This window comes from Hordeum vulgare, chromosome 5H (assembly GCF_904849725.1).
Source record: "Hordeum vulgare subsp. vulgare chromosome 5H, MorexV3_pseudomolecules_assembly, whole genome shotgun sequence".
Taxonomy (NCBI): domain Eukaryota; kingdom Viridiplantae; phylum Streptophyta; class Magnoliopsida; order Poales; family Poaceae; genus Hordeum; species Hordeum vulgare.
Genome location: NC_058522.1, coordinates 349,613,000 through 349,901,357, shown reverse-complemented (window position 1 = coordinate 349,901,357; position 288,358 = coordinate 349,613,000).

Sequence of the window (288,358 nt, the reverse complement as noted above, 5' to 3'; positions counted from 1 at the left end):
AATTCACCACAACAAGATAGCAAGGGAAGAACACCATATGATCCTACTATATTAACAAATCCCGCGATACATCAAGATCATGCCATCTCAAGAATACGAGAGAGAGAGAGAGAGAGAGAGAGAGAGATTAAGCACATAACTACTGGTACATACCCTCAGCCCCGAGGGTGAATGATACGTCCATTTTACATCATGAAATACTATTGATATTTGTGTTATTCCTATCCATTATCCCTTATTATTATACAATTCTTATGTTCTTTCTCCCTGAATATCCAAGGTACATCGCCTTTTATCTGCGTTAAAATTGGAGATCAGTGCTACCATGGCCTGCGTGATATTTGTGCTAGTATTAGTGTTATACCTTTTATATTATATCAAGAAATATGCATGATATAGAACCATCTCTGAAATTGAAGATATTGATGTCACTATCAAACTTGCAAACCGTGATACTATTTTACCACTTGGGATTGGTAGAGATGTTGAAGTCTTGTGTGGAAAAGTCAAGTAACGCACTGATTTCTTAGTACTTGGTTCAGAACAAGATAAATTTTGTCCCATCATATGTGGTAGACCTTTCTTGAATACTCTTAATGCTGAAATTAGTTGTACTACAGAAAAGGTTAGAGTGAGATTTGGTGATATGTCTCATGACTTTTAATTTATCCAAGTTTAGCAAACAACCACACGAAAAATAATTGCCTAATAATGATGAAATAATTGGTCTTGCTTCCATTTTTCTACCTCCTACCGATCCACTAGAACAATACTTTCTAGACCATGAGAATGATATGCATTTGAATGAACGGAATGAAATAGATAGGATACTCCTTGATCAACAACCTATCCTTAAGCACAGTTTACCAGTTGAAATTGTGGGTGGTCCTCCTCCCCGTGTTTGAGCTGAAGGCTTTACTTGATACCCTAAAATATGCTTATCTTGATGAAAAGAGGATATATCATGTTATTATCAGTGCTATCCTTTCAGAGCATGAAGAAAAGAGATTACTTAAAACTTTAAAGAAGCACCGGGTTGCTATTGGATATACTCTTGATGATCTTAAGGGCATAATTCCCACTCTTTGTCAGCACAAGATTAATATGGAACCGGATGCTAACCCACTCGTTAATCATCAACATCGTCTGAACCCTAAGATGAAAGAGGTGGTAAGAATTGAAATACTAAAACTTCTGGAAGCAGGTATAACTTATCATGTCACTGATAGTAGATGGGTAAGTCATGTTCATTGTGTTTCTAAGAAAGATGGTATAACTATTGTTCCTAATGATAAAAAATGAACTTATACCACAAAGGATAGTAAGTGGTTATAGGATGGTAATTGATTTCAGGAAATTGAATAAGGCTACTAGAAAAGATCATTACCCCTTGCCTTATATTGATCAAATGTTAGAAAGATTATCTAAGCACACACACTTTTGCTTTCTTGATGGATATTCTGGATTCTCTCAATTACGTGTGTCAAAAGAGGACCAAGAGAAAACTACCTTTAATTGCCCTTTTGGAACTTATATTTATAGGCGTATGCCTTTTGGTCTATGCAATGCACGTGCTACTTTTCAAAGATGCTTGAATGCTATATTCTCTGACTTTTATGAAAAGATTGTTGAGGTTTTCCTGGATTATTTTATCGTTTACGGGACTTCCTTTGATGATTGCTCGAGAAACCTTTATCAAGTTTTGGAGAGATGTTAAGAAACTAATCCCATCTTGAATTGGGAAAAGTGCCACTTTATGGTGAATGAAGGTATAGTGCTTGGGCATAAAATTTCTGAACATGGTATTGAGGTGGATAAGTACAAAGTCGACGGAATACAGAAAATTCCATGCTCAAAAGATATCAAAGGTATAAGAAGTTTCCTTAGTCATGCTGGTTTCTATAGGCATTTCATTAAAGATTTCTCAAAGATTTCTAGGCCATTAACTAATCTTCTCCAAAAAGATGTTCCTTTTGTTTTTGTTGATGATTGTGTAGAAGCCTTTGAAATACTCAAGAAAGCCTTAGTTTCTGCACCTATTGTCCAACTACCTCATTGGAACCTACACTTTGAAATTATGTGGGATTCTAGTGATTATGTTGTTTGTGATGTCCTAGGGCAAATAGTAGACAAGAAATTGAATGTTATTCACTATGCTATTAGAACTCTAGATACCGCTAAGAGAAATTATGCTACTATTGAAAAGGAATTCTTAGCAGTCGTGTTTGTGTGTGATAAGTTTAGACCTTACATTGTTGATTCTAAAGTAACTATTCACACTGATCATGCTGTTATTAAATACCTTATGGAAAAGAAAGATCCTAAACATAAACTCATTAGATAGGTGCTATTTTTCCAAGAATTTGATATGCATATCGTTGATAGGAAGGGAGCTGACAACCATGTAGCAGATAACTTGTCTAGGATGGAAAATGTTCTTGATGACCCGCTGCATATTAATGATAATTTTCCTGATGACCAACTTCATGCTATAAATACTTCATGTAGTACTCCTTGGTACAAATTATGGTAATTACATTGTTGCTAAATATATTCCGCCTAGCTTCACCTATCAAAAAAAGTAAAAAAAATTCTATGATTTACAGAATTACTTTTGGGATGACCCACATCTTTTTAAAGAAGGAGTAGATGGTGTTATTGGGCTTTGTATACCTAAGCATGAACAGGAACAAATCCTAAGGAAGTGTGATTCTGAGGCCTACGAAGGACACCATGCCGGTGATAGAACTGCACACAAGGTATTTCAATCTAGTTTCTACTGGCCTACTCTTTTTAAAGATGCTCGTAAGTATGTCCTTTCTTGTGATGAGTGCCAAAGAGTTGGTAATGTTGGTAAACATTTGATGTCTGGGGCTTTGGTTTTATGGGACCTTTTCCTGCCTCTAACGGGTATACTCATAATTTAGTTGTTGTTGATTACATTACTAAGTGGGTAGAAGTTATTCCAACTAGTAGTGGTGATCATAACACCTCTAAAGACATCATTTTTCGGAGGTTTGGAGTCCCTAGATATTTAATGACTGATGGTGGTTCACATTTTATTCATGGTGCTTTTCATATAATCCTAGCTAAATATGATGTTACCTATAGAATTGCATCACCCTGTCATCCAGAGTCTAGTGTCCAAGTTGAATTGAGCAACCGAGAAATAAAACTAATATTAAAAAGACTATCAATAGGTCTAGAAAGAATTGGCCTAAGAAGCTTGATGATGCTTTATGGGCCTATAGAACTGCTTACAAAAATCCCATGTGGATATCTCCTTATAAAATGGTCTATGGAAAAGCTTTTCATTTACCTACTGAGTTACAACGTAAAGCTTATTGGGAAATTAAAGAAGTTAATTATGACTTTAAACTTCCCGATGAAAATAGGTTATTTGATATTTGCTCACTAGATGAATGGAGGACACAAGCCTATGAAAATGCCAAGTTATTTAAAGAAAATGTTAAAAGACGACATGATAATAGAATCCAAAAATGAGAATTCAATGTAGTAGATCTAGTGCTTTTGTACAACTCTCGTTTCAGATTCTTTGCAGGTAAACTCCTCTCCAAATGGGAAGGCCCATATGTTTTGGAGCACGTATATCGCTGTGGTGCTACAAAGATCAATAACTTCGAAGGCAAAAACCTAAGAGTGGTAAATGGGAAAAGGATTAAGCATTACATATCAAATACGCCCATTAATGTTGAATCTAACATTGTCGAAGTGATAACACCAGAGGAGCACCCAAGAGAGACCTTCCGGAATGCTCCAGAAACCTGAAAAGGGGTAGGTACATGAAACGGTAAGAAAACTGACTCCAAAATTTCCAAAAAAATATGTTCTGACGGTTTTGGTACTTTAGAAAAATTACAAAAATAAAAAGGAGTCATGGAGACCCATGAGTGGTCCACAAGGCAACAGGGCGCGACCACCCCCCGTGGGCGTGCCCTGGTGCCTTGTGGGCACCTCGTGTGCCTCCCGGAATCCATTTTCTTCCCGAGCACATATTCTTACCTGGAAAAATCATTATATATACTCCTGATTGTTTTGACCACCGCATCGCGAGATTTTCTTTTGTTCTTGTTTTGGGTTGTTTGTCTGGCAGATCTGAAAATATGTCGTCACAAGATTCGGATGGAGAGAGCTATTTTTCCCACTATGTTGACGGCCCAAAGATCTTTGGGGATACCCATCCCTACCTTTGGTCCATGGATGAAGAGGAATACAATCATTGGGAGAAAATAAAGGATGCCAGCTCAGATGAAGATGAAGTTCCACTACCTCAGCCTGAAGATATGCATGTGGAATTCAAGAAATCAAGTCTCCCAAATGGGGTAAACAAATCTAAGGTCCAATTTATCCCATCACGTTTTCTACAGGAAATCAAGATGGCATTATGCAAAAAATATATTGAAGCTTGAGCAAAAAAACGATGACTTTAGGAAGGAGAATTTCATCCTCCGACGTAAGCTAGAGAAGAAGAATGTTGCCACATCAACACCACCATCATCCAAGAAGGACGTTTAAGCATATGGGTATGGGAACCACCCTTAGATTGTTCTAACCTTGGGGGAGGTGCCCCGATATCGTATCACCATCACTTCCATCATTACCATCTATCTTAGTTTGATCCTTAGTTGTTTCATGATTTAGAGAAATAATTTTCAGTTTTACTTTGCTTAGAATTTTTGCTTTGAGTTCCATCTATCCTTGTAATCGAGTATTAGAGTTATATAATAAAGATCAGTTGAGTTTGTGTGCTTTACTTGTGTGCACACATCATCATGTTGGAAATATGCGCTACAGGCAATGATAAATAGTTATTATTATATTTCCTGTTTAAAGGATAATCGTTTATTATCCATGCTATAATTGTATTGAATGAAAACATAGATACATGTGTGGATACATAGACACAACAATGTCCCTAACAAGCCTCTAGTTGGCTAGCCAGTTGATCAAGGATAGTCAAGGTTTGCTCGCTATGTGCAAAGTGTTGTTTCTTGCTAATTGGATCACATCATTAGGAGAATCATGTGATGGACTAGGCCCAAACTATGAACGTAGCATATTGATCGTGTCGTTTTATTGCTATAGTTTTCTGCATGTCAAGTATTTGTTCCTATGACCATTAGATCATATAACTCACTGGCACCGGAGGAGTACATTGTGGGTATCAAACGTCACAACGTAACTGGGTGACTATAAAGGTGCTCTATAGGTATCTCCGAAGGTGTCCGTTGATTTAGTATGGATAAAGACTGGGATTTGTCACTCCGTGTGACGGGGAGGTATCTCGGGGCCCACTCAGTAATACAACATCACACACAATCCTTGCAAGCAATGTGACTAAGTGTAAGTCACGGGATCTTGTATTAAGGAACGAGTAAAGAGACTTGCTGGTAACGAGATTGAAATAGGTATGCGGATACCGACGATCGAATCTCGGGCAAGTAACATACCGAAGGACAAAGGGAATGACATACGGGATTATATGAATCCTTGACACTCAGGTTCAATCGATAAGATCTTCGGAGAATATGCAGGATACAATATGGGCATCCAGGTCCTGCTATTGGATATTGACCGAGGAGAACCTCGGGGCATGTCTACATAGTTCTCGAACCCGTAGGGTCTGCCCACTTAAGATTCGGCGATGTTTTAGTATAGTTGAGTTATATGCGTGGTTACCGAATGTTGTTCGGAGTCCCGGATGAGATCACGTACGTCACGAGGGTTTCCCGAATGGTCCGAAGGCGAAGATTGATATATATGATTATTTCATTTGGTTACCGGAATGTTTTCGGGCATTACCAGGAATGTACCGGAAGTGACAAATGGGTTCCGGAAGTTCACCGGGAGGGGGGCAACCCTCCCGGGGGTATGATAACCCACAAGTATAGGGAATCGCAATAGTTTTTGAGGGTAGAGTATTCAACACAAATTTGTTGATTCGACACAAGGGGAAGCCAAAGAATATTCTCGAGTATTAGTAGTTGAGTTGTCAATTCAACCACACCTGAAAGACTTAGTATCTGCAGCAAAGTATCAGTAGCAAAGTAGTGTGATAGCAACAACAACAACGGTAATAGTAGCAGCAGTGACAACAGTAGCGGTAATAGTAGCAACAGTAATAGCAGTAGCAGTAACAGTAGCAGCAGTGACAACAGTAGCAGCAAAGTAACGTAGCAAGGACCAGTAGGAAAAACTCGTAGGCATTGGATCGGTGATGGATAATTATGCCCGATGACATTCATGGCGGAAATCTCAACCTCAGGTATCTTCCTTTTATTGGTCACAGTATCTTTCATGTACTTAGCATACAGAGACATTTTGAGCATATGTGTCAAACGCATTTGCAGAAAGACAAATCTAATCATTTCAACAAAGCGCTCAAAATCCTCATCATCCTTTTTCTTGGATGGTTTGGGAGGAAAGGGCATGGGTTTCTGAACCCATGGTTCTCTTTCTTTACCATGCTTCCTAGCAATGAATTCATTCTTATCATATCTCATATTCTTAGGTTGTGGTTATCAAGATCAACAGGATCAATCTCCCCATCCTTATCATTGCTAGTTTGAGCATCATCATGAACACCACTATCGATATTATCACTAGGCTCGTGTTCATCACCAGATTGTGTCTCGGCATCAGAAATAGAGAGTTCGTTTGGATTCTCAGGTGTAACAGCAGCAGGTTTGCTAGCATGCAAGTTCCTATCATCTTTATTTTTCTTCCTATCACCAGGATGACTAGGTGCATCAGTGCTAACTCCTTGAGAATCTTGTTCAATTCTCTTAGGATGGCCCTCAGGATACAAAGGTTCCTGGGTCATTCTACCGCCTCTAGTGACGACTCTAACAGAATTGCCATTCAGCTCATTGAGCAAGTCATTTTGAGCCTTAGGTACTTGTTCTACTTGAGTGGCGACCATAGAGGCATGTTTACTCAAGAGCTTAAGATCATTGACATTTCTGTCCACACAAGCACTTAAATGACTAAGCATACGAGCATTCTGTTCCAATTGTCTGCTAACATAATAATTGAAACTTTGTTGTTTGGCAACAAAGTTATCAAATTCATCCAAGCATAAGCTAGCAGGTTTATCAAAAGGAATATCACTCTCAGTGAATCTACAAAGATAATTTACTTCTACTACCTGTGTCGGGTTATCAAGACCATGGATCTCTTCGATAGGTGGTAGATTTTTGACATCTTCAGATTTAATGCCTTTCTCTTTCATAGATTTCTTAGCTTCTTGCATATCTTCAGGACTGAGGAATAGAATACCTCTTTTCTTCGGAGTTGGCTTCGGAGGTGGTTCGGGAATAGTCCAAGCATTCTCATTCCACAAGATATTATTCAATAGGATCTCAGCTTGTTCCACAGTTCGTTCCCTAAAAACACAAGCACCACAACTATCTAGGTGGTCCCTAGAAGCATCTGTTAGTCCATTATAGAAGATATCAAGTATTTCATTCTTTTCAAGAGAGTGATCAGGCAAAGCATTCAGCAGCTGGACAAGCCTCCGCCAAGCTTGTGGGAGACTCTCTTCTTCAACTTGCACAAAGTTGTATATTTCCTGCAAGGCAGCTTGTTTCTTATGGGCAGGAAAATATTTCTCAGAGAAGTAGTAGATCATATCCTGGGGACTACGCACACAACGAGGAGCAAGAGAAGTGAACCAAGTCTTAGCATCATCATTTAGCGAGAAAGGAAACAACTTAAGGATATAGTAGTGGCGGATCTTTTCCTCACTCATGAATAAGGGGGCTATATAGTGCAGCTTAGTAAGATGTGCTACAACCGTTTCAGACTCATAACCATGAAAAGGATCAGATTCGACCAGAGTGATTAACTCACGATCGACGGAGAATTCATAACCCTTATCGGTCACAAAGATAGGCGAAGTAGCAAACTTCGGGTCGTATTTCATCCTAGCATTCAGAGATTTTTCTTTCCACTTGCGCAGTAAATTCTCAACATCATAGCTATCCTTACAAGCAAGAAAGTCCTCAGCTATCTCTCCCTCCATAACATAACCCTCAGTCATATCAGGCAATTCATATCTAGGAGAGCTAGTTCTAACAAGTGAAACAGCAGGTTCTACTTCAATAATCTCAGCAGTTTCAGAAGTATCATCACATTTAGCGGCAACTCTAGCAATTTGTGCATCAAGGAATGCACCTAGTGGCAAAGCAGTATCAAGCAAAGCATCATCACAAGCATCATGGATAGCAGAAGTAGCGTCATCAGGCACAGACGACACATCAAAATTTCTAGCAGGAGGTGGTGTCGCAAACTTACTCATAACTGAAGGTGAATCAACTCCAGAGCTAGATGGCAGTTCCTTACCTGTTGTTGGGGATATCACTTATTAAGTGACCCGCCCAAGATGGGCCGGGTTACCAGTAAGGCGATTCATCCTTTGGGTTACTTGGGCTTCAGCCTGGGCGGTTCAAGGCCGCGGGACGGTTATGATTTCTGGAAGGTCTCCGGTTTTGAAGGACGGCGACTTAGAGACTATGATGGTCACGATTTGTAAGGAGGAAGGGACTCTTGTAAACCCGAAGGCCTCGACCTATATATAAAGGCGAGTCTTAAGGAGGAGAGGGAGGTTAGAAAATCATCGGGTGCTAGGTTAGGCGAGTTACGCCTCCCTTGTAATCGAATCCACATCAATACACACAAAGGAGGACGTAGGCTATTACCTCCTCTCGAGGGGCCGAACCTGGGTAAATTGCCGTGTTCCTCCCGTTTAACCCCTTTGAGTCGCCACCAAGGTGCGATGGCTCCAGTACTAAGTCCTTTCATGAGGACATCTGCCGTGACAAAACCACGACAGTTGGCGCCCACCGTGGGGCCTACGCACGGTGGAGTTGAGTTCTCAAAGGGAGCCCTACCAGGGTTTGGGAGTTATGCGACGGCGCTCATGACTCGGAGCCGCCGTGGGATAGCCTACATCGACAACCAACGATGGGGACCTGAAGCGAATTCTCTCGAATCAGGCTACAGGGTCCCCTTCGGCAAGATCAACGTCTTCATCGGCATGATCGGATCATCCGTTCCTGAGCCGGACATCTCCACCGACATCGTCGAGCCGGCCAGGTACGTCCGCCCAGTCATAACATAGAATCTAACTCGCCCGGTCTTTGTGGGGTTCACGCAGGGATCGGAGGAGCCAGAACACATGGCGGCTCAGGAGGTTACCCCGGTCAACTCTGACGATGAGTCATCCATGGGCGATTCAGATTCCATCCGGTCTCTCCATGGAGACGGTCTCGGAGGCTTGTCACTGGCCATGGATCCGGAAATCCTTGATCGAACCCGCCGCCAGATCGCCATCTACATGGCTGGGGCAACTCAACCCTCACAAAACCCCACCGAAGGCGATGGGGCCGGCGGGACATCCAGAAGTGCGTCCGCAGTCCTGGTGGATTTAGCGGCGGAAATCACGAGACTAATGTCAACTCCCCTCACGCCAGAGAACCAAGAGGAGATAAACGTGGAGTTAGCAAAGCTGAGAGAGGCGGTGGGAAAGGCCCATCAGGATGCTGAGATGGAGTCCGCCAGGATCGAGACTCGACAAGCCCAAATCATGGCCGAAAGGATGCGATTGAACACTGACAACTGGCGGCTCGAAAGACAGCAGCGCGCGTCCGACGCCGTCCATCAGCGGAGACACCAGGGTCGCCTACCCCATGACCTCAACCCGACCCGCCTGTTCGACACTCCTCGAACCCCCGGGATGGGAGCCGCCCCAGCAGGAGGCCCGGGCCGCCCACCTAACCCGCCGGTTCAGCCGACTGAGGGTCAAATTCCTCGTTTCCGGACCCCTCAAGGCCACTTCTCCAACCCGGTGGATAACGTGCTTGCCGCAACTCGCCATTTGGAGTCTCTTCCGATTCATGGCAACACCCCAGTTGAGATTGAAGCAAGGAACGCCATCGAGATGTTGAAAACGGCGGTGGTTCAAAACGCACAATTCTCACACAGCCTTGAGAGATTGCACTCCACCCCTCAGGCGAGCTATACCAGGTGTAGGCTGGAGGATCAGCCAGCCGTAAACAGTGGCCCGCAACACTTCCCGCAGGACAACCCGCCCGAGCGGAACCCACCGGGCAGAGATCTCCCCAACATTCAAGATGCCCAGGCCCCCCTCGCAGGGACCGGAGGGCGGGTTGGGGTACCGTGCTTGTCCCTAGCCCTTCAGAACAAAAGAATGCCCAAGGATTTCAAAGGACCAAGAAAGGTGCCTAATTACACACCAGATCTCGAACCAACATCATGGATCGAGGGCTATGAGATTGCCATGGACATGCTCGACGTAAATGAGGCGGTTTGCGCCAGATATTTCACCATGATGCTCGAGGGATCGGCGCGCACTTGGCTGAAAAACTTACCTCCCAATTCTATCCAGTCCTGGGCCGAGCTGAAAGAGCGTTTCATCAAAAACTTCCGGGGAACCTGTAAACGACCGATGACGATCGTCGACTTACAACACTGCGTACAACGCCCGGATGAGTCGGCACACCATTGGTCACGGCGGGTCGCAGAAATTATCCATTCATCAGATGGTATCACGGCAGCACAAGCTGTGCTTATCCTCGAGCACAACTGCCACTATGAACCGTTGGTCCAGAAATTGGGGCGACTCAAACGGAAAGTTCAGGACATGGGCGAACTGATGGACACCCTCACTAGGTATGCCGAGGCCGATGATACCAAGGATCCCGGCAAGGATGGTAAGGGTAACTCGCCCAAAAAGGGCGATTCAACAAAAAATCACACCCGTTTCCAGGGCCGCAACCGTCACAATCAGGGGACCAACGGCAAGCGTAGGCCACAGGAGGAGATCTCGGACTTGGTTGCCAACACCAATGCCAATGACGGCAAAAAGAAGAATCGAGGTTTCAGTGGGAAAAGGCCGCGTAATTATGAAGAGCTACTCAAAGGCCCTTGCCCGCACCACGCCACGGCCGACGGCCCGGCGGGCCACTCTTGGGAGAACTGTTTCGTGATGCAAGAATTTCAGGCGGAGGCAATCAAGAAGAGCCAAAACGAAGATCCGAACCGGCGCCAGGACCAACTCGCCGCGCCCAACCAAAGGCAGAACCCCTTCCGCGGCTTTCCCGAACAGGGGGCTCAGGGAGGCCCGCAACCAGGCGGCAGCCAGTACCCGGTGCACCACCAGCGGCGGTACAACCCGCCGGGAGTTTTCCAGCAGCCGCCCCCACAGGGGGCTCCACAGGACCAGGATGACAACGGGGGCTTCCGCAACAATCCCAAACAGCTAAGTAATGGGCAGTACCACGTTTTCACCACTAATGCTTGCAGGCGTGATAAAAAGGTAAATCACCGGGCGTACAACGTAACTGAGCCGGCGATTCCCAGATATCTCCACTGGTCCGAGCAGACCATAACATGGAGTAGAGAGGATCACCCGCCAAGAATAGATAACCCGGGCGACCTGGCATTAATCGTGGCTCCCCAAGCGGGGGGTTACACCCTGTCAAAGGTATTAATGGATGGTGGCAGCAGCATTAATATCCTATACTTAGACACCTTCCGGAGGATGAATCTATTGGAGAAAGACTTGATGCCTTCAACCACGGTTTTCCACAGCATTGTCCTGGGCAAGTCGGCTTATCCCATAGGCCGGGTCAGGCTCTCAGTAGCGTTTGGAACTGCGCAGAATTACAGGTCGGAGTCTCTAATCTTCGAGGTGGTCAAGCTGAAAAGCCCGTACCATGCGCTGTTCGGGCGACCGGCTTACGCCGGCTTCATGGCCCGCCCGTGCTACGTCTACCTCAAGCTCAAAATGCCTGGTCCTAAAGGACTCATCACGATTAATGGAGATAGAAGAATCGCAAAGGAGTGTGAGGAAGGGGACGCGGCTTATGCGGAGGTCGCTTGTGCGGCGGAAGAGCTCAAACATCATCGGGCCAATTTTGACCCGGCAGACATGTCACCACTCAAGAAGCCAACTACATATTCTGAGTCGCCCCTCAAGTTCAAACCGACGGATGATACTAAGACAATCGATTTCGTTCCTGGCGATTTATCCAAGCAGTTCACCATTGGGACGGGTCTGGACCCCAAATAGGAAAGCGCGCTCATCGAATTCATCCATGAGAATCGGGACATCTTCGCATGGAAGCCCTCTGACATGCCGGGTGTACCGAGAGAATTCGCTGAGCACCATCTTAATATTGACCCAAAATGCAAACCTGTCCAACAGTACCTTCGTAGATTTAACGAGGAGTGACGCAAGGCGATTGGAGAAGAAGTCGCCCGTCTTTTAGCCGCCGGGTTCATCGTGGAAGTCTTTCACCCCAAATGGCTGGCTAACCCGGTGTTAGTACTCAAGAAGAATGGCACTTTCCGTATATGTATTGACTATACGGACCTCAACAGAGCTTGTCCCAAAGATCCTTTCGCTCTTCCCCGCATCGACCAAACCATTGACTCAGTGGCGGGATGCGAACGATTGTGCTTTTTGGACGCCTATTCAGGTTATCATCAGATCAAGATGGTCGTGGAAGATCAGAAGACGGCCTTCATAACCCCCTTCGGGGCCTTTTGCTATGTGTCCATGCCGTTCGGACTCAAGAGCGCAGGGGCGACTTATCAACGCTCCATCCAGAATTGTCTTCATAACCAAATTGGCCGCAACGTCCATGCTTATGTTGACGACATTGTGATCAAGACCCGCCGGGGGGAGACACTTTTGGAAGACCTTAAGGAAACCTTTGATAATTTACGAGTATATCAGATGAAGCTAAATCCTACCAAGTGCGTTTTTGGTGTGCCTGCAGGAAAACTACTGGGTTTCTTGGTATCAGAGCGCGGCATCGAGGCTAACCCGGACAAAATTGAAGCGGTTACCTCTCTCGGGAAGCCGACGAATGTTAATCAAGTTCAGCGACTGGCGGGCCGCATTGCGGCGCTAAGTCGTTTCGTGAGCCGCCTTGGGGAAAAGGCGATTCCTCTTTATCAATTGTTGAGGAAATCCGACCGATTCGTATGGACAGAGGAGGCAGACGAGGCGCTTGAGGCCTTGAAACATCAATTGGTTAACCCGCCGGTCCTGGCAGCCCCAACTGAAAAGGAGCCTATGCTCCTGTATATCGCGGCAAATTCCAAGGCGGTCAGCGTGGCTGTGGTCGTCGAAAGAAAGGAGGAAGGAAAGGAATACCCGGTGCAACGTCCGGTATACTTTATCAGTGAGGTGTTAACTCTTTCCTAACAGCGATACCCGCATTGGCAAAAACTGGTCTATGGGGTGTTCATGGCGAGTCGAAAGCTTAAATATTATTTCCAGGAGCACCTGATCACTGTGGTTAGTTCCGCCCCCCTCGGTGATGTCATCCAAAATCGGGAGGCAATAGGGCGAATCGCCAAATGGGCAATAGAGCTTGGGTCTCATCACATACAATATACCCCCCGCACAGCCATCAAATCCCAGACACTAGTCGATTTCGTTAACGATTGGACGGAACTTCAGGTTCCGGAAGATCGGCCTGACCTTACCTATTGGACTATTTACTTTGATGGATCCAGGCAGTTGGAGGGCTCGGGGGCTGGTGTGGTGCTGATATCCCCTCAAGGAGATAAGTTCTGTTATGTTCTTCGACTCATGTTTCCCTGCACGAATAATGCGGCGGAATATGAAGCTCTGCTTCATGGTTTGCGACTGGCAAAAGAGATGAACCTAACCCGAGTCAGATGTTTTGGGGATTCAGATTTGGTGGCGCAACAGGTTTCGGGTACCTGGGACTCTCGGGATCCTATGATGGCGGCTTACAGACGAGCTGTATCTGATGTGGCGGGCTATTTTCATGGATATCAGGTGGATCATGTTGATCGGCGACTCAACGAAGCAGTTGATGCCCTCTCGCGACTCGGCTCACAGAGAAAACCGGTCCCCCCTAATGTTTTTTTTGGATATCTTGCATAAACGGTCTGTGACTGTACCCACGGAGGAGGAGTTGGCGATACCAGATCCCGAGTCTCAGCTTGTGGTGGCTCTCCATGTCACTCCGGACTGGGGTCTTCCTTATCTGGCTTATCTCACTCGCGGCGAGTTACCCACCGACGAAGTTTTGGGTCGCCAGATCGTTCGACGTAGCAAATCCATGGTCATCATTAATGGCGAGTTATATAAACGGAGTGCTTCTGGGGTCTTTCAGCGGTGTGTTTCCTCCGAGGAAGGATGCGTAATCCTAAATGACATTCATTCTGGAGACTGCGGGCATCACGCCGGGTCACGTTCTTTGGTATCAAGGCTTTTCGACATGGTTTCTTTTGGCTGACGGCTCATGCAGATGCAGAAGACATAGTACGGCGGTGCGAGGGGTGCCAACGATATGGGAGACAGGCTCATGTGCCGGCTCAAGAATTGAGGATGATTCCCATTACTTGGACCTTCGCGGTCTGGGGGCTGGACATGGTCGGTCCCCTTAAAATGTCCTCTAACAAGAAAACTCACTTATTGGTGGCAGTTGATAAGTTCACTAAATGGGTTGAGGCGGAACCTGTTGGAGCTTGCGATGCAGAGACAGCGGTCAAATTGCTGAAAAAGCTGATTTTCCGTTTTGGATATCCACACAGTATCATCACGGACAATGGTACTAACTTGTCCCAAGGAGCAATGCTGGATTTTTGTCGTCGAGAACATATCCGGCTTGATGTTTCTGCAGTTGCTCACCCACAGTCCAACGGGCAAGCAGAGCGGGCGAATCAGGAAGTCTTGCGAGGGATTAAGCCTCGGCTCATGGTTCCCCTGGAAAGGACTCCAGGGTGTTGGGTTGAAGAATTACCTTCGGTATTGTGGAGCATTCGGACCACCCCGAATCGATCCACGGGGTTCACTCCTTTCTTTTTGGTCTATGGAGCAGAAGCTGTCCTCCCTACTGACATAAGACATGATTCTCTTAGAGTCGCCGCATATGTGGAGCAAGATAATGAGCTGGCGCGTCAGGATTCCTTGGATGCCTTGGAAGAGGCGCGTGACTTGGCTGCGGCTCGTTCGGCTATTTACCAGCAAGATTTGCGGCGTTATCATAGTCGCAGGGTTAAGAGTCGGGCTTTTCAGGAGGGCGACTTGGTACTTCGTCTGATACAAGATCGGGCAGGCATGCACAAGCTGTCACCCCCTTGGGAAGGGCCGTTCGTCGTCAACAAGAACCTCCGCAATGGCTCTTACTATTTGATGGATCTTCGGCCTAATCGACCGACTACAGAGGCTGAGTCAACTCGCCCCTGGAATATTGCTCATTTGCGGCCTTACTACACTTGAGCTCTTAAAGCTCCACGTTTTGTAAGTTTTTCAGTTTCATTATGAAGTAATAAAATACTCTCCGACTTGGGGGCTTCTTCATTAAAAAAGTGCAACTTGCCTCCCCCTGTCGCGACCGTATGAGCCGACAGAACATGCATTTAGGGTGGGTGCACGAGCTTTCTGACTCGCCTCCCCCTGTCGCGACCGTATGAGCCGACGAAACCTGCATTTAGGGTGGGTGCACGAGCTTTCTGACTCGCCTCCCCCTGTCGCGACCGTATGAGCCGACGAAACCTGCATTTAGGGTGGGTGCACGAGCTTTCTGACTCGCCTCCCCCTGTCGCGACCGTATGAGCCGACGAAACCTGCATTTAGGGTGGGTGCACGAGCTTTCTGACTCGCCTCCCCCTGTTGCGACCGTATGAGCCGACGAAACTTTCATTTAGGATGGGTGCACGAGCTTTCTGACTCGCCTCCCCCTGTCGCGACCGTATGAGCCGACGAAACTTGCATTTAGGGTGGGTGCACGAGCTTTCTGACTCGCCTCCCCCTGTCGCGACCGTATGAGCCGACGAAATTACTCTTATTATGATTTAATCTTGAAGGTTTTTACCCTTTCTGCATACTTGTTGAAACTACTCGTAGTTCATTTGTTTTCACAGATGATGTGTTCAAAGTTTAAGACAGGAGGGTGCTAAGATTTGTTTCATCCTTGGCGGATTAAGCATTATAGAAGATTCTTATAAAGGCGGACCAAATATTTCAAATCGCCTTAAAAAGCGATATAAGGGTTTTCTCGCAGAAGATATCATCAAAAAATAGTACTGACTATTACATGGCTCGCGGGCCAAATTCAGAAAAGTCTACTTCGCTAAATCCTGGCGTGAGCCCTGACCAACTTTGATTTGTAAATCGCCCAATACCCAATTGCACCTGGCCAAAGCAGCAAAGTCGTCTTCGTCGGTCAAAATTGATGCCAAGTCTGCTTCCCAGTCGAAAGGATTCTTGGGTCGCCGAGGAATTAGGTTGGTCACCACGAAGGTTGGAGGGCTGACTTTCTTATTCTTACTGTCATAAGCCGCATGATACTTCGTTAAATCAAGGCTTGCGGCGAGTCGAGTTGCAGCCAGCCGAGAATCCTTGACAACTTTCTGGTAATCCTCTTCAACAAACTCCGATCCATCGTCTTTAAGCTGAGGGAAGCCAGCGGCTACTTCTTCTAAATTGATCTCCGGGGCATACGCTAAGCAGCGACTCAGGGCAGTCAGGACACCTTTCCGGGCGGCTAACCGAGTTAACTCGCCAATCTAGGGAGGAAGTGTGGACAGACATCCAAGTACCTTCTTGATGGAAGTAATAGGCTCTTTGGCACCCATTACAGCTTTGACGGTCAACACACTGCCTGTGTACAGTTGCTCTGTCAGCGTATAAATCGCCTTCAGCATCAACACACAGTCTTCTTGCAGATTGGCGACTCTTGGACCTGGAATTTGATAATTAGTAACTTAACATCAGAAATTTGAGTGCAAAAAAAGGAGGGGATAAGGTTAAGATTTAGGTAAGGCTTACCAAAGATGGCTTGCGTCATGTTAGAGATATGACGTTTTAAGCCGGATAACTCCTGTTGAACAGTCGCCAGCTTCGCTTCAGCTTTCTCTGCTCTCTTCAAAGCGGCGTTTTGGTTAGCTTGAGTTTTTTCTAACTCGGCTTTGAGTATTTCCAGTTCGGCCAGAGCCAATTTATACTTCTCTTCCGATTGAGTTCGGGCGTCTTGTTGTTCAACTAAGTTTTTCCTTAAATTGCCCAGCGCCAATTCGGTCTAAGCAAGGTTTTCCTATTGAAAGTTTAAAATAAAGACAAGTCTCAGAATTACTGCAAAGCAATATCCCTGACACTTGGGGGCTAATGTATAATTTTTTCAGGAGAAATTATACAGAAATCAAGACCCGGCTCATCCTTTTTATTGATGACCCGGCCCTTGGGGGTTACTGGTCGCGAAGCTTTTTCTAAATTTTCAAGACCTGGCTCATCTTTTTTATTGATGACCCGGCCCTTGGGGGTTACTGGTCGCGAAGCTTTTTCTAAATTTTCAAGACCCGACTCATCTTTTTACTGATGACCCGACCCTTGGGGGTTACTGGGAATAGTATAAGTATAACAAAGTTTACCTCATGTTTGTTGTTTAACATCTTTATCAGATTTCTCTCCATCTCATAGCTCGCCTCCAGGCGACTTGCAAAGCCAGAACAGAGTTCCTTAAATTCCAGATTTGCATAGTCGGAAAGTTTCGCCTTAGAGAGCCCAGACTCGGGAATGGCCTGAGAGGAGGATGCTACATGTTTGGACAAAACTGTCGCTGCCGGCTTGGAAAAGCCAAAGCCAGTAATGACTACAGCATCTGGGTCTTCTGTTGTCATCAATGGGTTCGGCGATTTAGAGGCATCCATTGTTTCCTTCGGCGACTCAGGAAGATCCACTTGAATCGCAGGCTCAGCATGATCTGGATCGTCTTGAGTCGGAGTTGATTTCTTGGGAGGTTCTGAAGTTGCATCAGGAATTGATCCACTGGTTTTCCTTTTCTTGGCTTGTGCCCTAACCAAAGGGAATAAGCACGTTAAGGAATTGAAAAGATCGTTATTCTCAAAAGTCAAGGCAAGAGACTTACCCCGGAACTCGAATCATCGGTGGAAGTGTTGACATCACTGAGTCGCCGGAAGTGGGAGGAGAATTCTGCAAGAATTATATATTAATAATACAGGCGGGTTACAAATGTGATCCAAAGAAGCACGAATAATGGTTACTCATAAAAGTACCTCGCTTGGCTTTCTTTTGTTCGTTGCTGGTAAACCGAATATCAGATCGCCAGAGTGACTTCGTGTCTTCCGGTTTGAGGCGTGCTGTGTTTTCTTCAGTAAGAAATTTGGGTCCAAATGAGCATTTGGATGTGAGAAGGGGACTTTCCCACATATTCGCCGGGCCGGCTTAGGTGGACAAGGAGATGAATCGGAGGAAACAGAAATTACCTCAACAGAGTCTTCTTGGCTTTCGTTATCTTCATTCTATTACAAGGAGAAAGAAAGATATAAATATGAGGTCAAAGGTGATAGGTGGCAAGTGAAAACAAGACGGATTTGTACCCCTGAAAGTGCATCGCCGACTTGAGATTCGTCGACTTCAGATGGCTCGGCCGCAGCAGATTTACCTTTGCCCTTGGCTTTCTTAGAGGGCGGCTTAGCAGTTTTCATGGCTTGCTTTTTAGGTCTCCTGGACCAGAACTTATAGCCTTTCTGGAAAGGTATATAATATGAAATCATGACGGCAATAAAACAGAAGGGATAAAAACCAAGGGCGGGTCAGTTTTGGTTACCTTGGGCGCCGGGTTAATCTTGCAAAAGGGCTTAAGGCCGATTTGGCCGCACTTTCCTGCAGGCTCGCCGGTCAGCTTTTTGATGATGGCAACAATGTCTTTTTCTGTTAATGCTGTGTGAAAGTAGCATTGAGGATGATCCAGAGTGCCGTCAAACTCACACATCAGACCATCTCGGCGGCTCAGAGGAGGAATCCGCCATTCGACCCAGCAGCGGATCAGGTCAACCCCGGTAAGACCATTGTTCGTCAGGGATCTCAGTTCAGATAATATTGGGATGAACTCCGACTCTTCTACCTCGGTGAGTTTGTCTGGGAGCTTGAAGTTGACCGGAAGGCGGGTTGGCCTGTAACCCAGAAGCTTATTCTCGCTAGCAGGGGACGTCTCTTGACAATAAAACCAAGATTCGCCCCAGCCCTTGGGATGGCTAGGCATGATGAGTGAAGGGAACGGACTATCCCTACGGCGCTGGACGTTGACGCCGCCGAGTTCCAAACTGGGGCCATTGTGGAATTCCGTCTGGCGATTCAGATGAAAAAAATGCCAAAATAGAGGGACAGAAGGCTCGATTCGCAGATACGCTTCACAAAGAACTTGGAACTGGCTTAAATTGCTTATGGAATTGGGTCCCAGGTCCTGGAGTCGGACGTTCATGAAGGTCAAAGCGTCCCTAAGGAATTTCGATCCGGGCGGCTTAAAACCCCGTTCCAAATGTTCAACAAAAACTACTATTTCCCCTTCTTTGGGGTTAGGGAGATCTTCTCCCAACCCGGTGCGCCATCCAATGACATCTTGAGGATCCAAACAGCCCGCTTTCACGTAATTAGCTAAGACAGCGTCATCAACCTTGGTAGGAAGCCAATCGCTCTTGAAGACGGCACCCATGCTACAAGTAGGTAAAAGTATGATATTACATGTCTTGGACATCTACTATATGAATTGGAATCGGTTCATTTTAAACCCGCCAGACCAAGAGGCCCGGTTGGGTTGCTATGGCGACTTATGGAAGTAGGGTTATTCCCAAAGGCTACATTTCTGCGGATGGTAAAATCTTTTCGTTCCAAAGCACTAAGGGGGGATGAAGGCTACAAACAGTTTTTCGCAAACAGTAAATGAGGAATGGATCTGCCAAACAGATGTGAAAACCTACGAATATAATTGGGCATGAACAATTTATTATCAGGTGACGCCCCTCGTTTGGAGAAGATATTGTGTTCAAAAATTCACGAGTACAGCGGATAATTAAAATTATTCAGGGCACTGGTTACCCTATCGGTGCTCGGACTAATCGGTTCGAGGGAGATGAATAACTGTGAGCGAAAAGCTTCGAAGCTACGGCAATGGCGAAAACACGAGCAAGGAATGAACCTACTCCTGAGAAGGTGAACGAAGGCCTAACCTGATGCTCTCGATCAAAGAAGGCCGGCGGTGACGGAGATTGTTGGAGAAGCGCGGGGGTCCCGACGAACGAAGAGATCTTCGGCGGTGGCGGAGCTCGAGGCGAGCAACGAGGAGGTCGGTGATGATGCGATGGACAATGGCGGTGGACGGATCGTCCGAGGTGCGAAGCTTGACGACGGCAACGGCTTGCGGGCGGCGCTGAAACTTCTCAGACGGGGGCGGAAGTTGCGACCGGCGGCGGAGCCCTCGGGAAGCGATGAGGCCTTTTTGCTGTGATAATGGGGGGGGACTGACGAGACTGGTAGGTGGGGAGCGCCAGCCCTGTCCCTTCCGTCTATTTATCAGGACGGGCGCTGGAATCGAGGCGCCGTGAGCGGGAACCGTTGGGGAATAAAAAGATTCGCCATGATGACGTCCGAAGATTTTGGGATAATGATGCACTAAAGATCCATTGGGATTATGTTAATTTTCCCGAGAATCGAGGGATAAGAAGATGCCATGGCAAAATGGTTTGGAGACTCAAAGATTTTTTCGGTGCCAGATGGCGAGTTACAATTTCTGACGTATGGAGAAAGACGAAGGAGTGAATCACCTTCAACTAAGCGGGAGCATTGGCATGAAAGTTCAAGTCAATTTGGGGCCTAATGTTGGGGATATTACTTATTAAGTGACCCGCCCAAGATGGGCCGGGTTACCAGTAAGGCGATTCATCCTTTGGGTTACTTGGGCTTCAGCCTGGGCGGTTCAAGGCCGCGGGCCGGTTATGATTTCTGGAAGGTCTCCGGTTTTGAAGGACGGCGACTTAGAGACTACGATGGTCACGATTTGTAAGGAGGAAGGGACTCTTGTAAACCCTAAGGCCTCGACCTATATATAAAGGCGAGTCTTAAGGAGGAGAGGGAGGTTAGAAAATCATCGAGTGCTAGGTTAGGCGAGTTACGCCTCCCTTGTAATCGAATCCACATCAATACACACAAAGCAGGACGTAGGCTATTACCTCCTCTCGAGGGGCCGAACCTGGGTAAATCGCCGTGTTCCTCCCGTTTAACCCCTTTGAGTCGCCACCAAGGTGCGATGGCTCCAGTACTAAGTCCTTTCACGAGGACATCTGCCGTGACAAAACCACGACACCTGTGCTCATAGTTGAGGGCAAGACTTTAGTTTTTGGATCTCTCGGATTACTCATAGTGATCAACAGACGTAAATCCCAAGTGACTTAGAGAATAGAGCTATGCCTCCCCGGCAACGGCACCAGAAAATAGTCTTGATAACCCACAAGTATAGGGGATCGCAACAGTTTTTGAGGGTAGAGTATTCAACCCAAATTTGTTGATTCGACACAAGGGGAAGCCAAAGAATATTCTCGAGTATTAGCAGTTGAGTTGGCAATTCAACCACACCTGAAAGACTTAGTATCTGCAGCAAAGTATCAGTAGCAAAGTACTGTGATAGCAACAGTAACAACGGTAAGAGTAGCAGCAGTGACAGCAGTAGCGGTGACAGTAGCAGCAGTAACAGCAGTAGCAGTAATAGTAGCAGCAGTGACAACAGTAGCAGCAGTGACAACAGTAGCAGCAAAGTAACGTAGCAAGGACCAGTAGGAAAAACTCGTAGGCATTGGATTGGTGATGGATAATTATGCCGTATAATATTCATCATGCAACAGGTATAACATGGAGAGATATTTAACTAGCTCCAGTTCGTCAATGTAATGTAGGAATGCATTCCGTGTATAGTCATACGTGCTTAGGGAAAAGAACTTGTATGACATCTATTGTCCATGCCTCCCGTGGCAGCGGGGTCCTAATGGAAACTACGGGATATTAAGGTTCTCCTTTTAATAGAGAACCGGAACAAAGCATTAGCATTTAGTGAATACATGAACTCCTCATACTATGGTCATCTCCGGGAGTGGTTCTGGCTATTGTCACTCCGGGGTTGCCGGGTCATCACACATAGTAGGTGACTACAACCTGCAAGATAGGATCAAGAACACACATATATTGATGACAACATAATAGGTTCAGATCTGAAATCATGGCACTCAGGCCCTAGTGACAAGCATTAAGCATAGGCAAGTAGTAGCAACATCAATCTCAGAACATAGTGGATACTACGGATTAATCCCCATCAAAACTAACTCGATTACATCATAGATCTCATCCAACCCATCACCGTCCAGCAGGCCTATGATGAGATTACTCACGAACGATGAAGAGCATCATGGAATTGGCGATGAAGGAAGGTTGGTGATGACGATGGCGACGATCCCCCCTCTCCGGAGCCCAGAACGGACTCCAGATCTGCCCTCCAGAGGAAGAACAGGTGGTGGCAGCGCCTCCGTATCGTAAAACGCGATGAACTCTTCTCCTTGATTTTTTTTTTGGACGGAAGGGACTAAATAGAGCTGGTGTTGGAGGCGGTGGATCTTCATGGGCCCCACAAGCCTTCTAGGCGCGGCCGAGGGGGGGGCGCCTCCCTGGCTTGTGGGCTCCTCGCTCCACATCTCCGGTTGATTCTTGCGCCAGTACTTTTTATATATTCCACAAAAAATCCTTGTAAATTTCCAGGTCATTCCGAGAACTTTTATTTCTGCGCAAAAACAACACCATGGCAATTCTGCTGAAAACAACATTAGTCCAGGTTAATTCCATTCAAATCATGCAAATTAGAGTCCAAAACAAGGGCAAAAGAGTTTGGAAAAGTAGATACGATGGAGACGTATCAACTCCCCCAAGCTTAAAGCCTTGCTTGTCCTCAAGCAATTCAGTTGACAAACTGAAAGAGACAAAAGAAAAACTTTTACAAACTCTGTTTTATCTTGTTGTTGCAATTATGTCTAACTCATATTCAGATTTTCAGCAAGATCATAAGCTAACCACAAAAGCAATGACATTTAGGTCTCAAGAGGAATTCATATCAATGGCATAATCAACTAGCGAGCAATAATAATAAGTTTCAAACGTCAACACTTCAATCAAAACAATCATGAAGCAATATGAACAGATGGTATCTCGCTAGCTCTTTCTGAGAACGCAAAACATAAATGCACAACACCATCAAAGACCAAGGGTTGACTGAACATTGTAATTCATGGCAAAGAAGATCCAGTCACAGTCATACTCAATATCAATTAAAAGCAAAGCATAGACACGAGGGAGGTGCTCTCTAATTGGTGCTTTTTATAAGAAGAGGATGACTCAACAGAAACATAAATAGATAGGCCCTTTGCAGAGGGAAGCATTGATTTGCAGAGCTGCCAGAGCTCAAGCTTTGAACACAGAGATAAATAATTTTGGGTGGCATGCTTTCATTGTCAACGCGATGACCAAGAGTTTTCACCATCTTCCATGCTACACATACTATAAGCAGTTCCCAAACAGAAAAGTAAAGTTTTGACTCCCCCACCACCGATCAATCACACTCCACGACTAGCCGAATACTCGGGTGCCATCCATACCAACAACAATCCACGGGGAGTTTTGTTTGCAATTATCTTTTCGATTTGAGCATGGAACTGGGCATTCCAATTACCGGCCCCTTTCTCGTGAATGATAGTGAATAAATACGTATTGAGGATAACACGTCTAGCATGGAAGATACTGGTCGCCCCTTGTCACCACATGAGCGGTTTAGGCATGCAAAACAGATTATTACATGAAGATTTAGAGAGTGGCACATGCAAATTTACTTGGAACGGTAGGTAGATACCGCATATAGGTAGGTATGGTGGACTCATATGGAACAACTTTGGGTTTATGGAAGTGGATGCACAAGAAGTATTCCCGCTTAATACAAGTGAAGGCTAGCAAAAGACTGGGAAGCGACCAACTAGAGAGAGACAACAGTCATCAAAATGCATTGAAATTAACCAACATTGAGTGCAAGCATGAGTAGGACATAAATCACAATAAACATGAATATCATAGAGGCTATGTTGATTTTGTTTCAACTACATGCGTGAACATGTGCCAAGTCAAGCCACTTGAATCATTCAAAGGAGGATACCATCCTATCATACTACATGATAATCATCTCGAGATTCATGTTGGCATCCAAGACAAACCATTATAAGCTCCTAGCTAATTAAGCATGGCATCAGAAACTATGATCTCTAAGTTGTCATTGCAAACATGTCTCTGTCATAACAAAGCTAAATTAGGAAAGATGAGCTAGTCATACTTACAAAAACAAAATAGATCGAGTTCATACCAGCTTTTCCAAGCTCAGTCACTTCATCATATATCGTCATTATTGACTTTCACTTGCATGACCGAATGATGTGAACAATAATAAGAGTGCTCGTGCATTGGACTAAGGTGGAATCTGCAAGCAAACACAAAGGAGAAGACAAAGTAATATGGCTCTTTGATGGATAAACAGATATGCATGCGAGAGCCACTAAAAATTGTAAGCACGGTCTTCTACCTTGACCCAAAGAAAAAGAAAACTATTTACACGGGAAAGCTCCCAACAAGCAATAGAAGAAAGGGAAATCTTTTTGAGTTTTCTCAATCTAAACAAACACACGAGAAGAAAGCAAGAAAAAGAAATAATCTAGCATGGATGATACAATGGCAAGGTGTGAACACCGACTAACAAAGTGTAAGCATGAATATAAAGTCGGTGAGAAACACGTACTCCCCCAAGCTTAGGCTTTTGGCCTAAGTTGGTCTACTCCCACGGCTGGTCCGGGCGATATCCAAAATCATAATGGGGGTTCTACGGGAACGCGGCAGCTACCGCCTGAATAGCTGCCTCACGGAGGCGAGCAGCCTTTGCCTCCCTTTCATACTCCTCTGCCTCTCCTCTGGTTATGTAATATCTCCGTTTTACCTGAAAGTCAAAGAAGGCAGGAGCAGGAAGGGTAATATGGAAAACACGTTGTCGGTTAAATATTAACCGGTATAGGAGGTATTCATTATCCCTCTCAAGGAAATGATAGCGTGTCACTGCGGCGCGATCAAGGAAAGCTGTATGGAGCGGGGGATCTCCTTCGCGAATGGGTACTCCAAGAAAATTTGCTATGCGAGTGGCATAGATCCCACCAAAGAAATCCCCTTCATTAGCATTATTATTTAGCCTCCTCGCGATTATAGCTCCCATGTTGAAGCTCCTATCACCCGTTACCGTGCTCTTGAGAATACTAAGGTCAGGTGCGCAGAGGTGACAATGCTCAATCTTGCTGTTAATGCATATACCTATGAAGAGGGCAAAGTAATGCAAGGCAGGACAAGGAGATCGAAAATCGCAGCAAGAAGAGCAAGAACACGGGTTTGAGCTACGAAATGATTTTTTCTGGAGGTAGGAGAATGAGATGGGAGCTGGTATAAGTGGAGGGGGGACACGTGGGCCCCACAAGCCTGGTAGGCGCGACTAGGGGGGTGCCCGCACCTCCTCGGCTTGTGGCCCACTAGTGCATCCCCCTGATTAGCTCTCTGCTACTGCAACAAAAGACCTTCCAACGGCGCCAGAAATAGGAGTGTTCCTTGATACTCCTTAGCAACGGCACCAGGAATCCTTCTGCTACGGCTACGCCTTAAGGGACTTCCTAGGCAAATATGCAAAGGATTTCCCCCGTGGCCTTGGAGCCTTGCGTTAGTGTTCCCTCGAAGCGGAAAGGGTGATGTAGCACAACGGTGGTAAGTATTTCCCTCAGTTTGAGAACCAAGGTATCGATCCAGTGGAGGAGTATCACAAGTGCCTGCACAAACACAAAAAGCTTGCTCCCAACGCTATGAAGGGGTTGTCAATCCCTTATAGATTGTTCGCCAAGTGAGAACTGAAAGTAACAAAGTAACAAAGCAAAGTAAAAGCAAAAGTGGAAACGATAGAAGTGAATAGACCCAGGGGACGTAGTGTTTACTAGTGGCTTCTCTCATGAAAGCAAGTAGACGATGGGTGAACAAATTACTGTCGAGCAATTGATAGAACTGCACAAAGTCGTGACGTCATCTATGGCAATGATTATATCTATAGGCATCACGTCCAAAACAAGTAGACCAATACTTTCTGCATCTACTACTATTACTCCACACGTCGACCGCTATCCAGCATGCATTTAGTGTATTAAGTCCAAAAGAACAGAGTAACGCCTTAAGCAAGATGACATGATGTAGATGGACAATCTCATATCAACGACAGAGCCCACCTTGTTACCCTTGATGGCAACTACACAATGTGTGCCTTGCTGCCCCTACTGTCACTGGGAAAGGTCACCACACGGTAAGAACCCAAAACCAAGCACTTCTCCCATTACAAGAATCATAGATCTAGTTGGCCAGAAAAAACCCAAGACTCGGAGAGACTTACAAGGATATCAAATCATGCATATAAGAAATCAGCAAAGACTCAAATATATATCATAGATAATCTAATCACAAATCCACAATTCATCGGATCTCGACAAACACACCACCAAAGAAGATTACATCGGATAGATCTCCATGAAGATCATGGAGAACTTTGTATTGAAGATCCAAGAGAGAGAAGAAGCCATCTAGCTACTAACTACGGACCCGTAGGTCTGAAGTGAACTACTCACGAGTCATTGGATGGGCGATGATGATGATGAAGAATCCCTCCAACTCCAAAGTCCCCTCCGGCAGGGCACCGGGAAGGGTCTCCAGATGAGATCTTGCGGAAACGGAAGTTTGCTGCGGCGGAAAAGTATTTTCGTGGCTCCCTCGATGTTTTTCTGATTTTTAGGGAATATATAGGCGCAAGATCTAGGTCAGGGGGGTGCCAGGGAGGCCACAAGCCTGCCCACCGCCCCCCGGTGGCAGAGTGGGGGCTTGTGGGCTCCCTGTAGCCCTCCTGGCTTGGCCCACAAGCCCCCGATCTTCTTTCGTTCGGGAAAAAATCATTTCGGGGATTTTATTCCGTTTGCACTCCGTTCCAAAATCAGATCTGAAAATAGCCAAAAACACAGAAAAAACAGGAACTCGCACTTGGCACTGAATTAATAAGTTAGTCCCAAAAAAGATATAAAAGGTACATAAAACATCCAAAGATGACAAGATAACAGCATAAAACCATCAAAAATTATAGATACGTTTGAGACGTATCAAACATCCCTAAGCTTAACTCCTGCTCGTCCTCGAGTAGGGAAGTGATAAAGAATGAATTTTTGATGCTTTCATGCTACCTAGCATAGATTTCCTTTGTAACTCCTCTTATGTGACGTGAATGTTCAGATCCATTAGATTCAAAAAAATAGTTTGCTATTGACGTGGAAACAATAATAATTCAAGCAAACTAGCAAGGTAATCATGAACTTTCAAAATAACAAGGCCAAAAGAAAGTTACCCCTACAAAAGCATATAGTCTGGCTATGCTCTATCATCATTGCACAACGAATTTAAATCATGCACAACCCCGGTATTGGCCAAGTAATTGTTTCACACCTTTACATTCTCAAACCTTTTCAACTCTCATGCAATACATGAGTGTGAGCCATGGTTATAGCACTATAGATGGTGTGGAGTGTGGTGGAGGTTGCAAGACAAAACAAGGAGAAGATGGTCACATTAACTAGCCATATCAATGAGCTGTGGAGATGCTCATCAATAGATACCAATGTGAATGAGTAGGGATTGCCATACAAATGATGCACTAGAGCTAAGAGTATGTGAAAGCTCTTAAAGAAAACTAGTGGGTGTGCAACCAACTTGCTTGCTCACGAAGACCTAAGGAAATTTTGAGGAAGCCTATCATTGGAATATACAAGCCAAGTTATATAATGAAAATTTCCCACTAGCTATATGGTGGTGACAAAACGAGAGACTCTCAATCATGAAGATCATTGTCCCTTCTCTCTTTTTCTCTCATTTTTTTTTATTTTTTGGTGGGCTCTTTGGCCTCTCTTTTTTTGTTGGGCTTCTTTGGCCTCTTTTATTTCCTCACATGGGACAATTCTCCATTAATGATGATCATCACACTTTCAACTCAAAACTTAGAGCAACGATGACTCTATATGGAATGCCTTCGGTAGTGTACCATGGCAATGATCTAGCATGGCATAGACATTAATGGAAACATCATGCTAGCTATCTTACGATAATGCAATGGCAATGTAGACGTGATGGCATATGTCATGGTGGTAGTTGCATGGCAATATATCTCAGAATGACTTTGAAAAAGCCATAGTAGGTAGGTATGGTGGCTGTTTTGAGGGAGGCTAATGGTGGGTTTTGTGCACCGACGAAAGTTGCACGACACCAAAAAGATAGTGATGGTGGAAGGTGAAAGTGCATCTAAACCATGGACTCAACATTAGTCATGAAGAACTCATATACTTGTTGCAAAAGTTTTATTAGTAATCGAAACAAAGCATTCAACGCATACTCCTAGGGGAACGGTTGGTAGGTATAAATCATCGCGCGATCCCGACCGCCACGCAAAGGATGACAATTGGTAGACTAATCATGCTCAGATTTCATCACATAGCGGTTCACCATACGTGCATGCTACGGGAATCACTAACTTCAACACAAGTATTTCTAGATCCACAACACCTTACTAGCATGACTTCAATATCACCAAAACCACAACTCAAAACTAATTGAGATGAATCAAACTTCTCTAACTATTCAATGCACATGAAGGTGGAAGTTTTCGTATCCCTTTGGATAACTACCCCTTTTGAGACTACTTTCAAAGCATAGATCAACTACCAAGCCACACACCGCTGTGCTCTAAAAGATTTAAGTGAAGCACATAGAGCAAAAGTATCTAGCTCAAAAGATATAAGTGAAGCACATGTGAGCTGAATTGTCTACCAAAAGATATAAGTGAAGCTCGACAAAATCACGGTGAGTGCATGTCTCTCTCTCTAGGTGTGCAGCAAGGATGATTGTGACACAACAAAAATAAAAGACTCCTATGATACAAGACGCTCCAAGAAAAAACACATAACATGTGGTGAATAAAAATATAGCCCCAAGTAACGTTACCGATGGATTGAAGACGAGAGAGGGGATGCCTTCCCGGGGCATCCCCAAGCTTAGGCTTTTACGACATCCTTGAATCTCTTGGGGTGCCTTGGGCATCCCAAAGCTTGAGCTCTTGCCACTCTTTATCTCTTTGTCCATAAGAACTTCACCCAAAACTTGAAAACTTCACAACACGAAACTTAAACAGAAACTCGTGATAACATTAGTATGAGAAAGCAAACCACCACTTCCTTAGGTTCTGTAGCAAACTTAAATTATACTTGTGCTGATGTTGGGTTACTGTATTTTCAATCTTCCATGGCTAATACCCCCCGATACTATCCATAGTTTCATCAAAATAAGCAACCAACACAACAAAAACAGAATCTGTTAATAGCAGACCAATCTGTAGCAATCTGTATATTTTTTATACTTATGGTACTTCACAAATTATGAACAATTACGACATTCTGAAGAATTTGCGTAGCAATCAGCAGAAAAACGAATCAACTCAAAAGCTCTTACAAAAATAAACAGAAAGTTTCTGTGTTTTCCAGCATGACCAAACGATCATCCCCAAGACTAATCATAACGGTTTTGCTTGGCACAAACGCAAAAAGAAACACAGAAAACACAATCATAACAGAATTATGAAAGTGTGGAAAACACAAAACAGAAAGAAAAAGGATAGATTCGTTGGGTTGCCTCCCAACAATGGCTATTGTTTAACACCCTTAGCTAGGCATTCAATGATGCTCTCACAAAAGACAAGAATTGAAGCACAACGAGAGCATCCTAAAGCATGTGAAAATCACATCTAAGTCTAACATAGTTCCTATGCATAGGCATTTTTGTCGGGACCCCGATCCTAAGCCATAGGAATCCAGCCTGTAACACATCGCATCCCTTTGTGGTCTCACGCACGGTTAACTCCACGGCTGCAGCCTTACCTTAGCCGGGACCGTTTGCGTCTTTTGACTCACGTATGCGATGGTGTCGCTAGCAATCCAATGTCAAAGAACCCAGATCGACATGTCTAGTCATAAGCCAAAGTGGCAGTACTGCACAAGGACAGGCATACATGACCCAACAAAGCAGGTGTCGGTCATCAGCGAACGTAGACGAGTCGTAGCAAGCTACAAGGACTCCATTACGTCGCGTGACATTTCCCCAAAGGGGACAGACACAGCAGCTAAGAAGGACACATGCCGGTCAACCAATGAGTCTGGAGCAGTAGCGAACTACCAAGGCTCGTTGGATCACAAAGGGGCATTTCCTTGTAAGGAGTGCTACTAAAGTTTACGACTAGGTATTCGAACCCCATACATATCAAGTAAGACACACGTACGCATGGCATACCGATATGTATAGATACATCGATGGCATCACAACATAACCATAAACATACAAGCTTTATTTAAGAGGCTCGGAAGAGCCACATTCATAATATTACACATTAAGGGTCTCACGACCCGTAATAGCAGTCATACAAATACAAGCCAGCGGAAGAGTTATAAACTGTCTGGGTACAGACAGGGCAACTAGCAGGCACATGGCCTGACTATACTACAGAGCCGACGTAGGGCCAAATCGTAGGTGGGACACCAGCTACTCGTCGTCGTCGATGTCTACGAAGAACCCTCCATTAGGGTCATTAGCAACCTCTGCAACATTTATTAAGCAAACATGAGTACGAAGGTACTCAGCAAGACTTTAGGAGAACTAACTACTCATGCAAGGTATCAAAAGGTATTGTGGGGTTTCATGCGGAAAGCCAGCATATGACTCGTGGCTAGACACTTATATTTTTAAATAATTTTGACAACTTGATTTCTCGCACACGAGTCCACTAACACCACAACAATACACTATCGTGGAATCATTCCGTCGTCGTATGGAAATGCCGTCCACGACACTCACGCTTATCTTGGCAATTTTATGAGTAGCCGTTGAAGTTATCTATGAACAACATATGTCTCCAAGTAGTCCATATCCGCGGACGCGGCTATTCGAATAGATCATAACCCTGCAGGGGTGTACTTCGTCACACACGCTCTCGCCACTTATCGCCATGTGCACGTCATGCACCTCGACAACCTTCAAGCGGAAGCCCAGCGAGGGAGTCGGCCACGACTGTTAACCACACTAGTACCTAGTCCAGGTTTATCGCCTATCTGAGAGTAACCCGTACGGAAGTCTGGCCGAGGTTTCCCAAGCCCACCATCCGGGTGCCACTTGGTACACCGTGCCACTGCCTACCGCATCATGCCCACCTCTTAGGTCAGCACCATGCATGGCCTCCAGCATTACTATAAACACCAGAAACTACTTGCAACTCCTGGACCGAGTACTACGCGATTAATAGGCCGAGCGGGGTCATATTTCAGGGCCCAGCATGTGGTAGTATCTAGTCTTGGATTACATACACGGAACTCAGTTCCTAAGAACGGTTCCAATGAAACAACCCGCCATGTACTCCTACACAGCCTTTCACCGGTACCTTTACCAAATCAAGTTCAACACACAACCTTTGCTCACCAAACACATTCCACAATTCTGTTCATCTCCCAAATGACAGACCATACACAACTCTAAGCATAGCATGCACAGCAGGATAAGGCACATCACAGCTCAAGCAACTACCAGGTATGCTAGGTTGCAAGGTTCGGCTATTTACTGTGACAAGGTTAGGTCATGCAAAGGAAGTGGGTTCAACTAACGTGGCAAGAGCAGTTGAAGCATTTGATCCTAATGCAATAATAAGTGCAGGAGCAAGAACATGGGAATTATCGGGATGATAAAAAACCTTGTTGCTCAGAGGAGGAACGATATCCGTCACACGGATATTCGGTGGAATCCGGGGGTGCGGAGCCTACCGAAATGAATGGCAACATTCAATAACAATCATATGCACTCAAAATGATGCATGAGCATGTCATGAGAATGCAAGGTGATAAGTTATTATAATCAACATGTATTAGATTTAGAGTTGATTTGAATCGCATTCGAATATCAATTCCAAACGGGGTATTCTCGGATACCGGTTTAATTGATTCGACCTGATGCTCAGATCAACTTGATGTTAACATGCATGAAATGTCATGTTATGATACTGATTTGTAATTAGGACAGTGGTGAACACTGTATATATAATGGAATTTGAATATTTTTGCAATTTCCATTTAAAAAGTGATTATAAGAATTGAATTATTCCTTATTCCACAATTTAGGGTTCTGTAACTTTTTCAAACATAGTTTAAAATAGCATAATCAGAATCCTTGAATTTTTCTGATACTTTTTCATATATAAATTATTTTCATTGGAGTTACAGATTAATTTCTATGATTTTTACAAGTTTTAGCAATTTCCTGAATTAGTTTTATACTGGAAATACTTTTATTGCATCAGCATGACATCAGCAGGTCCATCTGGCCGTTGAAAGTCAAACCTGACCAGTGGGACCCACTGGTCAGTCTCTCTGGTCAATTTTAGATTAAGATTAAACTTAATTAACTGATTAACCTTGCTGGACCCACATGTCAATGACTGATTAACTTATTTGATTTATTTTTATTAGTTTTGAACTTGCCAGAGGCTGGCCCCACCAGTCAGTGGCTCAAGCCAGCCGAGATCCACCGGCGGCGAGGTCGTCCTCGCCGGCGGGGAGCCTCCGGCGACCACCAGCACGGCGGAGGGGCTCGGAAACGGCGCACAGGGGGCCAAATGCTGCGCGGAGAGCACCAGAGGAACGACACGTCTCCCGCAGCTCCATTTCTGCACTTAGCCGGGGCTGATCTGGCCGGAGATGACGCCGGCGACGAGCTTGGCGGCGGCCAAGGCTCGGGCGTCATCGGGGTCTTTGATCTAGAGGAAACTACGTTCGGTTCTTAGCTGCTACAGCATCTACGCGTCGACCTGAAGCTGCTGGTGCCCTCGGAAGGACGAGCTGATCATCGGAGGGCTACCGGCGACGAGCGGCAGCGGCGGTCCTCGTCGGGCTCCGGTGAAACTAGAGCTAGAGGAGGGGATCGACGGGAAAAACTTAGGGGAAACGACCGCATGCTCACGGGGAGTGCAGAGCATGGCTTAGACGGCTCAGGGAAGGCCTGGGGGCGACGAATCGACGGGAGAGGTCCGGCGGCCGGAGGTGGAAGACGATGCGTCGCGGGCGTTGCGGGCTCGGGGAGACGTCGCCTTCTGCAGGGATGACCAAGGCGACGAGGCGGGGCTAACAGACTACGCGGAGGCGGGATCCGATGGCTAGAGGTGCTGCTGCTCGAGCTCGAGCTCGGCTCCAATGGCGGCAACAAGGAGGAGGAAGAGATCCGGGAGGAGGGAGAGAGCCGATGTGGGGAATGGATAGGGGAGGCCTCAGGGGGCTTATCCCCGGCCTTGCCAGCGCGAGGTGGCGGCCAGGCAGGCGCACAGGTGCGTGGCCGCGCCGGAGGAGGCGGCGGCCACCTCCTGCTGCCTACTGGCGCGAGGCAGGGGACGAGCGAGGGAGATGGGCCGGGCCAGGCTGGGCGACAGGTAAGGGTTTTCCCATTTTTTCTGTTTTTGTTTTTCTGTTTTGCTAACTGTTGTTTTGCTAATTAATTCAGCTCCAAAACAAAAAGTAAAAACTATTTTAGATCTCCTGAAAAATTGTTATAACATTCCCAACCATTTCCAAAGTTTTCAACATTTTTGGAAATTTATAGATTCTGATTTCAAATTTAAAGTTTGAAACCAGTGGCTTTTGTATTAACTTAAAAATGCTTAAGGTGTCAAGAAAATAGTTGTCTCCAATGTTCATTTACTTTCATGATTTACCAGAAAGTTTGAACATTTCTTGAGGCCATTTTGGGTTCATTGATTTGAACTAGTTTGAGATTTCCTTTAAGTGAAATAGTGGTTAGGGTTTTTGAGTTTTTCCTTTGCCACTTTGTTGTTTTTGTTGAAACTTCTTAGATGCAAATGCAAAGAAGACATGAGCACAACACTAACTTGCTTAAGGGTTAGGGATGTGACAATTTTATAGGAGAACAAATTGGCAAGACAACCAATAGTTGCCATATGCAAGGAAGAATAAAGAGACAAGAGCAATCTCAACATCACGAGAGGTGATTTAGTAACATGAAAGTTTCTACGACAATATTTTCCTCTCTCATTACATGTGGGATCATATTCGAATTCAACGATATAGCTATCATATAGGATATTCTTTTCATGATCCACATGCATGCAAGGTTGACGCTCTTCAAAAATAGTGGGATTATCATCTAAAGTCATGACTTCTCCAAACCCACTTTCAATAATATTGCAAATATCATATTCATCTTGAGGCTTGAACAAATTTTCAAGATTAAAAGAAAAATCATCACCCCAATCATGATCTTTGCCACGAGTAGTGGATATAGCAAGACTAGCATACCCAAGCTTAGGGTTTTGCATGTTTTTAGCATGATTGTCACTAATAGAATTTATAGTGAAACCATTGCAATCATGCTTTTCATTCAAGGAGCCCTCGTGAATCACTTCATAAGTTTCTTCATCACGATTTTCAGACTCACGCATCTCAAGCAAAACTCCATAGAGATAGTCAAGTGCTCTCAACTCACTATCAATTTGTTCCACATAAGTGGGTCTCTTAAAGAGATTAGCTAGTGGATGAGGATCCATATCACTAGATTTTCGGCAAGCGAAGATGCAAGCATATTGAAGGCACATGGCACACAAGCGAACAGAAAACAAGTGAGAGAAAAGTGTGAACGAAAAAGGCAAAAGGCAAAAGAAAACGGCAAAGGAGAAAGGCAAATGAAAACGACAAATGTGAAGTGGGGGAGAGGAAAACGAGAGGCAACTAGCAAAAAAGTAAATCCAAGAGATGAGTTTGTGACAACTACTTGGATAGATCTCTCTTCCCCGGCAACGGCTCCAGAAATACTTCTGCTACTGCAACGAAAGACCTTCCAACGGCGCCAGAAATAGGAGTGTTGCTTGATACTCCTCAGCAACGGCACCAGGAATCCTTCTGCTATGGCTACGCCTTAAGGGACTTCCTAGGAAAATATGCAAAGGATTTCCCCCGTGGCCTTGGAGCTTTGCGTTGGTGTTCCCTCGAAGCGGAAAGGGTGATGTAGCACAGCGGTGGTAAGTATTTCCCTCAGTTTGAGAACCAAGGTATCGATCCAGTGGAGGAGTATCACAAGTGCCTGCACAAACACAAAAAGCTTGCTCCCAACGCTATGAAGGGGTTGTCAATCCCTTATAGATTGTTCGCCAAGTGAGAACTGAAAGTAACAAAGTAACAAACCAAAGTAAAAGCGAAAGTGGTAATGATAGAAGTGAATAGACCCGGGGGCGTAGTGTTTACTAGTGGCTTCTCTCATGAAAGCAAGTAGACGGTGGGTGAACAAATTACTGTCGAGCAATTGATAGAACCGCGCAAAGTCGTGACGTCATCTATGGCAATGATTATATCTATAGGCATCACGTCCAAAACAAGTAGACCGATACTTTCTGCATCTACTACTATTACTCCACACGTAGACCGCTATCCAGCATGCATCTAGTGTATTAAGTCCAAAAGAACAGAGTAACGCCTTAAGCAAGATGACATGATGTAGATGGACAATCTCATATCAACGACAGAGCCCACCTTGTTACCCTTGATGACAACTACACAATGTGTGCCTTGCTGCCCCTACTGTCACTGGGAAAGGTCACCATACGGTAAGAACCCAAAACCAAGCACTTCTCCCATTGCAAGAATCATAGATCTAGTTGGCCAGAAAAAACCCAAGACTCGGAGAGACTTACAAGGATATCAAATCATGCATATAAGAAATCACCAAAGACTCAAATATATATCATAGATAATCTGATCACAAATCCACAATTCATCGGATCTCGACAAACACACCGACAAAGAAGATTACATCGGATAGAGCTCCATGAAGATCATGGAGAACTTTGTATTGAAGATCCAAGAGAGAGGAGAACCATCTAGCTACTAACTACGAACCCGTCGGTCTGAAGTGAACTACTCACGAGTCATTGGAGGGGCGATGATGATGATGAAGAAGCCCTCCAACTCCAAACTCCCCTCCGGCAGGGCACCGGGAAGGGTCTCTATATGAGATCTCGCGGAAACGGAAGCTTGTGGCGGCGGAAAAGTATTTTAGTGGCTCCCTCGATTTTTTTCTTCTGATTTGTAGGGAATATATAGGCGCAAGATCTAGGTTAGGGGGCGCCAGGGAGGCCACAAGCCTGCCCACCGCCGCCCCTGGTGGCGGAGTGGGGGCTTGTGGGCTCCATGTAGCCCTCTTGGCTTGGCCCACAAGCCACTTGATCTTCTTTCATTCGGGGAAAAATCATTTCGGGGATTTTATTCCGTTTGGACTCCGTTCCAAAATCAGATCTAAAAAGAGCCGAAAACACAGAAAAAACAGCAACTGGCACTTGGCACTTGATTAATAAGTTAGTCCAAAAAAAGATACAAAAGGTACATAAAACATCCAAAGATGACAAGATAACAACATGAAACCATAAAAAATTATAGATACGTTTGAGACGTATCACTCTCCGTCTGAGAATTTTTCAAAAATTCCAGAAAAAATCATACTTGATTTTCAGATCATTTGAAGAACTTGTATTTTCGGGACACTTTTCTACGGGACGCAAAAAGCAGAAAACAGGGAAAACTAAAGCTAAATCTACCATTTTTCTTCTAATCAACGGAAGGTAAAGGTTTGGAACAGAGGGTTGTGACTCTTAGATTCGTCCATCTCATGGTCATCAAAAGAAATCCGTCAATGAGGTTGATCAAGTCTCCTTGACAAACTTTTTCGAATCGCATAAAAACGGAGAATTTTTGAATAGTCACTAGCTTACCTCAATGGGGATGTGCATATCCCCAACAAGCAAATAATACTTCATCTTGACAATAGGTATAGGGCATTCAAAGCTCCCAATAAGAATCGATGAAGTTTTTTCAATAGCATTGATGCAATGTACTCGATATTGTTTCTTCAGAAAGTGCATCGTATGCTCATTACCATTGACATGGAAAGTGACATGGCCTTTGTTGCAATCAATAACAGCCCCTGCAGTGTTTAAAAAGGGTCTTCCAAGAATGACCGCCATGGCATCATCCTCGGGAATATCCAGAATAACAAAGTTTGTTAAGATAGTAACGTTGGCAACCACGACAGGCACATCCTCGCAAATGCCGATAGGGAAAGCAGTTGATTTGTCGGCCATCTGCAGAGGGATTTCAGTGGGTGTCAACTTGTCCAATTCAAGTCTATGATAAAGAGAAAGAGGCATAACACTAACACCAGCTCCAAGATCGCATAAAGCAGTTCTAACGTTGTTGCCTTTAATGGAGCAAGGTATAGTAGGCACTCCGGGATCACCTAGTTTCTTAGGAATTCCACCCTTGAAAGTGTAGTTGGTAAGCATGGTGGAAATCTCAACCTCAGGTATCTTCCTTTTATTGGTCACAATATCTTTCATGTACTTAGCATACATAGACATTTTGAGCATATCTGTCAACCGCATTTGCAGAAAGACAGGTCTAATCATTTCAACAAAGAGCTCAAAATCCTCATCATCCTTTTTCTTGGATGGTTTGGGAGGAAAGGGCATGGGTTTCTGAACCCATGGTTCTCTTTCTTTACCATTCTTCCTAGCAATGAAGTCATTCTTATCATATCTCCTATTCTTAGGTTGTGGGTTATCAAGATCAACAGGATCAATCTCCACATCATTATCATTGCTAGGTTGAGCATCATCATGAACACCACTATTGATATTATCACTAGGCTCGTGTTCATCACCAGATTGTGTCTCGGCATCAGAAACAGAGACATCGTTTGGATTCTCAGGTGTAATAGCATTAGGTTTGCTAGCATGCAAGTTCCTATCATCTTTCTTTTTCTTCCTATCACGAGGAGGACTAGATGCATCAGTGCTAACTCCTTGAGAATCTTGTTCAATTCTCTTAGGATGGCCCTCATGATACAAAGGTTCCTGGGTCATTCTAACGCCTCTAGTGACGACTCTAACAGAATTGTCATTCAGCTCATTGAGCAAGTCATTTTGAGCCTTAAGTACTTGTTCTACTTGAGTGGTGACCATAGAGGCATGTTTACTCAAGACCATAAGATCATTGACATTTCTGTCCACACAAGCATTTACATGACTAAGCATACGAGCATCCTGTTCCAATTGTTTGCTAACATAATAATTGAAAGTTTGTTGTTTGGCAACAAAGTTATCAAATTCATCCAAGCATAAGCTAGCAGGTTTATCAAAAGGAATATCACTCTCATTGAAACTACGAAGAGAATTTACCTCTACTACCTGTGTCGGGTTATCAAGACCATGTATCTCTTCGATAGGTGGTAGATTTTTGACATCTTCAGATTTAATGCCTTTCTCTTTCATAGATTTCTTAGCTTCTTGCATATCTTCAGGACTGAGGAATAGAATACCTCTTTTCTTCGGAGTTGGCTTCGGAGGTGGTTCAGGAATAGTCCAAGCATTCTCATTCCACAAGATATTATTCAATAGGATCTCAGCTTGTTCCACAGTTCGTTCCCTAAAAACACAACCAACACAACTATCTAGGTGGTCCCTAGAAGCATCTGTTAGTCCATTATAGAAGATATCAAGTATTTCATTCTTTTCAAGAGAGTGATCAGGCAAAGCATTCAGCAGCTGGACAAGCCTCCCCAAGCTTGTGGGAGATTCTCTTCTTCAACTTGCACAAAGTTGTATATTTCCTGCAAGGCAGCTTGTTTTTTATGGGCAGGAAAATATTTCTCACAGAAGTAGTTGATCATATCCTGGGGACTACGCACACAACCAGGAGCAAGAGAAGTGAACCAAGTCTTAGCATCATCATTTAGCAAGAAAGGAAACAACTTAAGGATATAGTAGTGGCGGATCTTTTCCTCACTCGTGAATAAGGTGGCTATATAGTGCAACTTAGTAAGTTGTGCTACAACCGTTTCAGACTCATAACCATGAAAAGGATCAGATTCGACCAGAGTGATTAACTTAGGATCGACGGAGAACTCATATTCCTTATCGGTCACAAAGATATGCGAAGTAGCAAACTTCGGGTCGTATTTCATCCTAGCATTCAGATATTTTTCTTTCCACTTGCGCAGTAAATTCTCAACATCATAGCTATCCTTACAAGCAAGAAAATCCTCAGCTATCTCTCCCTCCATAACATAACCCTCAAGCATATCAGGCAATACATATCTAGGAGAGCTAGTTCTAACAACTGAATCAGCAGGTTCTACTTCAATAATCTCAGCAGTTTCAGAAGTATCATCACATTCAGCAGCAACTCTAGCAATTTGTGCATTAAGGAATGCGCCTAGTGGCAAAGCAGTATCAAGCAAAGCATCATCACAAGCATCATGGACAGTAGAAGTAGCATCATCAAGTACACGCGACACATCAAAATTTCTAGCAGGAGGTGGTGTCGCAAACTTACTCATAACTGAAGGTGAATCAAGTGTAGAGCTAGATGACAGTTCCTTACCTGTCCTCATAGTTGAGGGCAAGAATTTAGTTTTTGGATCTCTCGGATTCCTCATAGTGATCCACAGACGTAAATCCCAAGTGACTCAGAGAATAGAGCTATGCCTCCCCGGCAACGGCGCCAGAAAATAGACTTGATAACCCACAAGTATAGGGGATCGCAACAGTTTTCGAGGGTAGAGTATTCAACCCAAATTTGTTGATTCGACACAAGGGGAAGCCAAAGAATATTCTCGAGTATTAGCAGTTGAGTTGTCAATTCAACCACACCTGGAAGACTTAGCATCTTCACCAAAGTATCAGTAGAAAAGTAGTGTGATAGCAACAGTAACAACGGTAACAGTAGGAGAAGTGACAGCAGTAGCGGTAACAGTAGCAGGAGTAACAGTAGTAGGAGTAACAGTAGCAGCAGTTACAGCAGTAGCAGCAAAGTAACATAGCAAGGACCAGTAGGAAAAACTCGTAGGCATTGGATCGATGTGGATAATTATGCCGGATGACATTCATCATGCAACAGTTATAACATGGAGAGATATGTAACTAGCTCCAGTTCGTTAATGTAATGTAGGCATGCATTCCGTATATAGTCATACGTGCTTAAGGAAAAGAACATGTATGACATCTATTGTCCATCCCTCCCGTGGTAGCGGGGTCCTACTGGAAACTACGGGATATTAAGGTTCTCCTTTTAATAGAGAACCAGAACAAAGCATTAGCACTTAGTGAATACATGAACTCCTCATACTATGGTCATCTCCGGGAGTGGTTCCGGCTATTGTCACTCCGGGGTTACCGGGTCATAACACATAGTAGGTGACTACAACATGCAAGATAGGATCAAGAACACACATATATTGATGACAACATAAGAGGTTCAGATCTGAAATCATGGCACTCGGGCCCTAGTGACAAGCATTAAGCATAGCCAAGTAGTAGCAACATCAATCTCAGAACATAGTGGATACTAGGGATCAATCCCCATCAAAACTAACTCGATTACATGATAAATCTCATCCAACCCATCACCGTCCAGCAAGCCTACGATGAGATTACTCATGAACGATGAAGAGCATCATGGGATTGGTGATGAAGGAAGGTTGGTGATGACGATGGCGATGATCTCCCCTCTCCACAGCCCACAACGGACTCCAGATCTGCCCTCGAGAGGAAGAAGAGGTGGTGGTGGCACCTCCGTATCGTAAAACATGATGAACTCTTCTCCTTGATTTTTTTCCGGGTAGAAGGGACTAAATAGAGCTGGAGTTGGAGGCGGTGGAGCTCCGTGGGCCCCACAAGCCTGCTAGGCACGGCCAAGGGGGGAAGGAAGAGAAGGACTCCACTTTCAAAAAATCCACTTTAGTCCCTTCTACCCGGACTCCACTTTCAAGAAAAGGTGGGAAGGAAGAGAAGGACTCCACTTTCAAATCCTATTTTGAGTAGGATTGGAGTAGGAGTCCTACTCCTCCTCTTGGCCGGTGCACCTTGGGGGCTTGGCCCTCAAGGCAAGTCCCTCCCCCTCCCTCCTATATATACTGGTGATTTAAGGCTGATTTGAGACAACTTTGCCACGTGCAACTCAGATCTAGACACCATAGTTTTACCTCTAGATCGTATTTCTGGGGAGCTCGGGCGGAGCCCTGCAGGAGTAGATCCTGCACCACCACCGGAGCGCTGTCACACTGTCGGAGAACTCTTCTACTTCTCCGTCTTGCTTGCTAGATCAAGAAGGCCGAGATCATCGTCGAGTTGTACGTGTGCTGAACGCGGAGATGCCGTCCGTTCAGCACTAGATCGGAGCGGATCGTGGGACGAATCGCGGGACGGTTCGTGAGATGGTTCACGGGATGGATCGAGGGACATGAGGACGTTCCACTACATCAACCGTGTTTCTTAACGCTTCCTGTTGTGCGATCTACAAGGGTACGTAGATCCAAATCTACTCTCGTAGATGGACATCACCATGATAGGTCTTCGTGTGCGTAGGAAATTTTTTGTTTCCCATGCGACGTTCCCCAACAGTGGCATCATGAGCTAGGTTAATGCGTAGATGTAATCTCGAGTAGAACACAAAGAGTTTTGTGGACGGTGATGTTCGATTTTCTGCCCTCCTTAGTCTTTTCTTGATTCGGCGGTATTGTTGGATTGAAGCGGAGCGGACCGACATTATTCGTACGCTTACGAAAGACTGGTTTTATCGCTTGACATGCAACCTCGTTGCATAAAGATGACTGGCGGGTGTCGGTTTCTTCAACTTTAGTTGAATTGGTTTTTGCGTAAGTAAGATGCGATCTACTAGATACCCATAGCAGCCACGTAAAACATGCAACAACAATTAGAGGACGTCTAACTTATTTTTGCAGGGTATGCTTGTGATATGATATGGCCAATGATGTTATGTGATATATTGGATGTATGATATGATCATGTTTTAATAGTTAATATCGACTTGCACGTCGATGGTATGACAACCGGCAGGAGCGATAGGGTTGTCTTTAAACTAACGTTTGTGCTTGCAGATGCGTTTACTATATTGCTAGGACGTAGCTTTAGTAGTAATAGCATAAGTAGCACGACAACCCCGATGGCGACACGTTGATGGAGATCATGGTGTGGCGCCAGTCACAAGAAGATCGCGCCGGTGCTTTGGTGATGGAGATCAAGAAGTACATGATGATGGCCATATCATGGCACTTATGAATTGCATGTGATGTTAATCCTTTTATGTACCTTATTTTGCTTAGAACGACGGTAGCATTATGAGGTGATTTCTCACTAAAATTTCAGGACGATATTGTGTTCTCCCCGACTGTGCACCGTTGCTACAGTTCGTCGTTTCGAGACACCACATGATGTTCGGGTGTGATAGACTCAACGTTCACATACAATGGTGCAAAACAGTTGCACAAACGGAACACTCGGGTTAAGCTTGACGAGCCTAGCATGTGCAGACATGGCCTCGGAACACATGAGACCGAAAGGTCGAGCATGAATCGTATAGTTGATATGATTAGCATAGAGATGCTTACCACTGAAACTATCCTCAACTCACGTGATGATCGGACTTGAGCTAGTGAAATTGGATCATGTACCACCCAAATGACTAGAGAGATGTACTTTTTGAGTGGGAGTTTAGCAAGTAATTTGATTAGTTAAACTCTAATTATCTTGACCGTAGTCTAAGTCCACTTTGAAAATATTTGTGTTGTAGATCAATGGCTCACGCGACAGTCACCCTGAATTTTAATACGTTCCTAGAGAAATCTAAGTTGAAAGATGATGGAAGCAACTTTGTAGACTCGGCTTGTAATCTTAAGTTGCTCCTGCAAGATGGAAAGAAGGATTATGTCCTTAATTCTGCGGTAGGAGACGAACCACCGTCCGCGGCTGACCAAGATGCTAAGAACGCTTGGTTAGCACGCAAGGAGGACTACTCAGTAGTTCAATGTGGAGTCTTGTATGGCTTAGAGCCGGGACTTCAACGTCGCTTTGAGCGTCATGGTGCATATGAGATGTTCCAGGAGTTGAAGTTTATCTTTCAAAAGAACGCCCGGATCAAGAGGTATGAGACCTATGATAAATTCTATGCTTGCAAGATGGAGGAGAATTCGTCTGTCAGTGAACATGTGCTCAAAATGTCTGGGTACTCAAACCGTCTAGCTGAGCTGGGGATTGAACTCCTGCAAGTGGCTATCACTGACAGAATTCTTCAATCACTGCCACCAAGCTATAAGAGCTTTGTGTTGAACTATAACATGCAAGGGATGAACAAGTCACCCGGTGAGTTATTCGCGATGCTGAAAGTCGCAGAGTCGGAACTCCGTAAAGAGCATCAAGTGTTGATGGCGAATAAGACCACTAATTTCAAGAGAAACGACAAAGGAAAGAAGGGTAATTCGAAGAAGAGCGGCAAGCCTGTTGCCAATCCGACGAAGAAACCCAAAGCTGGACCTAAGCCTGAAACGGAGTGCTATTATTGCAAGGGTATGGGTCACTGGAAGCGCAACTGCCCCAAGTATCTGGCTGATAAGAAGGCGGCCTAGGAAAAATCAGGTATATTCGATATACATGTTATTGATGTGTACTTAACCAGCTCTCGTAGTAGTGCCTGGGTATTCGATACCGGTTCTGTTGCTCATATTTTCAACTCGAAACAGGAACTGCAAAATAAGCGAAGGCTGGCGAAGGATGAAGTGACGATGCGCATGGGAAATGATTCGAAGGTTGATGCAATCGCCGTCGGCACAGTTTCACTTCAGTTACCATCAGGATTAGTTATGAACTTAAATAAATGTTATTTAGTGCCTGTGTTAAGCATGAACATTATATCTGGATCTTGTTTATTGCGAGACGCTTACTCGTAAGTCAGAGAATAATGGTTATTCTATTTCTATGAGTAATATCTTTTATGGTCATGCACCCAATGTGAGAGGATTGTTCATATTGAAATTTGATAGTGATAATACACATATGCATAACATTGAGACCAAAAGAGTTAGAGTTAACAATGATAGCGCCTTGTTTTTATGGCACTGCCGCTTAGGTCATATTGGTGTAAAGCGCATGAAGAAACTCCATACCGATGGACTTTGGGAGTCACTTCACTTTGATTCACTTGACACGTGCGAACCATGCCTCATGGTCAAGATGACTAAGACTCCATTCTCCGGAACAATGGAGCGTGCAAGTGACTTATTGGAAATCATACATACCCATGTATGTGGTCCGATGAGTGTGGAGGCACGCGGCGGATATCGTTATTTTCTCACCTTCACTGACGACTTGAGTAGATATGGTTATGTCTACTTGATGAAGCACAAGTTTGAGACGTTTGAAAAGTTCAAGCAATTTTTGAGTGAAGTTGAAAATCATCGTAACAAGAAGATCAAGTTCCTACGGTCTGATCGTGGGGGTGAATATTTGAGTTTCGAGTTTGGTGCTCACTTAAGACAAAGAGGAATTGTTTCATAGTTGACACCGCATGGAACACCACAGCGTAATGGTGTATCCGAACGTCGTAATCATACTCTATTAGAGATGGTGCGATCTATGATGTCTCTTACTGATTTGCCATTATCGTTTCGGGGTTATGCATTAGCGACAGCTGCATTCACTTTAAATAGGGCACCATCAAAATCCATTGAGACGACACCATACGAACTGTGGTATGGCAAAAGGCCAAAGTTGTCGTTTCTTAAAGTTTGGGGATGTGATGCTTATGTCAAAAAGCTTCAGCCTAAAAAGCTGGAACCCAAAGCGGAAAAGTGCGTCTTCATAGGTTACCGAAAAGAGACAGTTGGGTATACCTTCTATCTCAAATCCGAGGGCAAAGTGTTTGTTGCTAAAAACGAAGCTTTTCTTGAGAAAGAGTTTCTCTCGAAAGAATTGAGTGGGAGGAAGATAGAACTTGATGAGGTTGTCGAACCTCTAATTCCTCTTGATGCTGGCGCAGGGCAAGGGGAAACCCTTGTTGCTGCGACGCTGGTTGAGGAACAAGTTGATGAAGATGATCATGAAACTTCGGATCAAGTTACTATCGGACCTCGCAGGTCGACAAGATCACATACTGCTCGTGAGTGGTACGGTAATCCTGCCTTAACGATTTTGTTGTTGGACAACAATGAACCTGTGAATTATGAAGAAGCAACGGTGGGCCCGGATTTCAACAAATGGTTGGAGGCCAGGAAGTCCGAGATAGGATCCATGTATGAGAACAAAGTATGGACTTTAGAACTACTACCTTAAGGCCGCAAGGCTATTCAGAACAAATGGATCTATAAGAAGAAGACAGACGCAGACGGTAATGTGACCATTTATAAAGCTCGACTTGTGGCAAAGGGTTATTCACAAGTTCGAGGAATTGACTACGATGATACTTTCTCACCGGTAGCGATGCTTAAGTCTGTCTGAATCATGTTAGCAATAGCTGCCTTTTACGATTATGAAATCTGGCAGATGGATGTCAAAACGGCGTTCCTTAACGGTTTTCTTAAGGAAGAGTTGTATATGATGCAACCTGAAGGTTTTGTCGATCCAAAGAATGCTAACAAAGTATGCAAGCTCCAGTGATCCATTTATGGACTGGTGCGAGCATCTCGGAGTTGGAATAAGCGCTTTAATCAGGTGATCAAAGCATTTGGGTTTATACAAGTGGTTGATGAATCTTGTATTTACAAGAAAGTGAGTGGGAGCTCTGTGGCATTTCTAATATTATATGTGGACGAGATATTGCTTATTGGAAACAATGTGGAGATTTTGGAGAGCATAAAAGGTTACTTGAATAAAAGTTTCTCTATGAAGGACCTAGGAGAAGCTGCTTACATTCTAGGCATTAAGAACTATAGGGATAGATCAAAACGCCTGATAGGACTTTCACAAAGCACATACCTTGATAAAGTTTTGAAGAAGTTCAAAATGGATCAGTCCAAGAAAGGGTTCTTGCCAGTATTACAAGGTATAAAATTGAGTAAGACTCAGTGTCCAGCAACTGCGGAAGATAGAGAACAAATGAGTTCCGTCCCCTACGCTTCAGCCGTAGGTTCTATCATGTACACAATGCTTTTCACTAGACCAGACGTTAGCCTGGCCATAAGTATGGCAGGCAGGTTTCAGAGTAATCCAGGAGTGGATCACTGGATGGCGGTCAAAAATATTCTGAAGTACCTGAAAAGGACTAAGGAAATGTTTCTCGTGTATGGAGGTGACAAAGACCTCGCCGTAAAAGGTTACGTTGACGCAAGTTTTGACACCGATCCGTATGACTCTAAGTCACAAACCGGATACATATTTATTCTTAATGGGGGTGCGGTAAGCTGGTGCAATTCCAAGCAGAGCGTCGTAGCAGATTCTACATGTGAAGCGAAGTACATGGCTGCCTCGGAGGCCGCAAAGGAAGGTGTCTGGATGAATCAGTTCATGAGAGCGTCATAGCAGATTCTACATGTGAAGCGAAGTACATGGCTGCCTCGGAGGCCGCAAAGGAAGGTGTCTGGATGAATCAGTTCATGATAGATCTTGGAGTTTTGCCAAGTGCACTAGATCCATTGACTCTGTTATGTGACAACATTGGTCCTATTGCCTTAGCAAAGGAACCAAGGTTTCACAAGAAGACTAGACACATCAAACGACGGTTCAACCTCATCCGCGACTACGTCAAAGGAGAGGACGTGAATATTTGCAAAGTGCACATGGATCTGAATGTAGCAGACCCGCTGACTAAACCTCTTCCATGATCAAAACATGATCAACACCAGAACTGTATGGGTGTTCGATTTATTACAATGTAAATCGCATGGCGATGTGAGGACTAGATTATTGACTCTAGTGCAAGTGGGAGACTGTTGGAAATATGCCCTAGAGGCAATGATAAATAGTTATTATTATATTTCTTGTTTAAAGATAATCGTTTATTATCCATGCTATAATTGTATTGAATGAAAGCATAGATACATGTGTGGATACATAGACACAATAATGTCCCTAGCAAGTCTCTGGTTGGTTAGCCAGTTGATCAAGGATAGTCAAGGTTTTCTAGCTATGTGCAAAATGTTGTTGCTTGATAATTGGATCACATCATTAGGAGAATAATGTGATGGGCTAGACCCAAACTATGAACGTAGCATATTGATTGTGTCGTTTTATTGCTATAGTTTTCTGCGTGTAAAGTACTTGTTCCTAAGACCATGAGATGATATAACTCACTGGCACCGGCGGAGTACCTTGTGTGTATCAAACGTCACAACGTAACTGGATGACTATAAAGGTGCTCTAGAGGTATCTCCGAAGGTGTCTGTTGAGTTAGTATGGACAAAGACTGGGATTTTTCACTCCATGTGACGGGAAGGTATCTCGGGGCCCACTCGGTAATACAACATCACACACAAGCCTTGCAAGCAATGTGACTAAGTGTAAGTCACAGGATCTTGTATTATGGAATGAGTAAAGAGACTTGCTGGTAACGAGATTGAAATAGGTATGCGGATACCGATGATCGAATCTCGGGAAAGTAACATACCGAAGGGCAAAGGGAATGACATACGGGATTATATGAATCCTTGACACTCAGGTTCAACCGATAAGATCTTCGGAGAATATGTAGGATCCAATATGGGCATCCACGTCCCGCTATTGGATATTTACCGAGGAGAACCTCGAGGCATGTCTACATAGTTCTCGAACCCGCACGGTCTACACACTTAAGGTTCGGCGATGTTTTAGTATAGTTGAGTTATATGCGTGGTTACCAAATGCTGTTCGGACTCCCGGATGAGATCATGGATGTCGCGAGGGTTTCCGGAATGGTTCGGAGATGAAGATTGATATATAGGATGACTTCATTGGGTTACCGGAAAGTTTTCGGGCATTACCGGGAATGTACCAAGAGTGACGAATGGGTTCCGAAAGTTCACCGAGAGGGGGGAAACCCTCCCGGGGGAAGCCCAAAGGACTTATGGGTGGTGCACCAGCCCTTAGTGGGCTGGTGGGACAGCCCAATAAGGCCTATGCGCCATGTAAAGAAAACCAAAGAAAGAAAAAAAAGGTGGGAAGGAAGAGAAGGACTCCACTTTCCAATCCTATTTTGAGTAGGATTGGAGTAGGAGTCCTACTCCTCCTCTGGGCCGATGCACCTTGGGGGCTTGGCCCTCAAGGCAAGTACCTCCCCCTCCCTCCTATATATACTGGTGATTTAGGGCTGATTTGAGACAACTTTGCCACGTGCAACTCAGATCTAGACACCATGGTTTTACCTCTAGATCGTATTTCTGCGGAGCTCGGGCGGAGCCTTGCAGGAGTAGATCCTTCACCACCACCGGAGCGCCGTCACGCTGCCGGAGAACTCATCTAGTTCTCCGTCTTGCTTGCTGGATCAAGAAGGCCGAGATCATCGTCGAGTTGTACGTGTGCTGAACGCAGAGGTGCCGTCCGTTCGGCACTAGATCGGAGCGGATCATGGGACGAATCGCGGGACGGTTTGTGAGATGGTTCACGGGACGGATCGAGGGACACGAGGACGTTCGACTACATCAACCGCGTTTCTTAACGCTTCCTGTTGTGCGGTCTACAAGGGTACGTAGATCCAAATCTCCTCTCGTAGATGGACATCACCATGATAGGTCTTCATGCGCGTAGGAAAATTTTTGTTTCCCATGCGACGTTCCCCAACACACCATACCATGGCTATAAATAGAAATATAAAGATCATATGCTCATCTCACGAGAAGTAATGATTTCAAACAAAAAGGGTATAAGTGATAAAGGTTGTTGATAGTAAACAAACATAATATTAGTCATTGATGCAACCTAAGAAAGATTATGATAGATGAGAGAAGACTCACATATAGATACGATATCTTGGACATCTTTTATGATTGTGAGCCCTCACTAAATATTATATAATGATCAAGTGTTGATACTAGACATGGAAGACATCATAATGGTTATGGTAGTTTATATTCATATAGAAGGTATATGATCATGGATCCTTTAACATGTGGTGCTTGCTTAAGATCTTTTCTAGCCCAAAAATCCGCACTAAGTAGAGATACTACTTGTGCATCCATAACCCTGAAATCCAATATTTTGCCTTGAGATTCCACCCTACCTACCTATGCATTGAGTAAAATCCTTCAAGTAAGTCGTCATTGGTGCATCAAGCAATACAAATTGCTCCTAAAACTTCTGTGATCTTTTATTGCAAGGGAAAATAAGCTTTGTACGATCTTGTGATGGTAAAGAAATAAAAGCGACAAACTACATAATAAAGTTTTCTATCATAAGGATCAATATAAAGTGACATTCCTTTGCATTAAGAGTTTGCACATCCAACAACTTAAAAGCGCATGACAACATGTGCTTCCCTCTGCGAAGGGCCTATCTTTTATCTTCAAGAGTTTAATCATGTGCTTGAGCCAATAAATTTATTCCTCGTCCTACCTATTAACTCTATAGTGGCAAGAACCATGTGTTGAGGAAAGATTCAGACTTATATAGCCAAGTGGATGTAGATGATCATGATTTATTATTGTTGACATTACCCTTGAGGTAAATAAGTTGGGTGGCAAATCATTTAAGCCCCTATCTTCCTATGTGTCCTATGGAAACATGAGCTCCAAAAATATGCCTTGAGCATGAGAAATCATAGAAGATTAAATGATAGTTTAGTACGTGAAGTTGCCAAAAAGAAAGCTCTAACATAGACTCTCTTCTGAAATATGATAAATTATGATTGTCCCAATGACTGAGAACATGGTTTGTTGATTGCCAATAAAATTTATGCTTCTTACTACAATAGTTGTGAATGGATTGTTACTTTTTTATGAGGAGCTATATGATAAAATACTTGCTGCTATGCTAATATTCATGATGCTTTCATCTTCGTATTATGTTTTTATCGAATCCTCTCTCTCAAATCATGTGGTCGTTATTTTCGAGCTCGGCTTTTGCTTGAGGACAAGCGAGGTTTAAGCTTGGGGGAGTTGATACCTCCATTTTGCATCATGAATTACTATTGATATTTATGTTACTCCTGTCCATTATCCCTTATTATAAGACAATTCTTATGTACATTCTCTTTGAATATGCAAGATACATCACTATGAGGGAAATATATGGAAACTGCAATTCTGGACCGGGAAACCGAGAAGAAGGCAGAAAAAACAACTTGCTCCAAATGACGTGAAACTTTATGGAGATTTTTTCTCGAATATTTTAGAATTATTGAGCCAGAGATAAACCAGAGGGGGTCCACCTGCTGTCCACAAGGCAACAGGGTGCGCCCACCCCCTGATGCCTTGTGGACCCCATGTTGGCCCACTGCGACCATCTTCTCCTATATTATGTGTTTTTACCTAGAAAAATAATCATAAGTTATGTTTAGGGACGAAGCGCCACTGTCTTGAGGCGGAAACCTGGGTAGAGGCCCTTTTGCTCTCCGACAGAGAGATTCTGTCAGAGAAACTTCCCTCCAGGAGGGGTAAATTGAAGCCATCGTCATCATCAATGCTTCCTCCTTCATGGGACGACCAATCTTCATCAACATCTCCACCAGCACCATCTCATCTCCAACCCTAGTTTATCTCTTGTATTCAATCTTTGTCTCAAAACCTCACATTGGTACATGTGTGTTACTTGTTGTTTTGTTTACATCTTGTAGTTGATGCTTGTTGGATTACTTGGTGGAAGATATTATGTTCAAATCCTTGATTATTATTATTACACCTCTGATATAGACCATGTTGATGAGGTGTGAGTAGTAACTATTGTTCCCGAGGACATGGGAGAAGTCTAGTTATAAGTAATCATATAAAGTCGGTATTTGTTTGATATTTTGATGATATGTATGTTGTTACTTTTCTTAGTGGTGTCATTTGAACGTCGATCACATGACACTTCCCATGTTATGGGCCTAAGGGAAGTCATTGTGGAGTAACATGTAGATGATGGGTTGCGAGAGTGATAGAAGCTTAAACCCCAGTTTATGTGTTGATTCATGAGGGGCTGATTTGGATCCGCACGTTTAATGCTATGGTTAGATTTATCTTAATTCTTCTTTCGTAGTTGCAGATGCTTGCAAGAGAGTGTAATCATAAGTTGGTTGCTTGTTCAAGTAAGAACAACACCTTAGTGTCAGTCCGCCCACATATCAAATTATCAAAGTAGAGAACGTGAATCAACTCAATATGATGAACGTGACTAGACAGAAATTATCATGTGTCCTCAGGAGCGCTTGCTTTATATAAGAGTACTTTCAGGCCTGTCCTTTGCTATAAAAAGTATTAAGCTACCTTGCTGCACCTTTTTTACTATTCTTACTTGTCTCTTGTTATGAATGATCTTTCTACAAAACTATCTATCACTCTTACTTACAACACTTGCAGAGAACACCTTGCTGAAAACTCCTTATCATTTCCGTCCGCTCCTCGTTGGGTTCGACACTCTTACTTATCGGAAAGAATATGATTGATCCCCTATAGTTCTGGGTCATCAGTGAACTAGTGCCTCCTCATCATAGCCTCCGCGGGGATGATGAGGATGGCCACTGTAGATGATTTCCCCTCTCCGGTAGGGTACTGGAATGGCTCGTGATGGGTTTTTCATTGATACAAAGAGTTGAGGCGGCAAAGCGGAAGTTCTTTGTTTATTTCTGAGGGTTACTATATATAAGGGGATTTTTGGCATTGGAATCACGCTAAGCAGAGCCACGTGGGCCCCACAAGGCATTAGGGCATTGCCAGGGGGTGGCCGCCCCCTATTGCCTTGTGGCCCACACGTGGCTCCCCTCTAGTGGTTCTTTGTTCCAATATTGCTCACACGTTCCAGAAACAATCGTCAAAAAGTTTCAGGCGATTATGAGAACTTTCATTTTCTGCACAAAAAACAACACCACGGTATCAAAAAAGTGCATCAAAGCCATATAAAAATATTGTAAACATTGGTGAATATGGCATGAATACTTCATAACTTATCGATACATTGGAGACATATCATTGGGAAAACCAAATCAATAGATCGTAGCTAATTACGAAGCTATCACAATAATGCATATAGGGGCATCTTCAATGGGGGTATGATCATCGTTGGTAAAATTGCCACATAGATGATTTTGATGACATGGCGCATAATAAAAGAAGAGAGAGAATGAAATCGTATGAACTTGAAGCAACGGTTCACGCACAAGCTCCGAGGCAAGCATGGTTATTTCTTCAATATTTAGTGGACCCGCTTAGTTATTTTACATATGATTAACATACACTCCATTGAAGAGCTTGTATGATGTGTTGTTGGTTGTTGATGTGGACACTTATACCAACGATTGAACATACAGACTATTGGAGATGCCCTAAGAATTCATAGAAGACTCAAATATTATTCATGAATAATCTGAACATACACCGACAATTCGTTGAATCCCAACAAACGCACCGCACAAAAGTGATTACATAAGATAGATCACCGCGGGAATTGCGGTGATCATGGCAATGAAGAACATAGAGAGAGAGATACCATCTAGGTACTAACTACGGACACGTAGGTCCGTGGTAAACTACTCACACATCACCATGGGAGAATAAGGTTGATGTATAGGCTCTCCATGATCGACCCCCCCCCCTACGACAGGGCACCAGAACAGGGCTCCAGATTGGGAGATGACGGAACACAGACTTTTAGTGGCGGAAAAAATGTTTTGGGTGGCTCCCTAGGGTTTTTTGGAAATATGAGAATTTATAAGCCAAAGAACTCGAGTCAGAGACCTGGGAGGTGGCCCCAAGCCATCAGGGCGCAACCACCCCCTAGGCACGCCCCGTTTTCTTTGGCGCACCCCGTGTGCCCTCTCGTCTTTCTCTAAAGCTTCCAGATCCTTATTTTGTCCTGGAAATATCTTCAAAAAGTTTCAAGGTATTCTGACTTCGTTTGGTACAATATTCCTGAAAAGCTAAAAACATGCAGAAAACATCAACTAGCACTTGGCAGTTGGTTAATAGGTCAGTACTCAAAAAGATTAGAAATCAGCAAGTAAATGGCTAAAAACATCCTAGAATGACAATACAATAGCATGTAAAAATAAAAAACTATAGATATGTTGGAGATGTATCGCATCACAGCTCTCGGACGACTCCTGCATCTCTAGCTCTCACTCGGAGATCTCATGGGGAAGGGGTTCCTTGGCCTCCGCCGCCGCATCATCGGCATGCATCTCGACCTCCGCATCCTGTAGTATCTTGGTGTGGGTGATCTCAATATTGTCTTGGATGGCCTCGACCCGGGCCAGGGTGACCTCCATGACATGGTACACTCCTCGAGTGCTCTTGGCATTTGCACCCACCGTTGCAGTAGTTGTGCAGCGGCTGTAGCTGGCATCTCCGCGACTACAGATGCCCTTTTGGCCGCCACAGAGGCCCTTCCGGCGGATGCAGCTACGCTCTCTCACGAGGCAGCCACATTCTTGGCAAAGGCTGGAGCACTTGGGGCCGAGGGGGCACTCATACACACCCTTACGAAGCGTTGCCCTTGGTGTCATACTTTCGAGAAAGGGTTTGTTGGGGAATGGGGATCGAGGGTGAATGAAACCTAAGCTAGACAAAGCCCACGAAGCTTTCCTCATAAGTCATACATGGATCCATGAATTTTCATCGCAAACAGTTCCTATATAGAACTGTGTGTATTGAGTTCACTTTTTTCATTTAATAGTAAAACTAATTTCGGGTACAACAATAACGGATATTGTTTTAATTGTAAGAAAAAGATCCATGCCATGACAATACACGACCGACATCCTAAAATTTGAATTTTCTGGGGGGTTTAATTGGCATTTTTATATATTAAGTTAGTTTCTAGAAATTTAATGGCCATGATTCAAAACTGAAACACCTGAAAATGCAAAATGAAGCAAAACTGCTGGAAAAAACATATTTATGAACTACTTGCTTCCGTATATATGTCCCATGCAATAAATTTGAAGGAATTCCAAACATCTTGAGTAACGGTTTGGACACACGCATTGCGAATTTAGGTTTTTAAATTCAACAAATGAAAAAATGCTCTGAAGTACATGAAAATTTGCATGATATCCCAACATGGGGTCAACATGTCATGGTTAAAGTATTGCCTTGTTCGACATAAGCTTTGACACGTGCCTCTCCCAAATCAGAGCATCACACAAAGACTCGTGGTCCCGAGAGGGAACATGGCGCCTTGTTTGATGACGAACCGCTAGTCACTGCCTCATTCGGTCTATTTTTTTTCATCAATACAATGCACGAATACGACCAACATCCTAAAATTCAAAAACATTCAGGGATCAATTGGCATTTTTATACATTAAGTTAGTTTCTAAAAAATTAATGGTCATAATTCAAAACTAAAACACACGAGCATGCAAGATGAAGCAAAAACTGCTGGAAAATCGTATTTACGTACTACTTGTTTTGGTATATATGCCTCATGCAATAAATTTAAAGGAATACCAAACATCTTGGGTAACGGTTTGTACACAAGCATTGAGAATCTAGGTTTTCAAATTGAAAAAATAAAAAATGCTCTAAAGTACATGGAAATTTGCATGGTTTCTCGACATGGGACGTCGTGGTTAAAGTAATGTCTTGTTTAAGATAAGCTTTGACATATGACTCTCACAAACCAGAGCATCACATGAAGACTCTTGGTTCCAAGAGGGAACGTGGAGCCTTGTGTGATGACAAACCCCTAGTCGTTGCCTCATCCCGCCTAGTTTTTTCATCATTATAATGCACGAATATGACCGACATCCTAAATATATAATTTTGTGGGGTTCTACTCGCATATTTCTACAATAATTTAGTTTATAGAAACTTAATGCCCATAATTCAAAACTAAAACATACGAACATGCAAGGTGAAGCAAAAAATTACTGGAAAATCTTATTTATGTACTACTTGCTTCCTTATATATTCCCCATGCAATAAATTTGAAGAAATTCCAAACATCTTGAGTTATGATTTGTACACAAGCATTGAGAATCTAGGTTTTTAAATTAAATAATAATAAAATGCACTGAAGTGCATGGAAATCTACATGATTTCTCGACATGGGGGCAAGATGTCGTGGTGAAAGTAATGGTTTGTTCGAGATAAGCTTTGATACATGACTCTCACAAACTGGAGCATCACACAAAATCTCTTGGTTCCGAGAGGGAACGTGGAGCTTTGTGTGATGATGAACCGCTAGTCTTCGGCCTCATTTTTTTCATCGTTACAATGCACGGATACGACTTACATCCTAAAATTTGAAAAAATGGGGTTCTATTGACATTTTTATACATTAAGTTAGTTTCTAGAAATTTAATGGCCATAATTCAAAAATGAAGCACATGAACATGAAAGATGAAGCAAACAATGCTGAAAAATATATATTTATGTACTACTTGCATCTGTATATATGCCTCATGCAATAAATTTGGAGGAATACCAAACATCTTGAGTAATGGTTTTGACACAAGCTGATGAGGAGATGGCTACCTTGGATACGACCAAACATATTTCATCTTTTCATATTTGCGAGGTGATTTATAATAATAATTATGCAATAATTTATTTATGTTATCCGGAACAAAAATACTTCACCTATTTTTACTCCATGCCTAAATGCAGAATTATCGAATGCTTGCACGAACCACGTGTGAAGATAACGGAAGAGGAAATTATTAGGTGTTATTCAAGAAGTATTTTCACATAAAAGGAAATGACTATGTGTTGTTCAATAAGTTCTCTCACATCACTTTTAGCCCAGGAGAAGATAAAGTCCAAGTCTCTCACGTTCTGGACTCATATTCGGACTGCACAGACATACCTGTCTCAAAACGTCAACAATGTTTTCATATGGACTCCAAATTGGGTGATTATTTTTTTATTGGAGAGTACATTTTATGTATGTTCCATCCTAATTGGAATCACCTTAAAATGCTTTCGAAGCGGGAAGATATTGATGAAATAATGTGGCGTTGCACGAGAATCCGAGTCAAACTACAAGTGCAAAGGCATTGCATTACCTCCACTTGGGCCCATAGGCCTTGTACCACATAGGGTTAGTCTTAGGCTGCCTTGGGACGTCCTACCACCTCCTTGGCCGCCACTCCTTCCATTATCAGTAGATCAACCTAGTAGCTTTTTGGTTGGCATTTATTTAGTTAAAAGTTAGCCATTGCAACTACATGTACTTTGTTTGTATCCAATGACCAAACCAAGACCGTTTTCGCATCCCCATCCTTATCAATACTTCATATATATTCGCAATATTTAGATTGCTTTTATCATATCATTGCTTGTTCTTTCGTTGCTTGCAGGAAGAGACCTTCGTGGTCAGCTTGATCATGCTCCGACCTGGTCAATAACCTCTTGGAGTTGGTTTAGCGATTGCTAAGGCGCAACGTCGTGCACGCTTGTAGTCGGATCTTCAAAGTTGTCTCCATTAAATTGATAGCCACCATCTGAACGAAAGATCGGGACACCCTCGCCTCTATCAAGTGGTATCAGTTTTCAGTTTGCTCGGTGAGAATTTTCAGTTATCCCTAGATTAGATTTATTTTTATTACCTATTACCCATGAAACAGACACAAAAAAAGAGTTAGGTCTATTCATCCTTTGTCCAAGCCAGTATGAGCCTTTGCACTTTTCTTTTTAGTGCTTGCATAGTTGAATTTTCGGTTACATCGTCGTGTCAAGTTGCTCGTCTTAGTGTCTAGTTCCTTTAGAGTTTCTAGTTCTATTTACATTAGTCACACCACCACTTCATCATCATCCCTTCTGTTGTCGCCCACCACTATCCACCAATATTCACCACGTGCTCCAATTGTTCTTTGTCATTATCATACTTGAGGCCGTCCGCATCTATTCTTGATCCAATCTGCATCTTATTTGATTGTTGGAGAGAAGAGAAAAAAGTGAGAGCAGAAATTAGGGAGAGAAAAAAAAAGCGACAGAAAAATAGAGAGAAGAAAAACAGGTAAAAGAACGAAAAAATAGAGAGAAGATAGACCTAGACTCAATCACGTATCTGAATTCGGATTGGAAATTCTTTTATGAATTGTTCAACAAAACACGTGTATGTTCCTCATACGAAGTACATTTTGGCTCCATGAGTACTCAAATTCGACCTATCGATGAGCCGCATGTGAATAGTTCTTCAAGCTAGTTCATTATTGTCACCTCAAATTGGCTTCTAAATACAACATTTTGCCCTCGAATGTCGCGAATACAGTTTGTTAATATTTTCCAGGTCCGTTCTCGAATTTTTTGACTCCTCATAGGAAATCAGAATTGAGTGATTATTTTTTTGCATTGACAAGCTTGGGTTAGTGGAAATCTTGAGAAAAAATATCAGAAATTTGACATAATATTTTCCGGAGGAAAGTTGTAGAGAGAGTTTTGGTATATCATTCTTAGCGGTCATTTATCATCATTATCTTTACTGTCATTGTGATCTTCACTTAAATATTGCTATTTAGAGCTACTTCATATCATCTGTTGCTCATACTTGTCGTATGGCGTGACCCTGTTAGTGTTCTAGGCTTGTGTCTCTAGTACGGGCTAGCCTAGGACCAGCATAGTACCATCATTGAGCGTTTATTCAACATTGCATCTCTTAATTGATTATTGCTAATCTTTTGCTACCATATATTAAGCCTTCCTAGCTCCACATATTTCTACACCGTGTATACATACATTTACCTGGTAATCGTTTTACTTAATGTTCTGAGATATTGACACCGTCGGTTGGTGGTCACCACCCGCTGCATGATATGAATTTGTAAGACATTGGTATTTGCTTTATTCTGAGTGTTTTACCACCACATCCTAGTAGTTCATAGGAAAAAAATTCTTAGATTTTTCTTTCTTGTTTCTACTAGTCATGACGGAATCCACAGTTATCAATTCATGGGTTTCTCCGATTGTGGGAGACTGCCACCACAACAACTGTTACGAGAGGTGCACATAGATGCAAATGCACATCATGAGGTTAATCTTTCTATAACACCATTTAATGGTTGTTTTAGACATGCTTTATATATTGAATGGGAGTTTGAAATCAATGATATAGTTTCTTCCCATAATTTTGTTGAATATAAGAAAGTTAAAGTCGTAGTTAGCTCTTTCAATGGTTATACTTCAGTTTGCTAGAGCGGATATTGTCGGTTACACCATGATTATATACATACTACTTGGGACGATTTGAAACTTGCCATGGGAGACATGTTCATTCCTGCTTATTATACTCGTGACATGATTAAAAAGTTACAACATTTAAAACAAGGTAGTGACACCGTAACAAAATATTATGATGATTTAAAAACAACCTTGTTGCATTCCTCATTAGATGAAAGTGAAGAAGATTTTATGGATGGATTTTGGGGAAGATTAAACCGTGATATTCTGGAGATACTAATTCATGAAAGGTGTTATCCTATGGATCTTGTGTTTCATCTTGCTTGCAAAGATGAACAGGAAATAAAACGACGTGTTGCCCACAAGGAGAATGAGCGCGAGGTGCATATTTCAAGAGTTGATATGGTTGTTCCTTCAACTACTGGGCATACAATGACAACCACATCAATTGTTGTGAGGGCTACATCGCCTTCACCAAGTGACACTTTACCATCGAGAGTGCATACATCATCTGAGTTGATCATAAGAGATAATGACAAAGGTACTTATCTTCCACCTCCACATGAGTATGATGAATGCCTTGTCAATTGCAATGTACCTTGCGATGAGCTACCCATTAGTTTGGTCACACCACCTATTTTAGAGGACTATATTCATGATTTGACTTTGCCATGTGATCAAATAACTACAATATCAACAATGTTGAGTGAACCCATTGAATTAACTATTGATGAGAAATAACCATGTGAATCAGAGAATAAATCAAATTTGCATCAAATATTTTTTTAAATTATTGTGCCAATGTTTAATCATTTTGATATGACCTCTAATCTTGGTGATGATTCTATGTCAAATGACTTGTTGCATGTTTGTTTATTTAAGCATGTTGTAGCATGTAAATTTCAAACAATGAAAGAGTATTCACCAATGTTAGGATGGTTTAATGATGAACACTGTCAATCTCTTGATATGAATAAGGACTTCGCTTATATGTGCAAACTGAGTTGCAATATTTTCATGCCTTCTACTTCTTGTGATAATATTTTGGCTTTATATTTCATAACATATGAAAGTTAATCATGTATACATGTGTCCTATGTGCAAAAAACAAGCGAAGTAAAAAAGGATGACATATACATATACAACATGTATGTTTTATCTCTTTTGTTGCCAATATTTCAGATTAAGCAACGCCGAGGACGACTTTGTTTTCAAGAAGGGGAGAATGATGAGGACATGGGTACCTTGGATAAGACCAAAAATATTTCATATTTGCATATTTATGAGGTGATTTCTTATAATAATTATTCGCTAATTTATTTATGTTATCCTGAACAAAAATACTTCACCTATTTTTACTCCATGCCTAAATTCACAATTATCAAACGCTTCCACGAACCACGTGTGAAGATAACGGAAGAGGAAATGATTAGGTGTTGTTCAAAAAGTCCTCTCACATCAAAGGAAATGATTATGTGACATTCAAGAAGTTCTCACACGTCACTTTTACCCCAAGAGAAGATAAAGTCCAAGTCTCTCACGTTCTCGACTTAGATTCGGACTCCACAGACATACCTGTGTGAAAACGTCAACAACTTTTTTATATGAACTCCGAATTCGGTGATTAGTTTTTGGTTGCAAAGTAGATTTTATGTACGTTCTAGCCCAATTGGAATTACCTTAAAAAAAATTTGAAGCCTCGAGATATTGACGGAACAATGTGATGTTGCACAAGAATCCGAGTCAAACTACAAGTCCAAAGAGGTTGCATCACCTCCACTTCGGCCCATAGGCCTTGTACGACCCAGGGTTAGTTTTAGGCTGCCTTGGGATGTCCTCCTACCTCCTTGGCTATCACCCCTTCTTCCTATATAAGTAGATAAAACTAGTAGCTTTTTGGTTGGGGTTTTTTAGTTAAAAGTCAGCCATTGCAACTTCGTGTACTTTGTTTGTGTCCAACGACCAGACCAAGACCGTTTTTGGATCCCCATCCTTATCAATACTTCATATATATTCACAATATTCAGATTTCTTTTATCATATTCTTGCTTGTTCTTTGATTGCTTGCTGAAAGAGACCTTTGTGGTCAGGTTGATCGTGGTCTCGCATGGTAAATAGCCTATTGGAGTTGGTTTAGCAATTTCTAAGGTGCAACCTCACGCACGTTTGTAGTCAGATCGTCAAAGTCATCTCCATCAAATCGTTAGCCATCGTCTCATCGGGACTCCCTCGCCTCTATCACAAGCATTGAGAATCTAGGTTTGTAAATTCGAAAAATAAAAAAATGCTCTCAAGTACATGAAAATCTATATGATCTCCCGACATGGGGCCAAGATGTCGTGCTTAAAGTATTGGCTTGTTCGAGATAAGATTTGACACATGCCTCTCACAAACCGGAGCAGCACACGAAGGCTCGTGGTTCCGAGAGGGAACATGGTGCCTTGTTTGATGACGAACCGCTAGTCAATGCCTTATTCGGCCTAATTTTCTTTTCATTTTATGATGCACGAATACGACTGACATCCTAAATTTTGAAAAATTTCGGGGTTCAATTGGTATTTTTATACATTAAGTTAGTTTCTAGAAATTTAATGGTAATAATTCAAAATTGAAAGAGACGAAGATGCAAGATGATGCAAAAACTGTTGGGAAATATCGTATTTATGCACTACACTTGTTTCTGAACACAAAAATCATATTAAGTAATATATATTTGCAAATTCGAGATAATAGAAAATGATTTGTTATTCTTTTCTTCATATTTGAGCCACACAAAATTATTTATTTATTAGACTTTGAAATATTATCAGAGTATAGTAAGTTAGTAACACAAATGACACGCATGCATTACATTTGGATAGAAAATGTAAATATTTCGCAAGACAACCAGGTACCACATGACTAACTCTCTATTTCGTGTTTTGCATTTTGGAAGCCAAAGTTCGCGGGCTATTAATCCCATGAGGTCATGCATTGGGACCGGTCGATTATGTTAAGTCACACACTGATCATGACTCTCCAATAGTGTGCAATCGAGGCCATTAAATTCCAATGACCGACGCATCCATTGCAGTTTCCCGTGTGTTTTTACTGCTCGCATCAATCAAGATTCCAGCCGCCTATAAATGTTGTTCGTCGAGACGTCACCCCGTATGCATTCTCTCGTCTCTCTCCACCATCCCTTGCACAAAACTCTGCCATGGCATGACCAGTCTATCCACAAGCAGAGGTGGAGGCGCCACCCTGTGAGGACAGGGCGCGGAGTAGCAACGAGGAGGACCCCTTCGCGCCCCACACGAGGTTGCACCAACCCCCCAACTGACGATTGGTTTTGGGGTGAGTACAATTTAGCTTTGTGGAAGAAGCTTTCACCGACTGAGTGAGCCAGGCAGGTGGCGTTCAAGAAGGAGTGGGCTCGGGAGCACACTAGGAACCTCACGGTCTAGAATTCCCTTAGTCTCGCAGCGGAAAAGGAGGAGCTGGAGATTTGGCGACGGGTGCGTCGACGAGCGGAGGAGGTATACGAAGTCATCTTGTACCACACAATGAAAGCAGGGGCGCTAGGTGCCTCGCCGCTACGTGGGTGTGGGCCGATAATCTCAAGCGTTCCACAACCAAAGAGCTCCGATGGGAGCCCAGTCAAATGTCCTGCATGGTTGCGTGCCTCCGCCAACAAGAGACTAATAAGCACGCCGAGCGTTGCAAGGCGGAGGAGGCAGTGAATCCCTCCGCATTGCAAAGCCGCCGCACACCAAGGAGCTGCTGGCGAGAGGCTGCCAGTTTGCTTCTCCCTGCTAAAGGAGGGGTTATTATTAGTTTAGTTTTTATTCATTGCACGTATTAGTTAAGTAATATCATCACAAATATGTGATGTTATATTTATGATGTCTGTAATGTGCTATCGAACAATTAGTATATATTATTAGTTTCACATCTCTATCAATTTTCATACTCATTTCTGCCTCTAGCTGTTACACATATTGAAACATAACAATAGAACAGAAATCATTCACACATCACAACATATCAAAATAACGATTGTCGTGCACACATTGGGATCGTCACCAAAACGATTTAACAAAATAAAATGCGTCCATGACTACCACCCTAACCTACGGAATCTCTTGGCTCCGCCTGAACTTGTTCACGCATTCATCCATGCGGTTGACACGCTTGTGGTACAGCTGGAGCACGATCTCTAGCTCCAAGCTGACTAGTTCATCGAAGATTACCATCTCGAGGATGCGACTGCCATTTTCTTATACTACTCCCTACTACACACATAGGCCAAGGAGGCGCTCGAGCCTACGAACCAGCCCGTTGCATTGATTTGGTCACGGACAAGGCGAATGGCATGACCCATGCGAACAGCATGCCGATGTGTGGTGCAAGTATGGTGCGGTCGTGCTCTGGTGCAAGTACGACACAGACGAGCGTTGCCCATTCTTGGCAATAAATCAGGCTACTCACGTGTCGTGGACACAACTGTAATGTCGTGTCGAGTGGGACAGCAGGCAAGCAGGGATGAAACTGCTCTTGCTCTGCCATGCACTGTGCCTCTCGCTCTGGGGCCCTCCATAGATCTTACTGTGTGGTGCGCCTTTCCCTCTCAGCATGAACGTGCATGTTTTTCTCTATGGAGCACCATCGATGATCTTCTTGTGTGGCACGCTGCAGCCACTCGGCAGTGAGGCGAATATGTTGCTCGGCGGTGCTGTCGCACACTACACCAAGGTTCTGCTCAACCGTGGCAATGACGCGCAACACAACATTGTTCGGCGCATCACCAGGGATGCCATCGGCCTCGACGGGGCGTTGCGCCTGCATCAGATCATTTTTGTCATCAAAGAGGTTCATGGTAGAGGCGGCACTTCGTCGGCTTGGCATGCATGGTAGATGGGCTAGGCTGCACTAGGTGTGCATCTGCGTGTGTTGCACGCCGGCTCTTATGCTCATTCGCTTGTGGCGGGAAACCGATGGAGAAGCTTCCGTGGGACCCTACACGGTTGCGTGCGGGAACATGACCAAAAGAAATGTCTGTGCGGTGTTGGAGCGTGTAGTGGATTCCACGAGCGGCAACTTCGTGACAAGACAGGACACATGAGGGAGAAATGGTAAGTTCACAAATGCAATTATTAATAATAGTAAAATATCTGCATTGCACAAACCATTTATGTCACGCCACGCGCCCCTCTTATTTTATTGGCTAGGAGGTGTCGTGGGTGCAGGTTTGATTAGAAGGGACGCATGCGAGTGTAGCGACCCGACTCAACGAGTCAAGCCTCTGGTGTTTCTGTACCATCCCAAGATCATGCTGGTACACACACAGTACATAATGTATATATTCGAGAGTGCAATCACACAGCTTTATTAATCGAAATCTCATAAAGAGTACTTTATGATAATAAATGAGTACAATAAAGTGGCTGAAGGCCAACTCATGAGATTATCTAACAAAGACTAAGCGGAAGCATCAGGTAGACGAGTCCATCCGACTCCAAGGGCATGTCGCTGAGCGGAGAACCGTAGCCTCACTCCTGGTCGGAAAAGTACTCTGCAACATGATACGTTGCAGCCGTGTAGGTCAGCATATTGAATATGTCGGCAAATCATCAAAAGAGGGAGTAAAATAATAATCAACTATCTCTACATGCATATTTGGCCGGTGGAACAAAGTTTTGCATAAAGCCAGTTTTATCCTACAACAAAAGGGGTTGAAAGCAAAATTTACTAAAATGTTTGTTGTTAACGAGATGGTTCCGCCAACCAGTTCTCGTACCCGAATAGTTGTTAACACCCACATCATTATTAAGTTGTGTCGAGAGTTCAGGGGAAATTCAATGCCTTCGGCTCAAGTTGTCCATGACCGTGGACACGGCTAATCGATTAGGTTGGGTACTCTGCAGAGTTTTGCACACGTTCCCCACAAGATTTGATCGCCTCCGGTTTTGTCCTCGCACTTCACGGTGTTTGAAGACCGGATGATCAAAACATGGTCTTTCAACGGGTCCCTCTGAATCCCTGTCGGTGCCCATCCATTCCTACCGTTCGTCTACATCTGCTAGCACCCCCTGTCCAGAGTCGCCACGTTGTCCAACCAAGCTAGAGCCCATAATGACTTGTGGTTGTGCAGGTAAGCCTTGAGTCTTGAAAATATCCGTCCGTCTCTTTGAGCCTGGGTGAAGCATTCCGCAGGATGACATGGCCTCTCCAGCATCCCGGGCATCCACTGGGTTTTCCAGGGAGCCGATCAACCGTCCTTCACCCAGTGTTGCATTGCGTCCGAGGTCTTGAAAATCTTGTCTTAGTCCGGTCTTGGTTATTATATCAACCTCGCATCACTCGTGGAATACACTCAACCGATAACCCATCTACTAGAGCATAGCAAATATAACATTGTCGTCCCGGGCCAAGTATCGGGGTGTTGGTGTTCCTACCACATGATACTACACCTTTGACTAAAGTTTCCAAGTACCTAGGCAGCATGCAATTGGGCAAAGAAGGTGATCTACTATGCATCGAAAACATAGGTAAAATAACATGATCAAAATGACTTGCCTTGATGATAGTTGTCCTGCTCGAGCGTCTCTAAGTAACACGCTTCGCACTCCGGATGATCTACCAATACAAACACAAAGCACACCATAAGCAATTCAATCATGCCACAAGTAAAAATAACATCACATGCAATGATTTGCAAAAGACTACGCAAAAGAATTTATCGCGCGCCGGTATGGCAGAAACTTGTTTCTGTTGAAAACACCAGTAAAAGTACTTTAAAAAATTCTGAAACTTCTACCACAGTAAGATTTTATCACTAGAAAACAGTAGCAAAAAGAATCAACTCAATATCATTTTTCAAACTCCTGGAATAAGCAAAACAGTGTTTAAACTAAATCTGATCTAACTTATATTTAACAAATTCAAACATAGACAACTTATATATTTTTAAAAACTACAGGAAATTTGTGAGCTACTGGAAAAAGAATCAATGTCATTGGACTTAGGGATAAAACGTTGTGGCCAAAACAAAACAGAAAGTTTCTGTTTTTGAAATCTGGACAGAAGTTACAAAACTGCTAGTGCTAATGAGAGGCACACGTGGCAAGCTGCGGTGGTGTTTGTTTCTACGCTTCGGGAAAACGGTCTAAGGCTAGCAAAGTCGCCGGTTAATTCATAAGTGACTAGAAAAACCTACTGGTTTTCTGAGAATAACCGAAGGGTTACTAGTGTTCTAATCCTAGCCATTGCATGGAGATCTAAAGGCTAGGATCTAATGCATGCAAATAGAGAGAGAGAGAAGGGAGGCTAGCTACCTGCTGCTGCTTGCACCGGTGGAAAGAGAGTTGGCCGGTGGGGAGGAGGGAGTAGCTCCGGCGGTGGAGACGTCGGGCGGCGGGGTTCCTCCTCCGCGGGGGGGGGGGGATGCGGCAGTGGAGGGGGAGCTCGGGGAGGCTCCTCCTGGTGAGGCGAAGTGGCAGCCTTCGGGCTGCTGCTGCTGCTCGCGGCGGCGGCTAGGGCGGCGGCGAGGTGAGGTGGCGGTGGTGGCTAGGGTTGGGGAGGGGTGGCGGTGGGAAGGGGGGTTTATATAGCCCTTGGGGAGGGGTGGCTATGGAAGGGGAGGGAGCTCGCGGGAAGGGAATCGCGAGGGAGAGAGGAAAGCTCGGTTCCTGGGCAGAGAAAAGAAAGGGAGGGAGGAGAAGATCGCGTGGGGCTTGGGCAGGAGAAAAGAGGCAAGGCAGGAGAGAATAAGGGAGGAGAGGCTCGGGTGGGAGAAGGAAGGAGGAGGGAGAAGAAAGAAGGAAGGAGGAGAGAGAACTGGGAAGGAGATCACGGGAGAAGGAGAGCTCGGTTCGGTCCCTGGGAAAGAAAGAGAGGAGAGGAGAAGAGAGAAGAGAGAGAGGAAGGAAAGAGAGGAAAGAACGGGGAGAGAGAAGGGGCGGTTGGGGGTCTGTGCATGCGTGCATGGCTTGCATGCCTCGGGTGGGGCTCGTGCATGGGGCTCCTGGTGGCGGCTGGGCTGAGCCACTTTGGCTCGGCCTGGCAGGTTTCTTTTTTTTTGAAAACAAAGAACAAACAGCAGCAAAAAGAAAAAAAAACAATAAAAAATATTTCCTAGCTAACAAATACTAGAAAAAAAATATGTACTAATATATATATATACACTAGAATACTTAGGAGAAAAACAAAACAGAAATATATACAACTAATATATATATAATATATATAGGAACCCTAGTTCCACCTAATGCAAAACTTTCGAAAAAAAAGTTTTATGCAATAGGTCACACAACTCGATTGAAAAACTCAACAAAAAAAATACCTCGGAGTTTAGAAAATTTGCAAAAACCAAATTGGTGACTTTAACTCACAGGGGAGAAGTCATATTATCTCCACTCCAATAAATTGCCCGTAGTCACATAACGATTAGAATTTTCAGAAGAACACAAATATGCATAAAATATGAGATGCATATGAATGATCTATTAACATCCGAATTTAAGAAAATTGGGATGTTACAAACCTACCCACCGTAAGATGAATCTCGCCCTCGAGATTCGGGTTGGTTAGAAAATAGGTGCGGGTGGTCTCGACGAAGATCCTCTTCTCGTTCCCAGGTGGCTTCTTCCTCGGTGTGGTGGCTCCACAACACCTTGCAGAACTTGATGATCTTGCTGCGGGTAACTCTGTTGGCGGTCTCGAGAATCCGGACGGGTTTCTCCTCATACGTCAGATCACTGTCAAGCTGTATGGCCTCTAGGGGCACTGTATCTCTCAACGGAACATCGGCCATCTCAGCGTGGCATTTCTTCAACTGGGAAACATGGAAGACATCATGAACTCCGGACAATCCTTCCGGCAGTTCCAGTTTGTATGCAACTTCGCCTCTACGTTCAAGAATTTTGTAGGGGCCAATGAAACGTGGGGCTAATTTTCCTTTCACACCGAATCTCTTGATTCCTCGAAGTGGAGACACCCGAAGATATGCTCGATCTCCCACTTCGTACGTTACTTCCTTGCGTTTGCTGTCGTCATAACTCTTCTGCCTGGACTGAGCTATCTTGAGTCGGTCATGAATAAGCTTGACCTTCTCTTCAGAATCTCGGATGAGGTCGGGACCAAAAAGTTGTCGGTCTCCAACTCCATCCCACATCAACGGTGTTCTGCACCTCCTTCCGTATAGAGCTTCGAAAGGGGCCATCTTCAGACGGGTCTGGTAGCTGTTGTTGTATGAGAACTCGGCATACGGTAAATTGTCATCCCAACTAGACCCATAGTCTAGTGCGCAAGCTCTCAACATGTCTTCCAGAATCTGATTAACTCTCTCGGTCTGTCCATCTGTCTGCGGATGAAATGCTGTGCTGAACTCCAATCTTGTTCCCAAGGTTTCGTGCAGTTAGTGCCAAAATTTTGATGTTAACTGAGTCCCTCTATCGAACACAATGCTCTTCGGTACTCCGTGCAGACATACGATCCTCGTCATATATATATCTTGGCCAGCTTGGCACTCGTGTAGGTAGTCTTCACCGGAATGAAGTGAGCTACCTTGGTCAAACGATCGACCACAACCCAAATAGAATCATAGCCAGAACGGGTCCGAGGTAATCCTGTAATGAAGTCCATACCAAGCTTTTCCCATTTCCATTCGGGTATCGGTAGAGGTTGGAGCAAACCTGCTGGCTTCTCATGCTCAGCTTTTACTCGCTGACAAACATCGCATATAGCTACGAACTCGGCAATGTCTTTCTTCAATCCTGTCCACCAGAAACTTTCTTTCAGATCCAGATACATCTTGGTGTTACCGGGGTGTATCGAGTACGGGGAATCATGAGCTTCCTGAAGTATCAACTTCCTGAGTTCGGGATCACTGGGCACATAGATGCAATCCTCAAACCATAATGTCCCGTGTTCATCCTCACGAAAACCTTTAGCTTTCCCGTCTTCCATTTTCTGCTTAATCTCAGCTATCTCTTTGTCAGCTTTCTGTGCATCGCGGATCTTTTCCGTCAAAGTAGACTGAATTTCCACTATGGCAACAAATCCTCTTGGAACTATCTCCAATTTGAGCTCTCGGAGATCATCGACTAACTCCTGGGGTAATCCTCCCGCTGTGAGCGTGTTCACATAACTCTTGCGGCTCAACGCATCGGCTACAACATTTGCCTTGCCTGGGTGATAATGTAATCTCATGTCATAGTCTTTGATCAACTCTAGCCATCGCCTCTGTCTGAGGTTCAACTCCTTCTGCGTGAAGATATATTTCAGGCTCTTGTGATCAGTGTAAACATCACAACTATTTCCGATCAGGAAATGTCTCCAGGTCTTGAGAGCGTGCACTACGGCTGCTAGTTCCAAGTCATGTGTGGCATAATTCAACTCAAGAGGTCTGAGCTGTCTGGATGCATAGGCTACAACTTTTCCTTCTTGCATGAGCACTCCTCCGAGTCCTTGACGAGAAGCGTCACAGTAAACCTGGAAATCCTTCTGAATGTTCGGCAATATCAGCACTGGGGCTGTAACAAGACGTTTCTTCAGCTCTTGAAAACTGGTTTCACATTCCTCAGTCCAAATATACTTGGATTCCTTCTTCAATAACTTTGTCATGGGCTTGGCGATCTTTGAGAAATTCTCAATGAACCTCCGGTAATATCCGGCAAGTCCGAGGAAACTGCGGATCTCCTTGACTGAAGTGGGTGCTACCCATTCGGTGACTGCTGCCACCTTGGCAGGGTCCACTGCTATTCCTTCTCCTAAGATGACGTGTCCGAGAAATCCGACTTCCTTCAACCAAAACTCACATTTGCTGAACTTTGCATATAGCTTATGCTCTCGAAGTTTCTCCAGAACTAGACGCAGATGTTCCTTGTGTTCCTCTTCATTCTTGGAGAATATCAGTATGTCGTTGATAAACACCACGACAAACTTGTCCAAGTACTCCATAAATACCTTGTTCATCAGATTCATAAAATATGCCGGAGCATTAGTCAGTCCAAATGACATGACCGTGTACTCATACAAGCCGTACCGAGTGGTGAAGGCTGCTTGGGTATATCCTGTTCACGAATCTTCAACTGATGATGCCCGGATCGAAGATCGATCTTTGAGAATACGCGAGCTCCAACTAACTGATCAAACAGATCATTGATCATCGGGAAGGGGTACTTGTTCTTGATGGTCACATCGTTCAATGCACGATAATCGACAACCATTCTCAAGGACTTGTCCTTCTTTTCAACCAAGAGCACTGGGGCTCCCCAAGGTGAAGAACTTGGGCGAATATACCCTTTGTCCAGTAACTCCTTAATTTGCTTCTTGATTTCTATCAAGTCATTTGCGGGCATCCGATAAGGTCTCTTGGATATCGGGGATGTTCCGGGTAATAGCTCAATCAAGAACTCAATCTCTCTATCGGGTGGCATGCCCGGTAATTCCTCCGGAAATACATCTGGGTACTCCTGTACAATCGGTACTTCCTCCTGGACTACTCCCGTGAGAGAGTTTACTCGCTTACTCCGTGTCGGGCGCTGAGACACGTACTTAATCCGCTTCTGCTCGGGGGTGGTGAGCAAAATATACTTAAGGGCACAATCGATATTCCCTTCATACTTGGCCAACCAATTCATGCCTAGGATTACATCCAGTCCCTGGGACTCTAATACGATGAGGTCGGTGGGAAAATTATGGTTACCGACGTTGAGACTCAAAGCATGGCATCCTATCCCGGCTGTCATCATGCCTCCTGGGGAACTGACCTTAATAGGTTGGCTGAGGGTTCTAGTTGGCAAACTATACTTTTCCACAACTACCCTTGATATGAATGAATGCGTTGCACCAGAATCAAAAAGTACCAATACTGGATGTGAATTTAGCAAGAACTTACCAACCACAGTATCGGAGTGATCATAGACCTCTTCCACATCAATGTGGTTCACCTGAGCTCGAGGAAAAGGATTGGGCTTCTTTGCTACAGAGTTGCCGTTGCCGTTGCCGTTGCCGTTGCCGTTGCCGTTGTCGTTGCCGTTTCCATTTCCCTGCTTGTTCTGGGGACAATCAGTGGCATAGTGTCCCTTCTTCTGACACTTGAAGCAAGTGATGTGAGTCAGATCCTTCTGAGCTGGAGCTGACTGCTGCTGAGTGCCAGTACCGCCATTCTTGAAGTTGCTGTTGTTGCGGTGATTCCCATTTCCTCCATGGTTGTGACCTCCATGGTTGTGCACAGGGTGGTTATGCTGAACATGTCCTCCAAACTTACCGGATCCAGTCCCGGTATTCCCTGGATAAGGGGTGTAGCGAGGCTTCTGCTGAGTGCCGGAGTTGAACTTTCCAACCCCATACTTTCTCTTGCGGTTCTCCATCTGCTGATGTTTCCCCTCCAAGATGAGGGCCTTATCAACCATCTCCTGGTAGTTGTTGAAGGTGGCTACCGTCAACTGAATGCTCAGCTCATCATTCAATACTTCCAAGAACTTTTCCTGCTTGGCCGCATCATCGGCCACATCTCCGGGTGCATAACGGGCAAGCATGCTGAAATCATCAACGTACTGGGCCACAGTGCTATTCCCCTGGCGTAAGTTGCGAAACTCACGCTTCTTCAGACTCATTGCACCAGCTGAGACATGCGCGGTGCGGAAGGCTTGCTTGAATTGCTCCCAAGTGACTCCAATAATGGATTAAGTGGTGGTGTAGTTCTCCCACCAAGCAGCTGCAGGGCCTTCAAGTTGATGCGCGGCAAAGCACACCTTCTCAGCTTCAGTACAACCAGCAGTGATGAGTTCACGCTCCATCTTGCGGAGCCAATCATCTGCCACAATGGGCTCAATGCTGCTGGAGAAAGTTGGAGGGTTCAACCTCAGAAAACGGGTGAGATTGTCAGCCTGGGGTGGGGGACGGTTGTTGTTATTGTTCTGGTTCTGGATGATCAGCTGCATCAGGGTGTTTTGTTGCTGGATCAACTGAGTGAGTTCCGGCGGAAAGTTGGACTCAGGGGCGCGTCTCGGAGGCATCTGATGTTTGTAGAGGGGTGAGATTAGCGTAGAACAATGGTCTAGAGGGAATTATACTACCCATATGAATGCAACACACAAGTATCACACCACACATTTCATTCAATCATCACAAAGGTTCACACGAGGATACAAAATTCGATAATCCTAAACATCGGCCTAACACGTAAAACGATAAAGTAAATTTGGTGGTCTAGTCTAAGTGTCCTCCTCAGAATAGCATGGTGTCGGGTCCTTCGGTGGAGCTTTCTTCATAGTCCTCGTCGTTGCTGATCACGGGGGCTACGTCTCCTTCGGGATGAAGGTTCTCGCCCATGTCCAGTTCCTCCTCTAGGTATGCAACTCGAGTCTTCAGCTTCTCGATCCACTCCAGAAAGTCCTTCACCTCCAGTTCATGCTCATAGTGGGCTTCCCGGGCTGCATCTTCAAGCTCAAGCTCGCGGAGTGACAGTTGCTTGATCTTCCTGGCGTCCTTGATCGCGTGATATTCCAGAGTTCCGCTGTGCTTCTCCAAGGTCTGCGCATAAGATAAGAGAGCGTCATTGGTCTTGCTTGAGATGATGTCTCCGTCTTCATTTCTCCGGGATACGGCGAATAGGTCTGGAGAAATAGGGCAGCCTTTGTATTCATCCTTGATACGTCCGAGGGCACAATGGATCGCCATGTCCCTTCCGAGAATCCAGCTGGGTGCGATGAACTTGAAATCCATCGGCTCAGTGCGCGGCTGGAATGTCCTTCCGGGAATATGCACCTCGATCTTGTAGCGTGAATCCTCCGGGTAAGATGAAGTTGGCTTCCCTGTGATAGACGGCAGAGCAATCCTCAAATCCTTGGTGATCTGCACCAGCTCATTTCCGAACGGCATAGTGATGTCGGGCTGGCAAAACTCCGTGAACTTAACAGGGATGAAGGTGGCCATCTAAACATTGGAAAATTGGAGAGAAGTCAGAAATGATCAGAAGAGGAAATAGAAGATTTATAGACATAAGAGAAAATAGTTTTCTTCCTAAGGCTTTTCCATTCCTAGAGGTTACGTCCTAAGGTCAGCGTGTGCTCTGAATACCATTTCTGTAGCGACCCGACTCAACGAGTCAAGCCTCTGGTGTTTCTATACCATCCCAAGATCATGCTGGTACACACACAGTACATAATATATATATTCGAGAGTGCAATCACACAACTTTATTAATCGAAATCTCATAAAGAGTACTTTATTACAATAAATGAGTACAATAAAGTGGCTGAAGGCCAACTCATGAGATTATCTAACGAAGACTAAGCGGAAGCATCGGGTAGACGAGTCCATCCGACTCCAAGGGCATGTCGCTGAGCGTAGAACCGTAGCCTCACTCCTGGTCGGAAAAGTACTCTGCAACATGATACGTTGCAGCCGTGTAGGTCAGCATATTGAATATGCCGGCAAATCATCAAAAGAGGGAGTAAAATAATAATCAACTATCTCTACATGCATATTTGGCCGGTGGAACTAAGTTTTGCATAAAGCCAGTTTTATCCTACAACAAAAGGGGTTGAAAGCAAAATTTACTAAAATGTTTGTTGTTAACGAGATGGTTCCGCCAACCAGTTCTCGTACCCGAATAGTTGTTAACACCCACATCATTATTAAGTTGTGTCAAGAGTTCAGGGGAAATTCAATGCCTTCGGCTCAAGTTGTCCATGACCGTGGACACGGCTAATCGATTAGGTTGGGTACTCTGCAGAGTTTTGCACACATTCCCCACAAGATTTGATCGCCTCCAGTTTTGTCCTCGCACTTCACGGTGTTTGAAGACCGGATGATCAAAACATGGTCTTTCAACGGGTCCCTCTGAATCCCTGTCGGTGCCCATCCATTCCTACCGTTCGTCTACATCTGCTAGCACCGCCTGTCCAGAGTTGCCACGTTGTCCAACCAAGCCAGAGCCCATAATGACTTGTGGCTGTGCAGGTAAACCTTGAGTCTTAAAAATATCCGTCCGTCTCTTTGAGCCTGGGTGAAGCTTTCCGCAGGATGACATGGCCTCTCCAGCATCCCGGGCATCCACTGGGTTTTCCAGGGAGCCGATCAACCGTCCTGCACCCAGTGTTGCATTGCGTCCGAGGTCTTGAAAATCTTGTCTTAGTCCGGTCTTGGTTATTATATCAACCTCGCATCACTCGTGGAATACACTCAACCGATAACCCGTCTACTAGAGCATAGCAAATATAACATTGTCGTCCCGGGGCCAAGTATCGGGGTGTTGGTGTTCCTACCACATGATACTACACCTTTGACTAAAGTTTCCAAGTACCTAGGCAGCATGCAATTGGGCAAAGAAGGTGATCTACTATGCATCAAAAACATAGGTAAAATAACATGATCAAAATGACTTGCCTTGATGATAGTTGTCCTGCTCGAGCGTCTCTAAGTAACACGCTTCGCACTTCGGATGATCTACCAATACAAACACAAAGCACACCATAAGCAATTCAACCATGCCACAAGTAAAAATAACATCACATGCAATGATTTGCAAAAGACTACGCAAAAGAATTTATCGCGCGCCGGTATGGCAGAAACTTGTTTCTGTTGAAAACACCAGTAAAAATACTTTAAAAAATTCTGAAACTTCTACCACAGTAATATTTTATCACTAGAAAACAGTAGCAAAAAGAATCAACTCAATATCATTTTTCAAACTCCTGGAATAAGCAAAACAGTGTTTAAACTAAATCTGCTCTAACTTATATTTAAATAAATTCAAACATAGACAACTTATATATTTTTAAAAACTATAGGAAATTTGTGAGCTACTGGAAAAAGAATCAATGTCATTGGACTTAGGGATAAAAAGTTGTGGCCAAAACAAAACAGAAAGTTTCTGTTTTTGAAATCTGGACAGAAGTTACAAAACTGCTAGTGCTAATGAGAGGCACACGTGGCAAGCTGCGGTGGTGTTTGTTTCTACGCTTCGGGCAAACGGCCTAAGGCTAGCAAAGTCGCCGGTTAATTCATAAGTGACTAGAAAAACCTACTGGTTTTCTGAGAATAACCGAAGGGTTACTAGTGTTCTAATCCTAGCCATTGCATGGAGATCTAAAGGTTAGGATCTAATGCATGCAAATAGAGAGAGAGAAGGGAGGCTAGCTACCTGCTGCTGTTGTTTGCACCGGTGGAAAGAGAGTTGGCCGGCAGGGAGGAGGGAGTAGCTCCGGCGGTGGAGACGTCGGGCGGCGGGGTTCCTCCTCCGCGGGGGGGGGGGGAGGCGGCAGTGGAGGGGGAGCTCCGGGAGGCTCCTCCTGGCGAGGCGAAGTGGCAGCCATCGGGCTGTTGCTGCTACTCGCGGCGGCGGCTAGGGCGGCGGCGGGGTGAGGTGGCGGTGGTGGCTAGGGTTGGGGAGGGGTGGCGGTGGGAAGGGAGTTTATATAGCCCTTGGGGAGGGGTGGCTATGGAAGGGGAGGGAGCTCGCGGGAAGGGAATCGTGAGGGAGAGAGGAGAGCTCGGTTCCTGGGCAGAGAAAAGAAAGGGAGGGAGGAGAAGATCGCGTGGGGCTTGGGCAGGAGAAAAGAGGCAAGGCAGGAGAGAATAAGGGAGGAGAGGCTCGGGTGGGAGAAGGAAGGAGGAGGGAGAAGAAAGAAGGAAGGAGGAGAGAGAACTGGGAAGGAGATCACGGGAGAAGGAGAGCTCGGTTCGGTCCGTGGGAAAGAAAGAGAGGAGAGGAGAAGAGAGAAGAGAGAGAGGAAGGAAAGAGAGGAAAGAACGGGGAGAGAGAAGGGGCGGTTGGGGGGTCTGTGCATGCGTGCATGGCTTGCATGCCTCGGGTGGGGCTCCTGGTGGCGGCTGGGCTGAGCCCCTTTGGCTCGGCCTGGCAGGTTTCTTTTTTTTTTTGAAAACAAAGAACAAACAGCAGCAAAAAGAAAAAAAAACAATAAAAAATATTTCCTAGCTAACAAATACTAGAAAAAAAATATGTACTAATATATATATACACTAGAATACTTAGGAGAAAAACAAAACAGAAATATATACAACTAATATATATATAATATATATAGGAACCCTAGTTCCACCTAATGCAAAACTTTCGAAAAAAAAGTTTTATGCAATAGGTCACACAACTCGATTGAAAAACTCAACAAAAAAAATACCTCGGAGTTTAGAAAATTTGCAAAAACCAAATTGGTGGCTTTAACTCACAGGGGAGAAGTCATATTATCTCCACTCCAATAAATTGCCCGTAGTCACATAACGATTAGAATTTTCAGAAGAACACAAATATGCATAAAATATGATATGCATATGAATGATCTATTAACATCCGAATTTAAGAAAATTGGGATGTTACAGCGAGAAGTCTGTTGCGCAAGCTCAGGGGGACGCGTGCGAGAAGTCTGTCGCATAGGCATAGCTCGCTCACTGGGAACCAAACCATTTGACCTCCACCCACAGCCTAGCTCTCTCCCAAGTTCTCCATTAATGCTCCACCTTCTCCTTCGTTCTTATCTATAAGTGTCGTCGTCGAGGATCGCCTCCTTTTCGGATGGGAGACGAGGCGGACAACATGCAAAGGCAGGTCGCCGCTAAACCACGAGAGCCTCTGGCGAGCATGGAATTCATCAACAGTATCCCCGACGAGATGTTGGTAACCATCATGTCCCTCCTCCCCATCAAATCTTCCATGCATACCACCATCCTCTCTAGGCGGTGGCGCCCCCTATGGCACCCACCCCCCCGACCTCTTCGACGACAACAAGCTCTACAGCAGGGATCACAAATGCTTGGATGCATTGTCCCACATCCTCGCCATGCACACTGCGCCAGACAGACGCCTTGCCATCGACAAGTTTTGTTCCAACTGCAAGGCTGAACTCGAGTTTCACGAGTGGTTCTTATCCCATGCCCTAGATCATCTTGAGGAGCTCTGCTTTGTTGGTGGACATCAAAACTTGTTGCCTCTGCTCGTGCTCCGCCTCACACGCACACTGCGTCATGCTACGTTCATGGAGTGCTTTTCCCCAAGATTAATGTCGCACACACTCTTCATCTCCATAAACTGAAGCACCTCGAGATCATTGGCATCAACATCTCGAAGGAGGATTTGGAGCGCCTGCTTCGCGGTTTTACAATGCTCGAGTACCTTCGTCTTTAGATGATGTTTGGGTTCAGTAGCCTCCACATCGCTACGACGAATCTCCATACGATTTATGTACATGGCTGGTGCCACAATTGGTTGTGAGTTGGGGTGTTTCATGATATGGTCATTGAGAATGCGCCTTTCCTTGAAAGATTACTTGTGCTTGATAAATAAGGCCCAACAAGAATCAGGGTCATTGACACATCAAAATTGACAATGTTGGGCTATTCCTGTGCTGAATTCTCTGAACTTGTTATAGCTGGATCCATACTTGTTCCCGTATGGTAGTGTTCTCCTCATTCTTATTATTGTATATCACATTTTATCTAATTTTGTTTGGTCTATGTTCGTCTACGATCAAGAAAATGATTCCCATGGTCCTCACATTGTCTCTGCGCACAGTTAAGATCTTAGCACTACAATCGGTCCCAATCTGGATGAAGTTGTTAAGTTCCTTGGATGCTTTCCATGCATGGAGAAACTATACATCAAGGTTATGTTCCTTTCTTGTTAATTGTTGAGCACAACAGAGTTCAATTTTTTGGTACTTTCACCCATGATTACAATGACAAATGTACTATATGTGATTTCCAAATAAAATTTTGAGGATTTCAGCACATATTATTTTGAGATGTTAATCATGAACTATCAAAGATGGCATGTCACTCTATTAGTGTATTTTATAAATCCTGCAAATCAAAGAGGCATGTAGTGTTCAAAACTACATCTAGGAACTAATATGTTGTCTTTGTTTGTAGATACAAGCACGCCTAGGAGTGAAAAAAGTGGTGCAATATAAGAATACCATCGAATGCCTGGAATTCCATCTCACGGAAATTACTTTGAATGAGTACTCACACACCAATCTAGAGATTCAATTCGCTAGTTTCTTTGTTCGGAAAGCAAGGGTGCTCAAGGTAATGAGGTTTGCACTATATTTAGTGTGCCCCAATGGATGGTTTGCTGATCGGCGAAGGCGTCTACAACGGAATGGAAAAGGATTTGTAGAAGATGATTTCATTTTGGAAGTTCATATAATAGATTTTTTGGAAGCCATTCTATCGAGACGATATATGAATTCTCGGTGATTGATCCCTTTGCAGAAATATTTCATGCCAGAGATTCTGATGAAGATTGGATTTGATTTCTAACATTAGTTTGTACCTTGTAGTCTTTGAATTTGGGCCTTGTAATGCTGGAATTTGAACCTTGTAATATTTCTGGTATTTGTGATACAATATTTGAAAGGACATAGTGCTCTTTTTTGGTTATGCAATTATGTTATTATAAGTACATGTGTTGCTATTATGTAGACACAACATAGATGTTGTGCAGACAGAGCAAATCATAGTACACACAGACTAAACTACAAAACCCGTCAGTGATGATTTCATCAATCGCTGATAATTGTATACCAGCAATCGTTTCCCACAACACACACAGGTATTAGCACCAATCCTCTGTGTTATTTCTGGTGTTCGCACATTATTCAGGTTACTCATATATTTGTTGTCTATCGCACACATCTTGTTATATCATCGCACATATTTTATGGTAGTGAATTGTGTGCCCTCTATCGCACACATCTGCATCTCTATAATTGTTTGTGTTATTTTAGCTAATCGCAAACAATTGTTATACAAGAACTGTATGGCACATTTCACACACGTAAGTCTTTCCTGAATCGTATTTGATGGGTCTGCCATCACACACTCTTTGCGTTATTGGCGAAAGAGCTAGCACTACACCGTTTATGATTCATGCATCACACATAGTTTGGCCAAAGAGTCTCTAATTGATGTTTCGTCTTTGGACCATCTTGCAGTAGTGCAAGTCCATCTTGGATCACATCCGACCAGCCTCCTCGTATCCGACCTCGTAGGTTCCTTCCCTTAAGTGCACGACCCCTTAGGTTCTCGTTCACTTGGTCATGAGTCAGATCACATCCATCTTGGCTAGCCAGTAGGAGCCTCTAGCAAAGTGTGCCGACTCCAAGTGTCCAATGAAGCTTGTTAGGCAAACCTGTACTTCACACTTTTGTTCCCTTTCCACATAGTATATGTTGTTGCGCTGAGAGCGACATGGTCATCATTATTGCAGCCCGACCTCTTTCTCGTTCCAGTGAATCCAACCAACACTTAGGATTATCTCATAATCCTCATCGTATGGCATGCTTATCCAAGTCGTATCACCCAAGGGGCCCAAATATATCTCTCCCGATAGGAGGAGCAAATCCCATCTTGCTCAACCATGTCTCACAGCATGGGTCTGGACAAGCCCGAAACCAACCTTTATAACTACCCTATTACAGGGTAGAGTTTGGTCGGCCCAAAACGGGTATCTCACCATCCCAATTTCATGAGCCAGCTCTGGTTTTCACACATATAACTTATATTGTACTATATACTCACATATGGCATCATCCCATTGCATCTCTTAGTAGGGCCTTTCCGATTCGGACCTTATCTAGACTCGGATCCGACTACATTGAATCCGACCAGATCTTTCTGAGTCATATTATCTGGCTAGCATCCAATGCTATGGTCAGTGAGACCAGACCATCCACTTCGTCATATGCTAGTCTAGTTGGTTGTGCGTCCACGAAGCCCTTTCGACTAGGGACCATTTAGGACAGTCATCATACAATGCATAGTCTCACAAACAAGTCGCATACTTGTTGGTACACATCATTGATAATGTTCAAGGACTAATTTATTCATAAACTCATAGGAAATATCATCATACATGATTGCCTCTAGGGCATATCTCCAACACCTTGGTCTATGGATTGTACACTCTTCGTCTCCCGCACGCCCTTGCTCTAGGATTTTGCTGACATGAACGATATTCGTCCCCACCGATGTCGTCGTAGAGGATTTCGCCAAGTTAGGGTGAATTCCATTCTCTTTTGTGCTTCCAAATACGATTCTATGAACAAAATATTGTACCTACATTCATGCCACAATGTGCACTTCCATATCCTCTAAATACGCTCGTAAAAGTAGGGTTGAGTAAAATCTTTAGGTTTAGGTTTTTGCGTACCCCATCACATACAAACCGACCGGTTTGGAACGGAGTCACTGAAGTGGTTTAGCACACAACACAAAGTACGACTCTGTGAAACCGAGAAGTTCTAGTCAGCGACACCGATTCATTTTTCAAGTAGTACCATGTGTATTTTGGAGAGACCAGGCTACACATCGGTGCCACTGAAACTTCTGAGCAAGTTTTTGTTGTTGCCTCGATGCTGCCAAAAATTCACTTAGTAATTTCGAAATGATTTTTGTGAAAACCTATAACTGAATTTTGAACTCAATATTTTCCAAAACTTCTGAATTTTGTGATTCTCATCTATCCCACTCTACCCTACTCTATTGCATAGGGTCAGTTGTGAGCATGTCAGGGTTAGATGATAACCAAAATAGGTCTCGAGATGCCAGTGTTTATCTTGATGCACGCACTAGTCTTGAGCAGAGCTTTGAAGATCCAGGCACCCCTAGCTCTCATGGGCTTCCCAAGGATGCCAGAAGGACTAGGAAACACAAGAATTCAGATGAGGACTTCCAGCCGTAGGAAGTGACGTCCAAGAGATAACTAGCAAGAAAAGAGTGCGAAAATACACAAAAAGAGAGAGGTGTGGTCAGAAAATTTTCTAAGCCAATTGTAGCTAGGAGGGGCATTCCACTCACATCAAATAACACTCGAAGCTCAGTGCCAACAAAGTCTATGTCTAAGAAACCACACAAGAAGAGAGAGAGAGGAAGAGGATCGCTCATGTTGTAGGAAGGCTTACTTCTATGTATGAGGATCCGGAGGATGCTGAGTAGGAAGAACCTGATGCTAACCCTCCTCCTGCCAAGCAACAGAAGCACATGGCAGATGCTATACCCAAGAAGGAAATCGCCACCACTATTAAGTCCAAGACTGTTGTAACCCCAAGCGAAAGGGGAGGACTACCAGGAATGTATCTGAAGCTGAGAAGAAAAAGGCCTGAGTGCCGAAGAAGATCATTGATAATGACGATGATGATGATGCCATAGTTCTCAAGACGGTGAGACCAAGATTTCTTGAACACAATGAGACACATACAGTAGCTGAGAACATGAAGGAAAGAAAGGACAAGGGACTAAAGAAATGGAGGGAAGAAGACCCCTATGCTAACAGGAGGAAGACTGTTTCTAACAAGTTTACATGAGTCAGTACTCCTTGACAAGAGCCCACCAGTCAGTGACATAAGATGGGTGTACTGGGATTACATTGATGGCCATCCAGATAACTTCCCAAATGTCCATGAGAACTTCAGGGCCATAAGACTTGATGCCTCCATAGGCAAAGAGATGACATCATGGACATATCCGTTGATTATGCAGTTCCACTGACATCATGCACATACCATATGGAAGAATTGTATGGATGTCTGAGGGAGTTAGATACCAGTCTACTGTTGTTGAGTGGGCTGAGATGACATGTGCACCAAAGGATTAAGAGGGTGACTTAGATGTGTTTACAAAGTTCAAAGAGGATCACCACACCATGAGCACCATGTACACTGCTATTCCAGTTGATTATGTGAAGTCTCACAAGCTTGGATCGGTCTAATATCTATTACCAGAACTTGCCACCATTAACACTATCTTGAGGCAAACCTTGATGCCCAAGTCTAGTGATGAGAAGATGATTCATGGCTACTCTATAAGTTGCTGCAACTCATGGATACCTTCACCAGATTTAAAGCGATGGAGTCGATTGTTGAGCTCATGAAGAGGACTGCAGCGGATCAAAAACATTATTGTGGATTTGCTCCACACATTCAGACCTTATCAACTCCAAGGTTGGTAACAAGGTTTATCTGCTTGACTATCATCTTTTGCCACTCCAACCAGAGCTAGAGGATTGCACATTTACATTGATCCCTTCTCACCCCACCTTTTCTACAACACAAGAACAAGCCGAGATGGCTATTGCTCCTAGATCTTTGATTACTCCTTTGCTCAAGACAAGTTTAGACCAGATGACGTATATCCTCCAAGCAACTCAGCTGATCGAGCGAGGCCTATCTAACCTCGTGAAGAACCAAGCGAGCCTTGAGAGAGTATTCGATACTAAGCTCCATGCTCTTCATGACAAAGTGATAGCGACTCAGATTACAGTGCACAAGATACATAAGGATGTAGTAGGTGTCGGAAATGACAGTGATGATGATAATACTACACTCCCTACCACTAGTCAATCCATGAAGATGCCCAGATCATCTGCGGTACTAGCATCTAAAACTCAAACTATAGTGTTTGCTCCTGCTGCTAGTACATTAGTTCCACATCCACCACCTCGAGTGTCCACTCCTCCAACCCAGCAGACTTCAACAGAAGCATTCACCGACGCACTTCTCTCCACTCCTTCGACGACCAACGAAGCCGTGAGAGAGGACTTCATCCCTCGGAGCAGGAGATTGAGCCTAGAGCGGCGTTTAGCTCTATACTCACTTGAACTCTTTGGTACTTGTTCCCAAAGGGGGGAATTTGAATAGATCACATGGCTTTGAGAGAGAGCATTTTGCTTTTGCTCGTTTGATTTATTTGTGCTCCTGCTACTTCGTGATACTTTTGGTTGATGCTTGTATGATACTATGCTACTTGGGTGCTTGATCATATCGTACTTTGTTGTTATGCATATTGATCTATATATCTAGATGCTTCTTGTATGATCATTCACTTGCTTGTTGGTTATGAGTGCTTATCATATTTCACTCATATCATTTTGAGTGCTCCACAAGATGATGTGACATGGAAGAGTGATCCATGATCCTAATCAATTCTGCATTTGCATTCAAATGCAAATTTTAAATAATGCACAAATTTATGGGGAGCTCTTGCTTATCACATATTTCTCAAAGTGACGATGTTATTCATTGATTATATCCATTATTGAAGCTTTGATCTATATGTTGTCATCAATTACCAAAAAGGGGGAGCCTAAAAGTGCATACTATCCCTTGGTGGTTTTGATAATTCATCACAATATATAGCTCATTGAACTAATGATTTTCTTGAGTATATTTTAGATAAGTTCAATGATGGCACGGCTTGAATAGGTGATTGTGGAGCCCTCAAAATGCTAAGGACATGGATTGGCAAAAGCTTCAAGACTCTACATCTTTGGTTAAGTGATCATTGATCACATTCAGTCCATAAGAAAAGCCAATACTATTAGAAGGGCATGAGGAATTGATGATGACTCAGTTGCTCAAGTTTTTAAGGATTTTCTACCAATACCCTCAACCACATTCTCATATCAATCTGTCCAAAATCCAAATAGTCAACTCGATCCCACCGACCTTCCATTCGGACCAACCGAGTTTCACCAAGACAAAGCCTCAAGCCAAACCTTAGCATCTCGGTGCCATCGGGATTGCATCCATTTTGGCCGAAAAGCAGTGATCAAAATTTTGTTGCGAATTGAAGACTTTTCGAGATGAAACGATCGAAACCTCTAAAGCATTGGACCTTCCTAGGTCATATCGAATCGGTCTCACTCAGTTGTTCCATTCGCCTCCATTGAAAATGCAAAAGTTGGAACCTTTTGCACTAGTCAGTCCCACCAAGATTTTGTTTCAGAGCCACCGGTTTGTGCACTAAATTTGTAACGTTTGGGATTTTGGTGGAAGCTATAAGTACCCCTCCACCACTGCCTACTCTCAAGAGAGCCATCAGAACAAAACTACACTTCAAAAAAATCATTTTTTGAGAGAGAACCACCTACTCATGTGTTGCGATCAAGGGATTCAATTCCTACCATAATATCCTTGATTTCTAGCCTCCTTAAGTTTCTTTCCACCCAATCCTTCTCCTCTACCAAGCTAAATTCTGTGAGAGAGTGATTGAGTGTTGATGATACTATCTTTTTAAGCACAAGAGAAAGGAGTTCATCATCAACGCAACAATCATTTCTTTTGGGATAATTGTGTCTCCTAGATTGGTTAGGTGTCGCTTGGGAGCCTCCAAATCGTGTGGAGTTGAACCAAGAAGTTTGTAAGGGCAAGGAGATCGCCTACTTCATGAAGATGTATCGGGTGAGGCTAGTACTTCATGGATATAACCCATGATGACATAGACAAGATTGCTTCTTCATGGATCCTTCATCGGTGGATCCCTTAGTGGACTCACGCATTCATTACCCTCCATGGGTTGAAGTCTCCATCAACGTGGACATACGAACGTACCACCTATCGGAACAACGCCAAAAACATAGTGTCTTCATTATGTTTGATTTCTCCGATCCCTCTTTTACATTCATATGCAATGCCTCTATTTTTCGCCGCTCAATTCTTAGACTTGCATGTGTGGGGCATTGCTTGCCTTCGTAGAATTGCTAAAACTTGCCTACAACTAAAATTTTGAAAAGGATAAGGTTTTAATTGGTCAAGTAGTCTAATGACTCCCCTCTAGACATGATGTCGATCCTATAATGGTCGCTAGCATCGTAGATGGGCGAGGCTTAGAGAGATGCTCGAGGTACGAAAGTGAAGGATAGCAGCGCCAACTGGGCACTGGTGTAGGCCATTTTGCCTGTGCATGTAACTGGTTCAAGGTGGAGGAAGATCTGGAGGAGGGAGATGAAGGGGTTATGGTGATCGAGGAAGAAGTTTTAGGGTAATGTGCGAATATCACAAATTTTATGCTATACGATGAAACCAAGGAAATACTATGCAGATGGCAGGTAGTGATGGGTTCACCGACTAGGAGAGTAGCGAAAGTAGTGTGTGTTGATGAAGCAAGAATTTCTATACTACAACCCCTTTGACGTATCCATGCATTTCAAAGTACTCCCTCCATATGGAAATACTCGTTAGAGGAATGGATGAATCTAGATGTATTTTAGTTCTAGATACATCCATTTTTATCCATTTGCGCGACGAGTAATTCCGAATGGAGGAAGTAGTAATCTGGAAACGCTCTGACGTCTAGGAAGAAGACCTATGAGAAAACTAGAGAAAGAGAGAAAACCTAGCGGCGTACCTTTCTAATTAGGAGTATAATCTAATTAGACCAACTAGGCAAGGATTAGAGCTTGTCTAATTAGGAGTCTAAACTTTTGACCAATTAGGTCAGAATTGGAGCGTGGCTATGTGGGACAGGTTTAGGATTTGGTGTACCTCAAGGGCGTATGGGGGGTCTCTTGGCACATATAGGTGGAGGGGCATATGAAAAAAGAAAATTGGGGAAGAAACCACCCCAATCCAACAATCTAGGTGAGGAGTATTCCTCCCCAAAGAGGATTCGCGTCCCCTCTTTCTATGGTGTGGGACGCCCCACTTTGGGCCTCTTAGGCCCACTAAGGGTTGCCCTCTTGGGTCGGCCAAACAAGGAATTCCATAAATAAAATTTTGCATTTTTTGAAAGCTTCCAATTTTTTTAATATATATACCTGAAACTTTTCCACGCATATTATACCTTTCTAAAATTGTCAAAGCCTTTCCGGGATCAGCCAAAACACTTTCATATTCATTTGAAACCCTCAGGGTACCCATTCTATCATTTATCTAGTTACCATCATTACTAGCCGTTAAGCATGTGACCCTACAGGTTTGCAAATAAGCGGACATGACATAGAACACTTTCCGGTCAATAATCAACAACGAGATCTGGACACCCTCGATAACTCCCACATATGTAGGAAGTTATCGAATGAGTACCATTACTTTGCTTCGTGGTACATTTACAAAACCCGAGGTGGGATTATATGTTTACCCATGATCAACACTTTGATCACTATACCCTTATCTTTGTTACTCTTTACTCGTATCCATATCCGTATTTTAGTGTCTCGTGATAATAATCACATCTATCTGGCCAGACGATAACGATACTATAATACCGAGTGGGCCTAGAGAACATCTCTCTATCGTTAGAGGACCAAATTTTAGTCTTGAACTATCGATACCGTGACAAACGTTTCTGGTATACTTATATGTCACGTGTATTCACATCCTATTACAGAGTCTCATCCAGTAACCCCAAATAACCATCCGACCGAGATGTTGGTACACGATATTCTCATGGTCTAAGGATGAAGTAATCGTTAACATATTATATGAAAATACAATGACATAATAGCGATGTGGTCTACTCATAAGTTAGGTCTATCCAACTAAATTATTTTGATAAAAATTATGTTCTTGATAGCATCCTAACAATGCTCATGATCAGGAAAACAAGATTATTATCAATACATGAGCTAGTCTTGGTGGCATGACTAGGGATATTGGTGTTTATGTTTCCACACATGCAATTGAGTTGTTCTACTAATCTCATATTGGAGAATCAGTGCAATTATAGCTAACAAAAATATAAATTGAACATGAAAAATATAATAATCATTTATTGTTGCATGTAGGGCATATTTTCAACAGAAGGTGCCAAGGGGAAAAATGACTTGCATTGAACTTTTTTCATGGCAATATACAAGCAGTTAGTCTCAACATATCTGCATTTTTAAAGAAGGTTGCACATGCAGCGGGCGTCTCAAACATTGACCATATGAGATTCACACCAACATAATATCAAATCAAAATTTCCAAATGTATGAATTAAATGGATGCACAATGTTGTGATGTTAATCATTCAAAAGTGAGACATCATTGTGGTCATGTTGTTGCATGGGGACAATAACACAATAAAACTAAGTACTTTTTGATCCATTCATTGTTTTGGCAGGTTGTAAAAGAAGAAACCTAGTTAGTATTGGAAAGCAACAATGCATTGTGTTCGGAACATGGAGATGCAATCCTACAATTGGTCTTAATATTATGGTGTAAGCAATTGATAGCTAAAATGTGAGAAAAAAAAATCAATGGATGGTTAGATCAACAGATACTTCTTAGATGAACTTGCTAACCAAGTGCTTTTGTAAACCGGTAAGTGGCCTTGATAATGTATTATGAAATTGTTCTCAGTCACCTTACACAAGGGTCCCCTCACATCCGTCCACCGCTTCGGAAATGAGAGGGGGCGGGGCCCCTACTGTTTTGAAAAGCTGGTGGGAGGGTGAGGTTTTTAGTTTAGGTTTTACTTCTTAGAAGTTGATGGTGAGGCGATGGCACCACCATCGACATGGAATGAGTCCTTCATGCCTCTTCCTTGTTGTGATGGTGCTTCTAGGCTTCGTTGGGAGGTGTGTGGAGGGGGACGTGTCCTAAGATCCGGTTCTTCAAATTGATTTTCTTGTACTGTTGGGTGGATGTCGTCATTGTGCGCCTTGGACCTTCAGCTCCAATTTGAAAGTTTGCCAGTTTCGGCCTTGGCGGACAGGGGCTCAGATTTGTGTTCCCCGACTCCATCTGGCCGTACATGGGGCACTATACATGCCCTCTTCAATGTTTTTTCTCCGGAGCGATAATTTGCTACACTGATTGCGGTCATCAACATTTTCCATTTTACATAGATGGCCTCTCGACCGCTGCTTCTAAAACTCATGTGTTTAAACAAGTGTGCTCCGCTCAAACGAGGGCCGGGAGGCAACGAGTTTTACTCACGATCCTCCGATGATAGATGCGGGAGGAAGAAAACTTCGTCATTCCAAGTACTTAGAAATATTTTTAAATTTCTGCAAATATATTTTTGTAATAGTCTGTGCTTAGCCTTTCCGCGAAAAAGAAACTTGCATATAGTGGGCCTCATGTATCTGTACTTTTTAGTTTTTACACGGTGAGTGTATGTTCGATGCAAATAAAGTAGTACGTAATTCTTTCCCCTAAAGCGCAATCACTTCCCAGCTCAATCCCCGCTAATCATCCATGCAAGTCCAATGTGTGTGCTAGTATCTGACACGGCAGTTAACTGATATCGTTTTGAGGATCAACCAGCAATCTTGCCAAATCCTGTCCACCCACCACCTGATCGCGACATGTATCCACAACCGAAAACAATGTTGCCCTCTCCTCTCTGGCCGCATTCCCAAATCCCAATCTGATAGCGAGATATCGCTTGTCTTGCCATCACCGCGTGGAAAAGCTGAAAGCGGCCGAGAGCAGAGCCCGAGTCGCAGGGAAGGAGGAATCGACGCTGGACCTGAACCGAGAGCTTACCTCACTGAACAGCAGTGAGCAGTGTAATATCCCCCCGTGTCTCACGTTTTCCGTAAAGATATTTTTTTTTGCGGGAAGTTTTCCGTAAAGATATAGCTGCACGTATCAGAGTTCGTGGCCTCCTGTTCATCTTTGTTGACGTTTCGGCTGTTTGGAGGAACTAGACGGCAACGCCCATAGACGGAGCAGGTTAAGAGCAACTCTAGCATACTCCGTATCCCGCGGCCCGCAAAACGCGTTTGCAATTCGCGTAAAACAGCTTTTACGGGCTGGTCCGGACTAACACAGATGCAGACCCCCCAAACGGATCCGTAAAAAAGTATATTTGCGAAATATTTTTTTTACGGGTCGGTTTTACGGGGTCTGCTCTTTGCGCCCTGCTTCCCGCATATCATCACCCAGCAAATATCAAATACAACATAATTCAACAGTCGAAAACAAACTGAATTATTTGAATCAAACATAATACAATAATTATCCGCATTACAAATAATTATTCAAAACTTGTCATGAATATAAATACAAATGAATAAAAAATAAATCATTGTCCAGCCCTTTGCCAATGGTGTTCAATGAGATCTTTCTGAAGTTGAAAGTGGGTGTCTGCATTTTCAATCTCCTTTTATGTCTGAAGAAAAGCTCTAATACGGTTTGGGTCTTTAGCTGGTTTGACACGGCCACCCACATTGTCATAAAAGAATTCTAAGTTCAATCATCTCTCATCTTCAAGAATCATATTGTGCATGATAACACATCATGTCATGATGTTCTTCAAGATTTTCTTATCCAAAAAACGAGCAAGACCACGCACAATGGCAAACCTAGATTGCAAAACATCGAATGCTCTTTCAATTTCTTTGCGGCCTGCCTGTTGCGCCTTTGCAAATTCACATTGTTTTTTTGTTTTGGGTTCTTTGATGCTCTTGACAAATGTACACCAAGGAGGGTATATACCATCTGCAAGATAGTATCCCTTTGTGTATTCATGCTCATTGATAATGTAGTTGCAAGCAGGAGCATCACCACTAGCAAGCCTAGCAAACAAATGAGACCGTTGCAACACATTGATATTGTCGTGGGTATAAGTCTGACAGTAGAAGTACGGGGTACGAAAGTATATGGGCAGAGCCTTAGCTACGGCGAGGATGTATGAGTTCATGCCCCTCTATGGTGGAGGTAAAAGCCCTACGTCTCAGTGCTCTTGGGAGCTTTGTGTCGAGTGTATTACGGGATTACAGCAAGTGTCAACCCCTGTACCAGTGGTGAAAGGCGGCTTATATAGAGTGCGCTGCCCTTCATAATGGTCCGGTGGACACGGGTGGAATAGTGGCGAGTAAACGCTGGCGTTACTGGTAACGTAAGCCTTAAATGCTAGTTATGGTGTATGAAAATGTATGACCGTTGCCCTCCTGGGAGGTTACGATGTACAGAGTGGATTCGAGTCGGCACGTTAGATATGCTCCGATAGGACCGTCGTCGACTGGATGATGGGGGCGTCCTTAGTTCAGTCGGAACTGTCTAAGGGCCTTGTCGCCTATGAAGGGTAGTCCTTGGGTAGGACCTATAGGGCAGACCTATGACCCCATCCTGGGACTATAACCCCATCATTAGTCCCCGAATGGATCGGGGCTGGAACGATGAAGTGATGTCCGGAGTTTGGAGCCGACTGGTATTCAGGTGATCTTAGCGTTGTCTGCCTCGATCCATTTTATCTTTGCGGCTAGCGATCCGAGTGAATATGCAAATGAAACGAACCGTGAGGGACCGATTGCTTCCGCAGAATCTTTCGACAAGACCGGTCATACTGACAACGCCGGATCTTCCGGGATTCTCAAATTTCGGTTGCCGCGCGCTCAGCAGGGATGATGTCATCGCCATCGAGTAGATTTCGCCTCCTCGATTACCGCGCCGCGATCTTCTCCACTAATCTTGCAGCAGCCGGTTGGGAGGATAAGATCTTGGGCCCACCTGTAGGTGACTCAGTCGGAGGCCTTTTAAAGCCTTCCTGGCGGACCTTCCTGTTGCGCTTCTCGTCTTCCTCCCATTGATCTCGCCTCCCCGCAACTCCCTGCACACCTCTAGCCACCTCCTTCCCCTCCTCTGCGGATCCGTCGCCCTTGCCATGACGAAGGGGCAGACCAGCAAGCTTGAGGCGAAGAAGAAGAAGAAGAAGGGGGCGGCCTCCACTCAGCGGCGGAAGCGGGCGTTGCCGACGGGCTGGATCCAGGGGGAATTCCTCCCCTCCACGGTGAGGGAGACCGACGTGCTGGAGCTGGTGGAGCACGGCATGGTCGTCGATAAGTCTTGGAGGCTGCCGGAAGGCGAGATGGAGCCGGCGCCGAGGGAGGGGGAGCGCGTCCTGCTGCTCAGCCACGTGGCCAGAGGTTTCTCCCTGTCTCCCCATCATTTCTTCCAAGGTATTATGAACTACTTCGGGGCGCAGCTCCATCACTTTCCGCCGAATGCGTTAGCTCATCTTTCCGCATTCATCATCCACTACGAGTGTTTCATAGGATGTCCTCCCCACTGGGGGCTCTTCAAATATGTTTTCTCTGCTAGATCTCAAACGGTTAAGAAGCTTAGCCAGTCTGATGATAAGACACACATCCTCCAGCTCTGCGGGGGTTTAGGATTTTAGAAGAAAACGAAAAGTAGTTATCCCTCCCTTCAGCTACCCGAGTCGGTTAGGAACTGACAATCGTCCTGGTTCTATTGCCAGGACATTGCCTGCCCTAATGCTCCGAGTGGGTTACCACCCTTTAGTTTAGACCGTCCGGGCCCTCCCAGGAAGCTAGCGCTCTCTAAGGGAGAAAAAGCCCAGATCCAGCCTTTGATCGACGCGCTGATAACCGTCGTCCGAAACGGAGTCACCGGCATGGACCTGTTGGAGACTTTTCTGGGTCGACGCATCCAGCCGCTCCATGCCCGAGACCACGCAATGTGGCATTACACAGGGCCTTCGGATACCACTCGGTCCCATCCTGAAGACGTGAGCGAGGAGACCGTGGGTGCGTGGGTCCGCAGGATCACGGGCACATGTGATAACCCCGTGGGAGCTCGGCGGGTGAAGGCCTTCCGCTCCCAAAATCCTCCTCCGAATGAGGTGAGTACATGTTGTCGAGTGCTTTTAACCTTCTCAGTTTTATTGCTTTTCTTGTCTCGCCGACTGACGTTGCCGACTGTGTTTTCTGCAGGAGTGGACGAGCTGGCATTCTACAGTCTCAAATGGGGATCCGGTCGAGGAAGAAGAAGGCAGCATGGAGGGTAGCGCGGGTAGTGTCGTGTACGTCTCTGATAGTAGGGAGACGGAGGAGGAAACAGAACAGGAGGAGGAGGAGAGTGAAGAGCAGAGCTCGTCACCCTCACCACCAGAACGCCGAACCAAGCGCCGTCATGACCCCGCTGTTCCGCCGGCTCCTCCCGTGGCCCCGAGTGCTCGGAGTGTGAAGAGAACCAGGGGTTCTTCTGCCGAGCCTGTGGATCAGCCGTCCAAGGTGGCTAAACCCAGCGGGTCTAAACCTCAGAAAGCTTTGCCCCGGATGAGGATCGTTGTTCCGGTCGCCTCAGCGTAAGTATCTTTGCTCTTCCATCTCCCTTCAGTATCCGATTGGACTCTTCTTTTGGGGAATTCATGTTTACCCGTCGAATGGATTTCACTCAACAGAGCTGCTACCTCCTCCACCTCTCTGTCGCGTCAGGGTGACGATCCCATGGACACTGATGACGTCGCCACGTCCCAGCAAGGTACGTTGTCACGACTCCGAGAGTTGTATTACTGTTTCGCGAGTGCTGTCTTTGATCTTGATCTTTTTCTGTATTTTTATTTTGTTCAGTCGGGCTTCCGTCGGAGGTGATCCATCTGGACGATGACGGCCAAAGAGGGTCGGAACCAGCTTTGGCGCCTGTCCCTGGGGTTATCCAACCTACTGCCAGCCCCGCCATGAGCATGCCGCCGACTGAGATGGTGGCCTTCACGGCGGAACCGACTAGAGCAGAGCTCGGGATGCCTAGGGCGCCTTCTGCCACGCCGGGTCCGTCGACTGTTCACTATGATGCCCGACGCCTCCCAGAAGATCAAGTAGGAGCCGCCAAGGACGCCATGGTACAAGTGGAGCTGATGGTGGGCGGAGCCAAGGGAGCATATGACTTCGTTGCGTCCGTGTACAAGAAGAGCTTGGAGCTTCGGGATGATATCTGAGTAAGTGCGCTAGTAAGTGTTTACATTCCTCTTTGTGCCCACTAGGGGTTTTGGCGAGATACTCGGATACAGTAGGTTAATTTTCCAGTGGGTTCACTCCGAGTGAACCCAGTGGGTGTAGTCCCCGAGACTTCTGCCGAGTGTTTGCACGGGCAGTTGTCTTTATATGTATTTTCCATAATCTCTACAGATCAGAGCTGATCTGCCTGAATGGTACCAGTGGGGGCACGCTGAGTGCACCCACTGGGTGTAGTCCCCGAGAGTAGTGTTAGTCGGGTCGAGTAATAGTAGTCTCATAGTGTTGTTGGTTTGCTATGGAGCTCAATGGGACCGACCTGTTCGAGCTTCATACCAGTGGGGTCACTCTCAGTGAACCCACTGGGTGTAGTCCCCGAGACCGCTCTCGATTGCTTGCATTGGCAGGGGTCTGAAGAATCTTGAGTTTTGATTGTTTTGTCATATCTGTTGAGACTTTTTCCTTGTTGAATCTGGCTGATCCTCCCTTTGTGTTTCTTTGACAGAAGACTTGTGAAGTGGGATCGGCCTATACTGCTCTGATGGCTGAGAAGACTCAACTTGCTGCCGACTTGGAGATAGCTGCGAATGATATGGTTGACATGAAGAAGGCTCTCGCTGAACGAGAAATATCTTTGGAGGAATCTCGGGAGACTAACAAGGCACTGTTAGCCGAGTTAGAAAATATGAAGAAGGAGAGATCTGAATGGGTGGGCCAGCTGAAGTCAATGAACGCTCGATGCAAAGCGCAGGAGAAATACATCGGCGACTGGGCGAAGAAGATGGTCGCACTGCTTGGTGGTAAGTTGCTTGCCGAGTGCTCTTTGACTTTGGAGTTCAGTCCGCACTTATTTTCTCCGTGTCTTTTATTTGTAGATTTCTGTCGGGACGTTGAAGCCGAGACCGCCGAAATTGAACCGGCGCTTGGGCAACCGAATGTTCCACTCGGTGATGAAGCTAACCGGGACATATTCCGACTGAATTCCCGCCTTAACAAGGTGGGTCCTTTCGTTGGTCGCCTGAGAGAAGTTGTCGGCCGAATTGACAAAGAGCTGTGGCCTGAAGATGACTCCCGGAATGAGATAGAGGGGTTGATGACTCGACTGGAGGATGTTCCAAGCAGAGTGCAGGCATGGAAGAAGTCTGCCGCTCGGTGTGGCGCGGACGTGGCGCTGTCTCTCGTCCGAGTGCAATGTAAGGAAGCCCGTGAAGACAAGCTGAAGACGTTGCAGGCCGCCAACACCAAGAAGCTTCGATTTGAAGACTTCATGGAGACCTTCCTCGACACGGCCACTCGGATTGCAGATGGAATCGACCTCGACACCTTCGTGGAGCCTCCCAGCCCCGGTGATGCTTGATTGACTTTATACTGAATGCGCATTTACCTCGGTATGCCGAGTGGAGTTTGTATTAAACTTTGGCCACTGCTGTTGGCCGGTGCATTCGTGGCTCAGTGTGGATAAACTTGATTCACACCGGGCCGACTGATCATTGAACTCAATTTCAATTCAAACCGGATCTTTTGCTCTTCTTTCGCTGAGTTTTTTTTGACATGATTTTGGCTCGTGGTTTCTGTTTAGGCGACTCAGCTAAGCCTTCGAGTGTAACTTGTGTGCCCACTCGGAGGAAGCTCTTTACTTAGGCAACTCTGGTTCGTAGCTAAGTCCTCGAGTGTTACTTGAAATGCACACTCGGAGCAAGTTGTTTGCTTAGGCGACGCTGGGTCGTAGCTAAGTCCCCGAGTGTGACTTTAAATGCACACTCGGCGCAAGTTGTTTACTTAGGCGACTCTAAGTCGCAGCTAAGTCCCCGAGTGTGACTTTTGGTGCACACTCGGAGCAAGTTGTTTACTTAGGCGACTCTGGGTCGCAGCTAAGTCCCCGAGTGTGACTTTTGGTGCACACTCGGAGCAAGTTGTTTACTTAGGCGACTCTGGATCGCAGCTAAGTCCCCGAGTGTGACTTTTGATGCACACTCGGAGCAAGTTGTTTACTTAGGCAACTCTGGGTCGTAGCTAAGTCCCCAAGTGTGACTTTTGGTGCACACTCGGAGCAAGTTGTTTACTTAGGCGACTCTGGGTCGCAGCTAAGTCTCCGAGTGTGACTTTTGGTGCACACTCGGAGCAAGTTGTTTACTTAGGAGACTCTGGGTCGCAGCTAAGTCCCCGAGTGTGACTTTTGGTGCACACTCGGAGCAAGTTGTTTACTTAGGCGAGTCTGGGTCGCAGCTAAGTCCCCGAGTGTGACTTTTGGTGCACACTCGGAGCAAGTTGTTTACTTAGGCGACTCTGGGTCGCAGCTAAGTCCTCGAGTGTGACTTTTGGTGCACACTCGGAGCAATTTGTTTACTTAGGCGACTCTGGGTCGCAGCTAAGTCCCCGAGTGTGACTTTTGGTGCACACTCGGAGCAAGTTGTTTACTTAGGCGACTCTGGGTCGCAGCTAAGTCCCCGAGTGTGACTTTTGGTGCACACTCGGAGCAAGTTGTTTACTTAGGCGACTGTGGGTTGCAGCTAAGTCCCCGAGTGTGACTTTTGGTGCACACTCGGAGCAAGTTGTTTACTTAGGCGACTCTGGGTCGCAGCTAAGTCCCCGAGTGTGACTTTTGGTGCACACTCGGAGCGAGTTGTTTACTTAGGCGACTCTGGGTCGCAGCTAAGTCCCCGAGTGTGACTTTTGGTGCACACTCGGAGCGAGTTGTCTACTTAGGTGACTCTGGGTCGCAGTTAAGTTCCCGAGTGTGACTTTTGGTGCACACTCGGAGCAAGTTGTTTACTTAGGCGACTCTGGGTCGCAGCTAAGTCCCCGAGTGTGACTTTTGGTGCACACTCGGAGCGAGTTGTTTACTTAGGCGACTCTGGGTCGCAGCTAAGTCCCCAAGTGTGACTTTTGGTGCACACTCGGAGTGAGTTGTTTACTTAGGCCACTCTGGGTCGCAGCTAAGTCCCCGAGTGTGACTTTTGGTGCATACTCGGAGCGAGTTATTTACTTAGGCGACTCTGGGTCGCAGCTAAGTCTCCGAGTGTGACTTTTGGTGCACACTCGGAGTTAGTTTTTTAGACCGGAGTCTGCAAACGCGGAAGAATTTTGAATCGGCAAGAAATTAATCCGCTTTGTATTACTTCGATGACATTTGTTCTTTACATTGTCTCTGTCGGCGGTTATGTGTAGAAGCGCTTAAGTAGATCTCCAGTCCATGCTCGCGGCTCGTTCGTCTCCCTATCGAGGTTGTAGATTCGATACGCTCCGTTGTTCAACACCTTAGAAATGATGAACGGTCCTTCCCAGGCGGGAGCCAACTTGTGTGGTCTCTGTTGATCCACTCGGAGCACCAGGTCGCGTGCTTGGAACGTGCGGCTCCTGACATGCCGCGCATGAAATCGCCGCAGATCTTGCTTATAAATTGTTGAAGGATGAATGCCATCTCGCGCTCCTCTTCTAAAAGGTCTACTCTGTCTTGCCTGGCTTGCTTTGCTTCGGCTTCGGAGAAGAGTTCGACTCGTGGAGAGTTGTGAAGCAAGTCACTCGGAAGGACTGCCTCTGCTCCATAAACGACGAAAAACAGGGATCGTCCAGTCGATCTATTCGGAGTTGTTCGAAGGCCCCACAACACCGAAGGCAGCTCGGTGACCCATGCACCGGCGGCATGTCCAACTTCCCGTAGGAGTCGAGGCTTCAACCCTTGAAGAATGAGTCCATTCGCCCGCTCCGCTTGTCCATTTGTTTGGGGGTGCGCAACGGATGCAAAATCCACTCGGATACCTTGGCCTGGGCAAAAACCTTTGAACTCGTGCGAGTCAAAGTTAGTGCCTTTGTCGGTGATTATGATGTGTGGAACCCCGTATCTGGCGATGATGTCTCTGATAAATTTGACGGCCGTAAGGGCATCAAGCTTCTTGATTGGCTTGGCTTCAATCCACTTGGTAAACTTGTGGACTCCTACTAGCAGATGGGTGAATCCTCCTTGGCCTGTTCTGAATGGTCCGACTGTATCTAATCCCCACACGGCGAATGGCCAAGAAAGGGGAATTGTCTTCAGTGCGGACGTTGGCTTGTGGGACTTGTTTGAATAGAACTGACAACCTTCGCAATGGTCGACTATATCTTTTACCATTTCATTCGCCTCCAACCAGAAGAAACCAACTCTGAATGCTTTGGAGACTATTGCCCTTGAGGAGGCATGATGGCCGCAGGTTCCCGAGTGAATTTCTTCCAAAATTAACCGACCCTCCTCAAGAGAGATACACCGCTGAAGGACGCCTGAAACACTTTCTCTGTATAACTGGTCATCAACGATGGTGAAGGACTTCGACCTGCGAACGATCTGCCTAGCTTGGACCTCGTCTTCCGGTAACTCTTGCCTCAGGATGTACGCAATGAATGGCACAGTCCATTCGGGAATGACACCTAGAATCTCCATGACCAGGTCAACCACAGCGGGAACCTCGACTTCAGTCTGATCTGTTGAGCTCTTCGGTTGCACAGGTTCCTGTGTAAAAGAATCTTATTTTACCGAGGGGAGGTGTAGGTACTCGAGGCAGACATCACTCGGGACAGGTCTCCGTGTGGATCCAAGTTTTGCCAATTCATCTGCTGCTTGGTTTTTCAGTCGGGGAACATGGTGAAGTTCCAGACCTTCGAACTTCTTTTTGAGCTTTCTTATTGCGTTGCAGTATGCAGTCATGGTGGGGTTCCTTACATCTCACTAATTCATTACTTGATTAACCACTAGATCTGAGTCGCCATAGACCATCAGGCGACGGACGCCGAGTGTGATGGCCAAGCGCAACCCGTAAAGGAGAGCTTTGTACTCTGCTTCGTTGTTGGAAGAATCAAAATGGATCTGCAACACATACTTGAGTTTATCACCTTTCGGGGATATGAGCACTACGCCGGCGCCGGAGCCATTCAACATCTTGGACCCATCGAAGAACATGGTCCAATGAGCCGAGTAGATGTTAGTCGGTTGATGTTGTTCTACCCATTCTGCTATGAAGTCTGCAAGAGCTTGAGACTTTATATCTTTCTTGGCTTCAAACTTGATGTCGCAGTATAGCATCTCCATTGCCCACTTTGCCACTCGGCCTGATGCGTCCCGATTGTGGAGAATTTCCGACAACGGAGCATCAGATATGATAGATACCGAGTGGTCTTGGAAATAATGAGCCACCTTCTTTGCAGTCATGTAGATCCCATAAATAAGCTTCTGATAATGGGGATACCTCTGCTTGGAAGCAGTCAGGACTTCGGAAACATAATATACTGGCCGTTGAACCTTGTATGCTTTGCCTTCTTCTTCGCGTTCGACTGTCAGAAGGTGCTGACAACTTGATTTGTAGCTGCGATGTACAGAAGAAGGGGTTCTTTATTGAGTGGGTCAGTAAGAACCGGCTGGGTGGAAAGCAGGGCTTTGAGGTCGTCGAATGCGGTTTGGGCTTCGTGTGTCCACTCGAAGGTATCCAACTTCTTCATTAGTCGGTACAGAGGTAATGCCTTCTCGCCGAGTCGAGCGATAAACCTTCTCAAAGCCGCTAGGCAACCTGTGAGCTTTTGTACGTCATGTACTCTTACGGGCCTCTCCATTTGAACAATGGTCCCGATCTTTTCGGGGTTGACATCGATCCCTCGTTCGGAAATGAAGAAACCGAGTAACTTCCCGCTGGGAACGCCGAATGAACACTTCGCTGGGTTGAGCTTGATATCGTACCTACGTAGGTTGGCGAATGTTTCTGCCAAGTCAGTTAGCAGGTTGGAACCTTTGCGTGACTTGACTATGATATCGTCCATATATGCCTCCACATTTCGACCAATCTGGTCTAGGAGGCATTTTTGGATCATTCGCATAAAAGTTGCTCCTGCATTTTTCAAACCGAATGGCATAGTGATGTAACAGAAGCATTCGAATGGGGTGATGAAAGATGTTTTTAATTCATCTGGACCATACAGACGGATCTGATGATAGGCCTAATAGGCATCAAGGAAGGATAAGGGCTCGCAACCCGCAGTCGAATCAACGATTTGATCAATGCGGGGGAGCGGGAAGTGGTCTTTCGGACAAACCTTATTAAGGTGCTTGAAATCGATGCACATACAGAGAGACTTGTCCTTCTTGGGCACCATGACAACATTAGTGAGCCACTCAGAGTGGTGTACCTCGCGAATGAAGTTGGCTGCCAGTAGTTTAGCTACCTCCTCTCTGATTGCTTTTCTCTTGTGCGCGGCGGACCGACGTAGGCGTTCTCGGACGGGCCGAGCGGCAGGATCCACATGCAATCGGTGCTCAGCCAACTCCCTGGGTACACCTGGCATGTCAGGAGGCTTCCATGCAAAAATGTCCCAGTTCTCACGGAGGAAATGGATGAGCTCCGCTTCCTATTTTGGATCAAGGGTGGTGGAGATGTTTGTTGGGGCGGCAGTGGCATCCGTCGGGTGGATGCTTACTTTCTTCGTGTCTCCCGCCGACTGGAATGCGTACTCGGAAGCTGGCTTCTTTGAACGCATCAGGTCGGCGGGGTCGGCAATCTTCTTGTACTCATCCAACTCGAGTACAGCCATCTGATGGTCTACAATTCTCGACCCCTGCTACAGACACTCCTCGGCCCGCTGCCGATTGCCTGTGACAGTAATCACGCCTTTGGGACCAGGCATCTTCAGCTTCAAATATACGTAACATGGACGGGCCATGAAACGTACGTATGCCGGACGGCCCAGAATGGCATGGTATGCACTCTGGAAGTCTACCACCTCGAATGTTAACTTCTCTTTGCGGAAGTTCTTGTCAGAGCCGAAAATGACATCCAACGCAATCTGGCCGAGTGATTTGGCCTTTCTTCCTGGGACGACTCCATGGAATTGCATACTGCTCTCGCTAAGTCTGGACATCGGAATGCCCATTCCCTTGAGAGTATCGGCGTACATGATATTCAAGCCGCTGCCGCCGTCCATGAGGACTTTGCGCAGCCTAACTCCTTCCACCACCGGGTCGACGACCAGAGCTTGCCTCCCTGGGGTGGGTACGTGTGCTGGGTGGTCTAACTGATCAAAAGTGATTGCAGTCTGTGACCACTTGAGGAACGTGGGAGTGGATGGGGTTGCCATGTTTACCTCCCTGTTGACCAGCTTCAGTCGATTTTTGCTTTCTACATCAGCGAAAATCATTAACGTTGCATGGACTTGAGGGAACGGACCCCCCTTGTCCTCATCATCTTGCTCGGTGTCTTTCTCACTCGGCTGTCCTTCACCGAATCCTTGGATCAGGAGGCGACACTGCCGAGTGGTATGTTTCGGCAATATGACATTGCCTTCTTCATCCGTCTTCGTGTGGATTGGACATGGTTGATCTAGGATGGAATTTCTTGACTGTTTCTTCTTGGGGGTGTACTGTGGTTCCCCCTTGCCTTTGGACTTAGCGTTTGTAACGACTGCCGCCTCTGCTTGCGGAGTGGATTGGGCTTTCTGTTTCTGCTTTCGACTGGTGCCCCCATCTCCGTCGGCGACTGACTTATGCTTGCTGCTACGTATGCGGTCCTCCTCTTCGCCATTCGCATAGCGCGCAACTATCTGCATCATGTTGCTCATGGAGATTTCGCCTGTCCAACCAAACTTCAGGTATAGATCTCTGTACCGAACGCCTGCCTTGAAGGCGCAGACTGCTTGGTGTTCTGTAACATTCTCCTCCGTGTGGTAGAGGGTTGTCCAGCGCTGGATGAAATCGCGCAAGGGCTCGTTTTGCTTCTGGACACAGTGCTGAAGCTCTGTGAGACCAGCAGGGCGTTTGCACGTACCCTCGAAGGTCCTGATGAAGACTCGGGACAGATCTGCCCAACTGTAAATGCTTGATGGAGCTAACTGGTTTAGCCAAGCTCGAGGCGAACCGTCGAGCATCAGTGGGAGATGTTTCATGGCGACATGGTCATCTCCGCCATCGGTCTGGACCGCCACTCTGTAGTCGTCTAACCAAGTTTCTGGTTTGGACTCTCCTGTGAATTTGCTGATTCCCGTCGCCAATCGGAAGTTGGGAGGGATGTCAGCCGAGCGAATGGCCCGACTGAAACATTCGGGACCAGAAACAACGGTCCTGCTTCCACTCAAACGATCTCTATCGTGACCATCACGGTGGGCTCGGCTTCTATCAACCTTCTTCTGAGTCATATACCCTCTTGCATCAGGCCTTTGATCATGCGCATCACCGCCCGAACGATGATCATCGTAATGCCGGGGTCCGTAAGGCCCACTCCGCGGAGGAGTACGCGAACGGTGACGATCTTCGGGATGAGACCGAATGGAAAGTGGATTCCGACTCCGGTCCCTGGAACGATCGTTCCAGAGGCTGCCTCCTCCGCGACCCTGGTGAGAGCCGAGACTGAAAACCGACCGATGTGTGTTCGCTTGAACGGAACTGTTGTGGATCTTGTTGTGCGACTGGGAGACCGCCGAGTTTTGTTGCTGCGCCGTATGTAATAAGGCACGGATCTGATCGATTCCTCTACCAGCCTCCGAATCAGTCGGCTAGAGAGAATCAGCGATCCTGGCGGCTGCAGCCAAGTTGAGGATGGGTGTGCGGAACACCTCGACGTTGCTCTGGCGAGTGCGTCGACGACGAGCGCCGGATGAGTCTCCGGTCTCACGCTTGTTCCGACCAGTCCCGGAGGGACTTTCGTGGGAATCGTCCATGAGTACTTCGGCTGCAGGCCCGTGACCCTGATACTCGGAAGGTAGTTCAGTCGGAACTGACTCCAAGCACTGGGATGACCGCGGGACCACAACCGATTCGAGCACCGCCACTTGAGAGGACATGTTTTGTCGCGCTAGGGCGTGTCGCACCCAACGCTGGATCCGCGAACGACCGGATCGCTTGTTGCGGTGCGTGACGGGGGCGAAGATCGACACCGGGGTCGATGGCTGGAGAAGAAGAACGCCGCAGGAACTGGCATGGAAGTGCGTAGCCCCGCGACTCGGAAGCGTCTCGATGTCGAGGGGCGCATCCTGAAGCCATGCCAAATCATCGGCGATGAAGGAGAGTGCACCGAAGAGGATCTCATGACCCATGCACAGATCTCCGCCGGATGACATGACAAAAAGACGAAATCGCAAACTCGCCGGAAGTCGCTTAGACGCCTGCCCAAAGGTGGGCGCCAACTGTCGTGGGTATAAGTCTGACAGTAGAAGTACGGGGTACGAAAGTATATGGGCAGAGCCTTAGCTACGGCGAGGATGTATGAGTTCAGGCCCCTCTACAGTGGAGGTAAAATCCCTACGTCTCAGTGCTCTTGGGATCTTTGTGTCGAGTGTATTAAGGGATTACAGCAAGTGCCAACCCCTGTACCAGTGGTGAAGGGCGGCTTATATAGAGTGCGATGCCCTTCATAATGGTCTGGTGGACAAGGGTGGAGTAGTGGCGAGTAAACGCTGGCGTTACTGGTAACGTAAGCCTTAAATGCTAGTTATGGTGTATGAAAACGTATGACCGTTGCCCTCCTGGGAGGTTACGATGTACAGAGTGGATTCCAGTCGGCACATTAGATATGCTCCGAGTGGACCGTCGCCGACTGGATGATGGGGGCGTCCTTAGTTCAGTCGAAACTGTCTAAGGGCCTTGTCCCCTATGAAGGGTAGTCCTTGGGTAGGACCTATATGGCAGACCTATGACCCTACCCTGGGACTATAACCCCATCAGATATCATTGAGGGTGGCCGGCATACCAAAAAAGCAATGTCAAATCCATAAATCGTCCGATGCTACGGCCTCTAGAACAATTGTTGCATCACGAGACTTGCCACAATACATTCCTTGCCAAGCCATGGGGCAATTTTTCCAATTCCAATGCATACAATCAATGCTACCTAGCATGCGAGGCCAACCTCTCCTCTCATCAGATGCCATCAATTTCTTTGTGTCATCTTCATTGGGTGCCTGAAGATACTCAGGACTGAAGACACGGATGATCACTTTCGCAAATATACGCATAGACTCAATTGTGGTATCTTCACCAATGCAAATATACTCATCGGCATAGTCAGCTGGAATGCCATATGCAATCACCCGCATAGTTGCGGAGATTTTTTGATATGCACTAAATCCCTTTAAGCCCGCGGCATTCCTTCTTTGAGTAAAATACCGACAATTTTCCTCGCAGGCCTGAACAATTTTCACAAAGAGGGATCGGCGCATTCGGTACCTTAGGATATGTAGGATTCTATGCGAAATAGTCTTGCATCAACATATCGTTCCCAAGATGGCGATTCCGAGGAATGCACAAACGCCCGACAGTCGATCCTCGCCTCCTCTTCCGGTTCTCGTCTTCATGCTCCTTCATGACAAGCGCCATGACTAATGTTTGCTGACGAAAGGTCGCAAGCATGGTCTCAACATCCGAGCCGTCCGAATCGGACGAATCGAATAGTAGGAACTTCTCGCACGGGGTCAACTCCATCTTCTCGCACAACTCGCAAAAACCACAAAAAAGGTACTAACCGGCGGCGGGTGATCCCGGGCGGCGACGAGGCGGTGGTCGATCCCCGACGGCGGCAGCGGGGGGGGGGGGGGGGCTCTTCTTGCCGGATCCGGAGGGGCGGTGCAGCGGCTCTCCTGCAGATATGGCCGGAATCGCCGGCGGCGGGCGGGCGGAAGCATGGGTGGGGCGGCGGAAGGAGGGGGAAAATAGCGCTGGCAGGAATGTCCCTCCTGCCAACTGCTTCTCTGTGATGCAGGCCACCGCAGCCGCGAGGGGAAAACCCCGCGTTTTCCCAGGTTGGGGTCGGGAATTTGTCGCGTCCCCTAAATTTTTTTGCGAGCCGGGACGGGATGCGGGGTCTGATCGGGCAGGCTTTTTCGCCCCCACCCGGATTTTGACGGTTATTTTGTGGGTCAGGATGGATACAGGGTCTGCTAGAGTTGCTCTAAGGAGCCGTGCAAGCTATGGTGGGTTTTGGTGACATTGGGCGAAAACGAGACAGCGAGCGAACCATCTTGCAATGTATTTTTCTTAACACAATACATCTTGAATACAGTCATACATATAATGTATACACATATATTCATCCAATGAACAGCACACACATCTTATTTCGTCGAGCAACTTCGAGAAACCGAGTCAATATATTATTTTAAAATTGATTAAGTTGTCACACACGTCTTTATAGTGAACGAAAACGTCTCCTTACATTAAACGAACATTACACAAAGGTTTGAAATAAATTCAAAAAAATACGAACATCAATATCAAATCTCTGATGAGGTGGGGGTGTCACTGTATTTCTAACCGTCTAACAGCAAATAATGTATTTCTTAAAAAACTCACCACACAAGGGAAAAAGGCAAGAGGAATTTAGAAATCAAATTCAGCCCTTGCGAGCATATGCTCCTATGCATAAAAATGAATTATACAAATGTAAAAAAAAATAGATGGATTCATGGTCACTCTGAAATGCTTGCAAATGTTTAGGGACATAGCTTAATCATTTTACCTGTGAAAAAAAAACAGAAACAAGTCAAACACCAAACGTTATCTTCAATTATTACGCTTTTATTTATTTATTTTTACCGATGAAGCGCTGCTATCCATTTTGCACGAAAATTATCAAGCATGTTTCTTACACTAACGAAAACATCTATACACTAAAATCAGAATTTTTAAATTTTATTTACTATTTATCTAGAATTTACTATTCATTCAAGAGTATATGCACCCTAGAGCCAAAATTGCCATCCCAGAGGAATTGGCTTCTTGATGCGGCTGAGCACCAAACAAGTCAGCGGCTCTCGACGCCTTGCTAATGTTATTTTTTTAAACGAAGGTAAAGATTGCCTCATCTATTAAATAAGCAAAAGCAAAATATTTAGTTAATTATAAAAAATCAGGCAAAAATTGATACAACAAGGACCAAGTCCACTCCCATAGACTGGAACACTCAGGGCAAAGCCTCACCCCCTCCCCCCCCCCCCCCCCCCCCCCCCCACAATCAACGACACGTTGACCTATGGCAAAATAACGCAGCTTCCACTCTGATAAAGAACTCCGTAGGACAAAATCAAACACGGTCTTGCTAATGTAAATCGAATCCGCATATATACATAGATTGTCTAGCTACTGTATCACCGTCTCTCTGATGTGCGAAACCTATTGGAGATCAACCATGGTTTGTCGTATGTGTGTATAAAGACGGATTGCCCTTTTGGTGCAAGATGACATATCCATGATAATTAGGTATATGAGGTGATTTTATCAATCTCAAGGTTTTGCCTCTTTGATACTTTGATAGTGTGCATGTGCAAGTATTTTATGGTACCATATGCCTGCGATACGAATTTATTACTCTCTCTATATCTAAATAATTGTAGTTGGAAAAAACTATTCTCAACTATAATTATTTAAATATAGAGGGAGTACTCGAGATGTGAACATGATATTGCAATTATAATACATTTTGTTATCTTTGTGCTTTTTGGATCATGCGTTCAGAGGAACACTTGCCACCAATGTAAAATATATTAGATGTTACATCCACTATATATTTAGCTGAATTAACATGCAAGCCTAGCTCAATTGGTTAAAAAATTGTGGTGAAATATGCTCATCTGGATTTAAACTTGACATGGATGATCATACTTTTGTAAGTTTATTCCGGGATTTAACGACTTTATTCTATTGGTGATAAGTGATGTGTCTGTCAACAGTGACTTCGTCCATTTACTGTATTTTGCAAAAAAGAAGTAATAACATATACTTCCTCCATCCGAAATTACTTGTCATCAAAATAAAAAATATATCTAGAACTAAAAAATATATAGATACATTCTAAATAATTTCGGACGAAGGAATATATATAACACTACGATAGAAACATCTGGCACTGACATGCTAAAGACCCCCTTCTGTGACAAGCTCGACTGCCCATAGCTGGCTCTTATCAATAGTAAGAAAAAAAAACACATTAATAACCATGGCGCCCGACCACTGGTGATGTATGTAGAAACAATAAAAGAGCACAGGCAGGCCATGCCAAGCCCGCACCTGCCATTTTTTAGCACCAAGATGGCTCATCTTTGCATGTCGAGCGACAAGGGAGCCATCACTGGTCGTTGCAGCGTCACGTAGGGCATATATGTTGTCCTCCAACGTGGAACTCCAAGAAAAAAGTTCATTCTAAACCTTAAACTTGTAGAGCTTAGCTTAATAAAGTCCTTAACTTTGAATCCGATCGTTAGCTAAATCAAACCTTGAAACTGTTTGGTGCATCAAAAAAGCGACGGTCCTGAAATTACATCTTTCAGGTAGCTCCTGTGACGGGTTTGCCAGCCTGCAAAATAGTCACAATTTTACGAATTAAAAAAAATATGCATGTATTAAAAAATGTTTGCAAATCAGATTATTTTTTAAAATATAGAAATTGTTCGCAAATCAGAAAACAATGTTTGAAACTTTTAAAAAATATTCTTAAATATGAAAAAAAATCAGGAGTATAAATAAATGTGCGTGAACTCAAAAAATGTTCGCAATTCTGGAAACAAATTTGTAAAAAAAATATTATCAAATTTGAAAAGTCTTTAGGAGTTTAGAAAAATGTTCGCGAATACAAAAAATGTTTGCAAATTTGAAAAGGTTTCTGGAATTTATAAATTGTTCATGATCACGAACCCAACATTCTTCCAATTCATGAACACTTCATAAATTTGTGAACTTTTTTTCCATTTGTTGAGTTAGTGATTTTTTTCCAAATTCAGGAACAGTTTTTAATATTAAAAAAAATTGGAATTCATGAAAGTATTTCAAATTCCAGAAACCTTTTCTACTTTGCAAACATTTTTTGTGTTCGCGAACATTTTTCCAAACTCCTGAAGATTTTTCAAATTTGAGAATATTTTTTGTTTACAAATTTATTTCCAGATTTGCGAACATTTTTTGAGTTCACACACATTTTTTTAAACTCCTGAAGTTTTTCGTATTTAAGAATATTTTTTAAATTTTCAAACATTTTTTCTGATTTGTGACAATTTTAATTTTTCCAAAAAACATTCTGATTTGCGAACATTTTTTAAATATCATGGACTTTTTTTAATTCGCAAAACAATTGTGACTATTTTGGACGCTGGCAAGCCCATCAAAGGAGCAGCGTGAGAGATGTAATCCCAGGATCATCGCTTTCCCGATGCACCAAACTGTTTCAAGGTTCGATTTAGACCGGGATTGATAAGTTGAGGGTGCCAACGTCCTACAACTTCAAGGTTTATAATGGACTTTTTCGAACTCCAATGACGAACCTCACGTCCCCACAAACATCACGACCTGAGAGCTTCAAAGCCATAGACACGACATGGTCGTAGAAGAAGATCGGAAGCGGCTATCGGTGCCACGTTCGGTTGAAATACGTTGAGTGTGTCACCACACTGCCGCCATCATCGTGGTCCTAGAAGATGTCGTGCCTCACTCTCATCTTTTCAAAAGTGCCTCACCGTCCCTCGGGAGTAGTCTCATCCTGATTTTGGCAGTTTATTTTTTTGAACATGTTACAACATGTTTAGTTAATTCTTATGTATTTATTTGAATTGTTAAATTATCTTTTATGGTGTTGCAACTAATTTTGGTATATGAAAGGATGGAATGCACTTCAGAACATACTAAATTGGTTTTCAATCCTTGAAGGTATTCTCATGGGATTTCCTAATTATATTTTTGGATTCCATTTTGACTTAATCTACTTTTGCGCTTTTGCTAATTGGCAGATTGATATCCCAACTAAACTAGAATGGAAGTCCTTGCATAGACTCCCTTTCTCTTCTTGTTCCTTGGCACACCCCCTTTCTCCTATTTATTTTGGGAATTCATTAACTCCATCCAGTTGTAGCGGACCGCTCGGCAGCCGGCTCCTCAAAGAGAAACGTGTCTCCGGGACTACCCATGTTCTCACCGTGTCCCAATCTTATCCTCGCGTTTCACTAGCGTATCTTCTTCGTGAGTAATCTCTTTTCCAATCCATGGTTCCGCCTAGCACTATCGTATACCTCTCCCACCCCCGCGCTGGAAGGCCACACATGCGCCACCGATGCTAATGTGCGACCCTTCATTACCAGCAGCTGCCATTCTTGCAAGCTGGAGGAGAGCAACACAATGGCTACCACCGCAGCGGCATGGGAGGGCTGGTGTTCTGGCAAGGGGAGGCCGTCAAGGCATCATGTAGAAACACCGAGTGTCGCGACAAGGTTGTTTTCAAAAGTGGTGACCGACAGTGGTGCACGCTACTACAACACCCAATGTTGCGAGCCTGTAACAACAGACTTGCTGGAGGCCGCTCGCCGATGGGAGCAGTGGAGACTCCCGGATGCTGCGAGGTCATTCACTGGAAGCATACGATGCTAAGAGGTGAGTGCTCGGTACGAAGAGAGAGCGTTGATGATGTGAAGACATAATTACACACGATGGTCGCCGGCAAGTTGGATGCATCAACGCCAGCTGCTGCATCGAGGGAAGTTGCAGTAGGGGTGGACGACGACGAGATGGATGCAGCAACGCCTGCTGCTGTGATGAGGGGGTCGCAGGAACGGTGACCGGCGTCAATCTGAATGTAGAAACGCCGGCGACGATGGTGTAACGACGGACCAGGTGCTATGATGCAATATAGCTGGGGCGGTGCTACAACACCGGACTAGGTGCTACGATGCTATACTGGTGCGGCGATGTTGCGATGGAGCATGGAAGCATTGTTGTGAGCCACTGTTGTTGAAAAGACGTGGGTGTCGCCTAGAGGGAGGGAGGGGTGAATAGATGCTTTAAAATAATTACGGTTTAGGCCTGAACAAATGCGGATTAAAACTAACGTTTAATTTGTCAAGCACAAAACCTAAAACAACTAGGCTCACCTATGTGCACCAACAACTTATGCTAAGCAAGATAAACAATTAAGTGATAGCAAGATATATGACAAGAAACAATATGGCTATCACAAAGTAAAGTGCATAAGTAAAGGCTTCAGGTAAGAGATAACCGAGGCACGCGGAGACGACGATGTATCCCGAAGTTCACACCCTTGCGAATGCTAATCTCCGTTTGGAGCGGTGTGGAGGCACAATGCTCCCCAAGATGCCACTAAGGCCACCGTAATCTCCTCACACCTTCGCACAATGCAAGATGCCGTAATTCCACTAAGGGACCCTTGAGGGCGGTCACCGAACCCATACAAACAAGGTTGGGGCAATCTCCACAACTTAATTACAAGCTCCCAACAACACCACGAAGCTTCACCACAATGACATATGGCTTCGAGGTGATCACAATTCTCGGGGCAATCCCCACAACTTAATTGGAGACCCCGACGCTTGCCTGAAGCTTTACACCACAATGATTGAGCTCTGAGGCACCACCAAGCTTCTAGGGGTACCAAGTACCCAAGGGTAATAAGCTTCTCAACTTCTCACTTCCACATATCACCGTGGAGAACTCAAACCGATGCAACTAATGCAATGGCAAGAACACATGAAGTGGTCAAGTCCCTCACACTCAAATCCCTCCACAACAACAAAAGCTGTGGAGAAATATGAGAGGAAGAACAAGGAGCTCACAAAGAACTCCAAGATCAAGATCCAAGGGGTTCCCCTCACATAGAGGAGAAAGTGATTGGTGGAGATGTGGATCTACATCTCCTCTCTCTTTTACCTCAAGAACTAGCAAGAATCATTGGAGGGATTGAGAGTTAGCAAGCTCTAAGAAGGTCAACAATGGGGGAAGAACACGAGCTCAACGGATAGATAAGGTCCAATGGGGAAGAAGATCTCCTTTATATAGTGGGGGAAAGAATCCAACCGTTACCCCCACTCACAGCCCGACCGAAGCGGTACTACCGCTGCTTGGAGCGGTACTACCGCTGCCAGAACGTCCGAGGGAGCGGTACTACCGTCCGGGAGGGGTAGTAAAAAACTACTATCGCTAGCACCAGGAGCGGTGCTACCGCTGGGTACTGAACTGCCATAACTTTTGCATACGAACAGCGAATCAAGGAAACTCAAGCTTGTTGAATTCATGACGACAAGAGCTATCCAACTTCGAAAAATAAAGTTTTCTTCTTATATCCGCAATACCAAGAGTGCATCTTTAATTTATTGCTTCTTCTTCATTTGCGTGCAGGAAATAGACCCTTGTGGTCACGTTGATCGTGCCCCGGCGTGGTCAATAACTTCTCGGAGTTGGTTCAGCGATTGCTAAGGCGCAACGTCTTTGCACTTTCATAATCGGGTCGTGTTGGGGATATTACCTACGGTATGACCCCCCCCCTATTGGGACGGGTCAGGTAAAACGACGACTCTACATTAACGCTCAAGATAAGCCTTGGCCCAGGGTCTGAGATGCGCCAGGAGACCTTGATAAAGGGCTGCCAGGGCCCGTGAGCTGAATGTCGGTTCAAGATTAAGAGAAGATAAGTCGCCAAGGAGGTTTCCTAACTTGGGAGACACGACGATTTAGAGATATGGAAAGCCATGGTTTGTAACGTGGCTAGGAATTTGTAAGCCCTAGGGCCTTGATACGTCTCCATCGTATCTACTTTTCCAAACTCTTTTGCCCTTGTTTTGGACTCTAATTTGCATGATTTGAATGGAACTAACCCGGACTGACGCTGCTTTCAGCAGAATTGCCATGGTGTTGTTTTTGCCCAGAAATAGAAGTTCTCGGAATGACCTGGAAATTTACGAGGATTTTTTGTGGAATATATAAAACATTACCAGCGCAAGAATCACCTGGAGACACGAAGCCAGGAGCCCACAAGCCCAGGAGGCCCGCCCCCCCGGCCTGGCCTGCCAGGATTGTGAGGCCCTCGTGGCTCCGCAACCTTCAATTCCAGCTCTATATATTCTCTCTCGCCTGGAAAAAATTAAAAGAGAAGAGTTCATCGCATTTTATGATACAGAGCCGCCGCCACCACCCGTTCTTCCTCTGGAGGGCAGATCTGGAGTCCGTTCTGGGCTCTGGAGAGGGGAAATCAACGCCGTCGTCATCACCAACCATCCTTCATCGCCAATTCCATGATGCTCTTCATCGTTCGTGAGTAATCTCATCATAGGCTTGCTGGACGGTGACGGGTTGGATGAGATCTGTCATGTAATCGAGTTAGTTTTGATGGGGTTTGATCCCTAGTATCCACTATGTTCTGAGATTGATGTTGCTACTACTTTGCTATGCTTAATGCTTGTCACTAGGGCCCGAGTGCCATGATTTCAGATCTGAACCTATTATGTTTTCATCAATATATGTGTGTTCTTGATCCTATCTTGCAAGTTGTAGTCACCTACTATATGTTATGACCCGTCAACCCCGGAGTGACAATAACCGAAACCACTCCCGGTGATGACCATAGTATGAGGAGTTCATGTATTCACTATGTGCTAATGCTTTGTTCCGGTTCTCTATTAAAAGGAGACCTTAATATCCCTTAGTTTTCATTAGGACCCCGCTGCTACGGGAGGGATGGACAATAGATGTCATGCAAGTTCTTTTCCATAAGCACGCATGACTAAATACGGAATACATGCCTACATTACATTGACGAACTAGAGCTAGTTACATATCTCCCCATGTTATAACTGTTACATGACGAATGTCATCCGACATAATTATCCATCACCGATCCAATGCCTACGAGTCTTTTCCTACTGGTCCTTGCTATGTTACTTTACCGCTACTGTTGTCAGTACTACTATTGTTACCGCTGCAACCGTTACTATCACCCTACTTTGCTACTGAAACTTTGCTGGAGATACTAAGTCTTTCAGGTGTGGTTGAATTGACAACTCAACTGCTAATACTCGAGAATATTCTTTGGCTTCCCCTTGTGTCGAATCAACAAATTTGGGTTGAATACTCTACCCTCGAAAACTGTTGCGATCTCCTATACTAGTGGGTTATCAAGACTATTTTCTCGCGCCGTTGCCGGGGAGGCATAGCTCTATTCTCCGAGTCACTTGGGATTTATGTCTGTTGATCATTATGAGGAATCCGAGAGATCCAAAAACTAAAGTCTTGCCCTAAACTACGAGGACAGGTAAGGAACTACCATCTAGCTCTGCACTTGATTCACCTTCAGTTATGAGTAAATTTGCGACACCACCACCTATTTGAAATTCTGATGTGTTGCTTGTTCTTGATGATGCTACTTCTTCTATCCATGATGCCTATGATGATGCTTTGCTTGATACTACTTTGCCACTGGGTGCATTTCTTGATGCACAAATTTCACGTGTTAGAACTAGCTCTCCTAGATATGAATTGCCTAATATACCTGAGGGTTATGTTATGGAGGGAGAGGTAGCTGAAGACTTTCTTGCTTGTAAAGATAGCTATGATCTTGAGAATTTATTGCGCAAGTGGAAAGAAAAATCTGTGAATGCTAGAATGAAATACGATCCTAAGTTTGCTACTTCACCCATCTTTATCACTGATAAGGATTATGAATTCTCTATCGATCCTGAGTTAATCACTTTGGTAGAATCTGATCCTTTTCACGGTTATGAGTGTGAAACGGTTGTAGCACATCTTACTAAGCTGAATGATATAGCCACCCTATTCACAAGTGAGGAAAAAATTCGCCATTACTATATCCTTAAGTTGTTTCCTTTCTCACTAAAGGGTGATGCTAAGACTTGGTTTACTTCTCTTGCTCCTGGTTGTGTGCGTAGTCCACAGGATATGATAATACTACTTCTCTGAGAAATATTTTCCTGCCCATAAGAAACAAGCTGCCTTGCAGGATATATATAACTTTGTGCAAGTTGAAGAAGAGAGTCTCCCACAAGCTTGGGGGAGGCTTGTCGAGTTACTAAATGCTTTGCCTGATTACCCTCTTGAGAAAATTGAAATACTTGATATCTTTTATAATGGACTAACCGATGCTTCTAGGGACCACCTAGATAGTTGTGCTGGTTGTGTTTTCAGCGAAAGAACTGTGGAACAAGCTGAAGTTCTATTGAATAATATCTTGAGCAATGATAATGCTTGGACCATTCCCAAACCACCTCCGAAGCCAACTCCAAAGAAAAGAGGTATTCTATTCCTCAGTCCTGAAGATATGCAAGAAGCCAAGAAATCTATGCAAGAGGAAGGTATTAAATCTGAAGATGTAAAGAATCTACCACCTATTGAAGAAAACATGGTCTTGATAATCCGACACAGGTAGTAGAGGTAAATTCTCTTCGTAGATTCAATGAGAGTGATATTCCTTATGATAAACCTGCTAGCTTATGCTTAGATGAATTTGAAAACTTCATTGCCAAACAACAAAGTTTCAATGATTATTATAGCAGACAATTGGAACAGAATGCTCGTATGATTAGTCATATAAGTGCTTGTGTGGATAGAAATGTCAATGATCTTAAGCTTTTGAGTAAACATGCCTCTATGGTCACTACTCAAGTAGAACAAGTACTTAAGGCTCAAAATGACTTGCTCAATGAGTTGAATGACAATTATGTTAGAGTTGTCACTAGAGGTGGTAGAATGACTGAGGAACCTTTGTATCCCGAGGGTCATCCTAAGAGAATTGAACAAGATTCTCAAGGAGTTAGCACTGATGCACCTAGTCATCCTGGTTATAGGAAGAAAAAGAAAGATGATAGGAACTTGCATGCTAACAAACCAGCTGCTGTTACACCCAAGAGTCCAAATGATGTCTCTGTTTCTGATGCCGAAACACAATGTGGTGATGAACATGACCCTAGTCATAATATTGATAGTGGTGTTCATGATGATGCTCAACCTAGCAATGATAAGGATGTGGAGATTGAACCTGTTGTTGATCTTGATATCCCACAACCTAAGAACAAGAGATACGATAAGAATGACTTTATTGTTAGGAAGCATGGTAAAGAAAGAGAACCATGTGTTCAGAAACCCATGCCCTTTCCTCCCAAACCATCTAAAAAAAAGGATGATGAGGATTTTGAGCGCTTTGCTGAAATGATTAGACATGTCTTTCTGCAAATACGTTTGACAGATATGCTCAAAATGTCTCCTTATGCTAAGTACATGAAAGATATTGTGACTAATAAAAGGAAGATACTTGAGGTTGAGATTTCCACCAGGCTTGCTAATTACACATTCAAGGGTGGAACTTCTAAGAAACTAGGTGATCCCGGAGTGCCCACTATACCTTGCTCCATTAAAGGAAATTATGTTAGAACTGCTTTATGCAGTCTTGGAGCCGGTGTTAGTGTTATGCCTCTCTCTTTATATCATAGACTTGAATTGGATAAGTTGACACCCATCGAAATGTCTTTGCAAATGGCTAACAAATCAAGTGCTTTTCCTATCGGCATTTGCGAGGATGTGCCTGTTGTGGTTGCTAACGTTACTATCTTAACGGACTTTGTTATTTTGGATATTCCCGAGGATGATGCCATGACGGTCATCCTTGGAAGACCCTTTTTAAACACTGCAGGGGCTGTTATTGATTGCAACAAGGGCAATGTCACTTTCCATGTTAATGGTAATGAGAACACGGTGCACTTTCCAAAGAAACAATATCGAGTACATTGCATCAATGCTATTGAAAAATCTTCGTCAATTCTTATTGGAAGCTTTGAATGCCCTATACCTACTGTCAAGATGAAGTATGATTTACTTGTTGGGGATATGCATATCCCCGTTGAGGTAACCTAGTGATTATTCGAAAATTCTCCGGTTTTATGCGATTCGGAAAAAGTTTGTCAAGGAGACTTGATCAACCTCATTGACGGATTTCTTTTGATGACCATGAGATGGATGAATCTAGGAGTCACAACCCTCTGTTCCCAACTTTTACTTTCTGTTGCTTAGAAGAAAAATGATAAATTTAGCTTTATTTTCCTATTCTCTCCTTTTTCCGTCCCTTAGAAAGGTGTCCCAAAAATAAAAGTTCTTCAAATGCCCTGAAATTCAAGTATGATTTTTCTGGATTTTTTGAAAATTTCTGAGATAGAAAGCTAGTCAGGGGGATGCACGAGTGGGCCACAAGCCCAGGAGGCCCGGCCACCCCCCCCCCCTGGTCGGGCCTGGCAGGCTTGTGGGTCCCACGTGGCCCCCCTCCACTTATTCCAGCTCCCATCTCCTTCTTCTCTCTCCAGAAAAAATCATTCCACAGCTCAAACCCGTGTTCTTGCTCCTCTTGCTGCATTTTTCGATCTCCTTGTGCAAAGCCCCATTCATCAAAGTGTTTTGGGGAATTGTTCCTTGGTATGTGACTCCTCCATTGGTCCAATTAGTTTTTGCTCTAGTGCTTTATTCATTGCGTATTTTTGCTGCCTTGGTGACCCTGTTCTTGAGCTTTGCATGTTAATTTTAGTTGGTCCCAAGTAGTTTTGATGCATGATATGACCTCTAGGCACTTGTAGGAGTAGTTGCTATGAGTTTTATTGAGCCTCGTTCACTTTTCTTTTGAGTCGCTAAAAAATTCAGAAATTTTCACAGAAAGAAAAAGGAAAAGATGAGGAGGTTCCTAAGAGGATCTTCAAGCCATGACCCCAAGGAAGATGAAAATGAGAAGAAGAAACCCAAGTATCTGGTCCCCTGAGTTGCAGAAGTTTGAGCGTGCGAGTGGCCAAGCGATGTGTTCTTACGTGCCGCCGGTCTTTATGAGGATTTTTATTACTTGGTGGAGAACGCAGGCCTTACCGCATTTGTTGAAGATAAGTGTCCACAATACCTCCTCCTCACTAATATTTTCGTGCAAAGCTTTAATTTCTATCCAAGGAAGAGTCCTCCTATGGTTGAGTTCAAGATATATGATATCCCCCAGCGCATGTCACTTCAGGATTTTTCCAATGTTTGCAATTTACCTTATGTTGGGGACATTCATGAACCTCGTCCACGGGATTTGGAGGCTTTGATTGATACTATTGCTGTAGGAGAGGAGAGAGGAGTGTCTTGCTCTAGAGTTTCTAGTGTATATTTTCCCGTGCTTCGGTATCTCTCATTATTTGTGGGAAAATGTTTGATTGGCCGTGGGAAAGCTGGGGCCCTTAGCTCCCCAGATATCGCGGTTTTGCGCGAAGCTCTTTATAAAGATAAAACTTATAGCTTGGGCGCTATAGTGGCTCAACGGTCGAACACGAATCGTACTAAAGGCGCTATTTATGGAGGTATCTATGCTACCCGTCTTGCTAAACATTTTGAGATACCTATTAGACTGTACGAGGAAGAAGAGATGCTTCTTCCTGAGAGATATTTAGATTATGATAGCATGGTTCGCCATGACTTTCTTGATAAAGATATAAATAAGAGGATGATTTATAACTTGGTATTTAGCCAGGGTACTCGTGAGACTATTACATTGCCTGCCCCTTCTTTGTTCAATCTTCATCTAGGCAGGTACATTATTATGCCCTCGGACATCTACGCATATTGGGGCATAGTGCCACCACAGGCGCCCATCCCCGAGCCACCAGTCGAGTACCAGACGCCAGTTTATCAGTGGGAGCCAGAGGAGCTCACCCAACAGTGGCACCCTCAGTACACTCCGGAGTACCCCGGAGACGGTTACTTCCCTCCTTGGGAGTAGACCAACTTAGGCCAAAAGCCTAAGCTTGGGGGAGTACGTGTTTCTCACCGACTTTATATTCATGCTCACACTTTCACTTTGTTAGTCTGTGTTCACACCTTACCATTGTATCATCCATGTTAGTTTATTTCTTTTTATCGCTTTCTTCTCATGTGTTTGTTTAAATTGAGAAAAACAAAAAAAAGTTGAAGTTTACTTTCCTGCCTGCTTAGTGGTAATTAGAGAGAAAACCCAAAAAGATTTCCCGTTGTTCTTTTGCTTGTTGGGAGCTTTCCCGTGTAAATAGTTTTGTTTTTTTTCTTTGGGTCAAGGTAGAAGACCATGGTTAAAATGTTTAGTGGCTCTCACATGCATATCTGTTTATCCGTCAAAGAGCCATATTACTTTGTCTTCTCCTTTGAGTTTGCTTGCAGATTCTAGCTTAGTCCAATGCACGAACACTCTCATTATGATTCACATCATTCGGTCGTGCAAGTGAAAGGCAATAATGATGATATATGATGAAGTGACTGAGCCTGGAAAAGCTGGTATGAACTCGACTATTTTGTTTTTGTAAATATGACTAGCCCATCATTCCTAATTCAGCTTTGTTATGAGAGAAACATGCTTGCAATGACAACTTAGAGATCATAGTTTCTGATGCCATGCTTAATTAGCTAGGAGCTTCTAATGGTTTGTCTTGGATGCCAACATGAATTCAAGATGATTATGATGTAGTATAATAGAATGGTATCCTCCTTTGAATGATTCAAGTAGCTTGACTTGGCACATGTTCACACATGTAGTTGAAACAAAATCAACATAGCATCTATGATATTCATGTTTACGATGATTTATATCCTACTCATGCTTGCACTCTTGGTTAATTTCAATGCATATTGATGACTGTTGTCGCTCTCTTGTTGGTCGCTTCCCAGTCTTTTGCTAGCCTTCACTTGTACTAAGTGGGAATACTGCTTGTGCATCCACTTCCATAAACCCAAAGTTGTTCCATATGAGTCCACCATACCTACCTATATACGGTATCTACCTGCCGTTCCAAGTAAATTTGCATGTGCGACTCTCTAAACCTTCGAGTAATAATCTGTTTTGTATGCCCGAGCCGCTCATGTGGTGACAAGGGGCGGTCAGTATCTTCCATGCTAGGCGTGTTATCCTCGATACGTGTTTATTCACTATCACTCATGAGAAAGGGGCCGGTAATTGGAATGCCCAGTTCCATGCTCAAATCGAAAAGATAATTGCAAACAAAACTCCCCCTGGATTTTTGTTGGTATGGACGGCACCCGAGGATTCGGCTAGTCGTGGAGTGTGATTGATCGGTGGTGGGGGAGTCAAAACTTTACTTTTCTGTTTGGGAACCGCCTATAGTATGTGTAGCATGGAAGATGGTGAAAACTCTTGGTCATCGCGTTGACAATGAGAGCATACCACTCAAAATTATTTATCTCTGTTTTAAAAGCTTGAGCTCTGGCACCTGTGCAAATCAATGCTTCCCTCTGCGAAGGGCCTATCTATTTACGTTTCTGTTGAGTCATCCTCTCCTTATCAAAATGCACCAATTAGAGAGCACCTCTGTCATTTTTATGCTTTGCTATTAATTGATATTGAGTACGACTGTGACTGGATCTTCTTTTCCATGAATTACAATGTTCAGTCAGCCCTTGGTCTTTGAAGGTGCTTTGCATTTATGTTTTGTGGTCTCAGAAAGGGCTAGCGAGATACCATCTGTTCATATTGTTTCATGATTGTTTCGATTAAAGTGTTGACGTTTGAAACTTATTATTATTGCTCGCTAGTTGATTATGCCATTGATATGAGTACACCATGAGACCTAAATGTCATTGCTTATGTGGTTAGCTTATGATCTTGCTAAAAATCTGAATATGAGTTAGACATAATTACAACAACAAGATCAAAAAGAGTTCGTAAAAGTTTTTCTTTTGTCTCTTTCAGTTTGTCAACTGAATTGCTTGAGGACAAGCAAGGCTTTAAGCTTGGGGAGTTGATACGTCTCCATCGTATCTACTTTTCCATACTATTTTGCCCTTGTTTTGGACTCTAATTTGCATAATTTGAATGGAACTAACCCGGACTGACGCTGTTTTCAGCAGAATTGCCATGGTGTTGTTTTTGTGCAGAAATAAAAGTTCTCGGAATGACCTGGAAATTTACGAGGATTTTTTGTGGAATATATTAAAAATACTCGCGCAAAAATCACCTGGAGACACGGACCCAGGAGCCCACAAGCCCAAGAGGCCCGCCGCCCACCCTTGGCCGGGCCTGACAGGCTTGTGAGGCCCTCGTGGCTCCGCATCCTCCAATTCCAGCTCTATATATTCTCTCTCGCCCAGAAAAAATAAAAGAGAAGAGTTCATCGCGTTTTACAATACAGACCACCACCTGTTCTTCCTCTGGAGGGCAGATCTGGAGTTCGTTGTGGGCTCCGGAGAGGGGAAATCAACACCGTCGTCATCACCAACCATCCTTCATCGCCAATTCCATGATGCTCTTCATCGCTCGTGAGTAATCTCATTGTAGGCTTGCTGGACAGTGATGGGTTGGATATGATCTATCATGTAATTGAGTTAGTTTTGATGGGGTTTGATCCCTAGTATCCATTATGTTCGGAGATTGATGTTGCTACTACTTTGCTATGCTTAATGCTTGTCACTAGGGCCCGAGTGTCATGATTTTAGATCTGAACCTATTATGTTTTCATCAATATATGTGTGTTCTTGATCCTATCTTGCAAGTTGTAGTCACCTACTATGTGTTATGACCCGGCAACCCCGGAGTGACAATAACCAAAACCACTCCCGGAGATGACCATAGTATGAGGAGTTCATGTATTCACTATGTGATAATGCTTTGTTCCGGTTCTCTATTAAAAGGAGACCTTAATATCCCTTAGTTTCCATTAGGACCCCGCTGCTACGGGAGGGATGGACAATAGATGTCATGCAAGTTCTTTTCCATAAGCACGTATGACTAAATACGGAATACATGCCTACATTACATTGACGAACTGGAGCTAGTTACATATCTCCCCATGTTATAACTGTTACATGACGAATGTCATCCAACATAATTATCCATCACCGATCCAATGCCTACGAGTCTTCTACTACTGGTCCTTGCTACGTTTCTTTACCGCTACTGTTGTCAGTACTGCTACTGTTACCGCTGCTACCGTTACTATCACCCTACTTTGCTAGTGAAACTTTGCTGCAGATACTAAGTCTTTCAGGTGTGGTTGAATTGACAACTCAACTGCTAATACTCGAGAATATTCTTTGGCTTCCCCTTGTGTCGAATCAACAAATTTGGGTTGAATACTCTACCCTCGAAAACTGTTGCGATCCCCTATATATTTGGGTTATCAGGCCTCGACCTGTATATAAAGGCGAGTCTCTAGGGCAGAAAGATTAAGTTAGAATCCATCGAGAGCTAGGTCAGGCGAGTTACGCCCTCCTTGTAATCGAATCCACCATCAATATACACAAAGCAGGATGTAGGCTTTCACCTCCACCGGAGGGGCCGAACCTGGGTAAACCTGAGTCTCGCTTCCGCTCACCCTCTTTGAGTCGCCACCTAGGTGCGATGGCTCCATCACTAAGTCCTTTCACGAGGACATCTGTCGTGACAAAACCACGACAGTTGGCACCCACCGTGGGGCTTGTGCATGGTGGATTTGAGTTCTCAAAGGGAGCCCTTCCAGGGTTAGGAAACTACGCGGTCGGTATCATGACGAAGAGTCGTCGCGTGAGGTACTACATCGATAACTCTCAGTTTGAGCGTGGGGCCGATTCAATCGAATCTGGATATAGGGTCCCCTTCGACAAGATTCACGTCTTCATTGGCAAGATTGGGGCTCCCGTGACTAAGCCGGACACCTTCACCGACATCGTCGAGCCTGCCCGGTGCGCCCATCCCGCCAAACATCAGGTCAGGAAACACCATGCTTTCGTTGGTTTTACACAAGGAACCGACCTACCGAACGAGCTAGTGATCCAGGAGACCACCCCTGTCAACTCGGACGACGAGTCGTCCATAGGCGACACAGATTCAATCTACCCCCTCGACGAGGGACATCTCGGGGGGTTGCCCGAAGCAGTAATCTCCGAGGATGTTGAAGCTCCCCACCGTCAAGTTGCCATCTACATGGCGGGAGCAGCGCCACCTCAGCCAAACGCGGCTAGTAACAACGAAACCAGCGGATCGGGGAAGACTCCGGCTCAAGCCATGGTGGATCTGGTAGCGAAGATGGCCAAACTCATGGCAATCACTGTGACGACGGAGAATCAGGAAGAGGTCAACTCTGAGTTAACAAAACTAAGGGAAGAGATGGCCAAAATCCAGCGCGACATAGAAGGAGAAGCCGGCAGGATGGCAACACAGTGGGCCTAGATCACCGCGGAGACAGAACGGCTGAATGCTGTGGGATGGCGGCTCAAACGACAACAACGCGCCTCCGATGCGATTCACCAGAGAAGGCATCACAACCGTCTACCTGCCGATTTAAACCCAACTCGGCTCTTTGAAAGTCCACATACCCCTGGGATGGAGCCCAACCAGCCATGGCAAGTCGCCCCGCGGGGTGATCCGGCTCAGCCGCCGCCCAACCCACAGGCGCCTCAGCCGGTGGCAGCTCATGCGCCCGTTTCCAGATGCCACGGGGTCACTTCTCAAACCCCGTTGAGAACGTGCTGGCAGCAACCCGCAACCTCGATTCTCTCCCCATTTACGGAAACTCTCCGGCCGAGGTAGTGGCAAGGAACGCCATTGAGATGCTGAAAACAACGGTAGTGCAACAAGCGCAGTACTCATATAGCCGCGAGCGGCTACACTCCACGCCCCAGGCGGCTCACACCAGGAGTCGTCATGATGACCCGCCCGCAGTGTCCAGCGAACGATGACGGCTACCACAAATCAATCCGCCCGGAATACCCGACACACGGGCTCAAGAGCTCGTAGATGTGGCGCGAGCTGCCCGCCAGATGGAAACGGCAGCCGCGGCGGGTCAAGGTTATCCGGCTTATATGTCGCCTCTCCCCGCGCAGGCCAAGTCAGGTGGCAGGAATATTGAGATACCTTGTCTATCACCCACCCTCCGCAACGAGCGTATGCCAAAGGATTTCAAAGGTCCACGTAAAGTTCCCAATTACATACCGGATCTAGAGACAGGGGCATGGATTGAAAGCTATGAGCTTGCCATGGATATGCTCGATGTGAACGAGGCAGTGTGCGCCAAGTATTTCACAATGATGGTTGAGGGTACAACACACACTTGGCTGAAGAACCTGCCGCCCAACTCCATCAGCACCTGGGCCGAGTTTAAGGAACATTTCGTTAAGAATTTGAGAGGGACTTGCAAGCGCTCGATGACTATCGTCAACTTACACCACTGTGTCCAGCACCCAGATGAATTGGACCACCATTGGACGTGGCGAGTTGCAGAAGTGATCCACTCATCAGATGGCATTTCGGCAGCTCAGGCCGTGCTGATCTTGGAGAAAAATTGTCACTATGAGCCTTTGGTGTTGAAACTTGGGCGGCTCAAGCGTAAGGTGCAAGACATGGGGGAATTGATGGACACTTTAAGTAGGTATGCCGAATCAGATGATACCAAGGATCCCGGGGAGGATGACGACAAGGTCAGCACCGCCAGGAGGGGCGAGTGATCCAAAGGCCATCCTCAGTTCCAGGGGCGAGGGAACCACAACCCCGCGGGACAAGGGAAAAGGAGGCAGCAGGAAGGCGCCACCAATTTTGTTGCCAATACTAACGTTGGGAACGGGAACCGGCGTCAGAAGAAAAGGGGCTTCAGAGGGAAAAAGCCACGCAACTATCATGAGATGCTCAAGGGCCCCTGCCCGCAACACGCTATTGCGGAAGGTCCATCTACCCATTCTTGGGAAGATTGCTATGTGATGCAGGAGTTTCGTGCCGAAGCACTCAAAAACGGGCAAGGAGGCAACCATGGCGGACATCGGGATCAATTCGGTACGGGCGGCTCACACAAAAACTCGTTCGGTGGTTTTCCTAACCCGGGCTGCAGGGCGGGTCATAGGCTAATGATGCGCAGTATCAGGTCCAGAATAGACAACAATACAATGCGCAGGGTGTTTTCAGCAGCAGCCTCCGCATGACGGCTCCCAGCAGTAGAATAACAATGGCGGCTTCCAAAACAATCCTAAGAAATTAAACAGCAGGCAATATCATGTGTTCACCACCAGTACTTGCAAATGGGACGAAAAGGTGAGCACATGACCTTCAATGTTATTGAGCCGACGCTCCCCAGGTACCTCAACTGGTCTGAGCAACCCATTGTTTGGAGTAGGGAGGATCACCCGCCTCGGGTCGATAAGCCAGACGACTTAGCTTTGGTCCTGGCGCCCTAGGTAGGGGGCTATACCCTCTCCAAGGTCCTTATGGATGGAGGCAGCAGCATCAACAACTTGTACTTCGATACTTTCCGATGGATGAATTTCCCGGAAAGAGATTTTATGCCATCCTCCACGATATTCCACGGCATTGTCCCGGGTAAGTCGGCATACCCCGTCGGACGGATCAAGCTTAAGTGGCCTTTGGCACAGAGTCCAACTACATGAGCGAATCCCTCATGTTTAAGGTTGTAAAAAATCAAGATTCCTTACCATGCGCTTTTCGGTCAGCCAGCTTACGCTTGTTTCATGGCCCGCCCATGTTATGTATACCTTAAGCTCAAGATGCCGGGCCCTGAAGGAATTATCACAATCAATGGAGACTAGAAGATAGCCCAAGAATGCGAAGAGGGAGACGCGGCTTATGCTGAGTCGGCTTGCAGAGCTGAGGAATTCAAGTTCCATCAGGCTAATATTGACCCGACAGATATGACACCGCTCAAGAAGCCCACAATTGATTCAGAACTGCCCCTCAAGTTCAAGCCGACAGATGAAACGAAGTTAGTAGATTTCATGCCGGCGACTCCTCGAAGCAATTCACCATTGGGACAGGTTTGGATCCCAAATAGGAAAGCACGCTCATCGAATTCATCCGTGAGAATCAGGACATCTTTGCATGGAAACATTCTGACATGCCGGGTGTACGAGAGAATTCGCTGATCACCACCTTAACATTGACCCTAAGATGAAGCCGGTTCGACAGTATCTTCACCGGTTTAACGAAGAAAGGCGTAAAGCGATTGGGGAGGAAGTTGCCCGGCTCTTGGCTGCTGGATTCATTGTCGAGGTTTTTCACCCCAAATGGTTGGCCAATCCGGTTCTGGTACTCAATAAATACGGTACCTTCCGCATGTGCATTGATTATACAGACCTCAACATGGCCTGCCCAAAGATCCTTTCGCCCTCCCTCGTATTGATCAAATCATTGACTCTACGGCGGGTTGCGAGCGACTGTGTTTCCTCGATACTTACTCAGGATATTACCAGATCAAGATGGCTTTGGAGGATCAGGAGAAGACATCGCTCATAACTCCGTTTGGAGCCTTTCGGGCTCAAGAGCACGGGGGCGACTTATCAACATTTCATCCAGAATTGCATGCACAGTCAGATCGGATGCAATGTTCATGCCTATGTTGATGACATAGTGGTGAAATCCCAGAAGAAAGAGTCACTCTTGGAGGACCACAAGGAGACCTTTGACAATTTGCGCATGTATCAGATGAGGCTTAACCCGACGAAGTGTGTTTTCGGTGTTCCTGCAGGAAAATTATTGGGCTTCTTGGTGTCAGAACGAGGCATCGAGGCTATCTCGGACAAAATCAAAGCAATTACTTCGCTTGGCAAGCCGACCAATGTCAACCAAGTTCAGTGCATGGCGGGTCGTATTGGGGCTCTAAGCCGTTTCATAAGTCGCCTTGGGGAGAAGGCCATCCCACTTTATTAGTTGCTCAAGAAAACTGACCGTTTCGTCTCGACGAGCGAAGCCGATGAAGCTTTCGAGGCCTTGAAGAAATAACTGGGTGAGTTTCCTGTCTTAGCTGCTCCAATTGACAAAGAGCCTATGCTCCTGTACATTGCTGCCAACTCGAAAGCAGTAAGCGTAGCAGTGGTTGTCGAGCGCAAGGAAGAAGGGAAGGAATACCCGGTTCAAAGGTCGATCTACTTTGTTAGTGAAGCCCTAACCCTTTCCAAACTGCGTTACCCGCAGTGTTAGAAGTTGGTTTTTGGGATCTTCATGGTGAGTCGGAAATTAAAGCACTATTTTCAGGAGCATCCAATCACGGTAGTCAGTTCTACGCCGCTTGGTGATATTATACAAAACCGTGAAGCAACCGGCAGATTGCCAAGTGGGCTATTGAGCTTGGACCCCATCATGTGAAATATACCCCTCGCACGGCCATTAAGTCTCAGGCCTTAGTGGATTTCATCAACGATTGGACCAAGTTACAAATTCCACAGGACAGACCTAACCACACATATTGGACTATCCATTTTGGTGGGTCTAGGCAGCTGGAAGGCTCGGGGGCTCGCGTGGTATTGACCTCACCTCAGGGTGACAAGTTTTGCTATGTTCTCCGACTCATGTTCCCGTGTACCAACAATGCGATGGAATACGAGGCTTTGCTCGATGGGCTTAGAATCGCCAAAGAGATGAACCTCAGCTGAGTCGGATGCTTGGGCGACTCAGATCTGGTGGCACAACAAGTCTCTGGCACATGGGATTCCAGAGATCCTTTGATGGCGGCTTATAGGCGTGCCGTGTCAGACGTGGTGGGTCACTTTTATGGTTATCAGGTTGATCATATTGACCGTTGACTCAATGAGGCAGCTGATGCTCTTTCACGACTCGGCTCACAGTGTAAGCCGGTTCCCCCTAACGTCTTTTTGGATGTATTGCATAACCCGTCAGTAAAATTGCCTTCGGAAGAGGATTTAGTGGTACCTGACCCTGAGTCTCAACTTGTGGCGGATCTCCGTGCTACCCCGGATTGGGCAATCCATTACATGGTGTATCTAGCACGAGGCGAGTTACCTACTATTGAATTGCTGGCCTGCCAAATTATCCGTCGGTGCAAGTCCATGATCATACATAAAGGCGAGTTGCACAAGCGAAGCACTTCTGGAATCTTTCAAAGGTTTGTCTCATCTGAGGAAGGGTGTGCGATTCTCAACGAGATACACACAGGCGATTATGGTCATCATGCCGGGTCACGCTCTTTGGTGTCTAAAGCCTTTAGGCATGGATTTTACTGGTTGACAGCCCATGCAAATGCTGAGGATATAGTACACAGATGTGATGGATGCCAAAAATTTGGGCGTCAGATGCATGTGCCAGCTCAGGAATTGCGGATGATCCCAATTAGATGGGCTTTTGTGGTCTCGGGGATGGACATGGTTGGTCCTTCCAAGATGTCATCTAATAAAAAGACTCACTTGTTGGTGGCAGTTGACAAGTTTACCAAGTGGGTTGAAGCAGAGCCGGTCAGCAGTTGCGATGCAGACACGACCGTCAAGTTCCTCAAGAATTTGTTTTTCCGCTTCGAGTATCCTCATAGTATTATTACTGATAATGGTACTAATCTATCCAAAGGCGCCATGCAAGAGTTTTGCACGAAGGAGCACATTCGACTTGATGTTTCTACAGTTGCACCCCCCCCCCAATCTAACGGACAGGCGGAGAGGGCAAATCAAGAATTATTGCGGGGAATCAAGCCCCGACTTATGGTACCTCTGGAGCGTACTCCGGGATGTTGGGTTGAAGAGCTGCCTTCGGTTTTATGGAGCATCAGGACCACCCCTAATCGGTCTACTGGTTACACGCCCATTTTCTTGGTCTATGGAGCTGAGGCGGTGTTACCAAGTGACATCAGGCACGACTCGCCACGAGTCGCCGCTTATGTAGAGCAAGACAACGAGCTGACGTGTCAAGATTCGTTGGACCCCTTGGAGGAAGATCGCGACTTGGCAGCATCACAATCAGCGATTTATATCAATAGGACTTGCGACACTATCATAGCCGCCGAGTCAAAAGTCGAGTCTTTCAGGAGGGCGACTTAGTGCTTCGGTTGATTCAATATCATACTCGTATGCATAAGTTATCCCCTCCATGGGAAGGACCTTTTGTCATCAGCAAGACTCTTCACAATGGTCCTACTACCTGGTGGATCTCCGCCAGATAGGCTAATAACAGAGGTTGAGACAACCTGGCCATGGAACATTGCCCACTTGCGACCTTACTATACTTAGAGCTACTGGCTCCTTATCTATGTACATAATTTAGTCTTTGTAATCTCTTTTCATATATATAAAGCAATAAATCCGGCGCCCACGAACTTCGGGGTTTCTGCCATTTCAGCTTCTTGAAAGCATGAGTCTTTATTGTTTCATAAGTCGTCAAGCATGTACGCTATCAGCATCAAAGAGCATAAGTCGCCATGCTGCACTTATTTCAAAACTGGATGTTGGTATGCCAAAGAGGACCAAAGTTGCCACGTTGCACGGTTCAAAGATAGGCACCCTATATGGTTTTGAGAATTAAGCCGTCTTACTTGGGGGCTACTAGTTACCAAGTCATTTTGCAGTAAGAGCGTACACGCTTCTGTAATCCTATGTCTGGCTTTTCCCTAATCATAGGTCACTTGGGGGCTTCTGCTCATTGAGTTCAGCGTGAATACCCTCTTGGCTAGCGAAAAATTAACGCATTACAACGGTTATACTGGACTGTGTGTTTGACGACTCGCCCTATGGTCCCATGTACTCTTGGCGAGTCAATCCACTTCTTGGACCCTGAACTTGCCTTGGTTAAAACATGAAGGGTGCTAGCGGGAGCCGACACATGGAAAATAGACAAACCATTGGTTCACTGAACCTGCTTCACTGAAGCTTGACTCGCGCCTGATCAACTGGTCAAAACAACTCAGGCTGTTGCAAAAGCCTTCCTGGGGTAGCACTAGAGTGTTGCAAACTCGTCCTACCCTGTCGTAACTCATTGAGCTGACGAACTTTATGACTATCTTTGTGGCATAGCCCAAGGGTTTCATAAAAACTCCATTATAAACCGCCGCGACTCCTTGAGCCGGCTTATTGTTTTTCTTTGATAAACAAGGAAAGATGTTTTTCTTGTCAAACATGGCAAAGCATTGGGCAAGGCGATTCACATTAATAAAGGGTGAAATGTTAAGCGCCATCACAACGTACAATTATACTGTTGTTTTCAAAATCCTAGACTATTACATGTCTCAAAAGGCCGTACTAGGAGACATAACCCGGCCACAAGAGGATCAAAGTGTTCTCCACGGGTGATCTTCATATCAGTTTGATTCAAGCCGCCTCCAGGTTATCCTGCCTCGAGCTTTCACCATCTTCGATCTATAAGTCGCCCAATTTCCCATTGCAATTGGTCAAGGCGTGGAACTCGTCTTCGTCAGTCAAGATGGTGGAAAGATCGATGTCAAAGTCACAAGGATTCTTACGGCGCTGCGGACTCAGGACGGTGATTTCATACGAAGGAGGAGTAATCCGTTTGATGTGCTCATCATAAGCCACCTGATATTTGCCTAAATCCAGGTCGGCTGCTAGTTGAGTCGTCGTAAAGCGAGATTCTTTCACACAACGGTGGTAATCCTCTTCGGTGAAATCTGACCCGTCGTCTTTTAGCTCCGGAAAACCCCGAGTTACTTCTTCCGGCTTAAGTTCTGGAGCATAGGCCAAGCACCGGCTTAGGGCAGTTAGCGCTCCTTTGCGGGCGGCTGACGTCTTCAGCTCCTCTATCTGGGGTGGCAGTGTTGATAAACAGCCCAGCATATGCTTGATGAATTTTACGGGCTCCTTGTTGCCCATGACAGCCTTCATGGTCATCACACCACCTCTGTACAGCTGCTCCGTCAAAGTGTAGATCGCCTTCAGCTTCAAAATACAATCATTCTGCAGGGTGGCGGCTCGAGGACCTACAGATAAGAAACAGGATCATAAGTTGTTGCAAGGTCGTACAATACACTTTCAGAAGGAAGTAATTGATACTTACCAAACACAGTCTGGGTCATCTTGGAGATGTGATTTTTCAATCCGGAGAGCTCTTGTACGACGGCTTTCAGTTTTTCTTCGGATTGTTCCGCCCTTTTCAAAACGGCAGCTTGCTTAGCATGGGCCTTGTCTTCAAATTTTTTGTGCTCTGCCTTCATTTTTCCATGTCGGCTAGAGCAAGGCGAAGTTTCTCTTCAAACTTAGCTCGAGCGTCCTGCTGCTCTGCCAGGCTTTGTTTCAAGCCGGCCACAGTTGAGTCGGCTCGAGTCAATGATTCCTGCAACAAACATCGGGAAAGCAAGTTTGAGGACCATTGGAAGCAACATCCTTGCCACTTGGGGGTTCATGTATGATTCAATTTTTCTAAGGTAATACCTTGAAGCCAAACCCGGCTCATCTTTAAAAAGATGACTCGACCCTTGGGGACTACAGGCAGAAGCTCTTCTACAAATACAAATTACAAACCCGACTCATCTTTAAAAAGACGACTCGACCCTTGGGGGTTACATGCTGAAGCTCTTGTTCAAATACAAATTACAGACCCGGCTCATATTTAACAAGATGACCCGGCCCTTGGGGGCTACATGTTGAAGCTTTTCTTCAGGTTATAAACTAAAAGACCCGGCTCATCTTTAACAAGATGACCCGACCCTTGGGGGCTACCTGTTGAAGCTTTTTATTCCAAGTTATAAATTAAAGACCCGACTCATCTTTAGAAAGATGACCCGACCCTTGGGGACTACACGTTGAAAGATGGCACAAATGCACGATTCGTCATGGATGACTCGGCCTTTGGAGGGCTAATGGGAGGACATGTCAAGAAGGTTAAAAGATATCATACCTCATGTTTTATCCGCATCATGTTGGCCAAGCTCTTTTCCATCTCATGGCTCGTCTCCAGGCGGCTCACAAAACCAGAGTACAGTTCATCAAACTCCAATTTTTCATAATTGGGGAGCTTCATCTTGGTGATATCTTTTTCTGCAAATACTTGGGAATCCTTTGGTGCATGTTTAGTTAAAACTACGGTTGCAGGCTTAGAATAGCCGGTACAAGTGACGATGACTGAATCTGGGTCTTCAGGCGCCTTAGGAGGACTGGGCGGGTTGATATTTTCAGTTACTTCCTTTTGAGGGCTTGAAGGGTTGACCTGGATGTCAGGGAAATCATCAAAGATATCGTCATAAGTCTTAGATGGTTCTTCTTGAGCCTCTGGGATGGAGGTACTCATGCCAAACACTTCAGCCGTTTTAGGAACAGAAGACAGCTCGCCGATTTTTATCTTCTTTGCTTGAGCCCTAAGGAATGATGGTACCAATGTTAAAACAGACACATTGACACCCAAAGAAATATGTTAAATGAAGGAACTTACCCCTGAGGACGGATCAATGGGGAAGAGTTGATGCGGCTGATTCGCGAGATGACGTAGGTGAAACCTGTTGGGTGAAGGATTCAAAAATTAGGTAAATCACGAGAACAGTTTACACATGAAGAAAGATGTTTATAGCAACGTACCTCGCTTTGACGTTTGCAACCGGTTGTTTTCTCGGGCAAGCCGGACAAGAGGTCCCGAGAGTTTCTTCGAGTATGACGCTTGGGCGTAAAACTCGCCTTCTTCAAAAGGAAATTGGGATCCAGATAAGCATCCAGGTGAGACAGGGGAACTTTCCTACAGATTTGCGTGGCCGGGTTGGGACAAGAAGAGTTTGAGTAGGAAGAAATGGAAATTACCTCAACATCTTCATCTTGGCTCTCCAAGTCATCATCCTATAAACATAGGTAGTAAAGCACGAGTACAAGTCAAATTACAGCAATAAAAACAACACAGCATTACCTCTGATTGTTCGTCGGTGGCCCGAGACTCGCCCACAATAGATGACTCCTTTGCAGTCGCCTTGCCTTTGTTTTTCTTCTTCTTCGGGGCGGGTTTGGTCGTTTTCTTGACGACTGTCTTGGGTCTTGTTGGGGAACGTTGCATGGGAAACAAAAAAAATTCCTATGTGCACGAAGTCCTATCGTTGTGATGTTCATCTATGAGAGGGAGATTGGATCTACATACCCTTGTAGATCGCTAAGCGGGAAGCATTAAGAAACGCAGTTGATGTAGTGGTACAATTTCGTGATTCAAATCAGCGTCGTCCCACGATCCATCGCCGAATGGACGACACCTCCGCGTTGAGCACACACACGACTTCTTGATCCAGCAAGAGAGACGAGGAAGTAGATGAGTTCTTCGGCAGTGTGACGGCGCGCCGGTGATGGTGATGATCTATTCCTGTAGGGCTCCGCCCGAGCTCCGCAGAAATCTAATCTAGAGGAAGAACTACATGGTATAGGTTTGAGTTGCACGTGGCAAAGTTGTGTCTCAGAAGCCCTAACAACCACCAATATATATAGGAGGAGGGGAGGGGCTAGCCTTGGGGCTCAAGGGAGCCCCAAGTGCACCGGCAGAGAGGAGGAGGTGGACTCCCACCCCAATTTGGTTTGGGGGGAGGAGTCCACTCCTTCCTTCCCACCTCCCTCTTTCCTTTTTTTTCTTTCCTTTCGTTTTTTCTTCTTGTGGTGCCCTAGCCCACTTGGGCTGGCCTCACCAGGCCACTAAGGGCTGGTGCACCACCCTAGTTCTATTGGGCTCACTCCCGGGTGGGTGGGCCCCTCCCGGTGAATACCCGGAACCCATTAGTCACTCCGAGTACACTCCCGATAATGCCCGAAATCTTTCCGGTGACCAAATAAAACCATCCTATATATCAATCTTCATTTCCGGACCATTCTGGAAACCCTCGTGACGTCCGTGATCTCATCCGGGACTCCGAACAACCTTCGGTCACCAACACATATAACTCAACTATACTAAAACATCATCAAACCTTAAGTGTGCAGACTCTGAGGGTTCGAGAACTATGCAGACATGAACCGAGACACTCCTCGGTCAATATCCAATAGCGGGACCTGGATGTCCATATTGGATCCTACATATTCTACGAAGATCTTATCGGTTGAACCTCCATGCCAAGGATTCATATAATCCCGTATAACATTCCCTTTGTCCTTGGTATGTTACTTTCCCGAGATTTGATCGTCGGTAACTCTATACCTATTTCAATCTCTTTACCGGCAAGTCTCTTTACTCGTTCTGTAATACAAGATCCTGTGACTCACACTTGAGCACATTTCTTGCAAGGCTTATATGTGATGTTGTATTACCGAGTGAGCCCCGAGATACCTCTCCGTCACACGGAGTGACAAATCCCAGTCTTGATCCATGCTAACTCAACGGACACCGTCGGAGATACCTTTCGAGCACCTTTATAGTCACCCGATAACATTGTGACGTTTGATACACACAAGGTATTCCTCTGGTGTCAGTGAGTTACATGATCTCATGGTCATAGGAATGATTACTTGACACACAGAAAACAATAGCAACAAAATGACACGATCACATGCTACGTTCATAATTTGGGTCTTGTCCATCACATCATTCTCCTTATGATGTGATCCAGTTATCAAGTGACAATACTCGCATATGGCCAGAAAACCTTAACCACCCTTGATCAAGTGGCTAGTCAACTAGAGGGTTACTAGGGACATTGTTTTGTCTATGCATCCACACATGTATCTATGTTTCATTCAATACAATTATAGCATGGACAATAAATGGTTATCTTGAAACAGGAAATATAATAATAACTATTTTATCATTGCTCTAGGCATATTTACAATAGTATCCCACTTGCACTAGAGTCAATAATCTAGTATTCACATCGCTATGTGGTTTAAATTGGAATGAATCTAACACCCATACAATTCTGGTGTTGATCATGCTTCGCCCGTGGAAGAGGTTTAGTCAGCGGATCTACTACATTTAGATCCGTGTGTACTTTGCAAATATTTATGTCCTCTCCTTCGACGTAGTCGCGGATGAGGTTGAAGCGTCGTTTGATGTGTCTGGTCTTCTTGTGAAACCTTGGTTCCTTTGCTAAAGCAATGGCACCAGTGTTGTCACAGAACAGATTTATTGGATTTAGTGCGCTCGGCACAACTCCAAGATCCGTCATGAACTGCTTCATCTAGACACCCTCCTTAGCTGTCTCCGAGGAAGCCATGTACTCCGCTTCACATGTAGAATCTTCTACGACGCTTTGCTTGGAACTGCACCATGTTACCGCACCCACATTAAGGATAAATACGTATCCGGTTTGAGACTTAGAGTCATCCGGATCAGTGTCAAAGCTTGCATCGACGTAACCCTTTACGACGAGCTCTTCGTCACCTCCATAAACGAGAAACATTTCCTTAGTCCTTTGCAGGTACTTCAGAATATTCTTGACGACCGCCAAGTGATCCACTCCTCGATTACTTTGAAACGTGCCTGCCATACTTATGGCCACGCTGACGTCCGGTCTAGTGCACAACATAGCATACATGATAGACCCTATGGCTGAAGCATAGGGGACAATACTCATCTTTTTTCTATCTTCCGCAGTTACTGGACATCGAGTCTTACTCAACTTTATACCTTGTAATACTAGTAATAACCCCTTCTTGGACTGTTCCATTTTGAACTTATTCAAATCTTTATCAAGGTATGTGTTTTGTGAAAGTCCTATTAGGCGCCTCAATCTATCCCTATAGATCTTAATGCCTAGTATGTAAGCAGCTTCTCCTAGGTCCTTCATTGAAAAACATTTGTTCAAGTAATATTTTACGCTCTCTAAAAACTCCACATTGTTTCCAATCAGCAATATGCCATCCACATATATTATTAGAAACGCTACAGAGATCCAACTCACTTTCTTGTAAATACAAGATTCTCCAACAACTTGTATAAACCTAAATGCTTTGATCACGTCATCAAAGCGCTTATTCCAACTCCGAGATGCTTGCACCAGACCATAAATGGATCGCTGGAGCTTGCATACTTTGTTAGCATTCTTTGGATCGACAAAACCTTCGGGTTGCATCATATACAACTCTTCTTTAAAAAACCCGTTAAGGAACGCCGTTTTGACATCCATCTGCCAGATTTCATAAACGAAAAATGCAGCTATTGCTAACATGATTCAGACGGACTTAAGCATCGCTACCGGTGAGAATGTCTCATCATAGTCAACTCCTTGAACTTGTGAAAAACCCTTTGCCACAAGTCGAGCTTTATAAACGGTCACATTACTGTCCGCGTCCGTTTTCTTCTAAAAGATCCATTTGTTCTGAATAGCCTTGCGACCTTCAGGTAATACTTCCAAAGTCCACACTTTGTTTTCATACATAGATCATATCTCGGACTTCATGGCCTCCAGCCATTTGTTGGAATCCAACCCACCATTGCTTCTTCATAATTCGCAGGTTCATTGTGGTCTAACAACATGATTGATAAGACAGGATTACCGTACCACTCAGGAGCAGTATGTGATCTTGTCGACCTGCGAGGTCCGACAGTAACTTGATCCAAAACATCATGATCATCATCATCAGCTTCGTCCTCAAGCGGCGTCGCTTCGACAGAGGTTTCCCCCTGCCCTGCGCCACCATCTAGAGGGAGTAGAGGTTCTACAACCTCATCCGGTTCTATCTTCCTCCCAGTCAATTCTTTCGAGAGAAACTCCTTCTCAAGAAAAGCTCTATTCTTAGCAATAAACACTTTGATCCGGATATGAGATAGAAGGTGTACCCAACTGTCTCCTTTGGGTAACCTATGAAGATGCACTTTTCCGCTTTGGGTTCCAGTTTTTCAGGCTGAAGCTTTTTGACATAAACATCACATCCCCAAACTTTAAGAAATGACAACTTTGGCCTCTTGCCATACCATAGCTCATATGGTGTCGTCTCAACGGATTTTGATGGTGCCCTATTTAAAGTGAATGCAGTTGTCTCTAATGCATAACCCCTAAACGATAATGACAAATCGGTAAGAGACATCATAGATCACACCATATCTAACAAAGTATGATTACAACGTTTGGACACACCATTACGCTGTGGTCTACCAGGCGTTGTCAACTGTGAAACGATTCCACATTGTCTTAAGTGAGCACCAAACTCGAAACTCAGATATTCGCCCCCTCGATCAGAACGCAGGAACTTGATCTTCTTGTTACGATGGTTTTCGACTTCACTCTAAAATTGCTTGAATATCTCAAACGTTTCAGACTTGTGCTTCATCAAGTAGATATATCCATACCTACTCAAGTCATAAATGAAGGTGAGAAAATAACAATATCCGCCGCGCGCCTCCACACTCATTGGACCGCATACATCGGTATATATGATCTCCAGCAAGTCACTTGCACGCTCCATTGTTCCGGAGAACGGAGTCTTAGTCATCTTGCCCATGAGGCATAGTTCGCACGTGTCAAGAGATTCAAAATCAAGTGAATCCAAAAACCCATCGGTATGGAGTTTCTTCATGCGCTTTACATCAATATGACCTAAGCGGCAGTGCCACAAAAACGTGGCGCTATTATTGTTAATTCTACATCTTTTGGTCTCAATGTTTTGTATATGTGTGTCATCACAATCAAGATTCAATATGAACAAACTTCTCACATTGGGTGCATGACCATAAAAGATACTACTCATAAAAAAAGAACAACCATTATTATCTCACTTAAATGAGTAACCGTCTCGTAATAAACAAGATCCACATATAATGTTCATGCTTAACGCAGGCACTAAATAACAATTATTTAAGTTCATAACTAATCATGATGGTAACTGAAGTGAGACTGTGCCGACGGTGATTGCATCAACCTTGGAACCATTTCCCACCCGCATCGTCACTTCATCCTTCGCTAGCCATCGTTTATTCCGCAGTTCTTGTGTCGAGTTGCAAATATGAGCAATAACATGTATATCACAGGCACTACTACGAGAGTTGGATAAGTACACATCAATAACATGTATATCACATATACCTGATTTTTCTTTGGCCGCCTTCTTATCAACCAAATACTTGGGGCAGTTGCGCTTCCAGTGACCCATCCCCTTGCAATAATAGCACTCTGTTTCCGGCTTAGGTCTAGCCTTGGGTTTATTCGTCAGATTGGCAATAGTTTTGCCGCTCTTCTCGGAGTTACCCTTCTTGCCTTTGCCGTTTCTCTTGAAACCATTGGTCTTATTGACCATCAACACTTGATGCTCTTTCCGGAGTTCTGATTCTGTGACTTTCAGCATCGCGAATAACTCGCCGAGTGGCTTGTTAATCCCTTGCATGTTATAGTTCAACACAAAGCTCTTATAGCTAGGTGGCAGTGATTGAAGAATTCTGTCAGTGATAGCCTCTTGCGGGAGTTCAATCCCGAGCTCAGCTAGACGGTTTGAGTACCTAGACATTTTGAGCACATGTTCACTGACAGACGAATTCTCCTCCATCTTGCAAGCATAGAATTTATCGGAGGTCCCATACCTCTCGATCTGGGCGTTCTTCTGAAAGATAAACTTCAACTCCTGGAACATCTCATATGCTCCATGACGCTCAAAACGTCGTTGAAGTCCTGGTTCTAAGCCATACAAGATTGCACATTGAACTACTGAGTAGTCCTCCTTACGTGATTGCCAAGCGTTCAAAACATCTTGGTCAGACGTAGCGGGTGGTTCATCTCCTAGCGCAGCATCAAGGACATAATTCTTTTTCCCAGCTTGTAGATGAGCCTAAGATTACGTGCCCAGTCTACAAAGTTGCTTCCATCATCTTTCAACTTAGCTTTCTCTAGGAACATATTGAAATTCAGGGTTGCTACTGCGTGAGCCATTGATCTACAACATAAAATATTGCAAAGTGGACTTAGACTATGTTCAAGACAATTAGAGTTTAACTAATGAAATTACTAATAAACTCCCACTCAAATATACATGCCTCTAGTTACTTGAGTGTTGCATGATCCCAATTCACTAACTCAAGTCCGATCATCACGTGAGTTGAGTATAATTTGAGTGGTAAACATCTCTATGCTAATCATATCAACTATACGATTCATGCTCGACCTTTCGGTTCCTTGTGTTCCGAGGCCATGTCTGCACATGCTAGGCTCGTAAAGTTTAACCCGAGTGTTCCGCGTGTGCAACTGTTTTGCACCCGTTGTATGTGAACGTTGAGTCTATCACACCCGATCATCACGTGGTGTCTCGAAACGACGAACTGTCGCAACAGTGCACAGTCGGGAAGAACACAATTTTATGTTGAAATTTTAGTGAGGGATCACCTTATAATGCTACCGTCGTTCTAAGCAAGATAAGGTGCATAAAAGGATTAACATCACATGCAATTCATAAGTGACATGATATGGCCATGATCTTGTGCTTCTTGATCTCCATCACTAAAGCACCGGCATGATCTTTCATAACCCACAAGTATAGGGGACCACAACATTTTTTGAGGGTAGAGTATTCAACCCAAATTTATTGATTCGACACAAGGGGAAGCAAAAGAATATTCTCAAGTATTAGAAGTTGAGTTGTCAATTCAACCACACCTGAAAGATTTAGTATCTGCAGCAAAGTATCAGTAGCAGAGTAGTGTGATAGCAACAGCAGCAATGGTAACCAGTAGCAACAAAGTGACAACAGTAGCAGCAGAGTAACAGCAGTAGCGACAAAGTAGTAGTAGCAGCAGTGACAGAAGTAGCAGCAAAGTAACATAGCAAGGACCACTAGAAAAAACTCGTAGGCATTGGATCGGTGATGGATGATTATGCCGGATGTTATTCATCATGCAACAGTTATAACACGGAGAGGTATGTAACTAGCTTCAGTTCGTCAATGTAATGTAGGCATGTATTCTGTATGTAGTCATACGTGCTTAGGAAAAGAACTTGCATGCCATCTATTGTCCATCCCTCCCATGGCAGCGGTGTCCTAATGGAAACTATGGGATATTAAGGTTCTCCTTTTAATAGAGATCCAGACCAACTCATTAACACTTGGTGAATACATGAACTCCTCATACTATGGTCATCTCCGGGAGTGGTTCCGTCTATTGTCACTCCGGGGTTGCCGGGTCATAACACATAGTAGGTGACTACAACTTGCAAGATAGGATCAAGAACACACATATATTGGCGACAACATAATAGGTTCAGATCTGAAATCATGGCACTCGGGCCCTAGTGACAAGCATTAAGCATGGCAAAGTAGTAGCAACATCAATCTTAGAACATAGTGGATACTAGGGATCAATCCCCGTCAAAACTAACTCGATTACATGATAGATCTCATCCAACCCATCACCGTCCAGCAAGCCTATGATTAGATTACTCACGAATGATGAAGAGCCATCATGGAATTGGCGATGAAGGAAGGTTGGTGATGATGATGGCGACGATCTCCCCTCTCCGGAGCCCAGAACGGACTCCAGATCTGCCCTCGAGAGGAAGAACAGGTGGTGGCGGCGCCTCCGTATCGTAAAACGCGATGAACTCTTCTCCTTGATTTTTTTCCGGACGAAAGGGACTAAATAGAGTTGAGATTGGAGGCGGTGGAGCAACGTGGGCCCCACAAGCCTGCTAGGCATGGCCAGGGGGGGCCCGCACCTGGTGGGCTTGTGGGCTCTCAGCTCCACCCCTCCGCTTGATTCTTGCGCCGGTATTTTTTATATATTCCACAAAAAATCCCTGTAAATTTCCAGGTCATCCCGAGAACTTTTATTTCTGCGCAAAAACAACACCATGGCAATTCTGCTGAAAACAGCGTTAGTCCGGGTTAGTTCCATTCAGATCATGCAAATTAGAGTCCAAAACAAGAGCAAAAGAGTTTGGAAAAGTAGATACGATGGAGACGTATCAACTCCCCCAAGCTTAAAACCTTGCATGTCCTCAAGCAATTCAGTTGACAAACTGAAAGAGACAAAAGAAAAACTTTTACAAACTCTGTTTGATCTTTTTGTTGCAACTATGTCTAGCTCATATCCAGAATTTCAGCAAGATCACAAGCTAACCACATAAGCATATGACATCTAGGTCTCATGGTAAACTCATATCAATGGCATAATCAACTAGAGAGCAATAATAATAAGTCTCAAACGTCAACACTTCAATCAAAACAATCATGAAGCAGTACAAACATAAATGCAGAGCACCTTCAAAGACCAAGGGCTGACTAAACATTGTAAGGCAAAGAAGATCCAGTCACAGTCATACTCTATATTAGTCAAAAGCAAAGCATAAAAATGACAGAGGTGCTCTCTAATTGGTGCTTTTATAAGAAGAGAATGACTCAACAGGAACATTAATAGGCACGCCCTTCGCAGAGGGAAGCATTGATTTGCGGAGGTGCTAGAGCTCAGGCTTTTAAAACAGAGATAAATAATTTTGGGTGGCATGCTTTCATTGTCAACGCAATGACTAAGAGTTTTCACCATCTTCCATGCTACACATGCTATAGGCGGTTCCCAAACAGAAAAGTAAAGTTTTGACTCCCCCACCACCAATTAATCACACTCCACGACTAGCCGAATACTCGGGTGCCGTCCATACCAACATCAATCCAGGGGGAGTTTTGTTTGCAATTATCTTTTCGATTTGAGCATGGAGCTGGGCATTCCAATTATCGTCCCCTTTCTCGTGAATGATAGTGAATAAACACATATTGAGGATAACAAGCCTAGCATGAAAGCTACTGATCGCCCCTTGTCACCACATGAGCGGTTTGGGCATGCAAAACAGATTATTTCTTGAAGATTTAGAGAGTGGCACATGCAAATTTACTTGGAACGGCAGGTAGATACCACATATAGGTAGGTATCGTGGACTCATATGGAACAACTTTGGGTTTATGCAAGTGGATGCACAAGCAGTATTCCCGCTTAGTACAAGTGAAGGCTAGCAAAAGACTGGGAAGCGACCAACTAGAGAGCGACTAGAGTCATCAAAATGCATTGGTATTAACCAACAATGAGTGCAAGCATGAGTAGGACATAAATCACCATGAACATGAATATCATAGAGGCTATGTTGATTTTGTTTCAACTACATGCGTAAACATGCGCCAAGTCAAGCCACTTGAAACATTCAAAGGAGGATACCATCCTATCATACTACATCATAGTCATCTCAAAATTCATGTTGGCATCCAAGACAAACCATTATAAGCTCCTAGATAATTAAGCATGGCATCAGAAACTATGATCTCTAAGTTCTCATTGCAAACATGTTTCTCTCACAACAAAGCTGAATCAGGAACGATGAGCTATTCATATTTACAAAAACAAAATAGATCGAGTTCATACCAACTTTTCCAGGCTCAGTCACTTCATCATATATCGTCATTATTGCCTTTCACTTACACGACCGAATGATGTGAACAATAATAAGAGTGCTCGTGCATTGGACTAAGCTGGAATCTGCAGGCAAACACAAAGGAGAAGACAAAGTAATATGGCTCTTTGACAGATAAACAGATATGCATGCGAGAGCCACTAAACATTATAACCATGGTCTTCTACCTTGACCCAAAGAAAAAGAAAACTATTTACACGGGAAAGCTCCCAACAAGCAAAAGAAGAACATAAAATCTTTTTGGGTTTCCTCAAACTAGACAAACACACGAGAAGAAAGCGAGAAAAAGAAATAAACTAGCATGGATGATACGGTGGCAAAGTGTGAATACCGACTAACAAAGTGAAAGTGTAAGCAAGAATATAAAGTCGGTGAGAAACACGTACTCCCCCAAGCTTAGGCTTTTGGCCTAAGTTGGTCTACTCCCATGGAGGGAAATGACCAGCTCCGGGGTACTCCGGAGTGGACTGAGGATGCCACTGCTGTGTGAGCTCCACTGGCTCCCACTAATAAACTAACGTCTGGTACTCGACTGGTAGCTCGGGCACGTGCGGCTGGGGTTGGGCTATGCCCCAATATGCGTAGATGTCTGAGGGCATAATAATGTAAGTGCCTGTATGAAGATTGAACAAAGAAGGAGCAGGCAAAGTAATAGTCTCACGAGTACCCTGACTAAATACCAGGTTATAAATCATCCTTCTATTTATATCTCTATCAAGAAATTCATGGCGAACCATGCTATCATAATCTAGATATCTCTCAGGAAGAAGAATCTCTTCTTCCTCGTCCAGTCTAATAGGTATCTCAAAATGTCTAGCAAGACGGGTAGCATAGATACCTCCATAAACAACGCCTTTAGAACGGTTCGTGTTCAACCGTTGAGCTAATATAGTGCTCAAGCTATAAGTTTTATCATTATAAAGGGCTTCGCGCAAAACCGCAAGATCTGGGGAGCTAAGGGCCCCAGCTTTCCCACGGCCAATCAAACATTTTCCCACAAATAATGAGAAGTACTGAAGCACGGGAAAATGTATGCTAGCAGCTCTAATGCGAGACACACCTCTCTCCTCTCCTACAACAATAGTATCGATGAAAGCTTCCAAGTCCCGTGGACGAGGTTCACGAATATCACCAACATAAGGTAATTTGCAAACATTGCAAAAATCCTGAAGTGACATGCGCTGGGGGATATCATATAACTTGAACTCAACCATAGGAGGGTTCTTCCTTGGATAGAAGCTAAAGCTTTGCACAAAAATATTAGTGAGGAGGAGGTATTGCCGACACTTATCTTCAACGAAGGCGGTAAGGCCTGCGTTCTCCACCAAGTAATAAAAGTACTCATAAAGTCCGGCGGCGCGTAAGAACACATCGCTTGGCCACTCGCATGCTCGAACTTCTGCAACTCGAGGGACCGGATACTTGGGTTTCTTCTTCTCATTTTCATCATCCTTGGGGTCACGGCTTGAAGAGCCTCTTAGGAACCTCCTCATCTTTTCCTTTTCTCTCTCCGAAAATTTCTGAAATTTTTAGTGATTATATGGAAAAGTGAACAAGGCCCAACAAAACTCATAGAAACTACTCCAACAAGTGCCTAGAGGCCATATCACGCATCAAAATTACTTGGGACCAGCTAAAATTAGCATGCAAAGCTCAAGAACAGGGTCACCAAGGCAGCAAAAATACGCAACAAATAAGGCACTAGAGCAAAAACTAATTGGACCAATGGAGGAGTCACATACCAAGGAGCAATTTCCGCAAAACAGTTTGGTGAATGGGGCTTTGCACAAGGAGATCGAAAATTGCAGCAAGAAGAGCAAGAACATGGGTTTGAGCTGCGAAACGATTTTTCTGGAGGTAGGAGAAGCAGATGGGAGCTAGAATGAGTGGAGGGGGTGCATGTGGGCCCCACTAGCCTGGTAGGCGCGGCTAGGGGGTTGCCCGTGCCTCCAGGGCTTGTGGCCCACTGGTTCAGCCCCCTGACTAGCTCTCCGTATCAGTATTTTTCAAAAATTCGAGAAAAAATCGTACTTGATTTTCACGACAATCGGAGAACTTTTATTTTTGGGGTACTTTTCTACGGGACGCTAAAAGCAGAAAACAGGGAAAATTAAAGCTAAATTTATCATTTTTCTTCTAAGCAACCGAAGGTGAAAGCTTGGAACAGAGGATTGTGACTGCTCGATTCATCCATCCCATGGTCATCGAAAGAAATCCGTCAATGAGGTTGATCAAGTCTCCTTGACAAACTTGTTCGAATCACAAAAGAGAACGGAGAATTTTCGAATAGTCACTAGGTTACCTCAATGGGGATGTGAATATCCCCAACAAGCAAATCATACTTCATCTTGACAGGAGGTATAGGGCATTCAAAGCTCCCAATAAGAATCGATGAAGTTTTTTCGATAGCATTGACGCAATGTACTCGATATTGTTTCTTCGGAAAGTGCACCGTATGCACCTTACCGTTGACATGGAAAGTGACATTGCCTTTGTTGCAATCTATGACAGCCCCTGCGGTGTTTAAAAAGGTTCTTCCAAGGATGACCGCCATGGCATCATCCTCGGGAATATCCAGAATAACAAAGTCTATTAAGATAGTGACGTTAGCAACCACAACAGGCACATGCTCGCAAATGACGATAGGGACAGCAGTTGATTTGTCGGCCATTTGCAGAGAGATTTTAGTGGGTGTCAACTTATCCAGTTCAAGTCTATGATAAAGAGAGAGAGGCATAACACTAACACCGGCTCCAAGGTCGCATAAAGCAGTTCTAATGTTGTTGCCTTTAATGGAGCAAGGTATAGTGGGCACTCCGGGATCACCTAGTTTCTTAGGAGTTCCACCCTTGAAGGTGTAATTAGCGAGCATGGTGGATATCTCAACCTCAGGTATCTTCCGCTTATTAGTCACAATATTTTTCATGTACTTGGCATAGGGAGACATTTTGAGCATATCTGTCAAGCGCATTTGCATAAAGACAGGTCTAATCATTTCAACAAATTGCTCAAAATCCTCATCATCCTTTTTCTTGGATGGTTTGGGAGGAAAGGGCATGGGTTTCTGAACCCATGGTTCCCTTTCTTTACCATGCTTCCTAGCAGCAAAGTCATTCTTATCGTATCTCTTATTCTTAGGTTGTGGGTTATCAAGATCAACTGGTTCAATCTCCACATCCTTATCATTGCTAGGTTGAGCATCAACAAGAACATCACTATTGATATTATCATTAGGCTCATGTTCATCACCAGATTGTGTTTCGGCATCAGAAATAGAGACATCGTTTGGACCCTCAGGTGTAACAGCAACAGGCTTGCTAGCATGCAAGTTCCTATCATCTTTCTTCTTCTTCCTAGGATGACTAGGTGCATCAGTGCTAACTCCTTGAGAATCTTGTTCAATTTTCTTAGGATGACCCTCACGATACAAAGGTTCATGGGTCATTCTACCGCCTCTAGTGACGACTCTGACAGAATTGTCGTTCAACTCATTGAGCAAGTCATTCTGAGCCTTAAGTACTTGTTCTACCTGAGTTGTAACCATAGAGGCATGTTTACTCAGAAGCTTAAGATCATTGACGTTTCTGTCCACACAAGCACTTAAATGACTAAGCATACGAGCATTCTGTTCCAGTTGTGTGCTAACATAATCATTGAAACTTTGTTGTTTGGCAACAAAGTTATCAAATTCATCCAAGCATAAGCTAGCAGGTTTATCAAAAGGAATATCACTCTCTTCGAATCTACGAAGAGAATTTACCTCTACTACCTGTATCGGGGTATCAAGACCATGGATCTCTTTGATAGGTGGTATATTTTTGACGTCTTCAGATTTAATGCCTTTCTCTTTCATAGATTTCTTAGCTTCTTGCATATCTTCAGGACTAAGGAATAGGATACCTTTTTTCTTGGGAGTTGGCTTAGGAGGTGGTTCGGGAATAGTCCAAGCATTCGCATTGCACAAGATGTTATTCAATAGGATCTCAGCTTGTTCTACAGTTCGTTCCCTAAAAACACAACCAACACAACTATATAGGTGGTCTCTAGAAGCATCGGTAAGTCCATTATAGAAGATATCAAGTATTTCATTCTTCTCAAGAGGGTGATCAGGCAAAGCATTCGGTAGCTGGACGAGCCTCCCCCAAGCTTGTGGGAGACTCTCTTCTTCAACTTGCATAAAGTTTTATATTTCCTGCAAGGTAGCTTGCTTCTTATGGGCAGGGAAATATTTCTCAGAGAAGTAGTAGATCATATCCTGGGGGCTACGCATACAACCAGGAGCAAGAGAAGTGAACCAAGTCTTAGCATCATCCTTTAGCGAGAAAGGAAACAGCTTAAGGATATAGTAGTGGCGGATCTTTTCCTCACTAGTGAATAGGGTGGCTATATCGTGCAGTTTGGTAAGATGTGCTACAACAATTTCAGACTCATAACCGTGAAAAGGATCAGATTCGACCAGAGTGATTAACTTAGGGTCGACAAAGAATTCATAATCCTTATCGGTCACAAAGATAGGCGAAGTAGCAAACTTCGGGTCGTATTTCATCCTAGTGTTCAGAGATTTTTCTTTCCACTTCAGCAGTAATTTCTCAACATCATAGCTATCCTTGCAAGCAAGAAAGTCCTCAGCTATCTCTCCCTCCATAACATAACCCTCAGGCATATCAGGCAATTCATATCTAGGTGAGCTAGTTCTAACAGGCAAAATAGCAGGTTCTACTTCAATAGTATCAGCAGTTTCAGAAGTATCATCACATCTAGCAACAACTCTAGCAATTTGTGCATCAAGGAATGCACCTAGTGGAAAAGCAGTATCAAGCATAGCATCATCACAAGCATCATGGACAGCAGAAGTAGCATCATCAAGCACAGGCGACATATCAAGATTTCTAGCAGGACATGGTGTCGCAAACTTACTCATAACTGAAGGTGAATCAAGTGCAGAGCTAGATGGCAGTTCCTTACTTTTTCTCGTAGTTGAGGGCAAGACTTTAGTTTTTGGATCTCTCGGATTCCTCATAGTGATCAGCAGACATAAATCCCAAGTGACTCAGAGAATATAGCTATGCTTCCCCGGCAATGGCGCCAGAAAATGGTCTTGATAACCCACAAGTATAGGGGATCGCAACAGTTTTTGAGGGTAGAGTATTCAACCCAGATTTATTGATTCGACACAAGGGGAAGCCAAAGAATATTCTCAAGTATTAGCAGTTGAGTTTTCAATTCAACCACACCTGAAAGATTTAGTATCTGCAGCAAAGTATCAGTAGCAGAGTAGTGTGATAGCAACAATAGCAATGGTAACCAGTAGCAACAAAGTGACAGCAGTAGCAGCAGAGTAACAAGAGTAGCAACAAAGTAACAGTAGCAGCAGTGACTAAAGTAGCAGCAAAGTAACGTAGCAAGGACTAGTAGGAAAAACTCGTAGGCATTGGATCAGTGATGGATGATTATGCCGGATGTTATTCATCATGCAACAGTTATAACACGGAGAGATATGTAACTAGCTCCAGTTCGTCAATGTAATGTAGGCATGTATTCCGTATGTAGTCATACGTGCTTAGGGAAAAGAACTTGCATGACATCTATTGTCCATCCCTCCCGTGGCAGCGGGGTCCTAATGGAAACTACAGGATATTAAGGTTCTCCTTTTAATAGAGAACAGGACCAACGCATTAACACATACTATGGTCATCTCCGGGAGTGGTTCCGGCTATTGTCACTCCGGGGTTGCCGGGTCATAACACATAGTAGGTGACTACAACTTGCAAGATAGGATCAAGAACACACATATATTGGCGACAACATAATAGGTTCAGATCTGAAATCATGGCGCTCGGGCCCTAGTGACAAGCATTAAGCATGGCAAAGTAGTAGCAATATCAATCTCAGAACATAGTGGATACTAGGGATCAATCCCCATCAAACTAACTCGATTACATGATAGATATCTATGATAGCCTGACTTATTAGGGATGATAGACTACTCATATCAATAAGGAATTCCTTCTTTTTCGGGAGCCCATTCGAATAGAACTCTCAAGTTAAGCGTGCTCAGCTTGGAGTTGTTATAGGATGGGTGACCGACCGGGAAGTTGATCCCGGGTGCGCATGAGTGAGGACAAAGTGCGCTGAAAAGACTAGTATTGATATGTGGGGCCAGTCTAGATCCGCCAAGAGTAACGACCGCCGGCGGGTGTGTCCGGGGCATTACAAGTTTGGTATCACAGCCGACTTCGCGGTTACACGGATGTTTGCGGAGAGGTGTGCGGTCATGTTGTTCATGACGTTTGTGACCCGTCGTGGCACACACCATGGTACATGTACTGGACTGGATGCACAAACGTTTGTACCAAGAGGGAACGCTCCTGTGGCCCGACGAGGACGTTGGTTCCTCTGAGTGGTGGTGTATGTGATAGCCTGGCTTATTAGGGATGATAGACTACACATATCACTAAGGAATTCCTTCTTTTCCGGGAGCCCATTCGAATAGAACTCTCAAGTTAAGCGTGCTCAGCTTGGAGTTGTTCTAGGATGGGTGACCGACCGAGAAGTTGATCCCGGGTGCGCATGAGTGAGGACAAAGTGCGCAGAAAAGACTAGTATTGATATATGGGGCCAGTCTAGATCACGCCAGGAGTAACGATCGCCGGCGGGTTTGTCCGGGGCGTTACAATATCATCCAACCCATCACCGTCGATCAAGCCTACGATGAGATTACTCACGAACGATGAAGAGCATCATGGAATTGGCAATGAAGGAAGGTTGGTGATGACGATGGCGATGATTTCCCCTCTCCGTAGCCCAGAACGGACTCCAGATCTGCCCTCTAGAGGAAGAACAGGTGGTGGCGGCGCCTCCATATCGTAAAACGCGATGAACTCTTCTCCTAGATTTTTTTCCGGATGAAAGGGACTAAATAGAGCTAAGATTGGAGGCGGTGGAGCAACGTGGGCCTCACAAGCCTGCCAGGCGCGGCCAAGGGGGTGGGGGCGCGCCTGGTGGGCTTGTGGGCTCTCAGCTCCACCCCTCAGCTTGATTCTTGCTCCAGTATTTTTTATATATTCCACAAAAAAACCTCGTAAATTTTTAGGTCATTCCGAGAACTTTTATTTCTGCGCAAAAACAACACCATGGCAATTCTGCTGAAAACAACGTTAGTCCGGGTTAGTTCCATTCAAATCATGCAAATTAGAGTCCAAAACAAGGGAAAAAGAGTTTGGAAAAGAAGATACGATGTAGACGTATCAATCTTCTTGTCACTGGCGCCACACCATGATCTCCATCATCGTGCCGCCATCGAGGTTGTCGTGCTATCTATGCTATTACTACTAAAGCTACAACCTAGCAATATAGTAAACGCGTCTGCAAACACAAACATTAGTTTAATGACAACCCTATGGCTCCTGCCGGTTGCCGTAGCATCGATGTGCAAGTCGATATTAACTATTACAACATGATCATCTCATACATCCAATATATCATGTCATGTCTTTGGCCATATCACATCACAAGCATACCCTGCAAAAACAAGTTAGACGTCCTCTAATTTGTAGTTGCATGTTTTACGTGGCTGCTATGGGTATCTAGTATGATCGCATCTTACTTACGCAAAAACCAGAACGAAGATGTGCAAATTGCTATTTAACCTCTCTCCAAGGACCGCCTCGGTCAAATCCAATTCAACTAAAGTTGAAGAAACCGACACCCGCCAGTCATCTTTATGCAACGAGTTGCATGTTGGTCGATGAAACCAGTCTCTCGTAAGCGTACGAGTAATGTCGGTCCGGGCTGCTTCAATCCAACAATACCGCCGAATCGAGAAAAGACTAAGGATGGCAGCAAATCAAACATCAACGCCCACAAAAACTTTTGTGTTCTACTGGAGATTACATCTACGCATGAACCTAGCTCATGATGCCACTATTGGGAAACGTTGCATGGGAAACAAAAAATTTCCTACGCACACGAAGACCTATCATGGTGATGTTCATCTACGAGAGGGAGATTGGATCCACAAACCCTTCTAGATCGCTAAGTGTGAAGCGTTAAGAAACACGGTTGATATAGTGGTACAGCTTCGTGATTCAAATCACCGTCCTCCCACGATCCGTCCCACGATCCAGCGCCGAACGGACGACACCTCCGCATTCAGCACACGTACAACTCGATGACGATCTCCGCCTTCTTGATCCAGCAAGAGAGACGGGTAAGTAGATGAGTTCTCTGGCAGCATGACGATGCGCCGGTGATGGTGATGATCTATTCATGCAGGGCTCCGCTCGAGCTCCGCAGAAATCTAATCTAGAGGAAGAACTACGTGGTATAGGTTGAGTTGCACGTGGGAAAGTTGTGTTTCAAAAGCCCTAAAACCACCAATATATATAGGAGGAGTGGAGGATCTAGCCTTGGGGATCAAGGGATCCCCAAGGGTGCCGGCCGAGAGGAGGAGGTGGACTCCCACCCCAATTCAGTTTGGGGGGAGGAGTCCACTCCTTCCTTCCCACCTCCCTCTTTCCTTTTTTTCTTTCCTTTGGTCTTTTCTTCTTGTGGTGCCATAGCCCACTTGGGCTGGCATCACCAGTCCACTAAGGGCTGGTGCGCCACCCTAGTGCTATTGGGCTCACTCCCGGGTGGGTGGGCCCCTCCCGGTGAATACCCGGAACCCATTCGTCACTCCCGGTACACTGCCGGTAATGCCCGAAATCTTTCCGGTGACCAAATGAAACTATCCTATATATCAATCTTCATTTTAGGACCATTCTGAAAACCCTCGTGATGTCCGTGATCTCATACGGGACTCCGAACAACCTTCGGTCACCAACACATATAACTCAACTATACTAAAACATCATCAAACCTTAAGTGTGCACACCTTGTAGGTTCGAGAACTATGCAGACATGACCCGAGACACTCCTCGGTCAATATCCAATAGCGGGACCTAGATGTCCATATTGGATCCTACATATTCTACGAAGATCTTATCGGTTGAACCTCTGTGCCAAGGATTCATATAATCCTGTATAACATTCCCTTTGTCCTTCGGTATGTTACTTGCCCGAGATTTGATCGTCGGTATCTCTATACCTATTTCAATCTCGTTACTCGCAAGTTTCTTTACTCGTTCCATAATACAAGATCCCGTGACTCACACTTGAGTCACATTACTTGGAAGGCTTATATGTGATGTTGTGTTACCGAGTAGGCCCCGAGATACCTCTCAGTCACACGGAGTCACAAATCCCAGTCTTGATCCATGCTAACTCAATGGACACCTTCGGAGATACCTGTAGAGCACCTTTATAGTCACCCAGTAACGTTATGACGTTTGATACACACATGGTATTCCTCCGGTGTCAGTGAGTTACATGATCTCATGGTCATAGGAATGAATACTTGACACGCAGAAACCAATAGCAACAAAATGACACGATCACATGCTACGTTCATAATTTGGGTCTTGTCCATCACATCATTCTCCTAATGATGTGATCCAGTTATCAAGTGACAACACTTGCATATGGCCAGAAAACCTTAACCATCCTTGATCAACTGGCTTGTCAACTAGAGGCTTACTAGGGACATTGTTTTGTCTATGTATCCACACATGTATCTATGCTTTCATTCAATACAATTATAGCATTGATAATAAACGATTATCTTGAAATAGGAAATATAATAATAACTATTTTATCATTGCCTCTAGGGCATATTTGCAACAGGTCTTCAGGTCCAAAAGGCCGAATTCTTGTGATGGACATGATTAAAAGCTCAGATCAGAAACAACCATGAATATATCAAAAGGCTAGAAGGGCGACTTGGGATTTTTTACCTCTTGGGCCGGGTTAAAAACGCATAAAGGATTGAGCCCAATTTTGGAGCATTTCTCAGCAGGCTCGCCACTCAGCTTCTTTACGATTTCGGCAATGTATTCTTGTTCAAGCCTCACGTTGTAAAAGCATTGGGGTTGGATTAGGTCGCCATTATATTCACACATCAAGCCGTCCCGGCGGCTCAAAGGCATGATTCTCCACTCCACCCAGCAGCGGATCAGATCAACCCCAGTGAGACCATTGACAGTAAAAGCCCTGAGCTTTGTGAAGATAGGGACGAATGTGGCTTCTTCCTCTTCAGTTAACTTTTCAAGCAGTTTGAAATCCATGGTCATGCGTTCCTCCCTAAAGACTGGTAAAGGGTTCTCGTTGGATGGAGAAGTCTCGCGGCAGTAGAACCAAGTCTTTGCCAACCCTTGGGATGACTAGGCGAAGTAACAGCTGGGAACCCACATTCTCGCCGACACTGATTGTTAACTCCCCCAAGCTCTAGGCAAGGCCCATTGGCAAATTCAGTTTGGTGGTTCAGGTAAAAGAATTTCCTAAACAAAAGCACAATAGGCTCTATTTGCAGGTAAGCCTCGCAGAACACTTGGAATTGACACATGTTACTGATGGAGTTTGGCTCCTAAGTCCTGAGGATGAAGGTTGAAAAAATGCAAGGCGTCCCTGAAGAACTTTGAGCCAGGCGGTGTGAAGCCTCGCTCGAGGTGATCAGCAAAAATGACTACTTCGCCTTCGGCGGGTTGAGGAATTTGCTCCCCAAAGGCTGTTTGCCAGCCGATTGCTTCTTGGGGTGCAAGGTTGCCCACTTTAACGAATTTTGCAAGATAAGCATCATTTACTTCTATTGGCAGCCAGTTGCATTTGGAGAAGGAACCCACGATTGCAAAGTTAAAAAAGAAGGGACAAAGATCTGCATAAGAGGGATTGGTGGGTTGTCAGGACCTACGGAATGGTAACTCGCCGGCCAACAACTGAGAGCATGACTAAAAGGGAGTTGTGACTCGCCACAACATTAAGCGCGGGTTGTGACTCCAAAAATTTCCTTAGGATATTCCTAATCGAGGACAAACATGTTTACAATACCGAGAGATAATTTACCGATCTACGAGTGATTCTATTGAGGAAAATAATGCTTGCAAAAATTCAGGCGCTAAGAACGCGAAAACACTGTGAAAACAGTGTGTGGATCTGTAAAACAATGGAGGAAGAATAAAACTTGCTGGAGATTGTGATGGAACTACCGTAGTTTATTGCTAAAAGGAAGGATCTAAAACCATGCTTAGACGGGCTAATGGCGCGAGGAGCTGGCATTCATGGAGTTTCGGTGCTACCCTAAGAACTATGGAGGTTCGAGATCTAGGTCTAATGGAGAGAGGGAAGTTACCTGAAAAAGGAAGACGACGAATGAAGAAGGGCGCGGAGGTTCTGTGCCGGAGACCGCACACCCGATCAGCCTGAGAAGCGGTTGGTCCGCGACAAAGGTTTGGCGATGGCGTGGTGGTCGTGAAGCGAGCTCGAGGAAGAATACGCAACCGAGGAAATGGAATAGAGGTATGTGGGGATGCCCCTCCTCCTCCCTGCGGCTATTTAAATACCTAGGGCATAACCGAAACGACAAGCGTGGGAATCGAGGAGCTACACTGAAAAACCGGAAATAATGGCCCCTAGATTTTCGGGATGACAGGATATGACAAAAGATCCGTTGAGGAGTGATGTCATCAAAATCCCGGGAATTGTGGAGAAGATGACATCACCAATAAAGGACCTAGCGACTCAGACAATTCATAAGAGTTGGCGGTTCGTCGCTTATTTGAAGAAGGGTCAGAGATCGTGTATGAGTCACCGAAGACAAGTGTGAAGGTTTATTGGCGTGAACAAATTCAAGTCAATCTGGGGCCTAATGTTGGGGATATTACCTAAAGTATGACCCGCCCTATTGGGTCGGGTCAGGTAAAATGATGACTCTACATTAACGATCAAGATAAGCCTTGGCCCAGGGTCTCAGATGCGCCAGGAGACCTTGACAAAGGGCTTCTAGGGCCCATGAGCTGAATGGAGGTTCAAGATTAAGAGAAGATAAGTCGCCAAGGAGGTTACGTGACTTGGGAGACACGGCGACTTAGAGATATGGAAAGCCATGGTTTGTAACGTGGCTAGGACTTTGTAAGCCCTAGGGCCTCGACCTGTATATAAAGGCGAGTCTATAGGGCAGAAAGATTAAGTTAGAATCCATCGAGAGCTAGGTCAGGCGAGTTACGCCCTCCTTGTAATCGAATCCACCATCAATATACAAAAAGCAGGACGTAGGCTTTTACCTCCACCGGAGGGGCCGAACCTGGGTAAACCTGAGTCTCGCTTCCGCTCACCCTCTTTGAGTTGCCACCAAGGTGCGATGGCTCCATCACTAAGTCCTTTCACAAGGACATCTACCCTGACAAAACCACGACAGCTCGTGAAAGTCGACTTCTACCAAAATGATAGCCACCATCTCATCAAAAGACGTGACACCTTTGCCTCTATCAGCCACACCCTATTCGCTTGTGGTTGCACCGTCGTCTCCCGACGCCCATCTCCGGCCTATAAATTCTAATATATGCCAAAACCATATGGAACTTCCGGAAACACTTTTTCCGCCGCCAAAATCTATGTTCAGCCGTGTGCCCATATGGAGCCCTGTTCCGATGCCCTTCCACAGGGGGATCAATCACAAAGGGCCTCTACATAAACCTTGCTGCTCCCATGGTGATGTGTGAGTAGTCTACCACAGACCTATGTATCCATTTCTACTATCTAGATCTTAGAATATCAAGCAAATGACACTTGTAGAGCTAACATGCAACCTAGGAACAAGATAATTTACAATATCAACACTAAGTGGCAATACCTCAAATATACACATTTTCTAGGCTGGTAATATGCACATAGCATATTACTCCCCCATAATGTGATAACCCAGCATTTATTAGCAAGTGGCAAATGAAAACCAACAAGAGATAATTAATGGACCATTTAGAATTTGAGTTGCACATTAGTAGGACATACGACATAGAGACTAGATAAACTTGTAATATTAATACTAAGTGGTATTACTCATGTATACGCATTTATAGGATTGTGAGGTGTGCAGAACACATCACTCCCCCACAATGGGATAATCCATTAATCCCTCAAAAGAGCCAACATAGACACAAAGAGGATGCAAAAAGGCTCAACACAAGATTCACATATACATGATGTGCAAACCAATATAAACATACTTGATTACTCAAGATAAGCAAGTTGGAAGCACAACAGATACAAACACATGCACGGTACAAAGCCACAACATGCAAAGGGGCAAGTAACTAACAATGTAAACAATTTAAGTACAATATACTGTAAGGAGGCACATTGGATATAAGATAGAAACTCGATAATATAAATGACTTGGCTTGAGATAATATGAATGATGAAGACCCCTTAATTCTTCATTATGTATCCAAGTCTCCAATGTCCTCCAATATCACCTATTGATCAAGTTTGAGCTTGTTGGTCCCCAACCATGTTGGGTGCTAAGAGGTTAGTCACAATAGGCTTGGCTACCCAAATGGTTCTTTTCTTGACACCACTTTGAGTACCATAAAACTTGGCGAACACATTGCCAACCTTATCCTTCCCAAGAGAATAGATATCATCAATAATGATTGGGTTGGATAAATCACCTCTCGTGCAAGAAGAAGCGAAGTGACACTTCTCATGATATAAGTAGCAACATCTAACCTTTACTTTCTTCCCAATTTATTTCTCAACTTGAGGAGTGTCGGCTTGAGTCTTCTTGGGAAGAGGCCTTTTTTTCAACTTGTGGTCGAGTATGTGTTTGAACTTGTGGCTGCTTCCCTTGTTGCTTGTGACTTTGGGGCTTCTTCTTCAATGGGCAAGATCTAACATGGTACCCATCAATTTTGCCCTTGAAGCAAACAATCTTGGCCGAATTCTTGACTTGTTCTTGGCCCTTCTTCTTTAAGATTTTGGACTTCTTCTTCTTGTTGGAATTGAATCCAAGTCCACCTTTATCATTTGGGGATTTTTGCCCACACAAGGTATTGTTGAGTGTGTGCATCCCTTCATGACTCATTTCCAAGTCTTTCTTTAAGGAAGTGACTTGGGCCTTGAGCTCTTCGATTTTCTCTACATGGTTAGTATCAAAACAAGTACTAGAGGAAGTATAAGCATCATTATTAGAGCAACAAGGCAAGGAAAGTAATTCATCATAAGATGTAGCAACATTATGAGTAGAGGAATTACGAGGACTAGCACATGGCACTATAGCATTTTGACTAGAAGTAGTGCTAATGTCCACATGAGGCTCACTTGATGTTACCTTGGTAGTAATAGCCTCATGAGCTAATTTTATAACATTATGGGATACTAGAAGATCCTCATGAGAGATTGTGAGCATTACATGACTTTCTTGCAATTTCCCATAATTGCTAGATAACAACTCAAGTTGAGACCTTAGCTCAACATTCTCCTTTAATACGAATGCTTCACAAGAAAGAGAGTTAGTAGCACAAGCATCATAATTAACAACAATAGGAGAAGGCAACTTGGCAAGCTCTTTAGCATAAGAAGCTTCAAGTTGGGCAGGAGACTCGATGAGTTCGATGAGCGAACTCTTAATAGCCCTTGAGCCATTTTCGAGGTGCTCATAGTCCTCAAGGAGTTTAGCATGAGAAACTTAAAGATTATCATTTATATTTCTAAAATCATTAACCACCTTGAGGGCTCTATCATGGGATTCCTTTAATCTAGATAATTCTAGAGCAAAGGTCTGCTCAAGAGATTCCTTGGTGGTTTGCTCATTTTCAAGAGCTTGGGATAGATCTGCTTGCCCGGTGCTTTACACCACAATGACTGAGCTCCGAGGCACAACCACACTTCTAGGGGTACCAAGTACCCAAGGGTAATAAGCTTCTCAACTTCTCACTTCCACGTATCACCGTGGACAACTCAAACCGATGCAACTAATGCAATGGCAAGAACACACGAAGTGGTCAAGTCCCTCACACTCAAATCCATCGACAACAACAAAAGCTGTGGAGAAATATGAGAGGAAGAATAAGGAGCTCACAAAGAACTCCAAGATCAAGATCTAAGGGGTTCCCCTCACATAGAGGAGAAAGTGATTGGTGGAGATGTGGTCCTAGATCTCTTCCCTCTTTTCCCTTAAGAACTAGCAAGAATCATTGGAGGGATTGAGAGTTAGCAAGCTCTAAGAAGGTCAACAATGGGGGAAAAACACGAGCTCAATGGATAGATAAGGTCCAATGGGGAAGAAGACATCCTTTATATAGTGAGGGAAAGAATCCAACCGTTACCCCCACTCACAGCCCGACCGGAGCGGTACTACCGCTGCTATAACGTCTGAGGGACCGGTAGTAAAAAACTACTACCGCTGACACCACGAGCGGTACTACCGCTGGGTACTAAAACTGCCATAAGTTTCGCATACGAACTCTGAATCCAGCAAACTCAAGCTTGTTGAATTCACAACGACAAGAGCTATCCAACTTTGAAAAATATAGCTTTCTTCTTATATCCACAATACCGAGATTGCATCTTCAATTTCTTGCTTCTTCTTTATTTGCATGCAGGAAATAGACCCTCGTGGTCACGTTGATCGTGCTCCGGCGTGGTCAATAACCTCTCGGAGTTGGTTCAACGATTCCTAAGGCGCAACGTCTTTGCACATTCATAATCGGATCGTGAAAGTCGACTTCCACCAAAAATATAGCCACCATCTCATCAAAAGACGTGACACCTTTGCCTCTATCATCCACACCATATTCGCTTGTGGTCGCATCCTCGTCTCCCAACGCCCTTCTTCGGCCTATAAATTTTAATATATTCCAAAACCATATGGAACCTCCCGAAACACTTTTCCACCGCCACAAGTCTTTGTTCTGCCGTGTGCCCATATGGAGCCCTGTTCCGATGCCCTTCCAGAGGGGGATCAATCACAAAGGGCCTCTACATCAACCTTGCTGCTCCCATGGTGATGTGTGAGTAGTCTACCACAGAACTCTGGGTCCATTTCTAGTACCGAGAAGTCTCTCTCTCTATATATACATATGTATAAATGTGTGTGTGTGTGTGTGTGTGTGTGTGTTCTTCAATACAAAGTTCATTGCATCTTCGCGATGATCTATTCGATGTAATCACTTTTTGCGGTGCATTTGTTGGGATCCAATTAATTGTGGCTTTATGTTCAGATTATTCATGATCAAGATTTGAGTCTTCTCTGAATTATATGATTCTTAATTCTCATGATTGTTATAGGTTCAGAAATCTCTCCGCTCTATTGATTTGGTTTGGCAAACTAGATTGATTTATCTTTTAGTGAGAGAGGTGTGTTGTAGTGGGTTCAATCTTGCAGTGCTCAATCACAGTGATAGAAAGGGACATGCACATATTTGTATTTCTGCCACTAAGGATAAAACGATGGGGTTCATTCATATAGATTGAGTTTACTTTGTCTACATCTTGTCATTGTTCTCCAAGCATTACTTTGTTTTACTTAATACTCTAGATGGATGATGGAAAGCGGTCGATGGGTGGAGTAATAGTAGTAGATGCAGGTAGGAGTCGGTCTACTTGCTTATGAACATTATGACTATGTACACATAATCATTGACGCCAATAAATATTGCATAATTATGCGCTTTTCTATCAATTTCCCAACAATAATTTGTTTACCCACTCTATGCGTTCTACTAGAGAGATGCCACTAGAAAATACTATGCCCCCGGGTCTATTCACATATAAATTTACAAACACTACCATTTCTTCTCTGACTTTATTTACTTATTATTTATTTTGCAATTCATATTTATCCAACTGTCATCTGCACTACTTATCTGCTTGCAAGTAACGACTTCAAGGGGATTGACAACCGTCTTGCCCCCGTTGTGTGCAAGTGTTTGCTATTTTGTGTGTGGGTACCGAGGTTGGGAGTTGTGTGGTCCTCCTATTGGTTCTATAACCTTGGTTCTCACTTAGGGAAATACTTATCTATATTGTGTTGCATCATCCCCTCCTCTTCCTGGAAAAACCCAATGCAGATCACACGAATCAGGAAGGATTTCTAGCGCCGTCGCCGGGGAGTATCACCAACTTACTATCAAGTACCTTCTCACAAACTATCATTAACTTGTTCTACTTTTGATTTTATGTTATATTTTGCTTGCTATAAAAATCGAAAATACAAAAATATTTATCTTTGCTAGTTTACTTGTTTGCTTGCGTTACTCGCTAGTCTACTTGTTTTGCTTGTTACTTTGCTTGCTTGGTCACCATGTCTTAAGACACCACTAAGTTATGTGACTTCTCAAATACTAATAAGAATGATTTTATTAGTACTCCTATACAACCCGCCACTAGTGCGGATTTTTATGATATAAATGTTGATTTGGTGAACCTAGTGATGAAAGAACAATTTTTGGGAAGTCCAGATGAGGATCCCATTGCTCATCTTAATATATTTGTTGAATTATGTGATATGAAAACAAACAAGGACATGGATAATGATTTGTTCAGATTAAAATAATTTCCTTTTTCTTTACGAGATAAAGTTAAATCTTGGTTCTGATCTTTACCACGTAACAGTATTAGAATATGGGATAAAGGTAAATATGCTTTTTATTACCAAGTATTTTCCTCCTGCTAAGATCAACTCCCTTATAAATAAAATTATGAATTTTAAGCAACATGAACAAGAACATGTTGCACAACCTTGGGAGAGGATGAAATTGATGATTAAAAATTGCCCTACTCATGGTTTGAATTTGTGGATGATTATCCAAAATTTCTATGTTAGACTAAACTTTGTATCTAGAAAAGTTCTAGATTTTGCCGCACGTGTTACCTTCATGGAGGTAACATTAAGAGTGGCCACCAAACTTATGGACAACATCATGACAAACAATTCTCAATGGCATACCGAAAGAGCTCCAAGTGGTAAGAAGGTAAATTCTATTGAGGAAATCGCTACTTTGGGTGAGAAAGTGGATGCTCCTACTGATTTGGTTCGTAGTAAAAATTCTCATGTTGATCCCAATGATATGCCCTTGTCTACTTTGATTGAGCAAGAGGTTAATTCCATTGACATGAATTTTATCTCGCGAAATAATTTCAATAATAATGCTTGTAGAGGAAACTTCAACACTAGACCGTACACCGGTAACTCCTCTAACAATTATGGTAATTCTTATGGAAATTATTCTACAAAAAATAATAATCTATCCTCTAATCTTGAGAAAAAATTAAGGAGTTCATTAGTTCTCAAGAGATTTTTAATACTATGGTAGAAGAAAAGTTGCATAAAGTTGATGATTTGGTTAGGAACATGGACAAAATTGCTCTTGATGTAGAAACTCTTAAAAATAAAAAATTGCCACCAAGGCGTGATATCAACGAGTACATTAAATTCACTCAAATATTTATTGATGAGAGTAAGGAGAGGATCGCAAGATTGACAGCCAAATGCGAATTATTGGAAAACGCTCTTCCACTCGGTTTTTATTGTAATCATGATGATCTTAAAATGATTGGTAATCTAATCGAAATCTTTACCATTTTCATCGGTGTAGAGGTGGCCATTTGTTGGCTTTGGAGTCTTGTAGCCTTTACAATCTTGCATGTCAAACTTATTGAGGCAGTCCTTGAGGTACTTCTCCTATGATATGAAGATCCCATTTGGTTGATGTCGAATTTGAAGCCCAAGGAAGAACTTCACCTCTCCCATCATAGACATCTCATATTGATCTTACATCATGAAGCTAAATTGATCACTGTATTGATTGTTAGTACATCCAAAGATAATTTCATCAACATAGATTTCACTTACAAGAAGTTCACCATCATATGATTTAGTGAAAAGAGTAGGATTTAGTGAAAAGAGTAGGATTGAGTGAACCAGGGTTGAAGCCTTTCTCCTTGAGAAATTTCTTGAGTGTGAAATACCAAGCCCGTGGTGCTTGTTTGAGGCCATACAATGCCTTGTTGAGCCTGTAGACCATGTCGGGGTGTTTTCGATCTTCAAACCCTCGTGGTTGAGCAACATATACTTCTTCCTCAATATTACCATTAAGGAATGTACTTTTGACATCCATTTGGTATAAGCTTATATTGTGGTGGTTAGCATAAGCAAGCAATATGCTTATGGCCTCAAGTCTAGAAACGGGTGCAAATGTTTCATCGAAGTCAATACCCTCAACCCGTGTGTAGCTTTGAGCGACAAGACGAGCCTTGTTTCTGACCACTTGGCCAGGCTCATCTTGCTTGTTGCGGTAGATCCACTTTGTGCCGTTGATATTTTGCTTGCATAGATCGAGACGCTTGACTAGCTCCCATACATTGTTGAGCTCGAATTGATGAATCTCTTCTTTCATGGCTTGAATTCATTCTGATTCCATGAATGCTTCATCTACTTTGGTGGGCTCTCAGATTGACCCAAAAGCAAAATGCCCACAAAAGGTAGCCAGTTGGTTAGCTTTTGAGCGAGTGAGAGGACCTCGTGCATTAATGTTATCGAGCATCTTCTTGATTTGAACTTCATTTGCAACTCTAGGATGAGAAGGTCAAAGAATTTGGTTCTGCTGCTGAGCATTGTCTTCGTCAGCAGCATTGTCTTCACGACCATCATTTTCTTCTTGACGGGCAGGTGGAGGAACAATGACCTCCTCGACAACTACCTCCTCAGGTATGATTTCACCAGTGCCAATCAGCCTAATAGCTTCATCAAATAGAAGTTCACCTCCCATAGGTGGCAGGTGCTCTCTTTGCGACCATTAGTTTTGTCGAACCACACACTTACAGTCTCAACAATTTTATTGTGAAAAATGTTGAAGACTTTGTAGGTGTGTGGATCCGTTCCCATAACCAGGCATGAAACCCTCAGGTGACTTTGGTGCAATTTTTGACGTGTGATGCGAATATGTAATCCAATATCTTGCATCAAAGACTTCGAAATAACTTACATTGGGTTTCTTACCAGCAAGTAGCTCATATGAGGTTTTCTTGAGGAATTTATGAAGATATACCATGTTGATGATGTGCCATGAAGTGTCAATGGCTTTAGGCTAGAAATTAGTTGGCATCTTGTATTCATCGAGCATAGTGCGAGCCATCTCAATAAGTGTCATGTTCTTGCGCTCCACAACGATGTTCTACTATGGTGTGTAGAGAGCAGAGAACTCACAAGTGACACCAAGGAGTCAAAAAAGGTATCCAAACCCGTGTTCTTGAACTTTGTGCCATTGTCACTCCTGATATGCTTGATTTTGACATTGTAGTTGATCATGCACCTGTTTGCAAAGCGCGTGAAGACATCCCACACTTCACTCTTATAAAGTAAGATGTGATCCCAGGTATATGTAGAGTAATCATCAACAATTACAAGTCCATATCTATTAGAAGTGGTAGAGAAAGTGGAATAGTGAGTAGGGCCGAATAAGTCCATGTGGAGCAGCTCAAAGGGACTGGATGTCGTCATGATATTCTTCGAGGGATGTTTGGCCTTAGTCATCTTCCCGGCTTCACGGACACCACACAAATGATCCTTCTTGAACTTGACACCCTCGACGCTAATGATGTGATTATTCTTGGCGAGTGTATGCAAGTTCCTCATACCAGCATGTCCTAGCCTTTGATGCCATAACAAGCATTCTGAAGCTTTTGCTAGAAGACATGTGGCGACCTGTGGTCCTGCAAAGAAGTCTACTATGTATAGATCACCTCTTCGAAAACCTTCAAAGACTTCGGTTTTGTCAGAGGCCATTAGTACAATCCACCATCATTTGCCAAAAATGACAAACATGTCGAGATAACAAAGCTTTGAGACAGATATTAAGTTGTAACCAAGGGATTCGACAATCATCACATTTTCCATGTGCCTATCCCATGAGATGGAAACTCTACATAGTCCCAGTACTTTTCTGCTGCTTTTGTCGGCAAAGAAGATGTGATCTTTTGTTGGAGGTCGAAGAGTTGACTCCATCAATAGGCTTCGATCACCAGTCATTTGACTAGTGCATCCATTATCCATAATCCATTAGGTTGGACTGAATTTGTCTTCCTGCATTGAGAATTAGTCTTGTTCAGAAAGGCATGCAATAACATCATGCATTGATGAACATATTGCAGTAATAGTAACAGTAACACCCGACGATATAAATGGTAACACCATTTTCATTAGATTTCTTGCGTCTAGACAAGAAGGTTTTCGGGCCTCTAGAGATAGTATTCGAGTTGGGCTACATCCTCTCAAGAGACCTGATGTTGTATGAAGATACTAGTTCTTATTAACCACCCAAATCCTGAGGGGTGGCTTAGAAGCAATAAGACGTAGATCAACATCACTGAATTTAGACAGTGCTTCCCTAATAGCATGTTTCAAATGAGGGTTAGAGTACTCGAATGAATATGCAGCAGATTTGTAGATGGGTGAACATAGCGATTCATGCCGTGGTGCTCATATTCATGAGTCTTTTGAGTCCTTCCCTGTGAAACATAGTTGTTAGTGTGATCATATGAAGAACTTTGTATTCTCGAAGACATTGATCTGGGCAATGTTTTCTTCTTGAGAGATATCATCATGACATTCAGAGGAAGCTTCTAAAGAAGACATTTGGGAACCCAGATCGTCTTCATGTGTCAACCATTCTTAATGTTAATGCCAATGAACCTAGTAAATACTTCACCATTTGAAAATTTGAACATTTTGTAGTTGGAATCCAAGGATGGATGAATGATGATAGGATTAGCACAGTTAAAGCCGGATAATGTGGATGGATCAACTGAGGGGCCCTTTGCAGCAACCCATGTGGTTTTAGGGTACTGCTGAGGCTTCCAATAAGATCCTTCAGCAGTGATGTTTCTTTCAGAACCAACACCCTATTTCCTAGAGTTTTTGTTCGGGGTTGTCTTATTGAGGACATCACACAAGATGTGATGTCCCTTCACACTTTTGTATATACCTGTCTCAAGCAATGTCTTCAACCTGTCATTGTCATCAGTGATAGTAGTGGTTTCCTCCGATGAGGGGTTATATACCACAGATACAGTTGACTATATTGCATTTTCAGAAGAATTTGAACATTCAAAAGTGGAATCATTAGCTTCATGAGCAAGGCATTTTAAGCATGGAGCATTAAACTCATCCTGAGCGGTACTGATCTGTTCAACAAGGAGTGAGTCGTTTTCCTTCTGAAGATCATCATGAGCCTCTTTCAACTTCTCAAGATCAATATTTCTTTGAAGATATTCAAGAGAAAGCTTCTCATGACCAGTTGAGAGAGAATCATGAAGATTTTGGAGATCCTCAAATCAAGTATGAAGATCACACATATCTTTTGCCATAATTTCATTCAGACTCATCTCGCTACACAACAGGTCATCGTTTTTCTATAGAGTTTCTTGCATTTTTTCCATACTATTCAGCTGCTTAGTAGAAATTTTGGCAAGTTTAGAATAGCTCAAGTCATCATTAGATTCCGCTTTGCTATCAGAGACATAGTGTGAAGATTTTGAGGATACCTTGGAGCCTTTTACCATGAAGCAGTAAGCAAGAACATTGTCATTGTCACTAGCTTCAGTGTTTATGAGATGACCATTATATTCAGGGTGGAAGACAGAGAGACGAAAAATGCAGAAGCTATAGCAAATCCAGCAACTACAGAACTAGACTCCTCCTCACACCCCTCTTCAGCTTTAGACCAAGATTTACCATCACAATCCATCTCCTTGCTAATGAAAGCATGTGCTTTGGATATTTTGTTATGCGACGAAGACTTGGATGAAGAATTGTGGTACGTGTTCTTCTTGTCATCAGGATCATATTTCTTGCTCTTATTCTTTGATTCCTTCTCCCACCGAGGACAATCAGTGATGAAGTGACCTACTTTCTTGCACTTGTGATAGGATTGCTTCTTGCTATCATGCAAAGACATTTCACCAGATTTCTTGGATTCACACCTTGAATACTTTCCAAAGAATTTTGACTTGGCAAACTTATGGAACTTTCATAAAATTAGAGTGAGTTCTTTGCCAAAGTCTTTGGCACCATCAGAACTGCATTCAGATTTGCCTTCACATGAAGACACAACCTTTTTCTTCAGTGCACGAGAACAACCATAGCAGGAACCATAGATTTCCCTTTTCTCATCTTTCTGGAACTTGTGAGTATTGAGCCTCTCAAGTATATCACCAGGATCCAATTCCTTAAATTGAGGGCGTTCTTGGATCATGACGGCAAGAGTGTCAAAGGAACTATTAAGAGATCTCAATAGCTTCTTCACAACTTCATGTTTGGTTATATAAGTGGTGCCTAGTGCATTCAAATCATTTGAGATATCAGTGAGACGATCAAATATGAGTTGGACATTTTTGTTGTCAAGCCTTTTGAAGCGGTTGAACAGGTTGCGCAACACATCTACACACGAGTCTCTCTATGCTGATACACCTTCATTGACTTTGGACAACCATTCCCAGATTTTCTTCCTGGACTCAAGAGCACTCACACGGCCATACAGTTATTTCGTCAGGTGACCACAGATGATGTTCTTGGCGGTGGAGTCCAGCTGAGAAAATCTCTTCACATTAGCAACACTGACACCTTCGCCAATCTTGGGAACACGAGGCATGATGACATACCGTAGGTCATTATCGATGTCTTTGAGATGCATGTGCATCTTATTCTTCAAGTATGGGTAATCAGTACATCAAAGAGAGGGCACATAGCAGAGACCTTGATTATCCCCGCAGTCGACATATCTAAAACTCCAGGTTAAACCAAAACACAAAACAAGGGAGTACCTTGCTGTCATACCAATTGAAAATGCTAGTTATCTTCTAGAGGGGGTGAATAGGTGATTTTTATGAAAAGTTTTGAAACGGTAAATGTATTCAAAGGAAGCGATACATGATCAGGTAGGGATAACGATCAAGGATCTAAGCAAAGCATGCAATACTACAAAGACATTCAAACATATAAAGCATATCCATCATGCACACTAAGATATATCAATGATAAACTTAGGTAGTGCAAAGATAAACAACAGTTGGGGAATGTTTTCAGTGAATGTCTTCGAGTTGAGGTGATCAAGCAATGGCTTTGTAGTACAATAAGTAAGGGATGGAAAGATAGAACCAATAGCTTGATGAAGACACGGGATTTGTTGGACCAGTTCCAGTTGTCGTGACAATTGTATGTCTCGTTGGGGAGGCTTATACCTCATCTTCACCTTTATCCCCTTGAGGTCGAGGTCTCTCAGGCCATGCCCAATCACTTAGATAAGTCTTCAAGGGAGTTTTCCGAAACCCGTACAAACTTGGTCACCCATCAATCCACAGTGACTCTTGGATTGATCTAGACCATGGTCACCCGATAATCGACAATGACTCTTGGATGCACTAGACCATGATGCCTAACTATCTCAAGATCACAGTCTTCTTGTGTAAACAATCTTCAGTTTTCTCACAACAGAATGATTTCGGTAATGCTCAAACACTCTGGCTCAAGGTGTTTGAGTTTATCCTTGAAGGATAGTTCTCTCTCTCAATGTCTTCGAAGTGGGTTTCTCCAAAACAACAATAGTCGATCTAACTCTGAATAGACACCAACTTACTCTGGAGGGGGTGGGTGAAAGCACAATTGCTCCCTAAGGTGGTTTGGTAATTAATTACAACATATGCATCATTGGACTAATGAGTTTATTCACGAACATTTCAGAAAAGTTCAAAGATGCTTTGGCTATAGGATTGTGTGGAGATGCCCCTTTGATGCAAGGAAGGAATAGGATTGGCTAAAGTTTCAAGCAAGAAGACTCTTGATATTATACTTTCTGAGAAATCACTTCCAGTCCGTAGGAAAGCTAATACTATTAAAAGGGGGTGAGGTATTATGATGAATTAGTTTCTCAAGTTCTTAGAGAAAGCCACCAAAAATAATCAGCCATTGTCCCACAAAATATATCTTTCCCAAGACACATATGCAAAACTGGTGCCACCAACATTTCCTATTCGGCCATACCAATTCTACACTTGGACAGATCCTATGCTAAACCCACCATCTCGGTACAACCAATATTCCTATCGATGCCACCAAGATTTGGTGACCAACATTCTGTTGAGATGATTTCAAGTTTCAGAATTTCCGAGTTTGAAATAAGTGTCACCTAGTTTGGAAACCAGTCTAGGTCATTGTATCGATACCACCGAGATTCCTATATCGGTCTCATCGAGAATTCAAAAGTTGCCACATTTAGTGCAACTCGGTACCACCGAGATTCATTCTGGTGTCATCGAGTTGGGCAATAATTTTGTCTCCTTTGGATTTTTGGGCATGCCTATATATACCCCACTACATACCTCTCATTCGTAGAGGAAGCACTCAGAACACACTTACACTTTCCAGATCCATTTTTCTGAGGGAGAGCCACCTACTCATGTGTCGAGATCAAGAGATTCCATTCCAACCATTTGAACCTTGATTTATAGCCTCCCCAAGTTTCTTTCGACAAGATCAATCTCTCCTACCCTTGCCAAATCTGAGAGAGAGTGATTGAGTGCTGAGGAGACTATATTTTTAAGCACAAGAGCAAGGAGTTCATCGTTCTACCACATCTATTACCGTTTGGAGGGTGGTGCCTCCTAGATTGGTTAGGTGCCTCCTACTTTGTGTTGTGGGGTTGAACCAGTATGTTTGTAAGGGCAAGGAGATCGCCTATTTTGTGAAGATCTACCGTGAGTGAGGCTAGTCCTGTGTGAACGGAAGCCGTGGTGGAATAGACAAGGCCGCTTCTTCGTGGAACCCTTGTGGGTGGAGCCCTCCGTGGACTCTTGCAGCCATTACCCTCCGTGGGTTGAAGTCTCCACTAACTTGGACGTACTATAGCGCCACCTATCGGAACCATGCCAAAAATTGTCGTGTCAACCTTTGCGTTTGACCTGCCTACCTTACCCTCTACTTTATACTTGCATGTTTTACTTTCTGCTGCAATACTCTTAGATATGCATGTGTAGGTTGTACTTGACTAGTCATAGTTGCTAAAACTGGCCCACACTTAAAATTGGGCAAAGGCTAACTTTTTATCTTGTCAAGTATGTCTAATCACCCCCTCTAGACATATATACTTTTGATCCTACAAGTGATATAAGATCTTTGGTCTCCATTGCATTGGTTTCACAACCTAGGAGAGTATGGCGTCTAGTGAGGGAAACTATCACCTTAGAGGTCCATATTTCGATGGCACTAATTTTGCTAGTTGGAAGCAAAAAATGAAAATGCATGTTCTTGGTTATAATCCTGCCATTTGGGCTGTTGTTCGTGTTGGTGTGCAAGGTGATTTCATCGGAGAAGGAAGATAACCGGATCGTGATGCCACAACAAAAAACTGAAGATGTTGCAATTCAATGCTCAAGCATGTCATATCCTGTTCAACTACTTGTGTCCCGAAGAATTCAATAAAATCAGTCTCCTTGAGAATGCAAAAGAAATTTGGGATACTTTCATTGATATGCACGAAGGTACCGATTCCGTCAGAGAATCTAAGTTGGATGTGCTTCAAAGTCAGCTTGACAAGTTCAAGAGGAAGGAAGGTGAAGCAGTCACTGAGATGTAATCTAGGCTAGCTCTCATCGCAAATGAGATTGCCGGCTTCGGAAGCGAAGAGATGAACGACAAATTCATCATTAAGAAGATACTTAGAGCTTGGGATGGAAGATACGACACCATGTGCACATTAATACAAATGATGCCCAACTACAAGGATCTCAAGCCTACTGAAGTTATTGGAAGGATTGTTGCTGATGAAATGTCACTCAAGGACAAATATGAGTTGCACAACAAATCAAGCGGTGCTTACAAAGCTTCAGTCGATGCTCCCACTACTTCAAGTGACAACCTTGTAACCAATGAAGAGATCCGCCTCATGGTTAGAAAATTCAACAAGTTCTACAAGAATAGAGGCAAAGAGAGAAACTCAAGATCAAGATATGGTGAGAAGCGTTCGTCTAGCCGTGACCGAAGCTGCTACAACTGTGGAAAGCCCAGACACTTTTCAATGAGTGCTTGGCTCCCCAAAAACAGAGAGAAGAGTCACCTAGAATACGAAGCTCAAGAGATGAGTCGCCTCATAGAGAGAGAGAGAGAGAAGAAGTAGAGAAGACCATTATGAACGAAAACACTCCCGGGGAGGTAGAGAGTTGGAGAAAAAAGGTAAAGTATACCAAGAGAAGTTCAAGAAGAATACATCAAGCTCATGTTAGGGAATGGGTTTCTGGCTCCAAGTCTGACAACCACTCCGAGAGAAGTTATCATTCCAACTCTGAATACAGTCGAGATGAAGGTGTTGCCGACATTGCACTTGTTTCCTCCAACTCCTACAACTTATTTGATTCACCAATTGAAGGGATTGGAAACTGCTTCATGGAAAAAGGCCCCAAGGTATCACACCTCGAGTATTTTGACTTTGATAGTGATGAGGATGAATTGTTAGGGGAAGATGACTTGCTCTCTGATAAGACTAGTGATAGCACTGAAAATGAACTTGCTAATTATCATGATAGTCAAGAGAAATCGAATGATGATTATAAGAAACATATTGAACGACTAGCTAAAGAATTAAACACTCTTAAGTTAGCTCATGAAACTACTCTAGAAGATCAAAGAGAGCTTGCAAGAGCACATGAGAAGCTACGCTTCAAAAACTTAAATTTAGAGCAAGAGCATGAGTTCCTAAAAGCAATCAATGATGATCTTCGAAAGAAGAGTTCCTCTTATCTAGCAAATGATTAATATTGTCTACTTTTGTTCCACAAGTTAAAACCAAGAACACTAGTAACAAAGGCAGGAAAGTTGCTTCATCTAGTAACAATAATGTAAAAGCTAAATCAAATGATGTTGTTGCTAGTAGCTCTCTTGATTCCACTAATGATTCTCTTAGCCAAGTTATACTTGAGCAAGAAAACGATTTATTGAAAGGGATTATAGGGATAGGTGTCTTCAAGAGTCTTTCTGGAAGTAAGCAATTCGAAGAAATTGTACGCAAGAAAGGAGGACATTGGAAGAAGCAAGGTGTTGGCTACTTCAACATCAACGGAGATGTTTGGGAAGAAGGTCCATATCCCATTCCCAATTTTGTTCCTCAAGAGGAGAAGTGTGATCCTACTCCTCCCAAGGGAACAAGCTCTCAAGATGACCTTCAACCACAAGCCCACAAGGGCAAGGGAAAGCTTCAATAGGACATTGACTCATTTGAGGAAGAACCCCAAGCCAAGGTCGAGTGGGTTGCCAAGGACACTTCTAGAACTACCTCATATAGTGCTACCACAACTCCGAGGATCCCCAAGAGGAAGAACTATAAAGTTATTGAGGGGAGGCTCCGCCAATGAAATTCACTCTTATTCATTTTGCCAGGAACTACATGCAATCAACCTCAACCATATGCATTAGTTCAAGGAGTCACACATCCCCTCAAAGGCGAGAAAGGGACAAGGTAAGTAATGCATCTTTGGACATAACCTCCCAAGTATTTTACTCCATGTCCATAGATATATTTGCATTTGTTCCTTTTGCTTTGGGACTAACCCATGTAGGTGAGAAGAGTAAGAAACAACAAGGATTTCTCCCAACTCAAGATGATCTTCCTCAACAATGAGCATCCACCACTACTTCACGTACTTGAAGTCTTCTATGACAAAACCCAAGGTTAGTTGATCCCTCTTAGGTGGGATGTCATATGAAGGGGAGATTCACTCTAAATCTTGAGTGTAAGAATCTCCTAAAGATATGAACACATTAATGCATTAGGTAAAAGTGGTAACCCCACTTGTGCTTAAACGATGAGTATGACCTACGATCAAGTATTCTTACTTGGCTCCTAAGTCAATATACTCATATATAGATGACTTCGTCATCACCAAACTACTTGATAGATGCTAGAATGTTTGTGCATGTTCACCATGTTTTGTTTGACATCTTATTGTGTGAGCATGTTGGTATGCATATTTTAATCTTTTGAGGATATCCAATTTTTGTTATTTGGCTTTCTATTTATATTGGCCAATTGGATATACAAGAATTCCTAAGTACCCTTCTCTAGCTATCTATGCTTTCTCATCTCAAATTATATCCATGCTACATCACAAAATTTGAGCAAGCACTTTAGGGACACTCTGTGTGAGGAGCACCCGGAGATCCGTCTCGATAAGGGATGAATTCTAAAACCTCGCAAAGTGCATCTCGGTGTGACCAACCTTAATTTTTTTGTCCCACCAAAGCCTAGGGTTGATCAGTTTTATTCATATTGCTATCACCAAGTTTTGCTTTTCAGCCTCACCGAGTGTCCCTATCAGTTGACAGTTATGGAACTCGGTAGCACCAAAAATCACAACTTGTTGTCACCGATAGTGAGGGGCTATAAATATGTGTGGACCCGACTGTTTAAAAATTTCTTTAAAACGTCGCCTTGCTGCACCACTTGCTGCCATGCCCTAGTCCCTTGGACATCAATCTTGATCCTCCCGTGCGCCCTCTCCATTGGAGTCCTTGGCACCGACGGAATCTTCACTGTCGTCGCCACCGTAGCAGATCCACACCAAGTTAGGGTATGGATTCGATCAATTTTTGATCTCCCCTTGTGATTCTTGCGCAAATTAAGTTCTCTCTATTTGAATCCACGATTGCAAGTATTCTATCGAGAAGAAACATCCTTTAGAATAGCGAGCAATGAAGATTTTAGGTTTAACAGTCCGCCAGATTGAATCTCGGTGTTACCGAGTTGAAAAAGTTGGTAGCACCGATTTTAGTTTTAGGGTTGTTGAGAATGGTCTTGGTGTAATCGAGTTCTTCTGTTTGGTGAAACCAAAAAGGGGTGCCAAGTTTCTGTAAAAGAGATCATGTGTCTCGGTGGCTCCGAATTTTTGACTCGGTGGAACCAAAATCAATTTTGCTGAAAGTTAAAACTAAATTTTTAGAGTTCAAATTTGACAAAACTTCTGCAATTTTGTGATGATTATCTTTTCAAGCTCTTCTATATCTTTTCACGGGGTTTGCTTGTCTGCTTGTCTGGCAGTTCGCTTGTGTGTTTGGTTTGCAAGATGTGAGGTTCCGATGACAGTCAGAACAACTTCAGTGAGCCCCATGCTGAATCTGATTCACGCACTAGTCCTCACAGGAGCCCTTCTAATCCATGTACCCTGATTACCCACAAGTGTAGGGGATTTATCGTAGTCCTTTCGATAAGTAAGAGTGTCGAACCCAACGAGGAGCATAAGGAAATGACAAGCGGTTTTCAGTAAGGTATTCTGTGCAAGCAGTGAATTCATCGGTAACATATAGTTTTGTGATAAGGTAATTCGTAACGGGTAGCAAGTAACAAATGTAACAATGGTGAAGCAAAGTGTCCCAATCCTTTTTGTAGCAAAGGTCAAGCCTGAACAAATTCTTATATAAAGAAAAGCGCTCCCGAGGACACATGGGAATTTATGTCAAGCTAGTTTTCATAATGCTCATATGATCCGCGTTCGTTACTTTGATAATTTGATATGTGGGTGGACCAGTGCTTGGGTGCTGCCCTTACTTGGACAAACATCCCACTTATGATTAACTTCTCTCACAAGCATCCGCAACTATGAAATAAGAATTAATATAAATCTAACCATAGCATGAAACATATGGACCCAAATCATCCCCTTACGAAGCAACGCATAAACTACGGTTTAAGCTTCTGTCACTCTAGCAACCCATCATCTACTTATTACTTACCAATGCCTTCCCCTAGGCCCAAATAATGGTGAAGTTTCATGTAGTCGACGTTCACATGACACCACTAGAGGAGAGACAACATACATCTTATCAAAATATCGAGCGAATACCAAATTCACATGATTACTTATAACAAGACTTATCCCATGTCCTCAAGAACAAATGTAACTACTTACAAAGAATATTCATGTTCATAATATGAGGAGTATTAATAATCATTAAGGATTTGAACATATAACCTTTCACCAAATAAACCAACTAGCATCAACTACAAGGAGTATTAATAAGCATTAAGGATTTGAACATATAACCTTTCACCAAATAAACCAAGGAGTAATCAACTACAAGGAGTAATCAACACTTCTAGCAACCCACACGTACCAATCTGAGGTTTTGAGACAAAGATCGGGTACAAGAGATGAACTAGGGTTTGGAGAGGAGATGGTGCTGATGAAGATGTTGATGGAGATTGACCCCCTCTCAATGAGAGGTTCGTTGGTGATGACGATGGCTTCGATTTCCCCTCCCGGTGGGAAGTTCCCCACGCAGAATAGCTCCGTCGAAGCTCTAGATTGGTTCAGTCGAAGTTCCTCCTCAAAATGGCGGCGCTTCGTCCCGAAAGCTCTGATATGATTTTTTTTCCAGGTCAAAACCCTTCATATAGTAGAAGATGGGCACGAGAGGCCTCCAAGGGGGCCCACAAGCCATAGGGCCGCGGGCAGGGGGTAGGCCGCACCCAGCAGGCTTGTGACCTCCTGGTGGGTCCCCTCTAGTATTTCTTTCGCCCAATAAATTTTATGTTTTCCAAAACAATTCTTCCTAACTTTTCACGACTTTTGGAGGTGTGCAAATTAGGTCTCTCAGATTTTCTCCTTTTTTGGTCCAGAATTCCAGGTGCCGGCATTCTCCCTCTTCGTGTAAATCTTGTAAAATAAGAGAGAAAAGGCATAAGTATTGTACCATAATGTGTATTAACAGCCCATAATGCAATAAATATTGATATAAAAGCATGATGCAAAATGGACGTATCAACTTCCCCAAGCTTAGGCCTCGTTTGTCCTCAAGCGAAAGCCAAGATCGATAAATATGCCCACATGTTTAGAGATAGAGGTGTCGATAAAATAAAATACGGATATGAAGGCATCATGGTTATCTTTAGAACAACAACACATATTGACATATAATATCTTATGCTAGAGTAACAATTCATTCACAAGGTAAAATATGAATCAAGAACTCTATTGAGAACTAACAAACTATGATTTCAGTCATTGAACCAATTCCAATTTATCACAACGTAGGAAAGAGTCAATATAAGAGCTTATAAAGAAAATCCACATACTCAATCATCTTATGGTCTTTCATAATTGCTAACACTCACGCGGTACCTATGAGGTCAAAGCTTCAATCGGACATAGAGAAAGATAGGGGCTTATAATTTTGCCTCCCAACTATTTACCTCAAGGGTAATGTCAACAATAATAACTCATGATCACCCACATGCGAGTGGATATATTTGTCTAGATGATTCCCCAACACACGACGCTTGCCAAAAGATAAAGGCGAAATAAAGGAAATGGTGAAAATCACCACGACTCTTACATAAAGGTAATTACTAGAAAGTAAACATAACAGATAGGCCCTTTGCAGAGGGAAGCAAAGGTTGTCATGCGCTTTTGTAGTTGGATGCGTAATCCCTTAATGGAAAAGAACGTCCCTTTATATTGCCCCTTGTGATAAAGAACTTTATTATGCAGCATGTCGCTTGTATTTCTTCTATATCACAAGTTCGTATAAAGTTTATTTTCCTTGCACTAATAAATCACATATATTTAAAGAGCAATCTTTATTGCTTGCACCGATGACAACTTACTTGAAGGATCTTACTCAATCCATAGGTAGGTATGGTGGACTCTCAAGGCAAAATTGGGTTAAAGGTTTTTGGATGCACAAGTAGTATCTCTACTTGGTGCAGATTTTTTTTGGCTAATATGAGGTGGAAGCAAGCGACACATGTTGAAGGATCTATAACCATATAACTTCTATTCGGAAATAAGCAAACACAACTCATTATGTTGTCTTCCTTGTCCAACATCAACTTCTTAACATATAATATTTTAATGAGTGCTCACAATCATAAAAGATGTCCAAGATAATATATTTATATGTGAACATCTCTTTCTTTATTACTTCCTTATAATTGCAATAATGAACAATAGATTTGTTTGTCAACTTACAACAAATTTCAATCGACATCTTTTTATATGTGAAGTCATCACTCACCATAAGATCATTATGTATGCTCTTTTGCTTTTATTCTATACTTCTTTCTATTTCCTTTTCTCAAGATCATAGCAAGCAAGCAAAGCCCTTGACTCAAAACTACTATTTATTATATAACTCTCAGACTTGCTTACATAGGGGAAAATATAAAAACTCAAAACTAGATCACACTAAAACTTTATTCTACTAAATCAAGATATAACCAAAAGGATCGAACAAAAAACGAAGAAAGTAAAAGGTGTGATGGTGATACGATACCGAGCCACCTCCCCCAAGCTTGGCACAAGCCAAGGGGAGTGCCCATACCCATGTGTTTAGTTTTGTTTCTTCGGAGGTGGTGATGTTGGAGTTGTTGGTGAGGTTGAAGGTTTGTCAAGTTTCCTCTTAAGCATGAAATTTTGTTCCCTCGGATCGTCTACTTCTTGCTCGAGCCTCAATATATTTTGACATAATTCATCCTTGCTCTCCTGTAGAAAGTGAGAAGGGATAAATAGAACCTCGGGTTTTCTCCTTGTATTTGGGAGGCTCGACTTCTTGAACTCCACATGCATATCTTCAGGTCGAGGTAGGAGAATATCCTCTTCTTCCGAGCTTTCTTCCGCGTACTTGCATATCTCCAGTTCCTCCACCGAGAACAAACCATAAGGATCTAAGACCCCGTAGAGCTTGGGATTGGCAAGATAATGCGATAGATAGCTCTGCCCATCGGAATCTTGGGACGACATCTTACTCTAAATCTGCTGCAGAAATAGATCAAAACGAAAACATGAGATATTGACGAGATACAAAGGTCAAGACCTTCGAGAGATTATATAATGAATTTTCGTCGACCCGAAGGAGTATTCCACAATAAAATGGAGTCTGCAGGTTGCACGGGGTGGCCACATGCCTGCAGGGCGCGCCGAGAGGGTAGGCTGCACCCTCCTGGCTTGTCGCCTCCTCGTGCACTCTTCGGATTGCTTTACATTTTCCTAATTTTTTAAATATTCCAAAACTATTAAAACTTGCCATTGGAAAAGTTTTGGAGTCAGTTTGCTTGTCCTAACACATACCTATTCCTTTTCAGAGTCCAAAACATTCTGATAGGTCTCCCTAATGTACTCTTCCATAGTTATGGTATTGATAATATTAGTTTCAAGATTTATGGGAGTACGTCAGATATAATGTTTGATTCTTTGCCCATTTACCACTTTCGGATTTGTGCCTTCAGCGTTGTCGATATTGATGGCACCGGAACAATATACTTCCTCGATAATGTAGGACCCTTCCCATTTAGAGAGAAGTTTTGCTGCAAAAAAATTTAAACGAGAGTTTTATAGCAGGAAATGATCATCTACATTGAATTTGCGCTTTTATATCCTTCTATCATGCCATCTCTTAACCTTCTCATTAAACAACTTAGCATTCTCATAGGTCTGGGTTCTCCATTCATCAAACGAGCTAATGTAAAATAACCTCTTTTCACTAGCAAGTTTGAAATCATAGTTAAGCTCTTTAATTGCCCAATAAGCTTTATGTTCTAGCTCTAGAGGTAAGTGACATGCTTTACCATAAACCATTTTATAAGGAGACATACCCATAGGGTTTTTGTAAGCGGTTCTATAAGCCCATAATGCAATCGTCAAGTTTCTTAGACCAATTCTTTCTAGACCTATTAATGGTCTTTTGCAAGATCAATTTAATTTCTGTGTTGCTCAATTCTACTTGCCCACTAGACTGAGGATGATATGGAGATGCAATTCTATGATTAACATTATACCTAGCAAGCAATTTACGGAAAGCACCATGAATAAAGTGTGAACCACCATCAGTCATTAAATATCTAGGGACTCCAAATCTAGGGAAAAATAACCTCTTTCAGCATTTTAATAGAAGTGTTATGATCAACAGTACTAGTTGGAATAGCTTCTACCCATAAAGTAACATAATCAACAGCAACTAGAATTTGAGTATACCCGTTGGACTTTCGAAAAGGTCCCATATAACAAAAAAACAAGACATCAAATGGTTCTATAACTATAGAGTAATTCATAGGCATTTCCTGACATTTACTAATATTACCAATTCTTTGACACTCATCACAAGACAAGACAAACTTGCGAGCATCCTTGAAGAGAGTAGGCCAATAAAAACCAGATTGTAATACCTTGTTGATACGTCCCAAACGTATCTATAATTTCTGCTTGTTCCATGACCTTTTGGGTGACATTGTTATATGTTTTGCTACACTTTTATATCATTTTAAACATATTCGGAATAACCTACTAACTCAGTGCACCCAGTGCCAGTTTCTGTTTGCTGATTTCTATTTTGCAAGGGCCTTTACCCAATTTTCGAAGCCTGAAAAATTCCAGAAAAAATATATAAAAAATCAGGAAAACAGAAGCTTCCGGATCACCGAAGATGGGCCATAGGGGGGCCAGGGGCCTCCAGGTGGCCTGCTGGCGCGGCCAGGCCCTAGGTCGCGCCAGGAGGTCGCCTAGGTGGGTCTCATCTCCTCCGGTGCCCTCCTTTGGCCTATATTTAGAGTCCCGAGAGGAAACCCTCACAGAACATCCGGAATCGCGAATTTCTCCATCGTTCCGCTGCCACAGCGCTTCCGAGATCTGGAGCGTCAGGAGACCTCTTCCCGGCACCCTGCCGGAGGGAGGATTGACCTCCGGGAGCTTCTCCGACACCATGGAAGCTTCCCGGACGTGTTGTGAGTAGTCCTCCTTGGACCATGAGTCCATGACCAGTAGATATGTGATGTCTTCTCTCCAATCTTGTGCTTCAATGGTTAGTCCTTGTGAGCTGCCCTACATGATCAAGGCATCTATGTAATTATCTTGCTTTTTCTATGCTCGGTTTGTTGGAATCTGATGGATTATGAGATTATGTTCAGATTGTTATGAGTTATATATTTGATCATCCTTTTATATTATGTTCCTTAGTGATTCATGCATGTTCTCCATTGCTATTTATTGCTTTGGCCGAGTAGTAGATTGTAACTCCAATAGGGAGCGTTATGCATGATTGTGGGTTCATGCACCTCGATGTCTAGCTTGAGTGACAAAAACATGAGACTAGGGGATGTGCTTGTTGCCACCAGGGAGAAAACAACGGTGCTTGTGACCATGGTTGCAAGGATTGTTTAGCTTACGCATAGTTCATTAATGCAGTTGTCCGTTGCTTTGAGTTTACACTTTGGGTGGGGCTCGCAACTTAATACCGGCGAGATGTTCTGGATAGATATCTCAAGGTGGATAATTAGTAAGTAGATGCTGATGAATAAAAGGTCTACTTGTCTTGGCGCACTGCCCATTAGTATTGAACCTCTAACTATCAAGTAGCATAATTAGCATTGCAGTGCGTTCATAATTGTGTCAATTGTTGAGATGTGATTTGTTTACCCAAGCATAGTGAACATCATGTGACTCCGGTCCATATCACCATCATTGTTTACACCTCCATCATTTATTGCTTTTATTTACTTTTCCGTTGCAATCACTATTACCTCCCCGCTGGTGTTTTGATCCTTTGCAAACTACAAGGCTGGAGAGATTGAAAACCTCTCTATACTCGTTGGGAGCAAAGTTATTTGTTGTGTGTGTAGGTCCACGTCTTCTGCTAGCGCCAGGGTGGAAGACACCTACTTGTTGAGCCAAGGAGTCCTCCTGGTTCGATAAACCTTACAGTCTCCGTGTAAGCAAATCTGCTGCGGACTACATCTCCACCTACCACTTGGGGTAACCCACGAGGGGCGAGAAGTATATCCATCAACTCCTCATCAAGAAAACTTCAGGTGCCATTGCTGGGGACTCCAGTCTTCAAGATAGGATTGCATGCTATCCTTTACCTTTGCTTTTTAGTCTTGTTAGTTTGCTTTCTAGTTTTTTAGAGTCCTATACCAAAAACCACAAAAAAATTAGTTGCTTTGTCCTTGCTTGTTGTTACTGCTATGGGTTCCACTGAGAACACTAAGTTGTGTGACTCCACTAGTTAGGCTTATGGAAAACTGCACTCTTAGTTCGCTGCTTGGGGAATGCCGTTTTACCACACCCGTGGTAGAGAAGTCTCCTCCACCTACTGAATGTATCCCATTCAAAATACGAATTGGGATAATTAAAATAATTAGGAATGATTGTTATGCAGGAGATGGAACAGTCAATCCTAGTATTCATTTGTTGAAACTTACAGGACTTTGTGAGTTGTTTAAGATTTCAGGTTTGACATGAGATGGATTCATGAGGAAATTATTTGCCTTGTCACTGAAAGGAAAAGCATTGGAATGGTATATGCTACTAGATGATTCTCACCTACGGTATTGGGAAGAGATTCAATCTCTCTTTTACTCCAAGTTTTATCCTCTTCATGAAGTCCATGTGGATCATGGTAACAATGCTTTTATGTGATACTTATATTGTTGAGTTTATTCATGATCCCACTGAAAATTATTATGAGAAGGGAACATTTGCTTATAGATATCTGAATAATATCAAGTTCCCTCTCTTTATGTTGAAGGTTTTGAAGCTACACTTGTTTTGCCTTCCTATCATTATTGCTTTGTGCTTCAGTGAATTATTTTATTGCAATATTCGTATGCATAGGAAGCATGTTAGAGTTAAATGTGTTTGGTATTTTCTTCTTGATGCTCTCTTTTGTTCTACAACTCTTATTCCTACGAGAGCATCATTAAAATCTTAAGCCTATCTTTATGGCTATAAAGAAAGAGCTCTAGGGAGACAGCCCTTGTTATCTTTACTTTGAGTTTTTTACTTTCAGTTTTAGTGGTCTTGATGCTTGTTACTACTGTAGCAACATCATTGTATCTTTATTTTCAAGCTTTCTGCCAAGTTTTAGCCTCCGATTGCAAGAAAGTTCAAAAGTTGTGACATGCTGTCCAGAAACATATTATGTCTACTTGACGGAAAAAATCGCCAAAAGTCACCAGATTATCTTTTTGATCTAACTTTGTTTGACAGCATGCTGTATATAATTGCCTTTCTGGCATCTGTTCTGAGTTTTTTGATTTGAATGGCAGAAGTGCCCCAAATAAATTATTTACTACTTGATGTTCTATTTTTCACAGATTCTGCCATGTTTTGCGTTTTCATTGTTCTGCAAATCTTAAGCTTACTTTTTTATTTGCAAAAACCTTTTGGTATTCATAAGAAGCAGTAAGTTTTAATGAAATTTTTTATTTCCAACAGGTAATGAATTATTTTATTAAGGGAACTAACCACTCTAATCAGCTTATGATGAATTTCGTATGAAGGGAGTTTTCAAGTATGCGATGTGAGATGATGAAAGAAGATACATGAGTGTCAAGCGCTCAGGCTTGGGGATGCCCCCATGCAACCCAAGAAATATTCAAAGGGGACTCAAGCGTCTAAGATTGGGGATGCCCCATGCACCCCCTTCTCCATCATGATAGTTTTCACTTGTCTTTATGTTGAGTACTTCTTATAAAGTGTGATGATTTTTCTTTTTATTCATGTAAAACATAGCGTGTTGCCCTTAAGTGAGGAAAAGATCCCAAAGTGGACAAAACAAAAGATCCCAAAGAGGACAAATGAGAGATAAAAATAAAGAGCCAAAGAGGCCATAAAAAAATAAAAAAGAGAGAAAAAGAAATAAAAGAAATAAAAAGAGAGAAGGGGGGCAACACTACTATTCCTTTTGAAAGATCCACACTCGTACTCCATTGTTATATTTGTACTACATAGAGATTATCATTCATGCATAACTATGTGGGGACCCTTACACTATAGAACTTGGTTTGCATATTCCAATGATGAGCCTCCTCAAATGAGCTCTAGGTCTTCATGTGCAAACAAGTTGGATGCACCCCCACTAGTTCCATTGGAGAGCTTACCTTAGCTCATATGTGCATCCGTTACATGACAATCCCTACTCCTCACATCATATCTATCATTTGGCTTTCTCTCGCCTATGGTTGTCCTCCTTGATGTGAGCCTTTCACACCTTTTTGTCTTCCTTCCCCATCATTATTCTATTTGCCATCCTAATTGCCAACATATCTTGCTTACGCTGATCCATTACATGAGTGCTCAAAATTGAAAGGGAGAGGATCATTTTGATTTGTGCCTGACTAGTGGTCTGGGGATGAGTCAAAATAAGATCCCGAAGGAGACCAAGTGTGAAATATTAGTAGATTTAGTTCTCAATTGAAAAAATAGTTTATTATCTCAACCCATCTCACACTTCTTGCAATCAAACACCATTCGGAGACATTCGAGTCATGGACAACGAGAGCTCTTGCACCTTTATGTTCTTACTTTGCTAAACTCAATACTAGATATAGACTCTTGCTTGTTATTGTCTTGACTTGAATTGCATATCTTACTAGCTTTACTTTGAACTTCTTATATGTGTGTTAGCATGTCACTACAGAAATTATTCTATTATCATTTCTCTACTCGAGGACGAGCAAAAATTAAACTTGGGGATGTTGATACGTCCCAAACGTATCTATAATTTATGCTTGTTCCATGATCTTTTGGGTGACATTGTTATATGTTTTGCTACACTTTTATATCATTTTACACATATTTGGACTAACTACTAACTCAGTGCACCCACTGCCAGTTTGTGTCTGCTGATGTCTATTTTGCACGGGCTTTTACCCAATATTTCGAAGCCCAAAAAATTCCAGAAAAAATATAAAAAAGCAGCAAAACGAAAGGTTCCGGATCACTGAAGATGGGACACACGGGGGCCAGAGTCCTCCGAGGCGGCCTGCTGGTGCAGCCAGGCCCTAGGCTATGCCAAGAGGTTGCCTGGGTGGGTCCACCTCCTTCGGTGCCCTCCTTTGGCCCATATTTAGAGTCCCGAGAGGAAACCCTTACAAAACTTCCAGAATCACGAATTTCTCCTCGTTCCGTCGCGACAACGCTTTTGAGATCGGGAGCGTCAGGAGACCTCTTCCCGGCACCCTGCCGGCGGGCGGATTGACCTCTGGGAGCTTCTCCACCGCCATGGACGCTTCCCGGAGGTGCCGTGAGTAGTCCTCCTTGGACCATGGGTCCATGACTAGTAGCTATGTGATGTCTTCTCTCCAATCTTGTGCTTCCATGATTAGTCCTTGATGGATATACTTCTCTCCCCTCGTTGCTTAACCCAACTGGAAGGTGGAGATGTAGTAAGCAGCAGATTTCCCTTACACGGAGACTGTAAGGTTTATCGAACCAGGAGGACTCCTAGGATCAACAAGTAGGTGTCTTCCACCCTGGTGCTAGCAGAAGACGTGTACGTGCACACACAACAAATAACTTTGCTCCCAACGAGTACAGAGAGGTTGTCAATCTCTCTCGCCTTGTAGTTTGTAAAGGATCAAAACACAAGCGGGAAGGTAATAGTGATTGCAACGGAAACGTAAATGAAAGCGGTAAATGATGGAGGTGTAAACATTGATGGTGATATGGACCGGAGTCACATGATGTTCACTAGTGATGTCTCTCTCCCAAAAGACGATAAAAAACTATGCTTGGGGTAAACAAATCACACTTGTGAAATTGACAGTATTATGAACGCGTCGCAATGCTAATTATGCTACTTGATAGCTAGAGGTTCAATAGTAATGGGCAGTATGCCAAGACAAGTAGACCGTTTATTCATCAGCATCTACTTAGTAGTCATCCACCTTGAGATATCTGTGCAGAACATATCACCGGTATTAATTTGCGAGCCCCACCCAAATTGTAAACTGAAAGCAACAGACAACTGCATTAATGAACTATGCGTAAGGTAAACAATCCGTGCAACCGTGGTCACAAGCACCATTGTTTTCTCCCTGGTGGCAACAAGCACATCCCCTAGTCTCACGTTTCTGTCACTCAAGCTAGACATCGAGGGGTATGAACCCACAATCATGCATAACGCTCCCTCTTGCAGTTACAATCTGCTGCTTGGCCAAAGCAATAAATTGCAATGGAGAACATGCATGAATCACTAAGGAGCATTATATAAAACGATAATGAAATATATAACTCATAACAATCTGAACATAATCTCATAATCCATCGGATCCCAACAAATCGAGCATAGCAAAAGCAAGAGAATTACATAGATGCCTTGATCATGTAGGGAAGCTCACAAGGATTAACCATTGAAGCACAAGATTGGAGAGAAGACATCACATAGCTACTGGTCATGGACTCATGGTCCAAGGAGGACTACTCACGGCACATACGGGAAGCGTCCATAGCGGTGGAGAAGCTCCCGGGGGTCAATCCTCCCCCGACAGGGTGCCGGGAAGAGGTCTCCTGATGCTCCCGATCTCGGAAGCGCTCCGTCGGTGGAACGATGGAGAAATTATGCAGTTCTATCTGCAACATGATGTCCTCTGTAGGCCTCAGAGTGATACTTGTGTAGGACATGTCCATGTTCATGCTCGGGTACACAACGTCTAATAATACCATCTACTCCTTTTTAAAGGTGTGGATCATTCCAAAAGTAATGTCTTAAATCATAAAAGAACTTCTTCTTTTGTTGGTATGTGAAGCTAGGCAGTATAACTTTAGCAACAATGTAGTTAGGATAATCAGCATACCAGGGAGCATTGCATGAAGCATTTATGACAACTAATTGTTCATCAGGAAAGCTATCATCAATAGGTAGTGGGTCATCAAGAACATTCTCTAATCTAGACAAGTTATCTCCTACGGGGTTATCAACGCCCTTTCTATCAATAATATGCAGATCAAATTCTTGTAGCAGAAGAACCCATAAGGTACTTAATAGGAGCGTGATTTGTGTGAGAAGTTACTTTGGAATCAACAATAAAGGTCTAAACTTATCGCAAGCAAACACAACTGCTAATACCTTTTCAGTGGTAGTGTTGTTTCTTTGAGTGCTGTCTAGAGTTTTACTAGCATAATGGATGGCATTTAATTTCTTATCAACTCTTTGTCCTAGAACAACACCAACAGCATAATCACTAGCATCACACATAATTTCAAAGGGTAGATTCCAATCAGGTGGTTGAACAACAGGTGCAATGATCAAGGCTCTCTTAAGAATTTCAAATGCTTCTACACAATCATCATAAAAACGAATGGAACATCCTTTTGCAAAAGATTAGTGAGAGGCTTAGAAATCTTAGAGAAGTCTTTAATAAATCTTCTATAGAAACCAGTATGACCAAGGAAACTTCTTATACCTTTGATATCTGTTGGACACGCCATTTTTTCAATAGCATCAACTTTAGCTTTATCAACTTCAATACCTATTTCGGAGATTTTGTGTCCCAAGACAATGCCTTCATTAACCATAAAGTGGTCCTTCTCCCAATTCAAGAGAATATTAGTTTCTTCGCATCTCTGCAAAACTCGATCAAGGTTGCTCAAGCAATCATCAAAAGAAGTTCCGTAAACGAAAAAATCATCCATGAAAACCTCAACAATCTTTTCACAAAAGTCACAGAATATAGCCATCATACATCTTTGAAAGGTAGCAGGTGCGTTGTATAAACCGAAAGGTATACGTCTATAAGCAAAGGTACCGAAAGGGCAAGTAAAAGTGGTCTTCTCTTTATCTTCTTTTGATATAAGTATTTAACAGAAGCCAGAATAACCATCTAGAAAGAAAAAATGTGTATGTTTGGATAGTCTTTCTAGAATTTGATCAATAAAAGGTAGAGGGTAATGATCTTTCCTAGTAGCCTTATTTAATTTCATGAAATCAATTACCATTCTATATCTTGTAACAATTCTTTGCGAGATCAATTCATCTTTATCATTAGGAACAACAGTAATACCTCCCATTTTAGGGACACAATGAACGGGACTAACCCATCTGCTATTAGCAATACGATAAATTATACATGCCTCCAGATGCTTTAGTATTTCATTTCTTACCAATTCCTTCATTTTATGATTTAATCATCGTTGGTGATCAACAACTGGTTTAACATCAGGCTCCATATTGATTTTGTGCTGACATAGAGTGGGACTAGTGCCCTTAAGATCATCAAGAGTATATCCAATAGCGGCACAGTGCTTCCTTAGAGTTTTCAATAATCACTTTTCTTCATGCTCTGAAAGGTTAGCACTAATAATAACATGATATACCTCCTTTTCATCAAGATAAGCATACTACAGAGTATCAGGTAATTGTTTAAGCTCAAACACGGGATCACCCTTAGGTGGAGGAGGATCCCCAAGTATTTCACACGCAGGTTGTGTTTCAAAATCGGCTGCTGATCAAATAAAATCTTATCTATTTCATTCCTTTCATTCATATGCATACCATTTTCATGGTGTAGAAAATATTGTTCTAAGGGATCAGTAGGAGGCACAATGATAGAAGCGAGACCAATATTTTCATCTTTACTAGGCAATTCTTTGTCATGGGGTTGTCTACTAAATTTAGAGAAATTGAACTCATGAGAAACAACACCAAACTTACAGTAATCATTTCTTTCTCACAATAAATCTTAGCATTAACAGTATTCAAGAAGGATCTACCGAATATAATGGGACAAAAATCATCTTGTGGGGAACCAAGAACAAAAAAATCAGTAGGATACTTTGTTTTCCCACACAAGACTTCAACATCTCCAACAATCCCAATTGGTGCAACAGTATCTCCATTAGCAAGCTTGATGGTAACATAAATTTCTTCTAATTCAGCCGGTGCAATATCATTCATAATTTCTTGATGTAAGATAAAGGGAATTGCACTCACACTAGCACCCACATCAAATAAGCCATGATAACAATGATCTCCTATTTTAACAGAAACAACGCGCACACCAACAATAGGTCTATGTTTACCTTTAGTATCAGGTCTAGCAATTCTAGCAGCTTCTTCACAGAAATGAATGACATGCCCATTAATATTATCAACCAAGAGATTCTTTCTCCTTCACGAGGCCAAAAATTATAAATATAATTCCGATCATGATGAACAAGATACATAGGATGAAACTTCTGATGAAATTCCAATTTCAGTCGGTTGTAGTTCCATGATCCAATATCATGACATAGCCTATACCATGTCAACGCCTTTTCCTTCAAAGATAAAGGAAACACCTTCTTCTTGACATCATCCTCGGGCATACCTGCAAGCATAAATAATCCACAAAGTTCATCCACATAGATTAGATGCAAATCAGGATGTAGTGTTCCATCTCCTGCATAAGGATTAGCTAGCAATTTTTCTATCATACCCGAAGGAATTTCATAATAAATATTTTCAGTAGGTGCAGCAGGTTGAGGAGAATCTCTTTGTGCTTCCGGTCGGGGTGAAGATACCCCTAACAAGCCCCTCAAAGGATTATTTTCCATAGTGACAAGCGACAGTAAATTTCAGCACAATATATACATTTTTCCTTACCAAGTTCCACTCACGAAAGGCACTTCACTCCCCGACAACGGCAGCAGAAAAGAGTCTTGATGACCCACAAGTGTAGGGGGTCTATCATGGTCCTTTCGATAAGTAAGAGTGTCGAACCCAATGAGGAGCAGAAGGAAATGACAAGCGGTTTTCAGTAAGGTATTCTCTCCAAGCACTGAAATTATCGGTAAAACAGTAACATCCCAATTTTCTTAAATTCGGATGTTAATAGATCATTCATTTGCATCTCATATTTTATGCATCATTGTGTTCCTCTGAAAATTTTATCGTTATGTGACTGCGGGCAATTTATTGGAGTGGAGATAATATGACTTCTCCCCTCTGAGTTAAAGTCACCATTTTGGTTTTTGCAAATTTTTCTAAACTCCGAAGTTTTTTTTGTTGTTGAGTTTTTCGATCGAGTTGTGTGACCTATTGCATAAAACTATTTTTAAAAAATTTGCATTAGGTGGAACTAGGGTTCCCATAGATATATTATATGTATATGTATATATATATATTAGTAGTATATTTTTCTGTCTTGTTTTTCTCCTAAGTATTCTAGTGCATATATGTATATTAGTTCCTACTTTTTGTTAGCTAGGAATATATATTTTTTACTGTTTTGGTTTTCTTTCTTTTCTTTTTTGCTGCTGTTAGTTTGTTTTAAAAAAAAATAGAACTGCCAGGCCGAGCCACAAGGGCTCAGCCCAGCCCCCATGCATGCATGCATGCAGCCCCCTCCCCCACGTCCCAACCTCCCTCTCCCTCCCCACGTTTCCCTCTCTTTCCTAAGTTCTCTCTCTCTTCTCTTCCCCCACGTGAGTACTCCCTCCCTTTCCTTATTTCTCTCTTTCCTATTTCTACTCCCTCCTTTTCCTTTTGTCTCCACCGCCACCTCTCCCTCTCTTTCCTATTTTCTCTCCCATGATCTCCTTCCCAAAGTTCTCCCTCTCCTTCCTTTCTACTCTCCTCCCCTAAGCCTATATAAACCCCCCCCACCGTCACCTCTCCCCAACCCTAGCCGCCGTCTCCACCGCCGCCTCCACAAGCCGTCGCCGGCGCCTCACCCCTCCGCCGCCCTAGCCGCCGCCGCGAGCAGCGGCAGCAGCCCAAAAGCTGCTGCACCTCGGCCTCGCCGCGGAGGAGGAGCCCTCCCCGAACTCTCTCTCCACCGCCGCCTCTTCCCCGCGGAGCAGGAACCTCACCGCCGCCGCCCGACGCCCCACCGCCCGGAGCTACTCCCTCCTTCCTCGCCGGCCATCTCCTTTCTTGCCGGTGCAACACCTCCAGCAGCAGGTAGCAACCTCTCTCTCTATATATTTCATGCACTCCATCTCAGCCCTTAGATCCCATGCAACACCATGCAATGGCTAGGATTAGATCACCTATACCCCTTCGGTTTATTCCGGAAAACCAACGGTTCTCTTGTTCACTTAAGATTTAGCCAGTGGTTTTGCTAGCCATAGGACGTTTGCTGCAAACCAAGAAACACACAGCCACTACAGCCATTAGAAGCTTGCCACGTGTGCCTCTCATTAGCACTAGCAGTTTTGTAATTTTCTGTCCAGATTTCGAAAACAGAAACTTTCAATCTTGTTTTGATCACAACTTTTTATCCCTACGTCCAATGACATTGATTCGTGTTCCAGTAGCTCAAAAATTTCCTGTAGTTTTTAAAAATATATAGTTTTTCTGTGTTTGGAATTTTTAAATACAAGTTAGAGCATATTTAGTTTAAACACTGTTTTGCCTATTCCTGGAGTTTGAAAAATGATATTGAGTTGATTCTTTTTGCTACTGTTTTCTAGTGATAAAACCTTACTGTGGTAGAATTTTCAGAATTTTCCAAGTATTTTTACTGGTGTTTGCAACAGAAACAAGTTTCTGTCCTACCGACGCGCGATAAAATTCTTTTGCGTAGTCGTTTGCCAGTCATTGCATGTGATGTTATTTTTACTCGTGGCATGATTGAATTGCTTATGGTGTGCTTTGTGTTTGTATCAGTAGATCATCCGGAGTGCGAAGCGTGTTACTTAGAGACGCTCGAGCAGGACAACTATCATCAAGGCAAGTCATCTTTGATCATGTTATTTTTACCTATGTTTTCAATGCATAGTAGATCACCTTCTTTGCCCAATTTGCATGCTGCCTAGGTACTTGGAAACTTTAATCCTTGTTGTAGTATCATGTGGTAGGAACACCAACACCCCGATACTTGGCCCCGGGACGACAATGTTATATATGCTATGCTCTAGTAGACGGGTTATCGGTTGAGTGTATTCCACGAGTGATGCGAGGTTGATATAATAACCAAGACCGGACTAAGACAAGATTTTCAAGACCTCGGACGCAATGCAACACTGGGTGAAGGACGGTTGATCGGCTCCCTGGAGAACCCAGTGGATGCCCGGGATGCTGGAGAGGCCATGTCATCCTGCGGAAAGCTTCACCCAGGCTCAAAGGGACGGATGGAGACTTCAAGACTCAAGGCTTACCTGCACAGCCACAAGTCATTATGGGCTCTGGCTTGGTTGGACAACGCGGCAACTCTGGACAGGCGGTGCTAGCAGATGTAGACGAACGGTAGGAATGGATGGGCACCGACAGGGATTCAGAGGGACCCGTTGAAAGACCATGTTTTGATCATCCGGTCTTCAAACACCCTGAAGTGCGAGGACAAACCCGGAGGCGATCAAATCTTGTGGGGAACGTGTGCAAAACTCTGCAGAGTACCCAACCTAATCGATTAGCCGTGTCCACGGTCATGGACAACTTGAGCCGAAGGCATTGAATTTCCCCTGAACTCTCGACACAACTTAATAATGATGTGGGTGTTAACAACTATTCGGGTACGAGAACTGGTTGGCGGAACCATCTCGTTAACAACAAACTATGTAGTAATATTTTGCTTTCGACCCCTTTTGTTGTAGGATAAAACTGGCTTTATGCAAAAACTTAGCTCCACCGGCCAAATATGCATGTAGAGATAGTTGATTATTATTTTACCCCCTCTCTTGATGATTTGCCAGCATATTCAATATGCTGACCTACACGGCTGCAACGTATCATGTTGCAGAGTACTTTTCCGACCAGGAGTGAGGCTACGATTCTACGCTCAGCGACATGCCCTTGGAGTCGGATGGACTCGTCTACCTGATGCTTCCGCTTAGTCTTCGTTAGATAATCTCATGAGTTGGCCTTCAGCCACTTTATTGTACTCCTTTATTGTAATAAAGTACTCTTTATGAGATTTCGATTAATAAAGCTGTGTGATTGCACTCTTGAATATATACATTATGTACTGTGTGTGTACCAGCATGATCTTGGGATGGTACAGAAACACCAGAGGCTTGACTCGTTGAGTCGGGTCGTTACAGATATGGTATTCAGAGCACACGCTGACCTTAGGACGTAACCTCTAGGAATGGATGAGCACCGACAGGGATTCAGAGGGACCCGTTGAAAGACCATGTTTTGATCATCCGGTCTTCAAACACCCTGAAGTGCGAGGACAAATCCGGAGGCGATCAAATCTTGTGGGGAACGTGTGCAAAACTCTGCAGAGTACCCAACCTAATCGATTAGCCGTGTCCACGGTCATGGACAACTTGAGCCGAAGGCATTGAATTTCCCCTGAACTCTCGACACAACTTAATAATGATGTGGGTGTTAACAATTATTCGGGTACGAGAACTGGTTGGCGGAACCATCTCGTTAACAACAAACATTGTAGTAATATTTTTGCTTTCAACCCCTTTTGTTGTAGGAGAAAACTGGCTTTATGCAAAACTTAGCTCCACCGGCCAAATATGCATGTAGAGATAGTTGATTATTATTTTACCCCCCCCCCTTTCTTGATGATTTGCCAGCATATTCAATATGCTGACCTACACGGCTGCAACGTATCATGTTGCAGAGTACTTTTCCGACCAGGAGTGAGGCTACCGTTCTCCGCTCAGCGACATGCCCTTGGAGTCGGATAGACTCGTCTACCTGATGCTTCCGCTTAGTCTTCGTTAGATAATCTCATGAGTTTGGCCTTCAGCCACTTTATGGTACTCCGTTATTGTAATAAAGTACTCTTTATGAGATTTCGATTAATAGAGCTGTGTGATTGCACCCTTGAATATATACATTATGTACTGTGTGTGTACCAGCATGATCTTGGGATGGTACAGAAACACCAGAGGCTTGACTCGTTGAGTCGGGTCGTTACAGATTAGATGGCCACCTTCGTCCCTGTTAAGTTCACGGAGTTTTGCCAGCCCGACACCACTATGCCGTTCGGAAAAGAGCTAGTGCAGATCACCAAGGATTTGAGGATTGCTCTGCCGACTATCACAGGGAAGCCAACTTCGTCTTACCCGGAGGATTCACGCTACAGGATCGAGGTGCATATTCCCGGAAGGACATTCGAGCCGCGCACTGAGCCGATGGATTTCAAGTTCATCGCACCCAACTGGATTCTCGGAAGGGACATGGCGATTCATTGTGCACTCGGACGTATCAAGGATGAATACAAAGGCTGCCCTATGTCTCCAGACCTATTCGTTGTATCCCGGAGAAATGAAGACGGAGACATCATCTCAAACAAGACCAATGACGCTCTCTTGTCTTATGCCCAGACCTTGGAGAAGCACAGCGGAACTCTGGAGTATCACGCGATCAAGGACGCCAGGAAGATCAAGCAACTGTCACTCCGCGAGCTTGAACTTGAAGATGCAGCCCGGGAAGCCCACTATGAGCATGAGCTGGAAGTGAAGGATTTTCTGGAGCGGATCGAGAAGCTGAAGACTCGAGTTGCATACCTCGAGGAGGAACTGGACATGGGCGAGAACCTTCATCCCGAAGGAGACGTAGCCCCCGTGATCAGCAACGACGAGGACTATGAAGAAAGCTCCACCGAAGGACCCGACACCATGCTATTACGAGGAGGACACTTAGACTAGACCACCAAATTTACTTTATCGTTTTACGTGTTAGGCCGATGTTTAGGATTATCGATTTTGTATCCTCGTGTGAACCTTTGTGATGATTGAACAAAATGTGTGGTGTGATAATTGTGTGTTGCATTCATATGGGTAGTGTAATTCCTTTTAGACCATTGTTCTATGCTAATCTCACCCCTCTACAAACATCAGATGCCCCCGAGACGCGCCCCTGAGTCCAACTTTCCGTCGGAACTCACTCAGTTGATCCAGCAACAAAATGCCTTGATGCAGCTGATCATCCAGAACCAGAACAACAACAACAACCGTCCCCCACCCCAGGCCGACAACCTTACCCGTTTTCTGAAGTTGAACCCTCCAACTTTCTCCAGCAGCATTGAGCCCATTGTGGCAGATGATTGGCTTCGGAAGATGGAGCATGAACTCATCACCGCTGGTTGTTCTGAAGCTGAGAAGGTGCGTTTTGCCGCGCACCAACTTGAAGGCCCTGCAGCTGCTCGGTGGGAGAACTACACCACCACTTATCCCATTGGTTGAGTCACTTGGGAGCAATTCAAGCAAGCTTTCCGCACCGCGCATGTCTCAGCTGGTGCAATGAGTCTGAAGAAGCGTGAGTTTCGCAACTTACGCCAGGGGAGTCGCACTGTGGCCCAGTACGTTGATGATTTCAGCATGCTTGCCCGTTATGCACCTGGAGATGTGGCCGATGATGCGGCCAAGCAGGAAAAGTTCTTGGAAGGACTGAATGATGAGCTGAGCATTCATTTGACGGTAGCCACCTTCAACAACTACCAGGAGCTGGTTGATAAGGCCCTCATCTTGGAGGGGAAACATCAGCAAATGGAGAACCGCAAGAGAAAGTATGGGGTTGGAAAGTTCAACTCCGGCACTCAGCAGAAGCCTCGCTACACCCCCTACTCAGGGAATACCGGGACTGGATCCGGTAAGTTTGGTGGACATGTTCAGCATAACCACCCTGTGCACAACCATGGAGGCCAAAACCATGGAGGAAATGGGAACCACCGCAACAACATCAACTTCAAGAATGGCGGTACTGGCACTCAGCAGCAGTCAGCTCCAGCTCAGAAGGATCTGACTCACATCACTTGCTTCAAGTGTCAGAAGAAGGGACACTATGCCACTGATTGTCCCCAGAACAAGCAGGGAAATGGAAACGGCAACGGCAACGGCAACGGCAACTCTGCAGCAAAGAAGCCCAATCCTTTTCCTCGAGCTCAGGTGAACCACATTGATGTGGAAGAAGTCTATGATCACCCCGATACTGTGGTTGGTAAGTTTTTGCTAAATTCACATCCAGTATTGGTACTTTTTGATTCTGGTGCAACGCATTCATTCATATCAAGGGTAGTTGTGGAAAAGTATAGTTTGCCAACTAGAACCCTCAGCCAACCTATTAAGGTCAGTTCCCCAGGAGGCATGATGACAGCCGGGATAGGATGCCATGCTTTGAGTCTCAACATCGGGAACCATAATTTTCCCACCGACCTCATCGTATTAGAGTCCCTAGGATTGGATGTAATTCTAGGCATGGATTGGATGGCCAAGTATGAAGGTAATATCGACTGTGCCCTTAAGTCTATTTTGCTCACCACCCCCGAGCAGAAGCAGATTAAGTACGTGTCTCAGCGCCCGACACGGAGTAAGCGAGTAAACTCTCTCACGGGAGTAGTCCAGGAGGAGGTACCGATCGTATAGGAGTATCCAGATGTATTTCCGGAGGAATTGCCGGGCATGCCACCCGATAGAGAGATTGAGTTCTTGATTGAGCTATTACACGGAACAGCACCGATATCCAAGAGACCTTATCGGATGCCCGCAAATGACTTGATAGAAATCAAGAAGCAAATTAAGGAGTTATTGGACAAAGGGTATATTCGCCCAAGTTCTTCACCTTGGGGAGCCCCAGTGCTCTTAGTTGAAAAGAAGGACAAGTCCTTGAGAATGGTTGTCGATTATCGTGCATTGAACGATGTGACCATCAAGAACAAGTACCCCTTGCCGATGATCAATGATCTGTTTGATCAGTTAGTTGGAGCTCGCATATTCTCAAAGATCGATCTTCGATCCGGGTATCATCAGTTGAAGATTCGTGAACAAGATATACCCAAAACAACCTTCACCACTCGGTACGGCTTGTATGAGTACACGGTCATGTCATTTCGACTGACTAATGCTCCGGCATATTTTATGAATCTGATGAACAAGGTATTTATGGAGTACTTGGACAAGTTTGTCGTGGTGTTCATCGATGACATACTGATATTCTCCAAGAACGAAGAGGAACACAAGGAACATCTGCGTCTAGTTCTGGAGAAGCTTCGAGAGCATAAGTTATATGCAAAGTTCAGCAAATGTGAGTTTTGGTTGAACGAAGTCGGATTTCTCGGACACGTCATCTCAGGAGAAGGAATAGCAGTGGACCCTGCCAAGGTCGCAGCAGTCACCGAATGGGTAGCACCCACTTCAGTCAAGGAGATCCGCAGTTTCCTCGGACTTGCCGGATATTACCGGAGGTTCATTGAGAATTTCTCAAAGATTGCCAAGCCCATGACAGAGTTATTGAAGAAGGAATCCAAGTATGTTTGGACTGAGGAATGTGAAACCAGTTTTCAAGAGCTGAAGAAACGTCTTGTTACAGCCCCAGTGCTGATATTGCCGAACATTCAGAAGGATTTCCAGGTTTACTGTGACGCTTCTCGTCAAGGACTTGGAGGAGTGCTCATGCAAGAAGGCAAAGTTGTAGCCTATGCATCCAGACAGCTCAGACCTCATGAGTTGAATTATGCCACACATGACTTGGAACTAGCAGCCGTAGTGCACGCTCTCAAGACCTGGAGACATTTCCTGATCGGAAATAGTTGTGATGTTTACACTGATCACAAGAGCCTGAAATATATCTTCACGCAAAAGGAGTTGAACATCAGACAGAGGCGATGGCTAGAGTTGATCAAGGACTATGACATGAGATTGCATTATCACACAGGCAAGGCAAATGTTGTAGCTGATGCGTTGAGCCGCAAGAGTTATGTGAACACGCTCACAGCGGGAGGATTACCCCAGGAGTTAGTCGATGATCTCCGAGATCTCAAATTGGAGATAGTTCCAAGAGGATTTGTTGCCACACTGGAAATTCAGTCTACTTTGACGGAAAAGATCCGTGAAGCACAGAAGGCTGACAAAGAGATAGCTGAGATTAAGCAGAAAATGGAAGACGGGAAAGCTAAAGGTTTTCGTGAGGACGAACACGGAACTTTATGGTTTGAGGATCGCATCTATGTGCCCAATGATCCCGAACTCAGGAAGTTGATACTTCAGGAAGCTCATGATTCCCCGTACTCGATACACCCCGGTAACACCAAGATGTATCTGGATCTGAAAGAAAGTTTCTGGTGGACAGGATTGAAGAAAGACATTGCCGAGTTCGTAGCTATATGCGATGTTTGTCAGCGAGTAAAAGCCGAGCATCAGAAGCCAGCAGGTTTGCTCCAACCTCTGCCGATACCCGAATGGAAATGGGAAAAGCTTGGTATGGACTTCATCACAGGATTACCTCGGACCCGTTCTGGCTATGATTCTATTTGGGTTGTGGTCGATCGATTGACCAAGGTAGCTCACTTCATCCCGGTGAAGACTACCTACACGAGTGCCAAGCTGGCCAAGATTTATATGACGAGGATCGTATGTCTGCACGGAGTACCAAAGAGCATTGTGTCTGATAGAGGGACTCAGTTCACATCAAAATTTTGGCACCAACTGCATGAAACCTTGGGAACGAGATTGGAGTTCAGCACAGCATTTCACCCACAGACAGATGGACAGACCGAGAGAGTTAATCAGATTCTGGAAGACATGTTGAGAGCTTGCGCCCTAGACTATGGGTCTAGTTGGGATGACAATTTACCGTATGCCGAGTTCTCATACAACAACAGCTACCAGACCAGTCTGAAGATGGCCCCTTTCGAAGCTCTATACGGAAGGAGGTGCAGAACACCGTTGATGTGGGATGGAGTTGGAGACCGACAACTTTTTGGTCCCGATCTTATCCGAGATTCTGAAGAGAAGGTCAAGCTTATTCGTGACCGACTCAAGATAGCCCAGTCCAGGCAGAAGAGTTATGCCGATAACAAACGCAAGGAAGTAACGTACGAAGTGGGAGATCGAGCATATCTTCGGGTATCTCCACTTCGAGGAATCAAGAGATTCGGTGTGAAAGGAAAATTAGCACCACGTTTCATTGGCCCCTACAAAATTCTTGAACGTAGAGGCGAAGTTGCATACAAACTGGAACTGCCGGAAGGATTGTCCGGAGTTCATGATGTCTTCCATGTTTCCCAGTTGAAGAAATGCCATGCTGAGATGGCCGATGTTCCGTTGAGAGATACAGTGCCCCTAGAGGCCATACAACTTGACAGCGATTTGACGTATGAGGAGAAACCTGTCCGGATTCTCGAGACCGCCAACAGAGTTACCCGCAGCAAGATCATCAAGTTCTGCAAGGTGTTGTGGAGCCACCACACCGAGGAAGAAGCCACCTGGGAACGAGAAGAGGATCTTCGTCGAGACCACCCGCACCTATTTTCTAGCCAACCCGAATCTCGAGGGCGAGATGCATCTTAAGGTGGGTAGGTTTGTAACATCCCAATTTTCTTAAATTCGGATGTTAATAGATCATTCATTTGCATCTCATATTTTATGCATCATTGTGTTCCTCTGAAAATTTTATCGTTATGTGACTGCGGGCAATTTATTGGAGTGGAGATAATATGACTTCTCCCCTGTGAGTTAAAGTCACCATTTTGGTTTTTGCAAATTTTTCTAAACTCCGAAGTTTTTTTTGTTGTTGAGTTTTTCGATCGAGTTGTGTGACCTATTGCATAAAACTATTTTTAAAAAATTTGCATTAGGTGGAACTAGGGTTCCCATAGATATATTATATGTATATGTATATATATATATATATATATATTAGTAGTATATTTTTCTGTCTTGTTTTTCTCCTAAGTATTCTAGTGCATATATGTATATTAGTTCCTACTTTTTGTTAGCTAGGAATATATATATATATTTTTACTGTTTTGGTTTTCTTTCTTTTCTTTTTTTGCTGCTGTTAGTTTGTTTTAAAAAAAAAATAGAACTGCCAGGCCGAGCCACAAGGGCTCAGCCCAGCCCCCATGCATGCATGCATGCATGCAGCCCCCTCCCCCACGTCCCAACCTCCCTCTCCCTCCCCACGTTTCCCTCTCTTTCCTAAGTTCTCTCTCTCTTCTCTTCCCCCACGTGAGTACTCCCTCCCTTTCCTTATTTCTCTCTTTCCTATTTCTACTCCCTCCTTTTCCTTTTGTCTCCACCGCCACCTCTCCCTCTCTTTCCTATTTTCTCTCCCATGATCTCCTTCCCAAAGTTCTCCCTCTCCTTCCTTTCTACTCTCCTCCCCTAAGCCTATATAACCCCCCCCACCGTCACCTCTCCCCAACCCTAGCCGCCGTCTCCACCGCCGCCTCCACAAGCCGTCGCCGGCGCCTCACCCCACCGCCGCCCTAGCCGCCGCCGCGAGCAGCGGTAGCAGCCCAAAAGCTGCTGCACCTCGGCCTCGCCGCGGAGGAGGAGCCCTCCCCGAACTCTCTCTCCACCGCCGCCTCTTCCCCGCGGAGCAGGAACCTCACCGCCGCCGCCCGACGCCCCACCGCCCGGAGCTACTCCCTCCTTCCTCGCCGGCCATCTCCTTTCTTGCCGGTGCAACACCTCCAGCAGCAGGTAGCAACCTCTCTCTCTATATATTTCATGCACTCCATCTCAGCCCTTAGATCCCATGCAACACCATGCAATGGCTAGGATTAGATCACCTATACCCCTTCGGTTTATTCCGGAAAACCAACGGTTCTCTTGTTCACTTAAGATTTAGCCAGTGGTTTTGCTAGCCATAGGACGTTTGCTCCAAACCAAGAAACACACAGCCACTACAGCCATTAGAAGCTTGCCACGTGTGCCTCTCATTAGCACTAGCAGTTTTGTAATTTTCTGTCCAGATTTCGAAAACAGAAACTTTCAATCTTGTTTTGATCACAACTTTTTATCCCTACGTCCAATGACATTGATTCTTGTTCCAGTAGCTCAAAAATTTCCTGTAGTTTTTAAAAATATATAGTTTTTCTGTGTTTGGAATTTTTAAATACAAGTTAGAGCAGATTTAGTTTAAACACTGTTTTGCCTATTCCAGGAGTTTGAAAAATGATATTGAGTTGATTCTTTTTGCTACTGTTTTCTAGTGATAAAACCTTACTGTGGTGGAATTTTCAGAATTTTCCAAGTATTTGTACTGGTGTTTGAAACAGAAACAAGTTTCTGTCCTACCGACGCGCGATAAAATTCTTTTGCGTAGTCGTTTGCCAATCATTGCATGTGATGTTATTTTTACTCGTGGCATGATTGAATTGCTTATGGTGTGCTTTGTGTTTGTATCGGTAGATCATCCGGAGTGCGAAGCGTGTTACTTAGAGACGCTCGAGCAGGACAACTATCATCAAGGCAAGTCATCTTTGATCATGTTATTTTTACCTATGTTTTCAATGCATAGTAGATCACCTTCTTTGCCCAATTTGCGTGCTGCCTAGGTACTTGGAAACTTTAATCCTTGTTGTAGTATCATGTGGTAGGAACACCAACACCCCGATACTTGGCCCCGGGACGACAATGTTATATATGCTATGCTCTAGTAGACGGGTTATCGGTTGAGTGTATTCCACGAGTGATGCGAGGTTGATATAATAACCAAGACCGGACTAAGACAAGATTTTCAAGACCTCGGACGCAATGCAACACTGGGTGAAGGACGGTTGATCGGCTCCCTGGAGAACCCAGTGGATGCCCGGGATGCTGGAGAGGCCATGTCATCCTGCGGAAAGCTTCACCCAGGCTCAAAGGGACGGATGGAGACTTCAAGACTCAAGGCTTACCTGCACAGCCACAAGTCATTATGGGCTCTGGCTTGGTTGGACAACGCGGCAACTCTGGACAGGCGGTGCTAGCAGATGTAGACGAACGGTAGGAATGGATGGGCACCGACAGGGATTCAGAGGGACCCGTTGAAAGACCATGTTTTGATCATCCGGTCTTCAAACACCCTGAAGTGCGAGGACAAACCCGGAGGCGATCAAATCTTGTGGGGAACGTGTGCAAAACTCTGCAGAGTACCCAACCTAATCGATTAGCCGTGTCCACGGTCATGGACAACTTGAGCCGAAGGCATTGAATTTCCCCTGAACTCTCGACACAACTTAATAATGATGTGGGTGTTAACAACTATTCGGGTACGAGAACTGGTTGGCGGAACCATCTCGTTAACAACAAACTATGTAGTAATATTTTGCTTTCGACCCCTTCTGTTGTAGGATAAAACTGGCTTTATGCAAAAACTTAGCTCCACCGGCCAAATATGCATGTAGAGATAGTTGATTATTATTTTACCCCCTCTCTTGATGATTTGCCAGCATATTCAATATGCTGACCTACACGGCTGCAACGTATCATGTTGCAGAGTACTTTTCCGACCAGGAGTGAGGCTACGATTCTACGCTCAGCGACATGCCCTTGGAGTCGGATGGACTCGTCTACCTGATGCTTCCGCTTAGTCTTCGTTAGATAATCTCATGAGTTGGCCTTCAGCCACTTTATTGTACTCCTTTATTGTAATAAAGTACTCTTTATGAGATTTCGATTAATAAAGCTGTGTGATTGCACTCTTGAATATATACATTATGTACTGTGTGTGTACCAGCATGATCTTGGGATGGTACAGAAACACCAGAGGCTTGACTCGTTGAGTCGGGTCGTTACAGATATGGTATTCAGAGCACACGCTGACCTTAGGACGTAACCTCTAGGAATGGATGAGCACCGACAGGGATTCAGAGGGACCCGTTGAAAGACCATGTTTTGATCATCCGGTCTTCAAACACCCTGAAGTGCGAGGACAAATCCGGAGGCGATCAAATCTTGTGGGGAACGTGTGCAAAACTCTGCAGAGTACCCAACCTAATCGATTAGCCGTGTCCACGGTCATGGACAACTTGAGCCGAAGGCATTGAATTTCCCCTGAACTCTCGACACAACTTAATAATGATGTGGGTGTTAACAACTATTCGGGTACGAGAACTGGTTGGCGGAACCATCTCGTTAACAACAAACTATGTAGTAATATTTTGCTTTCGACCCCTTTTGTTGTAGGATAAAACTGGCTTTATGCAAAAACTTAGCTCCACCGGCCAAATATGCATGTAGAGATAGTTGATTATTATTTTACCCCCTCTCTTGATGATTTGCCAGCATATTCAATATGCTGACCTACACGGCTGCAACGTATCATGTTGCAGAGTACTTTTCCGACCAGGAGTGAGGCTACGATTCTACGCTCAGCGACATGCCCTTGGAGTCGGATGGACTCGTCTACCAGATGCTTCCGCTTAGTCTTCGTTAGATAATCTCATGAGTTGGCCTTCAGCCACTTTATTGTACTCCTTTATTGTAATAAAGTACTCTTTATGAGATTTTGATTAATAAAGCTGTGTGATTGCACTCTTGAATATATACATTATGTACTGTGTGTGTACCAGCATGATCTTGGGATGGTACAGAAACACCAGAGGCTTGACTCGTTGAGTCGGGTCGCTACAAAAACATAGTTTTGTGATAAGGTAATTCGTAACGGGTAGCAAGTAACAAATGTAACAATGGTGCAAAAAAGGGGCCCAATCCTTTTTGTATCAAAGTACAATCCTGAACAAACTCTTATATTAAGAAAAGCGCTCCCGAGGACACATGGGAATTTATGTCAAGCTAGTTTTCATCATGCTCATATGATTCACGTTCGTTACTTTGATAATTTGATATGTGAGTGGTCCGATGCTTGGGTGCTGCCCTTAATTGGACAAACATCCCACTTATGAATGACCTCTCTCACAATCATCCGCAACTAAGAAAGACGAATTAAGATAAACCTAACCATAGCATGAAACATATGGATCCAAATCAGCCCTTACGAAGCAACACATAAACGGGGGTTTAAGCTTCTGTCACTCTAGCAACCCATCATATACTTATTACATACGAATACCTTCCCCTAGGCCCAAATAATGGTGAAGTGTCATGTAGTCGATGTTCACATGACACCACTAGAGGAGAGACAACATACATCTTATCAAAATATCGAACGAATACCAAATTCACATGATTACTTATAACAAGACTTATCGCATGTCCTCAGGAACAAATGTAACTACTCACAAAGCATATTCATGTTCATAATCCGAGGAGTATTAATAATCATTAAGGATCTGAACATATAATCTTCCACCAAATAAACCAACTAGCATCAACTACAAGGAGTAATCAACACTACTAGCAATCCACACGTACCAATGCGAGGTTTTGAGACAAAGATCGGATACAAGAGATGAACTAGGGTTTGGAGAGGAGATGATGCTAATGAAGATGTTGATGGAGATTGACCCCCTCTCGATGAGAGGATCGTTGATGATGACGATGGCTTCGATTTCCCCCTCCGGGAGGGAAGTTTTCCCGGCAGAAAAGCTCCATCGGAGCTCTAGATTGGTACCGTCCATGTTCCGCCTCGTGATGGTGGTGCTTCGTCACTAAAGCTCTAATATTATTTTTCTAGGTCAAACCCCTTCATATAGCAAAAGATGGGCACCGGAGGCCTGCCAGGGGCCCACAAGCCACAGGGGCGAGACTAGGGGGGTAGACCGCGCCCATCAGGCTTGTGACCTCCTGGTGGGTCCCCTCTGGTATTTATTTCACCTAATATTTTTTATATATTCCAAAACAATTATGATTAACTTTTCAGGACTTTTGGAGCTGTGTAGAATAGGTCTCTCATATTTGCTCATTTTCCGGTCCAGAATTCCAGCTGCCGGCATTCTCCCTCTTCATGTAAACCTTGTAAAATAAGAGAGAAGGGGCATAAGTATTGTACCATAATGTGTATTAAGTGCCCATAATGCAATAAATATCGATATAAAAGCATGATGCAAAATGGACATATCATACCCCCAGTTCCCTTGGCATGCCCAAGGCATCCACCAGGTCGAGGAAGAATCTCAATTCTAATGAAGAAGATTTTGATTTTGTTCCTGACGTCCCCGCTCCTGAGAAGAAGAAGGAGAAGTCTGTTGTGAGGGAGGTAGTAAGGAAAGAGTATACCAAACCTTTTGAGGCTAGGCTAACTAAAAAGCAAGATGTAAAGAGACCCAGGAAGATGATTGTCCGTGTCATTGGTAGACAAACCTCAATGTATGAAGATCAAGTAGAAACTACTGATGTTGATGAGGAGGAGGAAGAAATACCAGCTAAGGTCCCTCCTCCAAAGAAGAACAAGCTTATTGTTGATGGCATGCCCAAGAAATCTGCACCAAAGCCTTCAACTCCTAAGAAGTCTATAGCTCTCAAGACGAGTACAAATGACATACCTGCAGTTGTCAAAGAGAAAGGCACTGCTTCCACAGCCTTTGCCGCAGAGGAAGAAGAAGAGGATGCACCTATTCTCATGAATCTAAGACCTCATCTGCCACTAAACAATGAGGCTCATCCAATTGTCGAAGACATGACAAATGGGAGAGATGTAGGGTTGATAAAGTGGAGAGCCATTGATCCATATTCTATGAGGAGAAGAACTGCCATTGATCCCTGCTTTCACACAAGGGAACAACATGATTTCTATAAGACAAATTTGTTTGACGAAATTCCAGCAGTCAGTGACATGAAATATGTCGAATGGGAATACATCAAATTCAATGAAGATTTTTTTCCCATGTGAGAGAAAACTTCAATCTTGTTGACATTGAAGAGTTTGTTGGCAAAGATATGAATGCATGGAATTATGAGATGATTATGCAATTTTACTCAACAGTTCATTTCTATGTAGATGGCACAATTGTCTGGATGACTAATGGTCATAGATATGAAGCCACAGTTGAAGAATGGGCTACTATCATTAGTTCTCCAAAAGCATGTGAAGAGGACTTGGATGTGTATTCAGAACCTAAGATGAATCACAACTTCATGGCTAACATGTACAAGCCAGTGCCCAATGACTATCTCCCTTCTCACAAGCTTGGCTCTGTCTATTTCTTGTAAGAAGGGATAACCACTACCAACACTATCTTGAGGCATACCCTGATGCCAAGTCAGGTGATGAAAAAATGATTAGAGACTTTTCCATCAATATGTTGCATCATATAAACACCCACACTCACGTCAAGGTGATGGTTTTGATTGCTGAGACTGTCAGAAGGACCGCTACGGATCATAAGAGATCATGTGGATATGCACCATACATTCAGATGCTCATCAGTGCCAAGATTGGAAAGCATGCATATGATCTCGATTATCCTCATTTGCCACTTCATCTGGAGTTTGATGATAATGTAGTTGTGATGGATGACACCCATCCCAGCTCAGCTACAACCATAGAGGCTACACAGGCAGCTACTATAGAGGCTGCTAGGAATGCTCTAGCTCAACACCCATCCCAACTCAAAACCAGAGATGAACAGATGTCCTTCTTGGTCAGCACCATCCAAGGGATGGAGACGAATATTTCAGAGATCTTGCTGAACCAGAAGAGTTTAGATAGGATCGTGGAGACAAAATTCCATGATCTAGATGTGAAGGTAACAGAGTTGACCACTACTCTTGAGCAGCTTTAGCATGAAGTTGACTCAGTGAAGATTCCATGCTCAGATGATGAAGATGATGACGATGATTCGCCTCTTCATACTACCACTCGATTCATGACCCAGACTAGATCAACAGTTGTGCCAGTACCGGAAGAAATACCGTCTTCATGAACTCAAGCATCAGCTCTTGCTCCAGCACCTCTAGTGTGTGCACCTCCAGCTCCAGCGACATCTACCGACGACCTCGTCGATGCTCTCTTGTCTACTCCAACTTCAGCTATTGGAGGAGATCGTGCCGAGAGATACGCTTACACTAGACATGTGAACTTTTTGGTACTTGTTGCCAAAGGGGGAGAAGTGTATAGATCAATAGGGCTTCGAGAGAGAGAGCGTTTGACTTTATTTTCTCTCATTTGTTTTTTCAACAATTTTTGTATTTTGGATGACTTTATCTGCTTAGATGTGTGTTTTATCATACGCTTTGATTGATTGATGCTACCACGTTATTACTTTTGAGCTATCTTCATGATGATCATTCACTTGCATGTTGGTGTTATGTGCATTGCTATTCATTCATATCATTTATGCACACCACGAAGTTGTATGTGACATGGAAGAGTAAACCATGATCCTTATCGATTGCGCATTTGCATTCAAACGCAAATTTTAAATAATGCAAAAAATTGGGGGAGCTCTTGCTTTTCACATACTTCTCAAAGCATCGATGCTAATCATTGATTATATCCTTTGTCGAAGCCTTGATCTATATGTTGTCATCAATTACCAAAAAGGGGGAGATTGAAAGCACAATTTCTCCCTAAGGTGTTTTTGGTAATTAATCACAACATGTGCATCATTGGACTAATGAGTTTATTCAAGAACATTTCAAAAAAGTTCAAAGATGCTTTGGCTATAGGATTGTGGATATGCCCCTTTGATGCAAGGAAGGAATAGGATTGGCTAAATCTTCAAGCAAGAAGACTCGTCATTTTATACTTTGTGAAAAATCACTTTGAGTCCATAGGAAAGCCAATACTATTAAAAGGGGGTGAGGTATTATGATGAATTGGTTGCTCAAGTGCTTAGAGATAGCCACCAAAAATACTCAGCCATTCACCCATAAAATATATCTGTCCAAAGCCAAATATGGAAAATCGGTGCCACCAACATTTCCTACTCGGCCATACCGATTTTACACTTAGCAGATCCTATGCCAAACCCACCATCTCGGTACAACCAACATCCCTATCGGTGCCACTGAGATTTGGAGGCCAACATTCTGTTGAGATGATTTCAAGTTTCGGAATTTCCGAGTTTGGAATCGGTCTCACCGAGTTTGGAAACCAGTCTAGGTCATCATATCGATACCACCAAGATTCCTATATCGATGTCACCAAGAATTCAAAAGTTGTCACATTTAGTGCGACTTGGTAGCACACAGATTCATTTCAGTGCCACCGAGTAGGGCAATAATGTTGTAACGGTTGGATTTTGGGGGATGCCTATATATACCCCTCCACCTACCTCTCATTCATAGAGGAAGCACATAGAACACACTTACACTTGCCTGATCTATTTTTCTGAGAGAGATCCACCTACTCATGTATTGAAATCAAGAGATTCCATTCCAACCATTTGAACCTTGATTTCTAGCCTCCCCAAGTTGCTTTCCACAAGATCAATCTCTCCCACCCCTGCCAAATCTGAGAGAGAGTGACTGAGTGTTGAGTAGACTATCTTTTGGAGCACAAGAGCAAGGAGTTAATCGTTCTACCACATCTATTACCTTTTGGAGGGTGGTGCCTCCTAGATTGGTTAGGTGTCACTTGGGAGCCTCCTACTTTTGTGTTGTGGATTTGAACCAAGATGTTTGTAAAGGCAAGGAGATTGCCTACTTCGTGAAGATCTACCGTGAGTGAGGCTAGTCATGTGTGTATGGAAGTCGTGGTGGAATAGACAAGGTCGCTTCTTCGTGGACACCTTGTGGGTGGAGCCCTCCGTGGACTCTCACAGCCATTACCCTCCATTGGTTGAAGTCTCTGTTGGGAAACGTTGCATGGGAAACAAAAAATTTCTTACGCACATGAAGACCTATCATAGTGATGTCCATCTACGAGTGGAGATTTAGATCTACGTACCCTTGTAGATCGCACAACAGGAAGCGTTAAGAAACGAGGTTGATGTAGTGGAACGTCTTCACGTCCCTCGAACCGTCCCACGAATTGTCCCGCGGTCCCTCCCACGATCCGTTCTGATCTAGTGCCGAACGGACGTCACCTCCGCATTCAGCACACGTACAGCTCGACGATGATCTCGGCCTTCTTGATCCAGCAAGCAAGATGGAGAAGTAGATGAGTTCTCCAGCAGCGCGACGACACTCCGGTGGTGGTGATGATCTACTTTTGCAGGGCTCCGCCTGAGCTCCGCAGAAATCTGATCTAGAGGTGAAATTGTGTGGTTTAGGCTAGAGTTGCACGTGGCGAAGTTGTGTCTCAAAAAGCCCTAAATCACCACTATATATAGGAGGGAGGGGGAGGAGCTAGCCTTGACTTACACTTAGTCACATTGCTTGCAAGGCTTGTGTGCGATGTTGTATTACCGAGTGGTCCCCGAGATACCTCTCCGTCACACGGAGTGACAAATTCCAATATTGATCCATATTAACTCAACTGACAAATTCGGAGATACCTGTAGAGCACCTTTATAGTCACCCTGTTACGTTGAGACGTTTGATGCACACAAGGTATTCCTCCGGTGCTAGTGAGTTATATGATCTCATGGTCATAGGAACAAAGACTTGACATGCAGAAAACAATAGCAATGAAACAACACGATCAATATGTTATGTTCATAGTTTGGGTCTAGTCCATCACATGATCCTCCTAATGATGTGATCCAGTTATCAAGTGACAACACTTGCATACAGTCAGAAAACCTTGACTATCATTGATCAACTGGCTAGCCAACTAGAGGCTTGCTAGGGATATTGTTTTGTCTATGTATCCACACATGTATCTATGTTTTCATTCAATACAATTATAGCATGGATAATAAACGATTATCTTTAAACAGGAAATATAATAATAACTATTTATCATTGCCTCTAGGGCATATTTCCAACAGTCTCCCACTTGCACTAGAGTTAATAATCTAGTCCTCACATCGCCATGTGATTTACATTGTAATAAATCTAACACCCATACAGTTCTGGTGTTGATCATGTTTTGCCCGTGGAAGAGGTTTAGTCAGCGGGTCTGCTATATTCCGATCCGTGTGCACTTTGCAAATATTCACGTCCTCTCCTTCTACGTAGTCGCGAATGAGGTTGAAGTGTCGTTTGATGTGCCTGGTCTTCTTTTGAAACCTTGGTTCCTTTGCTAAGGCAATGGCACCAGTGTTGTCACAGAACAGATTTATTGGATTTAGTGCACTCGGCACAACTCCAAGATCCGTCATGAACTGCTTCATCCAGACACCCTCCTTTGCTGCCTCCGAGGCAACCATGTACTCCGCTTCACATGTAGAATCTACTATGACGTTTTGCTTGGAACTGCACCAGCTTACCGCACCCCCCATTAAGAATAAACACGTATCCGGTTTGCGACTTAGATCATCCGGATCGGTGTCAAAGCTTGCGTCGACGTAACCTTTTATGATGAGCTCTTCGTCTCCTCATAAACGAGAAACATTTCCTTAGTCCTTTTGAGGTACTTGAGAATATTCTTGACCGCCGTCCAGTGATTCACTCTTGGATTACTCTAAAACCTGCATGCCATACTTATGGCCAAGCTGACGTCTAGTCTAGTGCACAACATTGCATACATGATAGAACCTATGACTGAAGCATAGGGGCGGTACTCATTTGTTCTCTATCTTCCGCAGTTGCTAGGCACTGAGTCTTACTCAATTTTATACCTTGTAACACTGGCAAGAACCCTTTCTTGGACTGATCCATTTTGAACTTCTTCAAAACTTTATCAAGGTATGTGCTTTGTGAAAGTCCTATCAGGCGTCTCGATCTATGCCTATAGATCTTAATGCCTAGAATGTAAGCATCTTCTCCTAGGTCCTTCATAGAGAAAATTCTATTCAAGTAATCCTTTATGCTCTCCAAAAACTCCACGTTGTTTCCAATCAGCAATATGTCATCCACATATAATATTAGAAATGCCACAGAGCTCCCACTCACTTTCTTGTAAATACAAGATTCTCCAACCACTTGTATAAACCCAAATGCTTTGATCACCTCATCATAGCGCTTATTCCAACTCCGAGATGCTTGCACCAGTCCATAAATGGATCGCTGGAGCTTGCATACTTTGTTAGCATTCTTTAGATCGACAAAACCTTCGGGTTGCATCATATACAACTTTTCCTTAATAAAACCGTTAAGGAACGCCGTTTTGACATCCATCTGCCAGATTTCATAATCCAAAAAATCCAGCTATTGCTAACATGATTTGGACGGACTTAAGCATCTCTATCAGTGAGAACATCTCATCATAGTCAACTCCTTGAACTTGTGAAAAACCCTTTGCCACAAGTCGAGCTTTATAAACGGTCACATTACCATCTGCCGCCGTCTTCTTCTTAAAGATCCATTTGGTCTGAGTAGCCTTGCGGCCTTCACGTAGTACTTCCAAAGTCCACACTTTGTTCTCGTACATGGATCCTATCTCGGACTTCATGTCTTCCAGCCATTTGTTGGAATCCGGGCCCACCATTGCTTCTTCATAATTCGCAGGTTCATCGTTGTCTAACAACGTAATTGATAAGACAGGATTACCGTACCACTCAGGAGTAGTACGTGATCTTGTCGACCTGCGAGGTCTGATAGGAACTTGATCCGAAGTTTCATGATCATCAACATTAACCTCTTCCTCAACTGGCATCGCAACGACACGGGTTTCCCCTTGCCCTGCGCCACCATCTAGAGGGATTAGAGGTTCGACAACCTCATCAAGTTCTATCTTCCTCCTACTCAATTCTTTCGAGAGAAACTTCTTCTCAAGAAAAGCTCCCTTTTTAGCAACAAACACTTTGCCCTCGGATTTGAGATAGAACGTATACCCAACTGTTTCTTTTGGGTAACCTATGAAGACGCACTTTTCTGCTTTGGGTTCCAGCTTTTCAGGCTGAGGCTTTTTGACATAAGCATCACATCCCCAAACTTTAAGAAACAACAACTTTGGTCTTTTGCCATACCACAGTTCGTATGGTGTCGTCTCAATAGATTTTGATGGTGCCCTATTTAAAGTGAATGCAGCTGTCTCTAATGCATAACCCCAAAACGATAACGACAAATCGGTAAGAGACATCATAGATCGCACCATTTCAAACAAAGTACGATTACGACGTTCGGACACACCATTCCACTATGGTGTTCCACGCGGTGTCAACTGTGAAACAATTCCATATTGTCTGAAGTGAGCACCAAACTCGAAACGCAGATATTCACCCCCACGATCCCGTAGAAACTTGATCTTCTTGTTACGATGATTTTCAACTTCACTCTGAAATTGCTTGAACTTCTCAAACGTTTCACACTTGTGCTTCATCAAGTATACATAACCATATCTACTCAAATCGCCAGTGAAGGTGAGAAAATAATGATATCTGCCACACGCCTCCACACTCATCGGACCACACACATCGGTATGTATGATTTCTAACAAGTCACTTGCACGCTCCATTGTTCCGGAGAACGGAGTCTTAGTCATCTTGCCCTTGAGGCATGGTTCGCACGTGTCAAGTGAATCAAAGTCAAGTGATTCCAAAAGTCCATCAGAATGGAGTTTCTTCATGCGCTTTAGACCAATATGACCTAAGCGGCAGTGCCACAAAAACATGGCGCTATCATTGTTAACTCTAACTATTTTGGTCTCAATGTTATGTATATTAGTATCATCGCTATCAAGATTCAATATGAACAATCCTGTCACATTGGGTGCATGACCATAAAAGATAGTACTCATATAAATAGAACAACCATTATTCTATGACTTAAATGAGTAACCGTCTCGCAATTAACAAGATCCGGATATAATGTTCATTCTTAACGCAGGCACTCAGTAACAATTATTTAAGCTCATAACTAAATCTCATGGTAAGTGAAGTGAAACTGTGCCGACGGCGATTGCATCAACCTTGGAACCATTTCCCACGCGCATCGTCACTTTATCTTTCGCTAGCCTTCGTTTATTCCACAGTTCCTGTTTCATGTTGAAAATATGAGAAACAGAACCGGTATCGAATACCCAATCACTACTATGAGAGTTGGTTAAGTACACATCAATAACATGTATATCTAATATACCTGATTTTTCCTTGGCCGCCTTCTTATCAGCCAGATACTTGCGGTACTTGCGCTTCCAGTGACCCAGTCCCTTGCAATAACAACACTCTGTTTCAGGCTTAGGTCCAGCCTTGGGTTTCTTCGTCGGATTAGCTATAGGTTTGCCACTCTTCTTTGACTTACCCTTCTTACCTTTGCCGTTTCTTTTGAAACTAGTGGTCTTATTCCCATCAACACTTGATGCTCTTTACGGAGTTCTGACTCTACGACTTTCAGCATCGCGAATAATTCGCCGGGTGACTTGTTCATCCCTTGCATGTTATAGTTCAACACAAAGCTCTTGTAGCTTGGTGGCAGTGATTGAAGAATTCTGTCAGTGATAGCCTCTTGCGGGAGTTCAATCCCCAGCTCAGCTAGACGGTTTGAGTACACAGACATTTTGAGCACATGTTCACTGAGAGACGAATTCTCCTCCATCTTGCGAGCATAGAATTTATCAGAGGTGTCATACCTATCGATCTACAACACAAATTAGCTTTCTCCTCGAACGTACTAAAATTCAGGGTGACTGTCGCGTGAGCCATTGATCTACAACACAAATATTTCAAAGTGGACTTAGACTATGTTGAAGATAATTAGAGTTCAACTAATCAAATTACTTGCTAAACTCCCACTCAGAAAGTACATCTCTCTAGTCATTTGAGTGGTACATGATCCAAATTCACTAACTCAAGTCCGATCATCACGTGAGTTGAGATTAGTTTCACTGGTAAGCATCTCTATGCTAATCATATCAACTATATGATTCATGCTCGTCCTTTCGGTCTCATGTGTTCCGAGGCCATGTCTGCACATGCTAGGCTCGTCAAGCTTAAGCCGAGTGTTCCGCGCGTGCAACTGTTTTGCACACGTTGTATGTGAACGTTGAGTCTATCACACCCGATCATCACGTGGTGTCTCGAGACGACGAACTGTAGCAACGGTGCACAGTCGGGGAGAATACAATTTCGTCTTGAAATTTTAGTGAGAGATCACCTTACAATGCTACCGTTGTTCTAAGCAAAATAAGGTGCATAAAAGGATTAACATCACATGCAATTCATAAGTGACATGATATGGCCATCATCTTGTGCTTCTTGATCTCCATCACCAAAGCACCGGCATGATCTTCTTGTCACCGGTGCCACACCATGATCTCCATAATCATGATCTCCATCAACGTGTCGCCATCGAGGTTGTCGTGCTACTTATGCTATTACTACTAAAGCTAGGACCTAGCAATATAGTAAACACATTTGCAAACACAAACGCTAGTTTAAAGACAACCCTATGGCTCCTAACGGTTGCCGTAGCATCGACGTGCAAGTCGATATTAACTATTACAACATGATCATCTCATACATCCAATATATCACATCACATCATTGGCCATATCATATCACAAGCATACCCTACAAAAACAAGTTAGACGTCCTCTACTTTGTTGTTGCATGTGTTTACGTGGCTGCTATGGGTATCTAGTATGATCGCATCTTACTTACGCAAATACCACAATGGAGATGTGCAAATTGCTATTTAACCTCTCCAAGGACCGCCTCGGTCAAAATCAATTCAACTAAAGTTGAAGAAATCGACACCCGCCAGTCATCTTTATGCAACGAGGTTGCATGCCAATCGATGAAACCAGTCTCTCGTAAGCGTACGAGTTATGTCTGTCCGAGCCGCTTCATTCCAATAATACCGTCGAATCGAGAAAAGACTAAGGAGGGCAGCAAATCGAACATCACCGTCCACAAAACCTTTTGTGTTCTACTCGACATGACATCTACGCATGAACCTAGCTCATGATGCCACTGTTGGGAAACGTTGCATGGGAAACAAAAAATTTCCTACGCACACGAAGACCTATCATGGTGATGTCCATGTACGAGTGGAGATTTAGATCTAGGTACCCTTGTAGATCACACAACCGGAAGTGTTAAGAAACGCGGTTGATGTAGTGGAACGTCTTCACGTCCCTCGAACCATCCCACGAACTGTCCCGCGATCCGTCCCACGTTCTGTTCCGATCTAGTGCCAAACGGACGGCACCTCCGCGTTCAGCACACGTACAACTCGACGATGATCTCGGCCTTCTTGATCCAGCAAGCAAGATGGAATAGATGAGTTCTCAGGCAGCATGATGGCACTCCGGTGGTGGTGATGATCTACTCCTACAGGGCTCCGCCCGAGCTCCGCAGAAATCGGATCTAGAGGTGAAACAGTATGGTTTAGGCTAGAGTTGCACGTGGCAAAGTTGTGTCTCAAAAAGCTCTAAACCACCACTATATATAGGAGGGAGGAGGAGGGGCTAGACTTGAGGCACAAGGCCTCAAGGGTGCGCCGACGCTAGGGAGGAGGAGGACCCCTCCTCCAATACGGTTTGGGAAGGAGGAGTCCTCCTCTTCCTTCCCACCTCCCTCTTTCCCTTTTCTTTTTCTTTTCTTTTTGGTATTTTCTTATGTGGCGCCATGGGATCCTTGGGCTGACTCCACCAGCCCACTAAGGACTTGTGGTGCCACCCTAGGGCCTTGGGCTCACTTCCGGGTGGGTGGGCCCCTCCCGATGAACACCCGGAACCCATTCGTCACTCCTAGTACACTGCCGGAATTGCCCGAAACTTTTCGGTAACCAAATGAAACCATCCTATAGATCAATCTTCGTTTTCGAACCATTTCGGAAACCCTCGTGACGTCTGTGATTTCATCCGGGACTCTGAACAACATTCAGTAACCACACATATAACTCAACTATACTAAAACATCATCGAACCTTAAATGTGCAGACCCTGCGGGTTCGAGAACTATGTAGACATGCCCCGAGGCTCTCCTCGGTCAATATCCAATAGGGGGACATGGATGCCCATATTGGATCCTACATATTCTCCGAAGATCTTATCATTTGAACCTCAGTGTCAAGGATTCATATAATCCCGTATATCATTCCCTTTGTCCTTCGGTATGTTACTTGCCCGGGATTCGATCGTCGGTATCCGCATACCTGTTTCAATCTCGTTACCGGCAAGTCTCTTTACTCATTCCGTAATACGAGATCCCGTGACTTACACTTAGTCACATTGCTTGCAAGGCTTGTGTGTGATGTTGTATTACCGAGTGGGCCCCGAGATACCTCTCTGTCACACGGAGTGACAAATCCTAGTCTTGATCCATACTAACTCAACGGACACCTTTGAAGATACCTGTAGAGCACCTTTATAGTCACCCAGTTACGTTGCGACGTTTGATGCACACAAGGTATTCCTCTGGTGCCAGTGAGTTATATGATCTCATGGTCATAGGAACAAATACTTGACACGCAGAAAACAATAGCAATAAAACGACACGATCAATATGGTACGTTCATAGTTTGGATCTAGTCCATCACATGATTCTCCTAATGATGTGATCCAGTTATCAAGTGACAACACTTGCATATAGTCAGAAAACCTTGACTATCATTGATCAACTGGCTAGCCATCTAGAGGCTTGCTAGGGACATTGTTTTGTCTATGTATCCACACATGTATCTATGTTTTCATTTAATACAATTATAGCATGGATAATAAACGATTATCTTTAAACAGGAAATATAATAATACCTATTTATCATGGCCTCTAGGGCATATTTCCAACAGTCTCCACTAACATGGACGTACGGTAGCACCACCTATAAGAACCATGCCAAAAATCGTCGTGTCAACCTTTGCGTTTGATCTCCCTACCTTACCCTCTACTTTACACTTGCATGTTTTACTTTCGGCTACAATAATCTTAGATATGCATGGTGTTCTTGACTAGTCCTAGTTGATAAAACTAGCCCACACTTAAAATTTGGAAAAGGCTAAGATTTTATCTTGTCAAGTAGTCTAATCACCCCGCTCTAGACATACTTTCGATCCTACAGTGGGCTATTTATAGCCAATAGGCAACCCTCCATGATATGACCAAAATGACCCTAGGTCAATGGCCAGCCGACATGTGTTCCAACGATCGAATTTCGAAGACACACGTGGCAACATTACTTGGGCTACAAGCAATGCTGACTCAACCAACCGTGGAAGAGATTTCCTCTCATTATCTTCGCTCGAAGACATAGGTAAATGGGGGCTGAGCATAAGGTCAACATCTCACTTCGATCACATCGACCCCATTTATCTATACGATGGGTCCTATGACTCAGGATAGAAGAAACAAAACAAGAAAAGAGTTCGTCTTCTGATACGTCCATTTTGCATCATGTTTTATTGCTGCTATTTATAAAGTTTTTGATCAATATAACAATTCGTGGAGTATTTATAATGCCTTTTCTCTCTTAATATGCAAGATTTACGCAAGGAGGGAGAGTGTTGACAACTAAATTCAGGGCCTGAAAAATCTACAACAGAGATACCTATTCTGCACATCTCCGAATGGGCTGAAATTTCAGGGAGAATTATTTTGGAATATAAAAAATACTAGGCCAAAGGTCCACTGGAGGAGGCAAGCCAGGTGACCACACAACACGAGAGCGCGCGACCCCTGGGCCGCGCCCTGATGTTGTGTGGAGCCCCTGGCCCACGTGTGGCCTCCTCCTTTTCCTAGATAAGTCATTTTACCATAAAACTTTTATATGGAGACTTTCGGGATGAGGCGCCACCGCCACGAGGTGGAACTAGAGCAGGAGCACTTTTTCCCTCTCGCGAGAAGATTCCGCCCGGGACACTTCGCTCCGGGAGGGGGAAATCGAAGCCTTTGTCATCACCAACAACCCTCTCATCGTGGGAGGACCAATCTTCATCATCACCAGAAACAACACCATCTCATCTCAAGCCCTTGTTTATCTCTTGTATTCAATCTTTGTGTCACGACTTTAGATTGGTACATATGATTGGCTTGTAGTGTTGATTACTTATAGTAGTTGATGCTAGTTGGTTTGCCTATTGAGATATTAAATGTTCAAATCCTTTGTGTTATTCAATACCCCTATGATATCGAACACCATGATGATGAGTGAGTAGTTACTTTTGTTCTTGAGGACATGGGAGAAGTCTTGTCATAAGTAATCATGTGAATATGGTATTCGTTCGATATTTTGATGATATGTATGTTGTGATTCTCTTAGTGGTGTCATGTGAACGTCGACTACATGACACTTCACAATTCATTGTCCTAAGGGAACTCATTCTGGAGTAGTAATTATATGATGGGTTGCTAGAGTGACAGAAGCTTAAACCCCACTTTATGTGCTATTCCGTAAGGGGCTCATTTGGTTCCGAACGTTTATTGCTATGGTTAGACTTTGTCTTAATACTCTTTTCGTAGTTGCAGATGCTTGCGAGAGGGGGTAATCATAAGTGGGAGGCTCGTTCAAGTAAGAATAGCAACCAAGCACCGGTCCACCCACATATCAAATCATCAAAGTAGCGAACACGAATCAAAAGAACATGGTGAAAGTGACTAGATGGAATTCCTGTGTGTCCTCAAGAACGCTTACATCGCTATAAGTACTTGTTCTGGCCAGTCCTTTGCACTCAAAAGGATTGTGCTATCTTTCTGCACATTATTTACTTTTGTCCCTAGTTACTCGTTACAAATTATCTTGCTACCAAACTATCCTTCACTGCTTGTTTTAGTGCTTGCAGAAACTACCTTGCTGAAAACCACTTGTCATTTCCTTCTGCTCCTTGTTTGGTTCGACACTCTTACTTATCGAAAGGACTACGATTGATCCCCTATACTTGTGGGTCATCAATACTCTTTTCTGGTGCAATTGCAGAGGAGTGAAGTGCCTTTGGTAAGTGGAAATAGGTAAGGAAATATTTTTGTTACGTGCTGAAATTTATTGCTACTTGTCACTATGGAAAGTAATCCTTTGAGAGGGTTGTTCGGGGTATCTTCACCTTGACCAGAAACCACTAGAGTTGCCTCTCCACCACCTACTAAAGCTACAGGAGATATTGCTTATGAAATTCCTGCTGGTCTTATTGAGAAACTTTTAGCTAATCCTTATGCAGGCGATGGAACTAAACAACCTGATATGCACTTAATTTATGTGGATGAAATTTGTGGATGGTTTAAGCTTGTAGGTTTACCTGGAGATGGGGCTAAGAATAAACTGTTCCCTTTATCTTTGGAGGGAAAGGCATTGACATGGTATAGGCTATGTGATGATAGTGACACATGGGATTGGAATCGTTTGAAATTTGAGTTCCACCAGAAATTTTATCCTATGCATTTGGTTCATCGTGATCGAAATTATATTTATAACTTATGGCCTCGTGAAGGAGAAATTATCGCTCAAGAATTGGGGGGGGGGCTCAAGTATATGCTTCATACATGCCCCAGTCCTGAGCTCTCAAGATAAATAATTCTTCAAAAAAATTATTCTCGACTTTGTCATAATGATCGAAATATGCTTGATTCTTCTTCAACTCGTTCTTTTATGAAAAGGCTATTGAATTTAAATGGGATCTTCTTAAAAAGATGAAGCACAACCATGAGGATTGGGAGATCGACAAAGGTAATGAGTGAGGTATAAATCTTGAGTTTCATTGTGTTAAATCTTTTAGGGAAACAGATGCCTTTCACAAATTCCTCACCAAGTATGGACTTGACTCTGAAATAGTAGCCTCCTTTTGTGAATATTTTGCTACTCATGTTGATCTTCCTAAGGATAAGTGGTTTAAATACCATCCTCCTATATCAATTAAGGAAAAACTTGCTGAGGTTGAAAAAGAGAAAACTATTGTCTACAATGTTGATCCAGTTGTTCCTACTACTTATTTTGAGAAATCACCTTTTCTTGTTAGAATTAAAGAGCACTCTAAGGTTTCTTCTGTAGTTAGGAAAAGTTATGTTAGAACACCTACACCTTTTGAGAAAAATTAAGGTTGAACCTAGCATTGCTTTAGTTAAGGATTTTTTAGTTGATGAATTGGACGAACATGTCATTTCCTTCTGTGATAATGCTTCTAGAATTGCTAGTCCTCATATTAAAAATAAAAATAGATCCGTAGTTGGCCTGCTTGTTATTTCTATTAAAATTGGAGATCATTGCTATCATGGTTTATGTGATGTGGGTGCTAGCATAAATTCTATTCCTTTTACTTTATATCAAGAAGTCATGAATGATATTGCACCTGGTAAGATTGAGGATATTGATGTCACTATTAAGCTTGCCGAGAGAAATACTATTTCACCACTTGGTATTGCCAAAGATGTTGAAGTCTTATGTGGTAAGAGCAAATACCCTACTGATTTTCTTGTTCTTGGTTCTCCACAAGATAGCTTTTGTACAATCATATTTGGTAGATCTTTCTTGAATATTGTTAATGCTCAAATTGATTGTGATAAGGAGATTGTTAGTCTCAACTTTGGTGGTGTGTCTCATGAATTTAATTTCTCTAAGTTTCGTAGACAACCACATGATATAGAGTTACCTAGTAAAGATGAAATTGTTAGTCTTGCTGTTATTGATGTGCCTCTAATACGTCTCAAACGTATCTATACCTTCTGCTTGTTCCATGATCTTTTGGGTGACATTGTTATATGTTTTGCAACACTTTTATATCATTTTACACATATTTCGACTAACCTACTAACTCAGTGCACCCAGTGCCAGTTTCTGTCTGTTGAAGTCTATTTTCCAGGGGGGTTTACCCAATTTTCCGAAGCCCAAAAAATTCCAGAAAAATATATAAAAAATCAGCAAAACAGAAGCTTTTAGATCACCGAAGATGGGCTAGAGGGGGGCCAGGGGCCTCCCAGGCGCCCTACTAGCGCGGCCAGGCCCTTGGCCATGCCAGGAGGTCGCCTAGGTGGGTCCCACCTCCTCCGATGCTCTCCTTTGGCCTATATTTAGAGTCCCGAGAGGAAACCCTTACAGAACTTCTAGAATCATGAATTTCTCCATTGTTCCGCTGCCATAGCGCTTCCGAGATCGGGAGTGTCACGAGACCTCTTCCCGACACCCTCTCGGAGGGAGGATTGACCTCCAACAGCTTCTCCACGGCCATGGACACTTCCCGGACGTGCCGTGAGTAGTCCTCCTTGGACCATGAGTCCATGACCAGTAGCTATGTGATGTCTTCTCTCCAATCTTGTGCTTCAATGGTTAGTCCTTGTGAGTTGCCCTACATGATCCAGGGATCTATGTAATTCTCTTGCTTTTGCTATGCTCGGTTTGTTGGGATCTGATGGATTATGAGATTATGTTCATATTGTTATGAGTTCTATATTTGATTATCGTTTTATATTATGTTCCTTAGAGATTTATGCATGTTCTCCGTTGTTATTTATTGCTTTGGCTAAGTAGTAGATTGTAACTCCAAGAGGGAGCATTATGCATGATTGTGGGTTCATGCCCCTCGATGTCTAACTAGAGTGACAGAAACATGAGACTAGGTGATGTGCTTGTTGCCACCAGGGAGAAAACAACGGTGCTTGTGACCATGGTTGCAAGGATTGTTTACCTTACGCATAGTTCGTTACTGTAGTTGTCCGTTGCTTTGAGTTTACAATTTGGGTGGGCGTCGCAACTTAATACCGGTGAGATGTTCTGGATAGACATCTCAAGGTGGATGATTAGTAAGTAGATGTTGATGAATAAACGGTCTACTTGTCTTGGTGTACTGCCCATTACTATTGAACCTCTAACTATCAAGTAGCATAATTAGCATTGTGGTGCGATCATAATTTTGTCAATTGCCCAACTGTGATCTTTTTACCCAAGCATAGTTGTTTATCGTCTTTTGGGAGAGAGACATCACTAGTGAACATCATGTGACTTCGGTCCATATCACCATCATTGTTTATACCTCCATCAGTTACCGCTTTCATTTACTTTTCCGTTGCAATCACTATTATCTTCCCGCTTGTGTTTTGATCCTTTGCAAACTACAAGGTCAGAGAGATTGACAACCTCTCTGTACTCGTTGGGAGCAAAGTTAATTGTTGTGTGTGCAGGTCCACATCTTCTGCTGGTGCCAGGGTGTAAGACACCTACTTGTTGAGCCTAGGAGTCCTCCTGGTTTGCTAAACCTTACAGTCTCCGCGTAAGGGAAATCTGCTGCTGAGTACATCTCCACCTTCCACTTGGGGTAACCAACAAGGGGCGAGACGTATATCCATGAACTCGTCATCAAGAAAATTTCTGGCGCCGTTGGCAGGGACTCCAGTCTTCAAGATAGGGGAGTTGCATGCTATCCTTTACCTTTGCTATTTAATCTTGTTAGTTTGCTTTCTAGTTTTTTTCTTTAGAGTCGTATACCAAAAACCACAAAAAAATTAGTTGCTTTGTCCTTGCTTGTTGTTGCTGCTATGGGTTCCACTCGAAACACTAAGTTGTGTTACTCCAGTAGTTAGGCTTATGGAAAACTGCACTCTTAGTTCGCTGCTTGGGGAAGGCCGCTTTACGACACCCGTGGTAGAGAATTCTCCTCCACCTACTGAATGTATCCCATTCAAAATACCACTTGAGATAATTGAAATAATTAGGAATTATTGTTATGGAGGACATGGAACAATAAATCCTAGTATTCATTTGTTGAAACTTACAGAACTTTGTGAGTTGTTTAAGATTTTAGGTTTGACAAGAGATGGAGTCATGAGGAAATTATTTGCCTTGTCACTAAAAGGAAAAGCATTGGAATGGTATAGGGTATAGGCTACTACATGATTCTCACCTATGGGATTGGGAAGAGATTCAGTCTCTCTTTTACTCCAAGTTTTATCCTCTTCATGAAGCCCATGTGGATCATGGTAACAATGCTTTATGTGATACTTATACTGTTGATTTTATTCATGATCCCATTGAAAATTATTATGAGAAGGGAACATATGCTTATAGATATTTCAATAATATCAAGTTACCTCTCTTTATGTTAAAGGTTTTGAAGCTGCACTTGTTTTGCCTTCCTATGCTTATCGCTTTGTGATTCAATGAATTATTCTATTGAAATATTCCTATGCATAGGAAGCATGCTAGAGTTAAATGTGTTTGGTATTTTCTTGTTGATGCTCTATTTTGTTCTACAACTCTTATTCCTACGAGAGCATCATTAAAATCTTAAGCCTATCTTTATGGCTATAAAGAAAGAGCTCTAGGGAGACAACCCTTGTTATCTTTACTTTGAGTTTTTTAGTTTCAGTCTTAGTGGTCTTGATGCTTGTTACTACTGTAGAAACATCATTTTATCTTTATTTTGAAGCTTTGTGCCAAGTTTTAGCCTCCGATTGCAAGAAAGTTCAAAAGTTGTGACATGCTGTCCAGAAACCGATTCTGTCTGCTTGACGGAAACATTTGCCAAAAATCACTAGATTGTCTTTTTTATCTGAAATTTTTTGGCAGCATGATCTATATAATTTACTTTCTCGCATCTGTTCCGAGTTTGTTGATTTGAGTTGGATAAGTGCCACGGATAAATTATTTACTACCTGCTATTCTTTTTTTCATAGATTGTGCCATGTTTTGCGTTTTCATTGTTTTGCAAATCCTAAGCTTACTTTTTATTTGCAAAAACCTTTTGAAATTTATAAGAAGTAGTAGATTTTCATGAAAATCTTTATTTCCAGCAGGTAATGAATTATTTTATTAAGGGAACTAACCACTCTAATCAGCTTATGATGAGTTCCGTTTGGAGGGAGTTTTCAAGTATGCGATGGGAGATGATGAGAGAAGATACAGGAGTGTCAAGCGCTCAATCTTGGGGATGCCCCCATGCACCACAAGAAATATCTAAAGGAGACTCAAGCATCTAAGCTTGGGGATGGCCCCATGCATCCCCTTCTCTATCAACAATCATCAGTTCGTCCATCTCCATGTTATATTTTTATCACTTCATATGTTATGTGCTATGCTTGGAGCGTCCCACTCTTGAATTTTTATTTAGTTTTAGTTTTCTTGCTGTTCATAAGAAGTCTGAACCTAGCCTACCTTGTTTGGGAGAGACACACGCTCCATTCCACTCTAGAACACAACATAGGTTTTCATGCTTATCCTTTTTGTGTGTTCTTCATCTTTTCGTAGCTACTGTCATGCTTAGTTCTTAGTTTTCATGCTTATATTTTAAGAGCTATTATTTAAGTTGCTTATGGAACTATCATGAGTTTTCATGCTTATCTTGTTTAGAGAATTGGCTCGTTGCACTGAATTGTGTGTCTTGCATGAGTAGGTAACTAGGGTTGCTATTTAAGTATAATAGTAACTTGCAATAGTTTTGAGGTATTGATTTGAGTAATGTTTGGACTATTGGTGCCAAGAGCTTGATTCTATTAGTGATAGGTGTCGTATTTTGGTAAATCCGTGTGTTTTTCAAAATAAAAACTAAAATTAGTTGAGAACTCTAGCTATTAAATTGATCGCTAACCTCTGGAGGGGTTGGAATATATAGAGTACCTTCACGTTACCATGAGTCGAGGATGCGCAAGGATAACCAAACCCCCAAACAAACCTCCTCGGGGTACTTGTTTCTTTGTGAATTTCCTAACTAGATAGAAAGTTACCGATAATAAGTGTATGAGCTCTTCGGACTAATGGGAGTATTCGATTGTTGGCACTTCCACCATCCATATTTTGCTAGCCTCTTCGGTACCGTGCATTGCCCTTTCTCACATTGAGAGCTGGTGCAAACTCCGCCGGTGCATCCAAACCCATGACATGATACGCTCTGTCATACATAAGCCTCATTATATGTTTCCTCAAAACAGCCACCATACCGACCTACTAAGGCATTTCCATAGCCTTTCCGAGATACATTTCCATGCAACATCCACCATATCATGACTTGATCTTCATGTCATACATGATTTTGCTTGATCGTCGAGACGCATGCTAGTTGGGCCTTGCCTTTATTAGTGCTACATGACGCGCTAGTATCATGGCATATCCTGCTACACTGGCAGAGGCATGCATTTGCATACATCATGATAGTTTTCACTTGTCTTTATGTTGAGTACTTCTTATAAAGTGTGATGATTTTTCTTTTTATTCATGTAAAACATAGAGTGTTGCCCTTAAGTGAGGAAAAGATCCCAAAGTGGACAAAACAAAAGATCCCAAAGAGGACAAATGAGAGATAAAAAAGAAAGAGCCAAAGAGGCCATAAAAAAATTTAAAAAAGGAGAAAAATAAAAAAAGAGAGAAGGGGGAAACACTATAGAACTTGTTATATTTGTACTACATAGAGATTATCATTCATGCATAACTATGTGGGGACCCTTACACTATAGAACTTGGTTTGCATATTCCGATGATGAGCCTCCTCAAATGAGCTCTAGGTCTTCATGACCAAACAAGTTGGATGCACCCCCACTTGTTCCATTGGAGAGCTTACCTTAGCGCATATGTGCATCCGTTACAAGGCAATCCCTACTCCTCACATCATATCTATCATTTGGCTTTCTCTCGCCTATGGTTGTCCTCATTGATGTGAGCCTTTCACACCTTTTTGTCTTCCTTCCCCATCATTATTCTATTTGCCATCCTAAGTGCCAACATATTTTGCTTACTCTCATCCTTTGCATGAGTGCTCAAAATCGAAAGGGAGAGAATCATTTTGCTTTGTGCCTGACTAGTGGTCTTGGGATGAGTCAAAATAAGATTCTGAAGGACACCAAGTGTGAAATTTTAGTAGATTGAGTTCTCAATTAAAAAAATATTTTATGATCTCAACCCATCTCCCAATTCTTGCACGCAAACACTATTTGGAGACATTCGAGTCACGGACAACGAGAGCTCCTGCACCTTTTTGTTCTTACTTTGCTAAACTCAATACTAGATATAGACTCTTGCTTGTTATTGTCTTGACTTGAATTGCATATCTTACTTGCTTTACTTTGAAGTTCTTATATGTGTGTTAGCATGTCACCACAGAAATTATTGTGTTATCATTTATCTACTCGAGGAGGAGCACAAATTATTCTGTTGAGATGTCCCAAACGTATCTATAATTTCTGCTTGTTCCATGATCTTTTGGGTGACATTGTTATATGTTTTGCTACACTTTTATATCATTTTGCACATATTTGGACTAACCTACTAACTCAGTGTACCCAATGCCATTTATGTCTGTTGATGTCTATTTTGCAGGGGATTTTACCCAATTTTCCGAAGTCCAAAAAATTCCAGAAAATACATATCAAAAATCAACGAAACAGAAGCTTCTGGATCACCGAAGATGGGCCAGAGCGGGCGAGGTCCCTCCCACGCGGCCTGCTAGCGTGGCCAGGCCATAGGCCGAGCCAGGAGGTCGTCTGGGTGGGTCCCACCTCCTTCGGTGCCCTCGTTTGGCCTATATTTAGAGTCCCGAGAGGAAACCCTTACAGAACTTCTGGAATCGCGATTTTTTTCATCCTTCCGCCGCCGCAACGCTTCCGACATCGGGAGCATCACGAGACCTCTTCCCGACATCCTGCCGGAGGAAGGATTGACCTCCGGGAGCTTCTCCACCGCCATGGACGCTTCGCGGACGTGCCGTAAGTAGTCCGTCTTGGACCATGGATCCATGACCAGTAGCTATGTGATGTCTTCTCTCCAATCTCGTGGTTCAATGGTTAGTCCTTGTGAGCTTCCCTACATGATCAAGGCATCTATGTAATTCTCTTGCTTTTGCTATGCTCGTTTTGTTGGGATCCTATGGATTATGAGATTATGTTTAGATTGTTATGAGTTATATATTTGATTATCCTTTTATATTATGTTCCTTTGTGTTTCATGCACGTTCTCCGTTGCTATTTATTTCTTTGGCAGAGTAGTAGACTGTAACTCCAAGAGGGAGCATTATGCATGATTGTGGGTTCATGCCCCTCGATGTCTAGCTTGAGTGACAGAAGCATGAGACTAGGGGATGTGCTTGTTCCCACCAGGGAGAAAACAACGGTGCTTGTGACCATGGTTGCAAGGATTGTTTACCTTACGCATAGTTCAGTAATGCAGTTGTCCGTTGCTTTGAGTTTACACTTTGGGTGGGGGTCACAACTTAATACCGGCGAGATGTTCTAGATAGATGTCTCAAGGTGGATGATTAGTAAGTAGATGTTGATCAATAAATGATCTACTTGTCTTGGCGTACTACCCATTACTATTGAACCTCTAACTATCAAGTAGCATAATTAGCATTGGAGTGCGATCATAATTCTGTCAATTGCCCAACTGTGATTTGTTTACCAAAGCATAGTTGTTTATCGTCTTTTGGGAGAGAGACATCCCTAGTGAACATCATGTGACTCTGGTCCATATCACCATCATTGTTTACACCTCCATCATTTACCGCTTTCAATTACTCTTCCGTTGCAATCACTATTACCTTCCCGCTTGTGTTTTGATCCTTTGCAAACTACAAGGCCGGAGAGATTGACAACCTCTGTGTGCTCGTTGGGAGCAAAGTTATTTGTTGTGTGTGCAGGTCCACGTCTTCTGCTAGCGCCAGGGTGGAAGACACCTACTTGTTGAGCCTAGGAGTCCTCCTGGTTTGATAAACCTTACAGTCTTTGTGTAAGGAAATCTGCTGCTGACTACATCTCCACCTTCCACTTGGGGTAACAAACGAGGGGCGAGAAGTATATCCATCAACTCGTCATCAGCCTCCTACTGATCCTTTGGAACATTATTTGCTTGAGCATGAGATTGATTTGCATACGAATGAAAGGAATGAAATAGGTGAGGTTTTCTTTAAGCAACCACATATCCTTAAGCATAATTTGTGTGTTGAAACTTTGGGAGGTCCTCTTCCACCTAAGAGTGATCCTATGTTTGAATTGAAGCAATTCCCTGATACTCTGAAATATGATTATCTTGATGAAAAGAAAATATATCTTGTTATTATCAATGCTAACCTTTTTAGAGCACGAGGAAAAGAGATTATTATAAGTTCTAAGGAAGCACCATGGTGCTATCGGATATACTCTCGATAATCTTAAGGGCATTAGTCCCACTCTATGTGAGCACAAGATTAACATGGAACCAAATGCTAAACCCTTTGTTGACCACCAATGACGTTTAAATCAAAAGATGAAGGATGTGGTAAGAAGTAAAATATTAAAGCTTCTGGAAGCAGGTATTATCTACCCCATAGCTGATAGTAGATGGGTGAGTCCAATTAATTGTGTTCCTAAAAAGGGTGGTATTACTGTTGTTCCTAATGATAAGAATGAACTTATACCTCACAGGATAGTAACTGGTTATAGGATGGTGATAGATTTTAGAACGTAGAATAAAGCTACTAGGAAAGATCACTACCCTTTACCTTTTATTGGTCAAATGTTAGAAAGGTTGTCTAAGCACACACACTTTTGTTTCTTGGATGGTTATTCTAGTTTTTCTCAAATACCTGTTGCACAATCTGATCAAAAGAAAACCACCTTTACCTGCCCTTTTGGAACTTTTGCTTATAGACATATGCCTTTTGGTTTATGCAATGCACCTGATACCTTTCAAAGATGTATGACTGCTATATTCTTTAACTGTTGTGAAATGATTGTTGAGTTTTTCATGGATGATTTATCTGTATAAGGAACTTCTTTTGATGATAGCTTTAGCAACCTTGACCGAATTTTCGAGAGACGTGAACAAACAAATCTTGTCGTGAATTGGGAGAAGTGCCTCTTTATGGTTAATGAAGGTATTATCTTGGGCCATAAAATTTCTGAAAGAGGTATTGAGGTTGATAAAGCAAAAGTGGATGCTATTAGAAGATGCCAAGCCCGAAGGATATTAAAGGTAAAAGAAGCTTCCTTGATCATGTTGGTTTCTATAGGAGATTTATTGAAGACTTCTCCAAAATATCTAGTCCTCTTACCAATATTTTGCAAAACGATGTTCCTTTTGTTTTTTATGATGATTGTGTAGAAGCCTTTGAAACTCTTAAGTCAGCTGTGGGGACCCCGACTTACGAGTCGAGATCGCCGAATGAACGTGCTCAGTGACTCCATACATCAATGCTCACCGAACACACAGATGTTGAATATTAAGAGTCTTACATCCAAGTACCAAAATATTACAACACATGACCGATAAGGTCAAGTTCACAAGGTAGGGCCTATAAGGCCAAATCACACTGATACAACTAGTAGCGGAATCTTTGGGCTAAGCGGGTGCCCATGCCATCAGCCTACACCAACACGCATTCCGATTGGGAAGTGTCCTAGTTCGCAGGGCAGTCTCCGAAGACGTACTCTTCTCCAAACTCCGGCCCTTCCATGTCTGGTCAATAATATAACCAGTGGCAAGCCAATGAGTACTTTGAATGTACTCGCAAACATCCCACGAGATGAACAATGCAATTGATGGAATAACAACAAGCAGTATTGGTGGATAGTATCATAAATATAAAGAAACATGATCATGGATGTGCAACATAAGCTAGATGGCACTTAGATGAACAGGTTACATATATCATCATATCTGTCAAGGGATGAACACTTCGGGTTCACCCGATATGCCAAGTCACCAAACTTGGCCATATCAACTCTTTCTTAGATAACACCATTAAACACACATGCACCTGGTTTATGCGGAAACGACTGGACGTAGTTTAGGAAGGATTACCCAACTGTCCTTGACCGTGGACACGGCTATTCAAATAGTTTTACACTCTGCATAGGTTGTACACTGTACCAACAAGATCCCGTAAACTTCTGTGTCATCCACGAGTCGCAGTATATAACATACCCGAGGTAAGTACCCGATCAATGCCTTTCCCCTGATGATACTAGACAAAGATATCCACTCGATTGGTACCCAGCCCACATGATGTACGTCTTACGAGCACCAACTCTAGACAGTATCATCCATGCGGGGACCACAACGGTGTGCCTGAAACACGTAAAAACGGCATAGTCGTCCTACGTGGCACGACCCCGTCATGAGAGTGACCACACATCACTCCCGCCACTATTAATGTGGCTCTTTGCTAGCACCGACCAGAGTAATCAACAAAGCCTCGTCCCGTAAAGGGGTAACATGGTTGCACATGTAAGGTTGGGACGGTCGTCACATCATAAATCTATTCCCATTTCTGGAACCACTCACACCAAAATACACCCGGTGCACCACTTCTCCAAAAGTGGCCACCTATCTCATCATCACCCTCGGGCATTAGTGGCACCCAACGGGTTTTCATAAACCTTTGATTTAACAATCATCATGCTCATGCTACTATTATGCTTAGCACTACTTGTCAACATGATATTGGCGTGACCCTCATAGGTGGTAGGATCATGCTCAAAATGCAAGTCCTCTGGAGGAGCCATTGGTAACATCACATCGATGATTTACCGAATACTTATGATCACATGCAATGGGAGTATTTGCTTTACTAGCATGCAATATGACATATGCTCCAACATGGTCAAAGGGTTGCTTGCCTTGATCACCTAAGTATCCGGGGTCTTTGAGGTCTTGAAGTCCAACTCCTTCGTCAAACGTGGTTTCTATCGTCATAATAAATAAAAAGCAATAAGTAGCTCACTCAAAAACAGATCACAAAATCACTTTAAAAATGTTGTTTAATTCTAATAAATCCATATTGTTATTTTAAAAATATGTGTCTCTGGTTTTAGTGAAAGGATTGTTTTTAAAACCGCTTGAACAGAAGCAAAACTATTCCAAATAACCTTTTTAATTATTATAAAACAGAAAGGTTGTCTCAAAAATTTGTAGAAAGGCTCTCTTAAATCCTACTCATTTTTAGAAGAATTATGGTGGAAGAATAATAAAAATATATTGAATAATTATTTCTATAAAAATCTTTCAAAAACATATTTAACAGAAAAAGAAAAGAGGCTGGGGCCCAGGCCTGGCTTGGCCCGGCCCAGCTGGCCAACCCGCCAGCCCAGGCGCGCGCGGCCAGGCTCAAACCTGACGCGCGGGCTGCTATGGTCAGCGGCAGAGAGGGGAGAGAGGGAGAGACAGGAGCCACCGGCAGGTGAGTCCCACCTGTCGGGGTCGTCTTCCACCTCGGGACACAGAGGAGGGGAAGCTCGCCGGCGATGCTACCGACGTTCTCGAGCCCAACAAAGGGCAGAAATGGGACTAGCCTACCGTCGCCTAGCTGGTGGTGGTCGAGAGGTCGGCGGGGAGGCCCTGCTTCACCGGTGATGAGGTGCTACGGTGGAGCAGTTTCGGGAGGCAGATGAACTGGGCACTATGGGCATGGATTAGCTCGGGGAGGTGATGGGGAAGCTCCCTGAGGTTGCTAGGATCTCGTGGGAGGTGAAAGGAGCACTAAAGCTGCCCTGTAGCCCGAGATCGACACAGCTCCAAAGCAGCGGGGGCTCGGTCGATCTCGAGCACACGAGCTCGTTGTGCTCCAATGGAGAGGCTAGGGGTGGAATTCAGTCTCTAGAGAGGTGGGATGGAGGTGCTGGAGCGAGGGGGAGGCCCTATTTATAGGCTCCCAACGGTGTATCGATCCGGTGGCGCCGGTGGTTTCACCACAGCTCGCACGAGGAGCAGTGAGCCTTCGGGATCGAAACCACGGTGTGCGCACGTGGTTTAGGACCTGCGTAACCCACCGAGAGGGCGAGAGAGCGAGGAGGAGCGTGCACGCGTGGCCACGGTCTTCTGGTGGATATGGCGCACGTGGGCTCGCGTCGCTCCGGTCAACAAAGCAAGGGATGAGGGGGCCTGGAGCTGCCCTGATGTAGAGAGGTGGTCGGGGACTCGAAATGGCAACAGGGGGAGGCTTGAGTCGGTCGGGCTGGCCACCTTGGCCTCAGGTGTGCCCAGCAGCGTGCCCAGAGCGCAGTTTTGGCATGCCACGACATGCTGGCGCACTCTGGGCGCTTTGTCCTTGTGTGGGCTGTCGTGGGGATTGGCGTGAGGATGCCTAGCCATTTGGGAGCCGAGGGGCTCACTGTTGCCCATGGGAGGAGAGGAAAGAAGAGATGCCAGTGCTAGACCAGAAATTAGAATGAGGATTTTGGAGCCTTCTTCTTGGATTCAAAGAGGGTCCACTCTCCTGCAGTTGGGAGTGGTGCTGGCTACTTGGTCAAAGAGTTTGGAGGGAAGAGCTTAAGTATGGAGTGGGGTAGGAGTTGTTTTGCTATTATGGCAGTAGGTGTCCGACAGGTGTTTGGGCTAGCAACACCTCACCACTGGTGGTGAGAGTTAACATAATTAACTTTTATGAATTAATAAGATACTTCACCAAATTTGAGCCTCATAGGATGAGTTTGGCAATGCAAACTAGAAATCACCCCCCAAATGACAGATCTGTCCCTCCCAAAGGGAATGTTGGTAGATTACCTCCTGCAAATCTCATTTTTGACAGAGACTCCTCATTTGGGGTGTTGAACACTCCTGCAAAGTTTCAACCCATTAAGATAAAATTTGCAATGTAGAGATGGTTGAATTTGGTTCTGGACAGAAAGGGTTTTGGAATTATTTAGTGAACCAATCCACCTTGGAATGACGTGAAACTTGGTGTGGCCACTAAATATAGCTTGGGAAGGTTGCTCTAATTTTATGGGATTTTATCGGAAATATTTCCGTTGGAAATATTCCAAAAGATCGAAACAGACACAATAGGTTTTCAAGGATTTACTCAAATATTTTGAATATAAATAGGGGTTGAAAATCTTATGTATGGAAAATATATGTCCTCTGAGTGTCTCCAAATTTTCTGAGATATATCTAAGGCAGAAAAGTATTTTTCCATATAGGAATCTCATTTCTAGCCTCAAAAATGGACATGCAATTAAAATAGGAAAATAATTCATAAAATAATTATTTTATGGTCTTAGTGAGCTAAAATAGTTTTAAAACTAGATCACCATCTTTGGGTGAAAGCACTCCCTTGTTGCCAAGGATTTGTAGTGCAACCCAAAGGATGGTTTTGAAATAGCCAAAAATAAGAAAAGGAATTTTCAGAATATTTAGGTTATGAAAAATATGGTTTCGATATAACACAATCAAGATACGAGCATACAATGACAACCATGCCACTCACAACATTGGTTTTTGAAAAGTTTTAATAAACTCAGATTTTTGAACTAAAGTAAAAGTGAAGTGAAAACAGGGTCTGACAGACCTATCCCCCTTACAAGAATCTCGTCCCCGAGATTCTAAAGCTAGGTGCTACAAAGGTACGGAAATTCAGATCGGAGATAGTCTTCATGTTCCCATGTTGCTTCTGCTTCGGTGTGGTTGGTCCACTGAACCTTGAAATACTTGATGGTGCGGCTTCTGGTGCAACGCTCTCCTTCATCCAAAATGCGGATTGGCCTCTCACGATAAGTGAGATCTGGCTGGAGGTCGATGGCCTCATGGTCAACGTCCTTATAAATATCTGGATGATTCGGCGCTTGCATACACTTCCGGAGTTGTGACATGTGGAAGACGTTGTGCACACCCAAAAGTTCCGGAGGAAGCTCCAACTGGTAAACAACTTCTCAACGCCTAGATGTGATCTAAAAAGTTCCAATGAACCTTGGAGCAAGTTTCCCCTTGATGTGGAAACACTTGGTTCCTTTGAGAGGTGTGACGCGGAGGTACACCTGGTCTTCGAGGTTGAACTCTAATTCTCCGCAGTGAGAATCCGCATAGCCCTTTTGTCGCGACTTGCTGCCTTCAAGTTTTCTCGGACAAGTTGCACCTTATATTCTGCCTCTTGCAGAACTTCCGGCCCGAAAATCAACCCTTCGCCGGTTTCGGACCAGTTGAGCAGGCTGTGGCACTTTCATCCATACAACACTTCAAATGTGGCCATCTGGAGACTTGACTCGTAGTTGTTGTTGTATGAGAACTCAGGAACGACAGACAGTCTTTCCATTTGGTACCATGTGCCAAGACGCATGCATAGAGTATATCTTCGAGTATCTGATTCACTCTCTCCGTCTGTCCGCCCGTCTGCGGGTGGAAAGCAGTGCTAAAAAAAGCTTGGTTCCAAGGGCTTCTTGGAACTTCTTCCAGAATCTAGAGGTGAACTGTGTGCCTCGGTCAGATATGATCTCCTTAGGAACTCCATGAAGGCTAACAATACGCTCAATGTAGAGGCTAGCCAGCTTGTCGCCCCCATAGGTGGTACTGATCGGAATGAAGTGAGACACCTTGGTCAGATGGTCGATGATGACCCATATAGAGTCATAGCCTCTGCTGGACCTAGGTAAGCCAGTGACGAAGTCCATGCCGACTCGGTCCCACTTCCATTTGGGCACCTCGAGAGGTTGTAGCAGTCCATCATGTCGTTGGTGTTCAGCTTTGACTCGCAGCACACGTCGCACCTGGCAACATAAGATGCTATTTCTCTCTTCATGCCATGCCACCAGAATATTTCTCGAAGGTCCTGATACATCTTGGTGCCACTGGGGTGAATAGAGTAGGGCGTGTCATGGGCTTCCTGCAGGATCAAATCCTTGAGTTCTGCCTTGTTTGGTACGCATAAACGTTTCCCAAACCACACAACACCTTCCTCATACACCGAGAATTCTAGGGCCTTGCCTTCCTAAATCTTCTGCTAGATGCCTTCAATGCTCTTGTGCCCTTTCTGGGCCTCCTGGATGTCATCTGCCAGCGTGGGTTTGACTTCGTGGGTGGCTAGGAATCCTTGTTCAACCATCTCCAACCCGAAGCTTTCCATCTCTTCATACAAGGCGGGTAGCCTTTCCTAGAGCATAACATTCAAGGTGCTGGCCTTCCTGCTTAAGGCATCGTCCACCACATTGGCCTTACCGGGGTGGTATTGAATGTCGAGGTCGTAGTCTTTGATTAACTCCAACCATCTTCGCTGCCTCATATTCAATTTCCTTTGAGTAAAGATATACTTCAGACTTTTGTGGTCAGTGTATATTTCACATCGCTTCCCCAGAAGGTAATGTCGCCATGTCTTCAGGGCATGCCCTACTGCTGCCAACTCGAGATCATGGGTGGCAGAGTTTTCCTCATGCGGGCGCAATTGCCGTGACAAATATGCCACAACCCTGATGTCTTGCATTAGGACTCCATCGAGCCCGGTTCTGGAGGTATCACAATATATGACAAAATCCTTGCTGATATCTGTAGTAGCCAATACCGGGGTGGTAGTCAATTTATTTTTCAACTCCTCGAAGCTTGCTTCACACTCCGGCCTCCATTCGAACTGCTTTCCTTTCTTCAAGAGCCGTGTCATTGGTCGAGCGATGCGGGAGAATCCTTCTATGAACTTGCGGTAATATCCTGCGAGTCCGAGGAAGCTCATGACTTCCTTCCAATCGATTGGCGACTCCCAATTGGTTATTGTAGTAATCTTGGAAGGGTCAACCACCAATCCGTTTGTCATCATGGTATGACCCAAGATTCCAACTTCGTGCAACCAGAATTGACAATTGCTGAATTTGGCATAAAGTTGGTGCTCTCGAAGCTTCGCCAACACTAACCTCAAGTGTTGCTCATGCTCTTCTTTGGATTTGGAGAAGATTAATATGTCATCGATGAATACGACGACAAACTTGTCCAGGTATTCCATGAAGACCTTGTTCATGAGGTACATGAAGTATGCTGGGGCATTCGTCAACCCAAATGACATGATAGTGCAGTCGTATAGACCGTACCGGGTCACGAATGCAGTCTTGGGTATGTCTTCGGGTCGGCTCTTCAGTTGGTAATATCCAGATCGGAGATCGATCTTGGAAAATACCTTGGCTCCATTTAACTGGTCAAACAAGTGTTCAATCTTGGGGAGTGGGTATTTGTTCTTGATCGTGACTTCATTGAGAGAACGGTAATCGGTGCAGAGTCTGATAGTCCAATCCTTCTTAGACACGAGCAGAACAGGTGATCCCCAAGGTGATGAACTCGGATGAATGAATCCCTTCCTGAGCTGCTCATCCAGCTGCTTCTTCAGCTCGGCTAGCTCTTTGGGTCCCATCCTATAAGGCTTCTTATAGATAGGCCTTGACCCGGGCATGATCTCAATGATGAACTCGATGTCTCGGTCGGGAGGCATCCCTGGCAGCTCATCAGGAAAGATGTCCGGGTATTCACAGACTATCGGCACTCGATCCAGCTCTTCACCCGATAGGCACTTAACCTACGGGACTTGATTGGATGTAGGCTCAGGGACATACTTTACTTTGACCCCTTGGTCACTTGTCATGGTAATAGTGTTGTTGGCACAGTCCAAGATGCTCTGTTGCTTGGCCAACCAATCCATTGCAAGGATTACTTCTAAGCCTTGCGACTTAATCACGATGAGATCTGTTGAGAAGCTTATCCCATTAATATTGGTCCCGACTCCTCTACATCCTAGGTTGGTCCTTAGCACTGCTCCCAGGGTATGTACTGCCATTTACCCATTAAGTAGGGTAGGCTTCAAACCACATTTTTTTGCAAACTTCTAAGTAACAAAAGAATGTGAAGCACCACAATCAAAAAATATTGTTGCTGGGGTGGCGCTGACGAGGAACATACCCAGAATGTAGTCTTTGTCTTCTTGTGCTTCTTCTGCAGAGATGTGATTAATATGCCCCTGTCGTGGCACTGCTGATTGCGAGGACCTTGGTTCCTGCCTGGTGCTCCTTAACCTTGTCCCTGATTTAGAGCATTGGGACACGGTGCGTCGGGCTTCTTTTTGGGGCACTGCCTGGAATAGTGCCCAGCTTGTCCACATCCAAAATAGGTAACCTGTCCCGGGATGTTGGTCTTGACTCCACCGTTGTTTGGCAGGTTGATTGCTGGTTTGGTGTTGACTTGCTGCTGAAGCTGGTAGTTCTGGCGGAATGTTGGTGCCTTGTACTGCTGTTGCTGATAGCTGGGTCTTGCTGGAGCTGACTTCCATGGGTGTGGTTTCGGGTTACTGGGTCCTCAACTACCCATCAGCTTGTGCTTACGGGTGTCGTCCATTACATGACGCTTATCCTCCAACATGAGGGCCTTATTAACCAGATCGCAGAAGGTCCGGCATTCACAAACAACCAATTCATACTGGAGTGATTGTTGCAGTCCTTCCATAAAGCGTTCCACCTTTGCGGCCTCAGTGTTGATGTCCTCTGGTGCATATCTCGGGAGGAGGTTAAACTTCTGCAGATACTCCTTGACGGTTCCACTACCTTGCCTTAAAGATCAGAATTCCCGCTTCTTAATGGTCATCATTCCGGGAGGAATGTGAGCAGCGCGGAATCCTTCATTGAACACTGTCCAAGTGATAGCTTGCCCTTCTCGCATGATCGGGAACCCGTCCCACCAAGCTCTGGTCGTGCCTCCGAGATAGTGAGAAGCATAAAGGACTTTCTCGCGATCGTCGGTGCACTTGACCAGTGCAAGGAGGTCTTCAATAGTGCGGATCCAGTCATCAGCATCCAATGGTCCAGTCGTCTCCATGAATATAGGAGGCATAGTCGGCATAAACTCAGATAGAGTAGAGCGACCGTTGCCTTTTACATTTTGCGGCGGATTGTTCACCAAGACTTGAGAAGATATTGGATGGCGGCATTATTGGATTGACGTTCCTCCCAGAGAGCTTGGTGGAACTTAGCCACGGTCAGGCTCTCCGGAGGAGGCGGTGGCGGAGGAATATCGCCTTCTTACTGCTCGTGGTGGTCTCCAGCTTGATCGTTCCCACCGGTTCCCTGCTACTAGCTAGAGGAGGTAGAGCCGGGGTTGCTGAAGGTGCTGGTGCAAGTTGAAATCACCATCCTGTCAGGGGAGTAGACAGGTCAATATGTCGAATTGGCCGAGAATCATAAGGGATCATGCTCTAATAAGGGAGTTTGGTGTCGTGCTAGTGTGAGATTTTTAAACATAGGTTTTTGGGGAAAGCTAATGCATTAAATTTAAAACAAGTGATGTAGTCGCTTACAAGCTGCCTAAGGCAGAAATGCGGCTTGCATCATACATGTTCACAGAATACTCATGGTTCACATGAACCGATACATGGACTCAACTACGCTTGGGGAAGACTCCTAATTGCCTAAGTCTTACTTGTAAGCGGCAGACTGCTCGGTCTCGTAGGCAGGCTCTGCAGGGTCTTCGTCTTCATCCTCATCGGTACTTTCTTCCTTCAGAGGTGTGGGTGACGGAAGTGATCTGTCACGACGTCTCTTAGTCGGTGAAGCGATGAGGAGCTTAGTGTACTCTTCCATGGTCAGACGGCAACTCTGAATAGGAGTGGCCTGGAGCGGTGGTATTCCTCCTCGGAAGGCAATGGCTAACTGCCCTACGGGTGCTCCTTCCTTCTCGACTGTGCGGGCTTCATCTTTTCCAGGCGAAGTAGGTCCTTGACTTGCTGTAGTTCTTGGCAAAGCGCCATCGACTCCTTGATCAAAAGGTGAGTCAAGGTGTCGGCGGAGAGGCTGAAGTAGGTCTCAAACCTTAGTGGTGTTCCGTCCTTAATAAAAGGCAGGTGACGAGTAGCTGGCTCGTTAGCTATCTCGGGAAGGATGTCGCGGAGACGCACGAGCGCCTCTCGTGCGGCAATCTCCACTGCCAACATCAAATTCTTCATTTGTGGTCCTTCAAAGAACCAACTAGTTGGGGAGTCGTTAGCCTTCACTATCACGTCCACGTGATATTCCTTGGTGTCCGCATTGACCCACTGCTCGTGGTAGAGGAAGAGGGGCGTGCGGTGAACTTGATACTTCTCGAGGCTATCTCCCAAAAGTAGGGGAAATCCTGTCTCCAGAAGCATCTCAGGTACGGCGTCCATCTACAAGGTTGTAGGAGAGGGTTAGAAATTTTTGGTGGGTGCAGAAAATCTCAAGTGTAAGGGCTAAGTGCACTATTGTCTCGACTATTGCCCATGCTACCTAAGGCTTCCTTCAGTCAACCTGGCTCTGATACCAACTTTGTGGAAACCCCGACTTACAGTCGAGATCGCCAAATGAACGTGCTGAGTGATCCCAAACATCAATGCTCACCAAAAACACAGATGCTTAATATTAAGAGTCTTACATCCAAGTACCAAAATATTACAACACATGACCGATAAGGTCAAGTTCACAAGGTCGGTCCTATAAGGTCAAATCACACTCATACAACTAGTAACGGAATCTTAGAGCTAAGCGGGTGCCCATGCCATCAGCGTACACCAACAAGCATTCCGACTAGGAAGCGTCCTAGGTCGCAGGGAAGTCTCTGAAGACGTACTCTTCTCCAAACTCTGATCCTTCTATGTCTAGTCAATAATATAACCAGTGGCAAGCCAATGAGTACATTGAATGTACTTGCAAATAGCCCACGATATGAACAATGCAATTGATGGAATAACAAGTAACATGCAGTATTGGTGGATAGTAGCTTAACTATAAAGAAACATGATCATGGATGTGCAACATAAGCTAGATGCTATTTAGATGAACAGGTTACAGATATCATCATATCAGTCAAGGGATGAACACTTCGGGTTCACCCGATATGCCAAGTTACCAAACTTCAACTCTTTCTCAGATAACACCATTAAACACACACACACCTGGTTTATGCGGAAACAACTGGACATAGTTTAAGCAGGATTACCCAACTGTCCTTGACCGTGGATACGACTATTTGAAGAGTTTTACACTCTGTAGAGGTTGTACGCTGTACCCATGAGATCCAGGAAACTTCCGTGTCATCCACGACTCGCGGTATATAACATACCCGAGGTAAGTACCCGATCAATGCCTTCCCCTAATGATAGTAGACAAAGAGATCCACTCAATTGGTACCAACTCCACATGATGTACGTCTTACGAGCACCAACTCTGGACTGTATCATCCATGCAGGGACCAACGGTGTGCTCGGAACACGTAAAAATGGGATAGTCGTCCTACCTAGCACGACCCCGTCACGAGAGTGACCACACATCACTCCCGCCACTAATAATGTGGCTTTTTGCTAGCACCGACCAGAGTAATCAACAAAGCCCCGTCCCATAGAGGGGTAATGTGGTCGCACATGTAAGGTTGGGATGGTCGACACATCATAAATCTATTCCCATTTCGAAACCACTCACACCAAAATACACCCGATGCACCACTTCTCCAAAAGTGGCCACCTATCTGATCATCATCCTCAGGCATTAGTGGCACCGATGGGGTTTTCATAAACCTTTGATTTATACCATCATCATGCTCACACTACTATTATGCTTAGCACTACTTGCCAACATGATATTGGTGTGACCCTCATAGGTGGTAGGACCATGCTCAAAATGCAAGTACTCCGGAGAAGCCATTGGTAACATCACATCGATGATTTACGGAATACTTATGATCAGATGCAACGGGAGTATTTGCTTTACTAGGATGCAATATAACATATGCTCAAACATGGTCAAAGGGCTGGTTGCCTTGATCACCTAAGTATCCGGGGTCTTCGTGGTCTTCAAGTCCAACTCCTTCGTCAAACGTGGTTTCTATCGTCGTAATAAATAAAAAGCAATAAGTAGCTCACTCAAAAACACATCACAAAATATTTGTCTCTGGTTTTAGTGAAAGGATTTTTTTAAATCACTTTAAGAAAAGCAAAACTGTTCCGAATAACCTTTTTAATTATTATAAAACAGAAAGGTTGTCTCAAAAATTTGTACAAAGGCTTTGTTAAATCCTACTCATTTTTAGAAGAATTATGGTGGAAGAATAATAAAAATATATTGAATAATTATTTTTATAAAAATCTTTCAAAAACAGATTTAACAGAAAAAGAAAAGAGGCTCGGGCTTAGGCCTGGCTTGGCCCGAGGATTGGGTCAGCCCAGCTAGCCAGCCAGCCAGCCCAAGCGCGCGCGGCCGGGTTCAAACCTGACGCGCGGGCCCCTGCGATCAGCGGTAGAGAGGAGAGAGAGGGAGAGACAGGAGCCACCGATAGGTGAGCCCCACCTGTCGGGGTTGTCTTCCACCTCGGGACAGAGGGGAGGGGAGGCTTGCCGGCGATGCTACCGACGGCCTCGAGCCCAACCAATGGTAGAAATGGAACCAGCCTACCGTCGCCTACCTGATGGTGGTCGAGAGGTCGACCGGGAGGCCCTCCTTCACCGGTGACGAGGTGCTATGGCGGAGCAGTTTCGGGAGGCAGATGAACTAGTGCTACGGGCGTGGATTAGCTCCGGGAGGTGATGGGGAAGCTCCCTCAGGTTGCTAGGATCCCGTGGGAGGTGAAAGGAGCACCGGAGCTTCCCCGTAGCCCAAGATCGACGGAGCTCCGAAGCGGCGGGGCCTCGGTCGATCTCGAGCACATGAGCTCGCTGTGCTCAAATGGAGAGGGTAGGGCTGGAATTCAGGCTCTGGAGACGTGGGATGGAGGTGCTGGAGCGAGGGGGAGGCCCTATTTATAGGCTCCCGACGGTGTACCGAGCCGGTAGCGACGGTGTGCGGACGTGGTTTAGGACGTGCATGACCCACCGAGAGGGAGAGAGAGCGAGGAGGAGCGTGCACGCGTGGCCACGGTCTTCTCGTGGATCTGGCGCGCGTGGGCAGGCATCGCTCCGGTCAACAAAGGGAGGGAGGAGGGGCCCTGGAGCTGCCCTGATGCAGAGAGGTGGTCGGGGACTCGAAATGGCAACACGGGGAGGCTTGGACCGGCCGAGCTAGCCACCTTGGCTTCGGGTGTGCCCAACAGCGTGCCTAGAGCGTAGTTTTGGCATGCAACGACATGTTGACGCGCTCTGGGGTGCTTTGGCCTTGTCTGTCCTGTCCTGGGGCTTGGCCTGAAGATGCCTAGCCGTTTGTTAGCTGAGGGGCTCAGTGTTGCCCATGGGAGGAGAGGAAAGAATAGATGTCAGTGCTAGACCAGAAAATAGAATGAGGATTTTGGGGCCTTCTGCTTGGATTCAAAGAGGGGCCACTCTCCTGCAGTTGGGGAGTGGTGCTGGCTACTTGGTCAAAGAGTTCGGAGGGAAGAGCTTAAGTGAGGAGTGGTGTAGGAGCTGTTTTGCTATTATGGCAGTAGGTGTTCGACAGGTGTTTGGGGTAGCAACACCTCACCACTGGTGGTGAGAGCTAACATGATTAACTTTGATGAAGAAATAAGGTACTTCACCAAATTTGAGCCTCATAGGACGAGTTTGGCAATGCAAACAAGAAATCACCCCCCAAATGGCAGATATATCCCTTCCAAAGGGAATGTGGGTAGATTAGCTCCTGCAAATCCCATTTTTGGCAGAGACTCCTCATTTGGGGTGTTGAACACTCCTGCAAAGTTTCAACCCATTTAGATAGACTTTGCAATGTAGAGGTGGTTCAACTTGGTTGTGGACAAAAAGGGTTTTGGAATTATTTAGTGAACCAAACCACCTTGGAATGAGGTGAAACTTGGTGTGGCCACTAAATATATCTTGGGAGGGTTGCTGGAATTTTATGGGATTTTAATGGAAATATTCCAAAAGATCAAAACACACATAATAGGTTTTCAAGTATTTACTCAAATATTTTGAATATAAATAGGGGTTGAAAATCTTATGTATGGAAAATATATGTCCTCTGAGTGTCTCCAAATTTTCTCAGATTTATCTAAGGGAGAAAAGTATTTTTCCATATAGGAATATCATTTCTCGCCTCACAAATGGACATGCAATTAAAATAGGAAAGTAATTCATAAACTAATTATTTTATGGTTTTAGTGAGCTAAAATAGTTTTAAAACTAGATCACCATATTTGGGTGAAAGCACTCGCTTGCTGCCAAGCACTTGTAGTGCAACCCAAAGGAGGGTTTTGAAATAGCCAAAACTATGAAAAGGAATTTTGAGAATATTTAGGTTATGAAAAATATGGTTTTGATATAACACAATCAAGCATACAAGCATACAATGACAACCATGGCACTCACAACATTGTTTTTTAAAAAGTTTTAATAAGCTCAGATTTTTGAATTACAATAAAAGTGAAGTGAAAACAGGGTGTGACATCAGCTTTAATTTGTGCACCTGTTATTGAGCCACCTGATTGGGATTTACCTTTTGAAATTTCGTGTGATGCTAGTGATTGTGCTGTTGGGAATGTTCTAGGACAGACACTTGATAATAAGTTGACTGTTATTCATTATGCTAGTAAGACTTTGGACACTGCCCAAAGGAATTATGCTACCACTGAAAAATAGTTTCTAGTAGTTGTGTTTGCTTGTGATAAGTGTAGATCTTATATTGTTGATTCCAAAGTTACTATTCACACTAATCATGTTGTTATTAAGTATCCTACGGAAAAGAAATATGCTAAGACTAGGCTTATTAGGTGGGTTCTTTTGTTGCAATAGTTTGATCTTTGTATTGTTGATAGGAAAGGTGCTGAGAATCCTGTGGCTGATAACTTGTCTAGATTGGAAATTGTGCTTGATGACCCACAACCTATTAATGATAGCTTTCCTGATGAGAAATTAGCTGCTATTAATGTTTCTCATCATACTTCTTGGTATGCACACTACGCTAATTATATTGTTGCTAAGTTTATACCCCCTAGTTTTACTTACCAGCAAAAGAAAAGGTTCTTTTATGACTTGAGACACTATTTATGGGATGACCCACATCTTTATAAAGAAGGTGTGGATGGTATTGTTAGACGTTGTGTACTTGAGCATGAACAGGAACAAATTGTTCAGAAGTGTCACTCTGAAGCTTATGCACGACACCATGAAGGAGATAGAACCACACATAAGGTATTGCAATCCGGTTTTTATTTGCCTACTCTCTTCAAGGACGCTCGTAAGTTTGTCTTATCTTGTGATGAGCGTCAAAGGATAGGTAATATCAGTAGACGTCAGTAAATGCCTATGAATTATTCTCTTGTTATTGACCCATTTGATGTTTGGGGTTTTGATTATATGGGACCTTTACCTAAGTCCAATGGGTATATGCATATTCTTGTTGCTGTTGATTATGTCACTAAATGGGTCAAGGCTATCCCCACTACTAGTGTTGATCACAACACTTCTATTAAAATGCTTAAGAAGTAATCTTTCCAAGGTTTAGAGTCCCTAGATATATTATGACTCATGGTGGTTCACATTTTATTCATGGTGCTTTCCGTAAGATGCTTGCTAAATATGATGTTAATCATAGAATTGTGTCTCCCTATCATCCTCAATCTAGTGGTCAAGTTGAATTGGGCAATAGGGAGATATAGTTGATTTTGTAAAAGACTGTCAGTAGATCTAGAAAGAATTGGTCTAAGAAATTAGATGATGCTTTGTGGGCTTATAGAACTGCTTATAAGAATCCTATGGGTATGCCTCCTTATATAATGGTTTATGGAAAACCATGTAATTTACCTCTTGAATTGGAACATAAAGCTTTTTGGGTTGTTAAAGAACTTAACTATGACTTCAAGCTTGTAGGTGAAAAGAGGTTATTTGACATTAGCTCACCTGATGAATGGAGAACCCAGGCCTATGATAATGCCAAGTTGTTTAGAGAAAAAGTCAAACGATGGCATGACAAGAGGATCCAAAAGAGAGAATTCAAAGTGGGTGAATATGTTTTATTATATAATTCTTTTCTTTGGTTCTTTGCAGGTAAACTTCTCTTCAAATGGGAAGGACTGTATATTATCGAAGAAATTTATCGTTCTTGAACCATGAAGATTAATAATGTCGCGGGTACAAACCCGAAGGTGGTAAATGGACAAAGGATCAAGCACTACATTCCAGGTACACCCATTAATGTTGAAACTAATACCACTAAGACTACTACACCGTAGGAACATATCAAGGAGTCCTTACGGAACACTCCAGAATAGAGAAAAAAGAATAGGTACGTGATACAATAAGTAAACGGAATCCGAAAATTCCATAGGAATATATTCTGTCAGTTTTGGAATATTAATAAAAATATAAAAATAAAAGGAAGTTGGGAGGGTCCACCAGGTGCCCACACAGCACCTAGGCGCCCCCCCTAGGGCGCGCCCTGATGCTGTGTGGGGCACAGGTGCACCTTCACGACTCCGTTTTCCTCCCATTTTACTTGTTATTGAAGATAAAAATCTATCTATACTCCCCATACTGATTTGAACACCACATCACGAGATATCTTGTGTTCTTGTTTCTTGATGTTTTCTGTCATATCTAAAATCTCCATGGCCTCCTCAAGCTCCTCCAAGGACAACTTCTACGAGAATGTCATCAACCCTTACCTTCTGGAGGTGATGAAGCACCCTCAGGAGTTTGTGACCCGTGAGGGGATGCTCCACACCCGGGATGTTCAAGGACCCAAGAGTGTTGGGGAACGTCGCAAGGGAAACAAAAATTTTCCTACGCGCACGAAGACCTATCATGGTGATGTCCATCTACGAGAGGGGATGAGTGATCTACGTACCCTTGTAGATCGTACAGCAGAAGCGTTGGTGAACGCGGTTGATGTAGTGGAACGTCCTCACGTCCCTCGATCCGCCCCGCGAACAATCCCGCGATCAGTCCCACGATCTAGTACCGAACGGACGGCACCTCCGCGTTCAGCACATGTACAGCTCGACGATGATCTCGGCCTTCTTGATCCAGCAAGAGAGACGGAGAGGTAGAAGAGTTCTCCGGCAGCGTGACGGCGCTCCGGAGGTTGGTGATGACCTTGTCTCAGCAGGGCTCCGCCCGAGCTCCGCAGAAACGCGATCTAGAGGAAAAACCGTGGAGGTATGTGGTCGGGCTGCCGCGGAAAAGTCATCTCAAATCAGCCCTAAAACCTCCGTATATATAGGTGGGAGGGAGGGGAGGAGGCAGCCTCAAAACCTAAAGGTTTGGCCGAAATTGGAGGTGGAGGAGTCCTACTCCAATCCTACTTGGAGTAGGATTCCACCTTCCCACTTGGAAACTCTTTCCACCTTGTGTTTTTTCCTTCTCAAACCTTATGGGCCTTAGTGGGAACTTATTCCAGCCCACTAGGGGCTGGTTTATCTCTTCCCATAGCCCATGAGACCCCTTGGGGCGTGACACCCCTCCCGATGGTCCCCGGCACCCCTCCCGGCACTCCCGGTACACTACCGATGAGCCCGAAACTTTTCCGGTAACCAAATGAGGTCATCCTATATATCAATCTTCGTTTCCGGACCATTCCGGAAACCCTCGTGACGTCCGTGATCTCATCCGGGACTCCGAACAACATTCGATAACCAACCATATAACTCAAATACGCATAAAACAACGTCGAACCTTAAGTGTGCAGACCCTGCGGGTTCGAGAACTATGTAGACATGACCCGAGTGACTCCTCGGTCAATATCCAATAGCGGGACCTGGATGCCCATATTGGATCCTACATATTCTACGAAGATCTTATCGTTTGAACCTCAGTGCCAAGGATTCATATAATCCCGTATGTCATTCCCTTTGTCCTTCGGTATGTTACTTGCCCGAGATTCGATCGTCAGTATCCGCATACCTATTTCAATCTCGTTTACCGGCAAGTCTCTTTACTCGTTCCGTAATACAAGATCCCGCAACTTACACTAAGTCACATTGCTTGCAAGGCTTGTGTGTGATGTTGTATTACCGAGTGGGCCCCGAGATACCTCTCCGTCACACGGAGTGACAAATCCCAGTCTCGATCTATACTAACTCAACTAACACCTTCGGAGATACCTGTAGAGCATCTTTATAGTCACCCAGTTACGTTGCGATGTTTGATACACACAAAGCATTCCTCCGGTGTTAGTGAGTTATATGATCTCATGGTCATAGGAACAAATACTTGACACGCAGAAAACAGTAGCAACAAAATGACACGATCAACATGCTACGTCTTATTAGTTTGGGTCTAGTCCATCACATGATTCTCCTAATGATGTGATCCCGTTATCAAGTGACAACACTTGCCTATGGCCAGGAAACCTTGACCATCTTTGATCAACGAGCTAGTCAACTAGAGGCTTACTAGGGACAGTGTTTTGTCTATGTATCCACACAAGTATTGTGTTTCCAATCAATACAATTATAGCATGGATAATAAACGATTATCATGAACTAAGAAATATAATAATAACTAATTTATTATTGCCTCTAGGGCATATTTCCAACAGTCTCCCACTTGCACTAGAGTCAATAATCTAGTTCACATCACCATGTGATTCCAACGAATCCAACACCCATATAGTTATGGGGTCTCATCACGTCTTGCTCGTGAGAGAGGTTTTAGTCAACGGTTCTGAAACTTTCAGATCCGTGCGTTCTTTACAAATCTTTATGTCATCTCACAGATGCTGCTACTACGTGCTATTCGGAAATGCTCCAAATATCTACTCTACTATACGAATCCGTTTCACTACTCATAGTTATTCGGATTAGTGTCAAAGCTCGCATTGACGTAACCCTTTACGACAAACTCTTTAACCACCGCCATAATCGAGAAAAGTTCCTTAGTCCATTGGTTACTAAGGATAAATTTTGACCGCTGCTAGTGATTCAATCATGGATCACTTTCTGTACCTCTCAACATACTTTGAGTCAGGGCACACATCAGATGCGGTACACAGCATAGCATACTTTAGATTCTACGGCTAAGGCATAGAAGACGACCTTCGTCTATACTCTTTATTCTGCCGTGGTCGGGTTTTGAGTCTTACTCAAATTCACACCTCACAACGCAACCAAGAACTCCTTCTTTGCTGATCTATTTTGAACTCCTTCAAAAACTTGTCAAGGCATGCATCTTGTTGAAACTTCTATTAAGCGCTTTCGATCTATCTCCATAGATCTTTGATGCTCAACGTTCAAGTAGCGCAATCCAGGTACTCCTTTGAAAAACTCCTTTCAAACAACCTTTTATGCTTCACAGAAATTCTACATTACTTCTAATCAACAATATGTCAACCACATATACTTATCAGAAATTCTATAGTGCTCCCACTCACTTCTTTGGAAATACAAGTTTCTCGTAAACCTTGTACAAACCCAAAATCTTTGATCATCTCATCAAAGTGTATATTCCAACTCCGAGATGCTTGCACCAGTCCATTGAAGGATCACTGGAGCTTGCATACTTTCTAATATCTTTAGGATCGACAAAACCTTCTGGTTGTATCACATACAATGTTTGCTCAAAGAAACCGTTGAGAAAACAATGTTTTGACATCCTATGTGCAATATTTCATAAATAATGCATCAACAACTAACATAATTCTAACAGACCTTTAGCATCGCTATGAGTGAGAAAGTCTCATCATAGTCAACTGTTTGATCTTGTCGAAAACATCTTTGCGACAAGTTGAGCTTTTCTTAATAGTGACTTGTCACCATCATTGTCTGTCTTCCTTTCAAAGATCCATCTTTACTCAATAGTCTTATGACCATCAAGTAGTTCTTCCAAAGTCTACACGTTGTTTTCATACATGGATCCTCTCTCGGATTTCATGGCTTCCAGCCATTTGTCGGAATCTGGGCCCACCATCGCTTTCTCCATAACTCGTAGGTTCACTGTTGCTCAACAACATGACCTCCAAGACAGGGTTACCGTACTACTCTGCAGCAGTACGCGACCTTGTCGACCTACGAGGTTTGTAGTAACTTGATTCGAAGCTTAATGATCATCATCATCAACTTCCACTTCAATTGGTGTAGGCGCCACATGAACAACTTCATGTGCCCTGCTACACACTGGTTGAAGTGATGGTTCAATAACCACATCAAGTTCTACTACCCTCCCACTCAATTCTTTCGAGAGAAACCTTTCCTCGAGAAAGGATCCGTTTCTAGAAACAAACACTTTGCTTTCGGATCTGAGATAGGAGATGTACCCAACTGTTTTGGATATCCTATGAAGATGCATTTATCCGCTTTGGGTTCGAGCTTATCAGACTGAAACTTTTTCACATAAGTGTCGAAGCCCCAAACTTTCAAGAAACGACAGTTTAGATTTCTCTAAACCTCAGTCTATACTGTGTCATCTCAACGGAAATACGCGGTGCCCTATTTAAAGTGAGTGCGGTTGTCTCTAATGCATAACCCATAAACGATAGTGGTAATTCGATAAGAGACATCATAGTATGCACCATACCAAATAGTGCGTGGCTATGACGTTCAGACACATCATCACACTATGATGTTCCAGGTGGCATGAAGTGCGAAACAATTTCCACATTGTCTTAACTGCGTACCAAACTCGTAACTCAGATATTCATTTCTATGATCATATCGCAGACAGTTTATCCTTTTGTTACGATGAACTTCACTCTGAAACAGAATTGAACTTTTCAATATTTCAGACTTGTGATTCATTAAGTAAATACTCTTGCATCTACTTAAATCGTCATTGAAGTAAGAACATAATGATATCCACTGCATGCCTCAGCACCCATTGGACTGCATACATCAAAATGTATTACTTCCAACAAGTTACTATCTTGTTTCATCTCAATGAAAACTAGGCCTTGCTCATGTGGTATGATTTGCATGTCACTAGTGATTCAAAATCAGGTGAGTACAAAGATCCATCAGCATGGAGCCTCTTCATGCAATTTATACTAACATGACTCAAGCGGCAGTGCCACAAGTAAGTGGTACTATCATCATCAACTCGTATCTTTTGGCTCCAATATCATGAACATGTGTAACACTACGATCGAGATTCAATAAACCATTGAAGGTGATTATTCAAGAAAATAGAGTAACCATTATTCTCTTTAAATGAATAATCGTATTGCAATAAACACGATCCAATCATGTTCATGCTTAACGCAAGCACCAAATAACAATTATTTAGGTTTAACACCAATCCCGATGGTAGAGGGAGCGTGCGACGTTTGATCATATCAACCTTGGAAACACTTCCAACACGTATCGTCACCTCGCCTTTAGCTAGTCTCCGTTTATGTCGTAGCTTTCATTTCGTGTTACTAATCACTTAGCAACCAAACCGGTATCCAATACCCTCATGCTACTAGGAGTACTAGTAAAGTACACATCAACATCATGTATATAAAATACACTTCTTTCGACTTTTGCCAGCCTTCTTATCTACCAAGTATCTAGAGTTGCTCCGCCTCAGTGACTGTTCCCCTCATTACGGAAGCACTTAGTCTCGGGTTTGGGTTTAATCTTGGGTCTCTTCATTAGTGCAGCAACTGTTTTGCCGTTTTCATGAAGTATCCCTTCTAGCCCTTTCCTTTCTTGAAACTTAGTGGTTTTACAAACCATCAACCATTGATGCTCCTTCTTGATTTCTACTTTCGCAGTGTCAAACATCGCGAATCGCTCAAGGATCATTGTATGTATCCTTGATATGTTATAGTTCATCACGAAGCTCTTAAAGCTTGGTGGCAGTGACTTTTGGAGAACCATCACCATCTCATCTGGAAGATTAACTCCCACTTGATTCAAGTGATTGTCGTACTCAGACAATCTGAGCACACGCTCAACGATTGAGCTTTTCTCCTTTACTTTGTGGACAAAGAATCTTGTTGGAGGTCTCGTACCTCTTAACAAGGGCACAAGCATGAAATCACAATTTCATCTCTTTAGAACATCACTTATGTTCCGTGACGTTTTACAACGTTTTCGGCGCCTTGCTTCTAAGCCATTAAGTATTTTGCACCGAACTATCGTGTAGTCATCAGAAACGTGTATGTCGGATGTTCATAGCATCCACAGACGACGCTCGAGGTGCAGCACACCGAGTGGTGCATTAAGGACATAAGCCTTCTGCACAGCAACGAGGACAATCCTCGGTTTTACAGACTCAGTCTGCAAAGTTTGCTACTATCAATTTTCAACTAAATTTTCTCTAGGAACACATAAAAACAGTAGAGCTATAGCGCAAGCTACATCGTAATTCGCAAAGACCATTAGACTATGTTCATGAAAATTAGTTCAATTAATCATATTACTTAAGAACTCCCACTCAAAAAGTACATCTCTCTAGTCATTTGAGTGGTACATGATCCAAATCCACTATCTCAAGTCCAATCATCACGTGAGTCGAGAATAGTTTCAGTGGTAAGCATCTCTATGCTAATCATATCAACTATACGATTCATGCTCGACCTTTCGGTCTCATGTGTTCCGAGGCCATGTCTGCACATGCTAGGCTCGTCAAGCTTAACCCGAGTGTTCCGCGTGTGCAACTGTTTTGCACCCGTTGTATGTGAACGTTGAGTCTATCACACCCGATCATCACGTGGTGTCTCGAAACGAAGAACTGTCGCAACGGTGCACAGTCGGGGAGAACACAATTTCGTCTTGAAATTTTAGTGAGAGATCACCTCATAATGCTACCGTCGTTCTAAGCAAGATAAGGTGCATAAAAGGATTAACATCACATGCAATTCATAAGTGACATGATATGGCCATCATCATGTGCTTCTTGATCTCCATCACCAAAGCACCGGCACGATCTTCTTGTCACCGGCGTCACACCATGATCTCCATCATCATGATCTCCATCAACGTGTCGCCATCGGGGTTGTCGTGCTACTCATGCTATTACTACTAAAGCTACATCCTAGCAAAATAGTAAACACATCTGCAAGCACAAACGTTAGTTATAAAGACAACCCTATGGCTCCTGCCGGTTGTCGTACCATCGACGTGCAAGTCGATATTATCTATTACAACATGATCATCTCATACATCCAATATATCACATCACATCGTTGGCCATATCACATCACAAGCATACCCTGCAAAAACAAGTTAGACGTCCTCTAATTTTGTTGTTGCATGTTTTACGTGGTGACCATGGGTATCTAGTAGGATCGCATCTTACCTACGCAAACACCACAACGGAGATATATGAGTTGCTATTTAACCTCATCCAAGGACCTCCTCGGTCAAATCCGATTCAACTAAAGTTGGAGAAACCGACACTTGCCAGTCATCTTTGAGCAACGGGGTTACTCGTAGCGATGAAACCAGTCTCTCGTAAGCGTACGAGTAATGTCGGTCCAAGCCGCTTCAATCCAACAATACCGCGGAATAAAGAAAAGACTAAGGAGGGCAGCAAAACGCACATCACCGCCCACAAAAACTTTTGTGATCTACTCGAGAAGACATCTACGCATGAACCTAGCTCATGATGCCACTGTTGGGGAACGTCGCAAGGGAAACAAAAATTTTCCTACGCGCACGAAGACCTATCATGGTGATGTCCATCTACGAGAGGGGATGAGTGATCTACATACCCTTGTAGATCGTACAGCAGAAGCGTTGGTGAACGCGGTTGATGTAGTGGAACGTCCTCACGTCCCTCGATCCGCCCCGCGAACAATCCCGCGATCAGTCCCACGATCTAGTACCGAACGGACGGCACCTCCGCGTTCAGCACACGTACAGCTCGACGATGATCTCGGACTTCTTGATCCAGCAAGAGAGACGGAGAGGTAGAAGAGTTCTCCGGCAGCGTGACGGCGCTCCGGAGGTTGGTGATGACCTTGTCTCAGCAGGGCTCCGCCCGAGCTCCGCAGAAACGCGATCTAGAGGAAAAACCGTGGAGGTATGTGGTCGGGCTGCCGCGGAAAAGTCGTCTCAAATCAGCCCTAAAACCTCCGTATATATAGGTGGGAGGGAGGGGAGGAGGCAGCCTCAAAACCTAAAGGTTTGGCCGAAATTGGAGGTGGAGGAGTCCTACTCCAATCCTACTTGGAGTAGGATTCCACCTTCCCACTTGGAAACTCTTTCCACCTTGTGTTTTTTCCTTCTCAAACCTTATGGGCCTTAGTGGGAACTTATTCCAGCCCACTAGGGGCTGGTTTATCTCTTCCCATAGCCCATGAGACCCCTTGGGGCGTGACACCCCTCCCGATGGTCCCCGGCACCCCTCCCGGCACTCCCGGTACACTACCGATGAGCCCGAAACTTTTCCGGTAACCAAATGAGGTCATCCTATATATCAATCTTCGTTTCCGGACCATTCCGGAAACCTTCGTGACGTCCGTGATCTCATCCGGGACTCCGAACAACATTCGGTAACCAACCATATAACTCAAATACGCATAAAACAACGTCGAACCTTAAGTGTGCAGACCCTGCGGGTTCGAGAACTATGTAGACATGACCCGAGTGACTCCTCGGTCAATATCCAATAGCGGGACCTGGATGCCCATATTGGATCCTACATATTCTACGAAGATCTTATCGTTTGAACCTCAGTGCCAAGGATTCATATAATCCCGTATGTCATTCCCTTTGTCCTTCGGTATGTTACTTGCCCGAGATTCGATCGTCAGTATCCGCATACCTATTTCAATCTCGTTTACCGGCAAGTCTCTTTACTCGTTCCGTAATACAAGATCCCGCAACTTACACTAAGTCACATTGCTTGCAAGGCTTGTGTGTGATGTTGTATTACCGAGTGGGCCCCGAGATACCTCTCCGTCACACGGAGTGACAAATCCCAGTCTCGATCTATACTAACTCAACTAACACCTTCGGAGATACCTGTAGAGCATCTTTATAGTCACCCAGTTACGTTGCGACGTTTGATACACACAAAGCATTCCTCCGGTGTTAGTGAGTTATATGATCTCATGGTCATAGGAACAAATACTTGACACGCAGAAAACAGTAGCAACAAAATGACACGATCAACATGCTACGTCTTATTAGTTTGGGTCTAGTCCATCACATGATTCTCCTAATGATGTGATCCCGTTATCAAGTGACAACACTTGCCTATGGCCAGGAAACCTTGACCATCTTTGATCAACGAGCTAGTCAACTAGAGGCTTACTAGGGACAGTGTTTTGTCTATGTATCCACACAAGTATTGTGTTTCCAATCAATACAATTATAGCATGGATAATAAACGATTATCATGAACTAAGAAATATAATAATAACTAATTTATTATTGCCTCTAGGGCATATTTACAACAAAGAGGACTGGGAGCATGGAGGAAAGTCTCAAAGCGGTGGAGCAAGAGATCTTGAAGTGCAAGGTGATGGTGGATCATGGACTCAGCGACAATCACTCTGTGATCATGGTGTTCACGCGTGAGAATAGGGTGGGTGGCCAACGTTTGGAGAACATCGTCCTCAACCTTAACGATCGTATCTACTATATTCAAGATCAAATCTATGGCCTCCAGCTCCAAAACTATGAGTTTGAAGAAAAATTCAAAGGTATGAGTTCCGCTGCCAGTTTCAGGGCTGCGGGGCCTTGCTCTGCGTATTATGGTGGATAAACCACCCCATGGAAGTCGGAGGATGGTCTTGCTTTCTTCATCACCACGATCACCTAAGGAGGAATCTTGATCAGATGAGTATGGTGTTGGAAATATGCCCTAGAGGCAATAATAAAATGGTATTATCATATTTCCTTGTTCATGCTACAATTGTATTAATAGGAAACAGTAATACATGTGTGAATAAATAGATCATAATGTGTCCCTAGCAAGCCTCTAATTGACTAGCTCATTAGTCAATAGATGATCATGGTTTCCTGGTCATGGGCATTAGATGTCATTGATAACGGGATCACATCATTGGGAGAATGATGTGATGGACAAGACCCAATCCTAAGCATAGCACTCGATCGTATTGTTCGTATGCTAAAGCTTTTCTAATGTCAAGTGTCTTTTCCTTCGACCGTGAGATTGTGAAACTCCCGGATACCGTAGGAGTGCTTTGGGTGTATCAAACGTCACAACGTAACTGGGTGACTATAAAGGTGCACTGCGGGTACCTCTGAAAGTGTGTGTTGGGTTGGTACGAATCGAGATTGGGATTTGTCACTCCGCGTGACAGAGAGGTATCTCTGGGCCCACTCGGTAGAACATCATTATGAGCTCAATGTGACTAAGGAGTTAGTCACACATTGACGTGCTACGGAACGAGTAAAGAGACTACGGAATAGGTATACCGACGATCGAATCTCGGGCAAGTTCTATACCAACACACAAAGGGAATTGTATACGGGATTGATTGAATCCTTGACATCGTGGTTCATCCGATGAGATCATCATGGAGCAAGTGGGAACCACCATGGGTATCCAGACCCCGCTGATAGTTATTTCCCAGAGAGGTGTCTCGGTCATGTTTGCCTGTCTTCCGAACCCGTAGGGTCTACACACTTAAGGTTCGATGACGCTAGGGTTATAGGGAATTGTTATACGAGGTTACCGAAAGTTGTTCGGAGTACCGGATGAGATCCTGGACGTCACGAGGAGCTCCGGAATGGTCCGGAGGTAAAGATTGATATATAGGATGGATGGTTTTGGACACCGGAAATGTTTTGGGCGTCACCGGTAGTGTACCGGGACCACCAGAAATGGTCCCGGGGGTCCACCGGGAGGGGCCACCAGCCCCAAGAGGTAGCATGGGCCAAAATAGGGAGGGCAACCAACCCAAAGTGGGCTGGTGCACCTCCCACAAAGAGGCCCAAGGCGCAGGAGGTGGAGAGGGGGGGAAACCCTAGGCGCTGGTGGGCCTAAGGCCCACCTAGGGGTAGGCCACCCCCTCCCCCTGCCCTGGCCGACGCACCTCCCATCTGGGGGGCTGCCACACCACCTAGGGTGGCAACCCTAGGGGTGGCACCCCCTCCCCTCCTCCTATATATAGTGGGGGTTTTGGGGCTGTTTTACACACGGTTTTCCCTCTCCCTCGGCGCAGCCCTGCCCCCCTCCTTCGTCCTCTCTCACGGTGCTTGGCGAAGCCCTGCCTGGAGACCTCGTCTCTCCATCGACACCACGCCGTCGTGCTGCCGGAGATCTTCCCCAACCTCTCCCTCCTCCTTGCTGGATCAAGGTGTGGGAGAAGTCACCGAGCTGCACGTGTGTTGAACGCGGAGGTGCCGTGGTTTGGCACTAGATCGGAATCACACCGCGATCCGAATTGCCGCGAGTATGACTCCATCAACCGCGTTCTAGCAACGCTTCTGCTTAGCGATCTTCAAAGGTATGAAGATGCACTCACCCCTCTCTCGTTGTTGGTCTCTCCATAGGAAGATTTGAATATGGCGTAGGAAATTTTTGAATTTATGCTACGTTACCCAAAAGTGGCATCCGAGTCAGGTTTTCTATGCGTAGATTCTATGCACGAGTAGAACACAAAAGGTTGTGGGTGATGATTTTTCAATTGCTTGCCGCTACTAGTCTTATTCTTTTCCAGCGATATTGTGGGATGAAGTGGTCCGGACCGACATTACACGTACGCTTACGTGAGACTGGTTCCACCGACAGACATGCACACCGTGTATAAAGGTGGCTAGCGGGTGTTTGTCTCTCCCATTCTAGTCGGATTGTATTTGATGAAAAGGGTCCTTATGAAGGGTAAATAGCTTTGGCATGTCATCGTTGTGGCTGTCATGTAGGTAAGAAAGCGTTCTTGCTAGAAACCCAATCAGCCACGTAAAACTTGCAACAACAATTAGAGGACGTCTAGCTTATTTTTGCAGGGTTTGACATGTGATGTGATATGGCCAAAGTTGTGATGTTGCATGTATGATGTATGAGATGATCATTTTATTGTAATAGGTTTCACGACTTGCATGTCGATGAGTATGACAACCGGCAAGAGCCATAGTAGTTGTCTTAATTTATTGTATGAGATGCAACGCCATGTGCTTACTACTTTTACTTCATTGCTAACGGTTAGCCATAGTAGTAGTGATAGTAGTAGTTCGCATGACGACTTCACGGAGACACGATGATGGAGATCATGATGATGGAGATCATGGCGTCATGCCGGTGACAATGATGATCATGCGATGCCTGAAGATGGAGATCAAAAGAGCAAACATGATAATGGCCATATCATGTCACTATATGATTGCATTGTGATGTTTATCATGTTTTTCATCTTATTGCTTAGAACGATGGTAGCATAATAAGATTTTCCCTCTTAAAATTTCGAGAACGTATTCCCCTAAGTGTGCACCGTTGCGAAGGATCGTTGTCTCGAAGCACCACGTGATGATAGGGTGTGATAGATCCTAACGTTCGCATACAACGGGTGTAAGCCAGATTTACACACGCGAAACACCTAGGTTGACTCGACGAGCTTAGCATGTACAGACATGACCTCGAATACAAGAGACCGAAAGGTCGAACATCAGTCGTATGGTTGAATACGATCAGCATGAAGTTGCTCACGATGATGACTAGTCCGTCTCACGTGATGATCGGACATGGGTTAGTCAACATGGATCATGTATCACTTAGATGAGTGGAGGGAAGTCGATTTAAGTGGGAGTTCATACTTAATTTGATTAAGTGAACTTAATTGTCATGAACTTAGTCTAAAAATTGTCTTTATAAGTATTGTAGATGGCCAACGTGAACCTCAATTTCAACGCATTCCTAGAGAAAAACAAACTGAAAGATGATCGTAGCAACTATGCGGACTAGGTTCGCAACTTGAAGCTCATCCTTGAAGCAGCTAAAAAAGGCTTATGTCCTTGATGCACCGCTAGGTGACCCTCCCGCTCCCGCAGCAGCCCGGGACATTCTGAACGTCTGGCAAACACGGAGTGATGACTACTCTCTGGTTAGGTGTGGCATGTTATACAGTTTGGAAACGGGGCTCCAAAGGCGTTTTGAGCAACACGGTGCATGTGAGATGTTCCAAGAGCTGAAACTAGTTTTTCAAGCTCATGCCCGTGTCGAGAGATATGAAGTCTCCGACAAGTTCTTTGGCTGTAAGATGGAGGAGAATAGTTCTGTCAGTGAGCACATACTCAAAATGTCTGGGTTACACGGTCGTCTGACTTCACTTGGAGTCGAACTTCCGGATGATGCTATAATTGACAGAATCCTCCAATCTCTCCCACCAAGCTACAAACGTTTTGTGCTAAACTGCAACATGCAAGGGATGGAGAAGACCATTCCCGAGTTGTACTCGATGCTCAAGTCTGCAGAAGTGGAAATCAAAAAGAGCATCAAGTGTTGATGGTCAACAAGACCACGAGTTTCAAGAAGGGCATGGTAATAAGACCTTCAAGAAAGACGGCAAAACCGTTGCCGCGCCCGGTAAGCCAGATGCCAGGAAGAAGAAAAAGAATGGACCCAAGCCTAAGACTGAGTGCTTCTATTGCAATGGAAAAGGTCACTGGAAGCGGAACTGCCCCAAATACTTAGTGGACAAGAAGGCCGACAACGTTAAAGGTATATGTGATATACATGTTATTGATGTGTACCTTACGAGCGCTCCTAGTAGCTCCTGGGTATTTGATACCAGTGTTGTTGCTCACATTTGCAACTCAAAGCAGGAACTGCGGAATAAGCGGAGACTGGCCAAGGACGAGGTGGCGATGCGCGTCGGGAATGGCTCCAAGGTCGATGTGAGCGCCGTCGGCACGCTACCTCTACATCTACCGTAGGGATTAGTTTTAAACCGTAATAATTGTTATTTAGTACCAGCTTTGAGCATGAATATTGTATCAGGGTCTTGCTTAATGCGAGACGGCTACTCATTTAAGTCAGAGAATAATGGTTGTTCTATTTATATGAGTGATATGTTTTATGGTCATGCTCCGCTGGTGAATGGTTTATTCCTGATGAATCTCGATCGTGATGTTACACATATTCATAGTGTGAATACCAAAACATGTAAAGTTGACAATGATAGTTCCACATACTTGTGGCACTGCCGCCTTGGTCATATCGGTGTTAAGTGCATGAAGAAGCTCCATACTGATGGACTATTAGAGTCTCTTGACTTTGAATCATTTGACACCTGCGAACCGTGCCTCATGGGCAAGATGACTAAGACTCCATTCTCAGGAATAATGGAGAGAGCGAACGACTTATTGGAAATAATACATACTGATGTGTGTGGTCCAATGAACGTTGAAGCTCGCGGTGGCTATCGTTATGTTCTCACTCTCACCGATGATTTGAGTAGGTATGGGTATATCTACTTAATGAACCACAAATCTGAGACGTTTGAAAAGTTTAAGGAATTTCAGAGTGAGGTCGAGAATCAACGTGACAGAAAAATTAAGTGTCTATGATCTGATCGTGGAGGAGAATATTTGAGTCATGAGTTTGGCACACACCTAAGGAAGTGTGGAATCGTTTCACAAGTGACGCCGCCTGGCACACCGCAACGCAACGGAGTGTCTGAACGTCGTAATCGCACTTTATTAGATATGGTACGATCTATGATGTCTCTTACCGACTTACCGCTATCATTTTGGGGATACGCATTAGAAACTGCAGCATTGACTTCAAATAGGGCACCGTCTAAATCCGTTGAGACGACACCATATGAACTATGGTTTGGCATGAAACCGAAGTTGTTGTTTCTTAAAGTTTGCGGCTGCGATGCTTATGTGAGGAAACTTCAACCAGAAAAGCTCGAACCCAAAGCGGAGAAATGTGTATTCATAGGATACCCTAAGGAAACTATTGGGTATACCTTCTATCTTAGATCCGAAGGTAAAACCTTTGTTGCCAAGAACGGATCCTTTCTAGAGAAAGAGTTTCTCTCAAAAGAAGTAAGTGGGAGGAAAGTAGAACTTGATGAGCTAATTACACCCCCTCTCGAATAGGAAAGTAGCGCATAGCGGGAAATTGTTCATGTGGCGCCTGCACCAACTGAAGAGGAAGTTAATGATAATGATCATGAAGCTTCGGATCAAGTTACTACTGAACCGCGAAGGTCCACAAGGGTACGCTCCGCACCAGAGTGGTACGGCAACCCTGTGATGGAAATCATGTTGTTGGACAACGGTGAACCTTCGAACTATGAAGAAGCAATGGCGGGCCCGGGTTCCAACAAATGGCTTGATGCTATGAAATCCGAGATAGGATCCATGTATGAGAACAAAGTATGGACTTTGGTGGACTTACCGGATGACCGGTGAGCCATAGACAATAAATGGATCTTCAAGAAGAAGACTGATGCAAACGGCAATGTAACCGTTTATAAATCTCGACTTGTCGCAAAGGGTTTTCGATAAATTCAAGAAATTGACTACAAAGAGACTTTCTCTCCCGTAGCGAAGCTGAAATCAGTCCGAATCATGTTAGCAATTGCTGCCTTTTATGATTATGAAATTTGGCAAATGGACGTCAAAACAGCGTTCCTTAACGGGAACCTTAAGGAAGAGTTGTATATGATGCAACCAGAAGGTTTTGTCGACTCTAAGGGTGTTAACAAAGTGTGCAAGCTCCAGCGCTCCATCTATGGGCTGGTGCAGGCATCTCGGAGTTGGAACATTCGCTTTAATGAGGTGATTAAAGCATTTGGGTTCATACAAGTTTATGGAGAGCCTGTCTGTACAAGAAAGTGAGTGGGAGCTCTGTAGCTTTCCTCATATTGTATGTGGATGACATATTATTGATGGGGAATAATATAGAGATGTTGGAGAGCATAAAGGCCTATTTGAATAAGAGTTTTTCAATGAAGGACCTTGGAGAAGCTGCATACATATTAAGCATCAAGATCTATAGAGATAGATTGAGATGCCGCATAGGTCTTTCGCAAAGTACTTACCTTGACAAGATATTGAAGAAGTTCAATATGGAAAACTCAAAGAAAGTGTTCTTGCCAGTTTTGCAAGGTATGAGATTGAGTAAGACTCAGTCACCGACCATGGCAGCAGATAGAGAGAAGATGAGTACTGTCCCCTATGCTTCGGCCGTAGGCTCTCTAATGTATGACATGCTGTGTACCAGACCTGGTATAAACCTTGCCATAAGTTTGGTAGGGAGGTACCAAAGTGATCCCGGTATGAAACACTGGACAACGGTCAAGAATATCCTTAATTACCTGAAGAGGACTAAGGAGATGTTTCTCGTTTATGGAGGTGACGAAGAGCTCGTCGTAAAGGGTTACGTCGATGCTAGCTTCGACACAAATCCGGATGACTCTAAGTCACAGACCGGATACGTATATGTTTTGAATGGTGGGGCAGTGAGCTGGTGCAGCAGCAAGCAAGAAGTCGTGGCAGCGTCTACATGTGAAGCGGAGTACATAGCTGCTTCAGAAGCGGCTCATGAAGGAATTTGGATGAAGGAGCTCATCACCGACCTTGGAGTGGTTCCAAGCGTGTGGGGTCCAATGACACTCTTCTGTGATAACACTGGGGCCATCGCCATTGCCAAGGAGCCCAGGTTTCACCGGAAGACCAAGCACATCAAACGCCGCTACAACTCCATCCAGGACCATGTCCAGAGTGGAGTAATAGATATTTGTAAAGTACACACGGATCTGAATATTGCAGACCCAATGACTAAACCTCTTCCACGAGCAAAACATGATCAACACCATAATACTATGGGTGTTCGATACATCACAATGTAACTAGATTATTGACTCTGGTGCAAGTGGGAGACTGTTGGAAATATGCCCTAGCGGCAATAATAAAATGGTTATTATCATATTTCCTTGTTCATGATAATCGTCTATTGTTCATGCTATAATTGTATTAATAGGAAACAATAATACATGTGTGAATAAATAGATCACAATGTGTGCCTAGCAAGCCTCTAGTTGGCTAGGTCGTTAGTCAATAGATGATCATGGTTTCCTGGTCATGGGCATTAGATGTCATTGATAACGGGATCACATAATTGGGAGAATGATGTGACGGACAAGACCCAATCCTAAGCATAGCACTAGATTGTATTGTTCGTATGCTAAAGCTTTTCTAATGTCAAGTGTCTTTTCCTTCGACCGTGAGATTGTGCAACTCCCGGATACCGTAGGAGTGATTTGGGTGTATCAAACGTCACAACGTAACTGGGTGACTATAAAGGTGCACTACGGGTACCTCTGAAAGTGTCTGTTGGGTTGGTACGAATCATGAGCTACGGAACATCATCATGATTTGTCACTCCACGTGACGGAGAGGTATCTATGGGCCCACTCGGTAGAACATCATCATGAGCCCAATGTGACTAAGGAGTTAGTCACACGATGACGTGCTACGGAACGAGTAAAGAGACTTACCGGTAACGAGATTGAACAAGGTATATGTATACCGACGATCGAATCTCGGGCAAGTTCTATACCGACAGACAAAGGGAATTGTATACGGGATTAATTGAATCCTTGACATCGTGGTTCATCTGATGAGATCATCGTGGAGCAAGTGGGAACCACCATGGGTATCCAGACCCAGCTGATGGTTATTGGCCCGAGAGGTATCTCGGTCATGTCTCCATGTCTCCCGAACCCGTACGGTCTACACACTTAAGGTTCGATGACGCTAGGGTTATAGGGAATTGTTATACGAGGTTACCGAAAGTTGTTCGGAGTCCCAGATGAGATCCTGGACGCCACGAGGTGCTCCGGAATGGTCCGGAGGTAAAGATTAATATATAGGATGGATGGTTTTGGACACCGGAAATGTTTCGGGCGTCACCGGTAGTGTACCGGGACAATCGGGACCACCGAAAATGGTCCCGGGGTCCACCGAGAGGGGCCACCAGCCCCAAGAGGTAGCATGGGCCAAAAGAGGGAGGGAAACCAGCCCAATGTGGGCTGGTGCGCCTCCCACAAAGAGGCCCAAGGCGCAGGAGGAGGAGAGGGGGAAACCCTAGGCGCTGGTGGGCCTAAGGCCCACCTAGGGGTGCGCCACCCCCTCCCCCTGCCCTGGCCGCCGCACCTCCCATCTAGGGGGGCTCCCGCACCACCTAAGGTGGGAACTCTAGGGGTGGCACCCCCTCCCCTCCTCCTATATATAGTGGGGGGTTTTGGGGCTGTTTTACACACGGTTTTCCCTCTCCCTCAGCGCAGCCCTGCCCCCCTCCTTCCTCCTCTCCCACTGTGCTTGGCGAAGCCCTGCCGGGAGACCTCGTCTCTCCATCGACACCACACCATCATGCTGCCGGAGATCTTCCCCAACCTCTCCCTTCTCCTTGCTGGATCAAGGTGCCGGAGACGTCACCGGGCTGCACGTATGTTGAACGCGGAGGTGCCGTGGTTCGGCACTAGATCAGAATCACACCGCGATCCGAATCGCCACAAGTACGACTCCATCAACCGCGTTCTAGCAACGCTTCCGCTTAGCGATCTTCAAAGGTATGAAGATGCACTCACCCCTCTCTTGTTGCTGGTCTCTCCATAGGAAGATCTGAATATGGCGTAGGAAATTTTTGAATTTATGCTACGTTACCCAACATATGGGCACTCCCCTTGTCTTGTGCCAAGCTTGGTGGGGGTGCCCCGGTATCGTATCACCATGACTCTTATTATCTTTATCTATTTTCAATTGGATCCTTAGTTATTTCATGATCTAGTAGAATAAAAGTTTGGTATGATCTATCTTTGAGTGCAAGTTTCTTTCCATATATCTATGTAATTGTGTGTGAGTTAAATAATAAAGAGTAGTTTGAGTTTTGCTTCTTTACTCTTGTGCTCTCATGAAAATCAATGAAATAATGAAAATAAAAAGATCATATGCTAATCTTATGGTGAGTAATGACATCACATAAGGAAGAGTATAAGTGGTAAAATTTATTAAAGGTTGACAAAGATAGCATTGGGCAATGATGGAATTCATGAAAAATTTAATAAGGAAGAGAAGATTCACATGCAAATATATTATCTTGGATATATTTTATGATTGAGGGCACCCATAAATATTGGGATTTTTATTCCCATGCCCCTGGTTCCTTAGTCATACTCAGTTTTCCCCACACGCTCATTTTGGGTAAGTTTTCAGGCATTTTTCAAGGGCAAAAGTGAGGAAAATGTGAAAGAAAAATTTCATTGCATGGGGAAAAGTGAGCAAAAACTAAGGAAATGGGAAAAGGGAGTATGACTAAGGAACCAGGGGCATGGGAATAAAAATCCCTTAAATATTATATGCCAAACAGTTGATGTTGGAAAAGGAAGACAACGTAATGAGTTGCTTTTGTTCATATTCACATAGAAGTTATATTGTCGTGGATCCTCCAACATGGGGTGCTTGCTCAATACCTTTTCTAGCCAAAAACTCCACACTAAGTAGAGAAACTACTTGTGCATCCAAAATCCTTTAACCAAATACATGACATAAGAGTCCACCATACCTACCTATGGATTGAGTAAGATCCTTCAAGTAAGTTTTCATCAGTGCAATAAATCAATAAAAATTGCTCCTAAATATGTACGGCCTTTTATTGTAAGGGAAAATAAGCGTGGTAAAAACTTGTCATGGCAAAGAATAAAAGTGACAGACTGCATAATAAAGGTCGGTATCATAAGGGGCAATATCACGTGATGTTCCTTTGCACTAAGAGTGAGTGCATCCAAAATTAAAAGTGCATGAAAATCTTTGCTTCCCTCCATAAAGGGCCTATCATTTATTTTATGCAAAGAGTCAAAGTTTTCCCTATATTACTTTTTATTTTATCATTTGGCAAGCATCATGTGGTGTGGAAACATCTAGGCTCATATATCCAGTTGAATGTAGGTGAGCATGAGTAATTATTGTTGACATCACCCTTGAGGTGAATAAGTTGGGATTCCTATCTTCCTTTGTGCCCTGATTAAATTTTATGCTCCGTATGTATGGACTGAATGTTACCAATCATGAAAGACTAGATGATAGTTGAGTATGTGGATTTGCGAAAAGGCTCCTACATGTGACCCTTCGTGAGAGTACAATGAATTGCAATTGCATTGTTGACTAAGAACATAGTTTGTTACTTTTCAAGAATGTTTATGCATCATACTTCAACATTGTGGTGAATTTTTACTTTCTCATGAGAAGTCTATGATGATATTTATTGTTGTTATGTTATTGTTCATGATGCTTCCATGCTCGTATTTTATTTTTATCGACACCTCTCTCAATAAGCATGTGGACATGTTTTTCCATTTCGTCTTTCACTTGACGACAAGCGAGGTCTAAGCTTGGGGGAGTTGATTCGTTGATAACCCACAAGTATAGGGGATCAATTGTAGCCTTTCTCGATAAGTAAGAGTGTCGAACCCAACGAGGAGCTAAAGGCAGGACAAATATTCCCTCAAGTTCTATCGACCACCGATACAACTCTACGCACACTTTACGTTCGCTTTACCTAGAACAAGAATGAAACTAGAAGTACTTTGTAGGAGTGATAGGATAGGCTTGCAAGAAAGTAAAGAACATGCAAATAAAACTAGGGGCTGGTTAGATAAAGAAACAACTATGAGTGTCTAACGAGCGTGGAAAAGTGGTGGTAGGAGTTGCGGAATTGTCCCTAAGCAATTGACTACGTTACTAGATCGATAGCAAGTATCATGTGGGAGAGGCCTCTGCTAGCATGTCATCCCTAACTTGGAATTCTATGCACTTATGATTGGAACTATTAGCAAGCGTCCGCAACTACTAACGTTCATTAAGGTAAAACCCAACCATAGCAATAAGATATATTGGTCCCCCTTCAATCCCATATGCATCAATTTCTATGCTAGGTTTGAAGCTTCTGTCACTCTAGCCTGCCAATCCATAGTCCTATCAACATACAACTAACCCGATGGTGTGATCCACGCGCGCGATCATATGATGGGCACCAAAGGATAGCAACATGACCACAAGCAAATTAAACCAATCATAGCAATTCATCAATCACCGATAGGACAACGATAATCTACTCAGACATCATAGGATAGCAACACATCATTGGATAATAATATGTAGCATAAAGCACCATGTTCAAGTAGAGGGTACAGCAGGTTGCGGGAGAGTGAAGATGGATGAAGATGTTGGTGAAGATGATGGAGATGTTGGTGAAGATGACGGAGGTGTTGGTGTAGATCGCCGTCACACGATGATGTCCAGGGCGGCGTTCCGGCGCCGCCGGGAGAGAGGGGGAGAGAGCCCCCTCCTTCTCCTTCTTCCTTGAACTCCTCCCTAGATGGGAGAAGGGTTTCCCCTCTGGTCCATGGTCTCCATGGCGGCGGAGGGGCGAGAGCCCCTCCGAGATTGGATCTCCCTCTCTGTGTCCTTCTGTTTCTGCGCTCCCAGATTCTGCGTTTCACCGTTTCTTAAATTCCCGGAGATCCGTAACTCCGATTGGGCTGAAATTTTAACACGATTTTCTTCCGGATATTATCTTTCTTGAGGCAAAATAAGGGATCCAACCGCCTTAAGGAGTGGCCACAAGCCTTCCTGCCGCGGGACCACCCCCTGGCCGCGGCGACAGGGCTTGTGGGCACTCCGTGCATCGCCTCGCGTTGATTCTTCTTCCCAAAAATCATAAATATTCCAAAACAAATCCCCGTAAATTTTTATTACGTTTGGACTTCGTTTGGTATGGATATTCTGCAAAACAAAAAACATGCAACAAACAGGAACTGGCACTGGGCACTGGATCAATATGTTAGTCCCAAAAATAGCATAAAAATGTTGCCAAAAGTATATGAAAGTTGTAGAATATTGGCATGAAACAATCAAGAATTATAGATACGACGGAGACGTGTCATACGTCCATGTTGCATAATGTTTTATTGCTACTATTTATAAAGTTTTTGATCAATATAACACTTCATGGTGTAATTCTAATGCATTTTCTCTCTTAATCTGAAGATTTACACAAGGATGGAGAATGCACGCACCTGGATTTCAGGGCCTAAAAAAATACAGTAGAGATACCTATTCTGTACATGTCCAAATGGGCTGAAATTTCACGGAGAATTATTTTCTAATATATAAAAAATATTGGGCCAAAGATCCACTGGAGGAGGCAAGCCGGGTGCCCACACAGCACGAGGGCGCCCCCCCCCCGGGCCGCGCCGTGATGTTGTGAGGTGCTCTTGGCCCATGTCGGGCCTCCTCCTTCTGGTATATAAGTCATTTTACCCTAAAACTTTTATGAGGAGACTTTCGAGACGAGGCGCCTCGCCACGAGGCGGAACTAGAGCAGGAGAAATTTTGCTCTCGGGCGGGCAGATTCCACCGGGGACACTTCACTCCGGGAGGGGGAAATTGAAGCCTTCGTCATCACCAACAACCCTCTCATCATAGGAGGGCCAGTCTTCATCATCACCATCAACAACACCATCTCATCTCAAACCCTTGTTTATCTCTTGTATTCAATCGTTGTGTCAGAACATCAGATTGGTACGTGTGATTGGCTTGTAGTGTTGATTACTTATCGTAGTTGATGCTAGTTGGTTTGCCTCTTGAGATATTAAATGCTCAGATCCTTTATGTTATACAATACCCCTCTCATCTTGAACACCATGATGATGAGTGAGTAGTTACTTTTGTTCTTGATGACATGGGAGAAGTCTTGTCATAAGTAATCTTGTCAATTTGGTGTTCGTTCGATATTTTGATGATATGTATGTCGTGATTCTCTTAGTGGTGTCATGTGAATGTCGACTACATGACACTTCACCATCATGGGCCTAAGGGAGCTCATTGTCGAGTAGTAATTAAATGATGGGTTGCTAGAGTGATAGAAGCTTAAACCCCAGTTTATACGCTATTCCATAAGGGGCTGATTTGGATCCAAACGTTTATTGCTATGGTTAGACTTTGTCTTAATTATCTTTTTGTAGTTCCGGATGCTTACGAGAGGGGGTAATCGTAAGTGCGAGGCTTTTTCAAGTAAGAACAACACCCAAGCACCGGTCCACCCACATATCAAATCATCAAAGTAGCAAACACAAATCAAAAGAACATGGTGAAAGTGACTAGATGAAATTCCCGTGTGTCCTCAAGAACTTTTGCATCACTATAAGTACTTGTTCCAGCCTGTCCTTTGCACTCAAATGATTGTGCTATCTTGCTGCACTTTATTTACTTTTGTCCCTAGTTACTCGTTACAAATTATCTTGCTACCAAACTATCCGTTACTGCTTGTTTCAGTGCTTGCAGAAACTACCTTGTTGAAAACCACTTGTCATTTCCTTCTTCTCCTCGTTGGGTTCAACACTCTTCCATATCGAATGGACAATGATTGATCCCCTATACTTGTGGGTCATCATATTCGCGTTTCGTTATCTACAAGCGATTATCTTCGTGCACCACCAATGGCTTCGGCCATCATCAATGTCTTCGCACATTTTTGGGGGTCGTCTTCAATGGTTAAAACGAATCTTCAAAGACTTCTATCTTTGTTAACCTGTGAACTCTCACAAATACATTAGTTGCTCAACCATGTTTGTCTTCAATACTCCAAAACCAACAAAGGGTGGCAATAGATGCACTTACAACATGCCTTTCCATGTACTTACTCAGGGCCACAATGAGCGATGATGTTGTTTGTCGTCGAGGTTAGTTGCTCCCATGTCTTATAGAATTTTACATCATTTGTGCAATCATAGTTTAGCTTCTAATATTAACTTGTTTCTTGTTGCTTGTAGGTACATATGTTAGCGATAATGATCCATGCTTCAACCCCTTTTCCATATGGGGTAATGAGATATTCATGAACAATTGTCAAGTGAGGAAATTAAGAAAGATTGTTAGGCGAAAGAGATGAGTGATGGGAATTAAACTCTTTATTTTCACTTTATTAGGGACAATAATAAAATTAAGGATAGTAAGTAATATATAGCCTTCTTTTCCTGCCCACGATAAGTTACTCTATTAGACATGAATATCTATAAGTTTTCTCTTTTCAGTGGTTTCCGAAGCAATTTACTCATGATAACCTTGCAAACTACATGACCGGAATGGAGGCAATGAAGGTTAAAGCATATAATTCATACTACCATGATAATGGTTTGGAAGTCTTCCTCGAGACGATGAAGGACAGGCGGGACCTCATGACACGGGGTTAGAAAAGTTGTGTGCGTGTTTGGCATGGTGGAGGGAACATTATGGCCATTCCTCTTCTTCAACACCATTGAGAGACAAAATGATTTACACATCTCTCTTCACCTTTACCGCCACTAATACTATAAATTGTGGTTTATCATAGTTACTCTTGTGCCAAATTCTATAATTTTGAACATATTGTAGTGTGATTTCGATTTATTCATTTGTTGTTGAGCATAAGGTGATAATTATGGTCCACACTTCATAATTGGGTATGAATTGGTGGATGTGAAATATTTTAATTCCATACTTAACAATTCAAATTTTGAAATTTCCAACTCGAACAATAAGTTAACAAAAATAATAACTATTACGTAATAATTATAGACCCACGGTTAGAAATAGAACAATGTGTGTGATGGAAAAATATATTACACATGGTTCATTGAAGAATAACGTGTGTGATTCTCAGCGGTACAACAAAGTCACATCTCAAATGCGTGTGGGATTGTTAGCAATATCACGAACGTTTCCGTACGATATGCGTCTGCGATTGGCGGTAACAACACAAATGTTTCCAACCCATGTGCGTCTGTAATATTGGACGGAAATAAGATGGTTCACATACGAATTTCGTGTGTGATAGTAATACCTATGACACACACTTATTAAATGGACACTTCAGTGATAGTAGAGCCACACGCATATTTTGCTTTTTTGACTGTGTGATAATGTACCTATTGCAAACAGGTTCGTTGATTAAATGTTTTGATATTCATATTTTGCACATGAGCATATCTATGTAATCTTCTCTAATGTTTTGTGGATCACAAACGTAAGGTGAAGGTGTAACGTGTGGCCCCCTATTGCCCAAAGAGGGGAGGCGATAGTTTAAAACTACATCACGGAAAGGGGTAAAGTTCATTCGTATAGGAGTTAATTGTATGAGTGTAATTTGGTTCATGGTCATCTATAGGTCTTGCACCACGTAAGTTTTGGGCTAGGCCCATGTATGTGGAATAAAATAGTATTATGAAGTTTATGTGTATGGACTTAGAGAGGATGTCAACTTAAGGTTGCATTCAATCCCCCCTTCCCCCCTCCTTATGTTGGCCGAACCTCTCCTATGTCCCTACTTAAATATCCTCCGTAGGTCATTTTTTTAAGGTTTTAGGTTTATTTGATTGATTTTAACGTTTGCTACTTGATACATCTCAAACATATCGACTTCTCCAAACACTTTTGCTATTGTTTTGGCCTCATTCTTGCATGATTTGAATGAAACAAACCCGGACTAACGCAGTTTTCAGCAGAGCTGCCTGTAAGGTTTTCTTGTCTGCGGGAAAAGGGATAATTAGACGTCCCGGAAAATTCCCATAAACAATAGAGAAAATCCACGCATTGGGAGGGACCATGGGCCAGAAGATGGGCTAGAGGGGAGCCACAGGCCCCCAGGCGACCTGCTGGCGCGACCTGCCCCCTGCCCACACCGGGAGGCCGCCTGGGCAGGTCCCACCCCCTCTGGTGCACTACTTTGGCTCCTATTTTTACCCGTGATGAGGAAATTCCAGAACAAAAGTTGTTTTGCAAGTCTCGACGCGGAGCCGCTGCCACCCTCGGTTCTTCTTCGGGAGAGCTAATCTGGAGGCTGTTTTAGCCTTCGGAGAGGGGAAATCATCGCCATCATCATCATCACCACTCCATCATCGTTCCATGGCTTCTCCCATCATGTGTGAGTAATTCCCTGTTGTAGGTGAAGGGGATGGGAGAGATTGGATGAGTTAGATCATGTAATAGTTTGACACATTGTTGGGGGCATGTTGCCTATCATCTACTATGGTGTTTATCATCTTTGCTACTACTTGTTGCTCTTAATGCTTGTCACTTTGGGCCCGAGTGACATGATTTCAGATCTGAATACCATATGTTTTCATGAATATATTTGTGTTCTATATCCTATCCATGAGTAGTATGCTTGGGACACCAAAGGGGATGGGCTATAGTTTGAGGATTCCATGTATCCATTGAATGTTAATGCTTTGTTCCAGTGCTCTTTGACAGGAGCACCTTAATCTCCATAAGTCCCATTTGGCCCCGTTGATAGCGGGATGGTAGGAAAAAAGATGTTCTGCAAGTTCTTATTGCAAGCACGCAAGACTACCTCGGGATACATGCCAAATGTTTGATATATGCCTAGATGATCACTACTTTTCTATGTGCCTTGCCCCAAGTTAAATACATGATATCTCTCATCCATGACCAACCATCCATCTCCTTAGCCTACAGTGTTTTAATCCTGCTGATCACAAATAGCTTTACTTTCGTCGTTTTACTTTCGTTGCTTTGCCACTATTATTTCCGTTGCCACCATCAGTTCCATATCACCGTTGCTACTAATATTTCATTGCCAAGCAAGTATCTTTCAGGTGCGGTTGAATTGACAACTTAACTGTTATATCTTATAAATATTCTTTGGCTCCCCTTGTGTCGAATCAATAAATTGGGTTAACTTACCCGCGAAGACTGTTGTGATCCCCTACACTTGTGGGTTATCAGTACTCCTTTCCATAAACAAGATAACACGCAATACCTCATGTATTATGCGTCATTGGAACCCTATAGTGTTAATCAACTACTTCATATTACATCGTCAATTCAGATTGCATCTATCAAAATTCTTGCATGCTCTTTTGTTGCATGTTGTGATTGATCTTTGTGATAAGGTTGACTGTGTTTCCAGCACCACCAATAATCATGTTGGGGCTAGTTTAACTCTTGCTAAGGCACACCACGAGTGTTTAGTGTATCCAAACCATCAAAGCCTCGTTAAAAAGTTTGACCACCTTGTGCCTATCAGATCAGCTAGGTGAAAAAACAAATTATTAGTAAGGGGAAGGTGATCACCTACTATGTGACGATCTACCCCGAGTGAGGCTAGACCATCATGGTTAATCCATGGTGGAACAGCTTAGTTTCTCTTCATGAGCTATATTTTGTGGTCATAGTCCTCCGTGGGCAAATCAACCGGGGTCTCTGTGATCCTGTAAATTTTGTGGTCCAAAGACTCCAGCAATATGTAATATGATAGTGCAAATTATCTCGACCAGTGGACCACTGACCATCCCCGTATTTTTAATCTCCTAACCTTATTGACTTACTATGTGAGAATCAATTGACTGCAGGGGAGGTTGAATAGGAGATTTTAAAAATTCTTTGACAAAAATCATTCTCTCGAAGAAGTGATACGACTATTTTGCATCATGACTTGTTATCGATTTATGATATTATTTTCCATTATTCCTCACTATGATACAATTCTTACGCCTTTTATCTCTGAATATGCAACGTACATCAAAAAGAGGGAAATTACTGGAAACTGGAATTCCGGACCTGAAAACCAAGAAAAGGCAGAAACAATCAGTGGCTCCAAATGACTCGAAACTTCACGGAGAATTATTATGGAATATTTAAGAATTACTCGGCCAAAAGTGTACCAAGTGGGGGAACCTGCTGGCCACAAGCAAACAGGGAGCGCCCCCCCCCCCGGGCGCATCTTATTGCCTTGCGGGGCCTCAACAGGTCTCCCGATGCCCGTCCACTCCTATATGATGTGTTTTACCCTAGCAAAAATCGCGAGATACTTTAGGGACGAAGCTTTACCGTATCGAGGTGGAAACCTCGGCAGAGGCCCTTTTGCTCTCCAACAAAGAAATTATGCCGGGGAAACTTCCCTCCAGGGGAGGGATCGAAGTCATCGCCATCACCAACATTTCCTCCTTCGTGGGACGATCAATCTTCAGCACCATATCATCTCCAAACCCTAGGTCATCTCTTCTATTCAATCTTTGTCTCAAAACCTCAGATTGGTACATATGGGTTACTAGTAGTGTTGTTTACATCTTGTAGTTGATCCTAGTTGGTTTACTTGGTGAAATATATTATATTCAGATCCTTGATTACCATTATTATACCTCTGATCTTGAACATGTTGATGAGGTGTGAGTAGTTACTATTATTGTTGAGGACGTGGGAGCAATCTTGTTATAAGTAATCATGGGAAATTGGTATTTGTTTGATATTTTTATGGTGCATATGTTGTTGCTTCTCTTAGTGGTTGTAGGATCGAAAGTATATCTAGAGGGGGGTGATTAGACCACTTGACAAGATAAAAACTTAGCCTTTTCCTAATTTTTAGTGTGAGCCAATTTTAGCAACTATGACTAGTCAAGTACACCCTACACATGCATATCTAAGAGTGTTGTTGCGAAAAGTAAAACATGCAAGTGTAAATAGAGGGTAAGGTAGGGAGATCAAATGCAAAGGTTGACATGGTCATTTTTGGCATGGTTCTGATAGGTCGCACTATCGTACATCCATGTTAGTGGAGACTTCAACCAACAGAGGGTGACGGCTGCGAGAGTCCATGGAGGGCTCCACCCACAAGGGGTCCATGAAGAAGCGGCCTCGTCTATTCCACCACGGCTTCCATCCACACAAAACTAGCCTCACTCACGGTAGATCTTCACGAAGTAGGCGATCTCCTTGCCCTTACAAACATCTTGGTTCAACGCCACAACACGAAGTTGGAGGCTCCCAAGTGACACCTAACCAATCTTGATGGCACCACCCTCCAAAAGGTAATAGATGTGGTAGAACGATGAAATCCTTGATCTTGTGGTTCTAAAGATAGTCTCCTCAACACTCAATCAATTTCTCTTAGATTTGGCAGGGGTAGGAGAGATTGATTTTGTGGAAACTAACTTGAGGAGGCTAGAAATCAAGGTTCAAATGGTAGGAATGGAATCTCTTGATCTTAACACATGAGTAGGTGGCTCTCTCTCAGCAAAATGAATTTGGCAAGTGTTAGTGTGTTCTAAGTGCTTCCTCTACGAGTGAGAGGTAGTTGGAGGGGTATCTATAGGCAACCCCCAAAATCCAACCGTTACACCATAATTGACCAACTCGATGACACTGAAGTTACAAAACTCGGTAGAACTGAAAAGGTGACTAATGGTCAGATGGCACAACTCAGTGCCACCAATACAAAAACTCGGACATTCCGATTTTGTGTATCGACACAAGAGAAGGTTGGTCACCCAAACTCGGTAGCACCGATGGAGATTCGGTTGCACCAAAAAGGTAGGGTTTGGCTGGGATCTGTCTAAGTCTAAAATCGGTTTGGCCGAGTGATAAATGCTGGTGGCACCAATTTTGGATATTTGGCTTGGGACAGATATATTTTGTGGAAGAGTGGGTGAGTATTTTTGGTGGCTATCTCTAAGCACTTGAGCGAACAATTCACCATAATACCGCATCCCCTTTTAATAGTATTGGCCTTCCTATTGACTCAAATGTGATTTCTCACAAAGTGTAAAATGAAGAGCCTTCTTGCTTGAAGCTTTAGCCAATCCTATTCCTTCCTTCATAAAAGGCATGTCCACTCAATCCTATAGCCAAAACATCTTTGAAATTTTCTGAAATGTACTTCAATAAATTCATTAGTCCAATGATGTGTATGTTGTGATTAATTACCAAAACCAATTTAGGGAGCAATTGTGCTTTCAGTGGTGTCGTTTGAACGCCGACTACGTGACACTTCACCATGTTATGGTCCTAAGGGAAGACACTGTGGAGTACCAAGTAGATGATGGGTTGCGAGAGTGACAGAAGCTTATACCCCAGTTTATGCGTTGCTTCATGAGGGGCTGATTTGGATCCACACGTTCATGTTATGGTTATACTTATCTTAATTCTTCTTTCGTAGTTGTGGATGCTTCTGAGAGGGGGTAATCATAAGTGGGTTTCTTGTCCAAGTAATAAAAGCGCCTTACCAAAGGTCCACACACATATCAAAATATCAAAGTAACAAACGTGAATCAACTCAACATGATGAACATGACTAGACAGAAATTCTCATGTGTCCTCGGGAGAGCTTGCCTCATATAAGAGTACTTTCAGGATTGTCCTTTGCTATAAAAAGGATTAGGCTGTCTTGATGCATACTTGTTACTATTTATACTTGTCACTTGTTACGAATTATCTTGCTACAAAATTACTTATCATTGTTACTCATAGCACTTGCAAAGAACACCTTGTTGAAACTGCTTATCATTTCCTTCTGCTCCTCATTGGGTTCGACACTCTTACTTATCGACAGGACTATGATTGATCCCCTACACTTTTGGGCCATCAAGACTCTTTTTTGGCACTATTTTCGACGAGTGAAGTGTGTTTGGTAAGTGAAAATTGGTAAATAAACATTTTTGGTGTGTGGTGAAATTTATAGTTGCTTGTTACTGTGGAGGACCACCCTTTGAGTGGCTTGTTTGGGGGCATCTTTGCCTCGAATGGAAGTGGAAAAGGTTATATCTCAACCTATTCAACCTACTTAAAATATCTATTATGAGATTCCTTTGGGTATTTTAGAGAAACTGCTAACTAGTCCCTATGATGGTACAACTCTTCTCCATTACCACTTGATATATGCCGATGAGATTTGTGGATTGTTTAAGCTTGCAGGTTTATCTGGAGACAAATTTAATAAGAAGGTTTTACCTTTATCTCTGGAGGGAAAATAACATATGTGGTACATGCTACTGGATGATAGTAGATCAAGGGATTGGAATTGTTTGAAGCTGGAATTTCATCAAAAGTTCTATCCTATGCATCTAGTTCATCGTGATCGAAACTTTATATACAATTTTGGCCTTATGAAGGAGAAAGCAACGCTCAAACTGGTACTTTTCATAAGTTGAATAGTAAATATGGTCTTGACTCTCACATAGTAGCTTCTTTTTGTGACTCATTTGCTACTCATGTTGATCTCCCTAAGGAGAAGTTGTTTAAATATCATCCACCCATTGAAAAAATGTTAGATGAACATATTAAATCTAATAGGGAAGAAATAATTGTTAACCATTTGTTCCTACAGTTTACATTCAGAAACCAACTTTTCCTATTAGAATTAAGGAACATGCTCATGCTACAACTATGGTTAATAAAATTTACATTAAAACACCTAAACCCTCCTAATAAATAAATGTTGAGCCTAATACTACTATGGTTAAAGATATCCTAGTTGATAACATTGATAGACATGTTATTTATTTCTGTGACGAAATTGCTAGAATTGAAAAACCCGGTTAGAAATCCTCAAGATAAGTTAGACAAAAATAAACCTGTTTTTGGAATGTGTGTTGTTTCTGTTAAGATTGGAGATCATCGTTATCATGGCTTGTGTGACATCGGTGCTAGTGTTACTGCTATACCTTTTACTCTATATCAAGAAATTATGAATGACATAGCGCCCTCTGAGATTGAAGATATTGATGTCACTATTAAACTTGCAAACAGAGACACTATTTCACCACTTGGGAATATTAGAGATGTTGAAGTGTTGTGTGGAATTAAGTACCCTACTGATTACTTAGTACTTGGTTCAGAACAAGCTAACTATTGTCCTGTTATATTTGGTAGACCTTGCTTGAATACCTTTAGTACTCTAAATTAATTGTGCTACTAAGATGGTCAACTAATCTTTGGTCATGTGCCTCATGAATTTAATTTCTCCAAGTTTCATAGACAAACACATGAAAAATAATTACCCAGTAAGGATGAAATTACTGATCTTCATTCTATTGACGTGCCTCATACTGATATGTTAGAACAATATTTGTTAGACCGCGAAAATGATATGCATATGAATGAAAGAAACGAGATAGATGATATATTTCTTAGACAAACTCCTATCATTAAACATAACCTACGAGTTGATATCTTAGGGGATCCTCCTCTACCCAAGGGAGATTCCGTGTTTTATCTAAAGAACTTACCTAGTACTTTCAAATATGCTTATCTTCAGGAAAAGAAGATATATCATTTTATTATCAGTGCTAACCTTTCACGGCATGAGGAAAAGAGATTACTTAAAACTCTAAAGAAACATAGGGCTGCTATTGGATAAACTCTTGTTGATCTTAAGGGTATAAGCCCCACTATATGTCAGCACAAGATTAATATGGAACCAGGTGATAAACCTGTTGTTGATCATCAACACTGCTTAAATCCTAAGATAAAGGAACTGGTAGGAACTGAAATACTAAATCTTCTGGAGGTAGGTATTATTTATTCTATCGTTGATAGTAGGTGGGTAAGTCATGTTCACTTGTTCCTAACAAAGGAGGTATAATTGTTGTTCCTAATGATAAAAAGGAACTTATTCCACAAAGAATCATAACTAATTATAGGATGGTAATTGAGTTCAGGAAATTAAACAAAGCTAGTAGAAAATATCATTACCCCTTGCCTTTTATTGATCAAATGTTAGAAAGGTTATCTATGCACACATAGACTTTTGTTTTCTTGATGGATATCCTGGTTTCTCTCAAATACTTGTCTCAAAAGAGGATGAAGAGAAACTACTTTCACAGTCCCCTTTGGAACTTATGCATATAGACATATGCTTTTTGGTTTATGTAATACACCTTCTACCTTTCAAAGATGTATGCCTACTATATTCTTTAACTATTGTGAAAAGATTCTTGAGGTTTCCATGGATGATTTTATCGTATGCGAGACTTCTTTTGATGATTACTTGAGCAACCTTGATCGAGTTTTGCAAAGATGCGAAGAAACTAACCTGGTCTAGAATTCGGAGAAGTGCCACTTTATGGTGAATGAAGGTATAGTACTTGGGCATAAAATCTCTAAGCGAGACATTGAGGTAGACTAAGCTAAAGTTGATGCAATAGAGCTAATGCCATGTCCTAAAGATATCAAAGGTATAAGAAATTTTCTGAATCATGCTGGTTATTATATGCGCTTCGTTAAAGATTTCTCAAAAATTTCTAGGCCATTAACTGATCTTCTTCAAAAATTATTCCTTTTGTGTTTGATGATGTTTGTGTAGAAGCCTTTCAAGTACTTAAGAAAGCTTTGATTTCTGCACCTATTGTACAACCACCTGTTGGAATTTACCAGTTGAAATTATGTGTGAAGCCAGTGATTATGATGTTGGTGTTGTTTTAGGGCAAAGAGTAGGCAAGTGATTGAATGTTATGTACTATGCTAGTAAAACCCTAGACAATGCTCAAATAAATTATGATGAGTTTAGACCCTACATTGTTGATTCCAAAGTTACTATTCACATCGATCATGCTGCTATTAAATACCTTATGGAAAATAAGGATGCTAATCCTAGACTTATTAGGTGGGTGCTTTTAATTCAAGAATTTTGTTTGCATATCTTAGATAGGAAGGGAGCTGAAAACCCTATAGCAGATAACTTGTCTAGAATGGTAAATGTTCTTGATAACCCACTCCTTATTGATGACAATTTTCCTGATGAGCAACTCGCGGTTAGAAATGCTTCACATAGTACTCCTAGGTATGCGAACTATGTTAATTACATTGTTACAAAATATATACCACCTATTTTTACATACCAACAAAACAAGAAGATTTTCTATGATTTAAGACATTAGTTTCGGGATGATCCATATTTTTATAAAGGAGTAGATTGTGTCATTAGATGGTGTGTACCTGAGCATGAATAGGGACAGATCCTATGGAAGTGTCACTCCGAGGCATAAGGAGGACACTATGTTGGTGACGAAACTGCACACAAGGTACAACAATCCGGTTTTTATTGACCTACTATTTTCAAATATGCTCGTAAGTATGTCCTCTCTTGTGGTAGACGTCAGGAAATGCCTATGAATTTGAGACTTTGATTATATGGGACATTTTCCTTCTCCTAATGGGTATACCCATATTCTAGTTCTTGTTAATTATGTTACTAAGTGGGTACAAGCTATTCCAACTATAGTGCCGATCATAACACTTCTATTAGAATGCTTAAATATATCATTTTCCTGAGGTTTGGACTGCCTAGATATTTAATGACTGATGGTGGTTCACATTTTATTCATGCTGATTTTTGTAAACTTCTAGCTAAATACAATGTTAACCATAAAATTGCATCACCTTATCATCCTTCGTCTAGTGGTCAAGTTGAGTTGAGAAATCAAGAAATAAAATTAATTTTGCAAAAGATTGGTAATATGTGTAGAAAGAATTGGTCTAGAAAACATGATGATGCTTTATGGGCTTATAGAACTTATAAAAATTGCATGGGAATGTCCCCTTACAAAATGGCAATGGGAAAGCATGCGATTTACCTCTTGAGTTAGAACATACAGCAATTAAATAACCTAACTATGACTTGAAGCTTGCCAGTAAAAAGAGGTTATTTGATATTAGTTCATTAGACGAATGGAGGACACGAGCTTATCAAAATGCCAAGTTGCTTAAGAAAAAGGTTAAAAGATGGCATGAAAAAAGAATACACAAACTGGAATTCAATCTAGGAGACTTAGTTCTTTTGTACAATTCTCGTTTTAGATTTTTTGCACGTAAGATTCTCTCCAAATGGGAAGGCCCTTATGTTGTTGAGGAGGTCTATTGCTCTGGTGCTATAAAGATTAAAAACTTCGAAGGCAAAAATCCGAGAGTGGTATATGGACAAAGAATTGAACACTATATCTCAGGTATGCCCATCAATGTTGAAACTAATATTATTCAAGGCATGACTCCGGAATATTACATAAAATAGACCTTCCAAAACGCTCCAGTAAGCTGAAATGGGGTAGGTATGTGATACGGTAAGTAAACCGACCCCAAAAATTCCAAAAAATATATTTTCTCTCACTTTTGATATTTTTTCAAAGAAAACAAAAATAAAAGTAGTCAAGGGGACCCACGAGGGAGGCACAAGCCAACACGATGCGCCCACCCCCCGTAAGGCCCTGATAGCTTGTGGGGCCCTCGTGTGCCACCCGAACTATGTTTTCTTCCTAGACCCATATTCTGACCTAGAAAAATCATTATATAATGTCGAGTCTATTTTCACCACTGCATCGTGAGTTTCTCCATTGTTCTTGTTTCGACCTGTTTTTGTGACATATCTAGATCGCCATGACATAATCAAGCTCCTCCAAGGACAAGTTCTTCGAGAAGTTCATCAACCCTTACCTACCATAGGTGATGAAACACCCTTAAACCATCGAGATGCATGAGGGGGTGGTTCACATCTGTGACGTACAAGGACCAAAGAAGGAGGGGGGAAAGAAGGACAGGCGAGCAGCAATGGATCTAGAGATCTTCAACTACCAAGGGATGGTTGAGTGTGGTCTCTGCGCCAATCACTCCATGATTACGGATTTTGTTTGTAAGAATAATAATTACACCTAAGTACATGGGTACAGGCACTACCCCTAGCTTATTCCAAGCTTGGGGGAGGTTCCCCGGTATCGTATCACCATCACTTTTATCATTACCATCTACCTTAGTTCGATCCTTAATTATATCGTGTTTTTGAGAAAAACACATATTTTCTTTGCTTAGAATTTTTTGCTTTGACATCTATCTATCCTTGTAACCATGTGTGAGAGTTATATAATAAAGATTAGTTGAGTTTTTGTGCTTTAGTCTCATCCATCTATCATCATAGAATTGAAATAAAAGAAATAAAAAGATCGTATGCTAATTCCTTGAAGAGTAATGACTTCACATCAAAAAAGTATAAGTGATAAAAGTTGTTAGGAATAAACAAACATAGCATTAGTCATTGATAAAATTTATGCAAGATTATGATAGAGGAGAGGAGATTCACATATAAATACACTATTTTAGACATCTTTTATGATTGTGATCCCCCACCAAATATTATATAATTAGCAAGTGTTGATGTTGGACATGGAAGAGAACATAATGATCATGCTAGTTTACATTCACTTTGAAGTTATTTTGTCATGGATCCTCTAACATGGGCTGCTTGCTTTAGATATTTTTCTAGCCAAAAAAATTCTGCACTAAGTAGAGATACTACTTGTGCATCCACAACCCTTAAACCTAGTATCATGCCATGAGAATCCACCATATCTACTTATGTATTGAGTAAGATCCGTCAAGTAAGTTGCCATCGGTGCATCAAGCAATAAAATCTTCTCCTAAACATGTATGATCTTTTATTGTAAGGGAAAATAAGCTTTGTATGATCTTGTGATGGCAAAGAAATAAGAGCGACAGAGTGCATACTAAAGTTTGCTATCATAAGCGGCAATATAAAGTGATGCTCCTTTGCATTAAGAGTTTGCACATCCAACTTAAAAGTGCATGATAACCTCTACTTCCCTCTACGAAGGGCATATCTTTTATGTTTATGAATCTATCTTTGTGCAAGAGTTAATAAAGTTTATCCTTCCAACCTATCCACTCTCTAATTGGAAAGCATCATGTGTTGGGGACAAATCTGGATATATATATCTTGTTGGATATGGGATATCATGAACAATTATTTTTGACATTATGCTTGAGGTAAATAGGTTGGGTGGCAGAACCATAAAGCCCCTATCTTCATATGCGTTCGATGAAAATATTAGCACCAAAAATATTCAATGAGTGACAACGATCGTAGAAGACTAAATGTAGTTGAGTATGTGAACTTGCTAATATGAAAGCTCTTACATACACTCTCCTATGAAATATGACGAATTATGATTGTCTTGATGATTAACAATACAGTTTTTCATTTGCCAATAAAGTTTATGCTTCATGTTGTCTCGATGACAAAGAATACAGTTTTTCATTTGCCAATAAAGTTTATGCTTCATACTTCAACAACTGTGAATAGATTGTTACTTGTTTATGCGAATCTATATTATGAAAGAACTTGATGTTATGACAACATTCATGTTGCTCGCTTGTCCATATTCTGTTTCTATCGACACCTCTCTCTCAAACTATGTGGTCATTATTATCGAGTTCAGCTTTCGCTTGAGAACAAGCGAGGTCTAAGCCTGGGGGAGTTGATACGTCCATTTTGAATCATGAATTCTTATTGATATTTATGATATTATTGTCCATTATTGCTCATTATGATACAATTCTTGTGCCTTTTATCTCTGAATATGCAAGATACATCACAAAGAGGGAAATTAATGAAACTGGAATTCTCGACGTGAAACCATGAAAAAGGTCGAGAAATCACTGGACTCCACATGACCTGAAAATTCACGAACAATTTTTATGAAATATTTAAGTAATACTGGACCAAAAATATACTAAAGGGGGGGCACCTACTGGCCCCAAGCCAACAGGGTGCACCCAACCCCTAGGTGCGCCATGTTGCTTGGAGGGGCCCCAACAGGTCTCTCGACGCGCCTTTTCTCCTATATGGTGTGTTTTACCCTAGAAAAAATCATAAGGATACTTTTGGGATGAAGAGCCGCCGTATCGAGGTGAAACCTGGCTAGAAGCCCTTTTGTTCTCCGGCAAAGAGATTCTGTCGGGGAAACTTTCCTCCGGGAGCTGGAAATCGAAGACATCGTCATCACCAATGATTCCTCCTTCGTGGGAGCATCAATATTCATCAACATCTTCACCAAGAGCATATCATCTCCAAACCCTAGTTCATATCTTGTATCCAATCTTTGTCTCAAAACCTTAGATTGGTACATGTGGGTTACTAGTAGTGTTGATTACATCTTGTAGTTGATGCTAGTTGTTTTACTTGGTGTAAGACTTTATGTTTAGATCCTTAATTACCATGTTGATGAGGTGTGAGTAGTTACTATTGTTACTAAGGGTATGTGACAAGTCTTGTTATAAGTAATCATGTGAAATTGGTATTCGTTCGATATTTTGATGATGTTTATGTTGTTGCTTCTCTTAGTGGTGTGGTGTGAACGTCGATTACACGATACTTCACCATGTTATGGGCCTAAGGGAAGGCATTGTGGAGTAACAAGTATATGATGGGTTGCGAGAGTGACAGAATCTTAAATCCCAGTTTACGCATTGCTTCATGAGGGCTTGGTTTGGATCCACATGTGTCATGCTATGGTTAGATTTATCTTAATTCTTCTTTCATAGTTGTGGATGCTTGGGAGAGGGGTAATCATAAGTGGGTTTCTTGTTCAAGTAAGAACAACACCTTAGCACCGGTCCACCCAAATATGAAATTTCAAAGTAACGAACGTGAATCAACTCAGCATGATGAACATGACTAGACATAAATTCACATGTGTCATCGGGAGCGCTTGCCTCATATAAGAGTACTTTCAAGCATGTCCTTTGCTATAAAAGGATAGGGATACCTTGCTGCACACTTGTTACTCTTGATGCTTGTGACTTGTTACTTATCATAGTTACTCATAGCACATGCACATAATACCTTGCTAAAACTGCTTATCATTTCCTTCTGCTCCTCGTTGGGTTCGACACTCTTACTTATCAAAAGGACTATGATTGGTCCCCTATACTTGTTGGTCATCAAGAAGCATAGCAAAAAAATAACTATAAAGCGGAAAATAGGCAGAGAACAAACTACAGCATTAAATGACTTGGTGAGATAACTAGGCAGAAGTACCAAAATAATTCTATCAGGAGTCATTGGGTTTCCTTAAATAGGGAGGGTGTTGTAGATAGTAGGAAGGCTTTCCCTTAGTGAAGGACCAAGGTTTGATGAAACCAGTAGGAATCAACAAGCTGTCAACATAAGCAACACATACACACAAACAGGATAAAATATACTTGCACCTAACGCGGTAAGGGTCTTGGAAATATGCCCTAGAGGCAATGATAAAATAGTTATTATTATACTTCCTGTTTCAAGATAATCGTTTATTATCCATTCTATAATTGTATTGAATGAAAGCATAGATACATGTGTGGATATATAGAAGAAACAATGCCCCTAGTAAGCATCTATTTGGCTAGCCAGTTGATCAAGGATGGTTAAGGTTTTCTAACCATATGCAAGTGTTGTCACTTGATAACTCGATCACATCATTAGGAGAATCATGTGATGGACTAGACCCAAACTATGAACGTAGCATGTGATCGTGTCATTTTGTTGCTATTGTTTTCTGTGTGTCAAGTGTTCATTCCATGACCATGAGATCATGTAACTCACTGACACCGGAGGAATACCTTGTGTGTATCAAACGTCACGACGTTACTCGGTGAATATATAGGTGCTCTACAGGTATCTCCAAAGGTATCCGTTGAGTTAGCATGAATCAAGACTAGGATTTATCACTGTGTGTGACGAAGAGGTATCTCGGGGCCCACTCGGTAATACAACATCACATACAAGCCTTGCAAGCAATGTGACACAAGTGAAAGTCACGGGATCTTGTATTACGGAACGAGTAAAGAGACTTCCCGGTAACGAGATTGAAATAGGTATATGGATACCCACGATCAAATCTCGGGCAAGTAACATACCGAAGGACAAAAGGAATGTGATACGTGATTATATGAATCCTTGGCACAGAGGTTCAATCAATAATATATTCATAGAATATGTAGGATCCAATATGGACATCCAGGTCCCGCTATTGGATATTGACCGAGGAGTGTCTCGGGTCATGTCTGCATAGTTCTCGAACCCGCGGGGTCTGCACACTTAAGGTTCGGTGACGTTTTAGTATAGTTGAGTTATATGTGTTGGTGACCGAAGGTTGTTTGCAGTCCCAGATGAGATCACGGACTTCACGAGGGTTTCCAGAATGGTCCGGAAACGAAGATTGATATATAGGATGGTTTCATTTGGTCACCAGAAAGATTTCAGGCATTACCGGCAGTGTACCGGGAGTGACGAATGGGTTCCGGGTATTCACCGGGAGGGGCCCACCCACCCATGATTGAGTCCAGTAGCCCTAGGGTGGTGCACCAGCCTTTAGTGGGCTGGTGAGGCCAGCCCAAGTGGGCTATGGCGCCACAAGGAGAAAAAACCAAAGGAAAAGAAAAAACCAGGAAAGAAGGAGGTGGGAAGGAAGGAGTGGACTCCTTCCCCCAAACCAAATTGGGGTGGGAGTCCACCTCCTCCCCTTCGGCCGGCGCCCTTGGGGTTCCCTTGAGCCCCAAGGCTAGACCCTCCCCTCCTCCTATATATATTGGTGGTTTTAGGGCTTTTGAGACATAACTTTGCCACGTGCAACTCAAACCTAAACCATGTAGTTCTTCCTCTAGATCGGATTTTTGCAGAGCTTGGGCGGAGCCCTGCATGAGTAGATCATCACCTCCACCGGCGCGTTGTCAAACTGCCGGAGAACTCATCTACTTCCCCGTCTCTCTTGCTGGATCAAGAAGGCGGAGATCGTCATCGAGCTGTACGTGTGCTGAACGCGGGGGTGCCGTCCGTTCGGCGCTAGATCGGAACGGATCGTGGGACGGATCATAGGACGACGGTGATTTGAATCACGAAGATGTACCACTACATCAACCGCGTTTCTTAATGCTTCCCGCTTAGCGATCTACAAGGGTATGTGGATCCAACCTCCCTCTCGTAGATGAACATCACCATGATAGGTGTGACATCCCCGGATTAGGATGCCACGTCACCGTGTTTCCTATCATTGATCTCGCGATTGTTTGAGTCAGTTCAAATTTAAGACTTAAGTTTAAAATCAAACGAGAAAAGTTATAGGGTTGAAATAAAAATGTCGGGGGAGTTATATAAAAATTCCCTAATGAATTATATAACTGAATCGGGCTTCTTAAGATTTATTTCAATAACCATATAATTAAAACACAAAGCTATATATTTCTATATATATATAATACAATAAAAGAAAGTATCAAAAAAATATAATAAGTGGTAAGAGAATAATAATAATAATAATAAAAGATAAATAATGAAAGGAAAAGAAACAACAAAAAAAACAAAAAAGGAGACCAACCCCCCCCCCCTCGTGGCCCAGCTCGGCGTGGTGGCCAAGTTGGCCGACACCCACCGGCCCAACAGGGGGGGCCGAACCCTAGCGACCCCCTGGATCCCCTCGGCTCTCTATTCCCCCAGCCCGTCGCTAGGGGCTCCCTCCATCGAGCCCCCCCACAATCCCAGCCTCCATCCACTCGACCGTCAACCCAGGCCTAGATCCCGCAGACACTCCCCCCCACACACACTCCCGTCGGTCTCCCACCCGAGACCGAGCCCCTGCTCGCCCTGCTCTCGATCTTGTTCCCCCACCTACCGCTAACCTCCTCTCTCTCTCTCTCACCCCGAGCCCTCCTCTCCACCTCGCCCACCCCGGCCGGCGAGCCCCTCTCCTGCCTCCTCCCGCCGGCGAGCTCCCCCCACCGCCGGCCTCCTCATCCCCTCGTCGCCTCTGCCCCTCCCCGTCCCCTGGTTCGTGTCGGTTCTCCCCGCACCCCTTTGATCCAGATTGGATCGGGGCTGGGGGCCGAAACCGCGTTGGTCGGTGCCTCACCACCGGTCCTCCTGGCCGTGGTTGGCCGCCCGCGGTTCTGGCCGCAGCACCCCGTCTCGGGCCTCCCCTTGTTGGCCTCCAGCAGCCACACCCCGAAGCCATATCGGCCCCGTGCTGGATCCGCACCGGCGCCTCCGGATCTCCCCGCATCAACCCGGCCGGCCACCACCACGGCCACGGCGACCCCGTCACCGGGCCCCTCCCCGTCGGTCCTCCTCCGATCCACCACGACCCCAGCACCACCGACGGTCACCGCCACCTCGGGCTCTTCCTTGCCGGCACCGCACCATCGGCCTCCTCGTCATCCTCCAAAACGACCGACCCCGAGCCTCGCCGCCCCGTTCCCCGGCAACGCCGGTGAGCCCTTTTACGGGCTCCTCCCACCCTCTCCTTCCGTTTTCCGTCCCGGTTCCGTTCCAGAAATTAGTTTCTCTTCCCGGCGTCGTTCAGGTCTCGTAGGTGTAGTGGAGATTTGCCCTTTCCTCTCTGTTGAGAGATGATCAGAGAGATGGCAGAGATGAGAGTTAGAAAGAAATAAAAACAAATGATGTATTCCGTATGTTTGTATGTATGTATGTATGTATGTATTTGATGCCCATATTTATGTGTGTATTTGCGTATATAGATATTTCGAGGAATACGATATTTGCACGATTATGTATCTGTGATTAAAATCGAGTATTTGGCCTAAGGTCACTTACCGGTGGGGCCAACGCATCCGCTGTCTATGACAGGGAGGCCCCACGCGATAATTAATTAATATTAATGTTTTTATTAAATAAATAAATAGATATATTAGTTAAATTAATTAATTGGATAATTAGAATAATTTAGAGTATGACACGTGGGTCCCCCACTAAATTAATATGATTAATTGATATTTAATCTTAATTAAAACTTGTGCCTATGACGTTCGGGACCCGCTGGTGAGTTGACCAGTCAACTGTTGATGTCAGCATGACATCATGCTGATGTCATAATAGCTTTTTATTAAATTATTTAAATCTGTTTTGAATTCCTAATTATTGATTAAAACTTTAAAAATTAATATTAAATAATCCATAAGTCAGATCAAAATATTTTCAACATAAAAGTTGATCAGTAGAACGAGACGAACCCGGATACATGGTCCATTCGTCTGTCACGCGTCCCTAGCATAGCAAACATGGAACCTTTCCATCGTTTCCAGTAAAACCGGTAGTAGCCCGAGACCCGGAAAATATCGTCAGATATTCTTTCGACCCGTCTATGACGGATGTTGCTGCGTTAGCTCATGTCTAGCCTGCATCTTTCCATGTCATACTTTGTGTTGCATCGGTGCTATTATTTATTGTTTTCTTCCCCCTCTTCTTACCGGTAGACCCCGAGACTGACGCTGCTGCCGGGTACATCTACGACCCTGCCGATCAGTCCTTTGCCGCAGAGCAGCAAGGCAAGCAAACCCCCCTTGATCATTCCTATATCACCTATGTCTTTCTTCCTACTGCTTGCATTAGTATTTTGCTACTGTTGTAGTTAGCTCCTATATCAGATGCATAGCCTGTTTTTGATGAACTGCTACTTTCAGTCCTGTACCTTTAAAATGCCTAGTATAGGTGGAGCAGTCATCCCCTCTGACCCCGTAGTCCAGATGCCCCGCTTTTTTTCAAATCTCGATCTCTGATCGACGAGCCAGACCCGACACAGCACATACACCCCCTTCGTTGTACGAGCTACAGAGATACTATCGGGTACCGAGGGTGACACCTCGCTAAGTACTCCTGATGATGTCTCTGTAGTATAGCTAGTCGGTCGTGGTTATCGAGGGTGATTCCTCTTTCACCATTCCCGATGACGCCTCTGTCGTGCAACCCCGCAAGTGTGGGACCCCTGAGGGTGATTCCTCTAAACCCACCTTGACGGGTACATCGTTCGGAATCCAACGAGGGTGATACCTCGGATTCCCCCCCCCCCCCCCGATGTTACAACCACACAGTTACTCGACCATGTTACTGGGATCTTCGGTGATTAGTTGCAAGACGGGTGGATTCCCGTGAGATTGTGTTGTTGGCCTAATTAAAAATGTTAATGGATTTGGGTATTTTGATCTGGGTTGGTCGGAGACCTTTTCGCACTAACCGGCTACGCGGGAAGAATTATGGGTACGCGGCGTCGCGGTATCAGCCGAAGCTTTTCAGATGCCAGCAATGTAGCGGCACGCGCCCGACTGATCCCGAGATGCATCGCTCTTGTGATTAAGGGATGCTAGGACTGACGTCGGCCGCCCACGCCACGTGCAGGAGCGTGAAGGGGAACTGGGCCCACGAACCCTTTGTGCTTAGGATTTAGACCGGCGGGCTGGCCTCTCTGATTAGTCTTAGGTGGGGCTGCGACGTGTCGATATTCCGAGGCCGGGCAGGACCCAGAAAAGTATGTTCGGCCAGATTGTTATCGAGCGTGACGGGACATGTGGTGCACCCCTGCAGGGATGAAAATTAACTATTCGGATAGCCGTGTCCACGGTTACAGGACGACTTGGAGTTGTGCCCCGATCTTATACAACTACAATTGTTACTTAACTAGAATTAGTTTGCCTCGGGATTGCTTCCTCGCAGGGAGTCGAGGGAGGATCTTTAGGCGTGACCTCACTTTATTCTTGTTGTAACAATATGACTATTAATGTGTTACCCCTGTTCTACTCTCGTCTATTGCTGCAAGACCCTAAAGCTGCTAGTCTTCAACAGGACTAGGCATTCTCTCTCTTTTCTCGCATTGCTGCAGTCAGTCACAATATAACCCCCCCCCTTCTTTGATACTGATGCATAATTAGAATAGTTCTGATGTAAGACTTGCGAGTACTTTGGATGAGTAATCACCGCTGCTTTGCTCCCCCTTGTCCCCTTGATCCGTTTGCTGCGACCAGATGATGGAGCCCAGGAAATGGAGGTCCCCGCCACCGACGACTGCTACCCCGATGGTGCCTACTACTACGTGGAGGCCGCTGATGATCAGGAGTAGTTAGAAGGTTCCCAGGCAGGAGGCCTCGCCTCGTTCGATCGTTGTATCTTTTGTGCTAGCCTTCTCTAAGGCACCCCATGTTTTATGTCTGTACTCAGATATTTGTTTCTTCCGCTGACTCGTGTGTTTATCGAGCTTTCGTATTCTAGCCCTCGAGGCCCCTGGCTTGTAATATGAAGCTGATGTTATTTTATTTGTGTCTAGAGTTGTGTTGTGATATCTTCCCGTGAGTCCTTGGATTTGATCATATGAATTTGCGTGTATGATTAGCGTACGATTAAATCGAGGGCGTCACAATAGGTCTTCGTGTGTGTAGGAAATTTTTTATTTCCCATGCAACGTTCCCCAATAGTGGTATCAGAGCCATGTTCATGCGTAGATGTTATCTCGAGTAGAACACAAAAGTTTTTATGGGCGTTGATGTTCGATTTGCTGCCCTCCTTAGTGTTTCCTCGATTCAGCGGTATTGTTGGATTGAAGCGGCCTAGACCGACATTACTCGTACGCTTACGAGAGACTGGTTTCATCGACCAACATGCAACTCGTTGCATAAAGATGACTGGCTGGTGTCAGTTTCTTCAACTTTAGTTGAATTGGATTTGAGCGAGGCAGTCCTTGGAGAGAGGTTAAATAGCAATTTGCACATCTTCGTTGTGGATTTTGCGTAAGTAAGATGCGATCATACTAGATACCCATAGCAGCCACGTAAAACATGCAACAACAAATTAGAGGACGTCTAACTTGTTTTTGCAGGGTATGCTTGTGATGTGATTTGGCCAAAGACATGATGTGATATATTGGATGTATGAGATGATCATGTTGTAATAGTTAATATCGACTTGCACGTCGGTGCTACGGCAACCCGCAGGAGCCATAGGGTTGTCTTTAAACTAACGTTTGTGTTTGCATATGTGTTTACTATATTGCTAGGTTGTAGCTTTAGTAGTAATAGCATAGATTGCACGACAACCTCGTTGGCGGCATGACGATGGAGATCATGGTGTGGCGCTGGTGACAAGAAGATCATGTCGGTGCTTTGGTGATGGATATCAACAAGCACAAGATCATGGCCATATCATGTCACTTATGAATTGCATGTGATGTTAATCCTTTTATGCACCTTATCTTTCTTAGAACGACGGTAGCATTATAAGGTGATCCCTCACTAAAATTTCAAGAGAAAATTGTGTTCTCCCCGACTGTGCATCGTTGCGACAGTTCGTCGTTTTGAGACACCACGTGATGATCGGGTGTGATAGACTCAATGTTCACATACAACGGGTGCAAAACAGTTGCACACGCGGAACACTCTTGTTAAACTTCACGAGCCTAGCATGTGCAGACATGGCCTCGGAACACAAGAGACCGAAAGGTCGAGCATGAATCGTATAGTTGATATGATTAGCATAGAGATGTTTACCACTGAAACTATACTTAACTCACGTGATGATCGGACTTGAGTTGGTGGATTCGGATCATGCACCACTCAAATGACTAGAGGGATGTATTTTTTTTTGAGTGGGAGTTTATTTGTAATTTGATTAGTTAAAATCTAATTGTCTTGAACATAGTCTAAGTCCACTTTGCAATATTTTATGCTGTAGATCAATGCCTCACGCAGTAGCAACCCTGAATTTCAGTACGTTCCTAGAGAAAGCTAAGTTGAAAGATGATGGAAGCAACTTTGCAGACTGGGAACATAATCTTAGGCTCATTTTACAATCTGGGAAAAAGAATTATATCCTTGATGCTGCGCTAGGAGATGAACCACCCGCTACGTCTGACCAAGATGTTTTCAACGCTTGGCAATCGCGTAAGGAGGACTACTCAGTAGTTCAATGTGCAGTCCTGTATGTCTTAGAACTGGGACTTCAACGATGTTTTGAGCGTCATGGAGCATATGAGATGTTCCAGCAGTTGAAGTTTATCTTTCAGCAGAACGCCTGGATCGAGAGGTATGAGACCTTCGATAAATACTATGCTTGCAAGATGGAGGAGAATTAGTCTGTTAGTGAACATCTACTCAAAATGTCCGGGTACTCAAACCGTCCTGCTGAGTTGGGGATTGAACTTACGCAAGAGGCTATCATTGACATAATTCTTCAATCACTGCCACCTAGCTATAAGAGCTTTGTGTTGAACTATAACATGCAAGGGATGAACAAGTCACCCGGCGAGTTATTCGCGATGCTGAAAGTCGCAGAGTCAGAACTCCAGAAAGAGCATCAAGTGTTGATGGTCAATAAGACCACTGGTTTCAAGAGAAACGGCAAAGGCAAGAAGGGTAACTCCAAGAAGAGGGGCAAAACTGTTGCCAATCCGACGAAGAAACACAAGGCTGGACCTAAGCCGGAAACACAGTGTTATTATTGCAAGGGTATGGGTCACTGAAAGCGCTACTGCCCCAAGTATTTGGGTGATAAGAAGGCGGCCAAAGAAAAATCAGGTATAATAGATATACACGTTATTGATGTGTACTTAACCAACTCATGCAGTAGTGCCTGGTATTTGATACCGGTTCTGTTGCTCATATTTGCAACTCGAAGCAGGAACTGCGGAATAAACGAAAGCTGCCGAAGGATGAAGTGACGATGCGTATGGGAAATGGTTTCATGGTTGATGCAATCGCCGTGGGCACAGTCTCACTTCAGTTACCATCACGATTAGTTATGAACTTAAATAATTTTTATTTAGCACATGCGTTAAGCATGAACATTATATTTGGATCTTGTTTATTGTGAGACGGTTACTCATTTAAGTCAGATAATAATGGTTGTTCTATTTCTATGAGTAATATCTTTTACAGTCATGCACCGAATGTGAGAGGTTTGTTCATATTGAATCTTGATTGTGATGATACACATATACATAACATTGAGACCAAAATATGTAGAGTTAACAATGATAGCGCCACGTTTTTGTGGCACTGCCGCTAAGGTCATATTGGAGTAAAGCGCATGAAGAAACTCCATTCCGATGGGCTTTTGGAGTCACTTGATTTTGAATCACTTGACACGTGCGAACCATGCCTCATAGGCAAGATGACTAAGACTCCGTTCTGTGGAACAATGGAGCGTGCAAGTGACTTGTTGGAGATCATACATACCGATGTGTGCGGTCCAATGAGTGTGGAGGCGCGCGGCGGATATCATTATTTTCTCATCTTCACCGATGATTTGAGTATGTATGGATATATCTACTTGATGAAGCACAAGTCTGAAACGATTGAGAAGTTCAAGCAATTTCACAATGAAGTTGAAAATCATCGTAACAAGAAGATCAAGTTCCTGCGTTACGATCGAGGGGGCGAATATATGAGTTTCAAGTTTGGTGCTCACTTAAGACAACGTGGAATTGTTTCACAGTTGACACTGCCTGGATCACCATGGCGTAATGGTGTGTCAGAACGTCGTAATCGTACTTTGTTAGATATGGTGAGATCTATGATGTCTCTTACCGATTTGCCATTATCGTTTTGGGGTTATGCATTAGAGACAACTGCATTCACTTTAAATAGTGCACCGTCAAAATCTGTTCAGACGACACCATATGAGCTATGGTATGGCAAGAGGCCAAAGTTGTCGTTTCTTAAAGTTTGGGGATGTGATGCTTATGTGAAAAAGCTTCAGCCCGAAAAGCTGGAACCCAAATTGCAAAAGTGCGTCTGCATAGGTTACCCAAAGGAGACAGTTGGGTACACCTTCTATCTCAGATCCGAGGGCAAAGTGTTTGTTGCTAAGAACGGAGCTTTTCTTGAGAAGGAGTTTCTCTCGAAAGAATTGAGTGGGAGGAAGATAGAACTTGATGAGGTTGTAGAACCTCTACTCCCTCTAGATGGTGGCGCAGGGCAGGGGGAAACCTTGGTCAAAGCGATGCCGGTTGAGGAGGAAGCTAATAATGATGATCATGAAGCTTCGGATCAAGTTGCTATCGGACCTCGCAAGTCGACAAGATCTCGTACTGCTCCTGAGTGGTACGGTAATCCTGTCTTATCAATCATGTTGTTAGACAACAATGAACCTGCGAATTATGTAGAAGCAATGGTGGGTCCGGATACCAACAAATGGCTGGAGGCCATGAAGTCCGAGATAGGATCTATGTATGAAAACAAAGTGTGGACTTTGGAAGTATTACTTGAAGGTCGCAAGGCTATTCACAACAAATGGATCTTTAAGAAGAAGACGAACATGGACAGTAATGTGACCGTTTATAAAGCTCGACTTGTGGCAAAGGATTTTTCACAAGTTCAAGGAGTTGACTATGATGAGACGTTCTCACCGGTAGCGATGCTTAAGTCCGTCCGAATCATGTTCGCAATAGCTGCATTTTTCGATTATGAAATCTGGCAGATGGATGTCAAAACGGCGTTCCATAACGGTTTTCTTAGGGAAGAGTTGTATATGATGCAACCCGAAGGTTTTGTCGATCCAAAGAATTCTAACAAAGTGTGCAAGCTCCAGCGATCATTTATGGATTGGTGCAAGCATCTTGGAGTTGGAATAAGCGCTTTGATGAGGTTATCAAAGCATTTGGGTTTATAAAAGTTGTTGGAGAATCTTGTATTTACAAGAAAGTGAGTGGGAGCTCTCTGGCGTTTCTAATATTATATGTGGATGACATATTGCTGATTGGAAACAATGTGGAGTTTTTAGAGAGTGTAAAATATTACTTGAACAAATGTTTTTGAATGAAGGACCTAGGAGAAGCTGCTTACATTCTAGGCATTAAGATCTATAGGGATAGATCGAGGCGCCTGATAGGACTTTCACAAAGCACATACCTTGATAAAGTTTTGAAGAAGTTCAAAATGGAACAGTCCAAGAAGGGGTTCTTGCCAGTATTACATGGTATAAAGTTGAGTAAGACTCAGTCTCCAGTAACTGCGGAAGATAGAGAAAAGATGAGTATCGTCCCTTATGCTTCAGCCATAGGGTCTATCATGTATGCAATGTTGTGCACTAGACCGGACGTCGGCCTAGCCATAAGTATGGCAGTTAAGTTTCAAAGTAATCCTGGAGTGGATCACTGGGCGCTGGTCAAGAATATTCTGAAGTACCTGAAAAGGACTAAGGAAATGTTTCTCGTTTATGGAGGTGACGAAGAGCTCGTCGTAATGGGTTACGTCGATGCAAGTTTTGACACTGATCCGGATGACTCTAAGTCTCAAACCGGATACGTATTTATTCTTAATGGGGTGCGGTAAGCTGGTGCAGTTCCAAGCAAAGTGTAACATCCCAATTTTCCTAATTGGGAATGTTTACATTGTAGCTAAGCATCTATGCATAAGTGATTGAAATAAATTTAGCTCTGGATTTTTCCTTCATTTTTGTTTTGCATTTCTATCGCACGAGTAATGCCCGGAGAAAACTCTCTTGCATGCAAGAGAGAGAGCGGAGGAAAATGACACTCCAAAAGTGCGGGCAAATCTCTGAAATATTTGAGCAAATAAAACCCAAAGTTCTTTTGCAAAAATAATTGCAAAAAGAAATAAAGCAAATTGGGAATTTCTGAAAAAACATTTTTTTAAAGTTTTTAATTTGGCTTTAAAAAAATGTTATTCGGGTAGAGATTCTTTTGCTGATTTTTTTGATATATAATACCATATATAGATATTTTGATTTATTTTCTTTTTTGGCTTTTATATTTTTCTGTTTGGAAAGGTTTAATAAAAGGAAAGCTTTTTATTTTTTATTTTTATTCTAACCTAACCGCCGCCCCTGGGCAAGCCCACCCCGAGATCCCCACTTCTCCCTAGGATCAAATCCCAGATCCCCTACAACCGACCCCCTCGTCTACCCCCCTTCTCTGTGACCTGCGGGCCCTGCCCGAGCCCCCTCTCTCTCCACGTCACCCCCACCCTTCCCCTTCCTCTCTCCTCTCCTTCCTTCTTCTCCCAGCGCACCCGAGACCGACTCCACCCCCAGCGATTTCCTTCCCATTACTGCCTCCCTCTCCTTCCTTATCCCTCCCCCACCTAGCCTATATATACCCCCGCCCTAGCCGACCCCGTTCACAACCCTAGCCGCCGCCGCCGCCCGAAGCCGCCGCCGCCACGAGCTGCTCGCCGGAGCCCGAGGCTGCCACCCCTCGGCCTCGCCCTGGGACCCACCCCCCCGGAGCCCCCTCTCCCCCGAGCGCCTCCCCCCGCGGAGGAGCACCGCCGCCGCCTTTCCCGAAGTCCCCCACCGCCCCGGAGCTTCCCCATCCTCGCCGGCCAGCTCTCCCTCGCCGGTGCAACCCTCTGCCCAGCAAGGTAGCCCTCTCTCTCTCCTCGTTATTTCATGCATTCTATTTTAGCCCTTAGATCCCATGCAACGGTGTAGATTAAATCACTAGTACCCCTTCGGTCTAATAAGAAAAACCAGTGGGTTATTTTGTCACTTAAGTTTTAACCGGCGACTTTGCTTAGCCGTAGGCCGTTTGCCCGTAACTTTGAAACAAACAGCCCCGCAGCCAATAATAGCCTCACACGTGTAACTCTCTGTTAGCTCTAGTAGTTTTGTGTTTTTCTGTCTTTTTTACAAAAACAGAAACTTTCAAATTTGTTTTGACCACAACTTTTTATCCCTATGTCCATTGACATTGATTCTTTTTCCAGTAGCTCACAAATTTCCTGTAGTTTTTAAAAACATATAATTTGTCTATGTTTGAAATTTTTAAATATAAGTTAGAGCAGATTTACTGGTGTTTTCAAGTAAACAAGTTTCTGCCATACTGGCGCGCGATAAATTCCTTTGCGTAGTCTTTTGCAAATCATTGCATGTGATGTTATTTTTACTTGTGGCATGATTGAATTGCTTATGGTGTGCTTTGTGTTTGTATCGGTAGATCATCCGGAGTGCGAAGCGTGTTACTTAGAGACGCTCGAGCAAGACAACTATCGTCAAGGCAAGTCATCTTTGATCATGTTATTTTACTATGTTTTCAATGCATAGTAGATCACCTTCTTTTCCCAATTGCCTGCTGCCTAGGTACTTGGAAACTTTAGTATAAGTTGTAGTATCATGTGGTAGGAACACAACAACCCCGATACTTGGCCCCGGGACGACAATTTCTTAATGCTATGCTTGAGTAGATGGGTCATCGGTTGAG